The sequence below is a fragment of the Ambystoma mexicanum genome, chromosome 5p, assembly GCF_040938575.1.
Source record: "Ambystoma mexicanum isolate Mex_15411 chromosome 5p, UKY_AmexF1_1, whole genome shotgun sequence".
In the NCBI taxonomy this organism is placed as follows: domain Eukaryota; kingdom Metazoa; phylum Chordata; class Amphibia; order Caudata; family Ambystomatidae; genus Ambystoma; species Ambystoma mexicanum.
The window spans coordinates 653,382,219-653,670,576 of record NC_090930.1 but is presented as its reverse complement, the minus strand read 5'-3'; the positions used below and the strand labels follow the sequence as shown (position 1 = coordinate 653,670,576).

At 46.7% G+C, this 288,358-nt stretch overlaps 1 protein-coding gene across 1 annotated transcript; it reads left to right on the top strand.

Annotated features, from left to right (window-relative positions):
- The first annotated feature begins 59,462 nt into the window (after nucleotides 1–59,462).
- On the top strand, nucleotides 59,463–233,889 carry XKRX (XK related X-linked). The gene is made up of 3 exons (XM_069613006.1): nucleotides 59,463–60,837; nucleotides 212,982–213,241; nucleotides 232,060–233,889. Exons 1-3 carry the CDS (start codon nucleotides 60,503–60,505, stop codon nucleotides 232,809–232,811), a joined length of 1,347 nt encoding a protein of 448 aa, XP_069469107.1. The 5' UTR covers nucleotides 59,463–60,502; the 3' UTR covers nucleotides 232,812–233,889.
- The last annotated feature ends 54,469 nt before the right edge of the window (nucleotides 233,890–288,358 follow it).

Here is a 288,358-nt window from a genome sequence, read left to right as displayed (position 1 = left end):
TGAATTCCCCACACAAAGTCTATGAAGAAGACATGTGCCAGGGAATGCCCACAGTTTATGTGGACGGGTGCTCCTACCATGTTGACAACAACGGGGAAAAGGAACTTGTGGCCGGCGTTGGGAATGCCTGGGTGATTGATGCCCCGGAACCCTCTGCTGGGTACAAAAGCGGTCCCTGTAGTAATCAGTTGGCAAAGTTGATGGAAGTTCATCAGGCCATCCTCACTGCCATCAAACACCAACTCCACGAACTGGCCCTAATCACTGACTCTGATTATGTCCAGAACGAGTTTGTGGAGCACCTGGTTAATTGGAAAACCAGAGGCATGCTGTGTGCTAATAACAAACCACTTAAACATGGCAAGCTAATACAAAATATTGATGATCTGGTCAACTCTAATGGGATGACCATCTATTGGAAAAAGATTAAGGGTCATTCCAGAATAGAGGGTCCAGACAACACTGGAAACAACCTAGCTTATCAGCTCGCCAAACCCAGAGCCATCCAGGGGGATCTCCTTGAGATCGAGTCTCTCTTGGGAGAAATCCAGGTCACTGCTGTCAATATGTCCCAGACAAATGCTCGCAAATGAACTCTCAACTGCCCAGTGGAGTAAGGAGACCCCAGATGCTGATTTAATCATGGCACAAAAGGGGGATCCGATTATTAGGACATTTTATTAACACATTGAGGACCCAGAGAACTTTCCTCTGACGGATATCAATTACATTGGGAAAGAGGCCCTCAGGGTGTTGATGAAGTGTCCCAAAATGTTCCGAATCCAAGACGGTTTGTTGGATGCGACCAGTGGGTGGTACCTACCTCATTCCGGAGCCTGATGCTAAGTGACGCCGATGATGCGGCCACAGTCGGTCATCAGGGGTTTCACACTACTCTAGAAATCTTGCGTGAGGTTGCATACTAGCCACACATGGGGCAGGACCTCGACCAATATTTGAAGGGGTATCTTGTGTGTGCATAAGTTTAGCCAAGCTCACTCAAACACCGAGCTCCCCTCCAGAAGAGGGGGATGACACTGCCTTGGTCAGATTTACAAGTAGATTTCATCAGGCCCATGATTCGCTCCTCTAGGGGGAACACGTACATGTTAACAATAACATGCTTGTTTACCAAATGGGTGGAATGTCTCCCGGCCCCAAATTGCAAGGCAGAAACAGCAGCTGCCCTGATGATCAACTACATCTTCTCACGTTTTGTCGTACCCCAAAGGATTGAGTCAGACAGAGGAAGTCACTTCACCAGCAAAGTGATGACAAAGATGTGGGAGATTCTTGGGGTAAAAAGGAAACTTGACATTGCAAACCGCCAGTCCTCTAGTGGGGGAGTTGAGAGGTACAACAAAACAAATGTGAGCATTCTAAAAAAGATTGTGGCAGATTCTGGGCCAGTTGGGACATCCGATTACTGCTTGTCCTGATCGCCATCAGATCTACACCATCTTCTGCGACCAAAATGTCTCCATTTGAGCTAATGACTGGGCGAAGGATGGTGCTACCTCAGCATCTGCTCTATAGAGCACAAGAGCAGACACTGATAAACGACTCCACAACACATGAGTATGTTGAGAATCTAAGAAAACACCTTCAGCAAGCTTTTGCGTACGCTCAGCAGAATCTGGAAAGATCAGCAGAGGGGATGAACTTAAAAACAACCAAAAAGGAATACAAAGTAGGAGATAGGGTCTACTTGTACAATTTTCAAAGGAACCAGATGAAGGAGCGGAAATTTCTCCCTAGGTGGCACAGCCCTTTTGAAATTGTAGATAAAATTTCACCTGTCGCCTACAGAATCTGCATCCCCAAAGGAGAGTTGGCAGAACAGAAATTGGTCCATATTAATCAGTTAAAAAGTTGTCACCCCAGACACACTTTGCAGCTGATTGAGGAGCCAAGAGAAAGTCAAGTAGAGGAGACATCTGGAGAATGAGAACAAGGAAAAGAGAAACCAGAAGGGAACAGGTAGGTCCATAGGTATAAATATATATTATTTTCTTTACCATTGCAAAAAGGGGTCACAAAAACATGGCATAAATATTGATAGTTATCTGTGTCTTGTAAGTAATTATTTCTTGTTATTGTCCGAGTACTTGAATGACTGTAATGTATGTGTGTCCCACTGCTGTCAACCTTTCTGGAAAACAGTCAGTGGGAAAATGTTGTAATCTGTTTTTATCTATCCACTATTTATTTATTTTTAAACAATTTTTATTATTTTAAACAAACAACACTCCAAACATAACCATTTTGGACGTACATGATCAGTGTTAAGTCATCATATTATTTATTGCCCTCTACTGTCCTCCCCCCTCCCTCCTCAAAACCTTGAACCATCTTTTCCATGCCATCAACCTGAACATTTTCAGGCGACTTGATTATCATTATCTCATCCTGGTCTACCACATCGTGGTTAACTTGGTGGGGGTTCACCATCGAGGTCACCAGTTGCCTCCAGGCTATCAGGGGACCTGCCTCCTCCTCCCCTCCTCTAGTGACTGCCTCATACCAGACTGCTGTTTCTGCTTCTGCCCGTATTAGGAAATCTGCCCACCACATCTCCACTCTAGCCCTGTGGGCCGCTTTCCAATACATTGCTATTCTGTGCTTGGCTAAAATATAGGCCAGGTCTTTCATCTTGCTAATATGTTTTAGGGTACGTGCCTAGGAAAGCTCCCAAGCATACATGCCCAAGCGGACCCCACATCTAGCACCACCCCCCGGCTGGCCATTTTTGTCTTCAATTCCACCCAGAATCTCTTCACCTCCGGGCAAGCCCAGAACATATGCAACAGTCCAGCCTCCTCCTCCCCGCACCTGGGGCATTTCTGTATAGCCGAGCTGCCAAACCTGGCTATTCTGCCGGGGGTCAGGTACGCTCTGTGGGTGACGTATAGCTGGATCTGCTGGAGTCTTGCATTCCGGGACACCTTTTTATGGTACCTCTGGGCTCTATCCCATTGTCCCTCTGTCATGGGTTCACACACCTCCCCCTCCCAGTCGAGCCTCAATTGGAGCAACTCTTTCGCCGCCTTCGTACTCAAGAGCTTTTATATCTGAGATATTTCATGCCCGCCCTCCGAGACATCGTACATCATTTCTAGGGTGGCATCGGGTTCTTCTGCAAGTACTGTTTCAGGCCACCTTTCCCTCACCTGTTTTATAATCCTGTTGTAAGTTATATATTGGCCCCCATTTACCCCTGTCTCTTCCAACAACCTCTGGAATTCCACTGCCTCCCCCTCCTGCCATATGTCTCCAAGGGTGGCCAGGCCCACAGGTTCCCAGTATTTACGGACCCCTTTGATCAGTTGGGAGTCTTCCCCACATAGCACCACCAACGGGACCTGCTGAGAGAGCGGGTCCGGGTCCCCCACAGTTCTCCATGCCCTACGCCAGACCTCCCAACCCAGCCTCAACAGTCGCCCCATCTTTGCCACATTTGTTTTATGCAACCACACTGTTTCTTTTAAAAAATATGGGGAAGAGTCACCCCGCAAGAGCCTGGCTTCCGCTGAGTCCTCCGCAGACAGCCATCTGGATACAAATAATAGCTGTCCCACCAGGTAATATAATTCGAAGTTTGGTAGGTTTATGCCTCCCTTATCACATGAATTTTGTAGTTTCCACAGGGCCACCCTGTTCCTAGAATTATGCCAAATGAAGCCCCTGCACTGGCTATGGAGTCTAGCAAAGAAGCGTTTGGGGAGCAGGAACAGGATATTTACAAAAAAATGCAGCAGTCTGGGCAGAACCACCATTTTGAGCAACGCTGCTCTCCCCATCATGGCAAGGGGTAGCCTGGACCAGAACACAATGCTATTTTTTATGCCTTCAACAGCTTTCTCTGTGTTGTATTTGTGCTCTGCCTCTGCCTTATGGTATATGTTTATGCCTAAATATCTCAACGTCTCTGTCTGCCATGGTATATGCAGAATGGGCAGTTTCTCCAGTGGAACACCTTTGTATCTCCCTAATGGGAATACGCTGGACTTAGCTGGGTTTACCGATATGCTAGAGAGGGCGGCGTAGCGGTCCATCACTTCTAGCACATATTGCATATTCTCTTCCGGGAAGCGCAGATAGAGGAGTATGTCATCTGCATAGAGTGATATCAAGTGCGTATTTCCTATCGTTTGAATCCCCACCACCTCTTCGTATTGTTGCCTCAGGCAAACTGCCAATGGCTCCAACGCGAGGATATATAACATGGGCGACCAGGGGCATCCCTGCCTAGTCCCTCTACTGGGTTGCCACTTATCTGAAATTATAGTACCCGTTTTGACCCTTGCAGTCGGGGAGCTGCATAACATTTTGACACATCTAATATACCCCGGTCCTATCCCGTAGTCTTTCAGGGCCGCCATTAACCATGGCCATCTCACTGAGTCGAAAGCTTTGACTGCATCCAGCGACACAATGGCCAGTTCGCCCGGGTCTTTTTCAGTATAATCAATAATATGGTGGAGCCTCCTATGGTTATCTGTAATATTACTGCCGGATATGTATCCCGTTTGGTCCGGGTGTCTCAATTTGCCAATTACTCGCTTATGCCTATTAGCTAGAACCGCCGTGAGTATCTTGCTATCTTGATTAAGCATTGATAAGGGCCTATAAGACCCACAGTCCCCATTCGGCTTGCCCGATTTCAGGAGCGGGATAATCACTGCCTCACGGAGGGATTCCGGCAACTTCCCTTGTTCGTAGGCCTCATTAAACATGGCTAGCAGTGGCTGGAGTAGCTCCTGCTTATATGCTTTATAGAATTCGCTGGGCAACCCATCCGGCCCAGGCGCTTTACACGTGGGCAGGTGTTGGATCACCGCTTCCAGTTCATCTAAGGTAATTGGGGCCTCCAGATCTGCTCGCTCTAAGTTGTCTAGGGTGGGAAACTCTATGGGCCTCATTACACGGATGGCGGAGAACCATGGCGCTATTAGTGCCATGGTTCATGCCGGTAAAATACCGGCACTGCCTTGGTGGAAAGGGGAATTACCGCCCCATTCCAAGGTTGGCGGGACAGTAATTCCCCCTTCCACCATTGCCCTTCCCCATTCGCATTTTTGCCCCATAGGGCATAATGGGAATGGGGAAGGCACTAATTACGGTAACGCAAATTGCGGTACCATAATTAGCTCCCTGGGTCCCTTTGCGGGGTTGGTTTTTAACGCCTGCAAAAAGCAGGCGTTAAACTCCCCAACCCGCAAAGGGACCTCGTAGTAAGGCTGTAAGGATTTACCGGTACCGGTAAAATACTGGTACCGGTAAACCCTTACTGCCATCTGTGTAATGAGGACCTATATCTTCTATCGTGTCCTGAATTTCTTGACCCACATCTCCGCCTGCATCCTCATACAAGCGCTTATAATATTTAAGGAACTCCTTGTTTACTCCTTCTTGGGTGTTACGGATTTGGCCTTCCTCATTCCTGACTTCTCTGATCACTGAGTCTCATTTTTATGTAACCAGGCCAGTAGTCTGCCTGGCTTGTCTCCACCCGCATGTTGTCTCTCTGTGTATTTCTTATAATTTAGCTTGCATAGTCTGTCCCAAAGATCACTGCTAGCTCTCTGTAAATCTCTTATCTTAGCGCTATCCTCTCGTGAAGTCTCCCCCCTTCGCATCAGGTCCTCTAGCTCTCTCTCGGTTTCCTGCAAATCCCGCTCTATGCCCCCCTGGACACCCATAGATTTTGATATTGCCACCCCGCGCACCACCACCTTAAATGCCTTCCATACTGTTCCCATAGATCGTACACTGCCAGTATTAATGTCAAAGTATTCCTCAATGGCCTCTCTCAAGTCCTCTCGGAATCCCGGGTCCTCTAGAGCCTCAGCTCTGAGCCTCCATGTTGGCATTCGCACCCTGTGGGGGCGGTATTGCCATTCCACCACCAGGGGCGAGAGCACCCTGGCTTTGTATTCTGCACTCACCATTTCTTCTGCTATCCCGGCAGCAGCGAACACATAATCTAGCCTGGTATGCAGGTCATGAGGCGCCACGTAATGCGAGTATTGCCTGTCCGTTGGGTGCAACCGTCTCCACACGTCCTCCAGTTTGAGGTCTGTCAACAGTGTCCCCAACACTCTAACTGCTGGCACAGGCTTTATTAACTTGCTATCTGACCTGTCTATTTCAGGGTTCAGGGTGCAATTAAAATCTTCCCTCCCCCACAATATCGCGCCTCCCAACAGGGGACTAATTTTACAATACAGTGACCTAAAATAGGTTGCGGTATCATGGTTAGGGGCATATAATTTTATGATGTTTACTTCTTTGTTTTCCAGGAGTCCCACCACCACCACCATTCTACCTTCTGGGTCTATCGTCGACCTGAGCACCTGGAACGGCACATGTGGTGCCACCCATGTGACCACCCCTCTTGCGTATGCCGAATATGTGGCTCCCGTGATGCTACCCTTCCATTTTCTTCTTACCACCTCTAATTTCTCCTTGGTGAGGTGGGTCTCTTGTAGCAGAGCTATATCAATCCTCATCCTCTTTAAGTACATCATTATTTTATTCCGTTTTAGGTAACTGTTGAGGCCCCGCACATTCCATGTTACTATTCTGAGGTTACCCAATTCCATTTGCTTGATGTTCTCCTACTCCCCACCACTTCCTGTGTCTCCCCCCATGGCTTGTATCCTGACTCAGTTCCCCCCCCAACTTCCCCAACCTCCCCCACACCCCACTGCACACACCCCTTTCCCTCCCGCCACCCTACCCAACCCCAACAAATGCCCAGCTCCATCCCTGGATCTCAGGCCCACCCGTGTCTGGTCCTATCTCGTGGTATCGAGGGCTAGGACCCCGCGGGGCGTCACCAAGCTAATAGTGACCTAACTAAGCGTACTGCTATGGGATTTCAAGGGTTGACTCCCTGGAGCTCCCCCTTGTGTAATTAGAATTATTCAGTCCAAACGGATCCTGCAAACCAGCACATACCCAACAGCGCAAACCCCGAGAGCCTTCTTTAATACTATATTATAGTCCCAGTGTCTCGCTCTATGTCACCATGGGTGCCACGCCAGCGTGCTACTTATCTTCTCCGGCTCCTGTCTGGATCCCCAATTCTTGGGGGTGGCTCTTCATATCCAGCCAGCCCATAGCGTCCTCCGGCGTATCAAAAAACAAAGTTTTGTTCTTGTGGAACACCTTCAGTTTGGCTGGATACAGCAACATGTATCTATGACCTGTTTCTCTCAATCTTCTTTTAACTACCCCAAAGTTCATTCTGCTGCTTTGTACTTGCAAGGTATAGTCAGGGTATGCAGTTATTTTGGCGGGCTCCCTCTCGATCGTCCCCCCTTTCCGGAAGAATTCAAGTATTCTCTCCCTATCTTGGTAGTTTAGAATCTTTGCGATCAATGGCCTGGTCGGAGCTCCCGGGGGCGGCCTCCTCATCAAAGCCCTGTGCACCCTTTCAACGGCAAACCCCTGGGTCAGTTCCCCTCCAGTTATTTCCGGAAGCAACATGGTTTCCACATATTCCGTAGGGTTAGACCCTTCCATTCCTTCTGGCAATCCAACAATGCGGATGTTGTTGCGTCTAGTGTAACCTTCCGCTTCTTCTGCTTTGTTTTTCAGGTTGCCTACTCATTGCAGAAGGGCATGGAGTTCTGAACTGTGGGCGGCGCATTCCGCTGTGTTTTGGGCCATCTCTTTTTCTAGGTTCCCTGTGCGCTCCGCAAGTGTTCTCACGTCCTGTCTTAGTAAGTTCACATCTTCCTGGACCGCTCCAACCTTAAGGTCTAGTGCCACTTTCAGTTCGTTCATGGCGAGGCCCAACTTAGTCTCCCAGGCCACTTTCAGGTCCGCAATTGCTGCCAGCACCTCCTGTATTGTGCCCGGGGCCTCCTCCATTGCAACGGTAGTTCTGTCCCTGCTCCTGGCACCCTCTGTCCCTGGGGGTGCCTTGGTGTAGGCCTCCAGCGTGGGCTGTTTGTTCTTTGGTCTCACGACTTTGTTAGACATTGTGGCATGTCCGCAGTATGTGGGCCAATGCAACTGTCTTTTTTGTGAGGGTTTCCGTGGTGTCCGACTATTTTGATGTATAGGACCTGCTTTGGCTGTGTTAAAAGTACTTCTCTGCTGCCTGCTGCTCCCCCAGATTGGACTGTGATCTTCCACGTGCCCGCCTCCGCTCGGTGTAATTTCGCAGGCCCTCTAGTGGTCGGGCACTTTCTCCGGTCCTGCACCCCTTTGCACTGGTACCCACCAGGGCCCCTCCACCGTCCGGCCCACAGTATTGCCTATGGCACCTTTATCCAGCCCCGTGCCGGTGCAAACTTCCTGTTTGCGTGTACCCTCGGATTCCTCAACCGTTCCGGGGTGAGCTGCCTTCACTGCCCTGTTCAGCTGGCGGAAGGGTTCCCCGGCACTCGAGTTTTGTCTGGGCGGCACCCTGTATTATCTACCTGTTTGTGTAGATATGTGGGATCCACAGCAATTGTGAATGGCTCCAGCCACGGTTCAGCCCCCCTTCGTCCTCAGGCTACCCTGTACAGGTCCCCCTTCACCAGCCTATGCTGTGTTTGCTGCATCCCCAGCTCATGTGCAGCGGGTGGTGTACAGCGCGGGGGCTCGTGCTCCCCGGCACCCTCCTGGGCCAATTCCCGGTCCCAGTATGCACCCTGCAGCCTGGGCACTCCAGTTTCCTCACCCCAGCCCATGCTTTGCACCAGCATCTGCTCCGGGGCAGGGGGCGTTATGTGGTGCTGGGGGCCTGTGTCTGACAACCCATATCCGGGCTGTTCGTTCTCTCCGGCTTTCCTGACAAGATTCTCCTGGGCACCACAGTCTTTGATTGGGGCCAGCTATTCGGAGCGGCCTCCGTCGCCTCTCCCAAGTGCGGCGGGGACCGTTCTACCAGCCCAGGGTTTCCACCAGGTCCGGTCCCAGCTCCCCGGTGTTCCGGGCCTTCGTGGGGGCTGACGTGTTATGTCCTGCCCCCTCCTGTGCTCCGGCGAGGCCCCCGCTCCACCGGGGTCTCCCCGCGGAGCGTAGTGCGCGCAGGGTCACCGTCCTGTCGGCCCTACTTCGCTGTCAGCAGCGCCGCCGAGATCCTGCTGTTCCGGCACTCCACAGTGCCCGGCAGTTGGAGGCAGCACAGCCTTCTGCCGTGTCCTCACTTGTCGCGGGCTACAGTGCCCGTGTCTAGGTCCGGCTGGGTCCTCCAACCAGGACCCCATTTCTGCCCACCGGCAGGGCTCAGGCAGCTGTTCAGTGCATCGGGCGCCTCCCCCGCAGCACCAATCCAAAATGCAGCTTCGGCTTGTCCTGCGGGCCCCCTCCGGCCAGCCGCACCATATCCTTCTCGGGCTAGTCTCCACAGGCGGCTCAACGTCGCGGCAGACTCGAGCCCGGCCACAGCAGCAAATATTTCCTCGGCTGCAATGTGGTCAGTATATGGCCCTTTGTCTGCTGCCGGCCATCTTGTCTGCCTCCAAAGCTCGGGCACTCAGTTTTCCGCGGGCCACTGCATCTTCCTTATTTAGCTGTGGCTAGTTCCCTTTTTGATGCTCAGTGCGTGCTCCAGCTATTCACAAATCCATGGGTATGCTGCCGGCATGCATATGTTCCTGAAAACCTCCTTTTTTCTCAGGATCTATGTCGGATCCTCGGGAGCTCCTCCAGAGCACGTCCTTCTACGCGGCCATTAAGTCACGCTCCCTCTATCCACTAGTTAGTTTCAATTCTGTTCCTTCAGGAGGCCAAGGAGGACCTCCCCCGAGAGCTGGAAAGGAAAGACCAAAGGACAATATGGGGGTGTCGCTCCACACTCAAACTAAAGACAACGGGAGGATTGTGGCGTACTGCTCCCTGATGGAAGAAGAACACCTGATGAACCCCACTTTGCCCTACTCTCCCTCAACAAGAAGTCTCGGGAGAGTCAGGGGGGAATTTGTGCGGTACATTTACCAACCCAGAAGAATTCCCCTCCATCACCAAGCTGCAATTCAGCAGTACCAGCAGAAGGGCTGCGCTGGCTCTATTGAGCACCATTGCCTCGCATCAAAGCTGCGTTTTGCAGCTACAAAAATGATGGCTGCGCTGTCTTTGCCAAGCATATATTGGGCAAAAGGGAACATGGAACACCCAGAGAATAGCTGACAGTGTTTTCCTTATGTGCACCAAAGAAAGGAATTGAAAGGCAGCGCTGCTTTGCTGCTAGCTCAAAATTTCCCATTGGAAAACCCCAAAATATTTTACATTTAAAATGACTGTGCCCTGATGCTCTTTTCCACCGCTTTCAACAGTACACAGTTCTGATTCAGTGAGACCCAGCTATGTTTATCCACTTTCAGATTGTGCTGCAGCAAAAAAAGGTGCATTTCTCATTGAATGACAGGCTGTGACAGGCGAGATCTGTGAAGTAACAAAGAAACTTCACTTCAAGCTGTACGGAAAAATGCTTTACTTTGTAACAAAATATCACAGCTGAACTCTTCACAAGAAGCCCTATTTCTCTGTGCTTATGTTAGTGTCAGTGGACCCTTGCTTTGAACAGATTTCTGTGTATGAGAAATTGGCTAGCAAATAAGGTTTAGAATCTAGGTGTCAGAGAAAACCACATTGGAAGTGACAGCAAAAGGAAAATTCACCACATGTAAAAATGGTTGCCGTTTGCAAACAAGAAAATGTCTGTTTAAAAGTAAATTGTTGAATTAAGGCCATGTCCTTGCATAGAAATGTGAGGGGGGTTGTTTTGAAATATATGTAGGATATTTATTCCCAACGGACTTGGTTCTGGTTCAGGAAATGAAAAATAAATAAATAAATAAATAAATCTACTGTGAAACCAGCAGGACAGGTTTTTTCAAGCCCCTGGCTTCAAAGGAGATGGCTTCCTGGGAAAAGGATTTACCTCCCTTCAAGTAGACAGCCACTGAGGCATCTGAATAGGAAAGGGAGGTGGATGTAACACGCTCATCAGACTATGTGGCAGTGCGCCAGCTTGATAGAATGGATTCTGGGACACGTAGGTGTGACTTTTTAAGCAACACCTCCCCTCACCTTAAACTGGGGAGCTTCAAAGGCAACTCCAGAGCCACATTGGATTTAAGCTGGCTAAACCCTGACATTTGCTGGGTGTTGGAAGTATGTCCTTATATGGGAGACAAAGCTAGCCCTTTGGGAGCAAAAGACTGTTCAGAATTAATAAACTTTAAGACTTTTATCTCTGTGACGGGAAGATGCAGAAATACGACAGTTTAATAGTTTAAATGTAATTTTGGTGGCATTAAAACAAAACATTGTTGATTCCCCTAGCAAATGGGAGACTCAAAAATGTAAATCATGGGAAAAGTATCCATGGTTCAACTTTGGTAATCAATGAAAACATGCTCTATGATAATATGTACACATGTGTACATTTGTAGAATTGCAGGTGAAATATTTCCCACCAAAAATTGCAAAAGATTATTAGGAGGAACACACCCCATAATACTGAGTCCCCTCCTTCAGTCCAATCTGCTTCTAGGGAGGAGGCGAGATACATAGGCTGACCTATCCCGTTGTTAGAGGCATGTCCAGCCAAAGCCGGCCCCATTGTATAATCCTGTGATGTCGCCCGCCTTATAAAAGGGGGAAGCTCACAGAGACAAAGGACACACTCTTCTGAATTTTCCAGCTTCTGCGTATCCAGACACTCCATATTCATCCTGCAAGATTCCAGATTCCACTGCCAGGGCATAGCTGACTCTATCCAGGCAGGACTACTGATCCAAAAAGAAACCCCACTGAAAATCCCAATAACTCAGGGAGAAAGGGGGAAAAGCTGTGGTACCCTTTTGGAGAGTATCCTGTGACCAGACCGGCTTTTCGCCCCACTACCTGCATGCCAGCTATACCCTCGCTATCCAGTGACCAGACAGGCCCAGCTGTTTTCTTTTAGGTGAGCCCGCCGTTGGGCCGTGACCAGATCCTTTGAGTCCAGAAACCCGGTTGGCTGTCCCAAATCCCAAACTCAAGTGCTGATTGTGAGTATTACCCCATCCCATTGCAACACATAGCATACCCCATCTTGATACAGTGTCTTTGTTCCACCTTCTAGGTAATTCCATCAATACCATCAATACCATCAATAGCCTGATAACTAGTTTAAAACTGTCAGAATTCTCTGTGGGTCTTGTCCCTGATTTCCTACTGTTAGCGCCATTCTTCCACGAATTTCTGTCATTTGAAAGTCCTCTATACTATTTTGATTAAATAAATTAATTCTCCCTAAAAAGATGCACACTGCGTTAAGGGTTACAACAGCACCGTAACTTTTCTATTCACGGGTGGCGTTTCTGTTTTCTAGCCACTAAAATCTAGCTTAAGCGAAACTTGCCCTTTCCTTTCCAAACCGATTTTCTCTGTCAACTGCTGTTATTTTTAAAACTGCATTTACTTTCCCAGTGAGAATCTCATCCTGTCATTAATTTAGAGTCAATCTTTAACTTTCATATTATCGCTGTGATGTACATCTGTCACCCAGCATGAAAACCGCATTCCTATTCTGTTTATTTCACCCGTTTTTCAAATCGTTTTGACATTTAAACCCGTGTAAATTAGCAAATGCAATTCCTACGTGTGTGATTTCACTGCCATGTGTTTTCATTTCAAAGTTGATTTTTGAACTGTATGCCCATTGTTGGTACCTTGCCTTGTAGTTGCTAGTGGTCTTACATCCCTGATACTGTTTGAACTCATATTTATCTCATCCCTTTAACTGCACATTTTAATTAAATATTTAGTAATTCCGAGTGCTATTTTATGCAATTGCAAAGGTTTTAAAGTCCATTTTATGGGTTAAGGTCAGATTTTAATTCTGTTTGCTGCCTAGTATACCGGACTCCTTTCTGCTCCTTTCTATCCACTCAAAATTCAACTAACAGGGGTTTGAGGGAGCATTGCAGGGGGAAATCTTAACTCAGGGGCTATCTAGCCGAACAGTAAAATTGCTCCCATTCATTTGTGCTTTGGACATGTTACATTAGAAGGTTAACTAAGTGTAGTTCATCAATTTACCTTGTAATTATCACCCTATTGGTGATTGCTGCCCAATATTTAATTTGTGTGATTTTCTTTGAATTAAAATAAATAAATATTGTATTACCACCAACCGGCCAAGTTCGGGGTGAGATGGGTTGGGTGCCAGCTCAATCCGAACTCTAGGAAATAAAGCAAAAGTATTCTCATTGTGCGCTGCATCTTAGGCTGGTGGCAAGAGTCCTGGTCTGTTGGGTGACGACCGATTGGAATCTTTAACAGGTGCCTTAGCACCAGGGTGATTGTACATGTTCTCTTTAAAGTCTGAAAGGTTTCTTCTGCTTCTTTGGTCCATGCACATTTTTTGTGCTTCTGTAGTAGCGAAGTTATTGGGTGAACTGACTGGGAAAAACCTGCAACAAATCACAGATAAAAGTTGGTGAATCCCAGGAAACTTTGAACTCCTTTCACAGACGTTGAGGAAGGCTAGGTCAAAACTGCCTCTACTTTTCTGGTGTCTATTTGGATTCCCAATGGTGACAATATGAATCCCAAAAATTCCACTGAGGTCACATGAAAGGAACATTTTTCCAATTTGATGTACAACTGATGTTGCTGTAACTTCGTAAGTACTGCTCTAACATGAGCTATGTGTTCTTGGGCAGAAACAGAATAAATTAAGATGCAATCAATGTACACCACAGCACATACATCTAACAATTCTCGTAGGACATTGCTCATGAAGTTCTGAAAATCTGCTAGAGTATTGCATAAACCAAAAGGGCATAATTTGATACTCGTATAATCCATGCTTTGTGCGAAAGTCTTCCATTCATCTCCTTCTTTAATTCTCACCAGATGATAGGCTTCCCGAAGATATAATTTTGTAAATGTGTTTGCATCTTTGACTTGGTCCATTAACACTGGAATGAGTGGAAGTGGGTATCGGTTCTTTACTGTGATTTGGTTTAATGCACAATAATTTATGCAAGTGCAAAGGTCCCCTTCCTTCTTTGGTACGAAGAACAGAGGAGAGGCTAAAGGAGATTTGGATGGTCAAATGAATCCATTTGCTAGATATGTATCCAGAGATGTCTTCAAATGAATATTCTCTTGCTCGGTTAAGGCATACATTCTACTACACAGGGTTTTGGATCCTGGAATTAAGTCAATTTGACAGTCATAGGGCCGATGTGGCGGAATTATGTTGGCCTGTTCTTCAAATACTTTCTGAAAATCTCGGTATTCTAGTGGTAGAATTCCTATTAGCCGCAGGGCAAGGCTTTCTCTACAAACTGCTTGGACCTTGTTTCCTGAATCTCTTTCTTGACAATGTGCACAACGAAATGAGAGATCTGAAATTCCTCTTATTGGCTCAACTAGCCGACCTCTAAACTTGTCGGGCGTTGGAGTTTTCTGACAATTCCTCCTACTTTTCGCCTTTTTCTGTCTTGTCCAAGGCACCCACAGGTTTCCAGGGAGGTTTTACCGGACAATCACGAAGGCGATGACCAGCTGAACCACAGTAGAGACATAAATTCAGTTGTATTCTCTTTTCTCTTTCTTCTTTTGAAATGGGTCCCCGAACACCTCCAAACTGCATTGGTTCTGGTTGGTTTTCAGGAACTTTGCAATTACCACTGTCTTTTGGAGAGACATAGTATGATCTATTCTCTGATCTGGAACAGTCTGTTTGTCTATCTTGCCTATGATCCAGTTGGATCGCGAGATCTATGAACTCAGAACAACCTGTAGGAGGGTTCACAACTTGGGCAAAATGTCTTTGAGTTCTCCGCATAAACCTCGATAAAAGATTTTTGTCCTTTTTTCTTTGGGCTAATTAGTTTCTGCTACGAGTCAATTGAAAGTAGCTACATATGCCAGCAATTCTTGACCACCCTGGCGTAGAGAAAGAAACTCATTATCCAATGCTTGTCCCTGTGTTTGACAGGCAAATAGCTTTTCCAATTCCTGTTGAAAGCCAGGGAAATTTCTTAATAGAGGGTCATCTCTTTGACCAATGGAATGGACCAATCAGCAGCATGTCCCCCCAAATAGGATAACACAAATGTCACCTTTGACTGATCTGAGGGAAAGACCTCAGGTCTATATAAGAAATGCAGGTTACATTGATTAATAAAAACTACAAAACGCTTTGGATCACCCACAAATCGTTCTGGAGGGGCTAATGGAATATTTGCTGGTAGAATCACCTGAAGAGGAGGACTTGAAGGGGAACCTTGAGTTGGTGGAAGAGTACCGTGAAGTGGCGCCTGTCCTGTCTGGGTTTTGTAACAATTGGCGACCTAATTCATCAGTGAGTTCCCTATTAACCACCAATTCCCTCTTCAAGGAATTTGTCTCCGACCTTGCTGCATGAACTTCTGCCGGTAATTCCCCCAATAGCTGGGACAAATTGTCTAAACCTGGGGTTTCCATTATGCCCGGGTGGAGTATTGTTAAGGAAGTCTTTGCGTTCTGTAACGCTTACCTGAACTCCACAGAAGCGTAATAACTTGCGAACCCCTTTTGGTCTGCTAACAGGAGCTTTGGAAATTCCTTTTCTACCAGGAAAGAAATATAACAAGAAATTAGCTGCTATAAAATGAGTGGATACTATGACTGTAAGGATTCTATGTCTATCTTCTCCCTAATACTGAGACCCAAAATATCCTCACCTGTGGTTTATGTTTTGATAGCTCTCCATCCTGCTATCATACAGGTGTGCGTAGATATAAATGGCCCTGAAGTCTGGATGGCGTAGACGCAGGAAGACTCTGAGGTAAATGTTCTTTAAAAGTTCATGAGTCTCTTGGAATGAACCATTGAGCAAGCTGTTATTTTGCTTTTTCTGTGAAAAAATGAATGTTCTTTCTATGTTAGAGAGATCTCTCGTGCTAACTAAATATTTCTTCTTTCTGGGGGAGATTCTTGAAGAAAGAAGACTTCAACTGAAGAGTTTGTGTTATGAAGAAAATAATTTTAACACCTTTTAACAATGAGAGTTGGAGCGCAGTAAATGAAGAGGTCACTGTAGCATAGAAAATTAATTTTGCCTGAAGAATGGTTGTGCATGTAATCGTGAAGAGAGAGCGCTAACTAGTGTAAGTTCGTCTTGACAGATGAAACCGCTACAACCTTCTACTTTAAAGCATGGTTAAAAATGTGAGGAAAATCAACTCTGTGGAGCTTCTGGTATATATGCTTTAGAAATGATCTTCTCTCTTAATTGGTATTGTTCATGTTTTTAATTATGTACCTTTGTTTGCAGGACTTCGGGATACGGAGATAACCCTCGGAAGATGATGCGGTTGCGACCGACAGCTGCTGACTGAAGAGGAACTGTGACGAAAGGAAATATTTAACTGTAAAGCTGCGACAAAGGAAAATTGTGGTCAGGTGACTCTTGTCTGCGGTCGATAGATATTCTGTAGATTCTTCAAACTATTGATATTTCTTTTCTTTGGTTTTCACAGGTTCTGTGAGCTGAGGCGCCAGTAGCGTTACACTGCTGTCAGCAGATCAAACACGAAGCGCACTTTAGAGCGGAGGGGGGGGCTTAAGTAGTCCACAATTTTCAATGTCTAGATTACTGCTGCTGCTTTGTATCTGACCACCCGGGCGGCCATCTTTTGGGTATTGGGAAACAATAGCATTCCTATGGGGGTCTATTATTATTCATTGCTGTGTATTGTGTGCATGTCAGGTGTGCCAAGCTAACACCCACCTCAGACCTACTGATCTCTGTAATTAATCTCTCCTGGCCTGGTTTCTTGACTCAGGACTATGAATCTGGGATGTGACATATTCACAGTATCCTTGTGGTAATCTAGTGTGCTTCCATTTCTTGTTGCGGTGCATGAAGCTTGTCAAATGACGGTGAAACATGTTGCTTCAGCCAGGATGTCACATACGATTGGGTACTCTGCTTCTACAATGTGGTTAAGGAGGTGTAAATCCTGAATGAAATGCCACGACCCCCCATCCGCCTTGCGAATGGGTTATACTGCAGTATTGCATGGAGATTCTGATCGTACTAGAATGCCTCTATCGATGAGGGCACTGATTGTCTCATAAATGCCTTCCTCAGCCTCTTTTGTCAGGGGGTATTGTCTAAACCTTGGTGGGATTGCTCCTTGTTTCAACTTTATCTGTACTCCCCCTATGCTTTTTATGCACCCGACATAAAACAGACTTGCTGTCCATAGTGTGTCGGTACCTTTGCCAGATCCTCTTCACAGAAGGGAGGTGGTGCCTCCAATGCCATTGCCATTTTCTGTGCCACCTCTCTACATGTTATGCGCAATCAGAAGTACACGCTCATTCCCAACATCATCTCGCATTCCGCTTTCTTTTGTGAGGAGAGTTTCTCATCGGACACTTGTATTAATCGACACCTTTCATGCCTTCCCCACGTCATCTAGGGTGTGTACAGCAACCCAATCATCTCTTGCCACAATTCCCGCAATGTCAATTGATACAAATGCTCCCTCCTTCTCATTCGCTTGTGTCTATGGTCTAAAAGCGTACTCACCTGGTCTTCTCCAAACCGTCCCTGCAATTCCGGGCAGCCATGCAAGGGCCATGTCTGTCCATATTGGAAAATGTTTGGGTCAATTGGCTCCCCCCTCTCTACACATTTCCCATAATATGCCTGTAGTATTTGCCTGGCAGTGAGCATGTGAATTCCTGGTGTGGAGCATACTATGCATTTGTCTGTAAATGAGATGGTCATGTTTAGTCTGCTCATTATGTCGCTTTCCAATATGTTTACAGGTGCTTGCTTAGAGTAAAGTAGGGGTAAAGATAAGTCGTGATCTCTTATAGATAAGGAGATGTTATCAGTGAAAGGAACCACTTCTCGAGCCCCAGAGAATCCTTGAGTGTTCATGGCATCGCCTGACAACGTATATTTCCCCTCCCGTATGCATGACCTAGTCACCCCAGTGTCAACCAGAAAGGAAAATGTTTTTTATCACCGAACACCACCTTTATGCGAGGTTCCTCCGCAGGATTAGGTATGGCCGACAGGATGGGACACAACAAGTTCATCTGTGGGTAGTCCTATTGGGGATACAATGACTGTCCATTCCCTGTGCATGGGTTATATATACCCCTCCCATCCTTGTCACTGGCACCATTGGCGTCGTGTCCATGGGTTGTGGTGAGTGGTCCTGTAACTGTGTCAGTTGTTGTGCTGTTTGGAACTGTTGGGGCAACTGTTCTGAAATTTGTTGTGTTGTTTGTTGGGGTGTCGGCATTTGTTGTGTCATTGGCAATACTGTTGTTGAGTCTGTGCTGGATGCAAGGTTTGCTGTGGCATAGTTTGTTGTTGCCCCATCTGAAGGTTCTGCGTATAGTAGCCTGTCTGCCCACCCTGGTAGCTCTGTTGCCCTTGTTAACCCCACCCTTGTTGCATCCCTCTGCTCTTACATGTGCAGGAAATGTGACTTAGCTGCCTGCAGGTCCAGCACTGGAGTGGCTCACTTGCTTGCATGGGAATCCTCCTCCTCACTCACCCTGTCCTTGTTGCATCTGCTGTGGGTATCCCCTGAATCCCCCTCCTGGGTGATGTGATTGTGGTTTAAAGCCCCTCCCCCTTTGAAGCCCTCCCCTTCCTCTACTGTTATTCTTGTGACCACCCATTCCCATATACCCTCCTCCCATTTGTGATGTGTATTGCTGCACAGTGTTGTATTGCTGCAGTGGTTGGAGTTGAGGTTAGGGTTGTGATACTGCCGTCTGTGCTTGTGGGGCTGGGCTTGTTATAAGCGTGCCTTCTAGTGCATATTTGGATAATTATTTTTGGAACAATTTAGCTTGATCTGCCTTCCTATTTTCTGCCTTTTGCTTAATCTTTTCTTGCCATAACCTACAATAGTGAGTTGTGTTTCTGACCCCGCCTTAGCCTCTATCCCTACCAGTTTTTTAAATGTCTCTGTACTGGCTCTGGTAACCCTTGTAGCAAGATGTGATAAAAGATCGCTATATTTTATCGCACGGCTCTCTAGTTTCGAGGCACCAAAGCTCTTGAATCTCTTGAATGTAATTAACAGGATCTTCGTTGTTACGCATCTTGCGTGACGTAATCTCGCCTATCTCTGATGTGTCTGGGTATTGTGTCCACAATGCCTACCATACTGCGTGTGTGCAATTTGCAAAGGGTGATCCATCATGTGCTGTGTTTTGGGTGGTCACTACTGGGAACCCCACCCTCTTCCAAATGTCATCTGCTGAGTCACCCAGTATAGAGACCAGCAGACCCTTGACGTTACCTACTGCCAATCTGTGTACCGCCGTTAAGGTCTCCATCTCGTAAATCCATTTCCCCGCGCCCCCACTCAAGCATGGCAATCTGCATTTAATGTTTTCTTTGTCTGTGTGCTTCCATGGCACATACTGTGGTCTTGTCCCTCCTCTGTCTAATAAGGTCATCTGCGAGTATGCTGCCTTTCTTGGGGTGTCCGTCTATACTGTCATATCTGAATATGCCCCCTTTTTTCGTCCTCAAATTCTGCACATATGTCTGTTAGTCCTATTGCGTGGGACAGATGTAGTGTCCCCTGTGCCCCAGTCAACCCGCCTTGCAGGCATGAATGTCCTCTGTTTTGTATGATCGCAGCCTCATCCTTCCTGTGCCCTAGGAGATCCCGGAGCCTGTGATGGTAAGGTGTCTGTGGGGCCGCTCCTTCTGTTACGTAGTGAGTTATGTTGTCAGTGTCCTGTCCCCCGCCTCTCTCATCTTGAGTTCTGCACTCCCAGGGCATCCCACCGCCTGTTCATGTTATATAGAGTTTACCGGGCCCCTCCCTTTCTTCGTCACAAATGTTGCTGTCTCCTTCTATCTCCTCCTCCACATCACTAGAGAATCTGTTGGAAAAGGTCAATTTGCGTGGAAGGGGATAGCGTACTGTTACTGTGTCAAGATCAATGTTCGTGAATCCACATGTATTCTCCTCCCCATGTGCCTCCTAGTGTGTGACATTGCTCCCTGCCATATGCACCTTTGGCGTACTCGCGCTGCGCACTGTGCATCCATTAGGAGCGTTTCCCTTATGTTGTCCTCCCCGTTGCTCTTCATTGCGTCTTTTCCTATCTAGCTTTTCTTTTATTGATTTGCTCATCCTTTTGAGTGCCCGCTCGTCCTCGTCCCTCTGATCCCGTTCTCTTACCATCCTTGCCAACCTTAACTCCTTCAACCTCCCCTCTTCATACTTACAGGTTTGTTGCAATAGTGTTTTCTTCTTCCAAAATGCCATTTCCCTCTCTTTTTCTTCCTCTCCCCTTCCTCTATTTCCTCCCTTTCTTTCTCCATCTCCGCAACTTGCCTTGTTCCCTTTGTTTTTCTCTATATTACATCTCGCCATTCTCTTTTCAATAATACCATACCTTCGTTCCGTTCCTGCTCCTGCAGTTCCAGTCCCTTGCTAACTCTCTTCCGCTCCCTGACCTCCTCTTCCAATTTCACTTCTTCTTCTCGCTGCAGTTGCTCTTCCCTTGCCACATGCGTTTCCCTTCCTCTTGTTGCACTCAGCTGGTCTCTGCAGGGGCGTTGGGGCGCGGTTAGAGCCCTCCCTCGACTTGGCTCCCTTGGATTGACTCTCTCCCCCAGCTGCTACAGAACCAACTGTTCTGGATACTGGTATTGCCACTGAGAGAAGATGAGAGGCAATGAGAATGGCGTGGTGGTGTTGTGAATCCCCTCGACCCTTTCGTGCCAAAACGAAGTGCGCAAGTGTTTTCCCATGCAAGCTCACCTGTTGTTTTGTAATGCTGGGCTCTCCGTCCTGCTTCCTGTAGCAGGGGTGCGTAGAGTGGACCTAGTTGCTTCACTGGTCCGTGAAAGTGGCGATCCAGACCAGCTGCCACCAACCACGTAGGAGGTAAGTCTTTCGGCAATGAGCATTGTTCGTTTGTTTTAACGTCTTTTGCCGTGGTTGTAAATAGTAATTCTTGCAATGTCTTTTCTCTCTCCAATAGGTGTGAAGATGACCGATCGGTGTCGGGGTAGCGAGTCTGGGAATTCCCTTGAAGATGATGGAGCCCTAAAATTAGCTGGTAAGTTGCCCTTTAAAATAGATCTCTAGACTCAGGTACAGAGAGCGCCCATGTGACTCCTAACCTGTTGTGTTCTATGTCCCTTGCAGGAGAAGTCTGGCGGTGTTGAGCGGCGTCTGGTTGCTCGTAGGTCGATCCACGGCTGCAGGATGGAGGTACCGCAAAAAGGAAGAAGAGAAGCAGAGCTCCTGTGTAGCTGGACGTCCGGATCAGGTGAGGAAAGGCTCCAACTCCGATAGCGATGGGAGACAGGTAAGATGCGCGCACAGAGATGGAGAGGCTGGAATCAGGTAAGATGCGCCTTCCAGAACAGGGTTGCCAGATTCAGGTAAGGTGCGCCTTCAGCGATGGGGTAGCTGGTTCAGGTAAGCTGCGCCTTCAGCGATGGAGATGCTGGAATCAGGTAAGATGCACCTTCAGCGATGGAGATGCTGGAATCAGGTAATATTCGCCTTCAGCGATGGAGGTGCTGGAATCAGGTAAGATGCGCCTTCAGCGATGGAGATGCTGGAATCAGGTAAGGTGTGTCTTCAGCGATGGAGGTGCTGGAATCAGGTAAGATGCGCCTTCAGCGATGGAGATGCTGGAATCAGGTAAAGTGTGTCTTCAACGATGGAGTAGCTGGAATCAAGCAGATGCACGACGAGATGAGGAACAGGTAAGGACAGCGGTAAGCGTTACGCTGCAGAAAGCAGAATAACGCAAAGCGGAGGCATGTGGGCGGGTTGGCCTTAAATGGGCTGGCCCGGCCCCTCCCTTCGGCACCGCCTTGTGGCTCCACCTTGCCACTTCCAGAGATCATTGCACGTGCCTTCCAATGATTGTCTATGGCCACGCCCAGCCCTGATGCACGTGCCTCAAGCACAAAGTGTGCAAAGCACAATTTTCCATGAGTCTGCCGCCACAGGTGCCAGGACCGGGTCCATTTGGACCCTGGGGGTGAAGAAGGCCTGGGCCCTTGTCCAGTGGCCGTGACACCTCTACACCCCTGTCCCAGCTCCAACTCCTCTATTGCCCTTTTTCTTCCCCTGTTGTGATCCCTTGTAATTTCAAAAGTACCTGTGCCGCTACCCATTCGTATAGACCTATTGCTGCAGACTCATTTTTTGCATGCGACAGCCCTTCTTCTTCGAGACCCCATCACTTGTTGTTGGACACTTTGGGCATAAACCTTTGGGGCGTATGTTGGCGGTTTATATGTGGGGTTTGAGTATCCTTCTGCAGCTTTTAATTCTCCTGATTCCCCCACTTCCTTTAGCTCCCATAACGGGTATAAGCCCTGCTCCTCCTCCTCCTCTACATCATCGGAGGTGACACTGGGTGGTGTGGGAGGCGGAGCGCAGGAGTCCGCTCCCTCCTCCTTCACCCCCTGCATACTCATCATCCATGGCCTATCCTCCTGGAACATACGTCACATTTCAAATATCTCCATACAGTTAGCTAATTTCTTCCCTTTGTATATGCTCTGCAAATGGGTCAATAGTGATTGCAGCACGTCTTTGGAGAAACTGCCATAAGGCGGCCATGGTCTTGCTATCTTTCCTTCCGTACTTTTGGACCATTGTATGCTATATTTTACAATTTTGTCTTTATGGGGAGACAATGTTTTTCAGAGGTGCTGGATAGGAGTTACTAGGGTTCTTGATCCGCTATACGTTGTTCCCCCCACCCCTCTGTCCGAATACATAGCAGTCTTATATTTTACTTAACCTCTAGTCGAGGATTTCGAATCTCTGCTGTCACACGGGTAAAAGACTTTGTGTATTATACAATGCAGTTTGCCTTTTATTGTCTATGAGTGTTAGGCAAAGTTTGTATGCAGTACCCTCTGGGACCACTACACACAACTAGGATTACAGGTGTAAGCAAAACCAACCTTTGGTATAAGTCTGTACCACACAGTTTTTGGTAGAGAGCTGAGCAGCCAGGCTTATCTCAAGAGTGAATGTGAGCATGTAAGGGTGTTACACAGAGGTCTATAATTACAAGTATTCAGATAGACACTTATACTCAAGGTTTCTTGGGAAAACAATTCTTAAATTATTACATAGTCAGTTCGAAAACATTCGCTAGAAGGAGGCAATCAATATCACATGGAAATATACTTCAGTACTTTGCACTATCAGGTTCTGAGACACTTAAACTACGTTGAAGTCGGAGCAAAATGGCATTCAGAGCATTTGAAGTGAGAGCAAAAAGGCATCGGTTAACAAAACAAATAAGACCGTTACTCTTCAACAGTGCAAATAGTTTGAGTTCACCATAGGAGTTGATTCAATGCAATAGGTAGGCCAAAGTGAATGGGCTAGTGTCTTGTATAGGTAAAAAACGGTTCTGGTATTTAAACGGAAAAGTCTTTGCCACGGATCTCAGAAGTAGTTCACGGAAGAAAGGTTCATATGTCGGGTCACAAGCTGACTAGGCCTGCAAGTTGCCAAAGTTGTACGCACCTTCGCAGTGAGAGGTAAGTTCTCTCAGTCAGGTTTTCACAGTAATTTATATTGAAGGAAAATATGCAGCTGACGACTTCTGTTCCTTGCAGTTCCTGCAGATCACGCTGTTCCTGAGCCTCAGTCGTGGGGACAAGAGGGAGGACGTTGGGGGACTCCTGCGCTGCACGGGGACTGGTCACAAAGCTGGCAAATTAGCAAATCTTCGATTCCGGTTGCTGTTCTTTAAGCACACAAGCTGGTGTCCTACCTCCTGGTTAATCCTAACCAGCTCTGAGAATGGTATCCAGGTGGCTTACGAGTGGATTGGTCCTACCAAATCAAAGGAAGAAGTCATCCTTGAAGGGCTTCTTTGTCGAGGTGAAATTGGTGATTTGGACCTGCAGCAGGGCTCCACCGGGCAAAGCAATGTTCCAGTAGTTGCAGCAGCAGCCCTCTTCCAGCTCGTATTCGGTTCTTTCGTTCCAGTGGTTGACTCTGCCTTTCAGTCCAGGAGGCTCACCTTTTAAACAGTTTTCTCCCATTTATTCCAGCCTAGCTGCCACTCACCCAGCAGGGTGGCTGTCCTTGCCGGACGGTCAGCCAGCCAATCACGCTAGAGTGCATTTGGGTCTCCTAGGAGACTAAGCACAGGGAGTTTCGGGCACCTCCCGCATTTCCTGCCCACCCCAGACACTCGGGCACCAGAGGCAGTCTTCACCAAAGGCGTAGGAACGAAGGGACCAAACCTGGTTTGGTGCGCAGAGACAAACTCTAGAAGGACCTTTCCAAAAAGAAATGGCGAAAAAAGAAGACTGGGACCTGTTTAAACAAAGGGGGCTCGGATGCCATCTTGAAAAACAAGGCTCCCCTGATTTAACGCTACCGGTGTTCGTAGTCGGGAAAAATCATGGTAGTTTGTTGGAAAACCATGGCCACAAGCCATTTCGATAATAGGAAAGGGTAGCATTTGACTTCTACATGAGTTTCTAGACATAACCCCTCCAGCAGTCTGTTGTAAGATAGTGTGTGCTGGGTCTAGGAATTTAAAAACGACCAGTAAATTCAATTTAACTTTACATTCTCTGGGAAACAGTAGTTCATCCCAGAGAAGGTATTTAAACCGTGGGACAGCCTAAAAGGCTTCCCTGTGTCACTGCACTGAGGGTGCTGTGTGAAACACCTGAAAAGATGATGCCCATGGAGTTGTCTAAAACTCCATAATCAAAGAACACAAGAGTAAAACACACATCAAAATACATGAAAGAGTGGGTAAAAGGCTCCCACTCTTTCCAGGTAAAAAAAAATCAAGCCCTCAAAATCCAGCAAAGTTGCTGGGGGTCTCTAAGGTGAAGGGAATTAGCACATTTATGAGAATTCTCCCTAACAATGACCCTCCGCGGCCCTGCACCTTATGCAGTGCACTCTTGGACTGCCCCGCCTTCACCAGAGCTGCTGTAGTCCGGCACACCACCTCAGTCATGCGCAGGTGCCGTCCGCGCACTGCCGCTCGTTCACCTGTATAGCAATTCCAATGCTGTACTGCTAATCCTTCACCATTTACAACACAATGTCCTATGCAATGGCCTGTGGGTGACGTCACCAAGCTAAAGTTCACATGAAAGAAACATTTTGTGCGCGCACAGAACAACAACGTGTTATTTTGACCCCCACACCGAAAACCCACAATGCCCCCAGAGCTGTCTTCCCACCTCCCAGGAGTGGAGTATGCTCATCAACTCTATGTGATTAAACTGCATCCGTTGCGTCGACCTGACGTGTGATATGCCTCTCACCAGGGAGACTTAACCAGTTAATGCACCTTCCCCAATCTAAGATAGCTCCTGCTAACTCTTACGGGAATACGTCATCTATTCCCTGAACTAAAATGTCAAACTTATAGGAATCCACCACATCTATATCTACATTCACGATCCAAGCCTATCGAGCGACCGATCCTACTTAACACAAGAGCCTCTTGCCTCGCAACCTGAACACTCACTAAACATAGAAAAGGGCCTTATACCTTCGTTCTGATCCCTACCACCATACACGTGCTACCAACACTTCAATGCCAAAGATTATCACAAATTGCATTCTCCTTGTTCTATTTACACATCCCCCCACGCACACAACAATGTGTTGCTAATTGCGTGGACCACACTTACTTTTGTTCCACGTCTGCCGTGCCGCTCGGCCGATGACTCCACGCTCTGCTCGTCTCGCCCCCTCCGGACTGCGTGGACACCTCGCCGACCGCGGGCGGGATCATTTTTAAGTCGGCTACCGATGACCAATCTCCGGTTGCGCTGTCCGGTTGTCTCGCAATTCCGGCAAGGGTCCTGCAGTCCTCCAAGGTCTGACGGCCGAGGAGGCAGCACCTGGCCGGGCTGATGTCACAAACGATCTCGCTGAGGCCTCCAACTCGTTAGGGGAATTTCTTTGCAGGCAAAGCCATGCCACGTGTCCACGGACTCCCAGCTCACGAAAGGCCCTAACTCCTTCCCTTGTCCCAAAGAAGTCGAGGTCCACACAAGAAGCAAAGGGTTACTGTGGTTTTATTACAGACAACAAAATACACAAGGATCATATGTACGGAGGAAAGTCCAGGTACATCTCACCGCATTCTGGCTTGCAAGCCAGTTTTGTACACATATGATGTCATAGTATGCGTCACTCATCAGGCTCCCTCCCCAAACCTAACAGCACTCAGGATTGTCCACTGAGTGGTAGTTCCAGTATAGGAACCTATAGAGAAATATTAGTGGATGCTGCTCTGTCAGGTGGTGTACTTGGATCATCCCCGAAAATTGCTACTTTAAAAATGTTACATTAGGTAAGCCCTGTGATTGGTCGATAGCCCCCGCCATCTGCCCCCAGACCCCATTGTCCTTATTGGTCAGGCCGCGGGCCCCCAAGCCTGGGACAAACTCTGTTCCCAGCCCGTGAGACACCTGTTTTCATTACATGTATACTATGTGTCAGCGAGGTGCAACTATGTGTTCACGTTATACAATAGTGTGTAGAAGACTAATGCCATGAGAGCGTTCCATTTCTCATCGTACGAGGTAGCTGGAGAGTAGCAAGTATGTTGCGAACTGCTGTCTAGCCGTGGGACGCTTCTCGTTCCCAGCCTCCCAGCCTTGGCTCAGTGTCAGTTCGGCCGAATCACGTGGTTGGAGACCACTCTTGCAGGCCCAATTGCTTCCAATTAGCTTTTATTTTGCAGGGAAAATTCTTTGCTGCACTCGGTGTTACCTTGGCTCTGCGTGTGGAATGCCATTTGCAACATTGTGGCCTTGGCTTCCTCTGCTCCTGTCGCGGTTGTTCTGCTTGCGCAGCATCTTGTGGCTTTAGGCTTCTCTGAGACGATCATGCCCTACTGTATTTTCCTAAGGCCTTCCCTGGCTTCTCTTATGTGTTCTCCATAGTGTCACTTGAATGCTCTTGTCCTTCCATAAGTTTAGTTGCATGTAAGCATTTGCAAGCACGTACACAAGCTCTTCTGGTTTCTTGCATTTCTGCGTTGCTGTGGAGAACCTAATGGCAAAATAATAAACGTGCCGACAGTATGTACATGTCACTGTCCTCTAATTTATAGGGCTGTATGCGTGTGTTCTTCGTGTAGATTGGGTGTGTGAGTATCCCGAATGTTCGGACTGCACGCCTGCTTCCTGTCTATTGTAGCTATGTCGTTGTGATGTCTCTAACGACCTGTGGCATGGCTTCTTGGTGCTTTTAGTCGATTCTGTCCATGTAGTCGTCTCCAGCTCGGTCTTGCCTTTCTTCATCCACTCTAGGTAGGGTCTGAATTACTGCAGGATTGTATAGTCTGCTGGCAGGGTATCGTTTGTGATATTTATCCATTGTGGGAGCAGTGGGGATCGGTATAAGCTTATGCGATCGGTGGCCATGTTGTCGTTGGTGCTTCTTCCCGTTGGTGGGTCTCTCGGGACCGAAGGTAGTTTGGGATTTTCCCTCTTCGGAGGGTTGAATAAAGCGGAGGAATAAAGTGTTCTCTGGGATGGTCAACCCTAATCCCATAAGGGGCACCCTCTCCCATGTGATCCTCCCCAGTGCACCCCCCCCCAGGGGGACTATTGTACTGTGGACACGCTTTCCCCATGGGAAAGGTCTCCCCCTAGGAGAGAAGGGAAAACATCCACAGATTTGTCACAACCTCCATTGTTGCTACCAAGGTTTTTCTTCCCCTGGAGGGAGGCTTTTTCCTGGGTCCAGAGCATTTCATATGGCCCCACTTACCCAGTGTCTATAAGAAACAGTTATGGCTGCTCGTGGAGATCAACCCCATTTCTTCCCCAAAAAATCCAGGGAAACTACTCAGGTAAGGTGAATTACTGAGACTGGTTTACAAAGCTTAAAAGATGAGCTCAAACCAGAAACAGTACCTTTCAGGTGGCTCGGCGGAACTTGTCCTTTATCCTTAGACCCAGAGAATAGTCTAATTTCGCTGAGATTGAGTACCAAACCCTGACAGTCAATAGGTACATTGAGAACTTTCACATTACCGCACAACTCTCCTCACTCACATTTATACGGTATTCCTACCCAGCGACAGACCATTTTAAAGATAAAGCTCTTGTGCTTTTCTTCTCTCCCATAGATCCTCCCTTAATTCATCAACTCTATGAAGACCAATAAGAAGAGCTGGACTCAGGCACCCTTTTTTTCTCTTCTGTCTCTGGTGATGGGCAAAGATATCCCCCTATAGATTGGCACCGAGTGTGTCGAAGGTATTAGCTGGGAGAAGAAACAAGGGGCTAGTTGTAGCTGATCTTGGGCAGCCATGCATGTTGCAGACTCTGGCGAGCTGTGGTCGCCAGCAGAAGCAGTGGTTGTCTGGAGTTAAAACATTAATGAAGTCACTGAAAGTACTTGTGGAGCAATTTAGTTCAGGGTTTATCCTCCAGAGTTGCTCTGATGAAATCAACAGGAGGATGACCCGGGCGGGTCAGGTTTTCATACTGAGATACTAACTGTGAGAAACCTGAAGGTGTCTCACCCGCCAGTCCCAGAGGATCTATCATCCAGGTGACATGGACACGGCCATCGCTTTTGGATCCAGATCCTCAAGGGTGGACCAGTGGGGGAGGATCACCTGGGTGAGGGGTCTTGGGGGAGTGGAAGCGGGACACCGGATGACGGGACACGGTATCCCTTTCCCTGTAACACCTTTACCTCATCCTACCAAGTACTTAGGAGCTCAAACCCCCCACCCCTTTTCCAACACAAACACTTTCTCACAGACAGCTTCTTATAAGCGAAAATGGACTAACGCCCAAACTGTATACCTGACATGTCCCAATGCAATGGTCAGGCAGTGTCAGGCAATTACTGACCATTACACACACCTGACTTCCATTGCATTTCCCCACATGGACAAAAGTCAGAGCATGACAGCACACTCTGAGCATGGCAAAACACACAAGGATTGATTGATTGATATTTTATTTCTATCGCGCTCGTACACAAGTGTTTCAGAGCGCGACAAGGCAAGGGAGGGGAACAGGGGAGAACAAAACAGCGATCTCACTAGGCCCAGTGACATTGAGAACGCGCAAGTGCATGGGAGAGGGGGGAGGGGAAAAGTGCATGGAAGGGGGGAAGAGGTGGAAAGTGCGAAGCAGAGGAGAAACAGATAAATAACAATAAATAAATAATAAAGGCAACAAACAGTGGTAATGCAGCCAGCAATTTGCAAGGGCTAGGTTTAAGGCAGCAGACAGGGTAGGTCTGATAAGTGCAGGAAGAAAAAGGGGGGGCTGTATGAGTACAGATACAGACCACAGTGCAAGGGGTGGCCCGGAGGCAGTGCAGGAGGGTGGCAGGATGAGCAGGTACCTGGGCCCAAAAGACAGAGGGTGGCCAGGTGCACGGTGCCAAGAGAGAACAGATCAGTAGGGGAGAGGGGGAGCGAAGACAGAAGAAAAGAGGAAGGTCTTGAGGTGCTTCTGGAACCGGAGATGGTTCTCCTCAAGTTTTAGAGTGGCAGGGAGGCTGTTCCAGAGGGAGGCCCCAGTCGGAGACAGAGATCTACCCTCAGCTTGTTTCTTAGACAAACGACTGATCCTGAGTGAGTTGGAGGTAGAGGAGCGAAGAGCTCGAGAGGGGAGGTATTGTCACATCGTGGGGTAGATGGCGAGTCTGGGATCGGTATCGACGTGGTCCGCCGTAGATCCTGCCGTCACGTTCCTTTCTCCCCTACGTGCTTGCAGGTCTAGTCTTTCTCCGCTCGCGTACGCGACCGGGAGCTTTTAGCCTTCTGCTTCCGGGTCGCGTACGCGTTGCAACGCTCCCTGGTTTTTCGCTTGCTTTTGCCACGCTAGGAAGCCTTCTGTGTTACCTCCGCCCGCTCCTGCTGTTTCTTTCTTTCCTTACTTTCGTTCCTTTTCCCTTTTCTTCCCGTCTCACTCTCTCTCTCTCTCTCTCTCCTTCGTCCCGTCTGCCCTCCTCTTTTCTCTATCTACTTTCTCTATCTACTCTCACTCTGCTCTACCCTCCATCCCTCCTCTCTCCTGCTTTAGGTCTGCCTCTGCCTTCCGCAGTGGTTAAACATTTTTATCATCCTGTGTACCGACCTTGCCTGCTATTTGGACTGCCTCTGCCTCCCGTTATTGTGAACTGTTCATCTTCCCGTGTACCGACCTTGCCTGCTATTTGGACTGCCTCTGCCTTCCGTTATTGTGAACTGTTCATCTTCCTGTGTACCGACCTTGCCTACTCATTGGACTGTCTTCGCCTTCTGTTTCTGTGGACATTGGTCCTTCATGTGAAGCTTACCCAACCTGCTTACGGATCACAACCTGAAATCTTCCAATAGGGTTTTTTTGTGCCTTTGGCTTTTTCCCCTCATCCGACGGTCACGGAGGATCTTTCACCGCCTAACCTATACGGTGTCGCGGTGGCGTCCTTTCGTGGCCGTCCATATCTTCATAAAAAAAAAGAGAAACCAGGAAACAAGGAAGGAAAGAAAATCAGGAGAAAAGACAGAGGTGAGGAGGAGGGGGAGGGTTTTGAGACTGAAACTTCATTTGAAGAAGAGGACATTGCTGACCTTTGTGATAGGTATTTGCGGAGGGATAGCTGAAGGTATTTTGGACCCAGGCCCCAGAAAGCCTTGTGGACAATGCAGAGGGTTTCGAATTTCATACTTGAATCCACTGGGAGCCAGTGGAGAGATTTCAGAGCTGGAGAGATACGATCCCAGGGCTTGAGGCCAAGGACAAGTCTCGGAGTCCTGTTCTGGATTAGCTGCAGAGGGCGGAGAGTAGAGGCAGGTAGATTTAAAAAGAGGCTGTTACAATAGTCCAAGCTAGAGAGAACCAGAGCTTGAGATACCATGAGCTTCTGGGGGAAGGAGAGGAAAGGTAGAGTACCTCTGAGGAGGTGCAGTCGGAAATTTGACTTTTTAGAGACCTCAGAGATGTGAGCGGAGAAGGAAAGGGTGGAGTCAAAGATGACCCTGAGGTTCTTAGCCTCGCAGGTGGGAGTAGGAGGAGGGCCAAAGGAGGCCAGCCAGAGAGTGAGGGGAAAGGATGGTGAAGGTGTGCCGATGAGGAGGATCTCCGTCTTGCTGGCATTCAGACAAAGTTCATTGGCGGCACACCAATCTTGAATGGCAGTTAGGCAATCAGAGATGAGAGAGTGAGAGGAGGTGGCAGAGGGCAGCTTGAAAATGAGTTGCGTGTCGTCAGCTTAGCACTGGAAATTTGAGCAGAAAATGGCAATGCAGTGGGCGAGAGTTGCCAGGTATTGGTTGAAAAGCCAGGGCGAGAGGTTAGACCACTGGGGAACACCACAGGTAGAGAAGAAGATAGATGAAAGGAAGAACCCAAGTTGGACCTCAGAGGGTCGATCTGAGAGGAAAGAGGTCAGCCAGGCCAGAGGCTGATCAGTGATACCCAGGTTTTCACAGAGACGGTTGAGCAGGATGGTATTGTTGACCGTGTCGAAGGCAGAAGAGAGATCGAGGAGGATGAGGACAGATGGAATGTTAGAGTCAAGGTTGGTGAGCAGATCTTCACGGATGTTTAGGAGAGCAGTTTCCGTGCTTCTGGCAGCTCTGAAGCCAGACTGGTGGTCATGGAGACAGCCAACCAAATTGGAATGAAGGTTAAGCTGAGAGATGGCCAACTTTTCCAGGAGTTTGCCAAGAAAGGGAGTAATGGAAATTGGGTGATAGTCAGCTGGACAAGAAGGATCAGCTGTGGGTTTCATTAGAAGAGGATGCACAAAGGAGTCCTTCAGAGGGGAGGGGAAGGATCCAGAGGCAAAGGAGTGGTTGCAAAAATCAGCAAGGGCCGGAGCGAGGGTGTCAATGTGGTCCTTGATGGTTTTAGAGGAACAGGGATGAACCTGTTTTGAAGAGGCTTTCATAGATCGGACTTGTCTAGCAACCTCGTCAGGGGTGAAAAGAGGAAAGGACGAGAAGGATGGTGGGAGGGTGGCTAAAGGAGGGTCAGCAAGCACAGATGGAGAGGGAAGAGGAAGAGTGGGGGTGGAGAGGGTGGACAGGATGTCCTGGGTTTTTTAAATGAAGTGAGAGGCAAGGGCATTGCAAAGAGCCTGGGAGGCAACAGGAGGGGTAGAGACTGCAGCAGGGTTGGCCAGCTCCTTGCAGATTTTAAAGAGTTCAGCCGAGTTGTTAGATGCCGCAGAGACACGAGCTTGAATGTGGACTCTCTTCTTGGTGAGGACAGAGAGTCGGTATTGCCTTTGTAGCAGGCGACAGGCCAGTTTGTCAGAGGATGAACAGGAAGTCCTCCATTTCCTCTCAGCTGCCCTACACTTACGTTTAAGCGTAGCTAGGTCAGAGTCATAGCAGGAATTGCACTTGGCTTTGGACTTCCAACGGATCCTCATGACAGGGACAAGAGCATCAAGCGTATCAGAAATTGAAGAGTAGAGCAGAGACAGGGCTGTATCAGGATGAGAGACAGCCAAAGGTGGAGGGGGGGAGAAAAGTGGTGGCAAATCTCTCAACTGACACACGCTTCATGGGCCGGATGTCTGAGAAGGTAGGTGGCAGTGTTGGGGTAGGCTTGGCTTGGGGGGAAGAGAGGGAGAGATGAGATGTGAGGAGGGAGTGATCAGTCCAGGAGAGAGGAGTGGTCAGAGGGATGGAGAGGGGGAGGTCAGAGGAGATCAAGACATCGAGTGTGTGCCCTGCAGAGTGAGTCGGGCCAGAGGCGAGGATGGACAGGGAGAGGGAGTCGCAGAGGTCACGCAAGAGTACAGAGGAGGAGCAAGGAGAGTCTAAATGTATATTTAGGTCACCGAGGAGGAGGAGTTGAGTGGTAGAGGCCAGGAGGGAGGAGGAGAGGTCTGCCCACTCAGAGAGAAATGAGGTGATTTGACCAGGAGGCCAGTAGATGGTAACCACAGTAAGAGAATGTGTAGGCGAGAGAGAAAGCCTACAGACAAGGCATTCAAAAGAGAAGTAGGTCTGAGTGGGAATGATAGAGGCAGGAATCCACTCAGGAAAGATCAGGGCTACCCCCCCACCGGACCGGGAGGATCTGGGTGCCGAGAGGGTTTTGTAGCCATCAGGGAGGAGAGTGTCAAAGCTCGTGACTGAGCTGACCGTGAACCATGTCTCAGTAAGACCAAGGACATCAAGGTCTAGTTCTTCAAAGAGGTGGCAGATGTCAGAGGAGTGTTTGACGGCAGAGCGAGAGTTGAGAGTGGCAATATGAAGAAGGTTGCCAGCCTTAAAGACCTTCCCGGGATGGGTACAGATCAGAAGTACGCCCTGTGGAGGAGAAAGAGCCCTCGGAGGGGCAGAGGAGGAGGAGGAGGAGGAGAGCGAGGGCAAGGTAGCCAAATGGGGAGAGGAGGGGACAGCAGGAGATGAAAGGAAATTGATGAGGCGAGGGAAGCGCCTATAAGAGGAGGAGATTGGCCTGAGGGCCTTGGACCATGACAGTGCCATTTATGTAGACATTAATGATGACTTTAGAGGAGTCGAAGGAAGCCATGAGAACTTCCCAGCGTGTGCCACCATTAATTTATTTATTTATTTATATTTATATAGCGCGAAAGGAACAGTTTCCCAAAAGCAAGCTACCTATTGGTGTCACACACTTAGATTCCAGGTCTAGACGAGGATTTGGCATATATCGAACACGATCTTGTGTTAAAACAAATATCACAAGATGTAACACAAAGGCTAGTAATTTGCAAAAAAATTTTAAGTTTTATTAGTTTTCATAAAATATTGAGACCAATAGGTCCAATTATTAAAAGAGCACAAAAGACAATAGAGATAAATCACAATCCTTTTGAACAACATGAAAACATTCATGTAGAGATGATTATATGAGTCAAACTTGCTTCATCCTGATCCTATATCAAAACATTACTGTTTCTCAAGGTGATGTTAGTAATTCTATAGGTGACTATAAAAAAAAAAAGAAAAAACATTTTTTGCAAATTACTAGCCTTTGTGTTACATCTTGTGATATTTGTTTTAACATAAGATCGTGTTCGATATATGCCAAATCCTCGTCTAGACCTGGAATCTAAGTGTGTGACACCAATAGGTAGCTTGCTTTTGGGAAACTGTTCCTTTCACCATGTTCTGACCACATCCCACAAGCCCCTATCAAAAAAGTGGTCCCTTGCTCATGAAATATCCCCTATTTATATAGCGCGCAAGGAGCCCAGGGGCATTGAGGCGCTGTTACTTGCAATAACTTAGTTACATGGTACAGGCATGAAAGCGATTGTTAACACATTATGAATACTACAAGATATCGTACAGATATTGCATTGGGACGTATATTACAACATATATGATAAGTATTCGTGCTGGTGTGTCGGGTCTTATGTGAAGAGGGTAGTTTTCAGAGTTTTGCGGAAGGTGGTGAGGGAGGCCTCCCCTCGGATAGTGGGAGGTAGGGCATTCCAGTGAGTGGGCGCGAGATAGGGGAAGCTGGATCCGCCCGCTTTTACTCTTTTTACTAGTGGCACCGAGAGCATGTTGGTGTATGGTGATCTGGTTGCCCTGGTAGTGGATACGGGGTGGATCCTTTGAGAGAGGTATGCTGGAGCAGAGAGGTGAATGCACTTGTGGGTCAGTGTTAGGGCTTTGAATACGATCCTTTCCTTTATTGGGAGCCAGTGGGCTAGTTTTCTTGCTTCAGAGATGTGTTCTCTTTTAGCAATGCCTTGGGCTGCCCGGAGAGCATTGTTCTGTATTACTTGTAGTCTCTCTAAGTTTTTGTTGGAGGTTCCTAGAAAGAGTACGTTGCAGTAGTCTAGCCTAGAGCCGGTGATGGCTCTGGCTATGTTGGTGCAGTTCTCTTTGGAGAGAAAGGGTCTGACTGCGTTGATAAGTTTGGCATGATATGCAGCTGCTGAGGCTATTGCGCTGACTTGTCTATCCATGGATAGGCTGGAGTCCAGGTAGACTCCCAGAGTTTTGACAGAGTCGGAGACCGGAATTTTAATGGAGTCAATGGTGAAGTGGCTGAATTGGGCATCTAGATTTTTGTGTGTGTCGGGGGAACCTACAAGGAGGAGTTCCGTCTTGTCAGAGTTGAGGCATAGACCGTTGTCTGCCATCCAGGCTTGGATGGTGTTGTAGAGGTTGTTGAGGGTCAGGGAGTCAGTGTCATAGTTCCCTGTGAGAGTGAGGAGGATCTGCGTGTCGTCGGCGTAGTTGGTGTAGGATATGCCCATAGCGTCGAGGATGAGGAAGAGTGGTCGTGGGAAGATGTTGTATAGGGTGGGGGAGAGACAGGAGCCTTGGGGTACACCACAAAGTATAATGGTTGGTGATGCGGCGGCTAGGTCAGAGAATACTTGCATGGTTCTGTCTTGTAAGAAAGAGGTGATCCAGGCTGTGGCCCCTGGGGAAAATTTGGCAGTGGAGGAAAGGTGGTGGCATAAGACACTATGATCCACGAGGTCGAAGGCTGCGGATAGATCAAGGAGTAGGAGAAGTGCTGGTTTACCCAAGTCTCTAGCATCGTCCATCTGGTTTTTCAGGTCAAGTAGGGCGGTTTCGGTCCCGTGTCTGGGGCGGAAGCCAGATTGGCAGAGTCCAAGGATTTTGTTCTCTTCAATGAAGTGCTGGACCTGCAGGTAGGCTGCTTTGTCCAATATTTTGAGGAGGAATGGGACAGTGGTGATGGGTCTGTAGTTGTTGGGGGAGGTGGGATCGAGAGTTGGCTTTTTCAAAAGAGGGCGTACCCAAGCTTCCTTGAGGGAGGCAGGGACTTTCCCTGTGGTAAAGGAGGCATTCACAAAGGCTGTTAGGAAGGGAGCTAGCGCTTCCGTGCAGTCTTTGATAATGGAGGCTGGGCATGCATCACCTTTGCAGTTAGAGGGTTTGATGTTCCTCATTATGTTGATGATGTCTTTTTCCTGAATGGGTTTGAAGGAGAAGGGTAGGGGGGGATCCGGGGCAGGTGGTGGGATGGGGATATGCTTATTGGGTAAGGCTTGGTTAGTGGCTAGTATTTTGTTTTTGAGGAGGCTTAATTTGGTTAGCATGGCCGTTTGTATTTCATCACACCAGTCTTTGTCTTTGGTGAAATTCTAGGGGGCGGGAGTGGGTGTCTCGAGCTCCCTGAAAATGGCGAAGATTTCTTTTGTGCTAGATTGGGCTTCCGAGATTCTGTATTCAAAGGATTTGGCCTTTGCTTGGGTGATTGCCTTTTTTGTATTTGGTGGATAGGGCTTTAAAGATCATCTTGTCTTTTTCAGAGTGGGACGTTTGCCACTGTGTGAGTGCGGCTTTTTTCTCATTTCGGAGTGTGAGGAGGTCAGGGGTGAACCAAGAGTTGGAGTGGGTAGTGGGTTTGGATTTGCAAGGTTTGAGAGGGGCAATGGAGTTGATAGCTGCTTTAATGGCAACATCATAGGTTGTTGCGAGTGTTTCTGGGTCTGATGAAAAAGGTGGTCTGAAGGCTGGGCCTTGGAGGAAGGGCAGTAGCCTTTCCTTCGTGAGCTGGCGGGAGCTTCTGGTGAGGCAGGGTGGGAGCGGTTGAGGTGAGGGGGCAGCAGGGGAGCTAGTGGTGAGGATGCTAAAGGTGATGATGTGGCGGTCAGACCATGGGGTGGGATTGTTTCCTGTGATGATGAGTGGGCAGTTGTGCTGTGCTATCCAGTCGAGTGTTCTGCCCTGGGTGTGAGTTGGGCTCAGGATGGTGTTATTGTAACCTAGAGCATTGAGGGCAGAGTCAAGGGATTTGGCTGCTATGTCCTTGCTATCCCGGAGCCCTAGGTTGACATCCCCAAAGAGAATGGCTTTAGACTGTTTTTTGAGGTTGTCAGAGAGGAGGTGGATGAGAGAGGCTTGAAAGTCTCCTGTTGGGCCTGGAGGGCGGTAGACAGTGTGTACAGTAATGGTGCAGTGGGGAGAGAGGGTTATTTTGACTTGGAGGTAGTCACTGTTGTTGTTGGTCAGGGATTTCTCTACCTTTCTGATAGAGAGGCAGTCTTTGGCAATAATTGCTACACCTCCACCTTTGGAGAGGCGATCTTGTCTAGTAATGGAATAGCCAGGGGGTAGGGCGAGGGAGAGCACGGGGCCGGAGGCCTCATGTAGCCATGTTTCTGAGATCATGAGTAGATCTAATGGAGAGAGGAGGAGATAGGGCAGAGCACAGAGACCATATGAGGAGTCCATAGATTTGGCGAAGGAACGACAAAGAGGATGTCGGTAAGGGTCTGTCTGACGGAAGCATTGGAGTAGGAGTCGGCGATAGGAAGACCAGGATTAGAGGCCAAGATATCCTTTTTCAACTTCTTCCTACCAGACTTAGTGAGAAGGGAAGGATAGTCAATGGAGAAGCAGTTGGAGAAGATAGGAGAAACAGAAAGCGCCTTTGGGGTGGAAGTAAGGAGAGGATGGAGATACTGGGGGGGCTAAGGCAGGTAGGTGTGAGACAAAAGAGAGTGGTGAGGTCACTGGGCTGGCAAGTTACAGAGAAGAAACAGTATACAAGCAACATACAGAGAATTTCGCAATGGGCAGCAAGATATGACTTTGTAGCACAAAGCAAAAACAGCGAGATTTGACTTTTTAGTACAAAGCAAAAACAGCAAGATTTGACTTTTTCAATCTTGGAATCGGATGTTAGCAAAGGGTTTTAGGAAGCACTGCGCAGCAGGATGACAACATGGGAGCAACAACAAGCAAAAACAGCAAGATTTGACTTTTTCAATCTTGGAATCGGATGTTAGCAAAGTGTTTTAGGAAGCACTGCACAGCAAGATGACAACATGGGAGCAACAAGCAGAAAGAACAGTGATAGTCAAAGGCAGTAGAAGTGAGTCCATAAGGAGGGAACTAACCCATAGTTCTGGAGGTAGCAAAGTCAAGGCAGTCAGGATTTCTTAGAGGAGTGAGGTGGCAGCATCATTGTGGTTAAGGTGCATGGGGGACCCCAATTAGCGTTCCGGAAGGGGACAGGGAGCAGACAGGGGCCTTGGAAGTGGGCCTTTGCTGAGAGGGCCGGCTGAAGCCTGCCGGTCCCTGATTGGATGGAAGAAAACACTCAGCAACCAATGTGAGTGCAGCACAGGGAGAGGGATTCAGCACAGCTTGCCTACACAACAAAGAAAACCACGGCGGCCATCTTGGAAGGGCCAAAGAGCAAGGAAGCAGCAGTTCCAAGATGGCAGTTTAATACAACGGGAAAGACAGTAAAGCTAAAAGGGATTGCAAGGAGGGAAGTGCCCTTGACCTCTACAACGAGGAACCGTTACTTTCAGGAACCTTTGAGAGCGGAAGACTTAAGACCAGTAAAAAAGGCTGAAGAATCCTGTATTGTGTGATGGAGGTTCGCAGGGCTCTACCGCACTGAAAGTCAAGGCGAGGGGAATCGCTGGCCGGGTGGTACTGTCCTTGGCTCCTACAACAAAGCAGCGCCAATGAAATCAGCACAGCCGATGAGTTGGGGAGACTGATACTGGACCAGTCTGTGTCGAAGCCAAGGTTGCAAGCGGCAACACTGTGAACACTGAAGAGAACAGTGTATGAAGCATATGTGATAATCAACGCAAGTAAAATGAAAGAACAAATGAGTGATTGAACTTTGAAGCCAAGATATGATACCTTAGACAGAGTGGTCCGGCAACGCATGGGTGTTATTCGAAAGTCACTGTAAGGTATCCATCTGAAAGGTGGCAAAAGTGAAAGAGTAACAAAGAATTGTTAATCGAAGTGGTCCTGCAACGGGTCAAGTAAAATCCTGTGCACAACCGAAGGTCTTCGATGTTAAAGGATGTTTGATGACAATGAAGTTGGTCTGAGCCCGGCGGAGAGAGATATACGCTGCAAGCATTTGGTTAAAGCAAGTTGGTGATAAAAAGTTAAACTTAAAATTGGTCCCCAAGCCCACCTGAGGGAGACTGATTGAGCAGTGTGTTAAACAGGATATGAGCCCGGAAGAGGGGATGCGGGGTGAACAGAAAGTCATCCATCCGAGAAATCGAGAACATTGCATTGAAGTGGATCTAAACCCAGCAGGGGGGATCCAGGATGCACAGGAATACACCCATAAAAGTTGAACATTGTTTTAAAAGGGGATCTGAGGCCAGGTGAGGGGGATCTGAGGTGATTAGTGAATCACCTAAGAAATTGAGTACCTATGAAATCCCTGGAGGAAAATAACGTATTGTTTGTTTATTTCATCAAGCTCTCTGAAAGCAGAGACTTTGAAAGGCAAAGAGACTTGGGCACAGAAGGCCCTGATGCTAATATTTGAACGGCGAATTGCACCCTTGTGCTAGAGAAGCCACAGATTGTGCTAAGCTCGAATGTATCGCCTTGTCCCATGCCGAAAACATGGGGAAGGGAGGCCAATAGCCTGAACATCCTGACATATCATTTTGTCAAAACTTCTTTCTTTTTAGTACCACTGTTACCCACACTATTTGTATTTTGAGTTAAGGATTGGCAATAGGTTTATAGGTATAGGACCTTTCATTTTGATAAGACACCACTAGGATTGCGTTAATTGTTATTTGATGGTCATACCTTGCTCCCATCTGTAGATTTGGGATTAGATAGGTGTTTTTCAAACCCTTATTGAAGTTCAATAAAAACCCTTGAAATGTGGTCACTTGTGTCTGTCTTACTGTTGATAACATGCCTTCCTTACATATCCTGAGATCCGGTCACATTTTCAAAGTCTGGGAGATATGCACTGGCAGGTATTCATTCTGCTTAAATACACCAAAATAAAGGAGAGTGGCAGAGTGAAGGTCCCTATATCTGAAATAGACTAAAAGAGCTATGACAGACCGTAGGAGCAAGATGGGAAAGTGTTCTGCAAATAATGTAGAGGAAGATGCAATGCAAAGGAGTCGTAATTGTTCTCAAGGCTTCTTTTTCACAAATGGAGGAGGAAATCTCCCACATTGCTTAAGCCACATTGCAATCCTCATGCTAAAGGCCACAACAAGAGATGCCTAAAGGTAAAATTCTAATAAAGAGCTCCTAAGGAACAATTTTTCCACCAACAGCACAGGGTGACAAACGAGGGAGGTCAAGTTCAGCAATATTACCAGAAACAGCAACACATGTCACGGGCATGATGGACAAGGCAAATGTGGATGCCTTAGCAAACCAAAGAAGCAAAAAGAACAGAGAAGGTTTACAAATAAATAGGAACTTAAACAGGGATGGGGCAGTGCCTGACCATGGCAAAAACAAAGTCCCCTGCCTAATCCCGGGAAGATAGTGTGGTGATCTAGGGGGCCAGGTGCCTCCCCGAGCTGGGAGTGGATGTGCTTGGGGTGGTCTTGTCTCCCACTCCTAGAACCTGCCCTCGCGCATAGAACTGTCACACGAGGCCATGTAAGGACTATCACAAATGGCCTCACGAACCCACCAATTCTCTGAGACAGTTCAATGGGTTGTATTGCTTTTGTAGAAAAGGGGCTCTCTAAGCACCATCCCACCCTCTCGTCTAGATATGGGCATTCCCTCCCTAACCCAGGCGACCCTCAACCCCTACTATTTCCCCTCACTACTCCTACTTCTCTCTCCAAATTACTACTCCTACCTCTCTCTCCACACTGCTACCATCTCCACACTAATACTACCCACTCCAACCACACCTTCTCCCCAATCATCCTTCTTCCACTCCCTACTGTCCCTCAATAACTCACACTCTCTCATATTTTACGTGCATTCAAACACACGTAACACTTTCTCCATGAACCAATGCCACACCTTGCACACTCCTTGAAAAATTCTGTTCCATGTTCCTCCGCTCTGTCCTTCCTCCACCTGGTCTCTTGGTCCTGTTAGTCCTCCATTGACCTCACCCGAACAACCCCACACCTTCCTGCTTTCTGTCCACTCTTTTATGCTCCCTCTTCCCACAAGCTACTGTACAGGTATGGGGAGATAGACAGTGGTACTTTGTTGGTACGCCATGGTTCATGGGATAAGGGATAGGAAACAGGGCCCTCTCGCTCTACACCTCTGGGTTAGAAATGGCTCTGGCATCAACCATGGTAGGCCTCCCAGCCAAGGCTGAGAGGGGTTTCTACCCCCCACCTTACAGAGACAAACCACTGGCCCTGTCACAGGACTCTGTCCCCTTAAAGGTGATGCTCGCAACTCTGAAGATCAGAAACTATATAGAACCAGTAATATAAAACCCGCCCCATTCACAAACAGTGGCACTTTACGTATTCCGGTACCAGGGGATTTTATAAACACTTCCCCTTTATGACACTGGCACACTGTGAGCGAGGGGAACAATGCAGCAAATCCCTTTGACATGGGTAGTAAACACCAATTAAGGCATCAAATGCAAATTACATTTTTCTCTACCATGTGCTTGGAAAGCCAGTCCAGACATCAGAGGCACATTGGGTTTTCTTTCGGTGCTCGCAGAGTAAGCCTGCATGGATATCGGAGGCCCATCCCGTTTTTTCAAGGCACTCGCACAGCGTGTTCATGACTTTATCAGAGGCACGCGGCACTCTGCTGTAATACTTGCACAGTGCACCCGATGCAGACTCAGGCACCCTGATCAATGACCTGCAGCGCAAGCCACGAGATGCCACGTATCTCAGTGAACATAGCATGATCATCTTGAACCTTTATTCTGCATGATACCATTAGGTACAAAAACACATCACATACAAGCAGAAAGGTTTGGAAAAAAAAGTGTACAGTACACAACTCCACAAAATCGCATACATCTTAAGAGTGTGACAAGTGCAAGAGTGGTCAATTCATTATGTAGATGCAAACAGTAATTGAAATGAGAAACAAGCGGACAATAGTGCCAGCGCAAAAACCGGGTTCATGCCTTATTTTCCAGTTTTTCACTTCCTTTAAGCCATGATCGATAGATGTACTCCGAAACAAAGTAAACAACATTCAGATTCTCTGTCAGCTTGCAGAAGTGTAGGGCTTCATTGGCCATACGTATTCCATATAAATTGAACAGCAGTTTCAAATACATTCTTCTATATTTGTCATAACCCTCACAAGTGAGCAACGTTTTCCAGATTAAAACCACAAGTTGGACTGGTGACACACTTAGCCCACTTACTACTGTACTAGCTACTGGTAAAGATCCTACCCTGAGCCAAATAAGTGAACATAGAATCATAGATCATTATAGCTGTGGTGGGGGTCCCCTTGGTTCTTGGGGAAATGCGCACAGCAGTCTAGTTGTTTTCAAGATGGCCGTTGCCATACATCTGCTTCCCGCAATGTGTCCAGGATATCTGCGGTACGGATCTGGAACGCAGCTAGCTGTAACACTTCAGCCTGCTATCTGTGGTGAGATGCTCATTCCTTACCTCTTCCTTCCCCTGTGTTCCCGTTGCTATGTGCCTTTTCCTTGCATCCTCCTCCTGTGCCTCCTCTCCTTCCTGTCTTGTATCATCCTAAGGGCCGGGTCGGTTCTGGTTCACCAGCTTCTGCTACGGGTCCTATTTGGCTACGCTTCCAGTCTACTGCAGTTTGTCCAGCTGATGAACTGGCATCCTTCTTCATCAGCCAGAAGCGGTTTTCCCCCTGAAACTGGGTTGTTTTTCTCCAACTTGGTCCTCCCTTAAAGAGCCATATGGTTGACTGTGTAATTCAGATGTAGCACACAGGGTGGCGCTCTGTTGAGATTAGCCTTACCTATTCAAGTCGCACCAGTGCCTAAAGAAGTTGGTAAGTGCAACTACTGACAGAGATCTATTGTAGGGAAATGGTGGTATTTTTGGAAACCGCTTATTCGCCATCAGCTGATTCATCCACAGAGCACAAGTACAAGCGGTGTGCCACTAACAAACAAAACACCATATGGACAATTTGAGGTGGCAGCATGGAAAGTCCACAGTCCACTCCAAGACAGCGGATCAACCACTTAAAGGCTCTGCCAGACCCTCAAGCTCCAAACCACACACAGTTGAATTAGTCAAGTCCGGGAAAGCACAGCCCTTTACTCGTTCACATTCACAGGTGCAGACCCTTACAGATAGCCCAACCGTGAGGGAGGGATCACAGGGCTACTACTTAAACCCAGAATCCCATGCAAGCAGAGTGAATATTTGGAGTGAGAGCTGGTGGTGGGAGTTTGTAAGAGATTAGAGAGTGATGCAGAAATTTGGAGGAGGCTGTAGAGCAAAGCAGGAGTTTGGAGAAGGTTGGATGCATTAGGAAGGGGTTGGAGGTAGAGGAAGGAAATTTGAGGAGATGGGGAGAATCAAAGGAGCTTGAAGGAGGTTAGTACAAGAGAAAGGTGCTTGAAGGAGGTTGTATAGAGCAATAGTAGGTCAATATGATCCCTAATATCATGCTGAACCAGAGTACATTTCCCTTCCTCCCTCCCCTATGAATCCTCTTCATTGTACAGTCTCACCCTCAATCCTAGGTTGTGATCATGGTTCCAACAGTTGGAGAGACCTCAGACACATCAGGCCCATCATCTCCCTATTCTCCAGTGGCAGGTAAGATGGTAGTTGTTTCCAATTACCTCTGAAATCCCTCGTTTCTCTGATAAACTAGCGGTCAGTTTTCCTATGGCTTAGAGTAACTAAACCTTCTGCCACCACAGACAGACATATGTGGGATCATCTGTGTGCCAAAATGCTCCAATCACCAGTTTAGCAGCCAATGGTTGTGTAGCTCTCATGTTACCAGTTGGTGAGTAAAGGATGTTTTGATTGGTAGTCCCAACAAACTTTTCCCTGGATCCCAAGGGCGACAAACCCCCCAACACAACCATGATTGTCTTTAAAATCTTTTCGGAAAATGATTTTATTCTTGGGCTCATCCACCAGATATGTAACAATGATCCCTCTTTCCTGAAACCTCTCTAGCAATGTGGTATCTCCAGGGAGAATGTTGGCAATCTTTCAGGTGTCATTTACCATCTTGATATGAGTTTATATGATAGCTCCCTGCATTGAATGCAAGAATGAGTTTTAGCTTGAGCCCACACATCTCCCCAATCCTGATTTGTAAGCTCCTTTTCTAATTCACTCCGCCACTTGTTAATATACCCTCATCATGTCCGCCCTTTTGTGGAGGTAGCAATTCCATTATTCTCTCATATTAAACTCTTGGGCAAGATTTTCTTCACTAACATTTTTTCAAATTTTTTCAAATGGAATCAGGGGCCTCATAGCTCCTTCCTTGCATGCAGGGTGAGTACCCAGGATCTTACTTGGAAATATTTCAAACCATCTGATACTTTTAGGTTATATTCCGCTTTACAATCCAGGAAGGATTAAATAGCCCCACCTCTAAACATATCAAATATACACCATCCCTTTTGTTATCTCCATTTGTTCATAGAGACATTCTAGTTAATTGAGGAAAAGTCGGCATTGCTTATTTTGGGGGTAAATAGTGACAGGAAAGAGGTTAAGCCCTCCATTATGGCCAGCTCACCCCATACATGTAATACTATCCTAGTTATAGGATTGATAAACAATGACAGAAGGGGGTGGGGGATGTGTCATAGGCAGCCAAACAATTCTCCACAGCCATTCTCCCCCTACTGCTATATCCGATTCCTACCATTGCTCCTGGGGGTCTATTTTTGCACCTTTCACTTAGGATCCAGAGTTGGGCCACTTGAAAGTATGGCATGAGTTGGTGTACACCTAGCCCCTCTCCTTCTGATAGGTGCTGTCAGTACAGCCCCGGCTGTCCTGGCTCTTTTATACCTACACCCCCGCAAATCAGAGCCACTCATCTCTTTTTGGACAGGTGTTGGCAAGGCTGGAAAGGGCACAGCAAGCGTGGGAAGATCATCATATTTAGCAAATTAATATGCCACAGTCATGGAATTGCAAGATTGGTCCATCCAGCCATTTTGCAGTAAATCGTTTTGACGAGATGGGGTAGTTCACCACGCATAGTTCATGAAGGTCAGCAGAGATACTGATTCCTAAGTACTTAATGTGGTGCCTAGCCCATAGAAATGAAATGGTGACTGCGGTTCCAGTTAGGCGCTATCCTCCTGGAGAGTGGGGGTAGAGGCAACTCTAGAATTTCAGATTTTGAGTAATTTATTTTAAATACTGAAAACTCTTTGTCTTCTGTAAGTGTCCGCATGAGATGAGGAAAAAACTCGGTGGGGTAGGGCATAGGAACCAGGATATCATCAGCACACATAGTTAATTTTGTGTTCTTTGCTCCCAAATGATCCGCTGAATAGTCTTGTTTACTCATATTTGTTGTGTGAACGGTTGCATAGAGAGTGCAAACAGGAGCAGTGAGAGTGGGCATCCCTGCCTAGTCCCCCTGACCAATTGCCACTCACTTAAGTCCTGATTGTTTCTCTTCTTGCTGCAAAGCCTGTCTTTTCCGGGGGAACTAATTCCAGAAGAATTATCTCTGACCTTCTTGTTAGAACGTTCATGAATATTTACTATTAATGTTTAGTAATGTAATAGGTCTATACTAACTGCACAACTCTAGATCTTTCCCTGGTTTCCTGGAGAAGGCTAATCGTAGTTTCATCCATAAATCAGGGCAATGGCTCCCAAGGACCAGAGGGAATTCATAAGATCCATTGACAGCCCCAAAGGAAACCCTGCCAAATGTTTGTAACTTTGAGCAATAAACCTACCTGGACTCAGGGCTTTAGTGCTTCAATTACTCTCAATAATTCTAGATTTTAAATTGGAAAATCCAGACCTTACCCTGCTCAGGTAGTAATTGCAGTAGGGCTGCTTTTCTAATGAATCATTTCTGTTTATCCTACAAAGGGGAATCTGATGCATAGAGCTCACTAAAAATCTTTCAACATGGCTTTTCCTCTGAAATCCTAACCACTTGCTTTCTAAGATGGTGTAGCCTTGCTCTTCCTAACTCAATGATAATGAGCCAAATGTCTGTCCGGTTTATTGCTCTTTTCATAAAAACTTTGTCTGACACGTTCAGTTAGGTTTGTTCTGTCTTTTTAGTCATTAGTGCATTAAGTTGCCCGGTTGATACTATTTTTCACCCATTTTTTCTTGATCCTGCCTTATGTTTAATTTCTAGGTCTTATAGCTCTGTTACTCATTTAGTTATGTTAAGTGGCCTGACCATTCGAGTTCCTCTCCTTTCACTAGGAGGGATCCCCTAAGCAATGTTCCCATGTTGTGTTAGCTGACGTACCCAATGGATCATTTACTTGACAGTATTTGGTGATTTGACCTGCCACTTTCTGCAATATAATTGTATCCATTAGTACATGTCTAAGACGCATCCATGTCTTTTCATGTGGGCTGCCTCCCAAAATGGATAGCTGTAGCTAATCTGATAGTGTGAAGCTGAAATGTTTTGCATTCTGAACTTTTCCTCATAGTTTCTTAGAGGTGAGAATATAATAAATGTTGGTATGTATGTATGGTGGACATGGGAGTAGAAAGAGTAGTCCCCTTTTTTCTTTGTGTAATAAGCAATGTATGTTGCCCACATCGGAACATGAGAATCTTGATTGTATCCAGTTATTTAACCTTTAATTTGTATTGTTGCCATTCCCAAAAGAGATCCATTCCCGCCCCCCTTTGCAGCCAAACACACAGAACGATCCCAAACCAGCAGAAATGGCTTGGAAATGAACAGTACCGACGCCCATAGCGGAGTTAGTTCGCTTTTTCGAAGACATATTTTCCCTGACCCGGCAGCTATGACTAATAACTTTGCTTAAACCGTACAGTGCAAGTATTGTAAACAGCAAACCCTGTGTGATGTGACATTCACATTTTATGTGCCAACAGGAAGCATAGTCAGCATTGTCAAATAACAAAACCTTTTGATGCTCCTTCCTTCCACCTTCTATGACTAACATTAGGTGCTCTTCTTTAAGACCTTACTTTTGAGAACAACATATTTAAAGTTCAGTAATGATTGTCAAGAGAGGAAAAAGGTTTTCTGGAGTCACTTTTTCTCCAATGACCAGGAGCCATGCTTATGAAGCAACTAATCTATGTTAAGTTAAACATTTCACAAACCGATTTAGTTCCCTTGTCCGTTACAGGTCATACAGGATTTATGGTCCGGACAAGCACTTGGACCCAATTTTATGTTCCACTGTTTCCCACTGACGTTGACTTCTCACCAGCTGATTCTATTCTGACATTCTTTCTTCCTTTGTTGAGAATGAAATATTCCAGAGAGAGCACTCTTGTTCCAGGGGGTAACCACCTTCTGTAGTGGATGAAATTGTGTTCAAACTGAATATCAGAGGGAATGGTCCACCTTCATCTCATAGTCCTTTTGTAGTTTTTCCATAATTGGTCATAGGGTCAATTGCCTTTGCAACGTTTTATTAGAGATATCATGGAACATATGGATGCACACATTTCTGAATTCCAGCGGACCTTATCTTGCAGCCCAAAATCATTTATCCTTAAATGTAAAGTAATCAGGCTCTGACTGTCCTATCTAATTCCATGTTTGCTTCAGGTTCCTGTGGGCGGAATGAGTGGAACTGTTTCAACAGTGTGGTGGTAGGTTTCCCTCTGCTACTTCCTCTCTCACTCTGTTTCCACATCCCAGTACTTGCTTATGAGTCACCTTGCTCATAGGTAAGTACTGGTGCGAGGAACAGTGGGACTTGGAGTAATGATGATTACAGGTAACTAAGCCAGGCATTATCTCCACGTCCCTAGACCTCATCCCAGTACTTGTGTATGAGGCAAGGTGCCTCCTACAAAAGTACTGGAATGAGAAAGAGCAGTGCTAGGAGTAATGAGGATTACACACAATTCACCGTACACTCACACACACATGCACACCCAGCCACCCATACATTTACTTCTGCAACATTTCACCATGCACTCACACCCGCACACCCAGGCAGTCACCCATACATCATGCACTGACTCATTAACACACATTACATTATAAACATGCGCACACACAGACACATTTACACAAAAAACATGTTATTACCTTTTTGAATCCGCTGGTCCGAGGAACGAGGCATCCAACTCCCTGCAGCAGGAATGATTGTTCCCGTCATGCGCAGAAAGCTTGATGCCTCCATGGTATGGGCTAGGAGGAGACCTATGACTTCAAAAAGATTTTTTTTTTTAAGCTACTCCCACTTGATTGAGAAATAATTCCCGTTACGGGTCCGAACCGTAACAGACATAATTTCATTATGAAGTCAGAAGGACTTCCAAAAGAAACTTTTTATTTTTAAGTACTTGGGTCCCCACTAGGGCATGTGGCAGCGGGGTTCCCCGCACTGCGGGAGCCCCCACCACGCCCATGAGCCTTTCCAATCTATGAGGTACTGAAGGGTAGCTCGATAAAACCGGGGAATCACAGATCTGTTTCACCTCATAGTCCATATGATTTTTGCGAATAGACCCCACCTTGTGCCTGGTGTAAGGGTGCAGAACTAAAACTCTGACACGGAGTGGTCGTGGTGGTTGGCATAAACTTTCATTCAAGTGAGAAAATGAAAAGAAAACCATATCTTTCCCTAACTATAAGAGGGGTTTCCCTGCCTCAACCAAAATAACTAATGTACCAGTCAGGATGTCCAAAGTAAAAGGTCCAATATCCAATGTTGGAATCCTAGCTCTGCCCCTCACACTCTAAGATACACTTAATAAAAAGGAAGTATTCCTAGCCCAGAGAAGAGACTCCCTTCTCCTGGACAAAAACACAGTTCTGGGTTTATAAGTTTCTCAAGTGTTGGGGAGATGTCTCCCTTCCCCAACCTTGTTCAGGCTTATAACACAGTTCAACATTTGGTGGGAAATATCTCCATTCCCCAAATGGCCCTTCTCAGGCTTCTTTTCTGTCTCTGGGGTCCCTGACCCTGGTTGGCAAACCTGGTTTCCTCCTACCAGGCACTGAAATGAAAAAGAGTGGCTTGGATGCTCCTCAAAGCTGTGGTGGGTCCCTGACCCTGGTTGGCAGACCTGGTTTCCTCCTACCAGGTACTGCCATGTAAACAAGCGGCTTGGATGCTCCACCAAGCGGTGATGGATACCTGACCCTGGTTGGCAGATGAGAAGATGAGACCTCCTTCCTGCTTGATATATCCTTTTCTCGTAAGGGTCCCAGACTTTATTCCCCTTGTTACTATATCTTGGTAAAGTCTTTCTTAGTATCTCATAGGGGTTACCTTCTCTCCCCCACTTTTCATCCACTATGCTTCTCAGAGTTTTTTGCACCCTCCTCTCGGGACTCCCAACCATAGGCTGTGCCCCCCAAATACACTTACAGTCTTGGCTGCAGTCCTCTGTTCAGTCGTGTGGCTTCCCAGTTTCCGCCATTGCTTCGCAGGCATTCTGGGGCCCTTTTCGGCTTACTGCAGCGGCTCTGCGGCTTTAGGACTTCTTCGGCATCTCCCTTCTCTTCAGGCTGCATGTACCTGCAAGGCTGCGCTGCTGGCACTTCCCACAGCCAGCCTCTTGTTTTGTCCAGTGGGTCCGGTGGAGTCCTCCCCTTCAGCATCTTTCGTGCCTGGGTCTGCTCTTGCTGTCCCCATCTGTGAGCTTCGGTGCCTCTTGCAGTTCCTCTCTGGAGCATCTGATGTTCGGGTAAGCCTGTTGTCAGTTTTTGTGTCCATTCCTATCAAAGTCTGCAGTTGGAAGCTAGACCATTCAATTAAGTTCTCCTGAGTGATCCCTGTGGATCCGGGTATCCTCCTCATTTTAGCGTTTTCTGTGTTGATTCCTCATGATAGTTACTCCTGTTCTTCCTTGTATCAGCCCTTCCTATTCCCTGTATGTTACAGAAGTATATGGGATAGAAGGGTAGGGGTGGAGAGAGTGGGGGTGAAGGAAAGGTGTGGGGGTAGGGTGAATACCGTGTTCACCCACAATACTTGTCACTGGTTCCACAGGGGGTTTCCCCTCCATGCGATCCACCTTCTGAGTACCACCCCGAGGGGGACAATCGGGTTGCCGCCTCACCTCCCTGGCCTCATTGGAAGGGGCTGCTCCTATAGAAGCAGTGACGACATCCTGAGATTCATCACACTGGTTTCTGTGACAATAAGGTTTCAGCAAGGATACATGAAATATTGAGTTAATGCATCTCCATGAAAAGGGAAGTCGTAGTTTATAAACAACAGGATTGATATGTTCTCTCAGTCTTGAAGGATCCATAATATTGAGGTGCGAACTTTCAAGGGACTAGATAAAACTGGGAAGATAACCAGACTTGGTCTCCTTTTTGTAAAAATGGGCTGATGAGTGTTCCTAATATATCTCATAGAAAAACATGGCTACTTTCTAGGGCCGTCAGTATCTTGGGTAATGGGGACAAATTAGCCAACTTACTGTAGGTGTCCATTGTCACCATCATAGTGGTGCATCCTTCTGAAGAGAGTTAATCCACTATCAAGTCTGTAGTTACTTTTTGCCATGGTGTGGAAGGTAAATTGGGTTGCATGAGTTTTCCTGCTGGACGTTGTCTAGGGTGTTTTGCTTGTGCACATATTTTATAGGTGCTGACATACATTCTGTAACACCTGTTCTGACTGTGGGCCACCAAATGTGACACAACAGAAGATCCCAGGTGGTAGTGATTCCTTGATCCTCGGCAATGTATGTGTCATGAGAAAACTTCCTGTTGTAATGCTCCTTGGGGTATATATAACTTTGATCCAAGAAAGAGAGGTCCCTCCTTCTCCTCAAGATGGCATTGCTGGTCAATTGCCTGTAGAGCTTGATCGAGAGCGGCAACAATGTGCATACACTGGATGAATGATTTGACTACCATGATAAAGGTTGTGTCAGGAAACATCATTTCTGATTTATTGTTTTCCTCTATCATGGTCTACACCATATGGAACAGAGATTCGGCTACCACATTTTTGGTTCCTGAAATGTATATCAGATTGAAATTGTGCAGAAAGTGATCCTATCAGACTTGTCGACTGTTGTGACAGTTGAAAGACTGAAACAGTTGTAGGTTACAATGGTCTGTTTGGATTTCCGCAGCTATCTTAGCCCCGAGCAGTAGATGTCTTCATTCTTGACGAGCAAGCCCGATTGCTAATAACACGCTACTTTTAACACATCTCTTTATTTCCCTTGCAGCGTTGATCAGAGATTCTGGGAGCCATCTTGGTGAGGTTGCGTGTCTCACGGACGTCAGGGCATAGACACATTCTTGGAGAGGGATAGAGCCGCTCAGGATTCTTCCATCTTGAAATTAGAAGATTCACTATCCATTTCCATCAGTGCCAACGGGCCCCTCCGAAGCTTTTATAGCATGTTGTGACAACTAGCAAGAGAGTGGTTCACAGAAACCACATATATGATTTGGTCATAAGCCTTCTAATTAACATAACATTTTTTAGTGCGAGTTAAAGGGGAAATGGGGAAACCCTTCTCGCTGGTCAGCTCAGACCAAGCTTATTCACCTCTAAAGAAATATGCCAAATTGTGGGTTAAAGCAAATTAAACAATTTCCAGGAGTGAACATCAAGGGGGAAAATCAATGCATCTTTCCTGTACCAAAACCCTTATTATGCTACGACCCTAATCTTTTTGTCATAGCCCAGGCAGACACACCTGCTTCAAACGCAATATCAGTCACGTCAAGGGTGTGAATGCTTAAGTCTGCACTGGGCCCAGTGTCACAGGGGGACTACAGTAGTTCAGACACAGACTATGGTACTGTGAAAATTAAAAGGTATTCACCCCTTCTCCCCAAGAGGGAGCCTCCACGGTTTCGGCGAGGGAGGTGAGCCCGCTTCGCAAGATCCTCCCTAGGGGTCTGGGAGAGTGGAACCCCACTCGGAGAGACTCCCCCTTAGTGGACACAGACTCTTGTTCAAGTGAGGAACTCCCTATCCCACACAGCCTAGTAGCTTACATGGGACTAATTGATACAAAGACTAACTGTTGGATGAAGGTAAGGCTGGAACCTGCCAGCATGAAGGAAAAGATACAAGCTCATGCATACTTAACTGAGACTAGTAGAGGAAGTTGGAGAAGCAGCGAGTATCCTATGCCGGGGAAGCTCCCTGACGTGAGCCCGCCTGGAGGTGAACCAGAAAACAGTTGCAGAACCCATCACTTTCAAAGAGAGGCTGAATGCCTGATCAAGACACTTAAAACCTGGTGTATCCAACATCGGGAGAATTGTTGTACGGCAGGAAAGCAGAGTCCTGCTGCAGGTGGTGGAAAAACGTCTCTACCATGCTGGGCAGGGCCCCCAATCAATCACGCCAAGACCAAACGACGAGGTAACTGGATGCATGAGCAAAGCCCATGCATGGCGTAAGGGAAGACGAGAACGGGTGGGCAGGTAGAGCGAAAGTCATTGTGAATGCAAGCAGCTTCCTAATTGCTCACTCTGCATACGGCAGAAGGACAGTCGGAGACAAGGGCCCAACAAAGAGAAGGAAGTAGAAACCCAGTACCGGAGAAGAGCATTCAAGCAAACGCATGAGCCTGCAACATTCCCCAGCTTGAAAGACGAAAAGAGGAACTCATCCCAATACTCACAAAAAGTTACATAATATAAGCCTATCTAATTGGAACTGTATGAAGCTGAGGAGAGAGTTGAATAATCCTGGATGGGAAGTCTTTGAATGTTCCAAACCAGAACCTAATAACTAAGGGAAAATACTATATGAGCAACAAGCTGCAAAGATAAGAAACTGTGACAAAGTCTGGTAAAAGAGTAGGACAGACAAGTTTGCCAAGTACAGAAAGTGGCGAAAAAGAGAGGATCCATAAGTAGGGAAATGTCAAGTGGGCAGAAACCACAACCAAGCTGAGAGAACCTGGATCAATAGACTGTGGGAGGTCTAAAACCTTCAACCAACAAGTGAGAAAGTATTACAGGGAAGGTTGGCCTAAATAACCTGTTAAAGCGAATATCAAATCCAAGAATGTTGTAGAGGAGTTCCAAGCATTGAATCAATAAATAAAGAGACTTTTACTAAAGATTCTGCTAGATCAATAACAACCTGAATAAAGACATTAATATAAAGAACTCAGAAAAGGCTGGTATGTCAGGAGAATTAGGCCAATCTCCTGGAACTGTTAAGTTTACTTTTTTAGTGGTAGGGTCATTGTAGAACTAGATTTGGATGGAGGACTTTTTTTTCTTGGTACTTCCTGACGACAGATGAGCACCTTTAGTTCCTTTAGATAGGTAGGGAAACCCTATAGAATAGGGAAAGCTAGGCTGTTCTCTTATCATTTAAATAAGAGTAGTTTGAAAATGTCCGGCAGACTCCTTCTTCCGACCCACCACGGTACCCAGGGCCAGCTTAAGCACTTTTGGGGCCCTGGGCAAGGACAACTTTGGGGGCCCCCCTCCACCAAACCAAAGGAATTAAGTGATCAAGAATGGATCTACGTTATCACACCACATTCCAAAAAGCTCAAATTGCAAAATAGTGAGGCCCACTTGGTCTCATTTTGCAATTCAAGCTTTTCAGAATTTGTGCTATTGTCCCCCGCTTTCCCTTTCATGTATGCAGGAGACACCCCCACAGCTGCGCTACCCAAAAATACCTAACTAGGGGACCGGGGAAACCCCCACAACCCCTAATCACCTAGTTTGATATTTTTGTATTTGGTATTTTTTTACATATGTCGAATGGGACAAAAACACATACTCAGCAACTTTTATTCAGTATCTTGGGGCAATGCCATCAATAATATCTGGAACTCTTCCCCCCCCTCATCCTCCATCACGATCACAACCTATAGGTTGATATGCTGGCTTTCAGCCTTCAAAATAAGCACGTTTACTCCCTTTAATTCCCCTTGGCCTCTTCATTCTTGCTCTAATCAGAATGATAAGTAGCATTTGAAGGCTAACATTAGCATTCTATGAAGAGGTTACTTCTGTTCTAGTATAGATACGGGATACTTTTTATCAATATCACCCAGGAAAGTATGCAGTCTGTAGTATTAATACAGGACCGTATGTAAAAAGGTACATGTAACCCAGAATAGACTGAGAACTCACATTAGCTGCCTGGCAGAATGCAAAAGTGCTCAAGCATGGATACAGAAGACCAATTGGAAGGTAGGAGAAAGCTACACATACCATAGCATAGATAGTGGATGCAGATTAGAAACTACCAGGAAGGTGGCTGTATCCAGACGGACTGAGATTAGAAGTGGGACATGGTTTTCAAATAGTGTTGCCATTAGCGACCAAAGGAACAAAAGCCTGTGGTGTTCAATGTATCAATGCTCACTATTATAGTGGAAGCAACACTGTAGCTAGTGAAACCATGAGTGAGGCATTTTTGAAGGTCATACCCTGAGAACAAAATCACTCTGAAGGGATGACAATTTTGAAAGGTTTAGCGATTGGCAATTTTGAGAGGTTAGGCAATACAAGATTAAATGGGATGCCCAGGATCACACATTGGTTGAGGGGTGAAGAAGGATTTGTAACAACTCTGCAATTTCTTCATTTGAACACTTTCTTTCAAGTTCTCACCATGAACTAAAATAATCTCATTTTATAAAAACCGACTTGGAAAATACACAAATCATATTAGCAAACATGACCATTTTAAAAAAACAAAATATTATAGAAGTGTGTTACGCAAAATGGGAATGATTCTAGCTTCATTCTCTCCATCATCAAGGGAAGTATAGAAGTACCAGTTTACCAATCAATGTGATTTAACAGCTTTAATCTGGGTTTGCCTTTTGTATTTTAAAGCTTTGAATATTCCCAAACCACTGGCTTTTGGCACAAATCCTGGATCACATTTTAGCACCAAACAGATCTGCCTACATTAGAGCAACAAGAACCCAGTGAATTACGTCACTTGAGCCAGGCCCACGTCTACACAAAGCTCCGCCAGCATACATATTTAAAACGAAAAACTACTAACCGGTAGTGTTGCTATACTATTCAGGATGCCAGATAGGGATGGGATTTACATTGAATACAGAGTCTCCGCCACACCTCAGTGTGAACGGCCGCTATTGGTCTTTCTGTAGTCAATCACAAAGCGGCATGGGAGGAATTTCTCGGATTGCCAGAAAAACCAGAGACAGCACGCTTTTCCTGGGAGACCAAGAGAAGAGTGTATAAATCCAGAGCCTCTGGGCTAAACCTGGAGGTTAGGCAGCTCTGGCACCAATGCTTCTGGCTGTACCTCATGGAAGGGAGTTCTGCAGAGAAGAGCCACACTTTCTCCCAACTTATTCACTTACGTGATAGCAATGAGAAAGGCAATTTTTGGTGTCAGAAACTTAATATCTATGGCTTCAGTATGTTCAAAGGGAACCACTTGAAGTAACTGTAAGACTAACGGGAACTCAAAGGCGGGGCACCTTTGTGTGGTGTAGTGTTTCAGGGGAAAAGCCTTTTCAAGAATCACAAGTTATTTTGATGTTCTGGCCTGATGTCACACCGACCACCATTCCTCGCCGTTTCTCTTTAGTGGAAAACAAAATCCCAAATGAAAGTTCCTTTGAGTTGATATTGCATCACAATTTAAAATCAGATGATAAATCGATTCTGTGTCTATTTTACAATGTCTTTTTTACAATGTCTGCATAAATTGTCAGTTTTTATGTCCGTTCCAATCAAGGTCTGCAGTGGGAAGCTAAACCATTGAGGTATGTTCTCCTGGGTGAACCCTATGTTTGCAGAGGAGATGCTGCTGTGCCGCATTGTGATGCAGGCTCTTTGGTCTGTTGCCCTGCTGAGCTCAAGCGGCTGAAGCTTTTCGCCAGTTGTACTATTTAAAAGAGGATTCCTCAGAACTAAGGTGGTACATTAAGCATGGACAAAGGTGCATGCCTTCTCCAGCCACTAGGAATAATAACGATCGCTGCTGGAACACTACATATCACATAGGCCTAGGACGAGAAAAATCAGAGACTACTCAGAAAGAAGTTTACTAGAGCCATACTTGCCAACCCTACCGATTTGGGCAGTAGAATACCGCTTTTTAAGCAGTCCTACCGCCTACCGATGTGCATGTCAAAACCTACCGATTAATGAGGGCTCCACTAGGCCTGGCTGCCAGGCCTAGAGCAGCGTCCTCCTATCAGTGTTTTGAAGCTGAGCCGATTCATTTATGATTACATGCTGCCTGAGCGAAACAGACACTCTCTGCCCTGCTTCCATGGGGTCAGTGTCAGAGCATCCGTGTGACAGTGCCATGTGCGAACAGACACAAGCACCAATTTTCCATTGTATTTTAATGCAGTCATTTAGGCACATCACCATTTTCTGACATTAAAAGTTTTATTCCAACATTACAGAATACAAACAACATAAATGAACAAGTTTCTTATGCAAATACAAATAATGAATAATAAATACAAAATCAATTCAGCAAATGAGAAAAGTAGACTAACAAAGTGAAAAAGAAATCAGCAATTGAGAAAAGTAGACTGCCCAGGTTAAAAACAAAGAAAATAAAGAAAGGAGGTCAGAAACCCAGAAAGGACAGAAAAACCAGGAAACAATCAATAAGCAAATGAATCCAGCAATGCAGAATCAAAAAAGGGTACAAGCATTAATGAACACCTCAAAAGCATATTCCAGTTACAGAGATTGAAATTCAACTGTAGACCTCCAGGAACCCGTACCAAATGCCCCAAAATTTCTCAACATCATCCGCATTCTTGTAAATTGCCTTCTCATATGATGAAACAGTCAAAGGTTCATCTACCCATTCAGCAATGTTAAGGGAGCTACTTGAATTCCATAGTCTCAATATCATCTTTTTGGCGATCATGCTGGCGCGGAGTATCCAAGTTGCCTGTCCAAAGGAGATATCATCAACCTTTGAAATATCCCCAAGAATCAATAAGGAGGCAGAGAGGGGAACCGTGCAACTCAAAACCAGGCCCAACCTCTTGCATATGCACTCCCAAAATTGCTTTGTCCTAGGACAAAACCATATCAGATGACCAAGGGAACCTCTAGCACTCTTTCACTTCCAACATAGTTCATTGTCCATGAGATGTCACTTAAACAACCGAACTGTCGTCCAATAGGACCTAAAGAGCAATTTCGTTTGTGATGCTATAAGACCCCAATCTAGACTTACCAATCTGGTAGTTTCACAACAGCGCCGCCAACAGACATCGTCAATTTCTTCTCCTAACTCCTCCCCCCAGATAACTGGCAGCCTCAAATCTTCCTTCCTTCCTAATTTTCTATGTAGTCAGTTTGTAGTTCTTCAAAGTTCTTCAAAAGGCAGTGTTAATAAACATTCCTTGGGTTCGAGTATATTTGTAGTTTATTACGTGTGAGGTGCATGAGTCTCTCTTCCACAGAAAGGGACAGCTTTGACGGGCAATAACATGCATTGGCGAGAAGCTTTTACTGGACCAGTCAGCATATTAGCTTTTGCATACCCGCTTCGGCTCACAGGCAAGCAGGTCCTTCATTGCTTATCGCAAGCTTCGAGGCAGACATAATGGCGTGGATATGTAAACACGTACCTCGTGTACGTTGGTTTACAATTTTTAAACACATGCATGTTTTAACTTCTTTCCCACGCATACGTGCGCCCTACCTAAGCTGTGGCATCTGCCCCGTAGTATGGTGACAGGTTTTGAGCCCCTGACGTCACTCATTTTTGATGTCATAAAACAGGGCCCCCTAAATGGAACTGCAAACTTTGAGGAAACGTAGCACGGGTGGATCTTTGTTATTTATACAAGTGGTGGATTTTCTTCTCAGAGTGCTTATTAGAGACACAGGGCCTAATTCACAGAACGTTTTCTTCTGTGAATTAGGCCCACCTTTTAGTTATGTGAGATATAACACTGTTTTTCCACACGTAGGTTCTTGGCACATATCAGACATAACTTTTTTTTCCAATGTTTTTTTTGCCACCTAGTTTTAAGAGGTATGTTTGGGCATGCAACTTACAAATATACCATTTTGACACTGGGAGTGTTGGGATCACCACTGGTGGAGTAAAGGTGCTGACACATGCTACACAGGCATTTTTGATCACAACATATCCAATTAGGTTACTAGTACAGCTGATGATATTTAGAGACTCACTATAGCATCCATTATGTTTTCGTTCACACTCATCTTTAAGATGTTATGATGTCAAATAGCCATGTTACGTCATAGTTAACAGGTGTTTACTGTTTTTCAAGATGAATGTTTGACTCATCACCGTCAATTCAATCTCTGTGAATGAATTACCTCTTAATGAGGTAGATATTATTCATTTCCTTATACATGAGCCAAAAGATGAGGACGACATTTATCACTTATACTAATAACTGCTTTTTTTCTTTTCTCTTTGTTTCTTTTTTCTCTTTGGATGTGGGATAATTTACTGTATTTGTTCAGTGCTCCCCGGTGCTCTGTCTCTCATTGCAGAATAGTGAACTTCCCAGCGTCTGTGTTGATTACACACAGCTGCAAACGTATGTTCTCTGAGGCAGGTACACTTGCTACTATTTTAAATATTTGATGTGTCAAGAACAGGGACGGCATCAGGACCTTTCAACCTTGTCATTTGAAAGGGGTCATAAACCTCAGGGAGACATCCAGCAACTGGCCATGATTCGAGTCCGCAGTTATAACACAGCAATATATTTCTCTCTATATTCCTTTTTTCTGGGGCTTGCCTGACAAGCTGCATTTGTGGGAGCCCTTGCGACCTACACTTCCCTTGGGATATACAGAAGTGTTATCATACCGGTTCTTTCACAGCAGGCATTTGCTAACATAGAAGGATTTATAGGTTTTCAGTTGGTATTTCTTGTTTCAGCTCCCTACTGGCTGCCCGTCTCGTGATAATCGGCAGCTATTAACCCCAGCTCCATTTCTTTGTCTCCTTTGTAATGTATGCACCTCACAGATGCCTTTCACTGTTTTCCACTCTACGCAAGGGCAGTACTCAACCATTATGTTGAACTTTCCTGTGATCTCTTTAAGGCCATATGCCATTTGAGGTCAGTTCCTGAGACATCATACGGTGAAAGTTCACATTACATAATTTCCTGTGATATCATGCCCTGTCATTTTTTTCATTGGGTCAAATTGATGTGACATCAATTCCTGTGATGTTATCGTTATGCTAATAATTATTTTTGAAACTTTAAGATTCCTACAGCTTTTTGGTCACAGAATGTTGGCATGTATGCTACACGTTGTTCTTTTCTACCAACTCCAGCTTCACCCACCCATCCCCACTTGCCCTCTTCATTTCCCCCACACACCACATATTGCCCCTGCCCTGCGATGTGCGCAATACGCCACTATCTGGACAGGCCTTTGCGACACGAGACATCTAGAGTAGTGTATTCATAATATGCAGAACAGATACAAAAAGCATCACAGACGAAGAAGATATTTTTCTGATGAAATTCCAGACATGAATTGGCCAAATGCAGTAAAGAAGACCGTACAGTATGGGCTAAAGTATATGGCCAGCACAGTTTCGGCGCATTCATTTGTATAACAGGGTTACATTAAGACAACCCCAAAAGTTCCCCGATGTGACCGTTAACGTCGAATCAAAGCATCTTTCAGACAGCGAACCCTGCGGACGCTAGGACCCTGAAAGTTGGCACAGTCTAGACAGACACACCTGCTCCAAACATATCATCAGTCACATAGGGTGAGTGAGGAGCTTGGGGTTGGTCTGGCCAGCGCTAGCATTGGGCACCCCTGGGGTTCAGAAACACAGCAGGGGATCATAGGAATCATTCGGAGCCCTCTGCACTCCCGCTGTGTCGTGGCAGTGGCAGGGCGTGCAGCCTGCGGCGTGTACTCTTCACCCAGCCGCGCGGAAAACTTTCTGCGCCCGGCTAGGCTCAGCCCACACGCCCTGCGACCGACGCAGACCCGCCGGAGCCCACGCCCAGGGCTGCCTGTGCTCGGGGGAGCGGGCAGTGTCTGCTGGCTAGAGTGGGACTGCTTCCCCCTCGGCGTGGCAGCAGCAGCAGCGGAGGAGGAGGAGGAGGCACGGTGCAGGCAGGCAGGCGGTCTTCAGGAATGCGTGCTGCCCGTGCGAGCGGCTTGCGGCTGCCTGGTGGAGCAGTCCGGCTATTTACTCGTCTCTCTCGTGTTCTTGCTCCCTCGTGACTTCTTCCTCGGGCCGCCCGCCCGCCTCAGCAGCATTGGGGACCGCGCTCAGGCGGAGAATACACACTTCATCGCCTCACAGCTGCCAACACAGACTGCAGGACCGAGTTGTAATTTCATTTTTAAATAACTCTTGGCTGATATTGAGCAGACCCACCTGCCTGGAAGCGGAACAATGATTACCTTTCACCCCCACTGGGGTGCCTGGGAAGGGGAAGACTAGCCTGCGGGGCGTTTCTTTACACGTTCGAGTGCTATATTTTTGTATTTTTTTTTCAAACAAGGCAATTTGAATCGGTGGAGTTTGCGAGCGCCACCAAGCTCCAGGAATGGCATTTTAGTAAGTGAAGGAGTGAAGATGTGCAGAGAAGTTCTGTCTTGACGGGGGCGTGCCTGCCTGTTTGTTTCGGAGGACTTGCCTGGGCGGAGGCCAGATACCGGTGTCTATTTTTGGGTGACCCCAGGAGGTGAACGTTTTAACCCATTCTCCCCAGGGCCTCGCTGAGCAACATAGTACACGGCCCTGGAGGGGGCCCTGGGGCCGAGGATGGACGGCGTGAGCCCCAGCCCCGCCGGGAAGGCAGCGGAGCCGCCCCCTGCGGTGGGCAATGGTGTGTGCCTGGAGCCTAGCTCCAGCGCCCGGCCCCCCTTCAGCATCGTCATCGCCACCGTGCTCTTCTGCGGCGAGTGCGTGACGGCCTGCGTGCTCTCGGCCGAGTACTGCCGCTCCGAGGACTCCTTCTGGATGGGCCTGACTCTGCTCTTCATGCTGGTGCCGTCGGCCCTGGTCCAGCTGACGCTCACGTTCATCCACCGGGACCTGGGGCGCGACCGACCGTTCGTGCTGCTCATGCACCTCCTGCAGCTGGGCCCTGTCATCAGGTGAGCAGTCACTCCGGGGGGTGTGGTTTATCCCATCCATTTACGGTGCTTGCATTCTGTTATTCACTACTTTTCTGCCCCCCCCCCCCCTTTATCAGTCGAGGTGTACATTTATCAGTGGTAATGACTGCAACTCATAATGCGGCTGTTACCCAAACATCACTCTTGTGAATTAATTGCAGTCAATTAACTGTGTCTTTCCCACATACATACCCGTCATTACAAGCAATACAGGCCTTTTATTTAAAACGGCAGTTAAAAAATTGAAGAACACTTCCACTGACCAACTTGCAAATAAAATATCATTCTATTCACTTATTCACAAACTACTAATAATATATTGTGTGTCCTGGAGTTCTTTAAGCATTTAGTACCGATAGGCAAACCCATGTCTATTTATGCCGTACTAAATCACACAGTCATACAATATAAAAATAAATGCATGGTCCATAATGCCACTTTGGGGATCTGTGGATATAAATCAGTAACGTGCATGTTTATCGTTTGATGTAGGCAAACAACGCCTTGCGCTTGTACTTAAAAGAAACCAAGTTCAGCCTCCTTTTTTGCGTTTGGTACATAATGTGGCAAAACAACGCCACCGAGAGGAAAGAGAAAGGAACGTGAACTGAATACTAGGATATTGGGTTGCCATGGCAACTGACAATGCTATTGGCAGCATCGCGGATTCTTTTTTCAGTTCTGCCGGGCGCCATGCGTTTTTTTTTTTTATTTTTTTCCCCTGCAAGCATCACCCTCCCAACCCCCCCCCCAAATATTTTTTTTTGTTTGCCCATTTGTGTAACCCGCACTCCAAAGTGCTGAAATAATTAATACCTGTATTTCATCAATAACATTGTATCCAACCTGTGAGGCTGAGGTTACCTTGTTTTTTATGGAACCCGTGACCCTATGTTGTGCACACATCTCTGAAGTGGACACTCAGCCCACACAACCAAGATGCAGATCTTTCATGCAAAAGATGATGCTGGACGCCCATTGTTTGCCACCGGGGGTGGAGGGGATGTGTACACCCACTTTGTCATGTAAGACATGCCTGACAAAGCAGCATCCAAAGGTAGAAGATATTGATATTACGATATTGTTATTTAAGTATATCCACTTTTGTCGTTAAGATTGTGCAATTAGCTAAGTGCGATTGGCGTTCATAATCACCAAAAAGCCATTGCTGGAAAGCTTTGAATACATTATAACCAGTTGAAATTCCTTTGCACACCTCACGGCAGTAATAAAGCTTTTCTCTTATTACAGAAGGGCACGAGCCATATGCAAATGAGTCCCCTGTAGGGTGGGATGAACAGAGAGCTGCATGTTTTGGTTTTCTTCTTGAGTAGCTCTAAGTTGACTCTGGGCTTGTCAATGAAGCGGAAGCATGCCTGGTGTTGCTTGCAGCCCTGTATTTATTTAATGTGGGATTTGAAGCATTCTGCATTGCGAAAAAGCCACATTGCATTTCTGAATAGACTTCCTCGTGATGTTTGAGTCCAAGACTGATTAGCATAGGGTGTTTTTATCTCTCATGCAGACTGGTTCAAACGAGCCTCGGCAAAACCAACAGGGCCAAGCTACACAACTTTGCTTTGCCAACGCTTCTTTTGTTAAGGATTTCAATCAAGCAACACACACCTTGGTCTCGGCCCAGTATGTAGCGCACAATTGAGATGCTTTTCTCCTTATTTGATGCCGATTCAATTTTGAGATGGTACACCACTCATATCACACACCCTTTTCAAATAGCCCGGTTCACAAGGGACCATAAACCAGGCTCGTTGGTAAAATGCAATATTTATTTATTTTAAAATTCAAAAGAAAATCATCCACTTTTTAATATGGGGCAGCAATCACCAATGAGGTGATAATTACAATGAGAATGTGAGCAATGCACTGGATTTAACCTTCTAGTGGAACATATACACAGCACAGCGGAATAGGAGCACTTTTTGATTTAGGAAAGATAGCACCCAAATTAGAATTCCCCCTGCAATGTTCCCTCAACTCACAAACAATCAATTCTGAGTGGATAAACAAAAACAGCAGGTAAACAGGAATAAGAAACAGGGCACAGAATGCAAATCTGACCTTCCCTCCGCAAATGAGAGAGAAAAACGGGATTTTAAGCGCCTTGCAATGTTATGAAATGACGCTTGGAAATGGACAAATAAATAATAAATGTGTGTTTTTAAAAACCTTGAAGTAAATATAATTCCTCACTAAAGCAGCAAATGCATTAATAATCACAAGGAATGGAATACCAAGAGCATACAGTTCGAAAATGAGTGGAAAGTTTAAAACAGATTGCAGCAAAATGACACGTGTAAAAGTTGCATTTTTCAATTCCCGCCTTAAATTACCCAAACGGTTTTTCCGAAAAACAGGTGAAATACACTGATTTGGAGTTTTTGGGCTGGGGGATAGAGGTATATCACAGGGATAATATGGAAGTGAAAGTAGGTATCTAGCTGGTAAATTGGATGAGTTTTGCAAGATATAAAAAGGTGCGCTTTGAGTAAAATTAAACCGTGAAATAGGAAAGGAAATCAGTTGTGACAAGAAGAGTTTTACTCTACACTAGAGTATTCAGGCTAGACCACCAAAGATGGACACAGCAAGATCTCAGGTTGATTCGCGAGGTCAACCCCAGCGCCCAACCTTGGCGGAAACCAGTCCGATCACTCGAAATAGGACTAATGACATAGGATTAAACAAGACAAAATTGAGATGGCGCTAGCACTAGAAATCAAGGGCAGGGTTGCACGGATAATTCTGACAGTTTTAACAAGTTATCAGGATAAGGATAGTATGACTTAGAGAGTGGGATGAGGCCAAATTCAAGACAAGTAGACTTCGGATTTCTGTGGGGTAGGGATTATACTTACAGTCCACTTTTAGTTTGGGATTGTGGACCGTCAGTGGTTCTGGTCACAACACGGCAGCGCGCCTGGAAAACACTGGATACTAAAGGTCAGCTAGATGGCAGCGGGCATGCAGTTAGTGGGCAGCAAGCCAGGCTGGTTCAGGATGCAAAAGGTACCACAGCTTTCCCATTTTTAATGGGAGATTAGTGGGTTTTTAGATTTAAGGCCTTGCTGGGAATAGGATCAGCACTGCTTGGGTTTTGCAGTGGGCCCTGGAGTAGGGTCAGCAATGCTTTGGCCTTGTAGATGGGGTCTGGAATCTGAATGATGAATGGAACAGGAACGCAGCGCATGAACTTCAGGAAGAGTGTGTGTCTCTAGAGTCTTGCCAGGGACTCTTATTTATAATGCATAGTGACATCATTGAAGTATATGGCTGGGCAGGACCTGCTAAACACGCGTCTACCAACTGGATTGGGCAATTAATATTGGCTGCCTCACCTAGGATGTGACTCAGTTTAGGGGTTGTACTTTTATGAGGTGAAACGACTTCCCACAGACCTTTTTGCCAAAAATCAGTCATGACAGAATTGACACATTTGTACAGTTGTGGCATATTACCCAATGGCATGAGCAGGTTACATATTTTATGCAGACCATTCCACTCCAACCTTGAACTCTGTGAGACATTGTTTCACCCCTCTGATACATTTTGGTAATTTGAGTATGAAAGATTCGGCCTAAAATTTCATAACTTTATACACGTGTGGTTTATCATAAAGGATGCAAGTATACAACTGTCACTTCCTCCAAAGGGAAGATGGGTTTTTCCAGCTTGATTGAAGGTTTGTTGCCCCTTATCCACTTCACACTTTGTCCCAGAATTTCTATTGAAAGAGGCCCCTGCCCAGACTGAAGTCTGATTATTATGTCCTGGTCAGTCACAGTTTTCCAACCTAGCAATTATCACTTTTTTGTCCTGGAAGTTGATGGTGGCTCACTTCTTTGGGGGAAGCCTTAGTTCTTCCAACTAGAATAACTTGTTTTTGGAAGCTTGCAAAATCTAGCCAAGTCAGTTTAAAACCTTTCTTTTCTTTGGTCCTGAATCTAAAAACAAGCCTGTGGAATAAAAATAGCCCATATGTGTTTCCCAGCAGCCAACCGGTTCTCATTGCTAGGCACAGACCAGCTTTCATTTAACATATTACTTTTCCTTTAAAACAGGCTTTTATTTTTCTTTGGTTTGCAAAGCTCATTTTATACATGTGGTGAAAACTGCTAGCATTTCCTTTTCAAATTTGGTTTTGCCATCTGACTTCCCAATATTGTCCTGCAGCCATAGTTGTTTTTTTGTACACAACCGTCAGTACAAGGCAAAGGTCTCCTGGAATTGACATGTGTACAGAGCTATGATTTCTTTTGCAGGGTTCATTCCTTGACACTTGTAAGCACAAAATAAAGCGTTTCCCGTGCACGGCAGAGTTTCTTGGTCCTTTTTTTTTTTTTCAGATTTGGTTTAACGGAGCCTGTCATTCAGAATATCGTGCCTGGTTTTGCTGAGGCACAATGAGCTATACTGGGCATGGGAGGGACTTATTGATCCAAGTGGTTTAAGAAAGAACAGATAGAATTAGCATCAAAGCAGCATTTTTTAAAGGTGAAAAAGTTTCCTTTTCAATGGGGATTTTGGGGTTTCAGCAAAGCAGTGCTGCCTTTTCACTTTATTCCATTTGTATGTGTCAGAACACACTGGCACGCTCCTTCAGTGTGCACCCTGGTTCCCTCCTGCCTGGTGTGTGCTTGGCAGGACAGTGCAGCCATCTTTTTGTTGTTGCAAAACACAAGAGCCAGTGCAGCCATTTTGCTGTATCTGCGCAAATGCAGCTTGGTGATGTGGAGAAATACTGTTGAGTGGGTCAATATATCCCACAGTTTTAAAAATTGATACAAAATAACTGACCAACCGTGACTTCAAGGACTCCATTCAGTTCATGGGTGTTTGTGAATAGATCATCCAGTAGAGTACAACACTATTGGGAATTTGATGGGAGTAACCTATAAATCTTATCCGTACCAAAACTCCTTCTACTTTAAGTTAATATATTTCCTTCCTGAGATTTTCATGGTATCTGCAATGCATTAGTAAAAAAGGATCCTGAATTATGGGCTGGGTGTTTATATCTACTTTTTTCGTATATTGGAATAACTGGACACATGCCATCCTCTTGGAGAGAGAGAGTCCAATTTTACCTGTTCACAAAAAGGCCCATAGAACCTCGCAACTAATTACTGCATGCTTGCCATGCTTGATGTTCCATCTAAGATATTAGCTAAGGTCCTTTTGAATTAACTGAATGATTAGATATGTACCAAGAAGATACTCCCATCAGATGCGCTTTATAAAACATTCCAATACTGCACATAACATTTTGGTAACAGCCATTGATTATGCATGGGAACGCAGGAATTCTTCGGTCTATGCAACCTTTATCGACTTCTCAGCTGCATTTGACCCGGACCTTAGGGACCGCCTATGGAACAAACTCACCAAATGGAATATCCCACAGGGACTATTGAAGCTCTTGATGCTTCTCTATTCTGACAGGTGAATCTCTGTCTCTAGGTCTTGTGTTTACTCACCTAGGTCTTGTGTTTACTGACTCCATCTTATGTCCAGTGAAGATGGGTCGATTCTCTACCAGTTGGTTGGCTTATGCCGACGACTTGGTGCTGATAGACCATACACCCAGAGCATTGCAAAGCCTGGTAGACTCATTGGGTAAATATGCAGGAATAAATGGGCTCACGATTTAATATAGAAAAAAGCAAGACAATGGTCTTTACTCCATCTTCTCGCAAGAGCCATAAACCCATTTGTATCCTTAATGGTGCAAGATTAGAGAATGTGGAGAGTTACAAATATTTAGGCATCCACATGCAGCACAACCTGAAATGGGATATACGTTGGTCAGTGACCAAGCGAAAATGTAATAATGCAGTAAATATGAATAGACAATTTGTAGGCAGACAATGTGGCATGTCCTATGAAACAATTTTGTTGTATCATACAAAAGTGTGATCAATCTTGTATTACGGTATTGAAATTTGGGGACGAAGATATGTAATACTGCTTAGAAGGTATGAAGCAGGTGTTTTTTCTCAAGATATTTGGCTTGCCTGCTTCACTCCCCGTGGAGTATATATATCTGGAATTTGATCTTGCCGGAATTATTTTTGATGTAATTATAAAGACTATCCTGTTTTGTGATAAACTGTTAAAGCTAGAATCTAATAGCAGAATAGGTGCATTTGTCTACACATTTTGTCTTTTGGATAACTCTCACACTATTGGCACCCTGGGAAATATGATTTGCACTTGTATGAAATGGCAAGATGGATGATGTGGTATTCGGTAGAATGGCATAGTCTATATCAAAAAGACTGGCCTCAAACAGCATAGTAAAGAGCAATGCTTGATTAACCTATTATCGGATACAATAACACTATTTTCTGTGAATATATATGAAGTAGATGTATTAAACCCTCTTATATTGTAGCATTTCCAAGTAGCGCTATAGCAAGACAATACGCATGTATAACATTTAATATAATTATTGCATCTGTGACCCAGGGTGCTCGCATAGGTATCCCTTGAAATGAACGAAATTGCAGGCTTTGTGGTGTGGACGAAATTGAAACTGTTGAACATTTGTTACTTGCTTGTGATAGTCTTAAAGGACTACGAAATAATCATTTAAAAGGTTACAACAATAGCATTGAATTGGATGATTTATCACATATATTGGCAAAGTCTTAACATGGTTGTGATGCCAACTTTATATACCATCCTGTTAGATTCTATTGGAAGTGTGTTGAAATAATGAAAATTGTAATATGATGCTGTCAATAATTTTTTAAGACCCAACATATGGTTTTATGCAATTTATTTTTTCTTCATAACAACATTTTATTGGGCTTTACAGAAAAATACAACATTAGCAACACTGCAGAAATTGATAACCATGCCAATACGACAATGCAGTTCGAGCCAGCGGGTAGGGGATCCGATGATTAGTGATCTGACTCTAATTGTCCATGACACTATAATATCACAGCGACCGAGTGGGCTTCCGCTCTCTGAGCTATCACGGCTTGAGTCTTTATTCTAATAAAGCGGGCTGCCTTGGAGCCATCTGGTTAGTGGTGGCCTTTTAGTGAGAGCTAGAAATTTAGCAGCATAGTCCATAAATGGGTCCCACACGGTTAAGGCTCTGTTCAGCGAACCTGCTCAAATTGCTGTGACCTTTTCAGCGACGGCTATGTCCCAACACTTGGACCACCATAATGCAACTGAGGGACCATCTTTGTTTTTCCATAACCGTGCCATTGCAATTTTTGCTGCTAGAAGCAGGTGCGTGCATAGGCGAGGGATCTGGCCAGAGATCGGGACTGCTCCTCCTCCTGTTTCAACCAGAATTTATTATCCCGGGGTCCCAGGGGATGGATAGACCGGTGATATCCTTTTTGTGGTTTATTACTCCAGACCATGTGGAATAATGAGCCGGGGACAGGGCATCCACGCCAACAGGTTGCCGGGATATCCGGGTTGACCTTGTTTAGCTGAGCTGGGGTAACATAATACCTATAGCAGAGTTTATAGCCCCCTTCCCTATTTGTGATGTACTGTGAACTCTTATGCAGTCTAGACCACATTTTCCCCCATTCCTCGACCTCTATTTCCCGTCCGAGGTCTTTCTCCCATTCCTGCATATATCTTTCTTTTTTGGAGGGATCTGATCTATCCAACAATCGATAAAGAGCAGAGGTTCTTCCTCTTTTAGTTGGTGTGTCAGAGAGAGTTCCAGCGCTGTTAATTCTCTGGAGCATTTTTCCCAAACTACACTCTTGGACAGCCAGTGTCGATTTTGAGCATAGTGGAATCTTTCCCGCTCCCCCACTCCAGATTTTGTCTTGCATCTCTCGAACGTTACAGGGATTCCCTCTTCTAGGAAGTCGCTCGTTTTCAGCAGTCCTCCATCCCTCCAAGACTGGAAGCTGAGTGGAGGATTACCCGGTGAAAATTCGGGGTTATTCCAGATGGGGGTCAGGGGACCGAGGGAGCCCCAAACACCCCACTTCCGGGCTGCTGCCTTCCAATTGCAGACGATTGTGTTTGTTGCTTAGAGGGGACCCCAATTTGCGTGTCGTTTTATGTTTGGCAAGTGTGGGAGATCTGAGGGTGTGACCGGGCACCAGGCCTCCTCTAGCTGGATCCACTTTGGGATATCTGACTCTTGCACCCAGGAATATGCGTGCGACAGCTGCGCCGCTAGGGCGTATCTGGTGATGTCGGGAACTCCCAGCCCGCCTTGCGCTTTCCCCCGCATAATAATTCTACCAGGACGGGACCCGGGATTCGGATTGGTAATGCTGTGCAGTAGTACAGCCACCTGGGTATTATATTAATTTTTATGGCTGTGATCCGCCCAAACCAGGAGATTTCTTGGGTCTTCCACCTTTTTAAGGTCATTTTGAAATTCCTTGACCAACTGCGGGAAGTTGCTTGATTACAAGCGCGATGGGTCTTTAGAGATGTGTACCCCCAGGTATTCAATAGCTCCTTTCGCCCATGGGATCGGCATTAGGGGTCCGAGGCTAGCTCTTTCCTGCTTAGTGAGATGGATAGCTAGGGTCGAGGATTTGTCCAGATTTACTTTGAACCCTGATAGGGCCCCAAACTCTTTGACCTCCTCCTATAGGGCTCCCAAAGACGATGGCAGGCTTGACGCAGTTATCAACACGTCATCCGCGTATAAAGCAATTTTGTATTCGTGGGTTTTATGCTATTTTAATGACATGTTATATTCATGAATTTTTATTGTGGATGATTTTAATTAACAATTTTGATTTTGCTTATGGATTTTTACACTTGATTTTAATCAATTGGGACCAAGGGCATTGTAATCTTGTTTGTATGTAATTTATGTTGTATATGCAAAGCTTTTTGCTGTGTGCGTATTAAATAAATTACATTAAGGGAGGGGGTGCAGTAATCTGAGAGGATGGGTGAGACTTATCCCCTCCCCACTTTCCAGATTGGGGGTACTAGACAATGGGGCTCATTGTAAGTTTGCCAGTATCCTGGTGGTAAATCCACTAGGATACCGGAAAACTATTACCATTACCGGCACTCGGTCCAGTGGAATGGCCACCAGATTATGAGTGCCAGGTGGCATTGTAACTCCCCATTCCATGGAGTCCCATAGGGCTCCATGGGGGAGTTTGCTGGTATTACCGGTGCCTGTAATACAGGCTATTTTTGCCAGTAAGGTGGCAAAATGCCCTCCAGCTTTTAGATGGAGTTAATTCCTCCACCCCACCGGCAAACTTGTAGTTGGCTGGTCCGGAAACGTGCCGGTATACGTTAATCCCGGCATTATATTAGAAACTGAAAAGGTCCTTCTCTCCCTTAAACTGTCCAACTGCCAAGGCGACAGCTGCCCTGCGCAAATCCTCAAGAATGCAGCCAGAGATCTAGCACCTTTTTATCTTGAAACTTATCAACGCCTCCTTCAATACGAATACGGCACCTACTAACCTTAAAGAATCCTGGGTACTGCCCTTACTCAAAAAACAGACACTTGACCCAGCAATCCCCACTAACTACAGGCCCATTACTACAGTCCCACAGTCCCATTTCTCCTTAAAATTATAGACAGAGTAGCCTACCTCCAAATCCAAAATTATTTGTTGACACACCAACTATTAGGCTCACAGCAATCTGGCTTCAGACCTCTGCACAGTACTGAAACGGCCCTTATCGACCTCAAGACACAAATCGACGAGTTGAAGGATAAAGGTAGTACAGCTATGCTCCTCCTCCTTGACCTATCAGCGGCCTTTGACCTGGTGGATCATGCAGTATTATTGTAACGCTCACCTGATTCCCGTAGAGGCGCCGGTCTTGACTGGGCGTATACCGTATCTTCAAAGGTGATGTGTAACACACGGCTGGCTCTTTGGGCTGGACCTCAGTGCACTGTATGTCTGGCTCGAAGGGTAAGATGTCTGCAGATAGAAAATGTGGGATTAATGAACTGGGTTATTGAATGTCTCTCTCTTCTTCCCTTTCTCTTCTCCTGTAGAACCCCAAAGGTTAACGCTCTCACCTTAGGTAAGTGAACGCCGTGCTCTCCATCTGCCTCGAGGCAGGGTGCTGTAACCAGTTTCTTCACTGGATAAAGGGAGCAGGCCTCTTGACTTCAGAGGACTGCTGTCCGTCGTTTACTGCACGAACGGTAAGTTTCGAGTAATTCTAATGTCTTTAAAGTCTTTAGTAATGATGTCTCTTGTTTTGCATGGTTCCGGCGATGGCGGATGGCGGGCTGAAGTGAGTTGAAGATGGAGCCCGTGTGATGAATAGAAGCGCCTGGAAGCACGTAAGTAAGCGCTTGTTGCCTGCTTCACGATGCGCTCTAACTGTCTTTTTATTTTGCAGGTACAAGTTCGGGGCGGCTGCAGGGTGCCGGAATACCCACTGGGTTAGATGTGGAAAGGAGTAATGGCACGTGAGTATTAAAGTTCCCCAATGTCTTTAAACGCACCTTGTTTTGACTTTCAGATGCGGGATGCAGCGCCGAAGGCCTCCGGAGCGTGCGAAGAGTTGGTAAGCTTTTGTCTTTCAGATGCCGGAATGCAGTGTGAAGACCTCCGGAGCGCACGAAGAGTAGGTAAGCCTTTGTCTTTCAGATGCCGGAGTGCAGCGCGAGGCGTTGGTGACAGCCGATGGACCAGGTAAGTGAAGAGCTGTCACTGGAGACCGTAATGCTAACCTGTTCTTTCTTGTCTTTATAGGTGTTGCTGAAGACTGGATTCAGAATGGTAAGCCTTTTTCCTTAGGCCCAGGATCAGATGCAGAAGACACGATGAGCGTTCTGCTGCTGAGAATGCAGAATAACGCAAAGCAAGATTCATCCATCGGGTGTGGTTTAAATAGCCTCCTGTACTGCTTAGGTGTCTCCTTCCACAGCCACGCCTAGGTAAGAAAAGAGTACCTGCTTTCCAGAAGAGTTCCAGTGTTCTGAATCTAGGGAGTGGCTCCTGCCCCACCCAACAGGAAAAGTAGTTCCAAACAGAAGAGGATCAGAGACGCAACTGGCAGGCAAGTAAGCAGCATGGTCTGCTGCAGGTAAGTCCACCCAAGCATTATGAGCCCGGCGCTTCCAGCGCTGGGACTGGGCATATTTATGAGCCTGGTGCCACTGGCGCCAGGACTGGGTCCAAAAGGTCCCAATTGGGACTGGTTGGCACTCGGAACCTGGGTTATGGATCTGCTTCCAAGGCAGTTGGGGAAACCCTGACCTTTTGGAAGCAGAGATCATGACAATTATGCAACCACCTAGCATCGGCCGCCCACTTCTCAAATGAAGCTATAGCATGGGTACAATCCTTCCTAGCTAACCGGACGATGAGAGTATTCTCCCCTGTAGTGGCAGCGGACCCAATCCAGATCACTTGTGGTGTCCCACAAGGCTCATGTGTCTCCCCGACAATGTATAATATCTTTACTAAGCCTCTCTTCCACAAACTTGACAGATTAGGGGTAACTTACACTAATTATGTGGACGATACGCAGATCCTCATACCACGATCAGGCAACTTTGTCGAAGACACAGCTTTAGTAAACAAAATTTACCTCCTCATTCAGGCATGGATGGCCTCCCACGGCCTCTGCCTAAATGATGACAAAACTGAGTTATTGATCCTGGGCTCCGACTCCAACTTAAAAAAACTGAGTCCCAACTATCGCAATTTCAACATAGATGGTAACACAATTAAGGTGGCTACTGAGGTAAAAACTCTAGGCTTCTACCTCGATTCTACCCTATCCCTAAATAAACAAGTTAAGACCCTGGCATCCTCCACAGCGTACACCTGTAAATTAATCAGGATCTGTAGACCTTACCTCTCTAAAACCAACTGCATCTTGCTAGCCAACGCATTAGTAATGTCCAAGCTGGACTATTGCAACGCCCTCTATGCAGATGCCAACAAATCCATTATAAATAAAATGCAAATCCTTCAAAATAACGCTCTCAGAGCAGCCATTGACATACCCCGTAGAGCACACATTTCCAACATCAGAAAAGACCACCACTGGCTTAATCAGTGACAGAATCCTGCTCAAGACACTCGCTCACCCACAAAGGGGTCAACCACGCAGCACCCCCCTATATTTCGGCTAGACTGACCAGAAAAACCTTTAGCCACCACACTAGGGCCACCAACCACTTCTTGCTCGAAACGCCTAGATTTAGACGATCTAAAGCGGGTGGAGCAAGCTTCCCTGTCAGAGCTGCCCAGGCCTGGAACGCACTGCCCACTGCACTGAGAGCTAGCCTACCTTACTCTAACTTCAGATAGAAGGTAAAAAATTGGCTCTGGTCCAACGACAATTAACTCACGTGGCACCCTACAGCTATGATACCCTTGTACCTTAGTCTAAGACAATGCTGATGCTGCTTTCTCCCTTCTTACCTTGTACATTATTGTAATACTGTAATATGGTAGCTCTTCACTCCAACTGCTTGTACTGACTTGTATGTATTGTATTGGTTTGATTTGTATCCTATATATGTAACCTTATCTTAAGTAACCTTGTACCTGCTGCGCCCGGCTACCCTCGGGTTTGGTGCGCATTATCAAATAATAAACAAAACAAAAACAAAACAAATGTTAATTCTGCACTGGCCATCCTGTAATGAGGACCTATGACTTATCACCCTCGCTTTCCCAAGAAGAGGATGCAGGATAAAAGGAAGCACAGGATTTATTTTGTCACCTGTAGTCCCAGAGACACAGCTCAACTGCAAGAGTCGAAATCTTCTCCTGCAGCCTTTGAAATGTTAAGGCCGTTCACCCACTGCCCTGCCAACTGGCAACTATCCAAGTATCCATCAGCTGGACACTGAAGGCAACTTTTGGAGTTTGCAATTTACTTGCCCACAAATGTTTCTGTATCTGAAATGAGCTTGTTTTCTGCTTGGGTGAGGATGGAGTTAATATCCATCATGTGTAATACCATATGGAAGCCAAAAAATTGTCTTTGTAGATTTCATGGCATGTAAATAAACAGCAATTCTGAGAGTAGTTATGTTTGTAATAACCAGCATGCGTTTACCTCTCAATAAATATAGTGATGCACATACTGCTTGAAGGCACACAGAACTACTGCAGTGTGGTTTGGTGTAAGATGTGAAGTCTCAGTGGCAAATTCCCTGGCATCTATAATTACCTGAGACTCTTGGGCAAATGAGTACTAGAAGTATCCGACTTTTGTGTTCAAGGATTATAAATGTTTGTGTGTGGTACCTGTAAAGATCGGAGGGGGGGGGGGTCTGCACTTCTGCTCTCTATATGGTAGAGGGGAGGCACAGAGACCCCAGCCAAGATTCTCTATTACGGTAGCAATGGACGAGCAATCAAGGCCTAGCTTCTCGGGAGGTGATGCAAGCTGGTTCTTCAGTGTATTCCCCGAGCACCCACGAAGGAATGTCCACACACTGTATCGGTTAGAACACAGTCTTTATATAATTAAAATGTAAGGTCATATAAACAATCACGATAACTCACTTTGTACTCCGAAAATCAACAATGGTAAATATGTACAATTCTAAAGCGGTACCACCAACGTTATTAGATCTTATTCAAGTGCATACGGTCAGAATGACACAGAGATCAAAATAAAGAGGAAACCAGCAGTAGAGAGAGGAAGGAAAGTAAGATGGTTGAGCAATAGGCAGAATACTGGTAACTACCGTTAAACACAGCTCTGGGTGGAGATCCCGCCCCCCCACCTGGGCAACCTGTAGAAGAAAGATACAAGCCCAGTCCATATATTGTTCACCCTTAGACTTCCCAATAGTTTGGCAACCCCAAAGTACCTTGGTGTTGTAGGGTTCCGCGTCGGGGAAATCGTCAACCCTTCTTGAGTGTCCTCCCTTTCAGGCAGGAGTCGCGGGTCGTCGAACGTCCGACGGAGAACAGGTCGAGCTACGAGGGTGAAGTGGCCGTGTCGTTCCTAGCGGTGCTCGTTGACAGGGGAAGCGTAAACGTACTGCCAGGAAGAGGTGTACGGGGCACCTCGGTGTCGATAGTTCTGGACCGCAAAGAGTTGAAGAACTGTGGCCCAGCAAGGGCGTCGAGCCGTCAGCGTCTTTGTGGTCTTTAGGTGGCGGGAAACCCACCGGTGGATGCTCCTCGGCGTGTCGACGGTCAGGCCTTCTCCAGCAGGATACAGCGGCGACGATGCGGACAAGAGCGTCCTTGGATCAATTTAGTTCTTAGGCAACGGGAGCACGGCGGCTCTGGTCGGCGACGGCGGTCGGCGACGGCGGTCGGCGACAGTGGTGGACAACAGTCCAGGCGCTTCTCCTTGGAGTTCCGCAGCAGTCCCCGTATTGGGTCAGCAGCCTGTCGAAGGTCTGTCTACCAGGGAGCTTAGGCAAAGATCAGCTGTGCACGATGGTCCCTCGTGGCTCGGGAAGAGGGCGCCTTACCAGGTCCTCTCTGGGTCAGTTCTTGAAGCACAGCAGCTTTCAGATTGTGAAGGAGAGCAACAGCAATTCTTCTCGTCCAGCAGCGCTCAAGGTTAAGCTTCACTCCAGTTACACGTGGTAGTGGACTTTAGCTTCTGAACACAATTCCTAGCAGTGAGAGGTCCCCAGATATACTGTTGCTCTCCCATTCATTCCGCTGGGTCGCATTCAAGCATCCAATCATGCCTACGGGCATTCATGCAGGCAGGCAGCCAATCAGGCACACAAGTTATTCAAGCCATTCACTTCTCTTCAGACACTCACAACAAGTTATGTGTATTGGGACAAGTACCGAGCCATTCAACACTCCAAGCTGCCTTCATATCGGTTTCGGGCAGGGCTGCCTCAACCATTGTGTCAAACACTAGACAGTCACAACATAGAATGTATATTCGTCACACACTCCATTCACCCAGGTCCCACCCACAGGCGTAGCCACAACATACGGTTGTTGAGAAGGCTCCAGCCAGTCTGGTCGGCACATCTCCACACTACCATATATGGAACTTCCACCCAATAGCCAGTCAGGGGGGAAGGGACAGAGGCAGGGCTTCCCGGGACTTCGGGAAGATCAGGGTAACAGGTGATGGAAGGCAAGAGGCCATGGGGGACCATTTTGTCTCCATCAGGAATCTACCGATTCCAATGACGGGGCCTGGGCATCCCAAAATGGAGGATGCTCAGGGCACCAGTCATTTCAGCACAGAGCTACCACCAGCCCATACCCTGCTCTGTGGGTCACACACGGGTGCCCAAAAACATACACTAGGGGCACAGGGTTGTACCCCTACCCATGGGTGCCATAAGGGAATCCCACGGGTCAGTTCACCAAACCAAAAGGAGAGAGAGCTGCACCACCAGTACATGAACTTCTGCACGGAAAACACAACAGAACACACGATAAAAAGCAGTAAAGGACAAGGATACGGAGGCCATGTCCCTCTGGTGCATTTCCAGCAACACTGTACCCACTATATGTACAGAAAGTCTCCAGTACCATGACAGCTGTGTGAGCAGTAACACATAGAATTGTGTGCATTAGTAATACACATATAGAAATACTTGTGCTTTCCAAATCCAGGGTTTGAAATTGAGGGGAGCTAGGAGCTACCTAGCTCCTGCTTCTAACCTAGAAGAGCCTGGTTAGCTTGACACCACAGCTAACAGGAACTACATTTGGCTCCTCGGAGCAACTCATGGGGAGCAAACACACCTATCTGAATGTAACTCTGTGGATTTGGGACGATCTAGAAATAAACATTAGGACACATCTGCACAACATTTAAAATATAAGGGATCATATATAATGTACAGGTGGAACGCTATGTAGTAGCCCCCGGTCCCAGTGGGAGCTCCAGGTCACTGGTTAATGCTGGATACCCAGGAGCACCTTTTAGCTTCATCTGATCTGATCTGATCTGATCTAATCTTAATTTCTATCCCTGCAAATCTGTTCTTAACAGTAACACAAAGAAAAATTCTACAGCCTGTCAATAAATGAAATGCCTCTCTCTACCAGTCTAAACAACGCTGCTTTTTAACTACTTGTGGTAGTGCATTGCCATAGAACCAATGTTGTCGCTGCCTATAGAGGGCTGCAGTAGTGGACTAGCTTGGCTGGTGCAAAAGCCAATTAAATGTAAAGACGCACTGATTCATAGCCTAATTTGCACCTGGACGAAACTGACACCAGAGTAGCTTGTCTGCAGGTACACACGTGTGGTACTACGCTTCTGTAGGCACCTGTTAGTGCTTGATTGCATACTGCCTCTCATTAATCGCCTTTATTACTGTAACCTCAAACATCAAATGTTGGTAACCAACTGCACAAAGCCTACTATAGAGCACTCCTGTACACAAATCGTTGGTGCGTACTTCCACAATACCGCACTGTACCATGGCACTAGATTACAATGCCGTCTGTCACATCAGAGTGGACCCCTCCTTAAATATCTCACGGTTTGGCCATGCACCCCCGCAGCAGCCTGCTGGCCAATTTTGAAAGCAATAAGTAGGATATGAAAGCAGCACGTGGATGGAAAAAATATGAATGCATCGCAAAAGCCTGTCAAATGTCAGATTCACAGGTCTGTTTCACCTCGACACACGTGACATGGGTGGTACGGCTGCACGTCTGTTATTTTTACCCCACCCCACTGCACAGTACCACCTATCACCCTCCTGAAGGCACCTGTTGGAGCCAGGCTTCGTAGCACTGTCAATTAACAATGTAAGGTATGGAAATCTAGTACATCCAATATTTAAAGCCTCTGATAATGCCCGCCTGTTCACCAAGTCCTGGTGCCTGGCTCCCAAAATGCCATGCTAAATAGATCAAAACGATGTAAAATTCATGGAGTAAGAAGGTTGTGAATCCCTAAATGTGGACCTAGCCGTTTTGAGATTAGAGTAAAAAAATTCATGCACATCACAATGCCCCCTTGCCTATTATTTCACTGTCTGGCCATGCATCACTGATCAGTTAAAGGGATATAACCAATATCACTACGCAGGTCGGGCAGACTAAACTCTAGCCCAAGCTTGCAAAGTAGCCAGGCTTTTATGAAATGGCCTGGGCTCACAAGCTGTTTAGCTCCCTCAGGACGTTTCAAGCTTCTGCATGGTTCACCCTTTTCGTTATTTTCGCTTGTGATTGAAGGAGAACAATGTTGCCTTGTTTTTGTGACTACAACAATATTTGTTAGCGTTTAGCCATGTACACTTTTTCAGTCCAGTGCCACGTGGGGTTAAAATGTAGCATTGTACAGTGGGACACAAGCATGATGGAAACCGTCACGCAAAGGCATAATTCAACGCACCTTTCTCTAATGTAGACAGTTCATTAGCAGCACATAAGTGGCGAAACATGTTTTTGTACCAGGCAGCATGAAAACAAAACTTAAGCCCTTTAAAACATCTTTAAAAAAGAAGGAACGTATATAGGGGAAACATAGCAATTAACTAGACAAAGTAGACTCGAGGCGCTCTTGCAAGCAGCTTTCTACAACACTAGCCCCAACGTGGACAGTAGCCCTGCCTTTTTACAAAAAGGCAGATTTTATGCATTCAGAAGCCAATTTGCTCATTTTTCAGGGAGGCGCAGGGTTCTTTGTATCACATAAGTCTCTCTTTAAATGTATCCGCGTTGTTTGCATGGAATAGAAGGGCAACATAGCATTTTTTTTATTTTATGGTTCCAATAAATATTTCGGGGTTCAGACATGCATTACTTGTGCCAGAGTCCAGAGCCCAACCTATGAACCACATGCCATACTAGACTGAACAAGCAGTATGGACAAAATGCACTTAAAAGCATCAGATAACACATTTTCACACTATTACAAATGTTACACGAGCTGCATAAAAGTGAAAAATCACTCCACAAGGTAGAATGACAACCGCACCAAAGCACTTTAAAGCAATATTCAGCAAATCTCTCCCAGGAAAATGGCCATTCATGTAACCGCGTTTTGGGCAGGAATCACTGGTCAAGCATGACCAACATAATACTGCCCACAGGGGCCGCTATGGGTCGGGGCTTCTTGGGTCTATACCCGTCCCTTGCTTTCTATCTGCTCCGTGTCTGTGGAGGTAAAGAAAGGACCACAGAATGTTCTCGCCCATTGAGTTTACTTATGTAGTTTGATGACATAAACCGAGATAGTCTTAAGCAATAATCTAAATAATACATGAAAATGCAGCAGGGAAACAAAACATGATTTAAAAATATTATTAAAAAAATATATTGACTATTTGGCCCCACTTATTCTTAAAAAATGACTGCCGTTGGAATTGAGCTTTCAGCAAGGTGCACCGTCTGAGCAGCTAGCTCTAAATTTGTACCTCCAGTAGGTTGGAAGACCGCAATCTCTCCCTCGCCAGACCTAAAAGGGCGAAATGGAAAATCCCCCGATTCAGAGCTTTCCATTTATCACTTTTTTTGGCTGTTTTAGTGAGACCTGTAATTATCCTTCACTTCACATTCTCGAGTGGTTGCAGGGCTGACGTCCTGACTCGCCCCTTCCTCCGTCAGAGGTGGCTGCATTTAAGCACAACAATATCCCTGAACTGGGCAAGCAAACGCAAATATCTGTTTGTGAATGTTTGCGTGCATGAAATATACAACACATACAATTCTAGCCTGCTTATACATTTCCGTCGCTGACGCCCAACAATAATAGTTCTCCCATTTGATGTTTTTTTTTCTTCAAAAGAATATCCGCTTTAAGGCGTGGATTGAAGGAGGAGCAAACAGGAGTCTGAAGGGGATGCAGAAGGTGTCCAGACGCTAACAGCAGAGAATAGTCTCAGACCTGGACAAGGGATTGAATGTTTAATGGAGATATTCAGTGAATGATTATGGTTCAGGCCTATTGGTTTATTATACAAAATGAGATACACTTTTAACATACAAAATGAAGACTGTATAAGTCACTGTGATTTTGTAAAAAAAAAAAAATATATATATATATTTCATATTCTTTTGGCATGTGCTTCCAGGCCCTGTTTTCCCCTTGGTTTGTTTGTACAGGCTTTACCTCTATGGGTGAGTTACTCTTCATATTATTTATGTAACTGCACTTGAGTAACTGAATTACTCCACATTAGTGAGCAGCCCAGCCAGACATCACTCACGTTGTTGAAAGAGTCGAAATTCAGATTTGGTTTTGTCTGCGTTTTTTTAGCCACGAGCTCTTAAGTACAAACGGCCTTCATAAGTAGGAAGGGAGAGTGTTCTCCTGGCTATCTTGCTTTTAGTGTTTCCAAGAAAGGTTCTAACACAGTGGTTGTTGCAATACAGTTTTTGCTTTTATTTGTGCTAGTAATGGGTTGTATGCATTACATAAGGGGCAATTGTGTCCCCTATTGTATGCAGTCTCTAGCCCCCTGTGGGGTCCTGGTTCGTAGTGGTGGGTGGCCGTCCTGTATGGACAGTGACTCCTGTTGGGCCCTTAGTGCTGGTCTGTTAAGCTTTTCGGTTGTGGCTCCTGGTCCAATGGGGGACACAATTGCCCCTTATGTAATGCATACCAACTGAATATAGAACAACCCATTACTAGCACAATTAAAAGCGAAAACTGTATCGCAACAACCCCTGTGTTAGAACCTTTCTTGGAAACACTAAAAGCAAGATAGTCAGGAGAACACTCTCCCTTCCTACTCAACAATTGGGGTGCTGGCTAAACCCCGACAGTTCCTGTGACCTTGCGACCTATGAATCCTACTAGTATGCTCAAGAGACAATAGAGTTTAGCACGGTTACTTCCACACCTAGAGCCAACCACGATTTTATGACCTTCATAAGTAGCCAACTTTGAGTTGCCATAACCAGATCCAAGTTGGATGAGGGTAGGAAGCGGGCTGATGCAAGAGGGGGCTATGCTCCCGCAAACTTGTCTTGCCGAAATCCCATTCTGACTAAATCGCCCCCCGGATTAGGACTCACCCAGAATCTGCTTCAGAGTCTTTGCTTGGCTCCCTCCAGAAACTTGTGGTAGAGAGGGACTGAGTGATTAAGTTAAGAGCTCTGTGCAAAACAGTCAAAGCTTCACATCCATGCATAGGCACTGTCCAAACCATTATACATGACTTGTGGGTTACAGGCATTTTTAAGTTGGGGGTGAGTATTGTCCCAAATAAAATGAGAAAAGGGCCTAGTTTGCATTACTTGCTCAGAAGGCTTGCATGGTTGAATCGCTACCAGAAATATTTAAGTACAAATTCTGTGGTTACTTTTCTGTTCCCAAAATAGCCTTTGCTTTTATTTTATACGACTCAGTTCGTCCTGCAGGTGCCTACCAACTGCACTTGATTTGTTGAAGAGATCCAGTGCTACTTGACTTTGGCCTGGCCTCGGCCCCACCCACATCACTCTGCGCCCCTGCAGGAAATGGGACAGGGGCTTCCCAGAATACATTTTTTTTTTCCATTGAGAGCATTGAGTGTGGCTGTGGTGATGATTGGTGTAAAGCTTCCTTGCAACCGAAGTTGGAGATTGGTGGTTGCAGAGATTTTCTGGCCAAAACTGCTTTGCCCAGGAACTCTCCGACTGTATAATCCATGCCTTGAGCCATCGAAGGCTACTGTAAGTTTGCTCTAACTGCACACTTCTATAGTAGCATGATGTTCCCTGAGGTATGGGTATTTTGAGTGCTACAGATATATATTGTTTTCCCAGATTATGCCCAGTTCGCTACGTCGTAAAAAAATAAATAAATAAATAAATAATAAATGAAACCCCTTTCATGCAGAATGTATGGTAGGAATGCAGGGACGTCATTTCATCAAATTGCCAGGGTTAGCAGAAGTGAAATCACACGACCCTTCACGCCCCCCCCCCCCAATCACATCACAGGAAGCGATGCCATTTGACCCCGCCCCCAAGTGACCTCACAGGGAGTGATGGCACAAAACCTTTCACGACTTGATATAGCATCCTCCCTCAGTACACTAGGAAAAATATGATTACGATATTACTGTAATGTGACATACATTGGATTCAAGAATGGATCATCCTATATAGTGTTATCAGTGTGTCAAGGCCCATGTTACGACGGGAAACGTTTGAACCCAAATCCCCTTTCTGGATCCGCCCTGTTATTTCAACATGAATACAGAGCATTAACATTTGCTAACCATTTTCAATACGTTTCTTGTTAATTTACCTCCTACAGTGGTCATGGAAAAGGCTAGAGGCCCTGCAACTGCTCAATGGTGGCACTGTTTTCTGAAGTCTTTGCGAACACAGAAAAGAATTCACATATGCAGGTCTGGAAATAGAATAAATTGTTGGGATGGAAGAAGCATTTGTGCAGCACCGCATCTTATTCATCTTATGCACAACAAAGGACTGAACAACTTTAAGGGGGGCACGTGACCAAGAAAAAAAGGGCAGATGAAGTTGGTAAAGCGCTATATTATTATCAGGGTATTTATTAAGCACGTACCTAGCTTCAGAAGCTCGAAGAACAAGGAGACGTACGCGGTGGGGGAAGCAGATGGAAAGGGATCAATAAAATGGAACATGGGCCTAATAATGAGGGAGAGGCAGACAATTTGGCAGCAAGGGATCTACAAGCAACTCGGCGAGGAAACTGGGCTGGGGTGATAGGATGGCCTAGTCTCAGTGTAGGTGGAGAGTGGACACGGGTGTTCAGGATATATGCCACAACGTTGTGAGAGGAGGCAGAGGCGACAGTATAATTTTGTCACTGCTGAATGACACAAAAGCAGCAGCTGGGCCGTGACAGTGGCAATAAAGCGGTCTCACTCCTATGCATATTACCTCAGTAAGAAAATAAAGCCATAGTTGGTACGTTACGTGGTCAAGTGCTTAGGTGGCCTGCATCCCAGTTTCAACACTTAACCTAAGTGTGTGCTCCAGGACAAATAATTTAATCTCACTTCGTTTTACATGGAGTCCCTGTGGTTCATTTCATAGTTTATTTAAGCACAATGTTATTCTATGCTAAAAACAAAAAAAAGCCTCACTCATGGTTTAATAGCTATAGAGTTGTTTGGAACACATAATGGTTGCAAATTGTTATGGGGTTACAGTGAAAGGCATTTAACACATGCATTTCCCAAAGCAAATTGTATGTCAAGACTGGAGGCGCACATTCTGCTTATGCTACTTTAATGCTACAAACCAGCAACTTTCAAATCTTTAAAATATTTTTTTTCATATCAACTTTTAAACACTTCTTTAACCAAAACATTTTGTTTTTAACCAGGGTTAGAATGACCCAGGCCCTGTGCCGCATGAAATGCGGGACGATAGAGGGTCTGGGGGTTTAGGCGCGGGGTGGGGGGAAAACGGCGCGAAAGCGTAGGGAGGGGCGTCCGAATGGCGCCACAAGAAACAAAAGCCCAGGAAGGGCAGGAAACGGCAGCTGGTAAGGTGCAAATTGTAACAGCAAGAGGTCACGGGTAACCCGGCCGCACCCAGGAAGGAACAAAAGGCCGGGGGGGGGGGTATAAGTAAGCCTGGGAAAAGGAGAGACGGCACAAACCAGGTAAGAGCTCACCTCTCTCGGGTAGGCTCTTGGTACCTGCAGAAGGGGAAGGAAAAACGTTTGCTCTTGCGGGCTCACGCGTTTTCTACCACTCTAGAAGTGGAGACTACGGCGGCCGGAGCGGGAGAGAAGGATACTTTTGCAGTTGCCAAACGGAAACACGACCGACAGAATTCAGACGAGAAGGATGGCGGAAGGAAGATGGAAGAGGGCCCAAGAATTCGCAGAATGGGCAAAAAAGGCAGAGAAGGAGTATGGAGCACAATGGGTGCTAGAAGTAATGCAGAACGAAGAAAGAGCGAAAGCAACATCACCTCTGCTGTTCATAGAGCAAAGCAGCAGCGAAGGCGAAGACGAAGTACCACAAGGACAGAAGAGGGGGAGAGCGGAATCGAAAAGAACAGAGGAACAGACGGAGACACCGACCAAGAGAAAGAAGAAAGATAAAAAGAAAGGTACTGTGAATAATAATGTGGGGAATAAAATAGTAAAAATGTTAAAAAATTGCATCACGGTTTCGGGTAAGTCGCCCAGAACCAACGACAAGAAGAGCAGACGGGGGAAGAAAACCAGGGAAGAGTGGCAGGGGAATTCATCAGAAGAATCAAGCAGTGAGGACAAAGAAAGGGATCACCTAAAAGCTTGGGTAAAATGGAGAGGAGTGGTGAGCAAGGAAAGGCGGAGTGGGGTAGGGGGGCAGGGGCAGAACCCAGAGAGGTCCCGGTCGCTACCCCACAGGGGGCACCAGATGAGCCCAGGGAAGTCCCGGTCCCAGCACCACAAGGGGCACCAGTAGTCCCGGTGCCCCAAGGAGCGCCAATTGTATCGATGCCGCAAGGTGTGCCAGTAGGGCCGAACGTAGGGGGCAGCTCCGCCGGGGGCAGCGGTAGAAAATGAGGAGCCACTCATGACGAAATATGGCAGACCAACCATGGGTAAAGACGCACAGGGCAGGTCAATGAAGGCGATGGCCTTGTACATAAATGACAAAGTAAAGGAAAAAATCTGGAGAAAAGAATTGATCGATATATTTACATTATTAGATTGTCAGAAGAGGGGGATGAATGTAGCACTGGAAGACATGAAAGAAGATGAAAAAAGCTTACTAAAAAAGGGGCCAGTAGTAAAGAACTTTGATAATTGGATGTCGGCCTTCACAATAATGTCTACAATCATATTACAAAAATTCCCGGAAGGCGGGGTAGCGTTAGCGGCATATCAACAGAGGGTGCTGAAGGTCCACGCAGCATTTGGAGGGGATGCATGGCTGGAGTATGACCATGAGTTCAGAAAGGAGATGGACTGCTTTCCGGATATCGGCTGGGACGAAGAAAACTTTAACCTCTACATTTTTAACGTGCTAAGGGAAAAATGGGATTCCAAGGAGCGGAGCACAGGGGGACAGCAGAGAAGGCAGTACTGGCAGAACGATTACAAAACAGATTATAGATCGAGTGGCAGAAGGTACGACTCCAGCTATGACCGGAATAGAGACCAGAGTTTTCGGAGCATAAATTACGGGCCACAGAGAGGATGGCAGAGCAGCCTGCCCCTGACAACACAGGGTGGGGGCAGTGGGAGCACGGTGACGGCTCGAGCGGAACCAGGGCAATGCAGGAGCTTTGAAAAAGGAGTACCATGCAGCTGGGGATGGAAGTGCAAATTCGGCCACAAGTGCGAGAGATGCAAGGGTGACCACAGCAGCTCCAAGTGCACAAGGGCCGCAGCTCCAAGCGGCAGAAGAGACGAGACGCGGAACTGAAAACTGGGACAGGAAAGGGGCCACGCCAGTGAAAATCGAGAAGATGGAAGGGTGGCTCTGGAAATACCCCGACCAAGAAGCGGCAGAACAAATCAGACAAGGCTTTAGAGAAGGTCTCAACATCCCGTTTACCAGGCAAGGAGCACAAGACATTCCTAGGAATCTAAAATCAGCAATCGAAAACAGGGAGTTGGTGACCAGTAAGATCAGGAAGGAAGTAGAACTGGGGAGGGTGGAGGGCCCATTCACGGCCCTACCATTCAAAGAATTTTTATGCTCCCCGCTAGGGCTGGTGCCGAAAAAAGAGGAGGGGGAATACAGGTTGATACACCACCTGTCCTACCCTCCGGTGCCTCGGTGAACGACGACATCGCTCAGAGCGAAGCAACAGTAGCATATTCAGACTTCGAGGAGGCAGTGGAATTGGTCAGAAAAGCAGGGGAAGGGGCATGGATGGCGAAAGCAGACATTAAATCGGCATTTTGCCTGTTGCCAGTCAACAGCGGATCACAAAGATGACTATGTATGCATTGGGAGGGGGAATACTTCATCGACAAATGCCTTCCAAAGGGGTGTGCCATCTCATGCGCATTTTTCGAGAGGGTGAGTTCATTCTTACAATGGACAGTGGCACAGGAAATGAGGGAGTCCATGATGGTGCATTACCTAGACAATTTTCTGTTTGTCGGCCCCAAAGGTGCGGAGATGTGCAGGACAACCCTGGACAAGTTTGTAGAAATAACGAGCGAGTGGGGTATTCCTCTAGCGAAGGAGAAATCGATGGGGCCAACACAGGTTATCCAATTCCTAGGTATAGAGATCGACTCAAACAAGGGGAGGTGTCGGATCCCGGAGGACAAAGTGACAGAGCTGCTACAGACAATAAAGGAACTACAAGGAAGAAACAAAGCAACAGTGAGGGAATTGCAAGCGCTGGCAGGGAAACTGAACTTCGAAGGAAGAGTCATACCTCAGGGGAAGGTGTTCCAGAGAAGGATCGAGCTGAAAACAAGAGTTGCTACCAAAGGGCACCACAGGGTCATGCTAGGAGGGGGAATCAAGAGAGACCTGGAAGTATGGGCAGACTTTCTGAAAAACTTCAAGGGGGCAGTAATATGGCGCTCACCAGTGAACGAGGAAGGTAAAAGGGTGTTGTTCACTGACGCAGCCGGTGGCTTTGGTTTTTGCGCAATACTGGGGGGAAAATGGTGTGCAGACAAGTGGCCAAAATCATGGCAAGTGGCGGAATAGACAAAGAACATAACGCTGCTGGAGCTCTTCCCGATATGGGTCGCGTTATGCGCATGGGGGGAGGAGCTAGGGAACAAGGAGATGGCGGTATGGTCATATAACATGGCGGTGGTGCATGTGTTAAACAAGGGAAGTGCGTCATGCAGTATAGTATTGGAATTGATATGGGCAATCGCGCTGGAAAGCCTAAAAATGAATACATGCATAAAGGCGAGGCATATCGCAGGGGAAGAAAATGTGGTGGCTGATGCAATCTTTCGCTTTCAGTGGGAGGAATTCAGGGAGCAGAGACCAGATGCCGACAAGGAAAGAACGCCCACGCCGTGGAAGGCATGGGTCCCATGGGAGGCACTAGAAAGGAAAGCACGGTTGGCCTCAAGGTCGACTCAAAAGAGGTGGGAGAAGAACGGAGAAAAGAAAGGGTCATCGACAAGCTGACCAGAAATGCCCTGACATACAAGATGGGTAAGCAGTACGAAAAGCATGTAAAAGATGTGTTGTTGGAAACAGGTGTAAAAGAGGTGGAAAAAATTTAAACGGAAAAAATCTGCGAATTTCTTGAAGGGGCATTTGCCAAAGGGAAAAAGAAAAGCTGGGCAGCAGCGCACCTGGCGGCGGTGGCATATACCACAAAAGTGGCGGGCATACCGGACCCAACTGACAGCGCTAAGATAAAATACGCTATGAGGGGATGGGCGAAGTTAGAGGGGAAGAATCCAGATAGCAGAAGGCCGGTGAATTTTGGGAAGTTGATAATTTTACTGAAAGTGCTACAAGACACGTGCAGCAGCACGTACGATACCGCGCTGTTTAGGGCAGCATTTGCGCTAGCTTACTATGGGGCTTTCAGAATAGGGGAACTGGTGGCCAGGAATACGGTGGCAGGAGACGGCCTGGCAAGAAAGGACGTTAGTATGGGTATCAAGGGGATGTCTATAATGCTAAGGAAATCTAAGACCGACCAAATGGGGAAGGGGAGAGCGATAGATCTCAATTGCATCAGAGAAAAGGACCACTGTCCCAGATGCATAACCAAGGAATTCTTAGATCTGTGACCAGAGGTCGACGGGCAGTTATTGATCCATAGGGACGGCAGCACGCTCAGTAGGTACCAGTTTCAGGCAGTATTAAAACAAGCGGTGGCGAAAGCGGGATGGGATCCAGCCGAGTTTGGGACACACTCTTTCAGGATAGGGGCAGCAACCTCTGCGTGGGCGGGGGGCCTGGGATCAAAGGGGGTGAGACGAATTGGGGGATGGAAGTCACAATGTTTTAAGAAATACATAAGGGAGGAACTGATATGACACTTATCTCCCCCGTTTCCACAGAGGTCGGACCCTACAAATCGGCATGGATAGTGGGGCACTCTTTCATGACCCGGGTAGGCAGGTGGTTGGAAGAGGTGAAGCAAGGATTACATTTCAGGAACCCAATTACGTCATGGTGGGGCCTCCCGGGGATGCACTGGGAGGACATCCACGACAGGCTATCGGACCTGATAGGTTTCAGGGAACCTCCCCCCGAGTACCTGGTTATACATCTAGGGGGGGGGGAAACGACCTGGTGAGCTCGAACAGGGGCAGATTGCAAAGGAATATCTGTGAGTCACTGCATAGCATAGCCCGCAGCTGGTGGAAAACCGAGATTTTTATGTCGGAGATAATACCCAGAAGGATCTGGCATGGGGCACAGAAGAGGCACACAATTGAGATAGCAAGAAAGAAACTAAATAAATCAGTAGAAAAGTACTGCAAGAGTACAGGGCTGCATTTCATAAGACATGGCTTACACCGGAACAACCCAGACATGTTTCACCAAGATGGGGTGCACCTATTAAGGAATGGGATGGGGTTTTTTTTCCGACAACATTTTTAGGGCACTACAGGAACGAGGCTGTAGGTAGGGCGCTTTTGGGGGGGACCTGAGTGGGCGTAAGGAACACCCACTCTGGTGTGGAGGCATGTGCCCAGGAACGAAGGCTCAGGGATAACAAGGACTCAGAAGGAGCCTTGAGCTGCTTCGGAACTGGACACAATGTGCCCAAAAGCATATGGCTATGTAATTATTTTTTGTTGTGTTTGGATTTTCTGTAAGAAAATAAAATGCCTACGGCCTACAATTTCTCCATACACATAAGTTGTCTGTAATTTATTACTTAGGTAGGGATCTGGTAAGAGCAGCAAAGTGAACCCACACTACTCACCCTAACAACTCCAGGAAAGAACACCATATCCCATCAGTTTTTTCCTGCCACGGTAGTTTCTTATCAACGGTCCAGCCAATCGGGACCCTCTAAGCCTTCCCATCTCACATCCTGCCTGGGTCCCTTCCTCTTCTTCTTTTTGCTGCTTTACAGTAGATAAGTTAATTTTATCTTAGCTCTGTAATTCCAGGCTGTTTGCTGCATTATTATGACATCCAGCGTGGTTGAAGACACAACTGCTTACTGACGCTTATTCTAATATGTTAACGCATTTCAGGTGCTTTTAAGCTATAGCAGTATTGATTTATGACTGCAGGCGTTCAGCATTTTGAGTTCTTTATTTTAAAACCTGGGAGTGCATCATTTGCGTTAGTACATGACAGCGTTCGCATCAGGGAGAGCAAACACCGTGCAACGGGAATAAGGGAGATGCGAGCTGGGTCTGTGGGCAACACCGCTCGTGCTTAGACATCAGCTTGCATCTCCCATAAGGACATCTAAAGCCCAGTCAGGCATAACGGGCTTGGCGTGCCAGAGTACGTCCTCGTGCAGACATGGCTCAGCATGCCGATGCAGCGCATTAGAGGAAAGCCCCTGTGATTTCCTTCTGATCCTCACACGAGCCAGAGATCTCCTAACCTCACAGAGCACCACAGTTTCCACAAAGCTTCCCTTAGGTGATTTCGGTGCGATCAAGAGGTGAAAAAGCACAGGGATAAGCTGTACTTCACCACGCTTACCTAAGCAAAGCAAGACAAGTAATTTGCACAAAAGAAAAATATAATTATATTCATCATTCCATATTGACATATACAAGAAGGCAGTATGTACATTGTAAGGCATATCACTGTGAAATAGTGTCATAACGAGGTGAAGGACACAGTGCCTGGCTGGAATAGAGCGGAATCCTGGAGAGAAGGCATACTGGAGGAGGAGAGCCAAGATGATGGCAGATCCTTTTTGAGGCCAAGGACGAAGTAGAGGAGTTCCTCTGTGAGAAAGCTACAGACCTGACCCTTCGTTTCAAAAGGGTCCTAAAGGCGCTGGTGCAGGCAGTCTCACAAGGGGTTAAACCCCTCCAGGACAGGCTTGAGTCGCTGGAAGCCCTCATTGGAAACAAAAACCAGTCCAGGCACAAGATGGGCAAAGAGAAGGGAGACGAGAGTCCAGGAGAAGGACCATACCACTTACACCCACAAGGCAGGGTTCAACATCAGTGGAGCAATACAACTCGGAAGAGGAATGCCTCTTCTACTCCCCTGGGTCAAGATCTGGGGATAAGAGAATAGATGTAGGAGGAAACCAACACATTCCAGAAGCTCAAGGCAGCTTTCCTACTGAAATCAGCCAAGTCCACCCTCTCACTCCCTACCCCACAGATGCAACATGTAGGGGACAAGATCTCCACCCTAGAGGCAGCCAAACATCAGAGGCAGGTCCCTCCAAGAGGCCTCAAAAACATATGGAGCAGGAGTCACAGCGCTTAAGAAAGCCTCTAGATAAGGAGGCACGATACCGAATGGAATTGGAGTGCCCCAGCCCGAGCTACCGGTAAGGTAGCAGAGACTGGATCCAAGAATGCTCAGCTTCATCATAAAGGTGACCAAGGATACCAAGGACATGGATAGAACTTTGAAGGGATGTCAAGACAAGCTCCTGGATCTGGCGGGCCCCATTACCAAGATCATGGACCTTGGGGAGAGAGCGAAAGCAACTGGAGCGCATTGACGCTCACTTGGAACTGGGTGCAGAGAGTGGTGTGCATGTTAGGCCATGCAAATTGCGCTTTATCTTCAGATAGAAGGCAGAGCATGTTGCTCAAGATCGACAGAAAGCTGGGGGATTTGGCCACATATGAGACCAGCAAGAGTGCACAAGGCCTGTTATTCAGGGAAACATTTGCAAAAGAAATCAACGCATTTGTAGGGACCTTCACCGTGCTCCAGAAAGTGCAATCCTCCATCAGGAAGATTTTCCCTGGCTGGGTTTTCGCTGGGACCGGCCGTTACAGAGGTCGAGCGGCCAGTCGGTTCCTGGTGCTAAGAAGACCTCTGGGGCCTAGAGCCCAATACTGGAGATGAGGCAGCAGGACACCACCTTCGCATCCCGAGGAAGAGGGTATTTGGGACGCAGAGGATTCTACTGAAACCAAGGAGCAAGTACAGGTGAGCCCAGTCCTGTGCACGTGCCTTCTTGTGGGGTGGAGAATGAGCCAGTATCGAGAGAATTGGCGCAAGCTACCCGGCGATGCCTGCGTCTTGCTGACAGTGGCAAGGTTCAGGCTGGAATTCATAGGTTTCCCAGAACAAGCACAGCTCCTACACCTATCAAAGCAGAAGCACATCTGCTAGAGCTAGATCTGGAGGGGCCTCTCCCAAAAGGAGAGGTCTTCAGCACCATGTTCCTTGTGCACAGGAAGGGAAAAATAGGACCAGTAATAAACCTGAAGAGCCACAACGGCTGGCTAGTATACCGCCACTTCAAGATGGAAGGGATCCATATCCTCAGGGACATTCTCGGGGAGAAGGACTGACTGGTGAGGCTGGACCTCAAAGACGCATTTCTAATTGTGAAAGTCGCGGTCGAGCATCGCCTCATTTTGCATTTTCTCTGGAAGGCCCAAGCCTGGCAATTCAAATGTCTGCCTTTCAGGCTGTCTTCTGCTCCTTGGGCTTTAACCAAGCTCTTGGGACCAGTTGCCACAGCTATCCGAGAGGAGTGAGAATTATGAATTATAGTGCATCAATTTCTTCCTAGGTCAGGACAAAGTGCAGTTATTAATGTTAAAGGATATTGGTAGTACCATGCACTATCACCACCGGAGTCGTCCCCTGGCACTCTGGTGGCTCTGAAAAGGGAAGGGGGTGTGTTAGTGGGAACGTGCAGGGAAAAGTGCAAGAGAGCAGTGATGTGCCATTGGCAGCCTCAGCCCGGTTAACACTGTTCACTGGGCTTGAGGTGTTTTCCAGTCGGTAGCCGTCGTGTGCTGTTGTGTGAGCCTGTGTGGTTTGTTTTGTTGTTGCAGTGTAATGAAGTATGTGCAGTTTGTTGTGCTATCGGGTTGTGGTTGTGTTTGGTTAGAGCTTGAGAGGTGTATGCAGAGGGGTGAAATTGTTAGTGGGTTGGTTATTGGCATCGCCGTCTAGAAGTGATGTGCTAAATTTCCACATTCTTTCTCGATGTAGTGCCTGAATATCTCTGCATTTCTATCTACATCCAGCACCGGCTGATATTCACAATCCCTTCCATACATGACACCCACCAATACTCACAACTGTATCCAAATGTGGCACTGGCCACCTTTGAAAAATCCTGTCTATATATGAAGCAAGCCAGTATTCACAATTCTATGTAAATCTGGCTTCGATAGTATTCCCAATGCAGTCTAGACATGGTACCGGCCAACAACTGCCACTCTATCCAGATGTGGCACTGGCCGAAATTCACAACCCTATCCAGCCGTTCAATTAGGCTATGGTTCAAAATCCTAACCAAGTGTGGCACATGCTAACATTCGCAATTCCGTCCAAACGCGGCAACCACCATCATTCACAACTCCTCCCGGGTCCGGCGCATGCCAACGTCCACAACTCTGTCCAAATGTGGCACCCGCCAACACCCACAGCTCTATCCAAGTATGGCAATTGGTAACGTTCATGGAGTGGTTGAGGTTGTTTGATGGTGTTGGGTAAGTATGCTCATTTCTGTCCTCATGGGGTTGTAGCTTGTCTCCTATTCCATGTAGTGTTGTCTCTCTTGTTGTTGTAGGAGTTTCCCTTAGTCGGTTCTGGGTGTTGTCTGTGCCATCCTAAATTCTGTCAATCTGTTCTTTGTATTTCCTGTTTGGTTGTTTGATTGTTTCAATTTGGTTCTGAGGTGTTGAAGAGCCAGGTTTTTAGTAGTTTTCTAAATTGTAAGTGGTCTTTAGTGTTTCTTATTTCTTTCGGGATGTTGTTCCAGGTTTTGCGGCCAGGTGAGGAACCCCCTAGTTTTTTCTTGATGTATGGTTTTGGTTCCAGGCGGATTTCATTGCTTGATCTGAGGAGTCTTGTTGGCTTATTGGCTTATTGGAGCAAGTGCAGTGGGCGAGCAGTCTTCTCTCATCTCGGGTTTCTTGATAACCAGGAGAAGTCGGATCTTGTCCCCAGCAGGCATATGGAGTTCCTGGGGTTCGTCATAGACACCTCCAAAGCAACTCTAGAACTTCCGGGTCCCAAACTCAGCGCGATCAGAAGAGTTCAGGGTAGTGATACGGAAGCAGGTTATATCGCAATATCGCTTCGGACTCTAGCTAGAGTAGTGAGTCTGCTAGTGTCCTCAATACAAGCTATCTTCCCAGGCCCTTTACACTACATGGCTCTTCAAAGGCTAAAGATCAGACCTCTGCAGGGGGGGTTGCGTTATGACCAACTCGTTCTCCTGGACGGAGAAGCCATAGCAGACCTGAGGTGGTGTCTCCACAGCATAGAGGCGTGGAATGGCCGTGCCATTTTCGGTGACGTTCCACACCTGGAGGTGGAGCCCGATGAGAGCAGGTCAGGTTGGGGCGCAAGATGCGTCATATTAGAAACAGGCAGGAGATGGTGGAAGTATGAGCTCAAACTGCATATCAATTGCCTAGAGTTACTTGCAGCTTTGTTTGCAGTAAAACACTTACGAAAGACAGAGTGAAACGTTGAATCATCCGTCATGGACACCATTAGCAGTCACCTGGGGATAGGGGGAACCAGATCCAGGTTGTTAGCGGAGTTAGCAAAGGATTTTATGCACTATTGCCTGAGCAACCAGGTCTCCATCACAGCTGAGTACTTGCCAGGAGTGCAGAACGTAGTTGCAGATTGGAATTTGCACTACCTAAGAGATTCCGGCAACTGGAAGCTTCACTGGGAGACATTCCATGAGATACAAGCCAGTCAGATAGCACAGCGAGTTGAGCGCTGGTTCTGACCTCTGTGCGTAGCCTGCTGACCCAGGTTTCGAATCCCAGGAGGGCCAACGATGCCTTCCATCCTTCTGAGGTTCATAAATGTACCACGCAGTGGGATAATAACATCATCTGTTATTGCAGCGCTCAGATACCTGGGGGTTTGTATCGCTATATAAAAATGAGTTATCCAGAAGCTTTGGGGTCCCCTCCATACAAACCTCTTCCCATTACCCTGAATGCGCAACTGCCCAGGTACTTCAGCTGGAGGCTGGACCCAGGAGCTTGAGGAAAGGACTTGGTTCTCCATGACTGGAACAGTCCGACGCACTACGCCTTTCCACCCTTTGTCATGATAGCCAGGACCCTTGCGAAGATCTGCAGGGAGAGAGGGGAGACGGTAGTGATAGCGCCCAAATGGAAATCTCAAGCGTGGTTTCCAGTACTGATGGGAACTTTCCTCAGATTTAGCAAGGAGGATACCGTTCCAGAAGGATCTGCTCTCTGATCTGAAGGAGTTGCTTCATCCTCTGGTAAAGACGCACAGCCTCCGATTACTGGCATACAGAGTTTTAGGCAACGGTGGAACATGCTGGGAATTTCAGAACAGGCTGCTCACTTCATTGGAGAGTCCTGGGCTCCACCACCCTCAGGAGCTATGTCGCCACATGGCAGCAGTGAGAATTCTGGTGCGAGCAGCAGGGTGTTCATCCCGTTTCTCCCCCTTTTAGTGCAGATTCTCCCCCTTTTAGTGCAGATTCTTAGCCTTCCTATCCCAAGGAGGAAAGGCTTTTCGGATGATAGGAGTTCATCGATCTGCCATCTCAGCCGGACACTGTCCGGTGGATGTATGTCTGATAGTGGAGCATCCAGCAGTAGTGAGGCTTCTTAAGGGTGTGAATATGGCGAAGCCACTTACTCCTAGATCTACTACGCTGTGGGACATCAACAAGGTGTTGGACTTAATCACGCAATGGCCAGATACCTGTTGTCTGGCAAACAACTGTCGGGTAAACTAGTTCTATTCCTATGCCTAGTCTCATGCAGGAGAGTCGTCTCTTAATATTTTATTACATTGCTACGTTTTTGCTCATCCTCCTTTCATTACTCTGTTTGAATTTCTCCATTGGGGAAATTCAATAAGGGATTAGTACGAACGATGGGGGTAGTACAAAGTCATTGTTACTGCTGAAAATGCAAAGGGTTTGAGGAGCCAAATGGTGCCCCAAGACTCTTCTCCCTCTGACTGTTTGGAGTTGCTGGACATTACCATCCTTATTAAAATGGGTAGAGGAGAGAAAAATCCCGGGGGTGCCCTGTAGTACATTGATTAGCATATTGGACACTGGTACCACCCCCTAAATATCCCCCAGCGAAATGTAATGAAGGTTTGAATTTGGTATCGATTGACACACCTCGATGGGGGGACTGCAAGGCCTACGTGATCATTGTGGTGATTTAATTGACCTGAAAATGCCAATTTGCCCTCAAATTCGGAAATTAGCCATGCCAATCAAACATTTCGGACAAGCCCAAAGGGTAACTTTCAAAACCTTGTGCATCACCCATCGAGCACGGCATAAAACCGGACCTCAATATCTTCAAGACAAGCTAAAACCCTACCACCCCCCACGCACCTTAAGATCAAGCTCAGCCGGCCTCCTAGTCATACCGAAGACAAACACAAGCAGGTTAGGCAGAACATCATTCTCAGCCTTGGCCCCCACGCTATGGAACTCCCCCCCCCCCCCCCCACATCCGCCTTAATGAGGATTTAATGTCTTTCCGCAAACTGCTGAAAACCTGGCTCTTCCCCTAAAACCAACCTGTACCAAACTAACTCAAACAGACCAACAGCAACTCAAGGACACCAATCCAGCAAACCACCTTGTGCGATAAACTGACAGCTAACAATCCTTAATATAAACTAGAAGGACAAACAGAATTAAACGAATAAAGTAGATCAAAGCAGTGAAAGGGTTAATAAGGAAACAGTAAAGAGATTTAAACTCCCGAAATGGGCAGAATGCATCCAGAGTGAACAAAGTGAATGGTGTCAACGAATTACTTAGAACAGATAACTATATAGTCCGAATGAATGTGGGAATCGAATGAATATGTAGATCAGATGAGTGTATGGAATGGATGAACATGTTGAATGGATGAGTGTGTAGAGCGGCTGGATGTATAGAATGGACAAGCATGTAGCACGGATGAGTGCGTAATACAGAAAAGCGAGTAGAACGCAGGAGTGCGTAAAACAGATGAATGTCCAGAACGGATGAGCGTAAATGGGATAAGTGTGTAGAACAGACGAGTATGTGGACCAGATGAGTATGTAGAGCACATCAGTATGGATAACGCATGAATATGGAAGTGCGGAGAGTGTGTACACCTAGCGAATGTACATGGAGCGGAGGGAGTGGATAAGTGTACAGAACGGATGAAGGTATAGAACAGATGAGTGCAGAGATGAATATATAGAACAGGATATTGCTGTTGAATGCGTGAAAAGCACAAGTGCTTAAAGCAGTTGAGTGCGGGGAGCGGATGAGTGCAGGGAGCGGGTGAGTGCATAGAAGATAGAATGCTTGAAAGAGCATATAACCCACCATGACTGGAGTACGCACGGCGAACTGGAGCGCGCGCAGAGGACTCAAACTCTCACGGCAAGCCGGAATGCATGAATGCGTGGAGCGGACCGGAATGTATGGAGCAGACTGGGGTGGATAGGAGTGCATGGAACGGGCTCGAGCACATAGAATTTGTATGACGTATATAGTATGGTTTGGAATACAGAGAATGTCTGAAAGGGCATATAACCCATCATATTTCACCACCACGCTTACTCTCTCCTTACATCACCACTCAACTAGAACACAGAGATACTATGACACCATTCGGTATAACTGTTCCCATACCAACTTTCACCGCTCACTCCACATCATTCTAAGTAATCACTGCTGGTTACACCCCCCCCCCAGCCAGGCGTTCTCCTCAGGTCTAACGCAGCCACATCCAGTCTGGATAAATCCTGCCAGAACGAACACATACTCCTGACCTCTCAACCATCACACCTACCGTTAGAAAGCAGCCATTACACGGATACCGCACGAGCTGCACACATACCCGGTGCTCACACGTACCTTTTGACTATCTCTACTAATCTGAACTTCGGTTCCCAAGGGCGTTCAACCTACCAGCGCCTTCAGACCATACCAATGATATATAAGGCGCTATATAAATGCAAAATAACAATAACAATGTATCCAGTCCCCATTGCGGGGCAAAGAATTATTGATTTTTATTTTGGCAAACTGCGGGAACTAGTACTGAGAAAAAAATCGATTGTTCCAACTAAAGCCATGGCGTTTATTGATCACTCTATTATGACTAATGAAAATTGTAAGGCTGATTTTAGGGAGCTTGAGACCTAAGCTTCATTGAATTGGAGATGGGAGGGCAAGAGGGTGTTGGGACGGTGGAACCCTAGAGTGTGATTCAACAGACCTGTGACGCATCTATGCCCAATTCACCTACCGTCTTGACCAATCCTATTGAGAAAAATGAGCAAATGGTTGAAAGCGCTATCCAATCTCCCCGGGTTGATGGCTCTGACTCACTGGGGGATGGAGGGATGCACCATACCCTGAAAGGATGACAAACCTGTTTAACCCATCCTACGCTGTCAGCACTGAATATGGTGCTGAGCTCGTTTTGTAAACCTCTATGATAATATCTGGCATGAACTGAAAGAACATAGTCTTTTATTAATGGGATTGGGCGACGAGGTTGAACCTTTGAGTAGGATCAATGCTCCTATTCACCTGAATACTCACCCTAATTTTGAGGCCCATCAAAGAATTGTGGGGAAGGAGACGGTATCGCTCCCCAAGAGGCCAGTTAATCCAGATCCTATTGTGATCAGTGACGATTCAATTAAGGTGATTGTTAATGGATCTGTGGTATGCAGATCGGTGGCTTTGTGGTATGCAGATCGGTGGCTTTGTGGTATGCAGATCGGCTCTAAGTAATATGGAAGATGGTAAAGATTTGTCTCATGGTACGCTAAAGGTGAATGTACCTTAGGATATTCTGGTGGAAGCTCAACCATTCTGTAAGTCCCTGGAGTTGGCCTTGTTTGCTGAAACCCTGAGGGGAAATAAAAAAAAGGGTAAAAGTAAGTGGTCCTAGGTCTCAAAATAGTGATCGGTTTGGTTTTAAAGCCAATCGGTCTACAAAAAGGAAGCCAAAAAAAGCTGCACCTGTAGGCTAACTTTCCCATGTGAAGCCTAACTCAGATGCAGTTATATCTAATCACAGGGTAAAAGAAAATTGTGCTCAATACAGACACCTACATTGGTTGAGGAATCTAGGGAGAATGGGTTGGGAATGCAAAATTTCTCTAGCAATTTCATTCTAGGTACACTAGCCTTAGCCCAATCTGGCCCTAATGGGGGCACAACCCGGCACAGTAGAAATGTCACCACCCAAACTGACTTACTGTTTGAGGATAAATCAACTGGACAGGGAGTGGTTAGGGATATTCTCAGGGGTATCTTCAGACCAAATTTACCCGTTACTATCCTACGCGTAGTCTTCACTCTACCAAAGCCGAGCAACTTCTTGTGCCAAGATACAAACGGTCTCATGTTGGTGGCCGGGCCTTTTCTATTGCCGCAGCTACTCTTTGGAATGATCTTCCGTTCATCATAGAGAAAACTTCAAACTATCTAGCTTTTAGAAGGCTCGTCAAAACTCACTTATTCTATGCTTGCTGATAGTGACCTACTCCTCGCTCAAAGCGCCAAGATACTTTCGGGTGACAGTTGCTCTCTAGAAATGATCATAACATAACATAACATTAACCTGAATGGGAGTATGGTACCTGAACTGTTTTCTAAGATGGAGAAAACTCAGTCCTGTAGAAACGGCACTACCCAAACGGAGACCCTACTCCTCGGTGAACAGAGCAAAGGGGACCTTGGCAGTCAGAGTAACCCAGTTCCGTCCACTTTATTTGGTTGGGGACAGTTTGGGGAGTGACATCAGGTAGGAGTGAAGAGGGGAGTGACATTTAATATCCTGGATTTGTCAAAGAAGGGTAAGACTGGTTACTCATGGGAGGTTTAATGCCAAGTTTTTGTAAGGATGTCTCTGACAATAGCTCTGTACATGTGGCTACTTCATCGGCCAATATTTTTACTAATGAATTTAGGCCTTCTATCCAGATAGAACGTAGATTACAACTGGCCGAATCGGAACTTAATTTTGCTCAGCAGGAAAATATTTTTCAGATGATATCTCCCTACCAAGCAATCTTGGCTGATGAAGGACTGAGGTTGATTCTGGGGATCCCCAATTCTAACTGGGATGACTGGAGTCAACGAAAACAGTGTACACGAAAGTTACCCCCAAGCCTATATCGGAGGTTGAACTCGGGTTGGCCAACTGCTAGATGATATAGATGCAATGTAATAAATCTAGTGGTGGGGCGAGCAGAGGATGGGGATTTCGAAAATACAAACCTTATAGTGTGTTATGACATGCTAAGGACGGTGATGATCAGTAGAGAGTAGTGGGCTCTAATGAGATGGATTTTAGAGCGGCTAGGATCTTGCCTAGAGAACCAGAAAGTAGGCAAATGAATGGCCATTTTAAATTGAGTTTGACCCTTGCTTTTTGCCCAGAAGTGCAGGCATGCTTAAATAGAGGGAATGTACTTACCATTTTTGCCAAAATCCCCACCCTAAGTTTGGTCTCATCGACTAACATTGTTCGCGTAGCATTTCCTAATTGGGCTGACGCTAACCATTGCCATCTCTATTTTAGATTAAATCTGGTGAAAGAGTTGGTACTATGAGAATCGATTAAACTGAAAGAGTTGGGATTTGACATACAACCTGAAAGAAATATGGAGCAGGAGGGAATAAATATGTTGGGGGCTCGAAGTCTCAATCGTGCTACTCATGTCTTAAGATCTGTCAAATTGGTCGGGGCCCAAGGGGATGTGAACGGTCGCAATTGGGCTCTAGTTACATCCGCTCTGTGGAAAAGATTGGTACCTTAGCGGCTCTCATGTTAGTAGAGTAGTATCCAGGATTAGAGATTGAAAGTTGTATCCTGGAACTCAAGAGGAAGCCAAAATCTGTTCATTAACTCTGATGCTATGCAAATTCTGAGACTGGGTAATATAATATATTAATTCAGGAGACATGGTTGCTGCAAACTCCGGTCCTGGATGGTACCAGGTGTTTACTTAGTCGGCCAGGGCCAGTAATAGGGGGATGGCTTTGGGGGTGTTTGTTGCTCACTGTGGGATCTACTCTAGGAATGAGGGCTTCTTTGATACCCTATCTTCCATTCTGGGTGGTGGCATTGGCACCAAATTCCCTCAAAGGTTTAATGAATAAGTTAATTAAGAATATCTACTGGCACTGTGGAGTGGCAGATTTGCAAGATTTCCTGCAGAGTATCTCTGATTCCATTAAAACATGGGCTATAGCCAGCTAGTTGGAAGAATTCTTGTAGGAGGAGCCCCTAACTCAAATTGTACCATCCCAGAAAAACTGGATGGAAATTGGGATGTGATTGGGGGGAGCTTATCAAAAGAGCGTAAGGTGCAAAATGGTTGGATGTGGTGGTCAACCATGGAGGCGTTGGGTTTGAACGTAATTGACTCCATTTCACAGGGGGAGGGGGAGCTACTCCCACCCTGGTATCGAGGGGAACACTACCCGAGCTTGGATTACATCTTTGTTGATGCACTCTTATTAGTTGCTAGGTGAGATTCACAGTTCATGCTAACAATTGGAGTGATCACGCAATTCTTATTGCTGAATTAATTTTCATACTAAATTGGGGTCACGTAGCACTATGCAGAATGTAGACTCCACCTGTGGAGGGAATGCTATTAGGTGGTCAGACTGGAATGATGAGTTGGATGGTGTCATCAGAGGTACCCCTTTAGAATGGAAGCTGAGGGTATTTAACTCTGTGTTTTGATAATTTCATGGTTTTGATAATTTCTTGGGGGAACTGAATGGACAAACTGAATCCCACATTTTCCAGTAATGTCAAGGGTGGGGGGGACTCCCAATGTCTATAATACTGGCATGGTAAAAGCAAAGAGAAAACTGCATAGAGACATTGAGGCCGTGAACCATGGGAGTAAGGGAAACTCTAATTTTGGGTTCAATTTGAAGTTAAAACAGAAATACAGAAACTTTTATAAATAAAAAAAAAAGCAACTCTTTTACAGTTGGATGCGGAACGTTAATTAGACATGATACTGGTGCATGTTGGGTATTAGTCAATAATTTGGACCCTTCATTTCAAGTTCATGAACAAAACGCTGTCACGGAAACCCAATGGTTGGATTCCTTCAGAGATATTTACGTGTGTGTGTCAATTGATACAGAAACAGACCCGGAAGTTAGTAAATACATTGAGTCTCCATGGGCCATCAAGGTCAAGTGTGAGGACATCGGGGAATATAAGTGTAAGAAATTGTGTACACCCGTGCCAAATGGTTTTACGAATTACACCTTGAAATTGGATCCTGTAAACTGGTCTAAGGTGGTGTTCATACTATTTGGGAATATTATGGACTCGTGGACTTTCCCCATTTCATGGAGCACTGCCAACATTGTTCCCATCTTTGAGAGGTTCCAGATGGGACCCAATAAAGTATCGCCCTATTTCATTGTAGAATCTTCCCCTTCTATTAGGCCATGTTTGAGAGTGGGTGCAAGCAACTGGTAGACTCAAACCCGTTTCAGACTGGGTTTTTTTTTCGGAAAACTTGAATGCTTTGATGGTGAGGGCCCTTCAAGATTCAGCCTTGAAAAGGGGGAATGGATGCACTTACTTGGCCTCCATTGACCTCTCAGTGGCCTTTAATAAGATATCTAGGAATCGACTGTGGAGCAAACCTGGTGGGGTCTACCGGGTGCATTGTTGTGGTTTTTAATGGGCTTCTACGAGGATTCCAGTATTTGCGTTAGACTAAACAAAGACAGTGCCCTGTCGAAACGCATTAAAACCTTCACTGGTTTGAGGCAGGATTGTAATTTGGCACTGTGCCCGTTTAATCTTTACGTCTCAGATGTAGTAAATTACCTTGCAGGGGCACGGTTGATTTGCACCCAGGATAGGATTGACGATAGTGGAATGGTTGTCGTATGCTGATGATTTTTTGTTATTTGACAATTCACAGACTGGTTTACAACAGCTCTTGGTCAAAATCTCCCTATTTGCTAAAGGAAATGGCCTCATGATTAACCCTAGTAAGACCAAGATCTTAGCAATTTCCTGAGGGAAAACACCTAAAGGGAGGGTTTGGTCTTTATAGAAAAAGATGATAGGAACTGTGCACTCTGGTTTACTTAGGTTTTCAGATAAGTGCTCATACGGGCGGTCTATCACCAGAAAAGAGCCTAATAAATAAAGGGAAGTCCCTGACCAATCAAGTATAAAAAATTCATAGGAAATATGGGCTCTTTACAATCCAACGGCTCTTAATTTCTGTGAAGGTATGATCGTTCCGAAACTAATTTACGGTCTGTAACGGGTTGATTAATCTTCAATGCTCTTGATTTTATCGAAGCGACAGTATGGCGCAAAATATTTAAAATCCCGAATGCTGTACCGCTAGCAGCATTCAGTTTTGAATTGGGGATTATCTCCATAAGGGCACGAGTGCAATGGCGGTTACTATTGCTATTTTCAAAATTGATTGCCCCAATTCTGCTTTCCCTTTATGAGCTCTTAGGGAAACAACGGTATTATATGAAGAATAATGGCGACTCCCTCCCTCAGTTGGAAGCAGGGTCTTCAGCTATTCTTGAGAATCTGGTGATGGATAGGGCTACTTTATGTCCACTACCGACTCATTCCATTTGTATCCATCCTTGAATGATTTGGTATTTGAGCAAAGAAGGCGATGAAACCCATCTATGATTCTGTCAGTTTCTGAATAATGACTATAGAATGATTCTACTGAGACTGAGATGGAACCTACTATTAACAAAAGAGATACTGTTAAGAAGACTAATGATTTCTGAGCAAGAGACCAGATTTCGTAATTGGGGCCCTATGGAAACTGCACGTCATCTGGTTTTAGAATGCAAAGTTCCAAGTATAAGTAGGATGAAATATTTTTCATTGATATCTGACCCAGCCCATAAATAAGGCTCATTGAATTGTGATTATATTTGGAATATATGTCTTAATATTAACTCTGTTAAAGAGGGTTTAGCAGTGGCAGTCTTCGTTAAGATTATGAATTTGATGAATTGATGTTTTTTTTAAAAATAACTGATTACATTGTGGTAAGACATTGAATATTTATTTTGCATTTTTAAAGCGCTCACACAGCCCGTGGGCATCGAGGCGCTGTTTTAGGAATTGTTCGTTCTTTTTTTATTTTTTATTTTAGTTGCTTATTTATAACGCGCTTAAACACCCAGAGGTTTCTAAGCCGGACCCGGGGATCGAACCTGTGTTGCTTCGTGTCGTCTTGCTTCCAAGGCCCGCACGTTGCCGCTGAGCTATCCTCCCGGGACGATTTGATTTTCGTTGTATGATTTTGTAAAGTTTTTTTGTTTTTTTAAAACCAGGTACAAATAAAGATTTTAAAAGAGAAAAAGTGGAAAAACATAGGCTGAAAGCTTTATTGTACCAAACCCAAGGGATCAGGTGAGTGGGAGCCCTGCTCCACCGTAGGGCCAACTCAAGGCTTATCCCTGCCGCTATTCTTTTGTCTTACAACAGATGTACACAGCGTTGAGCTATGTATTCAATTTTTTCCATTTAACTTGAAAACCATTCAATCAACAGAGGCCCTTCCCAATTCCATTGTTTTACTGTCACTGCCTCTGGTGACTTGGACAGGAAGGGTGGCTGTTTTTTTTAAATTTTATTTATTCATTTATTTTTGTTGGTCCTTTTCTTCTTCCACTCGTTCCATCTCTGTGCTGAGAGGCAGAAGCAATATGCTGGGGCAGCATCTTTTCCCCCATTCTTACAGGCAAAATGATGCCTGAGGGCAGGAAGACGCCTCATGTGTTACCTTTTGGTGACCGGAGACCCCAACCAGTAGAGTTGGTGGCTATGCTTTGGTCCCTTTTGTTCCTGTGTATGTGTTACCACGTGAAAGATACATCCTAACCAGCCCGGCCACCTCTCTGCATGTGTTGGTGTCAGGGAAATGGCGGCATCTGTTAGCCCTCTTTTCTTTGTTGTGGGGAGGAGGATGTTTTCCCCTGCATGGCCACGTCCCTGCTTATGGCCCTGTGACCTCTACCTTCGGGCCTTGCCCGTGTGGGTCCCAGTTAAGCAACTTCGACAGCCCCCTCTTAAGCCGATGCTTGCAAACGTCTAGTACTATAAAAATGTGCTTATTTCAATAGTCTTTATCGGTTTTGTGGTGGCAGAACCGTATGAGTTTTAGACCAAACTAGATGGATATTTGTAAGGTAAATTGTTGTCGACCTCAAGCTTTTGCTTACACTGTTCGCGCCTGAAGTAAATTCATGGTCTGACATGAGGGAGATGTCGGTGCTTGCCTTGCTTTTCACCATGAACGACTTGCTTTGTTAGTACTGAACCAGGGCAAGCAGGTCGCTGCACACACCGCCTTTATCTGCCAGCACAGTCTGCTTCTGTGTGGCGCCTCTCATGGGGAACGGGGTCATAGCCTAGCGTAAAACCCGGCTGCTCTGTTTGCTTTTGCTTAGTAAGGGATTGTGCTCAAAGTTTACCTTCCCCGTTTCCCTATAGTAAAGGACGAGCCGAGTGATGTAGACTGGATTCCCGTAGTCTGGATGCTGCTGCGTTCTTATTTAAATGGAAATGAACAAAACTATCATCCTCTCCAAGGATTCAACCTCCTCCTTTGTTCCCCAGTCTCCCATTACGGCAGAAAGACCGTACATATGAGGAAACTCCAATTGCCAAACCTTCAGCATCAGCCAAAGGTATCCTTCATGTAAGAGCAGAGGCCTGGCACCGAGGTAAAATATGAGGTCCGAGTAACTCATTGGTGTCTCCATAGGCCCTGCTACTAGTGCTTTATTTTAATGGTTACTGTACGCTGGTGCCAAATGACAATCAACCTTTAACTGAGCATTCACAGGATACCTGTGAAATCAATACTCTTTGATTGCTATTGACACGTTGTTCAACAGATCTCCTTTCTTTTTTTTTCTCCAATTATCTCTCAAGGTCACTCCTCTCTGCCCACACCCTCTATAGAACTGTAACCGCTTCTATTATGCCTAGCTTTTGCAAAATGCAGAGCCACCTATTATTTTGAATCCAGATTACATATTGGTATCCGGTGAGGGACAATCAGATTTTAACATGCAATCTGATGGGCCCTTGCCGGGGCTTTACCCGGCCGGAATCCCTCTCCGAGCGTTCTTTTCCTTTGTCCCTGGCGGGGGGCCTGTGGCAGCCCCTCAACCATTGAGGAGGCTCGGAACGGGGTAATCCCCGCTCCGAGGCACCACACAGCTGGAGGCTGCCATCGTCCCCCACCAGGGACAGAGGTAAGTGTCCACCACACCCCCAATCCAAACAATCCCTTTCCCACCCTCCCAACCTCAATAACCTTCATTTTTGTCCATTTCGGGCGCAGTCGTGCTGGGAACACTTCTGTCCCCAGCGCGTCCCCTCCGATCCGCGGCAGGTCATCATGGAAGGGAAGAAGGGTCTCCTTTCCATGGTGGCCATTTTTTGTTTTACTTTTTTTTTTTCTTCTTCAATGTAGTCCCTTCTCCCTTTTCCATGGCGGCCATTTTATTTGTTTACCTTTTTCAATGCACTTTAAATGGCCACCATGGAAAAGGGAAAACTGACTCCGTTTTCGCTTCCCCTGCAGTCATTTTTTAAAAATGTCTTTTTTTTTAAATGTTATTATTTTTGTTCCCAAAACTCTGTAGCGCTTCGGAACAGAAAACCAATGCTATTAGTACCCCGGTCTTGCGGGCTGGGGTACTAATAGCAATAAGCCCCAAGCCGTGGGGGCATTACCAAGTCCGGTAAACCCCCGGGCCTTCATTAACTATGGGCTCCCGGACTTAACCTGACTCAGTAATGCCCCTGCAGCTCGGGGCTTATTGCTTAATTCAACAAGCAACAAACTTTCTCCTCCCTGATTTACAAAAGCCCAAAATGGCACAGTGACGAACTGACTACGGCTCAGTACAAGTACAGGGATGATTAGTGGTTTCAAAACTCCTACTTCGCCCCACACTTCTACTAAAGCAGTAGTGATCTCAATTGTATAAGTGAAACTGGCACAACATGAATAGTATCTCTTCAATGCAGCCTGGGCCGTAGACAGGTTGTACTCTTCGAGGAGATGTGATTCATTCAGCAAATAAGCTTCCAAAACAAAGACTTTGTTACCAAAAAAGCCTTTAAATACAAAAACAACCCACCCTGTCAGGAATGCACAGAATACACAGACTTTTGAATGGAAGGGTCACTCTGGGTATGGAGACAAACCTATTTTTTTTTTAAAAGGTCTGGTTTGGGGGTCTTAATTGTCACCAGAGAATACTTTTTGACATTTTATGGGGTTTCATTACATCGAGCTGGGCTTCTGTGTGCCTTTCTCTGTTTTTGGGTCGAGACGCATGGACGCCATGCAATTATGGTGCACTCCACAAGTGCCTGCCTGATAAGAGAGGCCCCCATCATTCAGTTAATGATGTGACTTCCTCTGTTGTGCTGGCAGAGCTTCCTTTGAAGCACTGACTCTCACCCTACCCCCTGTGGGTATGTACTGAACCTCTGGGAAGGTGTCAAGCATTCCCAGGAACAGAATAAAGGGAGCTTTCAGGGCGTGTATCCAGCAATCATTTGTATGTGAACCCTCCCCAAGCCTATACAGTTATTCACAAAAGCTTGGACAACAGTGGGAGGCAGAGGAAACCAGTTGATTAATAAAATGATATCCGCTAGTTTTGGCTGGTTTTGGCAAGGTTGAACTATTTCCACATTGGCCCCATGTAACATAATAAATACAACTTTATATTTAACCAAACCATGCCTGCTCAACATGGTTGACTAGCAGGAACTTGGCCACCCCTACCTATCTTTTTACTGGCTAAAATGTACACACTCCTTCTATAACGCTGACAAGTTTCCAATGCTTCGACGTCGGTCCTGCAAATGTTGAGACCATACCAATGGTGAAAGGTGCTATACAATTGTCCGTTACATTACAAACTGCCACCAATCCATGGGAATGCACAGTTCCATATAACTTCAATCATTGGGTGCCCACTGTTAAGGGCAGCCAATGGTTGTTGGAATAGTTTGGGTTCAAGCAGGCTCTTTCAGGAATACACGTTATTCTGGGCTGCCATGTTGCCAAACCACATGATAGTTGCTGGAATGTCAGTAGACTGGATCCAGCAAAGAGTTGACATGTGTACTACACTTTTTTCAGCATAGAGCATTTAGAATGTGAGCCATGATTAGCAGAACTTGCTTTCTCTGAGAGAACAACCGGCATCGTTTTACACAGTAAAAAGGAAGTCCGTTTTCACATCCGTAAGGTGACATTTCTTCACAGGCACTCTTCTACATGTATAACGCAACTTGTGATTTCCTCCAAGACTGTATGTTGATGTTTGCCTGTCTATGCGGATGTACTTTGACTACTTCATCTCTTTATTGGATTGTGACAATGTACACAGTGCAAACATAGCCTTCTTTGTGTCCTCAGATACTGAGAGGATTTAAATGTGCTTTCCCCTTTCCTATGCTAATGTAGGCCCGCGTTCTTAAAAACATATTTATTCTGTCATTTTTCAACAATGGTAAATTATTTTGCACCGTGCTTTAAACGTTATGCTATTCTGGAAAGGTAGACTCTAGTGTAGTGCACGTCTTTCCTGGGCTCGAGTACCATTGCTAATTGGATATCCTCTCCAGCATTCTGATTTTCACCTATTCGGCAGAGATCTCTTTGCGTAGCTTCCCTTTTTGAACGTGTTCTCACCTCTGCAGCCTGCCTGTCAACATAAGAGTTTTATAATGAACCGATGTAGCCATAAACCTTACATGTGAGGCAAAAGGGCTGTCAAATTCTTAGGATAAAAGCTTTGAGAAAATAAATTGCTATTACCAACCAGTTCTTTTGTGAAATCCCAGCTGCAAATCTTCTATGTATAGTGTATTCGAAATCTAAAAATGTGTCCTGCTAAAAGGCAGTTAGTTTAATGGACTGGTGCATTGTGTTCATCGGTTCAAAAAAATCAAGTAAGTTCTCCACTGTGTTCAGGCAAACCATCATCACATCACCAATGAACGTTCTTGCTAGTCACGCAGGTCTATTCTATAGAAACCTCATACATACATGGGGGGGGTAAACATTTCAAGTTCCGAGCCAGCTATGAAAGGTCACTAGCCCACCTCTTCTCCTCTTTCACACAGCACACCTTTTCTTACTCGATAAGAGGTGCATTATCGCTCACCAGTGGATAGTGCAAATGTTCGTGCGTGCGTGTGTGTGTGTGTGTGTGTCTGTCTGTGTGTGACTGTGTGTGTGACTGTGTGTGACAATGCATTACTTACCGTAAAAGCATTTCTGATGGTTGTATCTGCTTAGATTCACATGCTGTGCATAGGTCCGACATCCAGTGGTCACTGCGGAGTATTGCATTTTGTTTTTCGTAGTCGAAAAGGGGACGTCGACAAGGCGTGTCTGTAACACTATCCCTATAGTGACGTGCGTTGTACCCACAATCCCTCACGCGTCGAGGTCCCTCTGTTTGTATTTTTTCTGCCCTGAGGGAGCCTTCTATACGTGAGTGAGTACAGAAAAGAGAGAGAGAGATGTAGAAAGGTGTCTATGTTCCTTCCATCCGAGCGGGGAGGAAGGGTTGGGCGCATGTGAATCTAAGCAGATAGAACCATCAGAAATGCTTTTACGGTAAGTAATGCATTGTCTTCTGATGTTTGTTAATCTGCTTAGAATCACATGCTGTGCATAGACTAGCGAGCAGTACCCGGAGTTGGCGGTGGGTTATGAGAAGGAACAGTAGAGAAAAGATGTCTTAATACTGCCTGTCCCACCTGGGAGTCAGATCTAGAGTGTGCATCTAGACAGTAGTGTTTTGTAAAGGTGTGCACAGAACTCCAGGTAGCCGCTTTGCAGATGGACTCAAGGGGAACATTTGCAATGAACGCTATGGAAGCCCTAGTGCCTCGAGTGGAATGTGCTCTTGGCTTGAAGGGTAGTTCTCACTTAGCAAGAGTGTAACAGAGAGTGATGCATTGAACAATCCATCTAGACATAGTGGACTTTGAGACTGCATCTCCTTCTCTTCCTGCTGCCACCTAGACAAAGAACTGATTAGTCTTTCTCAGTGGTCTGGTTCTTTCCATGTAGAACATGACAGCTCTGCGTACATCTAGTGTATGAGACTTTTTTCTCCCAAGCTGGGGTTTTGAAAGACCGTTGGTAGTTCTATTGACTGGTTTACATGGAATTTCGGTGCAAACCTTGGGTGTGTGCGTAGAACCACCTTATCCTTGTGAACGGTTACGAAGGGGTCTAGAACAGAAAGAGCCTGTAGTTCACTTACTCTCCTAATGGAGGTGATAGCTATTAGGAAAGCAGTCTTAAGAGTAAGGTCTTTAAGAGTTGCCTTGTGCATGGGTTCAAAAGGAGGGCCCATGAGTCTAGAAAGTACCACATTTAAGTCCCATCCGGGAGCTGGGTTAGCTATCGGAGGGTGTATTCTCTTTACCCCCTCCATGAAGGCCTTGAGAACTGGTATCTTCCACCACAACACTTTAAGTTGGGAAGTGGTGTATGCAGAAAGTGCCGCCAGGTGGACTTTAATGGAATTGAACACTAGACCTGAATCCAGTAAATGGGTCAAGTACAGAACAATGTTTGTGGGAGAGCAGTCAACCGGGTTGATGCTCTTACCTCTACACCAGATGACAAATCTTTTCCACTTGCTAGAATAGTAGTGGCGAGTATTAGGTTTTCTGGCTTCCCTGAGGATGTCCATACATCTCTGCGGGAGTTGTAGATGTCCAAATTCTATGATCTCAGGAGCCAGGCTGCTAAGTTCATGGTCTGAGGGCATGGATGCAGTGTCCTGCCCTTGTCCTGTGACAGCATGTTGTACGGGCAGGGAAGTTTTACTGGGGGAGATAGGGACATCTCCATCAAGTGAGCGAACCATGGCTGCCGGGCCCACATTGGGGCCACTAGTGTCATGGTAACCTGCTCCTGGTGCATCTTGTGCACCACTTTGTCGAGAAGGGGAGTCGGGGGGGGGGGGGGGGGGAGGTGTAAACAAATTTCCCTGACCATTGAATCGACAGACCGTTCCCTTTGGACTGGTTCTGGGGGTACCTGGAGGCATAACTTTGGCATTGTGAGTTCTCCAGAGTTGCGAACAGGTCTATTTCTGGGAATCCCCATTGCGTGAAGACGTCTAAGACGATGTCTTCGTGTAATTGCCATTCGTACTCTTCGGGCAGGGGGAAGTCTCTGCTGAGTTCGTCTGCTAGCATATTGAGTTCCCCTGGTACGTGTTGTGACAGTAGGAACATGTTGTGTTTGAGAGCCCACTTCCATATATTCTGGGACAGCTTGGACAGTCCTGGAGAGTGGGTGCCCCCCTGCTTGTTGATGTAGTACATGGCTGTGGTGCTGTCTGTAAGGACCATCACTGTCTTCCCTTGTAGGTGTTCCTGGAAGGCTTTTAGTGCTTTGAACACCGCCAGTAGCTCCAATAGGTTTATGTGCTTGGATGCTACGTTCGGAGTCCACACTCCATGAGCAGTCTGATGGGATAGGTGAGCCCCCCATTCTGTGAGGGATGCGTCTGTGGTTAGAGTGGCCTCCACCGCGGGTGTGGCAAAGGGTTTCCCTATTATCAGGTTTTCCTTTGTCCACCACCGTAGCGAGAGAACCAAGGCTTGCGAGACCACCACTAGATCGTCCCATTGTCCGCTGGCCTGACACCACTGGCTGTTGAGCCACTCTTGCATTGGGCGCATGCGCGCGTGAGGTACCAAATAAATACACGACGCCATCATTCCTAGCAATTGCATCGCTTTGCGCACCGTCACCTCTCGACCTGCCACATACTGGGGGATCTGAAACAGCATGTTTTGGACCCTCTCGTTGGAGGGGAAGATGAGGCCATCCTTTGTTCGAATTAGAGCCCCTAGGAATTGTTTGACTTGGCTGGGGTCTAAGCTGGACTTCCTCTCGTTGATGGCGAAGCCCAGTTGGAACAAAAGGTCTACAGTCTTTTGGCTGTTTGAGAAGCATGTCTCGAAAGAATCCCCTGTTATGAGCCAGTCGTTGAGGTAAGGGTATACTGGGATGGATAACCTGCGCAGGTGGGCCGCTGCCACTGCCAGTACTTTCGTGAATACCCTTGGTGCAGATGCTATGCCAAAGGGTAGCACTCTGAACTGGTAGTGTTTGCCCTCTATCATGAACCTGAGGTATTTTCTGTGTGCTGGCAACATTAAAATATGAAAATATGCATCTTTCATGTCCAGTGTTGTCATGTAATCTCCCTGTGATAGCAGTGGGATCACTTCCTGTAGGGTCACCATACGAAACTTCTGGGGTTTGACAAACTTGTTCGCTGGGCGCAGATCTAATACAGGGCGCATGGTTAGATCCTTTTTGGGTACAAGGAAGTACACTGAATAAATACCTTCCATTACCTGAGATGGAGGCACGACCTCTATGGCTCCTTTTTCCAGCAGTTGGTCCACTTCTTGGAGAAGGATGGCGAGGTGTTCTGGTGTCATGCGGCGTCCCCTCGGGGGTCTGTATGTTGGGGAACTGTTGAACTCTATACAGTAGCCACAGGCTACGGTGGAAGGAAAGTACCCAGTGGTCTGATGTTATTCCCTCCCATGCTGGAAGAAAGGATGTTAACCGGCCCCCGACCGGCGTTGCATGGGAGGGGACGCGAATCTTCGCGTCACTTGGTGGTGGTGTTGGCTTGGGAGCCTCTGGGGGTGGAACCCCGGCCTCTTCCCTTGCCACGACGTTGACCCCTCTGATTGTACTGGCCGCTATTACTCTGGTAGTTGCTGGAAGAGTACTGTTGTTGTTGGTTTTGTTGCTGGTGTTGTCCACGAAAAAAGCGCTTATTACCAAATCCACGCCTGTTAGGGGGTTTTGAAATTTGGTCTAAGGTCTTTATTGTATCAAATTCTTTCTTCGCGTTCTCCAGCGCGTCATCCACTGCTCTCCCAAAGAGGTTGGACTCCTCTATGGGTTTATTAATAAGGGACGCTTGTGTTTCCGCCTTAAATCTGGAATTGCGAAGCCAGACGTGACGCTTCAGTAAAATTCCTTGTACCAAAGTGCGGCCAGCCGTCTCTGCTGCATCGAGGGTATTCTTGACGATGCTTTGATTGACCAGAGAGCCCTCGTTAACTGTAGCCAGTAAACGAGTCCTTAGGGGTTCGGGAGCTTCTTCGATGTCCTGTCTGAGCTTAGCCCATTGAGCATCGGCGTAGCTTGCCAATAGGGTATTATTATTGGCGATTCTGGTAGAGAATGCTGCAGAGGTGGTGATTCTCTTGGCTAGGGCATACAGCTTCTTCCCCTCTTTATCTGGGGGTGCCTCGCTAGTAGGTAGTGGGACTCCTGCCCTTTTCCTGGTGTTGGTCACGACCAGGGAGTCAGGGATTGAGTGACCCTTAATATATAATGGGTCTGATTGAGAGTGAGAGAACAGTTTCTCAATCCTCGGATTGACCCCTCTCACCAATGCAGGAGTGGAAAGAGAAGGTGTAATACGTCTCTTAACTGAGGCGAGGATGGGTATAACCTGGCTAGTGGGAGGTTTTTCTTTGATAATCCTCTCCACAAAATCGGTGTCTGGGGTGACCTCCCCAGTTTCGATTTCAAAATGTGCTGCTGCCTTCTTCAGCAGTGCATTGAAGGTGGATTGATCATCGACAGGCGAAGGGTTCCTGACTGGTGTAGTTTCAGTAGACCTGATGACTATACTGCTACTGCCTGTGTCAGTCGACCTAGCCGGTGACTGCCAGGGATTTGGGTCGCCCTCGCCTGTGCATTCCTGGAATCCTTCCTCACATAGGTTAGTTTCCTTGTGAAACCCTTCCTCTTCTTGTTGGTCCTCAACATAGGTGAACTCCTCTTCCTCTTGGAAGAAGGTGTCTTCCTCAGTGGGATTGTAAGAGTTTATGTCCTCCTCTATGGGGTTATAAAACTTCTGGTATTTAGCCCTTGGACTCTCCAGTGGTGCCTCCCTTGGTCTCTTGGGTGCCCTGTCTTCTGGGATGGACATGAACCTATCTAGTTTGTCCATACAGGTCTGGAACCTTTCAACGGTCCACTGAGGTCGGCCAGGACGGTCTGGGAAAGAAAAGGGGGTTTCTTCCTCCTGTAATTGTCTGGTTCTGTCCAATAACGTCGAAGAAAGAGAGCCTTCGCCTGCTGAGTAGCCTTCTTGCTGGCTAGGGCCTTCTGTCGGCGTCGGGAACTGGCCTGATCTGTTTTCCGGCACCTTCGGCGTATGTTTGGCCTTGTGCGCGGTTTTCAGCGTTTCACTCGCCGTATGTCTTTGGCCGTCCTTAGATGCTATGCGCGCGAGGCTTTCGGCGATCATACTCTCTTCCGAGGGATAGGTCACCATCGCGCTATGAAGCGTCGAGCCTTTGCCCGTCGAGTCCTTGCCCGTCGAGTCCTTGTTGGCAACGTGAGCGCTCTTGCGATGCGCGTCACCGGAAATTTTGGTGTTAGCGCCCTTATTTTTAGAGTGCCCAGTCGCCTGTCGCAGAAGCGGTGGCGGGGAGGGCTGACGACCCTTGCGGTCGGCGGAAGACGTCGGTGGGCCCGGCGTCCCCGTTGGCGCTTTGGCTGCCTTTGTCTTCGACGAATGTGTGCCTGGGGGTATGTGCTTTGGTGTTTTTCTGTGTGCGTCCTTGTCGCCGGGGTGTTCATCCCCATAAGCTGGGCGTGAGCCGGGCTTGTCAGGGCCGGGGATGGACGAGGAGCGTGAACGCTCCTTTGAGAGGTCTACAGCCTCCGTTACGGGGGCCGTGTAGTCACTGTCCTCGTCACACTCGGTGGTGGCGGCAGCGGGCGAGGAGTCAGGCCTAGACCTGGCGTAGGCCGCCCACCTTTTGACCCTGCGGTCCTTTAGAGTTTTGGGCTTTAGTAATTTAGAGGCCGCACAGCAGTCCTCCTGGTGATCGAGGGGTAAGCAACGGTTGCACCGTTTGTGCTTATCCTTCCAGGTATATTTACCCTTGCAAAGCGGGCAAAACCTAAATGACGTCCTCTCCATAGCTGAGGGTAATAAGTGTGACTACGGCCTCGAAAGAGAGGGAGGGGAAAGAGAAAGGCATTCTTAAAGAAAAGAAAGAAAGACCACAAAGCCCCACTCTCCCTACTGTGTATGGCCGGCGAGGCCAGGCCACGTGTTCGGCAGCGCCGAAGGATCTCGTCCTTCCGTCGAAGATCTTGCTCGGCGGAGAAACGGCTCTGCGTCGAGGGAGGGATCTACGTTATTGATATTAATAACAAACGGCCAAAGGTCGAAGAAACTATTTGGCAATGTCTCTCGAGGAGCTCCACATAAAGGCGACCAGTAGCTGGGCGGAAAAAAACAATCTGAGGGACCTGGACGCGTGAGGGATTGTGGGTACAACGCACGTCACTATAGGGATAGTGTTACAGACACGCCTTGTCGACGTCCCCTTTTCGACTACGAAAAACAAAATGCAATACTCCGCAGTGACCACTGGATGTCGGACCTATGCACAGCATGTGATTCTAAGCAGATTAACAAACATCAGAAATAATATTCCGATATTCTTCACCCCAAAAACGATGCATGAATGAATTTGCACATGGATTGAAATTGCTATCCCTGGCTGTACTGCGGTTACACGTGGACACTTAAATCTGCATCACAGCTGTCTTCCCGTTGTAAAATGCTTGAACGTTATGCTGAAGTTACAGGTCCCATACACGGCTCATCCAATCAACATTGTGCTCACCACACACTGTCCATGTACTGCACCCCCAACCAGTCTGACAATTGCTATCCCATTCCTGTTCTGGGCTGAAATGTGAAGGTTCTTGCTCGCTCAGGGTGTAATCGGGGTATCTAAATGTTAGTTCGGGCACCTCCTTTTGAAGTCACTCCTTATAATTCGTTGGTTTCCTGTGTTTAAGTTAATTAACACTGCAATTGAGCAGCATGTCATTAGTTTTGATCGATGGAAGCAAGCATGACTTTGAAACGGGTTTTCCAATGGCCTCTAGTCAGCCAGTCGCCCTGTGTCACATAAACCTGAACTACTGCCAACTCGCATTTTAAAGCGGAACGGCATCAGAAATGGGCTCCATTGCTGCAGGAGAAAGCGTTAAACAGTTGGTGCCTTTTGTCCTGCTGGGCATTGGAGAATCCAGGGCAGGCATCCATGTGCTGTGGAGAATAGAATACTGGCACACATTTCACAGCAGGTGAGGGGGAAGGTTGGACACTCGCGAGGAGCGCGTCTCACTTTAAAGAATGCAGGTTGAAGAATAGCAGAGCAAGAACGGCCAGAAGAGACATGAGTGCATCATGGGACTCCCAACGACCCATACCAAGGCGGAAGTGAAGCACCCGAGCAAGAGTGGGAGATGCCCGGGATGCCACAGTACACAACGCAGAGAAAGTCTGGGTCATCAGAGGAAAAATAAAACCGACAAGACTAATTGAAGAAATGGGTTGATATACAACCTAGTGTTTAAGAAAGTGGGAGATGTCACGTTCACTGCTAGCCTCGTTATGTGGGAAGGCTAAGTTCAGGGCTGGTGGGTGGCGTGTAAGGACAGGAAATCCTCAGAGTAAGAATAAAATTATATGACGTTCAGACAGACGGCGTGTGGTCTCCTTATTTGGGTGGGGTCCGCAAGGCAGCGGTGGCCCCTCTTGTAGTGGTTGAGTGCAGACACCACAGAACTAGCATCCCATTTCATTGAAAGAATATTCTGCGTCTCAGCAAACACCAGGCAGTGCAAGTTGTTTTGCTGCACGTTACCAAGATCCCTACACCATCTTGCAAGGGCGTGCCATATCTGATTTTTGAATCTGCCGCCCTCTGTGGAGAACCGGTTATTCGGCTTTGATTGTGTTTGTAGTGCGGTGCAAATCGAGATGGTAGAAACGCAGTGAGTATCTTGTTGGCGGTTACTTTTTGTTACTATTGAAATGTCATATATGTAGTGCACTGCACATACTATTTGGGGATTAACTCCCTCTCTTGTATTCCAATGTGGTCGCAGTCTCAACTGAGTTCCAGCCTGGCAACACGTGATGGAATCCAGTATCACTTTCTTGTGCCAAACATAGAAAGTTATGCATAGGCCAACACTCGCAGAAAATGTGTTTCAGTGAAAAGTGGAACACGAACTTCTGGATGGGAACACTGAACGGTTGTTTCCAGGGCAGTTTCAAGGAAATATTGGTTGCCCACGGCAAACCACTAAAATAATACGCCCCAAAACACGTGGCCATCATTGCGTACAGTAAATTCCATCCCTGCCTCAAATGCACTCAAATGTCATGTCCAAGACCAGTGTATGCTTTTTTGCCTCTGGCATCAACAAAGGTGGAAAGACTTGGAGACTAGGAGGGTGGCAAGTTCGTCTGTGCCACTAGACTGTCCACTCAGGGGTGCGTCCGTAGGTTAGGGTGACCAAATGCCCTGGGTTTTGCGGGGACCGTCCTGGTATTTTGCCCTTGGTCCCGGTGCCCGAGAATTTTTGGGATTTTAAAACCCCATCCTGGGATTGGAGGAATGAGTGGCTATGGTCCCGGTGTTTGCCAGGAACCAATTAAGAAATCCCGAAATGGGGCTCAGCGCTACTTTTCCATTGCGTGAATACTTTTCAACGCCCCCCCCCCCCCCTTAGATCCCCTTCTCCTCACTGGCCGCTCTCCTCCAATGAGAAGTGTGCCTGTGAACACACCCCTGTAACAGGCCAGTGACTTAGAAGTAGGACTACAGTTTTATCGGAGTAATGTTTGTGTTTACTCTAGTCCCACTTCTATGTCTATTGCCTGTCCCATTTTTTCTTCTTCAGGACACCTTACTGTAGGCAGACCCATATGCCCACCCAACAAACACTGCAGAATATTTTGCCGCAAAGGATGTTGACCCACAAGTAGTGATGCTATAAGTGAGCCAAGAGACTGGCTCAATTGCCACTTTCTGTAGAACGAGAGGTGGTGTTTTTACCAATCTCTCAATGGTACTATATGGAGGGATGATGGCCTGAGCCAGGCTTGTTGAAATTAAAACCCTTGACCTGCAATTCGAGCATTGGTCTCTGCTGCAAGCACTCAACCTCGGTCTATCGGGCTGTCAAAAACGGCTGCAAAAAGGGTCGGACTGTTTGAATAGTAAGCCAGGGTCGACTAATTTCTAAATTGAGAAAAACAAAAAAGTTGTTCTTAAACGTCAAGAGGTTGCATGGAAGAGCTGTGAGGCGGCTAGGAAAAGTATTGTGTGGCAGTGGAATCTCAAAACATGCGGGGTGAGTTCTTCATTTCAGATGACACCTGGCAAATGCAGGTGACTTAATTCCTGCAAGCTGCGACGGATTTGACATCAGTTTTAAAATTCTCCTTGTTTTGCTATGTTTTTTGTATTCCTTTGTTTCGTGTTTTATTTCTTTGCCGTTCCTTCTCTCATCTCTAAAGTTTATCCTTTCCTTCACTTCCTGTCTCTCAAAAGCTTGCCCCGCCTCCCACCATGAGCTGCTCACTGTTCATTTAAAAATAGTCTCATTTAACGTTTGTTGACCTTGCTTGCCCTCTAACGCTGGTTCAGTCGCACCCATGAGCCTTGCAAGCCTTTCTGTCTCTGTGGGGGTGTGTGTTAATTGTAGAACCATGACTAATGCCTGCATGGCTCCAACAAAGGTAAGGCCATTTGGGCTGACACAGGTGTGCTAACTTTGGGTGTGTCTGAAGAGCAGGCAGTTAAAAGCCTTTGCTGCCTTCATTGTGCCTTGGTCAGGATGTTGACATGGCACAGCGAATGGCAGATTACACTGAACACCAGCAAGACAGCTATGCTGTTCACCAAAAGGGACATTGAGAGGCACCCGCGCATCAGCCTCAACGGAGAGAACATCAAGTGGGAGAGCATGCGGATAACCATGGACTGCAAGCTCACTTAGAGGAGTCACATTGAAAATGCACAAAGGAAAGCTTTGGCAAGCTTGCAGGGCTGTACGCACTATTGAAGTCCAGGTACATGCCTATCCGGAGTAAAGTCAACATCTAGAAGGTGATTATTAGACCCACCCTGACTTGTCCCTCTCTGGGATGGAGCACCTGTGTGGAGAAAAAAAGGACTCTTCAAAAGGTGCAAAACAAAGCACTGAGGATAACGACTTGAGCCCCACTTTTACTAAAGCAGCACTCCTGCACAGGGAGCTGGGCATCGAGATGTTAGATGAACATCTAGCAAAGCTAAACATACATTTCTGGCAATCCACTGATCAAGAAACTTGCTACGATTACTGGAAATCCTTTTGACCGCTGCCCGTGGCCTATCGCAGCACTGACCCTGTGAAACCATCTGTAAGGTGGTGAAAGCAAGCGTCCCCAAACAGCACGATCCTCCCCGCAATGAGAGACAATGAAGGACTCTCCCAAAATGGGAATAAGGCCAAGACAGAGTGCGGGTGAGCGTAAATGGGAGTTTATCAATCAGAATTGGGCATGCAAAGAACTCTGCAAACTCCGAGAGCGCTCTGTCTGACAATAGCAAAGACAGGCGTATATATTTACAAAAAACGTCATCAAAACCTACATACTATAGGGGGCACAAGTTCATTGGGATTGGGTGGCGACGACTAACTATAGGTGCTGCTGCGGCGTGGTTGGTCTTGGCTGAAGGACGTCATTGGTCACCCTCGTGGGTTGGGCTGGGCCTGGCAGGTCGGCTTGAGTTCATCCGGGCGGTGTTGGTGTGCCAATGCTGCCTGTGGCAGAGATGAATGCCTTTTCTGACTTACTTGCCCTCGGCCATGCACACCGCAGTCATTCAGTCATTTACAGTGTTACTCTCTTTAGTAAATCTTCCAATAGGTTATTTTATAGGTTAATGCAACACAGGAGGAATGCACCTTGTGAGGGGTCTGGAGGTAATATATCGAGGCCTGGTTACTCGTGATCTGTTGACCGGGACCACAGGTCGAGGGGCTAAGCTTCGGGGACTGGGGCGGGTGGTACAGGTCTTTCTGTCTTGTTAGAAGTGGTTATGGATGTTTCGCTGTGTGTTGTCAAAGTGTTGGGTGTCCTGATTGCACAGGGCCATAAGTCTGAGACAGTCCGGTGGGTTGTGTGGTTTACGAGGGGGCGCTTGAGTTTAGACGAAGGTTTACTTCTGTGCTGTAAATAATGCAGGTGGCTGGCCGCGGCCTTGGGTGCTGCAGTGGGGCTACAAGTCTTTGAAGCGGCTCCAGTCGGGTCGGGGGAGGCGTGATAACGCAGAGCGGGGCTCTGTTTTCATGTCTTGGCAGCCTTCGCAGGGAGGGAGGGGGATACATCGAGACCTTGTACGCATTCACAAAGGTATCTCCCTCGTGTGTTGCCGAATATAGGTAAAGACATCGCAAACATTTGAATACTTTCTATAATACTTATTTAAAATCACTTCAAAACATGCATTTAACCTTTGCTGGATGCGTCTCGATTATACCCAGTCTGAGCACCATATTTGTACGTTATATTCTAGCGGCTGCAGTGTTTTAGTTACATGCATATACATTCGCAGTAAATGAGGTAGTAGTTAGATCAGTGGAGTACATAGAAAACGACCCGCCACTGTACGTGACGGTGGTGGCACATAAGGGACTTAGACGTACACACATTATAAGTGCATTCTCGCGCATCCTTTACATGAGCTCATAGTATAGTTGCATTCGCTTTCTCGTGTATTCTAGCAGCATTAGCTTTAGTTATGGTGCAAAACCATGGGAGGTAGGCTGCCCAGTGATATACGCAACAAACAGATCCCTGGAGCGTTCCTTTATTATTGGTATCCACCTGCAAGGGTGTGAACTCGCCATTGCTTATATCATGGGAGCATGCTCTCTCATTTTAATACATTCTACAGGCGTTTGTAATATAGGAGATTTTGTGGACGAAAGCATACTTCGCAAGAGGTCTTGACATTAATATATACATATATATAAAGACTGTCTGCCATCAGATGACCATTTTGCCGTTCTTCTCATTGTTCAGGCCTGCTGGCCGGGTCATGCTGATAGTGATAGTACACTGCGGGAGGTGAACTGTTACAATGTTAGCGTATTGCGCTAGCTCATGTCCGTCTTGTTCGTGGGAACGTGCTCGCAGCGGATCTGCCAGGGTGCTGCGGCAACAGGGATGTTCTCCAAGGGTGGGGGCCGCGCTACAGTGCGCTGAGCTCACACCATCTTTACCGGGCAAAGAATGGTTTCTGGGCCTAGCTAAATTTGTGTTGTAATCAATACATGTGGGCACTCGATACGTGTGGGCAATGTCTCCAGTGGGTGAGCCCTCCACCACCTGGGCCCAGGTGGCATGAGGGAACGCCCAATGGGCCATAGCCCTCACCTGGGGAAGAAACGCAGGCGAGAGGGGTCTCCTGGACCAGTCCTCCCCTACATTTCCCCCCTTTCGTTACTTAAGTAACGAATTCTTTAAATCCTCTATCCTCCTACATTCTGCTTCGTCCATCACCGCCTCATCCCATGCAGGAGTTCCTTTGATAGGCATCCATGCTCTGCACACCCCCCTTAAGCTCTCACCTCTCCTGGCGTATTCATCTGGAGTACACGTGAGATATAAGCACCCACCATCTCCTTCCAAATCTACCCATACTTCCTCGTACCATTCTAGTATGCGGGGCTCTTTGATGGTGGTGTGCCACAGCTTATCTACAATATCCTTGTCGTGGTACATGGGCACCAGTTGGTACCTGGGTGTGTTGTCTACCCCTGTTTGTACTTGTGCTTCTTGCATCGTTTTTATTGTACCGTGTGAGTTGCCCATTGTCACCATCATCATTGCACCATTTGGTACTGCGTTAGCACAGACTCGAAGACCCACCTGGCATAGGCAGAAAATCAAAAGGAGGAACACCACAGCTGGCATCAAAAATTTCATCGTTGTTCCAAGCCATGAGGGGACCCAGGAGAAGATGTTATCGAACCATGTACTATCTTCTGCTCCGCCTTCCATCTTCATTTTTTCTCCTAGGTTGTGGACTGCTTCGATCACATGGGACAGGGAGCCGTTCTCTGCGTCTTCAGAAGGTACGAAAGTGCAGCAGGCACTCTATTTTTCGGCAAACACCGCCGTCCATCGCCGTCAACAGGTCCAGGACATACCTGTTTTGCATGGTCATCAGTCGCAAGGCTCTTAGTTCGACCTTTATTATGTTAAAACCTTCTTCAGTGTCGTTTGCCAGCTGAATTAATTCCCAACGGGTTATCTGGAGCCATTTTGCGTTAGCCCTTGCTTGGACACTTGATACGAGCGAGGCAAAATGTTTCTGCTGAGCTGAATAATCGATATTTGTCTGGGATCTGAGCCAATAGTTCTGATGATGCCTTTGATATATAGTTTGATGCTCGTCTGTTACGGGTCAGCACCTCTCCCTTGCTTCCAGAAGACAGGACATATATTTGTGACTCTGAGGTTGGTTGGGCCACACTCTGCTGCATGCGCTCCTGTGTCCTTTGGCTCCCATCGATGTGGCTTTCTGGTATTACCATTAGAGCTGAGTGCAGTGTGGCCATTGAACAGCTGCCACTCCACGACGGGGGGAGGTGTAGGTATGCCTGGTTGCCACATACCCAATACGTGTCCATAAGGGCCGCTGTCCCTTTTCTTAGGTCTGGGATAGTGAGGGTTTTGTTGCACTTCTTGTTCGTCCCCATGGACGTTCTCCCCTCTCCTTTGAAACATAGTTCATAGTCTATTTCATTCTGCAACTTGAAGGGCTTTTCGATGGGCGTAACCCAGGTTAGTTTTGAAATGTGTTCCTTCCATACGGGTGTGCACGTTTCTTCTATCCATTGCAATTTCTCCGGTGCCACACCCCTCAGTGCTTCAGCTTTACACATTACTTCTTCGTTTTTCCACTTGTTATCAGAAAAAAGTGTCCCTTCGATTGCAAAAAATGGTTCTTTCAGACATACAACCCCTGATGGTTTTGGGTAGCACGTTTTCCCGTTCTGCAGCATTTGAAAAGTCACTTCATGTGCCTGGAAGGTGTTCTTAATTCTGCACAACGTGAGATGAAGGAGACATTGGGCATCTATAATCGGCAACTCTTTGGGTAACAGTACTTTGGGTGTACCTGATGCGTGAGGGTTGAGGGAGCAAACATAACAGCTCTCGTTTGTTGTTTGTTTAGCTGTGGCACTCATGTCTGCATACCACTTATTTGTTTGGTGGGGGTGTCGTGGGTCTTCCATCTTATCTAGACCTAGCCCATAGTACTAATCATACTTCCTCCTCCCTGCTTCCCTCTTCCGTCTATTGTTCTTATTCCTCATATACTTCCCGATTCCCTGGGCAAGGGACAAACTAGACCCCCCTTTCTCATTCCCGCCCCCTTCACCCAGTCATCATATAATATTTCATGTGTTTCTCTCATTCTTTGATTCTCTATGGCCGTGGGGGCAGGTTGGCTGGTGGGGGTATTATACAACCAGGATATGGCAGAGGGGTTTCGGTCGTTTAAGCTGTGAGCATTGTAATTAGACATCTCAGGTGGGGACAGTGTGTTATTTTGCCTTTTACCCTCTGGCCCTCCATCTTGTGAGATGACAACAGTGGATGACGTAGTATAGTAGCCCCACACAAGTTTAGTTCCGTCCCATATCAAAAAATCACCTTCCCGTGTAGTTGCATTGACACTGGCAGTTGTATTGGTCCCAGTAGTTGTGTTGCTCCCTCCCCCCTCGTTCATCTCGATAGAGATGAACGCTATGAACCATTATGTAACCAGACCAAATAATAATGTAAAAAACAATATAATGCACGCAGATAGTCCACATTCATACGAATATATACATTTCACAGTTAACCACTCTCTAATTCTAGTAAATCTATCCGTTGCAGGCCGCCCGTTAGATGCCATGAAAGCTCCTGTTTTAAGATATAAAAGTGCATTGAGTGCATACATGTAAACATTTTGTTAGCACCATCAGTGCCAATATACATGTGACGGGGAACGGAAAGGGGTGGGGAGACAGGGAGGGGTATTCACAGACAAGGGTGTATACAGGCTATAATTTGGCATTCCATTAACCACACATATATGTGTATATTTGTATATACACTCAACCAGGTAAAAGTTAATATCTTTATCAGTTGTGCACTTATTCAAGTTTAGCACCAGTACATACACATAAGTTCATATTCAGGCATTCTGCTCAGTCGCATTGTTTGCGGTTGTCTGTGCCTCCCCATCTACCTCCTCTTGTACGTTGCTATATGCTTTCCGTACGTCGGTCAAGTGCACCCAGTACCTCAATCCCTTAACCTTCACTGCCGTGGGCGTACAAAATATTACTTCGTATGGGCCATGGAATCGTGGTGCATTCCACCGACGTACAAAGCTTCTGACATAAATCCAGTCGCCTGGCATCAGCTGTAGCTGTTGCCCCGGCTCCGTAACGGCGCCTGTTACATTTCCCTCTTCTCTAGTGAAGGGTGGGGAGAGTTGCTTTGATATCACGCACGCTGCCCTTGTCAATTTCTTTAAATAATCTGTGAACTCATCTCCCAATATCGCGGCGCTTCTGTGAGCGTCTGAGTGTTCGCGCAGTGGCGAGTGTGCTGTGTTCATCCGTCTCCCAGTCACGATCTCGTGCGGGGACAAATGGTGGTCTTTGCTTGGCTGATTTCGTAACTCAAATAGCGCAAGCGGTAGGCAGTAAATCCAATTCTTCTTTAATGAGAAGCATAGTTTTGATAGCCTGCCCTTCAACAGTCCGTTCATCTTTTCCACTACGCCATTACTTTGAGGATGATAAATCGAACATAATTTGTGTTTTATTGCCAATAATGTAGTGACTTCCTTAAAAAGCTCATTCACAAAATGAGTGCCGTTGTCTGAGCGAATCACGTCACAAATTCCCCAGCGTGGGAATACTTCTCTTACTAGGAACTTGGCGGCGCTCTTGGCATCCGGTCGTACGCAAGGTCCTGCTTCCACCCACCTTGAGAATGGGCACACAACCACGATCATGTACCGTGCACCATTACACCTTTCCCCCTTGTCTGCGTAATCTATATGCAGTTCCTTGAATGGGCCAATGGGTTTAGGAATTGTTCCCCGTAGAGTGCGTAATGTCATCCCTGAATTGTATATTTGGCATGTTGTACATTCCATTGCCAATCGAGACACATGCTCCTGGAGACAGGGCACGAACCATTCTTCCTGTATTTCTGCTGCGATGTGTTGTTTGGTGTTATGTGCAGGGAAGTGTAGCTGTTGAAATGCAACTTCCAATAGCTGTATTGGCATTACCACTTTCCCCGAGTTATTTTGCCGCCACAGCAGGTCTGTTCCTGACTTGCTGCACCCTCGCTTTGTCCACAATAGTTTTTCCTCTGCACTGGCTCCTTCCTGCAATTCTATTATTTGTGGTATGGGCATCATATTATATCCCTCTGGGGGCTCTTCGTTTGTTTTGTCCTTAAGCATGTATTCACCTGTGTCATTTTTCTGAAAATAGGAAGCCTCCTTGGCGGCAGCGTCCGCTGCCGCGTTCCCTAAAGACACAACATCTGTGTTGGATGTATGTGCTTGGCACTTTACTATTGCTACTGCTGTAGGGTTTTGCAGGGCCTCAATTAACTCTTTCAACAATTCTGCATGCTGTACTGGTGTTCCGTCTGCCCGCCTAAATCCCCTACGCCCCCATCTTGCCAGTCCTCCATGTACTGTCGTTGTCATGTAAGCTGAGTCTGTGTATATCGTCACTGCACAACCCTTTGCTGCATGTAGTGCTTCTATGAGCGCAATCAGTTCTGCTGCCTGTGCGGAGTAATGTGATGGGAGACGGTATTGTACCAGTGTTTCATACTCACCGTCTTCTAACCTCACCACTGCCATGCCAACGTGTTTTTCTCCCGTGTCCACGTCAATTGATGCAGACCCATCCACAAAGTACACTTCCCCCTCGCTTAGAGCGTTCTCACACACCACTGTCTCCTCCCCTCTTTCTCCTGTGTAGGTTGCGCAATCGTGGTTCTGCATGTCTTCGAGCGTGCACGCTTCTGTAATGAATGTGGCGGGGTTCACTGTCTTGCATCTCACTATATGGATGTTGGCACTGGACAGTATAATCTCGTAGGCGGTCGCCCGCTGTGTGGTCAGTGTGCTTTTTGATCTCTCAAGTATTGCAAATAATGAATGTTCCACAAACAATGTTACCGGGCAACCCATTACTATGGTGGCACTTTTCTCAATCGCGAACGCGGCTGCAGCGAGTGATTGCTCGCACGCGAAATGGCCCTACATCACGGCATCTAAAGTGCCACTATAGTAAGCCAATGGCTTGTGTCCTAAGGACGTTTTTTGTGTCAGAACTGCTGTCATCAGTGTTTCTTTGCAGTGTGAGAATAGGTAAAAATCGCGTCCATAATCAGGGTTTGCGAGTACTGGGGCGCTTGAAATCAAATCTTTTAATGTCTGGAAAGAGGAACTCATCTCTTCCGTCCATTCCATCTTCCTGTTCTCCTGTTGGGCCACCTTTAATGCTTGTAATAGGGGCCCGGTGTATGCCGCATAATCTAATATCCATGCTCGGCAGTAATTGCACATTCCCAAAAATTTCTGCATGTCTTTTACTGTTGTGGGTTCTCTTACTGATCTTATGGCTTCTACCCTGTCTGGTATTATTCTTTTCCCATCTCTTGAAATCAGCTGTCCTAGGTACAGGACCTCTGTCAGACAGTATTGTAGCTTTCCCTTGTCCACTTTGTACCCCTTGTTGGCCAGCAAAGTCAGTAATGTTATGGAATCTGTTCTGCATCTCTCTTCGTTTCGTGCGCAGACTAGTAAATCGTCTACGTACTGAATAATGGTGCTCTCAACTGATAGGTTTCCTAGGTCTTCATGTAATACGCGGTTGAAGATGCTTGGGCTCTCGCAGTACCCTTGTGGTAATCTGCAATGTTTATATATTTTACCCCCCAGTGTGAAGGCAGTAAGGTATCTACCCTCTTCAGCTAGGGGTATAGAGAAAAATGCGTTTTTCAAATCCACTACTGTGAAATGTGATGCCTCTTTCGGGATGCTGCATAGTATTGATGCGGGGTTCGGGACTAGAGGGAACTCCTTCTGAATTACATCATTGAGGGGGCGTAAGTCCTGTATCATCCTCCAAGACCCCCCTTTTGCTTTTTTGATTGGATAAATACAAGTGTTACATGGGGAGTTTGAAGGCACTATTATCCCTTGTGCTAATAGGGCATTTATTGTCTCTTTTATCCCTTCTTCAGCTTCACGAGACAGAGGATACTGTTTAACTCGTGGTAAAATTGCTCCTTGCTTTAGCTTTATTACCACAGGCTGTACTCCATGCAACAGTGCCACATCATGGGGGCCTGTTGTCCATAAGTTGTTTGGTACGACCCTCATGTCATCATCAAAAAAGGACGGTGGTGCTCCTACCACTGTCATCAATTGGACGGGGGTCTCCCTTGCTTGTATTAAAAAGTCACAGGGCATCGCTATTTCCATTACTATCTCACCATCCCCTTCCGTGTCTGAAAAGAGATCCTCATCTGTTACCTCTCGCAGGGCGATATTGGCGTTTGTGCACAGCACTGTGCGCCACTCACACCCTTCCTCGTCCACTCCAATCACAGCTATTCTCTTGGCTGACACTTGCACAGCGTGCAAGTCTAACGATACCACTGACCCTGGTGCTGTGTTGGGACATACTATGGGGCGGAAGAGGAACTCTGCCGGAATCCTCCAGTCCATGCTTCTTAGCTCGGGAATTATGAGGGCCAGAGTCTTCAGCCCTTTGATAAACATTTCCTCATTTTGTGGCAGCCCTCGTATTTCTTGCGTGGTTGTGTAGGCTTGCACTACCAACATCGCACGCAAGGGGCATATCCCGGGTGTGGAACACACTATCCCTCTCTCGGTAAATGATATGGTCATGTTGAGTTTACTCAGGAGATCCCTCCCTAGCAAGTTAATTGGGGAATGTTCGTAATACAATAAGGGTGCCTTCACAGTCTTACCCCCCACTGTTACATCCAAAGCTTCTGTGTAAGGAACTTCAACTACAGCCCCAGAGAACCCCTGCGTCTCTAACTTCCTGTTAGATAACGGGAATCGGCCTTCTCTGATACATGATTTCTCCGCTCCCGAATCAACCATGAATATAAACTGCTTGTCTCCTATCTGCGCCCCTACCAATGGTTCCTCTGCTGCATTGTAGGTGGTGGATAGAACTGGACACGCAAGCGTTCTCTGTGGGCTGTCCTATGCGGGGTATCTCGTCGCCCCTCCCTCACTAAAGACATTCCCTGAAACTACCGACATGCCGCTGTAAGGTGCTGGCGCGGGGGCCCCGCTTGCTGTTGTCGCGAAAGGGTTACCTGGCGTGTATTGCATACTGTCATTGTTTTGGGGGTGGTTCTGTGTCCTATACTGGTGTCCCTGTTGCTGGCCCGTGATACCCTAGCCGGGGTTTCTTAGTTGCTGCTGTCCCATTGGGAGACCATATGGGCTTCCCGGGTGTGGATGACCATAATTCTCCTCCTCTTGGAACCCATTGTTTTGTCTACTTCTGCACTCCCTGGAGTAATGTCCCCATCGTCCACAGTTCCAGCAACTCCCCTGGGGGCCCCTGGGACCCTGCCATCCATTTCCTCCCATTCCCCCATACCCCTGTCCGCCTCCTCTCCGGCCCCTGTACCCACCTCGTCCCCCTCGAGGGGTCCACTCTTGCCACTGCGGACTTCCACCTTGCTCGTGCTCAGTCCACTGCCGCTGTGCTGTTCCTGCCCAATTAGTCGCCACCCTTCCTTGGAGTGCTATCAGCCCCTCCTCCTCATCATCTCCCTCTCTACTGTGTGGGAGCGCGGCTACTGCTGCTGCAACCTTCACTAACTTTGACTGTACTAACTTCGCCTCGTCTGCCAATCTTTTCTGCGCCACCTCCTTCTCCCTCTCCTTGATTCGTTTACAATGGTGTACTATTATGCTCTGAATTTCTGGCCATCCCTTTGCTTCAATACCTGCTATCTTGTCAAGCGCCTTCTGCACTTCCTTTGGGAGCCCTCTTTTTATAATAAAATAAAACAAAGATGTCGATTGATACCAGGGCGTGCCCGTTTCTGCTCTCCACATCTCTTGGACCCGAAAAATGTAATCCATAGCCTCCTCCCCGTCATTCATTGTACACTGCATCACTGACTGCAAGTCCGGTGTGTCTGGGAATGTTTCGCGTAAGGCATCCCACACCCTGGCACGCACTGTGTTAAAGGATGCCCCATCATGGCGGTCACAGTCTAACGTTACTCCCGGGAAACCGGCCTTTACCCATACCCTTTCAGCCTGATCGCCCACTGCTGATACGAGTAGACTTTTTACATCTCCTATGGCTAGGGGTACCCCGGCAGTATGTTTCTCAAAGGCATATATCCACTTACTTGCCCCCCCTGACAACGGGGGCAATAGCTTTAATAAATTGGCTTTATCCATCTGCGCCCATGGGATATAGTTAGGCCTCCCTCCTCCCCTGTGTATCAACGGGAGCTGTAGCCTTCCCTTTGTCGTGCCGTCCGGACCCGTTTTGGCTACTGATGTTCCCAGTGATGCCATTTTTCCCACTCTGTTCCTTAGTCGCCCCGTCCACTCATCATCCAGGGTTCTCCGTGAACACGTACCTTCCTCTCCTTCGCTTCCCCCTCCCATCGCCATACTCAACCTGTCGCTTTCTTCTACTTCATCCCTTATATCACACAGCAATTCCTCTCTAATTCCCCCAAGCCTTTCTTCGCTTACAACATCTCCCTCTCTGGGCCCTACTTCTATTATTCGAGTTGGTTCTTCCTCAATTCTGAACAGAATCTTGCCCTTTTTCCACCCCTCTTCGGGCTTTCTATTTTCACCTGGCGCTCCGGACGTACGCCCTGATCTAGTTCCATCTAGTGCTGTTCGGTCGCATATGTCTTTTATCCTCGAGAGCTCATTCTTTGCTATCGTCCGTCTTGATTCTAAATCATCTGTGAGTTTCTCTATATCTACCCTTTGTGCGCCTGCCTGGGCTCGCTCCCTCGTGCTTTCATATGGCGGAGGTGCCGTGGGGCGGTGGGGTGTATCATCTTTAGGGGGAGGTATGTAAGTGGGGTCACTGTACCCCTCTGCGGGCACAGGCTTCTTTATTATCGGGTACAAACTTATTACCTCTACTGGTGGCGTTACACTTGAGCCTTCTTTGACATCTCTTTGTATTAGTAATGGATTGTCTGTGGTGGACGGGAGATCAGCATTTAGTGCTGGTGTCTTAGGCGGTGGTATCTCTTCAAATAACCTCCAGAGATCCAATATTTCCCTCCTATTTTGCAGCTGCTTTCCTTTGTATTTTAGAAAAATGCATGTGGCCACCGTATCCAGGACACTTTTATCAAACGACCCTCCCTCGGGCCAAATCTGAGGTAACCCCTCCCCCTTTAGTTCGGTCACCCATTGGTCGTGATATTTTTTAATCCGCTCCACGTATCCCGGGAGATTCTTACAAATATGTGATAAGGGTGTTTCAGCCCCCATCTCTGTGCCCTCCTAATGCTGGTGTGTCTCAGTGTGTTTGCAACTACAATGTAAATGTAGTATCAATATTATCCTTTTAAATTTTACTTCACACTCGATGTTGGGTCCCTTTGGGTTCTTCCCCTCCCTGACTGCACAATACAAAAATGGCCGTACACAATGCCTATTCTGCTCTCTTTGAGGGGCACATACAAGAGCAACCCATGCTTTATTGTGACAATGTCAACCTGGAAATCAAAAAGGTACTCACTCACTTCACTATAAAAGATTATATCCGACCACACTTATCATAACCATTTAACTATTATGCATTTATGACCGCTCACACATTCACAACATCAAAATCTCTTCTATCACATACGAGGTGCACACAACTCTTGGCACCATTCACCATTCAAGCTGCCCTCCCTTTCCTCCCTAGCCGGCTGTCCCTGTTCGTCTTATTTAAATATCTAGATGCGTATATATATGTAGATATTAACCTGTTTTCCCCCCCTCTAATAGGACTCTTTCTCTTACTGTCTCCCTAAGTTTGTGCTAAACACAGTTCTTTATTCTCCCCCCCCCTGCCCTTAAAGGAAAAAAGTAATAGCGGTCACTAATGTACTCTCAGTGTCCCCTTTTGCTGAACACTTTTATTTTATACTCCACTTCTTCATATATTCCCAGTACTAGTCAAGATAGCACTATGCGGCGCCGCCTTCCACCCCCTTTCGGAGCTAGGTTCCCGTCACTTTTATCTCTTATTCACCTCTTAATCCTAATGGCCATATGCAAGGAAAATTTAAGATGATCCTTCGTAGATCTGCGTACCCCCTCTTCGTTTCCTGTCCTACACTTCACTCCCCGCTCCCTTTAAGATCGCTCGCACTCAGTACTCACGTGCCCGTCTTGAACCGATAGTCTCCGAAACTGGGTCCGTCCAGGCAGTGTCGCCGTCAGCTCAACAGTCAGCCCCGGCTCCGGCGAGCGGTACTCAAAGGGGATTTTTCAACCGGGATCCCGTACCCCCTCTCTATTGAGTGCGCACTTCTTAGTGTACCGGTCGCCGTTGGCGGGCAGCCTCCCGGAGCCGGCTCACCGTGCGTATCCCTTTTCGACCGGAGATTCTCGTGCCAAAAAGGAGACGGTTATAAGGAGTTAGGAAGAAATAAAAATCACGCTATCGGGGTCACCACTGAAAGCAAGCGTCCCCAAACAGCACGATCCTCCCCGCAATGAGAGACAATGAAGGACTCTCCCAAAATGGGAATAAGGCCAAGACAGAGTGCGGGTGAGCGTAAATGGGAGTTTATCAATCAGAATTGGGCATGCAAAGAACTCTGCAAACTCCGAGAGCGCTCTGTCTGACAATAGCAAAGACAGGCGTATATATTTACAAAAAACGTCATCAAAACCTACATACTATAGGGGGCACAAGTTCATTGGGATTGGGTGGCGACGACTAACTATAGGTGCTGCTGCGGCGTGGTTGGTCTTGGCTGAAGGACGTCATTGGTCACCCTCGTGGGTTGGGCTGGGCCTGGCAGGTCGGCTTGAGTTCATCCGGGCGGTGTTGGTGTGCCAATGCTGCCTGTGGCAGAGATGAATGCCTTTTCTGACTTACTTGCCCTCGGCCATGCACACCGCAGTCATTCAGTCATTTACAGTGTTACTCTCTTTAGTAAATCTTCCAATAGGTTATTTTATAGGTTAATGCAACACAGGAGGAATGCACCTTGTGAGGGGTCTGGAGGTAATATATCGAGGCCTGGTTACTCGTGATCTGTTGACCGGGACCACAGGTCGAGGGGCTAAGCTTCGGGGACTGGGGCGGGTGGTACAGGTCTTTCTGTCTTGTTAGAAGTGGTTATGGATGTTTCGCTGTGTGTTGTCAAAGTGTTGGGTGTCCTGATTGCACAGGGCCATAAGTCTGAGACAGTCCGGTGGGTTGTGGGGTTTACGAGGGGGCGCTTGAGTTTAGACAAAGGTTTACTGCTGTGCTGTAAATAATGCAGGTGGCTGGCCGCGGCCTTGGGTGCTGCAGTGGGGCTACAAGTCTTTGAAGCGGCTCCAGTCGGGTCGGGGGAGGCGTGATAACGCAGAGCGGGGCTCTGTTTTCATGTCTTGGCAGCCTTCGCAGGGAGGGAGGGGGATACATCGAGACCTTGTACGCATTCACAAAGGTATCTCCCTCGTGTGTTGCCGAATATAGGTAAAGACATCGCAAACATTTGAATACTTTCTATAATACTTATTTAAAATCACTTCAAAACATGCATTTAACCTTTGCTGGATGCGTCTCGATTATACCCAGTCTGAGCACCATATTTGTACGTTATATTCTAGCGGCTGCAGTGTTTTAGTTACATGCATATACATTCGCAGTAAATGAGGTAGTAGTTAGATCAGTGGAGTACATAGAAAACGACCCGCCACTGTACGTGACGGTGGTGGCACATAAGGGACTTAGACGTACACACATTATAAGTGCATTCTCGCGCATCCTTTACGTGAGTTCATAGTATAGTTGCATTCGCTTTCTCGTGTATTCTAGCAGCATTAGCTTTAGTTATGGTGCAAAACCATGGGAGGTAGGCTGCCCAGTGATATACGCAACAAACAGATCCCTGGAGCGTTCCTTTATTATTGGTATCCACCTGCAAGGGTGTGAACTCGCCATTGCTTATATCATGGGAGCATGCTCTCTCATTTTAATACATTCTACAGGCGTTTGTAATATAGGAGATTTTGTGGACGAAAGCATACTTCGCAAGAGGTCTTGACATTAATATATACATATATATAAAGACTGTCTGCCATCAGATGACCATTTTGCCGTTCTTCTCATTGTTCAGGCCTGCTGGCCGGGTCATGCTGATAGTGATAGTACACTGCGGGAGGTGAACTGTTACAATGTTAGCGTATTGCGCTAGCTCATGTCCGTCTTGTTCGTGGGAACGTGCTCGCAGCGGATCTGCCAGGGTGCTGCGGCAACAGGGATGTTCTCCAAGGGTGGGGGCCGCGCTACAGTGCGCTGAGCTCACACCATCTTTACCGGGCAAAGAATGGTTTCTGGGCCTAGCTAAATTTGTGTTGTAATCAATACATGTGGGCACTCGATACGTGTGGGCAATGTCTCCAGTGGGTGAGCCCTCCACCACCTGGGCCCGGGTGGCATGAGGGAACGCCCAAAGGGCCATAGCCCTCACCTGGGGAAGAAACGCAGGCGAGAGGGGTCTCCTGGACCAGTCCTCCCCTACAGTGGCAAGATAACGCAGATCAAGAAGCAATCCAAACCGTGACTAGTTTCATTTGGAGAATTCGGAGTAATGAGGCTCAGCCTTGGTATCCAACAACCCCACTGACAGATCAAAACTGTCAGCAAGATAAAGCACAAGGCGCATTGTGCCGCTCTTGCTGGTGTCTATAGACGTAAACCCTGATGCGCCCCGACCCCTCAGAACTCCTGTGCCTCAGGCAGTTGCCCGCGCCTTGAAATAGCTCTAGTTGTTTCCTAAAACACTGCTTGTAGTTTACATTCCTTGACAATTCATAACAGCAGAAATCTCACCCCGACCCCTCAGCCGCTCAAGCGGTGTGCACAGGACGTGTGTGCATTGCTCCTCACCCAGCCTTTCCAAAGCCAACCCTGCACCTTAAGTCCTGCTTTGGGAATGTCATGTCTTGTGCTTGCTATCAAAAACGCCTCCAACAACTGGAACATGGTGTGTGTTTGCCCTAAATAATGTAGGCTTGTGGATCACTTGCCCTTCCTGAAGCTTTTCCCTGCCTCCTCCTTAAATTGGAAACTGTACACCATGGTTTGGGTGCTGCATACGCGTGCTACTTCCTATGATGACACAGATGGCTAACTAGAAGCTCTTGGTGATCTGACTGAGCATATTTGTACATTTAAATCGGTATGTTTGCAGTATTTTCTTTTTTTTACAGTGCGCCATAGCAGTGACAGCCCACACTTGTCCCTTTGGCAGCCGAAACATCCCAGGAAATGTGGCCAACGCTTAACCATAATGAATGCATGCCACCCCTGTTGCTTCCCCAGCTCCCCCTCCTGCCTCTGAAATACCGGGAATACAATGTTTCTTAGTGGGTAAAACATAGGCCGTACTGCTTTACTAGGCAGGAAGTTACAAATGATCCGTACACAATTTCATCACCGCTTCAGGATATCTACGCTGAGCTGGTGTACTAGCTATACCCAGAGTAAGGACTAAGTTCATATTCTTTGCAACGGGTATTCCCGATCTAGAACTCCCTAGCCATCCCGCTCTATACATCACTTAAACATCACTCCTCTATTTCAACTTTTTCAACTTTCATTTTGACTTTTGTCGCTTTACTTTGATACAACTACTTAATTTCATACCCACACACCCGGGTCTGGATGGAGTTCCCGTCCCCTGTATTCCCACCCTCAGCATCCCGTAGCATCCCTGGGTCTTGTATCCCTGAGCACTGTTGATTAAGTTAGTGGCTGTGCTTCACCCTTGTGGTTTTCCCCAGCATTTGTTATTGCATGCACCCTGTAACTACGCTGCGATGATCCTAAGATGGGAGAAAAGCAATACAGAAAAATACATTCTTACAAGTAGTGAATGAAAACCAAGCTACCACATTGCCATTTACTAAACCTGTTTTTTTGGGGTGGGAGAGAAGTGCCTCAGCACCCGAAAAGCGATTTAAATCTATCCTGACCCTTTTTAAAGGAGCCTCTCATCCCACACAACACGGGCACACGTTTGGTCCCTACCGCACCCCTATCTATCCTTCCCACTTTTTTCTGGAACAGCTCTGCCCTTTAATGCACTTTCCCAACCCTTTCCTCCCCATTTGAAGCCCCATGGCCTCTAGTCGAGGTGGAGCATCGCTGCTAATAGCAGGAGCCACCGAGGCTGCCTATTCCAATTATTACATTTGTTATTTATAAGGTGCTTAAGGCCCAGAGGTTTCTAAGCACGGACCCTGGGTTCAAACCTGTGTTACTCCGCGCCGTCTTGCTTTCAAGGTGAGCGCGTTGCCCCAGAGCTATCCTCCCAGCTCTATGGGGCAGCATGTTCAACGGCAAAATGTTGCCTTGCTGTAGGGCTCAAGTCGTTAAAAATAAAAAATGGAGGGACTGTGACATACGCAATGGGAAGTGATGTCACAAACTGAAAGTATCCTTAAGTGAAATGTGCACATTTCTTTGTTTGTCTTTCCCAACTGAAGAAAGTAAATGGGACAAATGCAAATGAGTATTTGCTAAGAGGACAGATATCTCTTTAACATTGCTGGATAAGTATATGTGTAATAATCTGTATTCACACCAGGGTGGGAGAGGCAAACAGTCGGGCTGCTCGGATGGCGAGCCGCATCCCATGATCTTAGCCCGCATTCCGAGCAGCCTAATGGCTGCTTCCCCTGCCCCACCATCTCTCCCCCAGCCCTCACCCCTACCCTTGGTCTCCAGCCCTGTGGTGGTCCGCCACCGGTCTCCGGGGCGGGCCACTGCTGATGTCGGGACCACCCGACAGGGCCGCCATGCTGGGGGCACCCAGCAGGCGGTGGGCAGGGGACACCCTGCAACGCCCGGATCGCCGGACGGACAGCAGTTGCTTAGGGATCACCCCGAGCCAGGTAGCCTCTGCACTGGAATCACCCAGGGCCGAGCTGCAAACACAGGCCGCGACCACGTGGCAAGTGGCTCCCCCACAAAGGACACAGACACGAGTTGCCGCTTCCTGGGACTCTGCTGCACTGCCGTGTGCGTGCCAGAAGAGCCCCTTTTATTACAGAGGCGTCATGACGACGTCATGACGCTCTCTTGCAAAATGAACTAGACCCACACATAACATCCCCCTTCCCAGCCCCCATCCCCACTTAGCTGATTCTTTCAGCGGGGGGTATTGTTCTATTATTCATAGGGTATTATATCTACAATGAAACGTGTGTAGTAGAATAGCAATTCGAGAAGCCTTGTGGTTTAGTGTCGGGCTTCCCACCTGCGCACCCTAAGTGCAACACCCCTGTCCATGGCACTTTTTAGTGGGGGCAGAGTATTTTTGTTTAATATTGAAAATACAGGGGGGAGGGGCAGACGGTGCATCCTCTGAAAAAAAGTGGGGTGACTTCAATTTCCAAAATGCTAATGTTTCTCTCTTCTTGCTTCGGGGATCACAACCTGTTTCTGATTTCTTGGGAATGTGCAATTGAATTCTCAGAATGCATCAGTAAATCGCAACCACTACTTGGAGGTCATAATCCTTTGAGGTACTTTCAAAAAGTACCTGATTAGGTTGCAATGTTTAAATGGCTGTGCTATTTATTCCTTGGACGACTGCTACCTTAATATCGAGGATTTATTTTAAGGGCAACCTGACCTTAAAGGAAGTTGGGCAACAGAACCTTAAATCGACAGGCTCAGCTGCAGACTAGTGGTCTAGGTGGGTGTGGGGGAAGTTGGGGAATTCGAGAGTATGCTAAATGATGCATCAATGATGTACAGGTGTTTGTTGGTATGATGAAAATAAAACGAACACATTTAAAAGAGGATGTTAGGCAAAGGGTCTAATTCACAGACGTGTTTTATAATGGTGAAACCCCAGTTGGAAAATGCTATGTGAATTAGGCCCTAAATGACTCTAAAATATCAAGATTTTCCTTTGTTTACATAATTTAAAAGGGCGCCAGAAATTGAGGAGCTTTTTGCAATCCCACAAATATAGCAATTGAGTCCTTTTCTTCATTATTAATATTGATTTTAATGTAACCTATTCCAAATGTTTTAGTTAATAATAATGAGATATGCAGCCCTGTGACGAACCATGGAATGATGCCGCTTCTCCCTAACACCACCAGAGGCACTCCACCCAGATGCCGGAGACTGCCTGCTGAGGCCAGGGTACAGTGATGATTCGCCAAGTATCCTCACTACTACCTGGGGGCACACCTTTCCCATGAGGATCGGGAAGATCGGACGCTATCCAATAGTCTAGCTAGAGGTGGTTTAATGCAGGAAGACCTCATTGGAAGGGACCTGCCCTATGGGGATGAGGACAATTACCTAGGGTATAAGCCGTTGGCCAATGTCATACCCCAATCTTCCCAAACCCCCCTTCCATAACAAACCACTTCATTGAGAGTAGGCCGATGTATATTTTATAGTGTAGGAGAAACAGAGAGACGTGCCCCAGTCCCAGGAAGCTTTGGTGGCATACCGAAGTCCCAAAGAATGTAACGGGGGGGTATGAAAAACCCAGAGGGGACACAGGTGTGGAAGGAAGGCAGGCTTGAGGTGTTCTCTGTTGGACCTTTGTGAAGGGCACATTGAGCATCCGAGGAGAACTTCCTTGTCACAGTGGCAGCAACAAGACCACTGACCACCAGAGAAGGGTCTGAGAACCTGAAATAAGTATACTAAGCACCCAAGGAAAGCATCCTCATTGCAGTGGCATAGAGAAGTCCACTGAGGCCCATAGAAGGAGTTGGGACTTTGCCAATACCAGGATGAGGGAGTCGTTCTCCTGGTTCAGAAAGTTGAAGAAATGAAGAGCCTTCTTGACCAAGAAATACCATGGGAAGGGGTTAATTCTCCTTGGTATCCTTTGCGAAAGAACATTGCGTCCTTTTGCTAAGGAACATTGCTTGGAATATCACACAAACACCAGGAGAAAGGGAGTCATTCTCCTGTAGAACGTACTTTCTGTTGACTTATTCTTTAATTGTAGCGTGAGGGATAGAAGTAGGTTATGATGCAGGACATGGGGGTTTAACTTCGACAGACATTCTGACAGACCCTTTCAGTATTATTTTGAGGCAGAAATAATTCTTACAAGAAAGGGATAGCCTCACTCTGCCCACCTGGCCGATGAGTTTAGCGCCTGTATATATACTGCCTTTATTGTATTCTGTACTAATTTTTCATGTATTTTATGTGTAATTTGCAATTGCCGCCTACCTGTGATTTATTGTATTGTGTATTTGTATACTGTATGTAACCCATGACCCCACCCTGTAACTTAAGCTTCGCATTTTTAGTACTGTTGCGCCCGGCTACCTTTGGGTCTGGTGCGCATTATAAGTGAATAAAACAAACAAACAAACAAGGGTTTATTTTCTTGTTCAATAAAAGTATTTGCCAACCAAAATGCCATCCTTGTGTCGGCAGCCTTCTTCCACATCCTTACACACCTTGGTGCGAGGCTACCCCTTTTGAATGGACCTGGGCTTGTTTGATGCCCGGGTCTAGGATAGCTGCCTGCTGTGCGGCTGTCTCAGGTGGATGGTGTTATTTGCCCTCACAAAGGGATCAAGGGGAGGCCCAGCCCTCCAGGTTCCAGTCTGCCATTTTGCATGGTTACACCTGGCTGAGCAGAATGCACATCACCTTCCGCAACAGAACTGACTCATAAGAGCTGACACATGTGCAACATCAATTGGGATGTGGGGATCATGATTAGAAGTAGTACCATGCACTATGCTTGAACGCGGGCATAGCTTTATTTTAGATATTATCTTGCCACCATCAAGGGTTACCTATGGTTGTCATTGTTTTGGTACAGGGGTACATATTTTAAATGCAGCCTCTGCGTGGCAGAGACTTGTCTGTCTCCACTGTTGTCACATGGGCATCTGACCTCTGAACCTGTTCAGTGCCATGGGTAGAGCATGTGCTGCGAATCAGGATACTGATGCAGCAGGACATAGATGCACACTATGCTTTTGGCATGGGGCTTAAGAAATGAGAATCTGATCAGTGGCTTCCGCTTTCAGAGACTGAATTACCTGCATCGTTTTATTATTCAACAAAAATCAAATATATAAAAAGGGTGCAACAGACTCCCCTAAAGCATATTGACCTATTTTGCTCTTTGGCTTCTGCATGTAATATTTTTGGCCGTGCTCTTTTAACTAGTATTGAGGACTGGGTTGAAGAGAATAACCTCGATCTCCTCTTCAGCTGGGTTTCAGGCAAGGTGTGGGACCAAATGACCAAACTTTGAATCCATACATGATAATGGCCAATTCACTATACAGACTGGTGTTCGACAGGGCTGTGTGCTTGCTCCTTTACTATTTAAATTGTATATCAATGGCCTGCACACAGCCCTGTCACAAGTGGGAGCTGATACCTAAGCCAGGGAAATTTTGCAGTACCGACCCTGGCGTACAACGACGACTGTTTTATGATTTGCCCTTACCCATCCACTCCCCCGCCCGCCCCCCGGCTCTTTGTGAAAGCTGATTTTTAGAATATACCTGGTTCATGAATAGTTTGGATCTGCACGTGAACTGCACAAAATCAGCAGTAATGGTTTGTTGTTGGGGGCCATGTGCACCTAGAGCCGGGGCAATGCATAGTAACAACTGCATGATTGTGAATGAGTTTTGTTTTGGGGTACAGGTTTAATTTAATTTTTTACGTCCATTTGTTTCGGCCCCTCCCATCGATAAACAGACTAGCCAGTTCAAGCAAGCAGCAGGGGATGTTTGCGCTTTATGGGTATGTCTAGCCCTAAACCTATTGATCTAATTTTTAAAAAGTGTATATCAACAAAGCAATATCTGTAGCAAAATATGGGGTGGGGCAATGGGGAAAACCACTGTTCAAGTGGTTAGAACGACTTTCTCAAGATATTTCTCGGTTTACCCCAGCTGGCATCAAACTTTGTGGTACATGTAGAACTCGATATAATGCCTATTGAGGACATCCTAGCATTAGAACGAGTACTCCATTGGATGCACCTTTGCACTAACAATAAAACTGTGATGCTATAGCATCTCATTAAAGTACTACTTACTAAAGAATGTGTATTGAACATACCATGGTTAAGATATATAAACCGAAGACTCCTAGAGATTAATGCACGTAGTTATTTTCATGCACCTGCCACTTTAACTTGCCCCCATGGTCAATTAATTGAAAAGAAACATTGTGGTTTATCTGGACGAAAGTAGCAAGACTAGTGAACTCTTAATACCATTTAATCTCAAATCTAATCAGAACGTCATGAACCGCATTGTATCGTATTCTGTTTTTATGGAAATGTTTTATTTCCGGAATAAACATATATTCAGTGCTCTAGATAAGATTTTGAAGTAGGAGTATTTTACTCCCTATTTTATTAGGGAGTAAAATGATTTTTTGGGGGAGTAAAAAAGTAAATCCTATTCACAATGGGAGTATTTTATAAGCAAGTAAACATGTTTTAAGCGGAAAATGGAAATGTTTTGTAATATTTCTTTGCACATTAAAAGTTACAGGTTTACCTCGGGCAGTAAAAATGAGTTTCTTCCTCTGGTACTACGTGCACTACTGGCCCAAACGCATCCACAGAGCTGTGTGGGTGAAAATGTGGGTACTAGGTCCTAGATGTCTATTTTCAATTTTTTGTTAGGAGTATTTGTACTCCCTATTTTATTTTTTGGGAGTATTTGTCTTTTTTTGGGGAGTAAAAGTGGCCGATACACCCCTTATCTTTAGGGCTGTATATATTCACTGAAAAAACCTTAGTTAAATTGTTCATTTTCCCCCAATGTTTCTTCTGGGCCCACTAGATGGCCACGGCCAATACACGTCTTTTGTGCCCACTGTATATTTTGAAGCACTTATTTTGTTACTCATTAGCCATGGCCTTCGCTCATGATCGTTGGCCTCGGCCTTTGGCCGTGGCCCCTTTACATGTTACCCCAATACCTTTCTTCTGGTCCCATTAGGCATGGCCTTCGGCCATTGCCAGCGCCCATGGCCTTTAGCTGTGGCCACTGTACATATTGCTCCAATAGGTTTTCTAAACTGGCTCACTAGCCATTGCCACACCACCAGGTTTTTTTTTACCACATTAGCCATGGCCAGTGACCATGGCCTTCGGCGGTGTCCACTTCCAATATTGCACCATTCGGTTCCTTAACCCAGTAACCATATCCTTTGGCCACGCCCATTATCCCACTTCGCTGTAGCTGTAAAACCTCTTTTATTTTTATTAATCATTTTTGTAACTTTTTTTTTCTCCCATAACCCCAGTTATATTTGTAAAGTACTACAAATAACCCTGGTTATCCATAAACGCCTGCAAATAACTGCAGTTATTTTCATGTGATACACTTTCTTTCCTGATCCCGCTTTCTACTATAACCCTGGTAATCCCCAGTATTAACCCGGGCATGCGAAAATATTCAAGCTTTGAACTTGGTCCCCAACACCAACTCACCAATTTCTCATGGTTTCCTCTTCCCCATGCCCACCGCTAGCCTGATGCCATTTCATCCTTTTTCTTCCTCCAATGGCATTTTTTCCACTTTTTGTTATTGGCTAACCTCACTTACACCAGTTATAACCCTGGTTATTTCTTGCATAAAAAAAAACTCCAAATGGTGGCGTTTTTCATTTCTGAAAAGCCTTGTTGATGTATTGTATAGTTATACTTTTGGGAGAACGGGGCAGCTGTCAAATATTTTACCTACTACTGGATGGAATAACCCCAGACCATTTCCAGAAATCGAGTCAACGCTTCGGGCCCAAGTTGTTTCATACTTGGTCCAATTCCATCCAGCGGTTTTAGTTGTGCGTTGCGCCACAATTTGGACTTTTTCTCTATGGGGAAATGAATGGAAATAGCCTGAAAACGAGCACATTTTTATTTATTTTTATTTTTTAATGCATATTTCCAAAATGTTCACTCTGGGGGAACATTTTGTTTGCAAAATATCAGCCAAATCCTACAGGCAAGTCAAAAGTTATGCAATTTCAATTTTCGGATTTCCTATGGAATCCACTATAGTGCTGCAACCATCGCACCAATATATATATATAATTTTTTTTAACATTTTTTTAAAACCTGGGTTTTGACCCTTGCCAGATTGCAATTTCTCACAAGCTTTAACATTCAAAAAATGACGGCTCCAAAAGCTGAAATATTATATCGGCAAGACAAGTTGTGGTGTGTACTACAAGAACACACGAAATCAACAAATCCCTCCAAGGTGTCGCACCCTGCAATGTCTAGAAATCTGCCAAATGCCATATTGTGAAAATGCCGAATGTACATTGGAACAGATTTTACTGTTTTAGTAACGTCATTTTAAAATTCTAAATCCAGTGAAAGCCTAGAGCCGATACCAAGATGCCACCAGCATGCACAGTAGCGGCGCTACTGTAGATATTTGAACAGGTTTCTGTTCTCTTCTTTGAGAAAACCACAGGAAGTACCATGTTGCGCCCATAGCCTGTTTATCTTTCTGTCGCAAAGCGCTCTTGGTGGGGCAGGTTTAGACACCTGAACACATTTTATATGCTGCCATCAACCCTGTGAACCCGAGAGTGCAGCCTTCCGGTTGTCGGCGTCATCGCTGTATATAGTCTTGCAAACTGGTTTTTCAAGTTATTTCGCTGTACCTGCTGCTCTTGAAAGAGCCTTGGGTAGAACGCCTGGATCACCGTCACGCCCTTATTTTGTTTAATTTTACTATGCCTTTAAGGATATTTGCAGTACAGCGCGAGGGCCGGGGAATGCATGCGGACCTAGTTCTCTTCAGGGGAAAGGCAGCTGCAGTGCACGCAGAACACAGTAAATGTGTGAGCTCATCTGTTTGGCTTGCTGTGGTTTCCACAGCAAGCTGGTGGCGTGAGCTATTTACACTCGTTTCAGTATTGGTTGACGGCTCTCTAATCGCAGATTGTACGAGCAGGGAAAATCTCGGGGCAGGTGGGGCCGGGGTTTTCAGTTTGCTCGCAAGTCACTTGCTTCGTGGTGCTGAGACAGCTCACGCAGCGTGCAGGTGTGGCTGGTTTAAAATGAGGCATGCTGAGGAAGATCCCGCCACCCACAGAAACCAACACGCAGGATCCGAACCCGAATAATCCCTGCAGCCTCTGGGGAGTCGACAGGATTTTTTGGGATTCTAGCAAATAGTTTCTGCAACAAAAGACAAATCTGAAACAGTCTTACTTTCAGACCACTTTTTTTATTTTTAACAGACTTGTGTTCGTGGATTTGTACCCAGGTGGACTGCTGTCCATGGGATGTATAATTAACATAGCTGAAAAGACATTTGGCACCCCCTGGACACCTGCTGCTGGGCATCAGTAGGTGGCATACTAGCAGCACATTCACAGTAATGGGGCTTCAAAAGAGACAACAAAGAGGCTAAATATTGAGTACTTCGGGGAGGTACCCCAAAGGATTTCTTGTTGGCCTTTATTGAACCAAAGTTATTCTAAATTTCAGTTGAGCCTTTTTTTTTTAGAACAACGTGATTTTCGCATTGGCCTATTTTGGAATACAAATGCGAATCTCTTTTGAAATTAAACAAACAGTTCAATTGGTAACTGTTCCTCCCCGAGACCTGTTTTTGGGGAGTTCGTTTTAAATGGCCAAGACCCATTTGATTTCTTTTATTCAAGTGGCTTTACAGTGACCACTGTAACCGTCAAGGTTTTGTGTATCAGTGTCTCTGGCTGGGCTTCCACTGACAACAGGATGCAGGGTTTCTTTGTTCTTGTCAGAGACCTCTACACCTTCACTGAGAAAGTTTGCCCCCATTGGATGCAGGGTTGCAGCTGAGCTTCAAAGGAACGTCCTTGAGAACAATAGGGACCTCGCACCATGGGATGTAATGACTGGTGTCTCTTTGATGTAAGGCAGGCTGTGAGCTGCAGGAGAGTGTGGAGGAGGGTTGCCAAGAGTGAAGTTAAAAGCAAGAGAGGAATTCCACCATCTTAGAATTTCTCAGCCCACCCGTTCTTCCTGTGCTCCCTCCCCAATTCTTCAGATGTACTACTCTAGGTCAGACCTCAGAAGGCAGTGACTCCTGTCCAGGCAGCCTGGATTGGCCATTTACAGACAGCTTTAAATCGATCAATTCACAGTGTAAAAATGACTACATAAAGGGGTGAGCCGCTGCCCTTAATTGAATTGTCTTTGGACTTGTGGCATGTCACAAGGAGGACTCTGAGCAGATGATACTTTTGTACAGATGCAGATGGTATTTAAATATAAAGGGTAAATGCCTACCCTAACCTACTACTAAAAGGAAGTTCCCTTCCTAATTAAAAAAAACGAAGTTTCTCGTCTGAAGTCTGAATAAAAATAGTCCTCTGTTCAAACTAAACTGCTAAACTGACCCTCCCACTTTGTAAAAGAAATATACAAAGTGCCCTGCACTCTTGGATCTTCACACAAGAGAAAAAAGGTTTCTTAGTCTTTTCCAAGACTCCATGCTGGGTCTTGGTTAAATGTTAGCATATCACCAAAGTCCTTCTCAAACAAAACAATTATTTTCATTCTATCAAAAAGTTTGTCAAAGATTCCCAAACATCTTGAAATGGTCTCATATTTTTGAAAAAACAAAACATCGAATCTTCTTTAGGCGGAGGGTATTTCTTTGATTCCTTTCCACCACCTTGGTCGATTTCTCCAGCGTTCAACCAACTTTCGGGTACTTTTGTACTGCCCTCGTGCTTTCTGGTATTTGTGGGTTTTTTAATAAATTTTTTTTTTATTTTTTACCTTTGTGGCTTGTTTGGGTTATTCCGGCCCAGTATGCAGCTTGGTTCGCTAAGGTCCCTGGGACCTCTTTTTAGTTCTGTTGCTTTTTTTTCCCCCTGGGTCCCTGTGACCCTTCTGGAGTTTTGTGGTGGTCTCTTTGGTTTTCACAACCCCTTGAGTCATCTTTGGGTCCCTGTGAGGGTATTTCTCTCCTCTCCCCAGATTCCATTCACTTCCTTCTTCCACCCTCTGACCTGTGTAACCTGCCCATATAACCAGTTTTAAAGCTTACCTCAGTCCGGGCCAATCTCGCATGCAGTGGTGACATTCTCTGTTGCTGCTTTTCGCCTCCAAACACTGGCTGTCTTCATGTCCCTCTTGCTTTTTGTTGGCTCTTGGATCAATCCCGGGTTAGGCTATAGTTCTGCAGGCTCCGAGTCCACCACATCATCTATGTGGTCACACCTCCTGTACTGGTTTACTCCGCATGGCCTCCACTTCTATGGCCTAGTGAGGTTCTTCCTGGGTCGTCTCGCTGTCTGCTTCTCTCCGCACTACAGCTGGCTCTGCTGAATTGCGCGGCTCCTCCCCTTACTGATGCTCTCATGTGTTGACCTTGCAGTTTGGACTCTCCTCATCCAATCAAGGGTTGTTCGCCCTTTATTCTCGTTCCTCGAAAGAGAGGGGGCATGTTGTCACCACAAGTTGTCAAACCGCTGCAACATTCAGCATTACCTTTAGCCAAAGACATAACAATATTGTCCTCCTTGTTTTACTCTGTACATGCAGAAAGTAAATTGGATGTAGGGAGTTCCCCCCCCCCCATGGGAATGGGGGTCCTTGTTCCTTGAAAGGTGTCAGGAGGGGGAGTCCGTCCCAGTGAGGTCCCGCTTGCCCAAACCCCTAGGGATGGTTTTGCATCACTCTCTCCTCTATAGCCTCAATGGGAGTGTCTCCCCCTTGGAAAGAAGGGACAAAGTCTCCAGATTCGTCATAGACCTGAGAAGAAGGATTTTGCTGGAACTTCATTAGAATGTAGACTGCTCAAAGCCCTCAGCCATTCAGTTGAAGACTCCCCTCCCTCCCACCCCCTTCAGCGGAACACTTGGAGTGACCTAATACTTGGAAAGCCTGCCTGCAGAGACACTGGTACATGGGCCCTGTCTACTGGAAGTTGCCCTGCAAGTATTTTCTTGCAACCTTCCTGGCTGGGAAGGGCAGAAGATGGACTACCCTTTCCTCAGAGACCCAGTGCAGAGTCTCGTAGCACACCAAGGACTTGCTGCATGAAAAGCCTGTCTATGGCTGTAACAGAACTGGGGCATCCTGCTGGAAGTGGCCGACCAGCTAGGGCATTCTAGCAACCTTCCTGGATGTCCAAGGCAAAAAGACTCCCCTTTTTCCAGACCTGTGTAAATGCCACCAGATAACCTAGGAGTCATTAGTAGTTGTGGGTAGATGTTGCCGTCAAGTCAACCAGGCTCTCCTATGCTTAACCTGGAGTTAAATGGCTATGATCTCTGAGCAATTTTGACCCTGTACCCCTGACAATCTGCACCATTTAGCTACTACATCTGCTATTTCGGCCAGACTGACCGTGCAATTGGGTCTGCTTAGGTTTTTTATGTTCTTTGAAAGTGATACTCCTGTGGTAGACTGCTGTGGTTATTTTTTCGATATACACGTTTAAATATTTGCTCAAATTCTGTCCTAGCTCCAAGCCACAGCAGAGTGATTCACAGAGAAAACGTTTGTCAGGAGCACCTCAAACATGTGGTGCTGTTCATACAACTGTGATTCGGGCACTCTGAGCCCAGATTATATAAACCAAAATGTGATAAGATTTGAGATCTGTAATTGGAAAGATACTAGCTGAGACACTGTGTTAGCGTATATTACACAAACACACATATGTAGCCCCTGGCCCAGTTTGGGCCCGGCCTGGTGGGGTCATAAAGAAGTGACGACGCAGACACCAGGGAGAAGGAATGTATGTGTTTGGGTGCTTGTGTGTAACTACATTAACTTACCTGGATTCCTTGCACTTTTCCATCCAGCCCATTGTGGGGCTGCATGGTACCCAGGGCCTTCCACCCAGTCTGCATATGTCGGGAGCAACCCAGCATCTGCCGTTTGCTCAGACTGTGTGCCCGGGCTACTCCAGAGGTCTTGGAAGCCTTAGGCCTGACCGGGGGCCAAATCATGTGAGCCCAATATCCAATATCCAAGACCCTGGGGGCGGTTGAGGGAAGTTGATATTGCTTGTGGTGTGCGCTCAAGGCCACGTCCACCCAGTGAGCTGCTGGCATCTGCCTTCTCCTTTTTCCTCTGCCACCAACAGTTTCTTCCAAAAGTCGTTTCCACCACTCCACTTCCCCTCTCCAATACTCGCAGGGGTTACGCCAGGGCCTACACATTTAAAATGTAGAGATGAAGCGCATGCCTTTCAGTCAAGTGCAGTGGCTGGACTTCGAACCCCGGTTTTAAAGGTCCAAGGTCCGCAGATCAGGTACTAGGTGTTGTGTCCTTCCATACATCCTGTGTTAATTGTATCGCTATTGTGGGGGGGGGGGGGGTCGGTACAAAACCAGTTAGGGGCTCATTCTGAATCCAGATGTGTTGCCCCGATTATTGCATACAGTAATTAACTTAGTGCTGTATTTCTACTACCCTGCTGGCAGCAAAACCTAGCTGATTTTTAAAAATGCCACGTGTTATTTCTGAAAATCTGCATGTCTTGTTTTGGTAAATCCCCCACCCCTTCCCATTAAAGAAAAGTTCTTCTTTCTTAAACGTCTGGATGCGAATATGTTACAGGAGATCGGGCCACTACTGTAACCTATACATGAGAGCAGCAGTCGCCATAAACCCAGTCTGCATCATGTTTGAATGGGGGGCGTGGGGGGGAGAGGGGAATGAGGGCGTCTGCGAGGCCCAAAATCGCACCAATTCCCCCCCTCCCCTCAGTGGCCACTCCTGAATACAAGTATCCCTTCAGTGAAGGGATGTTCTAGCACGCTCCTTCATATAAGGGAAACACTTTTGAACACTTTGTAGGGTTTTAGAATTTTATCTCCAACCTTTTGTGGAAGTTGAGAATTGGAGGATTTCCTATACACCGTTTTAAGTTGTAATCCTGCAGTATTTGATTATTTATTATGCGCCTATACACAAGTTTTTACTGCATTTGGTATTAACTAGAAAACTGCAGTATGCTAAACGCCGTCCTCATGAGATATGTAATCGGGCAAGCTAAAAATGGACTTTCAAATTCTGCCCATTTATGCTGTTACTGACTGACCTATTCGTTGGCATTCAATAATTGAATCTAATTGATCGAGAGAATTCTGTTTGATACCTGTCCAGATCTCCCGCATGGATGTTTCAATTGTTATGAAGAATTCATGCTCCATTAATTGTACAGAACGTGCGGCCATTTCCAGCGTGTGGCAGACGCGATAAGTATCGGCACGGACTGCCTGTGCCTTAATACCACAAAGGGTTGGCCGGTTGGGGACCAGTCAGGGCTAAATAAAGTAAGATCTGCATGATCCAAGCCACGGCCTAGTAATGTTTATGGGGGACCAAACAACAACTCAAGGCAGGACTTCTGAAAATATATACTGTGTATTTACAAAAGAAAAACTCGTGCCTAAAATAAATGGGTTGAGTGTCAAATTTTTACTGGACTGCTTTTGACTCAGTCTGGGGAGGAGACTGTATCAGACTTGGTTTGACCTCGACTGTGCTTTTAAAAAAGAACTTCATATTCTTATTAGCCTGCTCCGGGTAATGCCACGCTGTCCTTGAAACAATCTACAAAACAGTTATTTGTGTAGCACATATGTTTCTGAGGCTTGTGAATCTGTTTAGATTCTCATGCTTTTCATAGGCTGCCATCTATTGGTTGGTGCAAAGTATTAATTCCAAAAAGAGGGTGTGTCGGCAGGGGCATACCTGTCCCACTAATCCCTATCCTAGGTTTATGGGTACCAATGATCCCTTCCGGGTTGATGTCCTCAGACTGTTTCCTTTCCACCATTAGATTGGACACAAAACTCAAATTCAATTCAGACTATAGCATGATGAGTCTCCTCAAGATCTTTTGGGAGTCAAAGAAAAAACGTCTCATCATTTAGGCAAGCGTTGGAGGAGACATTTAGCATGAAGGACCTCGTGCTGATAGGCGCTTCACGCCAAAAGGAGAACAGTAGGGAGTTGTTGGGGATGATCCGTTCAAAATAACTTTTGTCTGCATGGCAGAGTGCCTTTACACCCACCCCATAGTTATAATTTTACCAATGATGTCTTGCTTGTGTTCTTCAGGTACGGAGAACCCTAATTTTAAGTTCTGTCTGTCATGTAACACTGTTCCCTTGGAAAGACACAAACAGTGAGTACAACAGCAATCTTCCAGCAGGCCACAACAAGCTCTTCAAACCAAAGACGTTAAAGTGGCGTAAAGCCAAACGCTGGGCGGTCTGTGCCATGCTGGCAGAAAAACCCATGGGCGAATCTGCCGCTTGAGGCAAATGGTGGACTCAAAAGAAATGAGAATCGGCTTTGATGATGCTGAGGAACTAAACCAAGATGAGTGTTTCCCCAGTCAGACCAAGCTCTGTACGGTTGATGTCAGGTTGTGCTATGGAGGCATCCCCTAGTGTTCATGGGGCTGCGCAGGATAAATCCAGGCCCAAAACAAAAACTGATGACACCGATCCAAGGGTAACATCTGATCAATCAACCTCAAGAGGGCGGCCTAAGCCGGCTCTCATGCACAGGATGCCCAAATCAAAAATTAAAACGAACTCAAGAATCCTGTGTAAAATCCAACACATTTCTCCCTGCACTGACACATAGAGCCCATATCATCAAAAGAGACACATGCTAAGACCACAAAATGGAGAAAGTTTGACACCGAAATCTCTTAGAAAACGTTCTTCATATTGGTCACTCGAAGGGGAAGGAACACTCCTCTCTACTGTGCAGAAGAAGGGGATGGCTTGGAGAAGGAATTATGCCCCTTACACAGTTTCTACATCACAGCATAAGAACCATGGGAAAACATGGGCCCAGGAGTGTTTCGGCTCCATTAGGAGTAAACATGTATTCCTTTATGAATTCTTATGGTCAGCTGCCACAAAGAAATTTCAGAAGAGGCTACATCTTTAAAAAAAGGGAACTTTAGAACGGCCCTTCCTAGAGGAAGAGGACATAGAACGTTGGATACCTATATTGATAAGGAATTAATACTAGATAATGAGGATGTTATTAATACAGATGAATACCCCATACCATCTCCAGATATTGTAGAACCACAAATGATCTAATCGCCCACAGGAAAGCAATGTTTTTAGACTGACCTTTTTAAAGAGGGCAGCAGGCAGATTCAATATCCAAGCACCTGAATCGGTGGAAAAAAGGTGGATTTCATTGAGGATATTTTACATGAGGAAAACATGTTTCATAATCCATACCACTTTAAAGAGTATACAAAAGAGTGACAACCTCCTTAATTAACAAAAAGCACAAACAAAAGCGGCTAAGAATAAAGAAAGAAAATATACGCCGGCACCATACTGACCCATTGTATATTAGTGGTCACTTAAAACCAGATTCCCTGGTTGTCACCACCTCAAGGAAAAGAGGTGGGACTCCATTATTAAACAATGAACCTCCACTAAGTAAAAAGATTAATTATTTTGGTCGAATGGTTGCCACTTTCGAAGCCTAAGAGTTCAGAATCTCTAACGCCAAAGCTTTAATGGCGAGATGTAGTAGAGCTTAATGAGATGAGTTGGAAAAATGTATTAAAGAGATCCCAGAGCCACCCAGAACTCCATGTAAACAGGTATTACTTAGGGGAAGCAATAAATGGCATCATTGCATACACAGCTGGGAGAATGGTTGCAGGAGCCACCATTAAGACATGCATGGCTCTGGGGTTTAGGTTTGAAACCAGAGGCTCAACTTAAGTTTAACTTGATCAACCTATTGAGCAATCCCGCTTATTTGGCAAATCCGTGGATGACGGTCTTGAAAAGTATGAAACCATCAAAAGGCTGGGGAAAATCACAGGGAAGACGTTTCAGCAGAGGAGGGCATCAAGTCGTAGGCCTTCCTTTCGTGGTCATCTATTTTCTCAATCAACAAATCACTTCAGCTACTCACTGGGTAACTTGTGGTTTCTTGGGTCAGGGACACAAACTTCAAGTTGCAAAGTAGGCCAGCATAGTCAAGGAAAATACCTTCAGCTATCCCTCCGGAAATACCTCCACTCTCGAGCTCTTCGCTCCTCTACCTCTAACTCCCTCAGGGTCAGTCGTTTTTCAAAGAAACGAGCTGGGGGTAGATCTCTATCTTCGGCTGGGGCCTCCCTCTGGAACAGCCTCCCTGCCACTCCAAAACTTGAGGAGAACCATCTCCGTTTCCGGAAGCACCTCAAAACCTTCCTCTTTGCTTCTGCCTTCGCTCCCCTTCTCCATTGCTGATCTGCTCTCTTGGCACTGTGCACCTGGCCACCCTCTGTCCCCTGGGCCCAGGTACCTGCTCCCCCTGCCACCTTCCTGCACTGCCTCCTGGCCACCCCTTGCACTGGGGACTGTATCTGTACCCATACAGCCCCCCCCCCCATTTTTCTTCTTTTTCTGCACTTATTCAGACTTACCCAGTCTGCTGCCTTAAACACAGCACTTGCCACTTGCTGGCTACACTACCACAGTATGCCTCAATTTTCTATTTATTTTATTTATCTGCTCTCCTCGGCTTCTGCACTTTCCACTCTCCCCCTTCCATGCACTTTTTCCCTTTTCCCTTTCCCATGCACTTGCGCGTTCTCAATGTCACTGGGCCTAGTAAGATCATTTTTATATTGTGCTGTGCTCTCCCTTGTTCCCCTCCCTTGCCTAGTCGTGCTCTGAAACACTTGTGTACGAGTGCGATACAAATAAAATATCATATATCATATCATAGGGTGTGCAAAGCAGATGGTGTCCGTAATGACGGGCAATCCGGTCACCTGCACACCTTTCTGCTGAAAGATCAGCGGACAGTAATTCAAATACATGTAAAGTACATCTAGATAGAAGTGTACGTGTTGAAATTCTTGGAAATATTGTAGAAAAATAATATTTTTTCTGATATTCTACCCAAATATTGAAGAGTTTGGTATTTCTAAGTCAGGATTCATAATGGGAATTCCAGGCCTACCAGAAAGCAAGGAAGTCTTTATTAGGAGACAAGTCTAACAAGCAGTGTCGGGCATTTCACTATATGGTCCAGAACTCCATTAACTTCTTTTATATTCACATGCATGCTGCACAATGTGTTTGGGAATCACTCCCTTCATCAAACCACCCCCCTCTGGCTGACTCGCACCCTGACACAGCCCTTTCTATGCTCCACTCTGCTATATCTGATACGCATGATGTTCTTGCCGCTGACATGAGGATCCGCTTAAAGCCCAAAGCCAAGTGCAACTCCTGGTACGACTCGTACCTCGCCACCTTTCAACGCAAGTGCAGGGTGGCTGAGAGGAAATGGCGTACTTCCTGTAATTCCTCTGACAAACTGGCCTTCCGTCTGCTCCAAAGGCAATACCGACTCTCTGCCCGCACCAAGAAGAGAGCCCTCATCCAAGCCTGCATTTCTGTGGCATCCAACAACTCGGATGAACTCTTTAAAATCTGCAAGGAGCTGGCCAATCCTGCTGCAGTCTCTACCTCTCCTGTCCCCTCCCAGGCCCTCTGCATGGCCCTGGCTTCTCATTTTATCTCTAAAATTCAGGACATCCTGTCCTCTCTCTCTTCCTCTCCTCCTCCCTCTACACCCCTCTCTTCCTCTGGCCCTCTGTGGCCATCCCTCCTTCGCTGCCTTTCCCTTGTTCTCCCCAGACAAGGTTTCTAGACAAGTCTGATCTATGAAAGTCTCGTCAAAACAGGTTCTCCCCTGTTCCTCCAAAACCATCAAGGACCACATTGACACCCTGGCTCCTGCTTTGACTGACTTCTGCAACCACTCCTTCGCCACTGGAGTCTTCCCTCCCCCCGAAGTACTCCCTTGTGAACCCTCTTCTTAAGAAACCCCCTGCTGACCCGTCCTGCCCGGCTAACTATCTCCCAATCTCCATCACTCCTTTCCTGGGCAAACTCTTGGAAAAGCTGGCGATCTCCCTGCTTAATCTTCACACTGAATCTGTTGGTTATCTCCATAACAATCAGACTGGCTTCAGACTGCCAGAAGCACAGAAACTGCTCTCCTGAGCATCTGTGAAGACTTGCTCTCTAACCTCGATTCCAATACCCCCTCGTCCTAATCCTACTTGATCTCTTCTGCTTTTGACAAGGTCAACTATGCCATCCTGCTAGACCGTCTCCGTGATAACAGGGTATCACCGATCAGGCCCTGGCTTGGCTGACTTCTTTCCTCTCCGATCAACCCTCCCAGGTCTAACTTTGGTCATTCCTCTCATCTGTCTCTATCGCTGTCTCTATCTGTGGTGTTCCCCAGGGGTCTAACCTCTCTACCTGGCTGTTTAACCAATACCTAGCACTTCTTGCCACCGCATTGCAGCACTCTGCCCCAACTTCCAGTGCTATGCGGATGACACTCAGCTCATTTTCAGGCTCCCTTCAGCCACCTCTTCTCCTTCTCTCATCTGACTGCTATCCAGGACGGGTGTGCCACCAATGATTTCTGCTTTAATGCCAGTAAGACCGAGATTCTCCTCATCGGCACACCTCCTTCCTCTTTTCCTGTCACTCTCTGGCCGGCCTCTCTTAGCCCTCTTCCTGCTACCACCTGTTAGGCTAAAAACCTCAGGGTCATCTTTGACTCTACACTCTCCTTCTCTCCTCACATCTCTGACATCTCTAAGAAGTCACACTACCAGCTGCACCTCCTCAGAGGTATTCCTCCTTCCCTCTCCTTCCCCCAGAAGCTCACTGTCTCCAGAGCTCTGGATCTCTCTAGGCTGGACTACTGCAACAGCCTCTTTCTAAATCTGCCTGCCTTTACTCTCCGCCCTCTGCAACTCATCCAGAACAGGACTGCAAGACTTGTCCTTGGCCTCAAGCCCAGGGATCGTATCTCTCCAGAACTGAAATCTCTGCACTGGCTCCCAGTGGCGGCAAGGATTCAGTTCAAAACCCTCTGCATTGTCCATAAGGCCTTCTGGGGCCTGGGACCTCAATCTTCAACTCTCTCTCCCTAAATATCTTCCTTCTTGAGCTCATCCGCCTCGAACTCCCTCAAGGTCAGTCGCTTCTCCAAGCAACAAATTTGTGGTAGATTTTTCTTCGGCTGGGGCCTCCCTCTGGAGCAGCCTCCCTGCCTATCTGAAACTTGAGAACCATCTCTGGTTCCGGAAGCACCTCAAGACCTTCCTCTGTGATTCTGCTTTTTCTCCTCCTCTCCCCTGCTGATCGCCTGGCTGAACTGAAACTGCACTGGTTACCTGCCTACCCTCTGATCTCGGGCCCAGGTCCCCTCCTCGCTAGTTACACACCTGCACTGCCCCCTCTGGCAACCCTTGTACTCGGGGGCTGTTTCTGTATCCCTACAGCCCCCTACTAGCACTTGACACCTGATGTCTGCACTTATCCTTGCACTTGCCATCAACCTGCCTCACATTTTATTTGTTTATTTTACTGTTCTCCTTTTTACTGCACTGCCCCCTCCCCTATCCCCCGCACTTCTCCCCCTCCCCTGCACTTGCACGATCTCAATGTCACCTGGCCTAGTAAGATCATTGTCTCTGTCTTCCCTCTGTTTCCCTCCTCCCTTGCCTCGTCGCGCCTTGAAACACTTGTGTATAGGCACGTTATAAATGCCATATCATATCGGGTGCAAATCATATCTCTACAACGCAATAAGATGTAATGATAATACTCTACATGCTTTAGAATATTACATTGTTCATACAAATATATAGTCCATGATATAATTATTGGTGTGAGACATTTGTTATGTGATCATAAGGTAGGCAATATTCAAAGCACATTCCACTTAGTGTGCATTTCTCTAAATCAGGTTCAATTTTGATTAATTATTGGTGGTAAAATCTCAATGTGTCTGTTCATGTCCATTAAATCTGGAAACGTTGATCAGCAAGAGACATGCTTTGCCATTTTCTTCCAACCTCGTGTCAAGGTTGTTTTACCTCCTCTGCACCGAGGTTTCTACAATACAAATGTTCTTTATTACTTGTTGTTGTGCACTTATAGCATTTATACGCAATGATCGGGTGTGCCCCAGAGGCCAGTCCCCTAGATGGGTGGCCACAGCGGCAAAACGACTCCTCAATTAAGGCCCACTCCCAGCTTACCCTCATCTGGAGTCAAATAACATCTTGGACTCACGCATGGGAGGATGTCGACCAAGAAACAGGAAACCGCCTTAAGAACAGCTGATTTCCCCCAGGAACAAATTCAAATGCTCATTCAAAAGGAAGCACTATAACCGGTACCTCCAGCACAGGTAAACTTCAGTGTTTTATTTGTTATAATTTCTAGTTCACAAATATCTAAAACCCAAATAAAATTCAGGATGACTACCCAACAGGAAGTAATTCCATTGTAAAAGAAGGCAGATTACAAGACCACGTTGGATATGAAAGATGCATACTTCCACATTTCGGTGTTCTCAGGTCATCGCAAGTTTCTGTGGTTCACAATAGAGCCTTTTAATTTCAAAGTGCTCCCTTGTAATTGCATCCGCACATTATTTATTTTTTTACCACCAAGGTGCTTGCAGTCCTCCCAGTCCATCTGTGCCACACGGCCATTCCAGTGTATCCTTATCTAGACGCCTGACTGATAACAGGGGAGAGTGCAGTAAAGTGTCTTCAAAATACACCGTCAGGGTGCTTCACAATCTAGGATTCTAAATCAACTAGAAAAAATAGTCTCATTCCAAGTCGAAACTAAATGTTTTTAGGAGAATTACTAGTCGCCCAAAATGCAATGGCTTATCCATCTCTAGAGAGTGCAGGCATTGCAGGCACAAATACTATGTTTCTCAGCGGGTGGTCATAACAGTCGGAGCGGTCATGAAGCTGCTAGGAATCATGGCCTCATGCATTATCGTGCCGCGAACTTGTCTCAATATGTGTCCAATACTACAGTGGCTGGCAGAACAATGCAGTCCAATAACAGGTCAGTGGGATGGTCTAGTGATAGTCTCACAAGAGGTAGTAAAATGCCGACACTGGTGGACGCTTGCTGCTCTGAGGCGCTCAGTCACTTGCTAAGCTTGCCTCTGAGCCCCACAACCCTAATGTGGGAGAGTGGTAATGTACAAACCTAATGCTTTGCCTCATTATGAAGTGCTATGCAATATGTGACATATCTCCTGCAACTGTGAAATAAAGCATCTTCCCTAGTCCACCGTGCACCCTCATCTCTTTGACCTTCACACTACGCACCGACCAATGCACGACGCCACACCAATGTCCGCCTGCGGCCACGCAGGCCCAAATGTTATCTTGAGCCTATGCCATCGAGCAACCAAACCACACACCTTGCCCTGCAACCCACTGAGCATCCTTTATTTCTTAACACGTTGTTGCTTAACAGAAGCACCGCATGTTCACTCCGATAGGTCTTGCATCACCATTTTTGCAACAAACATTATCACCACATTCTTACTAAACATGTGGATGCTTAACCCTACAAAGAATGGCTTCTCTTATTTGCCTCATAGCCCAGCTGTATCTAAAGCAACTTTGTTTTACTCCCTCGATCCCACTAACCACCCCAATCCCGTTTCTCTTGCAGGACCCAAAGCTCCAAGAGTGCATGCACATGTCAATAAACGTGCAAAGTATTATCCACTAACCTATGATGTAAACACTTTGCAGAAGTACTGAGGGATAATTAAAATACCCAGGCTTTGAAAAAAGATATGTATTTAGTGCATTCAATGTTTTATTTTTTAATGGGTTAGTTTATTTAAGATGGTTAATCTGTAAGTCTTGTGGCATGGAGTTTCCAAGCCCCTCTCTTCATACTTCCTCTTTATCCCCTAGAATGGAACACCACATACATGAGAATGTCACCTCTGGCTGGATAGATCTCCCCCAAAAGAGCCTGCTCTTCACCTGTACGGCACCTCTCTACAGTGGTGGTGGTGCTAGCGTAGGGTGGGAAGGGGGCATCGGCCTCTGCATCAAATGTTGTACCCTCTTTGTGTCCCCCCCTCCCTGGGCGACAGGTGTAGACCTGCCCTGGGAGTGTTGCTAAGTACACTTAAAGTCGGTTTACTTTGCAGCAAAGACCATTACACCTCAAGGCTTAACAGAGCTCCTTGACTGGCCTGCAGGCACCCCTTTAATGGCATGCAATTGTAGCCTTAATGACCGACAATTACTCTGTTTATCTGATCAGCGTGCCCTTTTCCTGCATAGGTTTAAGCATTTGGCACTGATGGGTTCTGTATTGCATCTGAAATACTCCTCACAACTGACTTACCTAGTACGCGGGTGTTGTGCGAATCACAGATATTTGTCCCTTCTCCCCAAGGGAGAGCCTCCCCCTGTGAGGCTATGGAGGAGAGCCCGCCCCGTAAGATCCTCCCAAGGGATTTAGGTGGCTTAGTGTGCTATTTAGGGAATTTCTTCAGGTGATATACACTCTATTATGTAATATGTTTTTATTCAGTAGGGAGTAGTGCGTGAAGATGTGTTTGTTGGTGGGTAGAATGGGTTTTAGCTAGTTCACGTTTGCATACATTGCTCAACAGACCACCTGATAAAAGCTGGGAGCAACCTTTTTTACTTTGGAAACATCACAGATGGTCATATTTATTTGCTTATATCAATAGAAAACCATATTCTGGTTCTTGGGCTCTGGGTTGGGAGGTAGGGTGTCTGGTATGGGGCCTGGGCTCTGGAGAGGGGAGGCAGGATACGAAGTATGGGGCTTGGGCTCTGGTGGTGGGGAGGCAGAATGCAGGTGTGGGGTCTGAGCTGTGGTTGTTGGGAGGCAGGATGCCAGGCATTTGGTTTGCATTCTGACCTCTGGCTGTTGAAGAGGCAGGATTCCAGGTGTGGGGTTTGGGCTCTGGGTTTGGGGGGAATGCCAGTTATGGGGCCTGGACTCTGGTGGTGGGGAGGCAGGATGCAGGTATGGGACTTGGGTTCTAGTGGTGGGGAGGCAGAATGGCAGGTATGGAGTCTGAGCTGTGGTGGTTGGGGGACAGGATGCTAGGCATCTGGTTTGCATTCTGACCTCTGGCTGTTGAGGAGGCAGGATGCCAGGTATGGGGCTTGGACTCTGGTGATTGGGGAGGCAGGATGCCTGGTATGGGTCTTGGGTTCTGGGAGTGGGGGTTGAGGGTTGGGGTGGAAGGATGCCAGGTATGGTGCTTGCGTTCTCGCATCAGGCTGTTGAGGTAAGATTCTAGGTACGAGGCTTCGGCCTTGATGGTGGGGACACAGGATGCCAGGTATGGGGCCTGGGGAGGCAGGATGTCTGGTACTGCGGCTGGTCTCTGGTGGTAGAGAGTCCGGATGCAAGGTTTAGGCTTACATTCTGGCCTCTGGCAGTTGAGGGGGCAGGATCCCAGGTATGGGGCTGGAGCTTTGGCGGCTGTGAGGCACAATGTCAGTTATGGGACTCTGGTCGTCGGTAGGTATGCTGCCGGGTATCGGGCTTGGGTTGTGGGTGTTGGGATGAAAGGAGCCAGGTATGGGGCTTGCGCTCTGGTGATGGGGAGGCAGAAGGCCAGTATGGGGCCTGGGCTCTGATGGGGTGAGGCAGGAGGGAGGCTATGGGGCTTGGATTCTAGTGATGGGGAAGAAAAATAGCAGGTATGGTCATAGACTATGGTAGCTGGGAGGCATGCTGCTGTGTGTGTCTGTCTGTCTGTCTGACTGTGTCTCTTGCTTGCTTGCTTTCTGGCCCCTGGCTGTTGAGGAGCCAGGTTGCCGGATATGGGTCTCGAGCTCTGGTGTTTGGAAGGTAAGATGCCTTGTATGGGGCTTAGAGACTGGGTTTTGGAGGTGGGGGATACCAGGTATGGGGCCTGGGCTGTGGCGGTAGGAAGGCAGGATGCCGGGTATGGTGCCTGCGTGGTAGAGAGTGGGGGAGGCCAGGTCTGGGGCCCATGTCAATTTGGGAAAGCATGCTAATAGCCCTTTTATAGGCGCCCCCCTTTTGCCTATGGCCCCTGTGCCCCCCCTACATTTGACACCTGGAGACGTCACTGCCTCTCTTGTAGATTGACTTGGAGACCTGGCAAGATGATCAACTGAGGCGCCTCTAGGGAGACTATTTACCAAAAAAAAACTGAAAAGGAAGTCCAGTGGTTCAGCTTCCTCTCGCCTGACTTCTGTTTTGGGAGATGCATGTATCGTAAAGGAAAATAAATTGACTTAAATCTGCCAAAGCTCCCAGGACAGAAGGGTGCAGTTTAGAACCTGTCTTACACGGCAGCACATCTGCAGGCATGGCACCTGTTTGTTGGGGGGGGGGGCATGGCTTATACACATGATCCCTACAAAAGCAGTGCATATCACTTTGACATTTTACTCCATGCCCACCGGTTTCGACAGCAGAGCTACAGCGCAACCTTTTCTCTCCCGCTTCTAGATCAACCACTACTTTCACTAAATCTGCCCAGCCATACCATTGGGCCTGAGGACACTGCAGGCATTTTGGCCGCAGAGCTTGAAATTTTATGAAGACCTGTTTCACATCGAGGAACAGAAAGTATACCAGACACTCTAGCAATGTAGGCATTTTAAGTTGTACAAATACCCTTTTCCTATGTTGAGAACTACACCTGGCCAATGGGTATATTCAAAAACCTGAAAAGCTCACGGGAGGATTTCTCATAGACAAATGCATCGGGTGGTCCAACAAGATACCCAAAGAAGCTAAAGAGAATCTTGTAGGGAACCTCTCATTTGAACAAGATCCTTTTTTGTGAACTCAGTACAGAGAAAGTTTAGGAAGAGCTAAATGGCATGAGGCGTATTGTTTGCCCGGGAACTTGTCTGGCATAAAGAACCAATGAAATGGTTTGAAAGAGCCATGTTTGCCATTCCTAAGGAACTGATGTTTGAAAGACACTTTTGCCATCCTACCTGAAAAATATTCAGGGTATGGAAACCCACCTCTGGATCCAAGGGTTTGAAAAGGCTGATGTTTAGATATGTCGGTGACAATTCCTCCAGCCAGCCAGCCAGCACTTGGTTCAACAGGCAGTGGGAAGCCAAGCAGGCTTCCTGTATGCCTAAAGCCATGACCCGGTTCCCACAAGGGGTGAATGAAATCTGATCTGATCTGACCCTAGCTTAAGCCGTCTGCTTTATCTGAGAATGCCACTGTCCATTCTATTTTGGTCATGTACTGGAAAGCTCCATATTTGATCCGGAACGCGTCAAAGGTGTATCGACATTCATAATCCAATTATAGTTCATGCAGAATCAAATTCCCTCGCCCAACTTTGGCATGGCTATGGGGCTGGCGGAGACACTGTGCCAGCATTTGCTACATGTTATGCCCATATAGAAATACATGCAGTGGCACAGGATTGCCAGTTTCCACTTCAAACATTCACATCCCCAGGTGTGGTAAATAATGCAGTCTCAACCTGGTGCACAGGTCGCAGCCATGTAAGGTCTTAGGGGTTGATCAAGAGCAGAGGGTTGTCCTTGTATTGGGGCTTATGGGACGTAGTAAATTGATGCCTGTTAATGTATACGCTTCGAATATAGACCCACTGTTCTTGTCTAGTTTGGTGGACAAATGCCGATACATACATGATGTGGGCAGGGGATTTTAATACGATTTTGGCTACCTGTAAAGACAGGTCGTAATAGATCTAGGGTACTCTCAATGGCTGTGATGGAACTGCAGATGGTGATGTCCTTTCTCCAGCTGGTCCACCTACGTGTGTTCTTCAGGCAGATGAGGTGGGATTCTCATTCTACTCCATAGTGCATGATATGCATTCCATAATAGACTTGGCATTGGTCCCTGCCCCACTGCTTCATGCCAGCAAGAGTTGCAAGTTGCTCCCTAGGACCTTATCTGACCATTCCTTACTGGTGTGGTCCTTCTCCCTACTGGCAGTTCCCCTGTCTAGACCCCCCATGGAGATTCAAGTCAGAGGCCCCCTTGGATATAATCTTCAAGGCAGAAATATCGTCCTACTTTTCACTCCACACTGTTTCAGTCCCACTGGAGGCTATGCTGCGGGAGGCATTTTAAGGTGTACATAAGCGGGATTATCCTTGGTCTGGAGGGTGGATTCTGAAATCTATTCATATGGAACACAAATATGGAAAGTGATATAAAGCATGTTGAATGGGAACTGGAAAACTCTGGGGGGGGTACACCCTGCATCACTCACTACGTGCTAAACTTGACCAATTCCGGACTGCGGCAGACCAGGAGATGAAGTTCCTTACGCTACTATGGGGAGAGTGAATGACTGGGGCAGGCATTAGCATGGCTAATTAGGGGTCAGAGAGGAGTGTCTGATATCGTAGCCATTAAGGATATTGCGGGGCATGTGGTCACCTCACCAGAGGAGATCCGGTCATCTTCCATGGGTTCTATGCGAATCTGTACCGAATAAAGACATGAAGACATCAAGAACTCTGATGAGATCTTGCAGTATTTGGAAAGCTACCACCCAAAACGGAAGCCAAACTCCAACTGAATACCCCACTTACTCTTAATGTTATTCTGGAGGTGATTACGCCTCTGCCTAAAGTAAAGGCCTTGGGCAGCAACAGCCTTACCACCAAATTTTATAACGAATTTGCCACTAAGCGTTCCCGCAGCTCTGGGTGGAAGCATTGCAGTGTGGCATGCTGCCCGACACTTTAAATAAAACGCGTATAACATTATTGCATAAACCTGTGTCACATCGTGGGGCAGATGGCGAGTCTGGGATCGATATCGACGTAGTCTGTCGTAGAGTCTGCCGCCACGTTCCCCTCCCTCTACGTGCCTGCAGGTCTAGTCTTTCTCCGATCGCGTACGCGACCGGGAGCTTTTAGCCTTCAGCTTCCGGGTCGCGTACGCGTTGCAACGCTCCCTGGTTTTTCGCTTGTCGTTGCGTTGCTAGGAAGCCTTCTGTGTATCCTCCGCTCACTCCTGCTGTTTTCTTTCTCTCCTTCGCTTTTCCTTCTTCCCGTTCTGCCCTCTTTTACCTAACCCATTCTCTCTCTTCTTGTCCCCTCCTTTCTAATTTTCACTCCTACTTATTGTACTGCCTCTGCCTCCCGCTGCTTAACATTTTGCCTTCCCGTGTACCGACCTAGCCTGCTATTGGACTACTTCTGCCTCCCGCTGCTGTTCAATCTTGCCTTCCCGTGTACCAACCTTGCCTGCTATTGGACTGCCCCTGCCTCCCGTTGTAGTGAACTTTGGATCATCCTGTGTTCCGACCCTGCCTGTTTTATTGGACTGCCTCTGCCTTCCGTTTTGGTGACTTCGATCCTTCAAGTATACTCCGTCTGTTTACGGACCACCACCTGAACTCTCCCGTAAGGGGTTTTTTGTGCCTTTGACTTTTTCCCCTCATACGACGGTCGCGGAGGATCTTTCACCGCCTTACCTATACGGTATCGCGGTGGCGTCCTTTCGCGGCCGTCCCTATCTTCACAAAAAAAAGGAGAAACCAGGAAACCAGGAAGAAAAGAAGATCAGGAGAAAAGACAGAGGTGAGGAGGAGGGGGAGGGGTTTGAGACTTCCTTTGAAGAAGAGGACATTGCTGACCTTTGTGATAGTTTGCAACGCCACAATACCAAGATGGCAACTCCCCAACAGATTCAAGAATTAGTAGCCGCTGTACAGAACCTGAACCTGGAGGTTCAGAATTTAAAAAGTGCAAACGCAACATTGCTACAGCGAGTGACAGAAAGAGAACGCCTTTCAACAGATCTACCTCCTCTTCCTTTAGTCTCCGGCAAATTCGATGGGAACCCCAAAAGGGTCAAGGAATTTTTGGATGCGTGTAATCTTCACTTCTCTTTTCGTACACATACTTTTGACTCCGATCATGCCAAAATTGGCTTTATGATTACTCATATGACTGGCAATGCCCTTGCTTGGGCCACCCCCCTAGTGAACCGAACAGATCCAGTGCTGCAAGATTATAACGCCTTCAGGACTTTGTTACAACAAACCTTCTTACGAACCGAGAGTACTTATTTGGCGTCTGAAGATCTGCTGGATATACGCCAGGGCGAGTCAGAATTGCTTACTTACATCACGAACTTCAAACAAGTTGCTTCAGAAGCAGGATGGCAGGAACAAGCGCAGTATGCCATCTTTCGACGGGGGTTGAGAGAGGATCTCAAGGATGAACTGGCCCGTATCGCTCGTCCAACAACGTTTGATGAACTCGTGACTGCTACACTTCGTATTGATTTCCGTTTGGCTGAACGACGCGCGGAGAAAAGGAAATCCAAACCCTATGCGTCTCTTCCTTTGGTTCCCCTTCCTCCCGTCCCTACATCCTCTTCAAGATCCACTCGAGAAGAACCAATGCAGATAGGGACTACTCGTGCTCCACTTACTTCTGAGGAGCGTAAGAGGCGCAGAGAAGGAAACCTGTGCATGTATTGTGGGGCTTCGACTCATCTCCTTAGGGACTGCCCAGATGTCCCTCCAAGACGGTCGGGAAACGGTCGCCCTCGGTGAGTGTCAGGACTAACTTCCGAGGGGCTTCGAATAGTCCATATGTTACTCTTTCAGTCTCTACCCCTGCGATCCCAGAAGATGCTCGCCTTATGATTTTATCAGTAACTCTATTACTGGGTGACTCGGAGATTCAGGCTCAGGCTCTATTGGATTGTGGCGCCGCTGGCAATTTCATGGATACCTACTGGGCCACTCAGAAGTGTGTGCCTCGTATTGCCAAGAAGGAGGATCAGAAGGTGGAGGGGGTCGACGGCGAACCTTTAAGCTCTGGCTTGATAACACACACCACGGAAGTACTAGTGATGTCAGTCCAACAACATACTGAAAAGATATCATTTGACCTTATCCGTGCGGCTCACTTCCCCATCATCCTTGGGATTGGCTGGCTACGAAAACACAACCCCAAAATAGATTGGACAAAGAACCTTCTTAGCTTTCACTCCGCTACCTGCAAGTCTGAGTGCCTGCCTGAACCTAGTTATGAAGTTGTCAAGACATCAAGTTGTTGTGAGACCAGATCTGTTCATTGTTTGCCCACTGATCTTCAGGAATACACCGAGGTAGTCACAGAAAAGATACCTCTGGATTTACCTCCTCACCGTCCTGAAGATTGTGGGATAGATCTCATGCCAGGGGCTCTGGTCCCTTTCTGTCGGATGTTCCCCCTTTCTCTGGAAGAAAGACGCTATCTCAGAGAATACCTGGACAAGAATCTAGCCAATGAACTCATCAGACCTTCAAAGTCTCCGGCAGGGGCCTCGCTATTCTTCATACCAAAGAAAGGGTCACAAGAGCTACGTCCCTGCATTGATTACCGGGGTTTAAATAAAGTAACCATCAAAGACCGGTATCCCATGCCACTTATAACAGAGATAATCCAAGCTGTACATGGGTCCACCATCTTTACAAAACTTGACCTAAGAAACGCATATCACTTACTTCGAGTCCAAGCAGGAGATGAGTGGAAGACTGCCTTTCGGACTCCATACGGTCTATTCGAATATCAGGTAATGCCCTTTGGCTTAGTCAATGCTCCTTCCATATTTCAACGCTTCATGGATCGCCTGTTTTCAGATCTCCTATGCCATACTACCATCGTTTATCTGGATGACATTTTAGTGTTTTCTCGAACACCAGAAGACCACAAGGAACATGTTAGAGAAGTCTTTCAACGTCTCAAAGATAATCATCTTTCCGTCAAACTGAACAAATGTGTTTTTGCTGCATCCTCTATCTCCTATTTGGGATTTATCCTTTCTAGTAAGGGTATCTCGATGGATCCACAGAAGGTCACATCTATTCTAAATTGGCCTTCGCCAAGATCAGTAAAGGAGGTACAGAAGTTCCTAGGATTGGCTAACTTCTATCGGAAGTTCATTCCAAACTTCTCCCAAAGAGTGTTACCCATTACATCTTTACTTAAGAAGTCTTCTATGCCGTTTACTTGGTCTGATGCAGCCGAGGAGAGTTTTCATCTTCTCAAAGAAGACTTTTGCTCTGCTCCCATTCTACGACAACCGAATCAGGATCTCCCCTTTATACTGGAGACTGATGCGTCGGCGATGGCGGTTGGGGCAGTTCTACTTCAAGCTCATGACAATCTCGAATATCCTGTCTCTTATTTTTCAAAAACACTCAACTCTAGTCAAAAGAATTACTCGGTCATCGAACGAGAACTACTTGCCATGAAACTAGCGTGTGTCGAATGGAGACATCTGTTACAAGGAGGCATTTATCCATTTACCATCAGGACTGACCACAAGAATCTACAAGTGTTGAAACAGTTTGAGTGTTATAACACCCGACAAGCAAGATGGGCACACTTTTTTGCCCAGTTCGACTTCAACATCACATACATTCCTGGAGAACAGAACCTGGTGGCGGACGCACTTTCTCGTCGCAGTGATTACCTTACAGAGACAGAGGGCAACCGAGATTTGATGTTTCCGAAAACCAAACAAATCGGAGAACTGTCTACATTCCTTAAGCAAGTCAGAGATACTTCTAAAGAAAATTTCGAAGGGGATCTCCACCCCATAGATACCAAGTATAACATCAAGGATGGGTTCTATCTAGTAAAAGATAGATTGTATCTACCCACATTTGAACAGAGGAAGAAGGCACTGTTATGGTGTCACGATTCTAAGATTGCAGGACATAGAGGCATCAGAGGTACCCAGGAATATCTTCTAAGGCACTTTTATTGGCCAAATTTAAAGGAGGACGCTAAGAAGTACGTACGGTCCTGTCTTATTTGTCTTCGCAACAAAGTATCTCATCAAAGACCAATAGGATTATTGAAGTCCGATGCCGTTCCTGCAGGACCTTGGTACACCATCTCCACGGATTTCATCGTAGAGTTACCCCGGTCTCAGGGTTGCACTTGTATCATGGTGGTGGTGGACTCTTTTTCCAAACTGGCCCATTTTTCCCCCCTACTTGGCATTCCCTCCGCTGCAGAAATGGCAGAGGTTTTTCTAAAAGATGTATTTCGTCTTCACGGAATACCCGCTAAGATCATTTCGGATCGGGGGAGTCAATATACCTCACGCTTCTGGAAGACCTTTTGTGAAAAATTGGGCATAGAGAGAGCCTTATCTTCGGGTTTTCACCCTCAGACCAATGGTCAAACGGAACGACTTAACGGAACCCTCGAACAGTATCTAAGGTGTTTCATCAACCGACAACAGGATAATTGGGTTCCTCTTTTACCCTTGGCAGAGTTCTCATATAACAATTCCGTTCATTCTGCACTTGGTATAAGTCCTTTCTTTTGCACCTATGGCTATCATCCCCATTCCATTCCACCCATCTCTTTAACCCCCTCACACACACCTTCGGTGGATTCTTCTCTTTCTCACATACAGAAGGTACATGAAGAGGCTAAGTTGAGCCTTCAGGAGGCACAAGATCGTTATGAGATCCAGGCTAACAAACATCGTAGACAGGTTCCAGGGTGGGAAGTAGGATCCCAAGTCATGCTCTCTACCAAATATCTACCCCGGTGGGTTCATCCCTCTAAACTCTCTCCTAAGTTCTTAGGTCCTTACAAGATTACGCACAAGATAAATCCTGTGGCATTTCGTCTCCAACTTCCTGTTAGTCTACGAAGGGTGCATCCAGTATTTCATACTTCCCAATTGAAACCATTTGTAGAAGATACCTGGTCCCGTAAGTCTCAATCCAATCTTCTTCCCACTGATCCTACTCCAGAAGAGTATGAAGTCGCTCAGATATGCGATTCACGGTATCATAGGGGTAGCCTCGAATATTTGGTAAGATGGAAAGGATTTCCCTGTTCAGAAAACACTTGGGAGCCCAAATCCCACATTCACGCCACTCGATTGTTACGCCAGTTCCACCGTTTCCATCCGGGGAAACCGGGGGGAGGATGTTTTCGGAGGGGGCATACTGTCACATCGTGGGGCAGATGGCGAGTCTGGGATCGATATCGACGTAGTCTGTCGTAGAGTCTGCCGCCACGTTCCCCTCCCTCTACGTGCCTGCAGGTCTAGTCTTTCTCCGATCGCGTACGCGACCGGGAGCTTTTAGCCTTCAGCTTCCGGGTCGCGTACGCGTTGCAACGCTCCCTGGTTTTTCGCTTGTCGTTGCGTTGCTAGGAAGCCTTCTGTGTATCCTCCGCTCACTCCTGCTGTTTTCTTTCTCTCCTTCGCTTTTCCTTCTTCCCGTTCTGCCCTCTTTTACCTAACCCATTCTCTCTCTTCTTGTCCCCTCCTTTCTAATTTTCACTCCTACTTATTGTACTGCCTCTGCCTCCCGCTGCTTAACATTTTGCCTTCCCGTGTACCGACCTAGCCTGCTATTGGACTACTTCTGCCTCCCGCTGCTGTTCAATCTTGCCTTCCCGTGTACCAACCTTGCCTGCTATTGGACTGCCCCTGCCTCCCGTTGTAGTGAACTTTGGATCATCCTGTGTTCCGACCCTGCCTGTTTTATTGGACTGCCTCTGCCTTCCGTTTTGGTGACTTCGATCCTTCAAGTATACTCCGTCTGTTTACGGACCACCACCTGAACTCTCCCGTAAGGGGTTTTTTGTGCCTTTGACTTTTTCCCCTCATACGACGGTCGCGGAGGATCTTTCACCGCCTTACCTATACGGTATCGCGGTGGCGTCCTTTCGCGGCCGTCCCTATCTTCACAAAAAAAAGGAGAAACCAGGAAACCAGGAAGAAAAGAAGATCAGGAGAAAAGACAGAGGTGAGGAGGAGGGGGAGGGGTTTGAGACTTCCTTTGAAGAAGAGGACATTGCTGACCTTTGTGATAACCTGATAAGAACGATGAGGCCTGCTCCTCATACTGCCCCATTTCACTGCTTGACGTTGATACTAAAATATTTGCCAAAGCACTTGCTGAGCAGCTCTTGAAAGCTGTTTTTCCAGCTATTCACATAGACTAATCGGTTTTCCTACCAGGGTGATCTAGAACTCATAACCCATGGAAGATTTTTGGCATACTAGCACAAATTGATCCTATTGTTCAGGGAACCGCTGCGTTTCTTGATGCCAAAAAAGACTTCTACTCCTTATGGCAATTTCTCTTTGAGACGCTCGGGAAGGTGGGCATTGAATGGTATTTCTTGCAATCCGTACGACTGCTATATGCCGCACCAACCCCAAGAGTCTGTGTGATAGACAAATGTTCTTCTCTGTTCCAACTTCACAGGGGAATGACACACAGGTGTCCGCTCTCTCCGATTCTTTTCTGCAATATCCATGGACATTAGGGTTATAGAATCATCATCTCCTAGGGGGTTGGCAATGGGGGAGGCGCGGTGCAGGGAGATCGCCCTTTACGCAGATGATCTACTACTGTACTTGAAGTATCTTGGCTAAAACCTGCCGCCCCTCATCCACGAGAACTCGATTTTGGTCCTATTCCAGTCTCCACGTAAATTGGTCAAAATCGGTATTGTTCCCTCTTAATGAAGCCACTGTTGGGCCCAAAGACACAGGGAGTTGCAGATGGGAGAGACTCTGTGAAATATCTCGTTCATTGTGAGCCAGGATCACTCTTCCCTACTCAAACAAAATAATGTTCAGTGTTTGGAAAAACTGACCCTTCAGAGTGATACGCTGCACGAATCTCCCACTTTTGTTGTATGGCAAGATCTCACTAGCCAAAATGATCATTGTCCCTAAATTCTTGTATCTCTTCCATAATGTCCCATTTTGGCCTGTATTGTTTACCAGGCTTGTCGATGCTGGTACATCTGGCTTGTTCGGCCAAGAACCATGGCATTAGATGGGACATTCTCGTGCACCCATATGAACAGGCGGCCTGGGCGCCCCCAGATATGGAATTGTGTGGCGCAGATGCAAGGATGCTGGGAGAGGGGAGTTACCCGCAGGTGAGCTTTGAAGATGTTGGTACATCCCTTCTCCCTACAATCTTTTCTGGTTTCTAACTGTAGGCTGGATAAGTGCAAATTTTACCCCGTCAGATTGCACAGTGCTGGTCTGGAGGATGCTACACAAGAGATTGGATATATCCAAACCATATTTACGGGTGTGTCCTTGTGAGGTATACAGGAAATGCAACTTACATCTGATAACTTTTAGAGGGGTCACGGGGCCCTATGAGAAGACAGACTCTTGAGGATATGTCCCCGGACGGAGAGTTTGTCTCCAAGGATCTATTTGTGTCCAAAGTCTGGGCGATTCTTTGCTGTCACTGCTCCGATACATGTGGGTGCAACTTGCCTTTCGGGCAAAGAAAAGGCACACACGCTTCTTCTGAGGCTGGTTTGTTGTTCAGCGAGCTGCACACGCTTGATTTTTAGTATACATAAACAATCCCAGTGGAGTCTAGAGAGATGAGGCAGACTGCTAGGGTTAAGTGGGAAAGGTACACGCAAAGTTTCTATAAACTCAAAACACAAGGTTGTCCAACTCTAGGGGCTCCACCAGGCGTACATATCTCCCAAACTAATGTGATACAATGCCTCAAATACAGGGAATGCCCCAAGTTTGGCATGCCCACATGCTCCCTTTTATCACGTAATGTAGTCCTGTGTGGTTGGACGGGGGTTCTGGACCACGGCTCTCGCTATCTCCTTTCTAGACGTGGAGATACCCTGCGACCTCCTTGGAAGACTTCAGGGCTACCCCGAGGTTCCAGGAAGCTGTTGGCTTTGTCTCTTGCTGCTGACACGAAATATACTTGGTGGTAATCTGTGGCCCCTACGGAGGCAGCATGGGTGAGGGATGTCTTGTGGTGCTAGGAGTTGGATGCATTCAATTCTTGAAGTGACCCCAATGCGCCAAGTCCACAATACATTTGGGCCTCGCTATGGAGCGCAGGAAGAGTGGTCGCCGGCACTCGAGGGAATACAAAGTCAAGACAATTAGACTGTGCTGTGAGTGTTACGAAAAAGTGTTATCAAAATGCGGTATCAAAAGTATGTAAAATTTCCTGTACCACCTTCCTCCATCACCCATGAATGTAATGATCTCCTTTTAGGGATTGGCTGTGTGGCAAAGCGGAGCCATTCTAGCTGCTTTCCAACTGCATGGCACCCAGTATCTTCTTGGCCACACATGAGCACTGCTGCTTCAGCACACTGCTGTTATGGGTTGTTAGTATGTGCCATGTAATATAGCAATCGCCCCTGTGTCCGGGGGCAGACTGGGACAGTAACATCCTGCCAGCCTGAGCCAAGTAAGGCGGAGAGAGTTTGGGGGGCCTCGGGCAGTTACCAGCTCAGTATATGCTCATATTTTATGTAAGTTATGCTGCGTTATTGAAATTAAAGCACGTATCTTGCTTCGAGCCCAGGCTACTGGCCGGTCGAATATGTGTACATACTGCCTTCGAAGGCGCATCAGCCCTAAACCGCCTCATCCCATTTAAAACTTCTCACAAGTTTGGAAATTAACTCCGCAGGTTGGTGTTCTTGCTGCAGAGGTTCCTGTACTTGGCAGGTTTGCCTCAGCCGCCCATCATTCGAAGGCTGATGCCTGTGTGCCGTTTGAGTTGTGCAATAATGCCCAGTGCCGTTTGCTGATTGTATGTGCTACATAAATGGCATCTTGTTTTATTCGTCGATTTTGTTGTTTTCACATTTCAATAGCTCCTTTCCTGGTTCCGATTCTGGATCGCCAGTGTGTAGGCATTTTGGCGGGGAGTTTTGCAAAGCGAAATGCTGAGATGATCCTTGCTTAGATATGTGATCCGCTGGCTTTCATCCCAATGAGCTGATTTACACTCCTTCATTAGCTCGAACTCTCCGTTGCCATGGTATTCAGGGCAGTTTATGGTCCATTTGGTGCCCAGGGCGAAACACAAAAATGCGCCCAGGCACGTCATATGCGCCACTCCTAAACTCCACTCCACGGTTAAGTAACTCCTACCCAATGTCAATTAATCAATGCTATACAAATGAAACCAGTTTTATTACATTGTGATTCAAGAAATTTGCAGTAATTCCTCAGACAAAGCCGAGTACACAAACCGTACGTACTAGTCTTGATTTTTAAAGATTTGGGTCCTTTTTTTATCTTTTAAGGGCACTCTCCTCGTCTTTGCTGCTGCGAAAGCATTTATTGCGCCCCTGTCCCCCCAAGCCTCTGCTCCTTATTGATTTCCTCACGCTCTGCTTCCTGGGCCTGCAATCTCTGTATTTTGATAACATTTAAAAATGTACCTGGAACTAACAAGAAAATGTGTTTCTCTGAGGCCTGATTGGTGCTGCTTTGTTGGCTGATGTTCCATGCGGACCTGTGGTGCAGGCCGTTATGTGCACTTGCAATGTTCCGGAAGATCACTATATAATTAAAAAAAACATAGGTCCCGCATTGTGATCACACCCATCTCCATGACGGTTGTTGCCTGCTTCTGTTACCTCTTCTTCTCCTTCATCGCTTCATCTCCATTGCAGGCAAATGGGAGTGTGGCATTGTGCCTTTTAAGGCATCTGAGCTCATCTTCACAAGACCCATATACTCCATAGTATTCCAGGTCTTTACGTGGGCCTCATTGTGTATGACCTCTGCATTAGGTTGAGAATGTGCAGAGGAGCAACTGCATGCCTGTGCAGGAAATCCCACCCCCCTACCTCCCATATGTTGGAAGCCTGAGATTGTGCTGAGTTTGACAACCGCAGTTGTGCCAATACCGCAACGTGTGTTTGAGAGCAGATATCCATTGAGACAACCCTACCAAATGTATTCCCATAGGGATGACCATTTGAGGATGGAACTCCCTGAAGAGCTATGAAAAGGAGCAAAGAAAAGTAGACTGTGATGTCACAAAAGGGTATGCACGACGTCTCGGGATACTCGCTGAAGATGCTGAAGAAACGAATGACTAAGTAAAGAATCAAGTGAACTTTTAAATACGAAAAAGATTACACGTGCACAAAGTGCTGCAGAAAATCAACCGTTCAATAATACAGATGCTGAAAAGCAAGAAAGTCATCATTGAAGCTGACTATATGTAGTACATAGAATGCAGGCGAAGCTGCCATTTTATTGAAGCTGGACATCTGTATCATGAATTTAGTAAGCCAGGACCCATGAAGAGGAAAGGGAAAACTGTCGCAGTAAGCATAAGCTGAATCGTGGAGCTGCATGGCGAGGTTGTCTGGCCTGGAGTCCAGACTGAAGCAGCCAAGGTCGGCTATCTATTCTGGAAAGGAGCGAACGTGCGAAGGATGAATCGTCCCTTGTTGAGGTGCAAGGAAACAATACCAAGTGTGCCAAGTTTATTCATTTATTACATTCATTACATTTCATACATTTAAATGTTGCAAAATTGACCAAATCGAGGTCTACTGTCATGTGAGCCAAGGATGAAAATAGAAGTTGAACTTGGATCCTAGAACACGATAGCGAGTGCCCTCACTCCTGTGTATTCTCAGAGACCAGAATACTTTGCAAGGCCAAGTTCAAAGACAATCTTCACGGCAAAAGGCATGGACGATGAGAGATGCTGGGCTAATTGGGTTGGGCGGTAGCGTCATGCCCCATCTCCTTGCACCTGGGTCTGTGCTTACGTTCTGCGAAGTGATCCAAATATTCCAGACCTGGCACAAGCGTGCCAACCAATTGTAGTGGTCCATATAACAAAGGACTTTGTAGTTGGAGGACTAATGAGAAATCGTGTATCTAATGTTTCCGAAGATTACATGTTTTAGAGGTAGGCATATGTAGTCCACCTGACAGTGGGCAGCCAATCACAGTGCTAGTTCCTATAGAATATATACTTAGATGTTCCCCTTAAGCCAATCCCTGGTAGGTTTTTCATTATTGCCACGTAGTATGACATCACCTCTGACATATTTTTAGTTTAAAGTCTATGTTGTGTGAAAAGATTACTGAGAGAAATCGAGCGTACGTCCGTTGATGTTCGTTGTAAACTCCCTGTTTCAGAGTTTTGTTGTTTGGACTTAGTTATTCTGTGCAATACCATCCATTACATGCACGTTCCTAAAGCACCCTAAACTCAAATGGGTATCAACAGACCTGGTTGGAGTTGTAAGTGAAGGTCACGCATAAATCATCACATGCAAACTCTCTCTACTGCTCCACATACCCAGCAGCCATCCTCCTTCCCCATAGGAGACATCGTATTATTACAGGTCTGGCTCTGGCATAAGTAGCAGTCATGGGTTGAGCAAGCAACAATTTCATGCTTGCTGCACAAGCCATATTTACAGAGTCTCTCATGATGTGTGTAGAGTATCTCTTTATGCCCTTGTGACAGTACAAGACAAACCTATTTACAATCCAACACATTCACCGCTTTAGGAAAACGAGCACTCCCATAAAAACACCACCCCCAACCCCTTTTTCATGCAGTTCAATTTTACTCTCGGGAGACTTTGTCCCCATGTCTGGAGATGGGCATCTTGAGCTGAAGCAGCGCCCCAACAGCACTTGTGCCTTAAATTAATGCCCGACCATAGGTTTCCTTCGGGGACCATGGACCCGAGAAAAAGCAGTGAATTACAGCAGGACCCCTGAAGTGGCACCTTAAACTGCAACAGGGCCCGTGGAGGGGCCCCCAGAACAGCAGTAGCATCACAGCGAAGGCTATCGACTGGCAACAAGGCCCCAGAAGAAGCCCCGGGTAAGGCAGTATTGCAGGCACGGCAGTAAGTCCTGCAAAGGACCTTTATACTAGAGCACCAGTGTGTAGCCGGAAGATGGTTCTGTGGGGCGAGTGTACAGCCTTCCAACCTATTCAGGCTAATGAAGTGACCACCATTGAGTGGAGTCATTCTAACAATCATTATTTAAGCACCAAAAGAGTTTGTGTTGTGTGCTCTATAATAATAAACAACCATTGGTTTTGTGACGGCATGTAATGGGCATTTGCCAGCAGGGTAATAAATGGGTTGGAACAAGGTGACAAGGCTCAGGGGTTAGCCTGGGAAACTCCCAGATTGGTCCCCATGATGAGCTCTCGCGCATGAGATGCCCACGCTTCAGAAGACTCAGCAAGCAAGACATAATGCGGAAACAGCCAAAACGTTACATCCTTTTCAAAAAGTGTCCACGTTGGTATGTATGATTTGCAATTTATAGACCTGTTTTAATTAGGATGAGTATTGTGATTAATTAAAAGAACAGAGTGCAACTTAAGTTACTCGTTCCAAGGGGTTTCTTGCTCAATCACTATGAAATTTAAAATTGTGGGCTTTCTTAGGTTCCCAAAATGCTCCTTGCTTCTATGGCCAGGCCACTTGTCCCCACCCTCGCCTTCCCTATCCCTCGCCTCCTTAGGAGGAAGGGATCCCAGAGCAAATGTTTTCATTTCCAGCACTGTTTACCAGGCACTGCCATAACCTTACTACCGGGACATAAGATAATAACGGCTGGAAAATGTGTACATGGGCCAATTTCTATTTAATGCCTATACCCAAGCCCAGATTTAAGTGCAAAGAACAGATGCAAGGACGCACCTCCTGCATATACATCAAGTAGCTCCGCGCATTTAAAACTACAAGCAAGCCATTCATGCTCAGAAGAGTACTCCAAAATAACACTAGCAGTCCCTAAACCACACAGTTAATGCTATGGCTTGATAGAACTAGTTCAAATAGATCCCAGGAAGACCTATTTTGGGCGGGGAGGAGCAAGGAACGGGTAGTAGGTGGGAATGGTTGCAGGGATTAGCACGGCAATGGGGAGACAATGGGTGGGTGAATAACCAAACCCCAACCAGATGCTGTGTATTACTCCTCACAATCGTCCTCCTACCGCCACGTGAATGCAATAGTTTCAGCTTATGAGTAGCACGAAGTGCCACGAAATCCAGAAAGGTGGATATGTGAAACGCTGGAGTTCTGCAAGAGTGACTGAGATAATAAACCCCACGTTCCCCTGGAGAAATACTGCCTCCTTTGTGATTGTGACAAAGTGTGGTGCATGGAAAGGTACTGCAGTACGATTTTACGAAAAGAGAAAAGAATAGCACCCATAATATGAAACTGTTTGCAGCAGTCTCTGAAGTTCTAAAAAGTGCTGATTGCCATCAAATCAATTCGGTTATATCTTTGCCTCATTGGAATGTAAACACAAGTTCAAACCAACGCAGAGCCCTTCCCACCCCTCTCTTAAACTTTAATTTTCTCTATAAAGCATAAACTTACTTCATCCAAACCAATTCATCCCTTGGCCAAGGGAACTCTGGACAACCTCATGCACCCTCATCGATTGTAAAAAATCTGGGGCTTCTGATGGACAATAATCTCACGCTAGAGCCACAATTAAATGCTCTCCTCAAGAAATGCTTCTTTCTCCTGCGAGCGGCAAAGAGAATCTTACTGTTCTTATCGTTCGCCAACAAAACGACCATCATCGCCCTCGTCATGTCCAAAGTAGACTACGCCAATAGCCTATACCTAGGCATGACTGAAGGACTCCTTTAAAAAAAAAAAAAAAAAAAAAAAAAAAAAAACGCATTCAAAACGCGGCAGTCAGACTACTTCTGAAACTACCCCGAAGAGAACACACTGCACCAGCGCTGAAAACACTACATTGGCTATCAATAAAACAACGAATACAATTCAAAACCATGTGCATTACGCACAGAGCAGTACACAACGAAGGCGCAGAGTTCCTAAGAAACAAACTGCGCCTACATCAACCAACAAGAATGCTCAGATCAAGCATGGACATCCACCTGGAACCGAAGCCCTACAACAAAAGAAAACTTGGTGGATCCTCCTTCTCTCACCAAGCCCCGAAAACCTAGAACGACCTTCCAAAGTACATACACAACACAAGAAACCACCTATTATTCAGGAAACTACTCAAAACCTGGCTGTTCACATCATAATTAAAAAGACTAGCCACAGGGCCACCGACATAACTAAAAACATCAATGAGCGTAGAGCGACCGCGGTACACACCGATCAATCAGTGGGAAAAAACTGAGGTAAATATCCCAAGACATACTAAAGGACCAAATGGGATACAGTCACAACACGACCAAAGACAGTAAACATAACAAACGAAGACAGAAAGACTAGAACGAATCATCAAGAGGACCATGACCTTACCTAACAGTCATAAGAACAAAACATAGAGAGAGAAAGGAAGCACTGCATCATGGGCCCCATTAAAATGGGTGAGAAACAGAATGTTTCATCACTACACACTGCCCACCAATACAAAGCAGGAAGCACAATGCCCCACCACACAAAACTACCACTAAACAATAGTCCCAAGGATGTTCACCCCACAAAAATAAAAGAACCGGTCAGGACAGAAGGACAACACTGCAACAAGACCCCGACCCCGACCCTGAACCATTCAAAGCCTTAACCGACCAGGGTCACACTAGATCACCTGAGAACAAATATCATCTGCCCAGTCCCACACCTGAAGATTAGGTTCAGATGCACCCACCAATCCAAACTATACTCAATAGAATACAGGTGGATCAGCGCATCACCACCAAATCAAGTCAGCCCTCGAGGAACCAGCAACATCTGAACCCGCAGGTTTACAACTCTAACATAATCATAAGTACCTGAACCAGGATACAGACCCCACTAACCCAACGCTCAATCTTCTGCATACTTAAACCCACACAAAACCACACAACCATCTCTTCCCCCAGCAATCTGCACGCACTTTACCACACCGCCTCAACAACACATAAACTTCACCCACAGCACTCGAGGCCTTCATCCGATCCGATACTAGCACCAAAGTCCAGCACTCGGTGTATACCGAGCTGAAGCTGCCAACAGCACACCACTTCTCCCACTCTCCTTCTCTCCTCCTCCCGACTAACCCTACCCACCCTTCCTGTTTACAGATCCGCCAGAGCACCTGGCGACCAATTTTGTTGGGACGGTGCGCTATACAAGTACCGCTAACATAACACAACATCTCAAAGGAACATCATGGTGCTGGAGGACTGATCAATACGGCTAAAGTGGCAGATGCTGGAAAACCTCACAAAGGAATTTGGTGCAGCGCTATACTTTAAAAAATGGTTACCCGGGTTGAGCCTCTCTGACTCAAGCATAACATTATGTGGGTTGGCAGAGGCAGCACCTGCTGCCGCTACACGCCCCAAGGCAATCACACCCGAGAGTGAAATTTCACCTCCCAGGGCAAATGCGCTCCCTGGGGCAATTGCGCCCCGGACACCCGCCGGCTTCGCCCCGGGCAAAGAAACGAGCCTGATGGTATTGTTTCCTGAATTTGAACATGACCTTTAGACTGCCGTGTTACTGTGCCATTACACTCCTCTTCTGAAACCTTCTATCCTTATCTCCCTGTTTTCCTTGGATTCTGTGGTGTGCACGTCGCATTGCAATTGATACCAGTGCTTTAATTGTCATGCACAATCGAGCCAGGCTCTTAAGAGGATGTGGCCAAAAGGGGCGTGGCCTGGCAGGGGGTTGGAGCTACAGACCATGTCCCTTTTCAGTCACACCATCCTTAAGAGCCCTTCCCGAATAACTACATTCAGGTGAGTGTTACCTCCTAATTGGGCGCCAACCCCCCCCCCCCCCCCCAGCCTCCCCTGCCAGGCACCCCTTTGCATTGATCGTCACCCTCTCACCTGGGGTGCAAGGATGATGATCACCACATCAAAGGGGTCCCTGGTGGTGGTCAGCACACAATTCAGAAAGAAAAGTCTGAAGCTCTTGCTGCACGAGTGCTTCAAGCTTTAGAAAAAAAGTTGGGCTGGGGTTACCAGGGTACATCTCGGACAGAATTTTCGGACACTAACCCCGGCCCACTTAAAGCCCTGATTGATACCAATATGTTTTCTTTACCAAATGAAGGTGATGCAATTTAATGTGTCCATGTTTAAAATGTGTTGATGTAAACCCTGCACTCTCATTTATATGGCTGAGATATAATCGTACAAATGAGCTTTGCAGCCTGCGACACCACACAACCTATATCGCCTCACATTCAGTGGGGCTGTGTACAACTGATCTATTTCTTTTACTTTGTGTTGCCCAATTTCTGTCAGACTTAATCTATTGTGTGCCCACAAATTTCAGATGTGTACATTTACTCTGGCCAAAATACAAATGGAGGGCCGCCAAAATGTATGTCTTTGGAAAATGAGAATATTTTCCTGTTCATCCTGTTTCAGCAGGATGGGGATAAACCAATTTAAGATTGTGCGAACGAGGTGGAATAATTGGCGAGGTTAAAGATCATCTCTGGGTTGAATGCCCTCTGATGGAAGAGGCAATTCAAGGGGAAGGCCAAGCCTGCGAGAAGGAGGGAGGCAAGATCGCAACCTGGATGCTGGGCTCGGGCTGATCAAACTACTTTGACGCAATCGGTGGTTCGCAATATGAAATAGTGTAAAAGTAGGCGCTGCTTATTAAATGTTACATGTGCTGTTATGGTGCTTGGCCTGAGTTTGAGAGGAGACCTGAGATTATTAATGCCACATACACTGTGCTCTGTATATTTCAGATGCCAGTGTGCTTTACTAAATAGATGAACCTCGCCCCACATTTCTAGATCATATGCAGCTAATGAAATCCGAAGTGGAGCTACGCATAGTTTTAAAGAACCTTTTCTTGCCACTAGTAAGTATATATCTTACGGATATTGAGTGACCTACTGGTCATAATTGACCGACATCTATCGAGACTAGAGGGTGTACGAGTGATGTGTAGTTGTGTTTATTTGTAGAGGTACGTGCAGAAGAACTGCTGCATAACCACAAAGTGGGAGTGGTAAGCAGTTTGGTAAGTACTTATACTACTAATAAGTAATGTGTAATGGATAGAAGAACAGCAGGTAACAGGTTACTGTTCATTTCTCTATGGAAACCAATAAGAGAAAATAAAACATGAAGATTATTGGACTGGAATTAAAGTCAATACCCAGTTGATCCAGCTAAACGTTACAGATGTGAAGCATCGCTAAAAGAACACGAAGTGTCCACAGACATTTGTGCTCCGTGTGACTTGAAAAATGTATTGGATTATAGTCTGTAGAGTCCTTTTTTATATGTGTATTGCCCCTGAAAAAGTTCCTAATAGTGACGTGCCAGCGTACAGGGAACTAAACATGTTTGGCATGAATATGAGCGCCCACTGTTGTGGTTGTGTAATACGTCCATGAAAAGGAGTTGAGCAGAATAGAACACTGCTGCTACATACAATCCAGATCAGTACTTCTAATAGGAATAGTGCAATAGCTAGTGTGAAATTGTGTATGTATGAATATATATATATATATATTTCTGAGGCTTGTGGATTTGCTTAGATCACATGCAATGCACAAGTCAACATCTAGTGGTAGCCGCAGAGTATTACATTTTCTGTTTTTGAAACTCGGAAAGGGATGTCGACAGGGGTGCCAGTAATCGGGGGCGTTGCTAGGAGGGGGCTAAGGGGGATATAGCCCCTGATCTTTTGGTTGTAGCCCCGGATAGAATCTCAGGAGCTAAAGCCAAAAGATTAGCTAGCCCCCATCCCAACAGTACCGACATCAGCAGAGCCCCAGGTCTTTTCCAGACCTAGCAACTCCCCCGCCAGTAATACTAACCCTAGTGTGACGTCCACTGTACCCATGGTCTTTCACACATCTAGGTCCCTCAGATGGTTTGTTTCCGCCATCGAAGTAGGACGAATATCCTCCTTCTTGGCTGACGCCATTACTTAGAAAAAGTTTAAAGTTAGTCTTTCTTTCTGTCCTTCCGACAACCGTATCCCGCAACATCTCTGGAACCGGCTTTCGAGGACAAGATCATCCGTCGACGACAATGACTACTGTCTCGATGAACTTTGTCTGTGGCCTATCTAGGCCCCAATGGGCCTTGGCCCTGTACAATAGGGAGAGCAGGGTAGGTTCAAATTTAATCTTTTTTTGAGAATGCAGATTCCCCTATGCTCCCTTGTATTCCGCCAGGCTGCCATGCTTGTACACTGTGGAACACACTCCTTTTAAATGATGTCCTTCCTGTAACAGGACGTTTCCCTGGAAGGATTCACACCAAGTGTGTAACCTTTGCCTCCCTAGGGACCACGCTGAAAAACGGCATGCTTTGCAACCTGTTTAGACCTAAAACCTTAAAGGACCGCAAGACTAAATGCTGGGCCCACCACGCCATGCAGGCAGAGGCCGCCATGGACGTTGAGGGAGCCTCCAGCGATTTCGGCATCCTAAGTGATCACGATCGGGATCCGATAAATTCCCATGTGCAAACGCAGACTTCAGCAGGTAGGCTGGCGGTTCTGCTGCGTACACGACACCCAGCGACTCGAGCACCTCCATTCTCCATTACACGCCACACCAAGCACATAAACCCCTCCCCCATGACCGACGGTTGATCACGTCATCAACCGATAAGCCACACACGGTGTCCGTGGGAAGGTCCGAACATTCCCTGTCCTCTGGGCCATGCGGTCACGATCACCACATGACAGGCCCCCAAAACAAACGCCAAAGTCTGTTTTCGGCACTGCATCCAAATCTGGGAAGTCCTCCGGTTCCGGCGACTGTGTGTCGAAAGACGCATCGACGGCCCCTTCAGAAAACTCTAAAATGAGCGACTGAATTAAAAAACATGTCCCAGACAACCCATTGAAGGCCATAATGTAGACAAACTCAATCGTTGATTCCCCAATCCTCTAAATCACAGGGTCCAAAGAGTAAGTATTACTCTACCCCTGAGGATCCCTTTCAGGGGCATTGCATCATAAACCGCCCCCTGCTCCAGAGCTTCTACCTACACCTACACCCTCGTTGTTGCCAAGCTCCTCCCAGTGGACCCCAGAAAAGTTAGATAGGGTCATGTACTAGTTTTGTAAATTTCTTTGATCAACACCCAGATCAACTCCCCAACCTTTACCCCACCCCCACCCCCAAGACGGAGCAGCTGGCAGACAGCCGACACCAAAAAAGCCCACCTGGATTAAACACAGACTAATGCCTCATCACATCATATCAAGACGTAGGTCAGGACACATATTATTATGGTACTCAGGACTCACAAGACCCTGGCTTGTTTACAGACCCAGAAGACCAAGGTGACACAGGGGACTTGGACCAAGACAACGACGACGACGACGTATACATCATCCAATCCCCAGATCATACCAACCAACGGGTGGCTGATTCCCTGGTGGACAACCAGCTGCAATACAATGACCTGCTCTTAAATGCTGTAGAACACTTTAAGATAGATCCCCAGGAAGCTCACGTCAATAAAGACTTTGTAGAGGATATCCTTGGGGTTAAGAGGTCTGCAGCACAGTTCATCCCTGTGTTCCAATCTGTCCAGAGGCGTATTCAACCGTCTCTACTTGCCCCCAATCTGACAAGGGCGGTCAACCCATGCATCAAAAAAAAAATTCAGACCATCCTCATCGGACCCTTTATACATTAAGGGCACGCTAAAGCCGGACTCTCTAGTAGTCACCACCCCAAGAAAGAGAGCAGGAACACCCCTAGCCTCTGGCGAAGCCCCTCCTGACAAGGAGAGTAAGAAAATCTACACCCTGGGCAGGAAAGTAGCTTCCTCGGCTGCCCATCAAATAAAAATAGCTAACACTACTGTTACCCAGCTATAATTGACACAAGTGGGACAAGGTCTCACAACAAATAGACTTGGTTCCAGAGCCCCTAAAGACACAGCTATTACACACTATTGCTAAAGGGAGACCAGTAGCAAGATGCATTATTAAGAATAACTTGGACGCAGCAGATAGTGCTGGGCGAATTGGGGCTGAGGGTACACTTCTCAAACGCCATGCATGGCTTTGTCCATCTGGTTTCAAATTGGAGATCCAGGCTACCCTTTTAAACATGCCCATCGAGTCCAATGCATTATTTGGCAAAGCGGTCCAAGACGCACTAAAAAGTGCAAAGGAGGAATACAACACCCTAAAATCGCTGGGACCACTCACTAACAAACCCTTTGGGCAGAGAGGAGGTTCAAATGCACGCCAGTTTAGAGGACAGAACTCCTACAATTACAACCAGAGTGGGCAGAGTTTGTCCTGGGGTTCTTCAAAGGGGCAGTCCTCCCAACAGAATTTTCAAAGGGGCCAAAGAAGATCCAGAAGTAGGGGCAGATCCTCCTCGAGGAGGCTCCTCCTCCTTCTCCTCCTCGAGCGGGCTCCTCCCCTCCTAAGCAATGACCAACTGCTAAAGGTTACCTCCCATTCCTCTCCAGTAGGAGGTCGTATTTTTCACTTTACCCATGGGCCTCACTTCGGACTAGTGGGTACTTTCCACCGTGGTGGAGGGGCTATTGCCTAGAGCTAATACTAGGCAACCACCCGCCAAGACAAAGTCCTACCACACAGGAAGAATAACGCATCCTGTTAGAAGAAGTCAAAGCACTTCTACTAAAAGACGCCATAGAAATGTTCCTGACAAACTAGGTAAGCAAGGGTATTTATTCAATGGAGTTCCTTGTGCCAAAAAATACCTAACAATGCGCCTTGTCCTAGACCTGTGCCCTGAAAACACCTATGTCAAGCCGCAAAACTTCAGCATGATAACGCTACAGAAAGTAATCCCACTACTATAACAGCGGGACTACATGGCAACCTTGGACATGAACGATGCATACTTTCATATTTCAATGTTCCAAGTACACAGAACATTCCTGCGCTTTAGAATAGCGAACCAACACTACCAATTCAAGGTGCTACCCTTCCGCATATCCTCCTCCCCAAGGGTATTCACCAAGGTACTAGTGGTAGTGGCAGTGCACCTATGTAGATCATCAATCCCAGTGTACCCTTATCCGGGCGACTGGCTGATAACAGGGGAATCCCCCCCCCAAATTTGAAAGCAAAATACCCAAAGAGCAATTGATCTTCTGGTCCAATTGGGATTCTCAATCAACGAGAAAGTTTTGTTCCAAGCAAAAGAAAACAGTTCTTAGGAGCGGTCATAAAAACAGAAGAGGGTCTAGTCTTCACATCAAACGAAAGAGTGAAAAACATACTTCTGCAAAACTCTCAGTATCTAGCTGGTGGCCAAATAACCGTAGGCAAAGCAATGCATTTGCTCTGGATGATGGCTGTGTGCATTTAACTGCTTCCACACGCACGGCTGCGCATGTGCCCAATGCAAGATTGGTTAGCGAAATAATAGTCTTGGGCAAGTGGTCAGTGGGACGATCTAGTGGTTGTTTCAATAAGCCTAGTTCAAGTGCTACACTGGTAGTCAAAGGAAAATCTGTTGAAAGAAAGAAAACCTTTTCACAATTCTACAGTGCAAGCGATTGTCAAAACGGATGCATCTCTCACTGAGTGGGGAGCCCACTACCTTCACCACACAGTGCATGGCCCGTGTACCCATATCACAGTCCAAAATCAAATAAACCTCTTAGAACTACTAGTAGTGCTCAAATGCCTACAAGTTTTTTAAGTGCATCTGTCGGGTCAAACAGTACAAATCCTCACAGACCGCACCACTGCCATGTTTTACATCAACTAGCAGGGAGGCACACACTCTCCAAGTCTGTCCAGGCTAGCACAAAACATTTGGAAGTGGGCACTCAAGTGCAACATGTTCCTAGTATCGCAGCATGTTCCAGGCAAACTCAATTCTCTGGCAGACGCATTAAGCAGAGATCCTCTACCCGAAGAGCACGAGTAGCAGCTCAGCAGAAAAATCTGACTATTTTTCCCTCTGGGGCTATCCTCCCAATCCTGGTACAAGGGGAATGCCCTGTGGATGAGCTGGCCAGGGAAATTTGCCTACGCTCCCCCCCCCCCCCCAACACTGCTTCTGAGCAGAACAGTGATCGAACTGCAATAAAAACCAATGACGCTTATCCTGGTTGCTCCCAGACAACCTTGGTTTCTTCATCTGTGCAAACTGGCGATATGCAATCCAGCTAAACTCTGTGCCCCTTCAACATACTCACCCAGCACGGGGGGGGGACAAGGTTACACCCACATCCTCAATCCATGAACTTGGCAGTTTGCTTACCAGGGGTAGAGGAGCTACTTTGGCCTTTATTGCAAATGTCTTGCTGTGTGCCATTTGCAAAGCAGCTAAAGAGAGCTTTATTCATACCTTTACTCGGTACTACTGCATTGACACACATTCTAAAGCATTTTTACAGGTGGGACAAGCGGTGCTAAAACATCTATTTGCCACTGTATCTTCTCACAACCCATCACCTTCTCCAGACACTGCTCGCTAATTCATGCAAAGCATGTGATCTAAGCAGATCCACAAGCCTCAGAAGGGATGCATTACGCACCGTAATCATATTTCTGATGCTTGTGTCTGCTTGGGTTCACATGCGCCCACCCTTCCTCCCCTGTGGATTAGAAGGTGCATAGATGGCTTATCTACTTATCTGCTGTATTACATCTGTACTCGCGCTCCACTTCATGCCACCTCATGTCCGAAACAAAACAATCTGAGGGACTTCGACGCATGAATGACCATGGGTACAGTGGAGGTCACACTAGGGATAATATTACTGGCATGCCCTGTCGATGACCCTTTTCGCGTTTCGAAAACAGAAAATCTAATACTCTGCGGCTACCACTAGATGTCGACTTGTGCATAGCATGAGAATCTAAGCAGATGCAAGCATCGGAAATACGATTATGGTGAGCAATTTATCCTATTATTTTTACTGTAAGGAATCGACTAGGAAATCTAATTATTTGGCTGTTTGTGTATATGTATTGTTAATTGCTGTATTTGCACAACCACAAGTCACTTTTGTGGGACGCACGGGTCATTTTCTGACATTTCTAACTGTGTTACTTATGTTATATTGAATCAATAGAATCGTTCAATTATTTGTCGTTTTCCAATGTGAAGGTTGAATGTTCCTTTACGAATAGGTGCCCCATTGTAGCATCTCTGCTGATGTTTTGATTAATTCTATTGTTCCACATGGATACCATCTAATTATTTCTATATAGAGTTAGAGGTTGAGGGCTTTGGAGTTTGTTTTTGCTTTTTTTCCTGACCCCCTCAGGCCATGTTGCTCTCTGTGGTCTTGTAACTTGGGCTCACTTATTAGGCAACATGGCCTGAGGGGGCTGGCCCCTTCTTCCCTTCTTCGCTTTGAAGCTAAGCAGTTTCGTCCCGGTTACTGCATGGATGGGAGTAACTTGGGCTCAATTATTAGGCAACATGGCCTGAGGGGGCTGGCCCCTTCTTCGCTTTGAAGCTAAGCAGTGTCGTCCCGGTTACTGCATGGATGGGAGACCTGGATGCCTATTGTGTCACTGGCCATGACCTTTGTCCATAGCCAGTGATTTCTCACCACTGACATCACTATAGCTGTAAAAATCAGGTTTTATAAAAAAAAGTATTATTCTATATTCGCGGGTACAGAGCTACAGATACCCTTTGCTTTCTGTAGTCGTATTATAGCCGTGAATATCAGAAACACTGACACAAAATGCTTCCCAGGCCCTCACCAAGTGCTCCCCTCCTGTGTGTGTGCTACCCACACACCCGTGATGGCTGCCTAGGATCCCCTGCCCTCTTCCAATGCCCCCACAACACTCGCTGTTTCTGTGACGCAGTTTGCTTAGAAATCTCGGCTAGTCTGTCCGATGGCCGAGGTTGCAGAAAATCTGCAGACCCCCTGCAACTCCCAAATTTCACTTGGTGTCCTATTGCCTCCACCCCACCTCTAGCCTGATGGTATTTGCATGTTTTTTGACCTGCAAACTGCTTTTTCCTGGATTTCATTTTCCGATAGCCGTGGCTATAGCCACGGCTATCTCTTGCATTGAGGAAAAGAAAAGATGGTGCTTTTTATTATATTTCGGCAAACCATGATCCTGATGCAGACCATGATCCTGATGCACCATTGTAGATGTCACTTTTTTTGGTAGGGGGAGAAGAGGGCAGCCCTTTTCTCCCCCTACCAAAAAATATTTTTAAAACAACTGCACGGAATAACCCCAAACGACAAAAAGGCTCGAATATGCCCAGGTTGTTTCGGACATGGTTCAAATCCATCCAGCAGTTTCGGCTGTACGTCTGGCAAACAAACTTTTTTTTATATGTAGGAAAATGTATGAGAAGTATGCTGCAACTTTATTTTTTAACAAATCTTTCTCAAACTTGCAGTCTTGAGGGGGGTGGCCTGGGCGTCCCTATTGTTTTAATAATTTCAGCTAAATCGGTCGCACGAGTCAACATTATGAGCAATTCATTTTTTTGGGTTTCCTATTGGATTCCGACTCACCTTAACTATAGGGTGGCGACTGCTGCTCTAATTGGAGCCATGAGGGATTACGCATGTGGAAGGAATGACTGGGGCAGCAAAAGGACCCCAACATACTCAGAATCGATTTTGAGAGGGAATGAATTAAATGAACCGGGAGCTGTGGGGTGACAAATAACTGTGGCAAGAGACAGGGAGATGGTTTCCACCAGCCACTGTAAGTGGTGCTGCATGCTTCAGCACAACAGTGACCTGCACTACCAGCAGCAGCCTGTTAGGGTGATAAATTGAATAAAGCAATTTAGGTGTACCATCAAAATATGGGAAATTGAAAAGTATGCATACTGGGTTGTGGGCATACATTTGATTGGAAAGAGGAAATATGTATGGAGTGGAGCCTTATTGACAATTTCAACGTGTTGTAACTGCACAAGTGTTATACCAAAGATGAATTTACAATGTGTGCTGATGCGATACACATTTTGCAAATTAATCTAATGTGTGCTGAACGGAACATTATGGAAAGTTGCAGTGAGTATTGTCAGTACAATTTCTATTATGGAAAACTGCATAGTGTGCAGGGCATAGCTCTCAGGACAGGTCACTTTCATTTGGATGGTCTTTCACCTAGCTCTTATATATTTTTTTAGAACCATAACTGACACGTTCTGTGGCTGCAGTCGAGGAGTGGGGTTGAAAGTAGGGTCCAGGGGGTTTACTATGCATAATTGAAAAGTGAGAAATTTGGACTGTGGGCTAACACTCCATTGAGCTATCTACTATACAGTCAGAGAATAAATCTCTTGCAATTCGATATAATTTATATAGTTCTAGGTAGTTGGCTAGCATTGTGCATAAAAAGTGACGCTGTCCCAAGCCATTAAATTAAGCATGTAACAAAATAATGACCACTTGCGCCACAACCTTAATTCATAGATCGCGTTTGCCTTCAAACACAAACCATTCTTTCAAATGAAAAACACTGGTCAGTTTTCAGTACATGTATTCTTTACTGGATTGCCAACACGTGTTTCGACCTTCTCACTAAGGTCGTCTTCAGTGCTTCAATCAAAATAAACATATTTGAACAGGAGAATACAAACAATAAAAAGTAATTGAAACAAAATAACCAATCAATTAAAACAAAATATATATCCACATAAAACACAATAGGAACCAGATGTGCAAACAAAGATTGGTTGTAAGGAAAGAAAAATAAATATATAAAGCATGTATTACTATTTTCCTGATATGAACAATTCATTAGACACTCATAAAGCACTTCAGATTCTAGTGCTCAACCTCTTAACACCATGTCTCGAAAGCATCTACCTCCATCATTGTAGTCATGTTACCACCACCAACGTATTCAATTGGAATCTTGGTGCTCAGTAGCCCATGATTAATCATCATTTCATGTCTGCTGCCAGCTCACTGCACTCAGAAGATTTGATTCAAGAGTGAACAGATAGGAATATATGATTGATGACCAACTCCACTTTGATAGAATATTACCGTTTTATAAAAATTGTTGGTTATGGTTGACTGCAAACCAAAACGCAAATCTATTTCTCTTGCTTCACTATTCTATTTCAAAGAACAATCAAGGTTTCTATTTTGCTTGAAAACCCAACAATTGTGTTGCACTACAACCCATGTGATGGTGCGTAAGACTGTTTTACCTTCAACTCAGAACCCAAGAGAATGCACTAATGGTATCGGTTATGCTGTTATTTTGCAAGTTTCACTCAAAGTTTCACTCTTCTATAATAAGCCTCCTGGACGGCCACAAGAAGGATTTCTTGTAGTTGATGGCGAAGCCCAATGTTTTTAATAGGCCCACTGTTGTTGCCTATAGAAGACTGCTACCTGCTTGGATGGGAATTGCACCACCAAGTCGTCTAAAATAAGGATAACCTCAGAGGAGCGGAAGGGGGGCAGGAGGGCCTCCCACCGGGTGCCACCATTAATGGGAGAGGAAGAGAAAGGAGAGCGCACAGAGACCATATGAAGAGTTCATAGGTGAGGTGAGGCAACGACAAAGTGAGTGTCTGTCGGGAGGAAGCGCTGGTATAGTTATCAGCGATAGGGAGGCCTGGGTTGGAGACCAGGATATCTTTATTTTTATTTTCTTCCTACCAGACTTTAGTGAGGAGGGGAGGATAGTCGATAGTGAAACAGTTGGAGAAGATGGGAGAAACAGAGAGCATCATGGGTGAAGTGGGTTGGGTGAGGAAGGGGAGTAAGGGTAGGATGGGACACTAGGGGAGAACACAAAGGAGGGGGTGCAGGGAAGATGAAAGCACAATGCAACCACTGGGAACAAGCAGATTTAAAATAAGCAGGGCAGCTGGAAAACACTGCGAACCCCTAGACACAAGCAGATTTTAAATAAAAAAGGGGGGCTGGAAAAGTAGTTAATAATGAATAAAACTAATATTAAAACTAATAAAAATGATTAATAAAAGTAGTTGATGTTGGGTAAGATTTAATACTTGCAACTGATCATTTGGTAAAAAAGCACAATTTTAGTACAATTTTAGGATGTTGCCACCAACAAGGTTAACTTTAGCACTTGCATTCAAGTATTGACTAGTAGATTTACTAGTCTTTCAAAAAGGATGTTGGGAACATTCCTTCGGATCCAAGTGCCTCCTTATTAATTTGCCTGTCACTGGATGCCCCACAGCTGTATGTAGATGTTATGCATTTGACATTGTTTTAGGTTGAATTATTGAAATATACATATAGTGACAATTATATTAGTAATTGTGAGTGTATACCGCTTATCTATGTATCTCTCATTGAAGCTCCGCACTACTGTGCGTGAGAGGCTTGTTTACATATGTAAATGGGGTATGACATCAGGCACCCAGCGTCTGAGTCACAAACAATATAAATACGACTGAAAACAAATGGTGGCGGATGTTGCCACACGGAACGCCACGTTTGTTTCTATAAGGTTGATAGGCCTAAAAAACCATCTTTGATGTAAGACTTGGGAGTTAGCGATAAATATGAATATACTAATTCCATTTATTAGCACACACCAAAAATAACTATACTTATTTATTTTTTTATACTGATTGCATTTTTAGGGATATTTGAACTGGTAATGACCTGGGAGAATTTACACTTGCATCTATTTTGTGTTGACTAAAACGTACAGATGGAAGGTAAGGAGTTTTCTCAGCAGCACGGGTCATCTGGTGAAGGGCAATGTTTCTTTTGTGTTTTATGTTTTTTTGCATATAGGCAATCCAATAGGTTTGCTTTTAGGTACTTTGTGATCTGGGATTGAACCTAGAAGAGTGAAACGTGTACGTAATGGCCATAACTGATAGCATTAGTGCATCCTTTTGGGTTCTGAGTTGAAGGTAAAACAGTTTTACGTACCATCACATGAGTTGTGGTGTAACACAATAGTTATGTTATTGAGTAGCTTTGTTTGTTTTTAGGGTTTCAAGCAAAATAGAAATATTCATTGTTCTTTGAAGTATTCTAGTGAAGCAAGAGAAATTGATTCCTGTTTCGGTTGGCAGTCAACTGTTTGTTAAGAAGGATTTCTGAACTCGGACTGTGAGGGGCAGAGGTTCAGGAGGCCAACCTAGTTTCTTGGAACAGAGTAACCTCTGGACAAGTCAGACCAATCAGGGTAGCTATGGCAGGCAGTCAAGACTAAATCTCAGGAGGGGTGAGGGTGACTGAAGGACCTCAATGAGCACACAGAGCAAGGACACTTACAAATTACTCCAGACAGGTGTTATATCAAAAATATAGATACATTTATTACAAGGCCTTTGTAGCATAGACCATCGCAAAAGAATCACAGTATCACTCAGTAAACCAATACATCAATATCAATACAATATATATACAAGACCATGGGGGTCTAAAGGGGTGACTGCACGAAATATGTTGACAACCTAGAGGGGAAGGAAACGGGCAGTGCAGGTAATCTTTAGTCCCAGTTCAACATCAATAATACACCTAACTAAGAAGCAGTCCAAGCCCTACGAAGAGAGGAGCCTTGTGCTCAATAGTGCATGCACGCGCTTGTGCCAATGGGCGGAATAGGGTCTCTTCATGAGTCTCTAGCAACTCAGGAAGGTGGATGAGGTGAGGCAAAACAAGTTCCCACTATTCCACTTGGAGGCAGAGGCAGTTCGAGAGTACGGGGATGAAGTAGCTATTTTGCAATAGCTGTAGAAAGGAGAGGGGCCCCAAGGGGCCACTTGTGCGTAAAAATAGGCTCTTACGCTAGGGGCCTCCGGTTGGGGTAAGACGTACTCACCGGTCCCCAACGCAAGCAGACCCAAACTTCGCCAGTTCAATCCACTTCCCTGGCAGGTTTGAATGCAGCAAAAAGGACATCTTGGCACCTTTTAGTTCCTGAGATACAGCGATGATTCCCAAACGGCACAGTGGCAATTTCTCCGCTCCACGAGGACGAATCGACCCAGTTTCACTGCAGCAGGCTTCAGGGGCAAGAGGGTCACAAATGCAGCGAATTTGCACAAGTCGTTGCCGCAGCAGGGCAACACGGTAACTGCGCTTACTCCGGTCCTGGCGCACTTGTCTCACTTCAGACCTGGGAACGCCAAGTGTACGAAATTCGGTGTGAGGGTGCCGTGGACACAGAGCTACCAGTATGCCAAGTTTTGAGGGCCTCCTCCAAACGGCGGCAGTGACAGAGCAAAGCAACTGTGTAAGCTGGACAGTCCACTGGTTGGCCCAGGGACACTTCTGAGAAAGCTTACTTGCAGGGTTTGATGAAGGTGCCGAGAATAGTTGGTCCCACTATTCCAATGGGTCGAAGCGTCTTCGCAAACCTTCTAGGATGACCAGAGGCAGAGGGGTCGCATGGGACGACAGGGGGCTCAGTGTGCCAAACCTTCCAGCGGGTCACCAGCGGTTCCTCAACTCAGCTTCGTAGTTGCAGGATACTTGGGTCCTATCCGATCGACCTGGTAGTGGTGTTTTCAGCCTCCTCTCATCCAAAGTTCCCTTTGCGCCAAAATGGAGAGGACCCTGCTCACAAACACACTCCATACGTGGGCCAATCACGGACCACGGTGGTCCCAGGCATTCATGGCACTCCAGACTCTCTGGCACCCAGGATGTGTATTGGAATCAGACGTTCCAGCCCACATCCTGGAGGCACAGACAAGGCATGCAGAAGCCCGCAAAAGCATTGGGATTTGCGGGAAAGTGCATGACCAAATAAGGACTGGCCTGGGCCGACTCGGCCTGGGGAAGGTGAAGGGGCAAGATGGCCAAAGGACAGGACAAAGAACCTCGTGGCAAACGCAGTTAACATGGTTAACATGGCAGGGAAGGGTTAAAACGAATGCGAAGAGATAGCTGTCACCAGTCCTCTCCATGACACATCTGCACAGTTCATAAAAAGTCCAGCAAGAGTATCTAGGGCCTTTGGAAATGACTATAGACCCAAGTGTGCTGTATGGTAAGATACTTTGCACATTTGTTACATGTTGCGCAAAAGCTGCAACATGAGGAAAGGACTAAGGGAAACAAAGTCTCCCAGTACTGACTGTCTTAAGGGCATGTCAGTTTCCCCATAAAAAGTGAGCGAAAGCTCAGAGGAGTGCAGCTGAAGGTTGTGCTTCTCTGGCAAAGTCGGTCAATGGTGTAAACAGCAGCAAAAAGTTTGGGGGTTGACACATGGAGGGAAAATTACATACAATTATGAAATCTTTCCTAACAACCATAACCAACAATTTTTATTAAATGGTAATTATCAAAGTAGAGTTGGTCACCAATCGTATATTCCTATCTGTTCACTCTTGGATCGGATCTTTTGAGCACACAGAGTTGGCATGGGCTGTTGAGCATTAAGATTCCAATTGAGTATGTTGATGGTGGTAACATGACCACAATGGTGGAGGTAAATGCTTTTGAGACGTGGTGTTGAGCATCAGAATCTGAAGTGATGAGTGTCTAATGGATTGTTCATATCAGGAAAATAGTAATAAATGCCCTATTTATTTTTCTTTCCTTACAACCCACGTTTGTTCCCACATCTGGTTCATAATGTTTGTTTATGTGGATATATCTTTTTTTTTTATTTATTTGGATATGTGGATATGAATTGATTGGTTATGTAAAAACGTGTATATTTTGTTTTCAATTACAAAAATGTATTTTGTATTCTCCTGTTCAAATATGGATATGTTTATTGGTATTGAAGCCCTGAAGAAGACCTTAGTGATAAGGTTGAAACACATGTTGGCAATCCATTAAAGAATACATGTACTGAAAACTGACCAGTGTCTATGAATTAAGGTTGTGGCACAAGTGGTCATTATAATTGAAAAGTGTGCTAATGAAGCATTGGGGTCTTACCCATGCAATTTGAGCCTTGTGGGAAAAATGGGTACCTGCATTGTTTGCTTTGGAATGAAGTTCTTGGTAACCATCAGCGAAGGAGAGCCAGTTGCCATTACGCAAAAGACTGAAAACCTTCCTCTGCAGGAGATAGTTTAGACTGGGTTGCGGCTCTGCTTGGATTTCGGCCGATTGACGTTGCATGAACTTACCTAGATTGGTTTGTTGCCCTGCATATCTCCCCCTTGCCTGCCTGGCACTGCTCTGGAGTTTTTTCAAGCACTTACCTTTGCTCCCCTCCTTATTCCCCTCCACGTTGCACTTATCCTTGCCCAACCCCCCAAACCCTCCCTCCCTTTGCACTTAACTGAGTTGAATGTTTGCAAAGCGTGTGAAGATCCGGTGTTTTTTCTCCTCACCTTTACTTTGGAGGTGCTGCGAATCGACCGTGCCTGCCGTCGGTGCCATATAAAACTCTAGCCATGAATTCAGTAAAACTGACACTTTTTCCTAGTGAAGGATTAAGTAGGATTATATAGAGGTGGAGGATTATATAGAGGTGGGCGAGTCTGGCGAGACCTTGGCTGAAACGGGGGCTGCAGCCAGACCCTTGTTTTGAGAAGGATTCTCTTGCTGACTACGGCCCCGCCCGCCATCGCTGCCCACAACGATCTGATATGGGCTGAAAACAAAAGCAGAGGGTGAAACGGGAAAGAAAACCAAATGCAGCTCACGCTGCGTGACAGGCACGTGCCAGGCAGGCCCACCCACACACGACTTCCTGTCCTGCCCCCGCACAAACAGGATTGGCTGGGGGCAGAAGAGGGAGTCACCGGAGCAGCCTTAAAGAAGCTGCACTGACCACGTGCCAACTAAGAGGTACGTCTCTTCCCCCGCCCTATACCTTCCTCATTTCCATCATTCGCCCAGAACTCTGGCCGCCATTATTTTTTTCCTTTTTGAGCATTTATCATTTTGCCTACACCGCTGCAGTCCCCTCTTCCCGGACTGCAGCGGCACAGGCAAAATCAAGCCAAATGCATGAAAATGAAAGAAAGTAAATGTGGCCCTGCTGCCCTCCCTGCACTCGTCCCGCAAATTATCTTGTTTCCCTTTTGTGCATTTTATTTTATTATGCCCATGCCAATGGAGAAGAGGGGACTGCTGCGGCACAGACAAAATCAAAAGAAATGCACAAAAAGTAAAAAGTAAATGACGGCCCGAAGGCTCGAGCCGCCATTTATTTTCTTTTATTTCTGTGCATCTACTGTTGTGCTCATACTCTGTGTGGCGCTGCCCGTAATGACGGGCTTACGCGGCGGCGTGACGTTGCGCGCCGCCGCCGAGTTTATAAATAAAGGGGCGTTCCCGGCCGCGAGCAGAGCGACCGGGAACCCCGGCCCGAGAGGCTGTGTGTCTCCTTTCAGGTGGGGGGGGCTTATGGGAACGCAGTGGGGGGCTCGGGACCACCCCCCAACAGTGGCGACGAGCGAGTGCGGATGCCCGGGCCCGGCGGTGCAGGCTTCCGAAATTTTTCTGCATAAACGGAGCGCCTGGATGCTCCGTCTTACGCCGTGGCTGTGGCTCGCGGCCATTTTGTCTGACAGGATGTTCTCCGAGCTCTGGTTTGGAGGGGGAAGTGAATCCGGGCCAAATTTTTGGCAATTCTGCTTGCAGGCAGCATGATCTGCACACCCATGTTTGGATTGTGAGTTTTTATGTAGTTTTGGTGCAACTACGTCGTGTGAAAGCCAGGAGAAGGGTTAATATGGCTGGAGACGTCCTGGTGGAGGACCCCGTGACAGGGCAGGCAGAGCTGCGGAGTCATGCCAGAAATGCGGGTACGACCTTCCTCACCCGACAGAATGTCCGGCAGTGGGAAAGACCTGTGGCAGATGTGGACTGGCCGATCATTTTTCAAGGGTATGCCGTGCAGCCCTGCCGGTGATGGTGCTGAGAGGCCAGCCACGGACGTGTATTCCACGCCAGAACCCGCCGCCGAATGTGGCCCAGGTGGATCAGGGCGAAGTTGATCCCCAAGTGGAGGGTGCCGAGGAGGAGGACGAGGAGAACATCTTTTTCGTCTCGAGCGTGGAAATTCTGAAAAGGAGGAGCCGGAGACAGCCCAGATGTGTGGTGGAGGTCCACCACTCCCCAGACCTGGTGCTCGTGGATACGGGGGCCTCCCTCAATGTAATGGCCAGAGGACATTATGACACGCTTGAACCCCTCCCAGGTCCGGACACACCGAAAGGCTCGCATATTTGCGTTTGGAGGGCTGGAACCGATACCACTGGATGGTGCCTTTATAGCCTGTGTTGAACATGACGGCTCACAGATCAAGGCTCGCTTCTATGTGACTCCTGTGAGTGACAACACCCTGCTCAGCTGTGCCGCTGCCGAGGCCCTGGGGATTGTCAGTTTCGCCTATTCAGTCTATATGGAAGACATCAATGATCTCCTAGACAAGTACGCAGCACTCTTCAGTGGGATCGGGAAGATGACCGGCGAACCAGTTCAGCTCCACATCGATGAGTCGGTCCAACCTATTGCCCTGAAACATCGTAGGGTACCGTTTCATCTGAGAGAGCAAGTGGACAAGGAGCTGGACAGTTTGGTAAACCTGGACATCATCGAAAAGGTGGAGGGCCCGACCCCCTGGGTTTCTCCGATCGTGGTGGCCAGAAAACCTAAGCAACCTGATTCGGTCCGCATCTGTGTCGACATGAGGCTCCCTAACAAGGCAATAAAGAGGGAGCGGCATCACGATCGACGACATAATTGCGGAAGTACAAGGGGCTCGGTTCTTTTCGAAACTGGATCTCCGAGCAGGTTACCACCAGGTCGTTCTCCACCCTGAGTCCAGGTACATAACGACGTTTACCACCCACTGGGGGTTGTACCGATACAAGAGGTTGAGTTTTGGAGTGTCATCTGCCGCCGAGGTGTTCCAGAACATCATCAGGGGTGCCCTGGCAGATCTCGAGGGCGTCCTCAACATCAGCGATGACATTCTGGTGTTCGCGAAGACAGAGGTAGCCCATATGAGGAGGCTTGGTAAGACCCTGGAACGGCTCCAATCCCTGGGCCTCACCCTTCATAAGGAAAAATGCGAGTTCATGCGCACCTCCATTGAATTGTTCGGTTTTGTGTTGAAGGAGGGAGGGGTATCGCCCGATCCAAGAAAGGTCCAGGACATCAAATCGGCACAACCTCCCGAGTCGGTGTCTGATGTGAGGAGTTTTCTGGGGATGGTGACCTACTGTGGACGTTTCATCCAAAACCTCACCTCGAGGTCAGAACCACTACGGGCCCTGACGAAGAAGGAGTCAACGTGGCACTGGGGCCCACTTGAGCAGGCCGCGTTTGAGGACATCAAAGCTGCCCTCACGACGGAAGACACCATGGCATTCTTCGACCCAGCCCTGGAGTCAGAGATCGTTATTGATGCCAGTCCTTTTGGCCTGGGGGCCGTGCTAACTCAGGTGGATCGCAACGGGGGGAGTTCGGCCCGTGGCATATGCCAGCAAGGCACTCTCAGAGACTGAGCAGAGGTACTCCCGATCGAGCGGGAGGCCCTTGCGGTGCTGTGGGGCTGCAGACATTTTCGACTCTGTCTTGGGTCGTCCGGTGACGGTGGTAACGATCACAAACCGTTGCTTCCAATCCTGGTTGGGTCTTCGTCAAAGCCACCGGCAAGGATTGAGAGGTGGATGCTCGCCCTCCTTGAGTATTCTGTTACCCTGGTGTACCGGCCCGGGGCCAACAATGCGGCGGACTACCTGTCCCGCCACCCGGGGGTGCGCGGGGGAGAGGGGCATGATATCTGTAAAGAAGAGGCTGACACCCATGTACGGATGGTGGTGGAGGCGGCTACACCAAACGCGATGCCGCTGGCGGAGCTGGAGGCCGCGGCGGCCCAAGATGAATGTTTTCAAGTACTGAGGCACTCGATGCAACACGGCTCCTGGAAGTCCGTCCTCGAGGCTGTGACCGGGCGGACACATGAGGCCAAAACAACACTTGAACAGCTGTGGAAAGTGAAGGACGAGTTGTCGTTTTCGGAGTCGGGCCTGCTGCTCCGGGGTGACCGGATTGTCGTCCCCCTGTCAAAAGTGAAGGAGGGCATCACTTTGGCACACCATGGACATCAAGGCGCAGCCAAGACCAAGGCACGACTCCGGTTGAAGGTCTGGTTTCCTGAACTAGAGAAGAGGGTTGATGACTTTGTAGCGGCATGCGTGTGGTGTCAGGCAGCCTCTCCTCTGCAACGGTAGCCGGCAATAGAGGTGATGCCCCGAGGCACCCGACCTTGGGAGGTCGTCCACGCGGACTTTGGATCGACGTCGGTGGGCACCCACTTCCTGGCAATTGTCGATGAGTACTCTAGATATCCAGAGGTGGAGTTTGTCGAATCCGTGGCGTTTGAGCATGTGGTGGTGGCGGTGGAGAAGATCTTTGCAGCCCACGGGTTTCCCCACACCCTGTGCTCAGACAATGGGGCTCCTTTCCAAAGTGAGCGGTTCTCCGAGCTCATGGAGAGCTGCAGGATGCAGCACAGGAAGGTGTCAGCGCTGTGGCCCCGAGCCAATGGCGATGCGGAGAGACTCATGCGGACTCTTAATAAGACATTCCGGATCTTCCAGGGACAGGGTCAGCCCCTACAACGGGCCCTGTACCAATTCCTGCGGGTGTATCGAACCACCCCGCATGCCTCAACTGGAGTGGCTCCTGCAGAAGCGCTGTTCAAGAGATGCCCCTGGGGTCTGCTACCCGAGGTTGTGGAGAAAGAACCGGGAGTGATTGATAACCAGCGGGTTGCAATGGAAAGGCGAGTGAGAATTGACCAAGAAAACCTGAGAAGGGGTCTCCGGCCTCAACGGCTTGAGCCGGGAGACGAAGTTCTAGTCCGCAACCGACACCCCATGGGAAACTCTCACTCCCCTATGAACCCGAGCCTTTGGATGTTGTGGCTGTCAAGGGATCCATGGTGACGGCCTCGGATGGGCGATCTGCCGTCACCCGGAATGTGAGCTTTTTCAAGAAACTGGGTGATCCCCGGACTGAGACTCCGCCTGAACCTGACCCACCAGAGGACCCCGATGCTGGAGATTTCCGGGACCAGGTCCCAGACTCCCCAATCCGGGGAGCCGTGGCTGAGGGACACCACGGGCCGGAGGTAGGCAGGAGGTACCCCCAGAGGGCTGGGCGAGGGAAACCTGCTTACCTCAGCGAGTATGTTCTTGGACACTTAGCCAGTAAATTGTGATGAAGGGACCCGGGTGGCTGACAATAAAGAGGTGTTGGGTGTGCAGTGGTGGTTTATAGTGTAGTTGTGTGTTAAAAGTTATTATCGTTAAAAGTGCCGTTGTTGTGGTTCCTCCCGAAAAAGGAGGAGTGTGGCGCTGCCTGTAATGACGGGCTTACGCGGCGGCGTGACGTTGCACGCCGCCGCCGAGTTTATAAATAAAGGGGCGTTCCCGGCCGCGAGCAGAGCAACCGGGAAGCCCAGACCGAAAGGCTGTGTGTGTGTGTCCTTTCAGGTGGGGGGGCTTACGGGAACGCAGTGGGGGGTTCAGGACCGCCCCCCCAACACTCTGGGACAGGGGAGATTAGCGCTGCTGAGGGGGCATAGTAACCTGTGGTGCAGGAAGGCAGAGGGGCAGCACACTGGCTGACAGGTACCCAGCCAGTTGTCAGGGAAAAAGAGCAACCACTCTCCTTCTCACTGGAGCCAGGCAGGATGAGGGACAATGCAGGGTGCGAAGCACCAAGATCAGGGAAAATGGGAAACGCCCAGGTAGGGACAAAGGGTATCCCAAGGTACGAAATGCTGTGGTACAGCCGGCCGGGGGCTGGACAAGCCCCCACACAGGTAGACAGAACACAGTGCTAGTCCCTGGGCGATATAAGGACCCAAGCAACAAAAAATTACAATCAGCTTGGTACTCCACGCGGAGCACCAAACAAGTAGTCTGCATACGCAGAATACTTTTTCTTTACCCAGGAACCATCCCACCAAGAAAAAGAGATAGAAGGGAAGAAAAGAGATGCAGGGCAATGAACGGTGCCCACGTCATCGTGGGAAGAGGAAGGCGGCACGGCCCAGAGGGCGCAACCATGGACCTCGTGCTCAAAAGTGTACATTATGTATGTTGTGGTATCTGGGGGAAGATGGGGGACAGTCACCAACCTCTTGGGTCCACGGGTTATGGAGGAGGGAGATGGGGTGGGCATGGCCACTGCTTATGCCGGGTTGCTCTACTGTAATACTCCATGTGGACTCCCCACTTGGCAGAAAAGCCTCACGGATGAGGTAATTCTGCTCTGCCACATAGATAATAGGTTGGGGGTACTTACCAGCCGTTGATTTTGTTAAAGGTGTTTGTGTTACCGATTTCTCCTTTGTTGTATTCTGAATTGCCGGCAGAGCACCAGGGCAATTCAGCACACAGGGTATTTATTCCATTACAGGGTTTATATTGCCGTGCTCTTGGCTCCGCCCGTGGTGGGCTCCTAGAGCCAGGCCTGACCACCAGACTCGGCCCTACCTGTGAATTCCCTGGCTCCCCCACGTCTAGAATTAGGGGCTTTTCAAATGCACGGTGGGAACAAATGCACTCCCTGATGAGTGCTAAGGGGAAAATAATGACACACTTCACAGTTTAAAGTTTGAGAAATTTCACTCGGGCCTAGTGACCCTGATGTTAGGCGGTTCAAGTCCTACTTCCTTAGCAGTGCAATGAAAGGGTTGCACCTTCAAACGCGCTCATCCATTCCAGGGAGGAAGGTCATTTGACATCTCGGTAGAAGGACGTTGCTGTTAATAATACAGTTTAATAATAAACTGGTTTGTTTTTATTGTTTTCCACCAAGTTTTAGAACTTTGCATTTTCTTACTGCCACCACTCGGGTAATTGCGCTTAAAAGGAGATTGACAGGCCGCCATCACAATTGTGGGCATAAGTCTTCCCCTGGATCTAACTGCGGAGATGCTAATGTACATGTCCCCTTGCCCCTCCTCGACAACACTATGCGGCCTAACCGGATGCCTGCCACGGAAACCATTGCACAGGCAGAGCATATATATTATTCTGTACCTGTACAATGTTGTCAATGGTTTCCGTGGCAGGCATCCGGTTAGGCCGCATAGTGTTATCGAGGAGGGGCAAGGGGACATGGACATTAGCATCTCCGCAGTTAGATCCAGGGGAATATATATATCGGTAACGTCCTTTGGAACCTGTTGTATGGGAAATCTGCCCAGGCCAGACTTTTAGATTATTAAAGTTAATTACGTTGTGACACGTTGCTGTGTTTTATTCCGGGAACGATTGAAATTCGATATTATTTATTTAGTTTTGTTGGCTGCCTTTTATTGTTAAGTAAATAGATGCTGAAATTAGCTTCCAGTCTTGCTTGAAATCATCCATACCACGCCTGTGTCCTTAATAATTGAACTGGGAGAATATGTCCTGGGCGCCCCCTGCTGGTTTGAGTTCTTACTAGCAGTTGTCTTCTAAATGGTTTCGAGAAGAATTGCACACTAGCAAAAAGTATCCGTTTATTTTATTGTGCATTTGTAAGCAGCGAACAGGTTCTGTGGACAGACGTGACAACAGCACTCGTCAATTGTTGGTAATCAGTGATCCTGTAGGTCGTTGTTCGGATTCGCTTATTGCTTGATGTGCTTTGCACTCTGAAGTAAGCTGCACTGAGAATGGGCATGTGGCTGTCTCACATCGGCAAATCATAGAGCTAATCGGGCTCCACCCTCCAACCCCCTCCTCCTGCCCCTTATCCCTGCTCCCCCCAATGGATCTGAGAGGCAGGGCTTCTGTGCTGATGGTCCTGGGTGCATTTTGTTTCTTCCAACACAAAACTACAATCTGCTTGGCTCTGATGACGAAGCACTGCCTTTTCCCGAGTCACAGCCCCCTGAGAGACGCAGGCTGCGTCCCTGGCTCTGCAGCCAGTGCTGTAATGAACTCGACAACACGTTTGTTTTGTCATCAGCAGCATAGCCTTTCTTATGCATGATGGTGAATGTCCAATTGAAAGACCACCAGTCACCTTGCAAATCTGTGACAGTTAAAGCGAGCAACACAATAAATCACCCTTTGAAATATTTATACCCATAATGCATAATAGCTTGAAATGCTAAGAAGTAACATTTGCTTTGATGTCCTTAGTTGAATGTTCTTGAAAACATAAATAACAATACGCTGGAGGTTTGTGACAAATCTCCAAGCCTAAGTGAGTTTATTACACAACTTGTTTTGTGTTTCTTAAAACGCTGAAAATAAAGTGGGTAAATAGATATTTTGCCTTTTGCATCTCATAGTTTTCAATTCAGGAGGTTGAAACCAAAGGATACACTGATCTTATTTTGGCTCAAAGTGCCGCTCTAAGGATTTCCATGTTGTCATGATGCTTCAATATGCAATTTGTGTATTTTGCAAGTAAACTTGACACCCAAAACTTAAATATTTGTTCCAAGTACAGCGTGGAAGAAGGTGGCCGTGCCTAAATTGGAGAGTGGGTTAAAATCCCTGCTTCGCTGTTTAGCGTAAATGTGTGATCCTGGGCAAAAAATGTAATCTCGTCCTGACTTCAACTGCAAAAATTGCAGTGCTTATAAGTGATTACATTTACACCCTTACAATAGGACAGTTTTAATAAGTGTAGGGACACTCCTCTGCTAGTGGCTCCAATACAGTCACATAGAATTGCATTATTGCTGCACTGGCCCTCGCCCAGTTTCATGTCACTTGATTTGACAGGCAGACATAGTCTCACCAGCCAGTCATTGCACCAGAGATTCCAGTATAGCTGACTAATGGTAGTTGAACCCACATTACATTTTCTCCCCTGCTGCTCCCAGCCACTGAAGTAGCTTGGGCCATCCAGAGTACTGTCCCACACACTGTCGTGTTATGCTATGATATGGAGTCTTTCATTGCACACCATCTGCCATTTTTCATTTTCTAGGAGCTTCAGGATCTGCAAGAAATGGGGTAGGGGGTGTAATGCAGTAGCAGAGTGATCAGGCCAAGATTGCTTTGTAACAACATTGATGTGTGCAGATCCAAAAAGATATGGCTCTGTACAGTGCAAGTTTTAGATATTTTGTAGATGTGTGGAGCAGCGGTTATGTGCATTTCAGGTAGCTAAGGTATTTGTTTGTGTGATTGACAGAAACTTGAAGTGTTTTGCTTCTTGTTGTTGCCACCGACTCACCAGAGAGCCAAAGGAGGGATGGACCAAAGGTCCAACTTGCAAGGGAGCCAAGGACCGGAGGAGAGTTCACCAGAGCAGCCAAGCAACAGGGGGGCAACTGACCAGAGGTTCATTTTACCTTAGCTTTACCTCATTCTTTTTTTAATTTTGGCTGTAAACCGAAACTATTGAACTGGAGTACAATTAGGAGAGAGATGAATTGTGAGGAGGGACGCACAGCTTGAGGGTGTTTTTGTTATTTACCAGCCCATTCATCCACCCAATACCTACCCCTCCCAAAACACATCCTCATGGGATCTCGTTGAGCTAGCTTGATCAAGCATTAACATGAACCATTAGCCTTCCAAGGTTATTTCTAAGCAGTCTGCTGAGAGTTAATGGCTTAATTACAGTTGTAAATGGCTTCTGGTGTAATAAAAAAAGCCCCAACCAAGTGTGCCTATAGCCACTTTATTTAGATCTGTTCCATGCACTGAACTTCTTTTAAAAACACGCATTCACAAAGCCAACAGTTTTGGGTGAATTATTAGAAAGGCATTTGCCAGTTAAGGCCATCCTATGTCTAACCACTCAAATTTTTCAGCCATTGCCATCTTATCTCAAGGTAGTACCATTATATCAGTGCCTATCCTATACTTGCACAAAAGCCCAAACTGCTGGCTTTGCCATTGCTTGTTTATTATTCCAGCCAATGTCTAGTCTAGCCACAAAGCAGCAAGAGACATTGTATATGGCAAACCACTAGTTGCTTTTTTCCACTTCCACCACTGCTTTGAATACAGCACTTTTAGCACGAATAAACCACTTTCTTGGCACAGGATGCAGTGCTGACTCACTAACAAGTTTTTAGTTGAAGAAGGTGTGGTTTTGCAATCTAATGTAAGATTTGTATAGAATTTGAAGGCATTGTGGCATGCAGGAGGAGTGACGGTGCTGACAGGCGGGTGCAGGTCAGAAGCACCCAAGCCTTCAGTGATGATCTTCTTTAATGGGTTTGGGGATATTTTATGAAATGCGTAGAACCCGAGTTCTGATCCCTTGAAGTGCTTTGTGGAAACCTTAGTTACGTAAAGCATTTCATTGTTAGCACCTGCATTCATATGCATACATTGTTAGGCAATTGAAATAGCGATGTGGATTTAGTCATGCTAGGAGATTGATTGGAAGTGTGGGGGGGACAGGAGACTGCTGATTCTCACAGCAGTCCTTAAGTGGGTGTTTTCAGATTTAAAGGGGAGAGTTAACTGCTTGTAACATTGAAGCTGCACTAGAATAGTCTCATTACAGTGCGTAAAGAAGTTAGACGCCCCTACACATTACGTTTTCCACCACCCTTCATCTCTGAAGTTAACACCTCACCCAGCATTTTAACGGTTAGCCCCACCTACATTTTAGCCTAGGTGCAACCCTCGATGTGTCCACTTGAATTTTGTTAGACAGAGAGGTGAGGGAAGCCTTTCCCCGTAACGGGTGGTGGTAACGTTTTACTGTGTTTGTGCTGAAAAATGTACTTGAACAAATGCAGTAAATCTTGAAAGCTGCTACTTTCAAGAAACACTTCCATCCCCTCTCTGCATATTGCACGTTAAAATTTACTTTTTCATAGTTGGTGCCCACATCAGACCATGGGGGGGGGATAGAACAGTGGGGGCTGAGCCTCCAAATTTGCCCCGCCTATTTTCTGATGTGACCCCTCCCATCACCACTTAGCTCCCCACCCCAAAATGTAGGTTTTGTTGCGCCCCTGCAACATAACCCGGAGAAGACGTTTTGGGTGTGGGGGGCGAGAGTTGGTGTGCTACTGCATACTGGGAGCTACTGTGCTCTCTCCTCAACTGTTGCCTCAGCCTGGCAATGTGCATTCTAGGGTAACGACCCTGTCCTTTTATGACCGCATTGATGTTTTTCCGATTTCAGGTAACCGCCTCATGTGTGAAGGTGCTGAATCTGGGGAAAGGGGTGAGGTGTCCAAATATCACTTAGTCAGTATTGTCCGGAGGGTCCTAACGGGGAACTATGCAAAATGTTGTCCAGATTGGTAAAACAGTGTCGAATTGTATAAGGAACAATGCTTCACCAAGCCAACACATCCACACATTTTTCACTTTTATAAATATAGATTGAGGTTTCGTGGCCACTTGGGCCCCTTAATTATTTTGAGAATATAGACTGATTACATAGTACAGTATGTGAAAGGTGAACATGTATTTGGTAATTCAATGCAATGCAGCTGGGCCTTGTCTAGCATGACTTCTAGCATTAAGGATTGGACAAGCACCTTTCAAATGGAATATGGCATGTATTTGTATCTTTCACTTGTATTTGAAGGACAGAGATGTCTGATTCAATCAATAATTACTTGCAAGAACACTTTTGCAGATGACAGAGGCAATCCTGCGAAAAGATGCCGGTATAACAGCACAAAGATGAGAACAGGTGGTGAGCCAGTTTGAGGGTCTAAAAAGTGTGACATGTACCGAGAAGAAAACAAAAGAAATATAGAAGAAAACGGGTGACATTAAACAAAGGTGGCAAGTGCCTCCAATCTAAAGAGGAGTACTATATAAATATTAAAAAATACATTATCAAGCATCGCTAGCGAGAATGGTGGGATCAGGTAGTGAGGGATACTGGAAAGGGCGGGGACAGCATGTAGGCAATAATACCCAACATCTGGCTTTCCTAATGTGAGGTGTTGGTAGTTAACCACAGACAAAAATCACCACAATGTGCATGAAACAATGATCAGCATTTATTTTCAAAGAAAAAGAGAAGAAGTTTTGTCTGAAGGAATTCTTATGTGCCGTGGCACAACACAAGTACATATAAAAGTGCATGTATACTCTGCACGGTGGTGGGTTAGTAAAAGGTGGTTGCAGAACATTCAGTGTATCGCCATTGTACAGTGAACATTGTTAAGTTGATAACAATCTCTTATACATATTGTTCAAGGTCACAATATATCAAACAGTGTCACAAACATTTTGGGAGTTTAACCATTTCAGAAATGAGTGTAGGTCCTCCTCTGTGCCTTTCCAGATCATAAAAACGTCGTCGATATATCGTAACCAGCAGACAATTGAATTTTTGAAGATGTTGTGTTCAGCGTAAATAGAGATCTTTTCAAAATTGTCCATGAACAAATTTGCTACATCCGGGGCAAAAGTGGCGCCCATGCTGGTCCCATGGCACTGTTGATAGAAAGTTTGTTTGAAAATGAAGTAGTTTTCCATTAAGGCTAAACGAATGCATTCAAGGAGAAAAGCAGTCGGGGGGGTCCATAGATGTTCTGGCGTCTAGATAGGTTTTGAGCACTAGTATGCACTCTTTTTGTGGGATACTGGTATACAAAGATTCAACTTCAAGTGTCACCAGTAGGTCGTCTTGATCCGCTTGTAGGGTGTCTAGTTTCCTAATCATTGATGTGGTATCTTGAACATATGAAGGCATTTTGCAAATGAATGGTCTCAAAAAATGGTCTATGTAGATAGACAAGGGTTCCAAAACTGATCCTATACCAGCCACAATGGGCCTACCTGGTGGATTTGATGTGTTTTTATGGATTTTCGGAAGTAAATAGAAAGCCGGGATGATGGGATGGTTATTAATTAAGAATATTTTTTCGTCATCGTCAATCCAACCTTCTGCAAGTGCGTGGCACATCAGGCTTTGGAACAACACTCTCTACGAAACCGAGGTCACGAGACAACTGTCCAACACCAAGTTCTATCGACCAATACCCATGAACCCTACATCTCGGATTCTATCGGAAGTAACTATCGGAAGATACCACATCAATGATTAGGAAACTAGACACCCTACAAGCGGATCAAGGCGACCTACTGGTGACACTTGACGTTGAATCTTTGTATACCAGTATCCCACAAAAAGAGTGCATACTAGTGCTCAAAACCTATCTAGACGCCAGAACATCTATGGACCCCCCCCGACTGCTTTTCTCCTTGAATGCATTCGTTTAGCCTTAATGGAAAACTACTTCATTTTCAAACAAACTTTCTATCAACAGTGCCATGGGACCAGCATGGGCGCCACTTTTGCCCCGGATTTAGCAAATTTGTTCATGGACAATTTTGAAAAGATCTCTATTTACGCTGAACACAACATCTTCAAAAATTCAATTGGCTGCTGGTTACGATATATCGACGATGTTTTTATGATCTGGAAAGGCACAGAGGAGGACCTACACTCATTTCTGAAATGGTTAAACTCCCAAAATGTTTGTGACACTGTTTGATATATTGTGACCTTGAACAATATATATAAGAGATTGTTATCAACTTAACAATGTTCACTGTACAATGGCGATACACTGAATGTTCTGCAACCACCTTTTACTAACCCACCACCGTGCAGAGTATACATGCACTTTTATATGTACTTGTGTGCCACGGCACATAAGAATTCCTTAAGACAAAACTTCTTCTCTTTTTCTTTGAAAATAAATGCTGATCATTGTTTCATGCACATTGTGGTGATTTTTGTCTGTGGTTAACTACCAACACAGTATTTTTCTTGCAAGGTCCTACCGACCACCCATCACGCTACTGGCTAGGGAAGCCTGTTGACTCTACCCCCTTATAATTGTGTATCTTTTCTACCCTCAAGAGTCAGGCCCCCTAAAAAAGAGGGTTCCTTTGCCCATATTTTTTCTCTCTTTTTTTCCTAATGTGAGGACACATTTTTTTTAAAGGTACCTCAGGCTCATGAAATCTCCTCGGATGAGGGTCATCCTCAGGGATTGCATCAGGGACGTGCTCCCACCAAAGGCTCTGGCGCCGTAGGCCCCAGTACAGATGCCCATAGCCCCTATTCAGCCCCTGCCACCCGCTCCGGCCCTCCCACCGATAGTGCAAGCTGTTCCGTACCAGCCTCTGCTGCAGCCTCCGGCTCCAGTCTCCACTCCCCTGCCTTCGGCTCCCAGCACCCCTCCACCGGTGCTGGACCAACCAGACCCTCAGGTGGACACAGATGAGGAGGAGGACCCTGACACGCCATCATCAGCCAAGGCCTTCCATGAACGTCTTGCGGGGCTGGTAGAGTACTTCCTCAACCCAAGGTCGAGCAACCAGCAGAGGGGGTACTCGCCAAAGTCCTCACGCTACGTCCTGCAGCGAGAACCGGGATCCCTATGCAGAAGGCTGTCGTCGCCTTGGCCAAAAAGGGCTGGCTCAAGCCCCACTCGGTCCAACCAGCCAATTGATGCCTTTACGCGTAGTACAGGCAGATGGAGGGGGATACACTCTTGCTATCGGCCCACCCTCACCCGCATTCTTCGGTGATCGCTGCAGCATCACTATACTCCAAGCCTCAGTCGTCCTCAGCCTCTTCCTCTGTGGCGCTGTTGGGCAAGGAGGAGAAGATCTTGGAGGCATACAGGAAGAAGCTGTATTGCAACGTGTCCCTGCATCTTCGTCAAGCCAATGCGGATGCCATGCTGGCAGCCGTTAACCAGAGGCTTTGGCAGGAAATGACCGATTTCCTTCCAGAGCTTCCAGCGCAGAGCCCATCAGGATTCAAAGCGGGATTGGTAGAGGCCAAGATGGTGGCACAAGACATCATGGAGTCCACCGTGGCCCACATTGACATCTCTGGCTGGGCCATCTGCATTGCCATGGACATGACAAGAACAGCCTGGCTCTGTGCTACTAAATTCAACCCGGATGTCCAGGAACGCATATTAGACTTTCCGTTCGAAGGGGGTGACCTCTTCCAATCCACCACGGATGAGGAGCTGGACAAAAAGGAAAAACGGCTCCCAAACGGCCAAGTCTTTATCCATCCTTAAAAAGACCACGCCCAAAGCGTACACCCAGTCACAGCAGCGCTCGGACAAGGGGCGTACATACAGAGGGTTCTGCGGCTTCTAAGAGCAGAGGTCCGGGCAGCCTGACCATTCGCAGACCCAACATCGGTGCAAACAACAAAAAGCGGGTGGGGGGGGGGGAGTAAGGTCTTTTTCAGTCCCCCTCTGCAACAGCCTCAGAGGGAAAAAGGCATGACACACCCCTTTGGGTCCACGTGTCTCCAGTGGGGGGCAGGCTTGCTCTGCATGCATAGTTCTGGCACCAGAATTTTGCAGACCCCTGTATCCTCTCGACAGTATCCACGGGGTACCTCCTACCCATCCCAGCCTCTCCTGCCTCTTCCCCTCCACTCCCACAGGTTGGGACAGCAACTCTTTTAGCAGAGATCTGGTCGCTCGTCGAGAGCCAGGCAGTGGAGGAAGTCCCAGCCTCCCAAAGAGGCTTGGGCTTCTACTCCAGGATTTTCACCATTCACAAAAAGAACCAGGCAGGCCTGATTGTGCTGGACCTTTCCACCCTCAACCTCTCCCTACCTCTACAAAAATTCAAGATGGTTACACCAGCTTTAATAGCGGAGACGTTGTGCAGGGGAGACTGGATGTGCTGCCTGGATCTGAAGGACACGTACTTACACGTCCGGATCTGGCAGCCTCATCATTCTTTTCTATGATTCAGGATCATGGCCTACCATTTCCAATAGAAGATGCTTCCCTTTGGCCTGAACTCGGCCTGCAGGGTCTTTACCAGGCAGATAAATACTGTGGCCACCACATCTATTCGTACCTCGACGACTGGCTCGTCAGGGTTTCATCTCTGGAAGCGGTGCACCGCTCACGCCCTCACGAACGCACTTCACGATCTGGGCTTTTTGCTCAATCTCAAGAAGTCGCAGCTGCAGCCTACCCAGACTCTGACATTCTTGGGCTCATCTGGGACACAGGCTCAGAGTTTTTCCTTCAGAGGACAAGATCACAGGCCATCAAGATGGCCACTGCACACTGTCTCAGCAGAGAAGTGACTTCGGCCTGGTGGTACCAACACTTACTGGGTCTCATGGCAGCAGCCCTATTGGCCGTCCCCCACACGAGACTCTGGATGAGGAGGATACAGCTGCACTTTGCAGCATCGTGGAACCAGGAACGGGGATCTCAGGCAAAGATGATCATCGTTCCTCCTTTTCTTCACCCGGACCTCACTTGGTGGTCCAGGGACTGCAATCTGCGGACGGGCAAGCCCTTCCAGCAACCTACCCCACAGGTCACCATCACTATGGACTCCTCTCAAGGGATGGGGGGGCCACCATGAACAAACACTACGTCCATGGTACCGGGAACCGGCAGGAGTACCACATCAATTGGCTGGAACTGAAGGCGATCTGGCTAGCGCTCGGAGCCTTCCTTCCGGTTATCGAGGGCAAGGTTGTCCTAATTCAGACCAACAACTCGACCAGCATGTTCTATATCAACAAGCAGGGGGGTACCATGTCTCCACTGTACCGACTGGCAGTCAGCATGTGGGAATGGGCCCTGAAAAACATCATCTACCTCACGGCCGTCCACCTTCCAGGGCAATTCAACCTGGAGGCAGACAGGCTCAGCAGGCTGGGAGCAGACGATTACGAGTGGCACCTAAACAACCCCGTACTGCAGGAAATCTTCAGCAAATGAGAACACGCCCAGGTGGACCTCTTTGCCTCCTGGGACAACAGGAAGTGCCAACAGTTCGCCTCCTGGCGGGGGCAGGGCCCCGCCTCCCTGGGCAGCGCATTTCAGATTCAGTGGAACTTCATGACCGCATACACCTTCCCTCCCACGCCGCATACACCTTCCCTCCCACGCCGCTGATACACAGGGTGATCTGCAAGATCAAGGAGTCTCGCCAACTCTGCGTCATTCTGATAGCTCCATGATGGCCAGCCAGGCCATGGTTCTCGGAGCTGCTCAACCTTTCGGAGAGACCTCCCATTCACCTTCCAACGGGCCCAGCACATCTTCTGGCGCAGCAGGGGGGCAGGATCATTCATCCTGAGCCACAGAAACCAGCTCTCACCCTGTGTGGGACCTCAATATAGTGGTGGGTGCCCTGGCGCACAAACCATTTGAGCCAATGGCATTTACGGACATCAGGCTGGTCACCATTTAAGACGGCCTTACTCTTCGGCCTCACCTTGACTCGCAGGATAAGTGAAATCCAGGCACTGGTCGCCTCGGAGCTCTGTACTACGTTTCACAGGGATAAGGTAGTCCTGCGGATACACCCAGCATTCCTACCTAAGGTGCCTTCCACATTCCATCTGAACAAAGAAATAGTGCTGCCTACATGTTTTGCTGAGCCCAAGGACGAGGCACAGAGAGTGCCCTCAACTTCTACTACAGGACCAAGGGCCTCCGCAAGTCGGACGCACTTTGTCACCTTAGGCGGAGCAAGACCCGGATATCTGGCCTCCAAGGTCTCAATAGCCCATTGGATAGTCTTGGCCATCAAAGAAGCGTACGAGGGACAGCATAAGCCACTGCCGGCCAATATACACGCCCACGCGGTCAGAGCCAAGGCAGCGGCCACATGGGCCACCCCTTCGGCTTTCTGCAAGCACTACTGTTTGGATTCTGGCTCTAGATCAGTCACGGCTTTTCGACGGGTAGTTCTTAGAAACCTTTTTGCTTAAGGAGGGTCTCCTCTCCACCCTGGGGCTGTACTCATTTGTAATCGCCCATGCAGTATAGATGAAAGGGGACGGGACGTAAGAGTAATTAGAAGTTACTCACCATAGTCCCCTTTCCTCGATATGTCCCACCGTCCTCCCCCCCCCCCCCCTAATAAAACTGGTGTCATTAGGCAATGTTAATCTATTGTCGGCGCGTCTATGGGGACTGAGGTGTGGCGCCGGAGGGCGGAGTCGGGGCAGCGCATGCTCCCAGGACCGCACCCATGTGCGCCTCTAAATTTAAAGTGGAAGAATGTTTTTTTCTGGTGAAAAAGGTTCTGTCCCTTGGAAGGGACACCCTTGCAGTATGGAGGAAAGGGGACTAAAGACTAAGAGTATGTTAGTCACTACGGTGAGTAACTTATCATTTCTGCTGGATAATGTCCTGCCACAGATTCCTCGTTTTAGCAATATTCCAACACCTTCAGCTGAACCACAGACCCCTTTTCAAGAGCAGAGGATGCTGTGCAACATCAGCGTCCTAATTCGTTGATGCAGCCACTCCTCAATGCTTGACGTAACTTCTGCATCCATGTATAGTTTGCACCGTGACCTCAGTGCCATTTTCTGCGCACTCTGCATGCTTCACGGAACACTTGCTTTCTGACCGGAGTGCACATTTCATGAATTATGTAGACGTTTCATAAGTCCACAGGGTTGATGCATTTTGCAGACTGCTGGAAAAATGTCGGTAACTGACCTGCACTGAATAGGTTTGTGGTTTTTATACTTCGAACACGGCATTGCGGAATTCGGTTAGTGCCAGTCGATGACGCCAAAGGATTTTAATGAGATCATCTAAACTAACCCTGCTTCCAAGTCCCAGGAGTGCATCCACCTCAAACGCAAGTCATTTACGGCAGCAATTCTGAAGGCACAAAGAAGAGTCCTCGGAGACCTAAGAAGAGGAGCAAACATTGTAAATGTTCCACTTGAGAAGCGAGTCCCGCCATTCGTCGTCCTCTTTCTCCAAAAAAAGGAAAGCTGCCACAGTGTCTCATCCTCTGAATCCTCACCAAGGAAAGCTGCCACAGTGTCTCATCCTCTGAATCCTCACCAAGGAAAGCTGCCACAGTGTCTCATCCTCTGAATCCTCACCGAGGAAAGCTGCCACAGTGTCTCATCCTCTGAATCCTCACCGAGGAAAGCTGCCACAGTGTCTCATCCTCTGAATCTTCACCAGAAAGAAAAAAGCAAGTACGATTCTCTTCTAAATTCACTTTAGCGTAACCATGCTAGGAATTTAGGCTCCAAATGTTCTCAAAAGTAGCCCTGGTGGCTTCGGTAACTGTACCGCTATAGTATACAGCTCCCACCACGCCTTCAAAGGCAGGCAGGGAGCCCTCTGTTTCCTGCACAACAAGAAGCTTGGGTTAGGTGTCCAGTGCCGAGACCGCACCGCCCTTGTCGAGCCGATGATCCCTCCTCGTTTGGTGCTGACACGGCATCTTCTTTGAAGGAGCATTAGGATCCTCTTTGGCATCGAGATACAATCCTGAAATGAAAACGCAGGTTTGCAAATCATTCCAATTGACCTTTGATGAAGGTGGCCAGATTCCCTTTTGTATTCAAGCCCTTCTACGGTAGATAGTTGACTTCCTTAAACTTTATTTCAGAGGAGATTTGAATAGCTGATTTAGCCAGTCATTTGAAGGATGGATGTGGCCTGAACACCTCCCCTAAACTCAACCTGGTACAGGCATGCCCATATACCCACCGAAATGTGACACAAGTCTCTGTGGCCCAGGGTTGAGGCTCTTTGGGGGCCATACAAACTTTATTGACCAAGCTCTGCCAAAGGGCCAGTGCTTCCCTTGCATGCGGCCATGTTGCACCCTATCCTAGTACTTCAGCAATGGCCATGGACCAAACCCGCAGCCAATGAAGCGATGGTAAAGAATTGTACCCCATCACCTTCAGACCCAGATTTCTTATCAAAGCACTGACCCAGTAGAGTCTACATGTACAGGCAGCCAAAGTTAGGGTGACATCTTTGACCTTTCTGAACCTTTAAACACTCCCACAATTAAAGCATTGCTCAGCACCCCATCAATGCATAAACAATCACAGAGCCCCGTACAGCTCACTCTGCATGGATCCCCAACTCCTTCACAACTACCACATACACCCTAAAACCTCTTCTTAGAGGCCGGTTATTGCCAGTATACTGCCACTTGTAGTTAATTGGGCTTGGGCTGCCCTCTCCTTTTCTCAGATATCAAATGCACACATAACTCTCACGCTTCAGACCTGCACCTTCAAGTGGTCGACCTTCTTTTCCTTTGACTCCCACTTATCCTCCTACTCCTTGTCTTACTGAACCATGCGCAAAGAGACTTTTTGGGGAAATATGAAATGTGTAATGCAAATGTATACAGAGGGGGTCTTGCCAAAGGTATCCGCATGCAGCCCTTAAAGCGTATGCACGTTTTCCAAAAATGCACACAATAACACTGAAAATAGCACGAAACATGTGAAAGCTCTACACCAATTTAAGAACACAATTCAGATAAAACCCGCAATTAGACATGGGCACTGGAAAACAAGTCGCTTTTCTGTGTTTTTGGGAAAGACAAAAAGGTGGGCAGAACTAAGTGGGGAAGGTAAAGAATTCCAGGCGTAGGGAAGCTGCCCAGGGAAAAGGGTGAGCGACATCCTGCCCCGTTAAAGCTCTGAACGGAGAGCTGCAGAATTTCCAGGCTCAATGGCGAGGCTAGATAGTCTGGTTTGCCTAGGACTGGAGCTTTCTAAGGAGTGCAGCAGATCTTGAATAAGTGTGCCCGTGAATGGGAAGACAATGTAGAGAAATTGAGGTAGATGAGAGGTCTTCAAATTGTCTTATGCCGTAAATTAGTCTGGTAGAAGATTGTAAAACCGACTTCAGGGGAGTTTATGAAGACGGTGGTAAACCAGACAGGCTAGTAATCCAGGGAGGATTGAATCGGTGTCTGGATGGCTGTACCAACATCTGAAGAAGGTAGATTGATTTTCTCTTGGCCAATGTTGTAGCTGTAAACTGGACTAATATGAATGAGTACCCGTCGAGGGTCAATGAGCTTGTAAAAAGTAAGCTCCTTGGCCCTCGACCGGGCCTTACCTGCCCCAGAAGGCTCACAGCACCGTCGCATCCTGGAGTTCTTTCTGCAAATGGCCACCATGGAAAGGGAGACGGAACTACATGTAGTCCCTTCTCCTCGATCCCTGGTGGCTTTTTATTTTCTTTTTCTCAAGTCGTGAAACGTTTGCCACGCCGTTTCTCGACTTGAGAAAAATTGCTCTTTACTATCCTGGCATGTCGTAGCGGGGTATTATTGGCAATATAACCACCAGAGGGGGGCATTACCAGTAGGGTAATGCATGGGGCTTCGTTAAAGCCCTCGATTCACTCAGGCTTCTAACTATGTCCCTGGGGGCATTAACCTACTGGTCATGGCCCCCACCTCGGGTCATATTGCATAATTATTTCCCCCTTAACAGTAAATGCTGGTTGATCTTAGATGGCTTTCCATCTTAAAGGGAAGAGAAATTGTTGAATGGGGACAGTAGTGTGTGTTCTAGGATGAGCTATCCTCTAGTACTTGGAAGTAATAAACCGTAGTGCCCAGAGAGCAGTTCATAACTCTGCCCATGCTTGTAGGGTGTGATGGCTACGGTGTATGGTAGTAAACGGTATGTTGAGCCTATTATAGTTGAGCAGTCTAGATGCACAAGAGTTTACAATGTGTAGTCTCAAAAGTGTGTGTGGGTGCTTGGCTGAGCAGCGCTGAATAGCTTTGCTTTGTGTTACAGGTGTGTGGAGGCGCTTGTTGTCTACTTCCAGATAGGCAGACAGGAGGAGCCATATGTCAGCATCTCTCGCAAGAAGAAACTCAAACGTGGTTATGAGCAAGAGATCGAGCAGGAGATTGGGCATTCGGCCCGCCGGCTAGCCACCCACCGCAATGCCTTCAAGCGCACTGCAGTTGTCCAGGCTTTTCTGGGCTCCACCCCGCAGCTGACCTTGCAGCTGTACGTCAGCGTGCTGGAGAAGTATGTCCCGGTCACTAGAGGTAAGACACCACCTCACAGCAACACATAGATGTTTAAAGTTAATTCTTATCAAACCCAACGCATTGATCCAGTGCCAGTTAGTAACATTGCACCTGAAAGTGTAGGTTTTTTGCCACTCCTACAGTTGTCATTAAAATGTGTGGGGGAGGGGTTACATAATCTAAAAATGTAGCCCCGATCTGCAGTTTTTGGCTATCCAGATGTTTGGGGCTGCAGCCCTAGCCAGCATAGTTAATGGTGGGTTATCAGTTAATGGTGGGTTATCAGAGTCCTAGTCCAAAACCTCTGGAGAGCCGCAGGTTGCATACCATGAAATGTAGCCACTTATGTTACTGGTTTAGGTGACATGCACCATTCCATCTCTGCTCACGAGTAATGTGTGAGTTGATTTTTTTTTTTTTTTTTTTTTTTAACTGATTAGGAACTGTTCACCAAAATTAACAAATTAACAATGGCATACATGTCCATGCATATATTGTATCTGGTAATGAGAAAGGTGATGTGTGCTCCTGGGATGTAAATAATTGGTTTTTCTCTCATGACTTCTCCATCCCCCATTGGAGAAAGCACTCCGTATTGCATCAAAGAAAAGTGTAATTATGCATTGGATTGGAATTTACAACTAAACATCCATGAATAACTAAGGGAGGATAGCTCAGGGGCCACGTGTTTGTCTTGGAAGCAAGACCACAGATAGCAACACAGGTTCGAATCCCGGGGTCGTAATAAAAGAACCATTATACTTATAATTGCCAAGCCATGACCTATGTCAGATGGACTGAGCCACCACAGGAAAGCCTGCAGCGCTCATTGACCTATAGTGATAATACCCCTCAGAACACTCTGTCTACAGAAATGCTGAAGTAACCCTAATCTGGCGTGCAGTGGGCAAACATTTTTTTTTGTGGTACATGCGCTTTCAAATGGTTGAGCTTGGCTTCTCTGGGGCATTTGCCTGCACCTCTTGGAATATATTGGTTTTGTGGTCAAAGAACTGTTGGGAAAAGATCAGCTTTGTTTCTCGTTCATTATTACCTCCTTTTTAATCAACTTTCTTGCAGGATTACATGTCTCCAAGAGACACCTAATGTAACTTTCTTAGTGAATATATGGGCATTGCCCGAAGCCACACCTTGTACATAGATCCTGTAACAAAATCCTAAAGCAATACATGAGGTGTGTGGCAGGGAGACCCTCAAGGGCATGTTTGCTTTCTGCACAGCAAAAGAAAGCCGGGCAGCCAGCAGGGAAGGGGGAACCTCAAATGACTGCTTGTGAAAAGCTATTCATTGAACCTCCTTTGTCAGAGTCACAGGAACCCACCAAAGTGTTGCAATACCCTGATGCTTGCACTGGGGCAGTAAATGATGGTCTATCAGAAAAGTGTAGAGGGTTGTTCTCCTAACACATATTCTGCTGAGAGAGGGAATCCTCTTCTGAATACTCTGCCAGGAGAATTGGGATGCATCCTGGGAAAATCATGTGCCTGAACAATGGCTCCCCTCCGAGTGCTGTGGCGCTCGTATATTCATAGACCTCAGCGTCACAACACAAGTGAGGGTTGGCTAGCGAGGACCGCAGAATCAAGTTGCTTAGTTGTAAAAATATTTGTTGTGGTTATAAATATTTGACTTTTATACAAAACCTCTTTATGACCAAGCATTTGGGATATATGTAACCTGATACGTGAGGATGCTAGAAAGAAAAGAAAATGAACTGGGTCAGGCTTCGGGTTGCCCGAACCTCACGCCCACCCACCGTCAGTCCTTCCTCGGCTCTTCCCATCATTCTGCCAGGCGACCTTATTGTGCGCTCTTTCCTCCCGCCGCCGTTGGAGGAAAAGGGTTTTTCTATTGCTAATGGAGAGGGACAAAACATTGAGTGACACCACGCCCAGGGGGAAAAGTTGTGGGCATCCCGGAAGCGTCCCCCTTCCACTGTAATCAGAGGCGTTGCTAGGGGGGGGGCCTAAGAGGGCTATAGCCCCTCGTCTTTTGGTTGTAGCCCCGGATAGAATCTCAGGGGCTACAACCAAAAGGCTAGCTAGCCCCAAGTCGCAACAGTTCCGGCATTAGCATAGCCCCGGGTCTTTTCCATACCTAGCAACACCCCTGACTGTAATTGTATTTATAAAACATACAATGCTTGTGTCTTAACACCTCCCATCTTCCCCATTAGGCTCAAGTATACCCGGTCTTTGTGCACCCCTCCCAAAACGTCAACCTGCTATGATGAATGGAACCCTGCCCGCCTCCCCTCTCGAAACGTGTTAATCACTGGTTTAAGTGGTTTATTGTCTCCTCGCAGGCATGTGCACCCACCATATCCTTGGCATTCTCTCTAGGCATATCGTCTCTTGTGGGAAGAAATGTGCCAACAACGCCAATTTTCCCTCTAAGGTTTGAAATAATGTCAACCAACAGGACATCCAAACTCGGCACCAGGTTGCTCTCCCTGCAAACGGTTGCGTGCAATGTGTGCAATCGCAAGCCCCCAGTGCCAACCCAACATATCCAAATTGCCTTTATGTCGACCACTCTTTAACGAGCCACCATAACTGTGCAATAATGTGCCTGCCCTTGACGTGGTGGTGGTGGTGGTGGTGGTGGTGCTGGTCTTTCGGCACTCCCTAATTCTAGGCTGGATCCCTTTCTAAACTAGTCAGATTTGGTTTCCACCCTACATAGCAGCAGCCAGACAGTTAAAAAAAATAATAAAAAAAATAACATTTTTAGATTTTGTCACCAGTTCCAAAAACTCAATCTTCCATAAAACGGATAAGTTATCCGCAGTGTTGAACAATATATTACCGGACCTGAGGTAGCGGCCCTGTGTAGTTCTGGTTAAGTTGCTCAACCTATAGGAAGAGCATGTTGTGGGCGGCTTATAACATCATCCCACCTGGACGAATTCTCATGAAACTTTGCAAAACAAGTATATGGCCCTGTCAGATTGATTCTGCAAAGTTTGGTGAGGTTTTGTGCAGGGGGGTGCTAAGTTATAGGGGGTTCTAAAATGTGTTTTTTTTTCCCCCCAATAGACGCAATGAAAATAAATGCTTGCTCACACCTACAGCCCAAACCGCTGGATGGATTTTGACCAAATTTGCACAAGGAGTGGTGGCTTGGTCCCGAAAGCGTGCTTTTGTAAATTTGGTGTACATCCGTTCAGTAGTTTAATAAAAATGGTCAAAAAGTTAGTTAAAAAATAAGTGATATCTGGGTTCGGTTCACAGACTTACTTCGATATTTGATCCATGGACGGGCCTCTGATTAGTCCAGAGGGCAGCGCAATGTCCGTGGACATCTGATGGGTCCAATGATTGGATGGTGAAAAGCTTCAGATGTGTCATATTTTTGGGAAACGCCCGCCATGTTGGATTTGCAGACTGCGCCCATTGTCTGCGAACATCGCAGTAAAAACATGTTAAAAACACATCATTGCACTTGTCAAACTAATGAAACAATCCCTGGTGAGGTGAGGAGTGAACGGAATTAGATATGTACATAAGAAGCCAAAAAACATTGGCAAGGACCTGAAAGCATGGTTTTGCAAATGTGTCCATGTGCGAAATCGGTATAGGTTTTAATGGGAAACAGAATTCTGCTCGTGGCTACAGCCCGAAGTGCTTGACAGGATTACAGCAAACATTTGCGTGGAGCATCAGCAAGGACCTCCAAGCAATGTTTTGCAAATCTGTCCCGTTTAAATTTTTCTAAAGGGTCAAAATGTAAGTATAAAAAATAGTGAAATAACTTTGCTGACTGGGCAGTGGGCCTGGCCATCAGCAAGGACAAATGCCTACTCTGATTTGTCTATTGGGGAATGCTGCATGGCCGAAGCCCATGCCCCATGGATTTGTGCAAACTGGCCATGGCTGCAAACCATGAGCACTGGCCATTGGTCACATTATGAGGGTGTATTGGATGCTTGGGGTGCAGGCTAGGTGCAGTGGATAAGGTGGTGGCTTGGTGGTGCGTACGGTCATGGTCGAGCCTCATGCCCAAGACAATGCAACAATGACATGCATCCCCAGCATGCCCTGCTGATAATGACGCACATCAGAATACGTTACGAAAAATGTTTGTTAAATGAGATTTACAGGTCTTTCATATATGTTAAAAGACAAATTAGGAACTTATACAGTGATGTAACATCATGAAACATTTTTGCTCCTAAAAACCTATGAAATTCACAGAAAAATCCTTGTTGAAGGGATGTCATCAGTGACATTTGGAATGTGATCTTTCATGTCCTGGGTGTTAGTTTTAGCAGTGCACGGAGGTGGCGTAAGTGATGGTTGATTAGCTTACCATAACTATCAAATTTCAAGGGTTTTTCGGTTTTACTTGTAACCATAATTACTCCTATGTCCCGTCCCCTTTCCTCCATACTTATGGAACATTCCTCCGTCCTGTGGGACGGGACTGGAGCACTTTGAAAAAGCATCAAAAATGTTGCACAAAATTTTAAGTCCTTCCTCTCTTTCTGAGTGGGGTACAGCGCGCGGCCGTAACCCCGCCCATTTCGGCTACCCCCTGCGCATCGCCCATCAGTCCCGCTCGTTTGGGACTGGATGCACTTGCATCTGTGGAAGAATGTCTTCTTTTCCTCCTCTCTGGATCTCTCTAGCGATCGCGTACTAGTCTGTCTGTCGTTTAAACTAGACTTTCCAAATTGTTCCTCGTGTCAGCGATGCTTCGCAAGGGTGGATCCCCATCCTCTTTGTTTAGAGTGCTTGGGTCCTGATCACCGTTGGGACTCCTGTTTCTATTGTGATTCCCTTTCGGTTCGGGCACTGCAACATCGGTTAGAGCTGTTTGAGGAGGTGTTCCAGCGTACTCATCCTATGCGAAAGGAAAAAACGCCCAGTAAGTACTGGCCGGGAGACGCCTTCCCGGGGTCTTCCCGGTCCGGGAGGAGCGTTGACCTCTCTGTCACCGGGGCTTGCCTTCGGGGCCTAAGAAGTGTACCAGAGTTTTCTCACAGGGTCTCTTCTCTGTAAGGGGCCTGTGGATACTGGAGCTCACTTCGAGGCACCTCCTGTGGGGGCTGTTTGTAGACAGAGTTCTACTGAGTCATGGGGTACCGGAGCTCGCTCCGAGGCCTCTTTATCAGCTTCCCTCAAAAGTACTGGGGTGCACCCCGAGGCCTCGGCTGGGTTTGGTGATACCGAACATATGTTCGAGGCCTGCTGTGGAAAGGCTGCTACCGGACTTGGGTCCGAGGTCCCTCGTACAGAGGCTACGGTAACCAACAGTTCTGAGAGGCATAAGAAGGCCTTATCGGTTTCTCACCGTTCCCGCTCTTGTAGTGACACCAGAACTGTTGAGAGGGCAAGGAGTGAGAATTCAAACCAAAGTTCCTCCTTTACCAGCAGTGCCGAGGTCCTTCTTTTGAAGGCTAGTTTGGCTATTGGTATGTCACAGAAACATTCCAGGCCGCATAGTACCGGCTCGGCCGAGGTTCCTTGTGTAAAGGCTAAATTGGAGACCCCTGATCCACCGGTGGGGACCCCTGCCTCACTTCCACATGTGCCGCAGTTCCCCTCAGGTGATGGCAAAATGGCAGCCGTTCCCGCCACAACCACGGCAGCCATTTTGGGCGCTTCCCCTATAACTACGTCATCGGCCTCAGGTGTAGGGATTGGTTCTGTGGGTGAATATAAGGTTTCTTGTGCGCATCCGTTTCATCCAGTTTACGACTGGAACGCTCGAATGCATCTTCCGCACAACATCTTGCTGCCTGTGGGTTCGGCACCCTTGATTTATGTGGACACCTGTTTGGCAACCTTCCCCTCTGTGTCCCTGGAATCATCCTCCTCATGGGAGTCCTCCTCCGGCAGCTCCAAAGCCTTCTCCGGAGGACGCTCATGCGTACCGACCCCATGAGGGAGTATTTGAAGGGTCTTTTAGGGAGATCTGCCCGCCTGCGCCTCCGGCTCCACCTGCGCCTCCGGTGGTTCCGCCGGCGCCGCCTTTGCCTGCTGTGCCTCCTCCTACCCTTCCGCCCTTGCCTCCGTTGTCCGCGGTGGACAAGGCGGTGCCCGACTTAGTTCAGCAAGACCCTGACCTGTCGGATGATGCGCAGGGCGATCAGGACACCGAAGACCAGCCCTGCTCTATTCGAGCTTTTCACGACCGGGTGCTGGACATGTGTCTATTGGATGTTCCAGTGCCCGAGGCACCCGCTCCGCAGGAGGGTGTGCTTTCTGGGGCTTTCAGCTTATCTCCTTCGGAGTGTACCGGCCTGTTCTTGCAGGACATTTTGGCCGAGGTCCGTAGAGTCTGAGAGAAGCCACCCTCTGGACTTTTTGTCAATAAGAAAATTGGCGTGCGATACAGGCTGCATTCTTCGGAAGAGGTGGCCCTAGCATCTTGTCCGTCCACCTCCTCCACGGTGGTGGCAGCGGCCACCTTACAGTCCAGGCCTGCAGCATCCTCTTCTACGACGGCTACTCAGGTCCTGGGGAAAGAGGACAAGCTCCTTGACTCCCTTGGGAGGAAGGTTTTTGCTAATTCGGCCCTACAGCTCCGGCAGGCCAATGCAGAACTGGTGTTAGCGGGGGCAAATATGAAAATGTGGAAAGGTCTGTTGGAGTTCGAGGAATTCATTCCGGTCGAGAAGCTGGAGGACTTTTAGGCGGGATTGTCCGATGCCAGGGTTTTGCCCCAGGATCTGCTGGAGGCCGCGGCTCATCACATCGAAACTTCGGCTCAGGGCCTTATGCTGGGAGTTGATACCTCTTGACAGGCGTGGTTGCATGCCACCAAGTTCTCAAAGGAGGTTCAGGACAAGGTGTTGGAGCTGCCGTTTGATGGTAAGGAGCTTTTCCATTCCTCAACGGATGTGGAGCTGACCAAAACAAAGGACAGCACCCAGACAGATAAGTCCTTATCCGTCCTTTTTAAAACTCCTTTTAGAACCCAGAGACCATTGTCGCAAACCCGGCCCTCCTCTGGTTTCAGAGGGTTTCTAGATCGGAAATCCCACAGAGTGGATACCCCTTTTGGGTAATTCCCACCGGAGGCAGCAACGGACTTGGGTTTTCTCCCGCTCCTCAGCCTCCTCCTCAGGTTCAGGTGGTAATACCACTGAAAAGCCTGCCAAATGAGGGTTCTCCGCACTCGCATGAGACCCCGGTTGGAGGACCCATTGCGTCTCATTGGGAGGCATGGCAGACCATCACCGGTGACCGGTGGGTCTTGTCAGTCGCTCGGGCGGGCTTCCGCTTACATGTAACCCCCTACCCCACCCTTCAACCCTCCTTTCCAGCAGTCGGGGTCGTCCTCCATAAAAGCTGTGGTTCAGAAACCGCTGGACTTCAGAGCTGTGGAACCCGTTCCCCTTGGGGATTGAGGGGAGGGCTTCTACTCCTGGCTGTTTACGGGTGCCCAAACCAACACAACCAGGCTGGCCTGCGCACCATCCTAGACCTTTCCCAGTTCAATCTTTTCCTACCCCAAGAGAAATTCAAGATGATCACGCCTGGCCAGGTACGTTCCTCTTTGCAGATGGGCGATTGGCTCAGCGTGGTGGACCTTCAGGATGCGTACATGCATATTCTGATCTGGAATCCACACAGAAGATATCTCTGTTTCTCTGTGGGAGAGGAGCACTTCCAGTTTCGAGTGCTTCCTTTTGGCCTCAGCACGGCACCTCGTGTCTTCACGAAGATGTCGGTGATTGCGGCCTATCGTTGTCTGCAGGGTATCCATGTATATCCGTATTTGGATGACTGGCTCTTAACGCAGCCCTTGCCTGTTGAAAGCTGCGTGCAATCTTCAGTCTCTCCTTCAGCTCCTGTTCCATCTTGGGCTGTCGGTGAACTGGCGGAAATCTTACATGACGGTCTCGCAGGACTTGATTTTCCTGGGTTTTCGCTGGAACACGATCGACTTACCGGGCCAGATGTTTGCGCAGTCGGGGAGCATGTCGGCCTGGTGGTTCCAGAGGCTTCTGGGCCTCATGGCCTGGTGTATATTGGCTCTTACTCTTGCTCGTCTCAAGATGAGGCGGACTCAGATGGCTCTTCGGAGTTCTTGGCGTCCGGCTGTGGATCCGGACTCCAAGTTGATATTGATTCCGGCTTCCATGAGAGCGGACCTGGAGTGGTGGTTGTCTCTCAGGAACCTGTCAGTGGGTGCGGGTTTTCAGGACCCAGCCCCTATGGTAACGGTCACAACGGACTTCTCCCTTCTGGGGTGGGGTGCGACGTTGGATCTTCTTCAGATCTCGGATCTTTGGTCGCCTCAGGACAAGTTCCGCCACATAAATCATCTGGAGCTTCTGGTGATCTTCCTAGCGCTCAAGGCGTTCAGACCGATCATTGCCAACAAAGTGGTCCGTATCTGCACGGACAATGTGGTGTCAATGTATTGCATCAACAAGCAGGGGGGGGCACCAAGACTCCCCCTATCGTGGACATGTCCATCCAGATTTTGGAGTGGGCGGTTCATCATGGTGTCTGGCTAGTTGCAGTACACATTCCGGGCCAGCTGAATGTCACGGCAGATGCCCTCAGTCGGCGGACGATGGTCAGCTACGAGTGGGAATTGAAGGCAGAGATCCTCTCATGGATTTTCCTGCGTTTTCCTGGGGGAAAGACAATATTTTCCACAGCGATTTTCTAGAAAGCAAGGTAACATGTTGCAATAATTTAGAACTGTTACACTTTAGGGATTTAGGTCAAATGCTTCTGATGATTCTGGAAAATAATAATCACACAATGTAAAATAGCAATTGTTTTCATTGTTACATGAAAACAGTGGTAAAGAGACACTACAAAAGACAACATGCAAAGTATATTATATCTTTGGAAATGAGATATGTTATACAATTACACAAAGGGACCGGTTGCTGCTTAATGAGGTCAATTACACGTGTGGCCTTCCTTGGCGGTGATGTATATTTAGGGATTCCGACATTGTCGACTCCCAGCTAGTTTAAACTGCTCAGCACGGTGTATTCTGGACATCACACATGTTTATATATATTTAGCTTTCTTTTAACCTGCCAGCAAAGAAAGCAAAATATTGCCATCTAGTGGCCGATAAAAAATATCACTGGATCCTGAATTCACATAGGCAGCAGAAGAGCCCATTAACAAGGGCTTGGAGGATAGCTCACCTGCAATGCGTTGGTCTTTCAAGCAAACCAATGCAGAGCAGCACGGTATCGAATCCTGCTCGTGCGGGGATGAAATTAATCCCTATGCATAGTCCCCTTTCCTCCTACGCCCGTCTGCCCTCCCCTCTAATAAGGTTGCTCTGTTATTGCTTAAAGATCTCTGAACTGGCCATAGAAAAGAACTGATGGGCGGGGTTACGGCCGCGTGCTGTACCCCGCGCAGAAAGAGAGGAAGGACTTAACATTTTTTGCAAAATTTGTTATGCTTTTTCAAAGTGCTCCGGTCCCGTCCCACAGGTGGTCACTATGGTGAGTAACCTGGTTAGTCTCTTTTACAGGTTAGAACATCACAAAAGAATATGAAAGCAGTATAAATCGGAGTTAAGCCTGCACGTTCCAGGATTTTAGGAATGGCCAGCTAATCCCAGGCGGCGCAAGATGGTGAAATGCAACCTTATCATGCGAAGCTTATACCTGGGTGCTCCATGCAGTACCAGGAAACTGGTGAATGTGAAACTGGAGGAAGGGAGAAGCGGTGGGGGGGGATGAAAAGATGATAGTGGAAATAAAATGCAGGAGAGGAGCATCCAGCTCCTGTAATGGCAGTCGCACCCCTCAACTTTCTGTTGTTTAGCATCACCCCAGTGCCTTCCATCCCTTGTAATGCTTTTGCTATGCAGAAGTGGGAACATCAGGCTTGATAACATGCCCTGCTGAAATAGATTGAGATGGCAGAGACCTGCCCCCAAGAATGTGTGACGAATCCAGGGAATCTGTACGTTTTCCCCAAGGGTGGGAGCCACTCCCTTTGGGACAAGGGAGGTGAATCTGCTATGAAATACCCTCCCTATGGGGATAGGGCAAGTGGGATGCCACTGTGGGTGATCGCTCCCCCCTCTGGGGACAAGGAATCTCCAAGTAAGGATTTAATTCCACCTCCCTTTACGTCAAAGCCCCAAGTGTTTGTTGGTTGTATGGGAATTGAACAGGGCAATCCTGTCCAGTTTCCAACATACATTTGTTGCCGCCCTTCTGTGAAGTCTGGAACCAATGCAATCTCACCTTTTGCTCCAGGGAGGGACATTATGACACCTGGATGCCAAGAGATGCAAGAAACACCATCTTGCACAAGCGTGCATATGAAGTAGTCTCTCCCATCGCAGGAGGAGCTGTGCCAAAGAACCAGGCAGTCAGCGTGATGGACAAGGCAGCCTGCGGAACTCGGCCGCTTTGACAAAGACGTGGAGCCTGATGAGCTTGGGCTGCTGATGAAGGAAGCAAAGCCAAATCAGAGGAAATGTACTGACATCTGGCCTTTCTGAATGGAAGAAGGGACACGAGAAAGTTGATGCAGACCAGAGCCAGGTTGAGCGCGCAGATGCACGCTGCCCAGAAAGGTTGAATCCACTAACAAACACCTCCACTGGACAGAAGGTATGCAGTGTCATACAAGCAGGGGGTGCAGGGCGGTTAGGCCACAACCAAGCCCATGCCAAACACCCTCGGAAGCGGGAAATAACTGATAAAGCAGGGCTGAGCAGGCCAGTAGCCCACGCTGGGCTGAGAATCCAAATTCCCCACAAAGGGGTGAGAGACGCAACAACCAGAGCAGGCCATGTGAGGCTGAAAGTACAACTATCCCACAAGGGGGAAAGAGCGAGCTTTGCTTCTGTGAATACTGTGGTCGGAGAAGGAGAAGTCGGATACACTTGGGACATTTCTCTAACTTTTATTTAAATAATAAAGAGAATGCCTTTCTTTCCCTATTGCTCATAGGAGTATTCCCTGCCTATAAAAAAAAACTACGGTTCTCGTTAATCATCAGGATGTCGAAGCAAAAATGTCCACAGTCCAAAACCTAAATCTACCTGACCCTACCACTATATATAACTAGAAAATGGGCCAAAAGAATATCTCTTCTAACTCTTTGTTCCTTCTATTTGGCCGTCTATATCTCTTCGGCTTCTCTTGAGGGTGTGCTTGGTGTTATCAACTGTACCCAAGTCACTTTCCAGATATCAGTTCACAAAGATCTCCTTTTAATGTTCCTCACTTTAATGATAAGTTCATCTAACTCCTGTAAGAGGCTCATGGGTTTCATGTTCCATTCTTGATAATGTATCTCAGGGTTCTCTTGGATTTCTTTTAATAGCCTTCTGGCGATGTCCTCTTATAGTTCTTCCTCTTGAGTATTTTACTCTTCCTCCATTCAAGCCCTCTGTCCTTAATGATATTTTGGCTAGGGACGTAACACCCGCATCCCTGTTTTCCCTCTAATGTGCTAGGTCTCTGGTTTCTTGTTTCTAGATATTTTCGTAATCCATCATCTTTCTCACTATTTTTAAATGTTTTCCACTTTTGTTTTCATATGCTATTGATTGCTTTTTGTCACCTTTCCATGGGAGACTTCCTGACTTTCTCAATGTTTCAGTCTTTACATTATGATTAACCTTTGTAGATATTTACACCACACAGCCTTTGGCTTTGTCAGTGTTCCAAACTGAATGTAAGGGTCTTTACAACTTTTGTCACTTTTCTTAACTTCCCCTGGCGGACTCACCTTTCCAAAAATCTCCCCGGTACCGTCTTGCTCGGGTTGCTTTCTTCAGTTTGTTTTCCCTCCACATTGGGCTTCAGTTTAGGGCATGGTTCAGAAACCATCACTGCATGACTGACCTGGTCAATTACCCTTGAAATACTGATTATAATCTAAAAGTATATCTAACCTGGTCTTATTCCCCAAGAACAGTACTATCCAGAATGTATAACCTGAGGTTTGACTCACCTTGACTTGGTTCTTGCTCCTCATAAGGTTATACCTTGGTTTGCATACCATCGGTATTTATGATTGTTTTTATTCAAGTAATATGACCCGAGGGGTGGGGGCATTACCGACTCAGGTAATTCCCTGGGGCCCATAGTTATAGGCCCGAGTCGCTGCGAGGGTCATATTGCTTTTAGTACCCCGGCCTACAAGATTTGCGTGACCGGGGCACTAAAAAGCATTTTTTTTCTGTCCCGTTTCGGGACAAACAAAATAAAAAAGACAAAGAAAATGGCCGCTGGGAAAGGGAAAACTGAGTCTGTTTTCCCTTTCCATGACAGCCATCAGGAGCAGACGCGCTGGAAACGGAAGTGTTCCCAGCGCATCCACTCCCAAAAAAAAAGAGAAGGTGGCAAGTGGGGTTGGAAGGGAGGGAAAAAAAGGAGCAAGAAGGTAAGTGGGGTGGGGAGGGCAGCGAGAAGGGAGGAAAGGCGACGGGAAAATTGTTACTACAATCTCAGGTGGTACAGCCTTATATTAAGAGTGAAGCTTATGTACTGATTCAGATGTATGGTTTTATGAAGCCATTAGTTGGACTTAAGAAAAACTGTCAGAACAGTGGCTAGTGGGCCCTGAAGAAAAAACAGCATAACAAAACCCATGAAATGTACTGAAAAAACTTTAGTTAGGAGACAGTTAAGGTGAGCGGATTAATCTCAATGAAACCCTTGAAATTCAGTGGGTGTGGGAAGTGATGACCATTTTAAATCTACGCGCCCCTTTGTCCCTGCCCATTGCAAAGCCCATGAGCACCTAGATGATATTGCAGATGGCATCATGGGGCTCATTTATTGGGAGGTCAGAGTCCTGGTCATCCCTTCCCACATCCAATGAACATTCAGTGGGTGTGGGAAGGGAGTACATCTCAACTCTGCTTGCCCCCTAGATTGTGACTGTTTTCTACGACATCATGTTTGTGCTCATGGGCTTTGCATTGGGGTTAAGGTTAGGTGACCAGATGTCCCGGTTTTGCCAGGACTGTCCTGGGATTTGGTGCTCTGTCCCCCTTTCTCAAGATTATTTTTCCATTGGAAAAGGCGGTGGTCCCGGTTTTTCGTAGATCTCCATAGCTGGCAGGCAGGAATCTCACACAGACGAAATGCTGCATTTTACGAATTAAGATGGGGGTAGTTTGTGATAAATTAATTGCAATGTGTGTTTATTCCACCAGTAACACTTAAACCTCCTTCTCCTCCAACCTCTACTGCAAAGTAGTGCCTTGACAGCCCCTTTCAAGAGTTAGACATACTTTTATGTTAGTTGCCGTGTCCCGGTTTTTTATTTTTTTAACGTGGTCAACCTAGATAAGGGGTGCAGAGTTGCCGAGTTCGGATGGTCATCACTGAGCACACCCATTAAAATGTATGCACACACTGCTAATTCTAAAAGCACACACTGCTAAAAGTCATACAAAATGAAAACCTAATGCAGTTCTGCCACCTAGCGACCATTTATGGAACAGCTTTTGTTTGGAATAAATTATTTCAAAGAACCTGCGCCCAGTCAGTGAAAATATAAATACCATCTAGAACCAGATGTACCCAGCATACTGAATACATGGATGGTGAAATTCTGCAGAGCAGCTACTGTGGCAGCCCGCCTTAAAATTGCTTAGCTCTCCGTACAAAGCTAGAAAGAGGAGGCATGCGAATGAGCCTGTGAATAGTTCCAGTGGTCAAAATGCATCTGCATTCAACATTATTTTGGTTCCCCACTGAGACGAGCGTCATATTGGATCCCCCTTGTTCCTGCACCCCCATCTTCTCCTAATGTGCACCTGCTTCCTTCACTGGCAAGATCCTTCAGGCAGGAATATTGGAGTTGAAGACACCGTCGCTGCCCAAAGTCTGAGTCTGCATCGGGGACTATCGCCATGACTCCAGTCATTGCATGCCCTTTTGCGCCTAACCCATGAGACCCCAACACCCTGTTTGACCTAGAGCCCACAGCTGCCACCAGTTCTACCCTGCAATGAGCTGCTGCATCCGGTCAGTTGGGCCTCACGGCACATCCAGTGCTCTGTACCAGATAGGAAAAGCAATGGAGAGCATGGAAGGGCAAGCGAGGATGGCTGGTGCTGTCCAAGTTTCATTGGTGACTACAGACCTGATTTTCTGCTGCCCAAAAATTCGAGTGAATGTTTTGCAAGATCGGTAGCCTCCATGTACGCATGTAACATGTTAACTTGAAAGCACCATCGTTGACACGGAGGCCTCCTAAACTCTGCTGTTGAGGCCAAGGCTCATAAGATAGGAATGGGTCTATGTGCAGTTCAGTCTGTACTTGTGCGAAGGATTCAAACTTGGAATTTAATCTGCATACAATTACTATAGAACTACCCATGCGCGGCTATGTCTGGCCTTAGATGGCAGTGCCCCCTGCTATGATGGTTCTCCCGAGTATGTTGACTTATGAATGTACTCGTGGCATATCAAGGCAGCTTCCTAGAAGATAGATGCTTTTGAACCTAAATAACCCTTTGTTTACTTTAGGAACTATCTTTTTTAATTAATGTACACGTATTGTAGTTGTACATCATTAATGCGACTACTTACATGTGACCACACTTTTTGCCAAGTGATTGTGGTCAAAGATCCTAAATCACTTCCTGCAATGTCACTGGGCGAGTGATCCGATACCCAGCTATCACTGGGGAACGGGGAGCTTCTGGATAAAATTTCACAAATCTCACTTCCAAATGAGATGCAAACATATAATGTTTCTACATCAATTATGACTCCTTATGATTTAAATGTCATATAGATGTGTCTTAATGTTTATTTATAGATAAGTCCCAAACGCACAGAGTTAAATTCACGTAGGTGTATTTGCTTGGCATCAGTTGGTCAGAGGAGCCAAAAGTAGCTCCTCATAGCTGTTGCTGTCAAGCAACAAATAGGAGCTAAAAAGCTTCCAGCTCCCCTCAATTGTGAGGCCTGCATGGGGGCGGTGCGGGGGGGAGGGGTGAGATGTTGCCTTATGGCTCCTGCAGTTGACCACTGGCCACTAAAAGGCCTGGCCTGTTGGTCTTACTGGGGCCTAGGATCATAGGTGCTGTGTCTTGTGCTGCTAAGGGCATCCTCTGGACTGCGAACCACTGTATCCTGGTGAGTGTCTGGGGACATCATGTCTCCTTGCTGGTGGCTTGTCGGAGAGAGAGAGAGACCATTGGTAGGGGCTGTCGGCTTCACACCCCCACCACCCGCCACTACAAACTCCCCTGATTCTTATCACTTTTCCTCTTTGCCTCGTGCAGCGAGTGCTCGGTCAACAGCCTCAATAATCTGATCCTCTCGCAGAATTGCCTCCTGCTGGCACATCATCCACACCAGACGCCCACGCTTTGGGAATCCTAGGAATAAAAGGGCCAACAATCTTATTAATGGATTCATCCAAGGTTTTTATAATGTCCAAACGTATGATTGCGACACCCTTCATTCTGATGCCTATTGGCTTTTTGAGTTGGTTACTCTTTGAGACTATGGTGGTTTTCTGGTTTATGGTTACCTGGGCAGGATAGTCTATGGATAGTTTTAACAGGACTACTCGGGTCTACACCACCCAGCCGCCCTGTTCCTGCTGGTGTCTTATGCGCAGCTCAGCGTTCATGATGTACTATGAAACTACCCCACACACTTGACCAGTCGTTTTTGATATAGTAATGCACCCTGCTCCTCTCTTTCACACGAATTGAGGCATATTTTTACAATAGATATCTTTAAACTATCAAAGTTTACAGAATAGCTAATTTTAGTGCGTACTGTGCAAAAGCCAAGTGGGCAGGATATGAGGCAATGGTGGACTGATTTGCACAAGGGTACCCCTAGCCATTTATTGCACATATGAGCTAAACATTTATGGAAAACTTTTCCCTGAGGCACAAGCACCGGTTGTTGGGAAGATTTTCATATGTATGTGAAATCCCCTTCACAAACGAGTCCCCCAGCACTTTTTGCTGGACTTGTGGATTTTTGTCAGTTCTCCTGAGTGAGTGGGGACCTTTTGCCACACACTTCTTTTTACCCTATCATTGGGATACTTTCGTATTTTATACCTTTTTCTTGGAGACGTGCTTTCCTCCAGGTTTTATGGCATCTGTCTTTGACTTTGGCAGCACACCACACTCTGTGCACTGTGGCTGGGAGACCCTTGGGCTTCCCTTTTTATTTTCTGTTATTTCCCTTGGGGGGGTGGGGGCGGTGGGGAACGGATGCAACCAAGGGTAAGGGGATATTTCGTATCCTTCCTGTCTTTTCTATTGTGAGATCTGCACACCCCATCTTATGTGAAGTACTGAGGGGGTTACAGTTTCCCCTTTCTCTCTGCTTCTGTAACGGTTTGGTTACAGTGACAAGCTAATCTGAATGGCAGTGGCTTTATCCTGCCTACGTGCAATTCTTACTTCCAGGCTGTACTCAGAGCCGCAATAGTGCACAGAAGGGTCACCATTGTCCCAAAATGGTGACGGTCTTCTTTTGATGCCAATTCAAGATGACACGTCCCTTTTTGGTCCTTCTTCTGCTGAGCAGGTTGGAGGAGGTCCTGGTTTGACTTTTGCCTGAAACTGGGGGGAGGGGTCCTTTTGTGAAGCCAGCCAAGGCGTCCGTGTGTCTATGAGGACAGGAAATTGGGGAGGACTCAAAACTCTGTGGTTATTTGTCTTCTGCTGTGCCTGCCTGGAACCAGTTACAACTGGAAGGCTGTTTGAATGGTGCCCACAGTTTGAATGGTGCATGGGTGGTGATTGGCTTAGTTTCGGCATAAGAGGCATGGATCCTGAGGCTGAACACAAGCTGGCCACTGAAACTGAAGAAACAATGAGGAAGAGGAGAGATGTCCACAGACACAGATGCCTTCTGAGTAATCACTGCTGGCTGACCCCCGCCCCCTTCTTCCAAGTATCGGGAGAGCCCTGAAAAGGATGACTCTCTCACTTAGACTTGTGGGTTCGACCAGTCTCAGGACTACCTGCACTTCGAGCCATCTCATGATGAGCTGTGACCTTCCAAAGATGTAATCCTCCCGAAACTCTGGTGGACTCCTTCCAGCCAAGATTCCAATCCTTGAAGTCCCCTCACCAGAGTGCCGGATCGAAAAAGCGAGAGGAATCGACCAGGCGGTAAACGTTCTTCACTGGTGCTAAGAATAGGGGACCAAAATCACAGAGCCATGAAGAATCCTTTGCATGGAGCCTCTTCTCCCGACGGCTGTTGCAAGATCCATTTCAGTGTCCCTTCTTTCGTCTGCCTGACCAAGAATTCAGTGACAGAGTCTGCTTCTGCATTGCGGGGGTATTTTGTTTTATCCCCTTCTTCACGTCTAAGGTACTGTGTGAGACTCCTGGTAGAATTTACCTAGAGTTGCATTGCTTCTCCTGTGTTGCTGAAGTGCTGATTTATGTGTTGTGTAGCAGTTTGCCCATACACGTACGCCCATGCCTAATGCCTGTGTGTCTGCAGGGAGCCTTCTCCGAAGTCCCTGAGCCCTTTGCCCAACAATGTGCTGCTTATTTGCTACTGAAGATTTCCACTGGAGCATTCTGCAGCTTGTGCCTTGCGTGTTTGACCCTCCAATCTGACCCTGTGACTTTCATAACTAGATGGGGATGAACTACTAAAGCCTCTGTGAAAATGCTACAGTTAAATACCTGCTTTATGTTAGTTTTGTTTCATTCAGTATTACCTGAAACTATTACAAAAGTATTTTATTTACCTTTTGAATTGCATACTACCATTTTCAAAGTGTTACAAATATTGCATTGGCTGTACTAAGTTACTTATTGTGTGTAATAGTACTTACCGTTCTGAAGAATCACTGGTGTGTGTGTGTGTGTGTGTGTGTGTGTGTGTGTGTGCGCGCGCGCGCTAGGGATAGTATTACTGGCACGCCCTGTGTCGACGCCCATTTTCGAGTTTCGAAAAACAAACTGTAATACTCCGCAGCTTCCACTAGATGGCGGCCTATGCACAGCATGTGAATCTAAGCAGATTACGATGAGTAATGTATTATATATATATATATATATATATATATATATATATATATATATATTGATCATTGTTCTATAAACATTAGTGTCAATGTTTCTTTGGCCTATGTGTATACTCTGTCTCTGTACCTCCCTACAGCCCTTTCTCCCTCCTAAGGTAAGCCTGACTGCTCAGCCATTGCTACCAACAAAACCTGTGTGGTTTAGGCCTATACGAAGCGTTGGAGACCTGTGTCCCAAGTGTGAATCTTCTAAAGTCCTACCTAAGGTGGAGTTTTGTAAAACGCCTTAACACTGGTTAAGAATTGGTAACTTAAGCATTAAGCTATTATACGTCTCTACGTAAATTGGACAAAAATGCACACCATTCGCACTTATGGGGTTTACCTGTTTCGCTGTTGGAAACCATAGAAATACATCAGTTTGCTCCATGTTTGTCTGAGTGCAAAATCCTCTGTACTGTGACCTAGGCTACATTTGGGAAATACCCAGTGTACTAAATACCCACTTTTACTAAAGAAGCAGAAATTGTGCAAAGTGGACCTCCATAATGTTTTTCTGTCAGTGATGCACAACTTTGTTTCATATCTGTAAGCCTCGTATCTGAAGTTATTTACTGTCGAGATAAGTTAGAACCAGTATGGTTAAATAGTAACCTTGTATAGTAGCCACCAATTCTAGTTAATGCATATTCTAATTGGATGGTCATCCTCGTCATTGTGCATTGCCCTCAAGCCTACCAGTTTGAAGGGTTAAGGAGCTATGGGAGCACCATGGCTGTGATCCACCATCACAGAAACAGTTCAGGATGCGTTAGCTTTGTGTACCCTGTAAGTCATTATATATAAACCTTTTCTTTTTGTTTCCTTCTGCAGCAGTCCTTATGGCTATTGCCCTGGCATCTGTCACCTATGGAGCCCTGGTGTGTAACATCTTGGCCATCCAGATAAAGTACGATGACTACAAGATCCAACTGCGCCCGCTGGCCTTGATTTGCATAGTGTTGTGGAGAAGTCTGGAGATTGCTACCCGTGTAACTGTCCTGGTGCTTTTCTGCACTGCCCTCAAGGTCTGGATTGTGCCTATTGCTCTGGTCAACATACTTGTCCTCTTCTTCCTCCCGTGGGTTCAGTTTTGGAGGAGCAAAGCCCCGCTCCCTGAAAATGTGGATAAGAACTTTAGTAGAGTTGGCACTATCGTGGTGCTAGGCATGGTCACGTTCCTGTATGCAGGAATCAACATGTTCTGCTGGTCTGCTGTCCAGTTAAACTTGGCTGACAGGGATTTGATTGACCAGGCACAGAACTGGCTGCGACTTGCCATTCATTATAGTGTTCGCCTGGTGGAGAACGCGGCCCTCATAGTGCTCTGGTACTTTTTCAAGATCGACGTGTTTGAATACTTTTGTGCTCCTCTTTTGGTTGTGCAGCTGGTGGTGGGCTACTGCATGGGCATCTTCTTCATGCTCCTTTTCTACCAGTACCTCCACCCGTGCCGTCGGCTTTTCAGACACAACGTGAATGACTGCTTGGGCTGTGTCTGCTGCCGCAGAAGCATTCCACCAAAAGTCCCACTCGTGCCTCCTGTGGATGACGCAGAGTCCCGGATTAGGCATAGCATTGTTTAGCTATGGTTTGTGGTTTCAGGATGAAGCATGGGTTGCCACTTCTGGTAAATAGAAGGTAACCCATTGGCACAACGTTGATCACTGTGATTCCTCATTTGGCCTCCTGTGGTACAGTTATGGGGTAACAGATCTTCGAGACTCCTCCTTTCTAGCGTGTTCTGTGCCTTGTCTCGCTACTCATTGCTGTTTCGCTGAACTCTGGAGAATGAAGAGCGTGAATTCACAAACATCCTGCTGGCAAGCAAAGTAAATAACTGATCTATTTGTGTAATGAACACTGTTACGATACCAGCCTAGGTGCACCTAGAACAATTAAGTCTTCAGTTTGTTTCGGATCACTTCATTTTAATACAAGTCGTTTTGGGGCGATATTAGCACAAGCCCGGGTAAATCCTGGCCAGTCACCCAGAATGCCAATGTTTTTAGAGGAACCGACATGTGTGCCTGTTCTCCTGTTCAGCCTTTTATTTTCAGGTGAATAGCACATCACGCCTCCATCAGAATGCAATTTGACTATCTGCTGTAGGCCATAGTAAAGCAGGGGTGGGTTGGGGGGCAGAGTGGATGGGGTAGGGTCAGGTGGCATAGTGAAGGTGGTGATCATTTGTGATCAGACTTGTGTACCACCCATACCCATTTCCCAGGTCACTTGTGCATTGACTGCCGAGAAGCTCCTTCAGGGGAGCATTTGTTTCTGTGTAACTATGGCTCCTTCCTCGGTGCTTAGAAACATTAACAAAGGTAAGTGTGCAAGAACAAAGTACTTGCTAAGCAATTTATACAAGCAATGCTGTTGTCCGACGCTTAAAAAAAATGAAAAAAAAAACATTGAAGATGGAAAAGAACCAGCAGAATGTGTCGCTGAACACTGAAATAATGCCTATAATAGTTTTAAAAACATTTGTGTATGACACGTGTGTGGTTGTTTACAAAACTGTAATTATTTATGTACATACTCGAAATCTAAAGGAACTTTGGACCTGCTGTTGCAAAGACAATTATCAGAAATTATATTTTTGAAGTGTTTGCCGTGAGTAGAACACAACATTTGGGAAAATAAAAGCAACGTACAGTTTTACTTACTTTATTCATTTGGATTGCATGGCTGGTCCTGAGAATACATTGACAAAGATGTTGTAATATTGGTGTTAACAGCACAGAACAGAACTCATTGAGTGCCTCATGCCTTTCTGAAAATACATTTCAACTGTAGGATCCTGTGCTTTTCAAAATGTTTTATTGCAAATACAGTCACTGCATGTCATTTGTAAATCAAGCCTTATCACAGGCAGAAGGCCTTCAGAAATGCAGCCATGCACTAACAACTACGGAAACGTTGCTGCTCCTATAATGTGCAGTGCACTACTAGTAGTGGAGGGGCATCTGTTACAATAACCTAGTCCATGGGATGGTGAATGAATGTAATGTATGCCTACTGGGGATGCATTGATAATGACGCATACAATCCTGTACTACCAGGTTTATTTATCTGAACTTGTGGCAGAGGGCCTGTGTGATGTCATTAATCCAAGATGGCCACTGTTACAGATACTAATTTTATTTTTGAGCTGTATCTGCTTTAAGGTTGGTTCACAAAATGCCTGGATTTCTCGTGTTGGTTGTACACTTCCATTTATACATCAAATATTATGGCCAAAATGCCTAAAGTTCTTGCACTAATTGGTTAATCCAATTCAAGAAGTTAGTAGAATGTATCTTGGGTCAAAAAAAGATTTATTGATTAGATACTGTCGGCCAACACATGCTTTGTCCCATTCAGGGTCATTATCAAGGCTGATGTTATAATCAACCACAACTTTTTTCAATTGAAATAAATGTGAGGCGAGAAACATCAATTCCATGTACACCAAGATTTAGCGGTTTCCATCCAACCCGTGACATAAATGAAAAATGTTCAATTAATTACAATACCAATAAGCATACAACTTGTGACAATTTTGAGAAATATTAATTCTGATGCTTGTTAATCTGCTTAGAATCACATGCTGTGCATATAGTCTGACATCCAGTGGTAACTGCAGAGTATTGCATCTTGTCTTTCGAGAATCGAAAGGGGACTTCGATATGGGCATGCCTCTAACACTATCCCTAACTTGAAGTGTAGTGTACCCAAAATCCCTCAAATGTCGAGGACCATCAGATTGTCTTTTTCTGCTCAGTGTACTGATTGCCTTATGCAGAGCTCTTCCAGAGAAATTGCTATTGTTATACTTATCGACCTTTGGTCATTATATTTATAAAATGATCTTGCTGTCTCTTCCCTCGACGGCGGTTTCCTGACCTACGCCGAAGCCTACTCCACTGACCTTCGACGGAAAGTGATCCAGTCGGCGCTGCCGACACATGGGCGTGCCTTCTAGCCGGCCTACACAATAGGGCGAGTGGGGTTGGGGTGGACATTTCCTTTTTAAGAATGCCTTTCCCTTTCCTCTTTGTTCCCTTGCTCTTGTCATTGTATTATTCCTCCGCTATGGAGAAGACTCCATTTAGGTTTTGTTCTTCATGCAAGGCCAAATTCCTGTGGAAAGACAAACCCCTTAAGTGTAATAGGTGTCTTCCCCTTAACCACAACAAGGCGGCTTGTAAACTCCTGTGTCGGAAGACACTAAAGGAGCGCTGTGTTAAGCGGTGGGCGGCCTACGGAATGTCGCAGGCCAAGAGTAGTTCCCCACCCCCCGCTGCTGCAGCCGCTGAGTGTGACGAAGGGCTTAGTGATGACCAGGGCTCCGAATCGGAGGCCATTGACCTTACGACAGAGCGTTCCCGCCCCGCTTCGTCCGTCCCCGGCCCTAACTGGCACGACGTGAGTCCTGCTATGGGGACTGTACATCCCGGCGACAAGGACACACATTCTTCCCACACCAAAGACACAACCCCCGGTCTGTCTTCTACACAGTCGAGGCGTTCCAGAGCGCCAATGGGCACACCGGATAGTTTGGCAGTGCTCGCTGATCATCAGGATCGGCAGCCCTCCCCGTAACTGCAGGTGCGGCATGCGACCAGGAAGTCTAAATGAAAGGGCGCTACCACCAATATTCAAGCGACCGTCGAGACACATCAGAAGAAGGCGTCGGCGGAACAGAAGGCCCCGGTTACGCAGAAAACAACCGCACATCCTCAGGCCTAGTCCAAACACTCTCCTGTGATGCCAATTATTACCGAAAGCATAGCTAAGATCATTTCAGTGGCAAACCAAAGAGAACGGTCGAAGGACTCGTCGAAACCTACAGATAGGCCTAAGGATTCATTGAAACCTACAGATATGTCTGAAGACACACCACAACTGTCAGAACCTCGAAAGGTCTTTTCAGGGGGCCCTGGGTCTCTTTCTTCAACAGTAAAAGAAAAATCTCGACGTTCTGGAGCAGAAGATCAACTAGAAGAGCCTTTCCCAACCCTAGACTCTTCTGGTTCCTCATTATGGACCAGAGAGAAGTGTGGGGGGTGTATGAATAGGTTAGTGAGGGTTGTGGAACCTTCAGTGAAGTCCACACCCAAAAGGCCTTGCGAGGAGAGCCTTTTTCCTCCATTTCAAAGGACCTTTGATCCTTCTCAGGAAGAAGAGACTTATGACCTCACTGAGGATGAGATCCCTATAGACCAGTTCAGGTTGGGAGGACAACCACGACTGGGTCGACCCTTAGCCTTGGCCATCACCTACTCCAACACCGGAACCTGACGCCCTGTGCATGGATTCCCCCCCACCATACCCACTTGACAGGCCTCCCCAGATGGCGTTTAACGCTATCTTAAGGAGGCCAGCTGTACCAGAGGCTGATTTTGTCAAGGACATCTTGAAAGAGAAACCACCGGCCAGCCAGACTATTCCTTTGTTGAATTCGATCCAGAAACGATTAGCTTCTTCATTGTTGACACCCACCCTAACAAGGGCAGTCAATCCTAGAGTAGAAACTGTTTCGCACTTCCACATCTGATCCCCTGTACATCAGGGGTCATCCTTGTTCCGGGATGATAGCTCAGCGGCAAAGTGCTCGCCTTGGAAACAAGACGACACAAAGCAACACAGGTTCGATCCCCTGGTCCGCGCTTGGAAACCTCTGGGTGTTAAGCACGTTATAAATGCTCAACTAAGACATATTCCTGTAACAGTGCCTCGATGCCCCCAGGCTTTGTGAGCGCTTTAAAAACGCAAATAAAAAAAAATGCTACTCCATATTCCCTGGTAGTAACTACAACCAGGAAGAGGTTGGGGGTCCCCCTGTCCACAGGGGAAGCACCCCCTGACAAAGAGTGCAAAAGGTTAAACACACTAGGGAAAGGGTCACAACTGCCACGGTTTTTTCCACTCGCATAGCTAATAACACAACTTTGTTGGCTAGCTATTCAGACGCACAATGGAACATGCTACAAGAAGGCCTTCAAGAAGTCCCTGAACTGCTGCAGGCTTGCCTGCTTTCCATTGTAGCTGAGGGCAAACAGGTTAATCAGAGTCTTCTCAAAAATACTTTGGATGCGGCAGCAACAGCTGGCAGGACCTTGGCGCAAGGTACCCTTCTAAAGAGTCACGCATGGTTACGAAACTCTGGTTTCAAACCAGAAACCCAAGCTTCATTAATAAATAAGCCGGTGGAAGAGACTAACTTATTTGGGAAAGCAGTTCACGAAGCACTCGAAACAGCTAAAAAGGATCATGACGCCCTCAAGACCCTGGATTAAATCACCCAGAGGCCTTCCCCAAGGAGAGGGAGCAGTTCTAGATGTTCCTTTCGTGGCCAATCTCACTTCCCTCGCAACCAATATGGCTTGGGATTTAACTGGTCCTCGGCCCAGGGAACCAGCTACGCCACCCCATATCCCCAGAGGTCAACGGCGTGGAAAAGGAAGGGGCCAAAATTCCACCACTAGAGGCTCCCCAGCTTCAGGTCAGAAATGACCAGCAGATACGGGTCCCCTCCCATGCCTCCCAGATTGGGGGCTGGCTAACCTCATTTCTTCAATCATGGGAGGGGATAACAGACCAGTGGGTACTCAAGACTGTCACCCATGGGTACTGCATAGAATTCAGCCAGACCCCGCCAGACCCCCAAATTCAGACCTCCACGATCAAGATGCCTGACTCTGGAACACCTATGCATCCTGCTACAAGAGGTCGAGATGCTGCAGGAAAAGGGTGCCATAGAAGTCGTACCTCTTCTACAGGTAAACAAGGGTATTTATTCACTGTACTTCCTTGTACCCAAAAAGGATCTCACCATGCGCCCTGTACTAGATTTGCGCCCAGCGAACAAAATTTGTCAAACCTCAAAAGTTTTGTATGCTCACTCTGCAGGAAGTAATTCCCCTGCTTACACAGGGAGACTAAATGGCAACATTGGACATGAAAGATGCATACTTTCATATTTCAATGTTGCCAGCGCACAGAAAATTCTGCAGATTCATGATAGAAGACAAACACTATCAGAAAGTACTACCCTTCGGCATTGCCTCAGCACTTAGGGTATTTACAAAGGTATTGGCAGTGGCAGCAGAACACCTGCACATGCTATCCATCCCAGTTTAACCTTACCTCAATGACTGGCTCATAACGGGATTTCTACAGAACATGCCTGTCAAATACTCAAGACGATAGACCTCTTATTCAGCCTGGGATTCTCCATCAACGAGAAGAAATCCAGTTTAGACCCCAGTCAAGTCAAACAGTTCTTAGGGGCTCGAATTCGAACAGGGGACGGCCTCTTCTTCCTCTCCAACGAGAGGGTCCAAAATATGTTTTTCAAATCCCTCAATATGTAGCCCGTCGGGAGGTGACAGCACGCAAGGCTTGCGACTGTTGGGAATGATGGCGTCATGCATTATTTGGTTCCCTGTGCACGGTTGTGCATGCGTCAAATGCAAGAGTGGCTCAACAGCCAGTGGTGTCAGGCCGATCTAGTGGTTGTTCGGCCAGCCCTCCCTCTCTCTCGGAAGTGGTGGTCGAGGAAAACCCTCTTGAAGGGAAAATCCTTCACCCCCCCCCTGCAGTAGAAGCCACTCTCACTACAGACGCATCTCTCACGGGGTGGGGGCTCACCTGCTTCAGCAAACGGTGCGCAGAGTCTAGTCCTCAGAAGTAGCATCTAACCACATAAATCTGTTGGAGCTATTAGCAATATTCAAGGCTCTAAAAGCCTTTCAGATACAACTGCAGGGAAAGACGGCCCTGATCCTTACAGACAGCACCACGGCCATGTACTATCTGAACAAACAAGGGGGCACCCACTCTCCAGGGATGTCCAAACTGTCCCATTTGGAAGTGGGCTCTTGAACACATGTTCCTGTTGTCACAACATGTTCCCAGGGAACTCGATCTTCTGGCAGACGTACTCAGCAGAGATTTCCCACTACCCATGGAGTACGAATGGCGATTACACGAAGACACCATCGCCAACGTTTTCGCAGAATGGGGCTGCCCAGAGATCGACCTGTTCGCAACTCTGCAGAACGCTCAATGCCAAGATTACGCCTCCAGGTACCCCCAGAACCGTTTCAAGGGGAACGGACTCTGGATCACATGGTGAGGGAAATGTGTTTACGCTTCACCCCCCACGACTCAACATGATAGTGCACAGGATGCACCAGGAGGCAGTCACCATGATATTGGTGGCCCCGCCAACCCTGATTTGCTCATCTGATGGAAATGTCCCTATCTCCTCCAATGAAACTGCCTTGCCTGTACAACATGTTGTCTCAAGACAAAGGGGAGACACTTCACCCATGCCCGCAAACCCTGAACTTAGCGGCCTGGCTCCTGAGGTCATAGAGTTCGGGCACCTGCAACTCCCTCAGAGATGTATGGACATACTCAGAGAGGCAAGGAAACCTAATACATGATATTGCTATTCCAGTAAGTGGAAGCATTTTGTCATCTGTTGTAATTCTAAGAGTATCAACCCCATTGACTGCTCTCCTACCCATAACGTTTTGTACCTGACTCATTTACTAGATTCAGGCCTGGTTTTAAACTCTCTAAAAGTTCACTTAGATGCTCTTTCAGCCTAGACTACGTCACAACAGAAAGTTTTGCAGTGGAAGATACCAGTAATTAAGGCTTTCTTGGAGGGAGTAAAGCGAATTCACCTTCCCATTTATAACCCGGCTCCTGGATGGGACCTAAATGTGGTGTTGACTAGATTTATGGGGTCTCCGTTTAAGCCCATGCATAAAGCAAGTCTCAAGGATCTCGCCTACAAGACTCTTTTTAATAGCTATTACTTCCATAAGAAGAGTCAGTGAACTACAGGCCCTCTCAGTTCTAGACCCCTTTGTTAAAGTTCACAGGGATAAGGTGGTTCTGCACACCCACCCTAGGTTTGTGCCTAAATTCATTCAAGTTCCATGTGAACCAATCCACAGAACTACCAACATTCTTTAAGAACCCCTCAAGCATGGGAGAGAGAAGCCTGCACACACTGGATGTACACAGAACAGTCATGTTTTACATGGAAAGAACTTGACCACTAAGAAAGACAAATCCGTTTTTTTCCCTTTCAATGGCAGCAGGTAGAGAGGGAGACCCTGTCTCCAAATCTACTATCTCAAGGTGGATTGTCAAATGCATCACACTCTCTTTCTCGCTTGCTAAGAGAGAACTGCCCTTCAAGCCTAGAGCCCACTCTAATCGAGGCACAGGGGCTTCCATAGCATTCATTGCAAATGTTCCCATAGAGTCCATTTGCAAAGCGGCAACCTGGAGTGCTGTGCACACCTTTAAAAAAACACTATTGCATAGACACTCATTCTAGGTCTGATTCCCAGGTGAAACAAGCAGTACTAAGACATCTTTTCACTACTGTTCCTTCTCACAACACACCTCCAACTCTGGGTACTGCTCACTAGTCTATGCACAGCATTGAAGTGGGAGAATGGGAAAACAAGCTTCCCCCAATCTCATCACGACCATGGCCTAGACAAACTCGTCCCGTGGGGGATTCCTATCTACCAGATGACAAAATACCCTGGTTCAGGAATATAAGGGTATGTCCACCAGCCTGTCTGGCTCAGGCCGACACCTGCGGCATGGATGAACTCGACTGAGACAACAGCCACAAGTATCCACATCGTTGGAGATGCCATAACAACCTAGCCAACTGTCAAGAACACACGTGCCACCATGCACACTGGTCACTCACACACCAACCTACACGAAGAACATATCCAGTGCTATGACGTAGGTGACTGACACACCCACTGACGTGCATCGTTGTTATTTTTCACATAGGCCTTTTTATAGTAATGCAGAAACGCAAGACGCTTGAAGAACTCGTGTATATGCTTGCTGACGCTTCGCACACCACTCGCAATTTGACGACACCATCATGTATACCTTACACTGCTTGAGACGCCATATCAACCCGTGATCTCCGTACAATGGATTATGTATCGCCACCCATGAACTAGGCCTGAGTAGGCCGCAAGCAAGAGCCCCACCATGAAAATCCTCTTGGAACAAGAGTACAAGTGCTGATCATGCAGAACGAGCCCCAGCGAGAGCTCCTGGCCAAGGCCACGATGTTGCAACTCGCATGCTACCAGCCCGGCGCCAAGGCTACACCTGTAAAAAAGCCAAGCCCACAGAAACGGAATACAAATCTAATGTGCAGAATTCTGCTCCAGCTACGGTCTCTCCACACGTGACCAAGGCGATCTGACATGGTGCCAGACCCACGAGACAAAGTCGCCTGGGTCCCACGTCTGGGACACAGGTTGCAACAGCGAAGCGGCAAGATGGACACCTACGTCGATGGGAACGGCTCGCTCACAAGTCTATGAACAGACCTGTACGTTGTCTGCATAAACACATAGTTGCACATTGTTGCTAATGACAGGTACACCGCGAGCTGGGAACAACGATGGTCCCAGGCTTGGGGACACACGAGAGGACCAATCAGAACGCAGGGGGGCTCATCACTGATGCCACTAATATTAGCCAATCACCAGGGGTCCCCTTAAAGCGATTTTTCAAGTATCTAATAGTAGGGACAGCCCACGTATACCACCTGACTCATCCTTAACCACAAATATCCTTCTCCATAGGTATCCTATACTAACCCTACCAGTCGGGGAACTAATCCGGAGTGGCAATAGGTTTTTTGCTAACTTTCCCAGGTGACGCAGGTAGCGCGTCATACTGCTGTAAAAAGGGCCTGGGAACCCCACTAAGTCTGGATGGACGCGTACGATCCAAGACCCATCCCTGCCGTTGTTATAATAAACAGCAGAACCACCTTGTTCCTTGTGTGTGTGTCTCATACTCCTTTTGGGGAACACAGGAGGAGTTGGGGCCTCCCAGCCCGGAGGTCCGCGGACGGCTCTGCCGACCCCGGCATAATCACCCCGACAAGTTGGAGGCACTGCTGAGATCTCTTTAATGTCTACTCTTTTTGAGCTTTTTCTTTTCCAAGGCCTCTAGTTGGGAAGAGGCCCTGCGGCGCGGCACCCTCTGCCGCTGCCCCCTTTTGAGGACTACAGGACCATCGCGGAACTGCGAGAAGACCGGACAGCGCAATCCGGATATTGGCCCTCGGGAGCCTGTTGAGAAGTATCCTGCCCGTGGTTGGCGAGTGTCCAGACGTGGTCCAGACGAGGGGAGGTGGCGAGCCGCTTGGAGGGGTGCACGCAGTCGAGCGGCCCCGCATCAAGAGAACTTGGTGAGTATGGCACACCCAACAAGCAATGTGAGATTGTGAGGGAGGAGTTGTGATAAGGGCGGCGGGCAGTGTTATTACAGTGTGTGGCAAAAATTTGATTAATAAGTGTTGATAGACGAGTGAGCGGTATCGGGACAGGCATCAGGGCTGTCCTCTACCACGTCATGGAAGCAGAGTGCGTGAAGCCAGACGGCACCACATGCGGTTGCTCGTAGACACTGATTGGTCCAGATTGTGGGCACCTGTAGAATGGTGTGTGTGGCTTTCCTACGAATTGACGTTGTGTATCAATGAGTAGATGAGGATCCCTATAAAACGAGCAGTTGAAACTTGATAGGTAGATGACGTTTTCCTGTAGGAGGTAGCTAGATTGTTGCCAAGTACGGAAGATAATTGGCTGGTTAAGGGGCATGTCACACGCGAGGCGACGCAGCATGCGCAGTCTGATTGTGTATTGTTGGTTACCTTGTTCTGGGCGTAACAAGAGGACAGCTGTGGGGTTAACGGGGACAAGAAGTTAAAAGTTATTGCACGCTCTCTTGAAGTGTAAAGATCTTACCGGTAGTAGTTGAAAGAGGTTGGTGACGTCACCCGTAGGTCCTTCATAGGACACCTTGACCACATAGCGTTGTAGAAGGGTGGTAGGGGAGTAAGAAGAGGACAAGGGTGGTAAAACTGAGGTGGGGCGGCTGCGCACGGAGACCACCGGCCACCCCCAAATACGGGAAGGGTGGAAAGGGGGAAATGACCGTGCACGGAGAACGCCGGCCACGCTGAGTAAGGTGGAAGAAGGAGGGGAGTGCAAAAGGTGGGGCAGCTGTACAAGCACGCCACACAGGGCACGCAGCCGCAGGGGGATTCGTGTGCCGCGGCCGCAGGGGGCCATACCAACGGTATCAAAGGAAGAAACAAACAGAGGAAAATGACTGTATACTTGTGATTGTTATACTTGGTTGTTTTACTTTTAGTGGGCGGTCGAAAGTCCCCAATCTACGGGGCCAGGTAACGACTGCTGTGCTGAGGGGAGTTAAAAGCACAGTATAACCATATCATATGGGTCGGGATCTGCAGGGTGGGGGAACACTCTGACTACCCCCCTCCTACATATTTGCAAAACGCTGTCACCCCACAGGGGAAAAACTCATCAAATATAGCATAGAATGGACACAAGGAACAGACAACAAAATGATGACACAATGGCCGCCTAACGGCAGTTTTGAACCGTGCATCCAACACTCACTGCTGACACACATACACAATACGTACAAAGGAAAGAAGTTGGCACATCATGTGGAGGATGTTCCAGGAATCAAGGCCCGGACCAACCGGAATGTTCACTGTGGAAGGGACGACAGAAGGGAAGGGGAGCGAAGAAACAAAGGAGGGGAAGGAGATTAAGGAGGAAGAAGGAAACGGGGGGGGGAAAGGCGACCAGTAGCGCGCGGGAAGAGACAGGAAGGGGGATGAAAGGTCTGGTAATGAAAATGAAGTATAAGTAAAGAAGGAAGGGACAGAAGACATGCCCCTAGCAAAGGTAGTGAAGAAGGAGGAAGGTGGGTTATATCCTGTGATGGAGCTAAGAGAAGCAGCAAGGCAACAACTGACGGCAGCTGAGGGGTACTCAAACCCCGCATACAGCCCTCCACCATATACCGCTACAGGTAGCTACCAGAAGGGGGAGGAGGTGACGAGCACGGTAGGTCCGAGTTGCATGCAGGCACGCACAAAGGGAGGGAAGAACAGCGAGGAGCACATTTCGAACATAGGACAAGATGAATGGATAGCAGCGCAGGTGCTCGTAAAGCTGCGAGGGACATTAACAGGAGAAGAAAAAGACGTGGTGAGGAGAATGAATAAGAACGACGCAGGTAGCACTGGAATAGAGGGTGAGGAGAGCAACACAAGGGAAGGAGAGCTGTCACAAGAAGAGGAGGAGATGTTGGAGGAACGATTAGCTGAATTGAGGGATGAGCGGAGTGCACTGATTAAGCAGCTCGAGCGAGAGGCACGAGGAAGGAAAGTAGGGATGAGTTGGAAAGAATGAAGGAGCGTACAGAAGAAAGGAAGAGGGAAGCGGAGAGGATGAAGGCACTAGCGGAAAGGGTATCCCGAGCAGCACAGCGTGACATGAAGAGAAGGGAGGAATAGAAGGAAAAGGAAATGGAACTATGGAAGAAGAAAATACTCTCTGAAAGCACCAGGAAATACGAAGAAGGTAAAGTAATAGAAAGCATATTAGAAAGGGAGAAAGAGAAATGGGAAAGAGGGAGAGAGGAGGAAAGGATATTAGCGAAGGTAAGTAGTGAGGTGATGGAGGAATTGAAAAAGAAGAGAGGAAATAGGTGGTGAAAAAAAGAAGGAAGAGGAGATAAGAGGGAGGAAAGTGGAGAATGGGGTAAGAACATATGTGCGTCGGGATGCGGAAGTGGCTAAAACATCAGCGCAAAGTGGATTAACTGGTAGAGGAGAACAGGAAGGAACAGATTTAATAGACTTAATAATGGTGACAATAAGGGGGAAAAGGACAGATTGGGGTTGTCGCTCTTGGATGAATTTTGCAGCGAAGAAGAAGTGGGCGTGGGGAGAGAAGGGAGAAGCGGCGGTAGGGAGAGCTTAGATAAATTGTACATCACACGCATTAACGGGGAATCACCATGGGTATGTAAGAAGGAAGAAGTGAAGAGAAGTGAGGAGCTTATAAGAGAAGTGGCAGGAGGACCAACAAGTGCAGTTACATCCACATCTTCACGCCCACCCACACCCGCACACACCATACATCGGCAGGCTCGGAGATCTCCCAGGACGCAGGCAGGAAGAACGGCCACGCACACCTGCAGTGAACCAAGAGAGTAATAGGAGAGGGGGGTGAAACGAAGGAGAAGATACGACAAGCAGCGGTAATATAGATATGGCAACAGATTTACTTGACACAGAGGAAGAGGAGTAGTACACGGATTCCACCCCGCGACAACTAGGGGGACAGATGGGGTACAATTTAATGCCACTATTGGAGAGGGGAGGGGCTAGACCACAATATGTGATAAGGAGAATATAAAGTGCAGGCTCCCATCATTAAGCAGAGGAGCGGGGAAATGGATATACGAGATGGAAAAACACACCGCGGGACAGAAACTAGCAGTGGGAGACGTGAAGGGTCTATTAATATCAATATTAGGAGACGCGGCAGATGACATTTGGAAGAGGACAGGATTCCCTGGAGTTACAATAACAAACGCGTCACATGACGGGGCACCATTTGCCAACTGCAGGCATGCATTATGGCAGGCCCTGAGGGTGCAGTACCCAGACACATCAGATATAGGAGCAATTACGTCACGCAAGATGCGTGAGAATGAAGATCCTGTTGATTATATCCAGGAGATTCAGGAGAAGTGGCGCTTGGAAACTAGAGAGCAATGGGACAAGACACCAGCAATTTTTTACCACATACTAGTACAAGGGCTTCCGGAGGCAGTACAAAGACAACTGAAGAAGATAGTGGGAATGGAAGCTAAGGCCTGGCCGGAAATACAACTAACAATAATACACCACTGTAGGATGTGGCAAGAAAAGATGAAACAAAAGGAAGAAGATGGGAAAGCAGAAGAGGCAAAATTAGTGCAGAAAAAAGTAAGTATACCATGGAAGGAGCACTAATAACTACGCCGACAATAATGGCACCAAACCCCACGCAAGTAATGGCTGCACAAGATTCCACACAACAAATAGTACCATTACCACAACCACCACAACCTAAAACCCAACAGATGCCACCACCCCCACCATACACGGCTCTCACAGGAGGAGGGTACATGCCACCGGCAAATGGATATTATAACGACCCCAAGAGAAGGGGCGGAATGATGAGAGGGAGAGGACATGGCCAACTTGCACAACAGCAAGGGGGAGGATTTCGAAGTTACTACCCCAATGGGCAACAAGGGTACCAAGACAATATGGGGATTTTCCCATGGCAGACCAGGGAACCACCTGTATGTTGGGTTTGTGGGATGTTGGGACACATGTCACGCACATGTAGAATGAGACCCACCCCACCAGCCTGGGGGAAACAGGGACCACAAGGGCCTATGAGGAAGCGGCAGATTTACCAGCAACTGCAGGGAACACAACAGAGCAACGCACAACAGCAAGTATCACCACAACAACGGTTGCAGACATACACACCACCGCAGCAGCAGGTGGCAATAACACAACACCAAGTGCAACCAGTACAACAGCTCACTCAAATACAGGACCATAAATTGACACCCATTGATACACCGCTACAACAAACACAGTTGGGGAGGGTGACTATCTTGGGACACAACCCTTACACAGGAAGCGGTCAGTCACTGTACCCACAATAGGACAACCCACAGATGTCCTTGGTGTGTCCCATCCTGTCAATAACACCTAATAGTGCAGAGGAACCACGCATTCAGGTAGCGATAGGTGACAAAAAATGTCCTTCCTTGTTGACACTGGGGCAACTAGGTCTTGCATAAGGGAGGGTAAATTTAAAATGTCAGGCGAGGCCATGCGCACTCAAGGATTCTCTGGGGCTAGAGGGTTGGTTCCCTTTACTGATAACATCTCCGTATCCATAGGAGATTGACATGTCTGTCCCACTCCTGTATTCAAATGAGTCGCCAGTGAACATACTCGGAAGGGACATAATGAGCAGATTAAATATGACAATCTCCTTTACGGAGAACGCCATAATTTGCTCCACACCAGGAATAAACATGCTTACTGCATGACAAATACTGTGAGCTGAGCCTGTGGATGGTGAGCTGTTCCAATATGGAACAGACATGGCATTTGCATGGATGCCAGGAATTGAAGGCAAGATTTGGAGGAGGCCAGCAGCATATTTGTTCAGGCCTGAGACACCAGCTAGTGAACCAGAGAGGAAGGTGATTTCGGTGAGCATCGAGAGCATTATAGCAACTGCAGATTACATTGCAGTATATGCCCAAGACAGGGAAGGGAGAGCATGGAGAGCAGTGATAGCACTGGCTGAGGGATGCACGCTCACGCAGGTGTCTGACGAAGAGCTCTTTTCAGAAAACAAGGGAGAAGGAGAGATGGTATTTATGATGAGTGTCGACATCTGGTTAAGAGTAACATACAAGCAAGTAGCACTGAAAATGGTTATGGCACTCGAGGCACCTGCATCTACCCCAGTACCATTATACGAGGAAGACATGGCCAAGGTTCCAGCATCACTGTGGACCACCAGTCTCTATGACGTGGGCTGCATAAAGAGGATTGGAGGAGTAAAAATAAAGTTGAAAAAGGGAGCAATACCCACTATCAAAAGAGGCAGATGAGGGCATATAACAGCCATGATAAATAATGGCATATTGGTACCATCAGAGTCGGCATGTAACACGGCTGTGTACCCGGTGCGCAAGGCTAAAGGACGGTCTTGGCATTTCATCCAGGACCTCAGGCCCTTGAATTACATTGTAGAGGCAGAATACCGCGTAGCAGCAAACCCAGCCACAATACTATGTGGAATACCAGCAGAGGCATCACGGTTCACTGTGATTGACCTCAAAAATGCCTTTTTCTCAATACCTCTGCACCCAGATTCACAAGATTTGACAAGCTTCACATACAGGAATACAACATGGAAACACACAAGGTTACCACAGGGGTACTGCGAGTCACCCTCAATTTTCAACAGAGCAATACAGATGGATTTGGGAAAAATTGAAATGGAAAGCACAGTGCTGCAATATGTTGACGATATAATTTGCAGCACAACTGAGGAGAGGTGCAAGGAAGACTCAGTAAAAATGCTGACATTGTTGGCTGAAAAGGGGTACAAGGTAGACAAGGAAAAGTTACAGTACTGTCAGGAACAGGTACTATACATTGGCCAACTAATATCCCAGCACGGAAGAAACATTGCACCACAAAGAGCACAAGCCATAACCAACACGCCACAACCAGAAACTGTGAGGGAACTGCAGCAGTTCCTGGGCCTATGCAACTACTGTAGAGCATGGGTTTTCAACTACAGCTCATACATAGGACCCCTGCTCGAAGCACTGAGAGAGGCACAAAAAGGGGACAAGAGATTGGGGGTGGACAAGAGAAATGAAAGAGGCATTTGATGAGTTGAAACGCGCCATATCCACAGCTCCCGTACTAGCCACTCCAAATTACGAACACCAATTTTTCATTTTTTCACATTGCGACTCAGCAGTAATGAAAGCAGTATTGACTCAGAAAACTAGCATGGGACACAAGCCAATAGCCTTCTACAGCGGTCACTTGGACCCTGTCATGTTAGGACATTTCCCCTGCGAACAGGGTCTCGCCGCAGCTGCATTTGCGGTGGAGAAATCATCATCGATAACAATGGAGTGCCCCACCACATTATTTGTGGAGCATGCACTGTTTGCAATTTTGAACAAACCTAAGTCCACACTGACCACACAGAGGGTGTCAGGTTACGAGATTATCCTATCCAAACCCGAATTGACAATTGTCAGATGCAGTAACGTAAATCCAGCCAGATTCATAGCGGAAGTTGTTGAGGAAGGTGATTATACTCACGATTGCACACAGACTATTGAAATGTACTCCAGCACAAGGAAAGTGGAGGAGGATGCCCTTAAAGGCGGTGAGATATTGTACATTGATGGTTCGTCAACCATTGACCAAAGCGATGGGATGAGGAGAACTGGGGCAGCAGTAGTTAAAATGACAGAAGATTTGATGTATGTCCCAGTAAAATGCGTGCAATTACCGCAGCATTATTCGGCTCAGGCAGCGGAATTGGTTGCGCTGATTTTGGCACTAAAGGAAAGTGTTGACAAGAGTTACTATATACTCTGACAGCGCATATGTCACATCAACGGTGCACTCCGGGTTGATAAAATGGCAGAGAAGGGGGTTTAGAAGAGCTGATGGCACCCCAGTGCAACATGCCTTCTTGCTAGCAGAATTGATTGAAGTAATTAACGACCCCCAAGAGATAGCTTTGGTTAAATGTCCGGCACACACTAATGGAGATGACTACATCTCGAAAGGTAATTAAACAGCAGTCGCACATGCCAAGCATGCTGCATATTTTGGTGAATTAGGGACCCCCCCAGAATCAGAGAGAGGGAGGGGGAGGTCAATTGTAAGACAGATGATGATGATGATGAAGGAAGGGTACGCTCATCTCCCTGCAACAGATAATGGAATTGCAGGCAGTCTCACCAATGGCAGAAAAGGAACTGTGGTTAAAGGGAGGATGTACGATGTCCCCAACAGATGCACTGTGGCGTCAAAATAATACTGGAAAAGTGGTCATGCCATTGGCACTGTTGAACACCCCCCTGGCCCAGCTCCATCATCCAGCACATACAGGGAAGGAAGTGATTGCAGCACGAATTAGGGAGGCTTGGTTCTGCCCCGAGTTAAATTCTCATGTTACTAATTTCTTCAGCAACTGCCTCACATGCCAACAGTTTACGGCTGCTAACACGCTGCAAGTGATTAGAGGTACTATACCCCGGCCCGAAGGACCCTTCCTACACCTTCATATTGACTACGTTGATATGATCAATGTATGTCAAGGCCATAGGTACATGATTGTAGTGGTTTGTCCATTCTCCAGGTGGATCGAGGCCGGACCCTGCTCACACTCAGATGCGTTTAGAGCAGCTAAATTTCTATTGAGAGAGGTCTTCCCCAGATGGGTTGTTTGCGAAGTGCTACGGTCGGACAACGGCCCACACTTTGCTAATGAAATGTTTGAGCACATCACATCTCTGCTGGGTATTAAACATAAATTTGCATGTGCATACCATCCGCAGGCCAACGGTATCTGTGAACGTCTCAATGGCCTATTGAAAGAGGAAATTGCAAAAATTCAGCAGACAACTAAAAAGAGCTGGTTGTACTGCCTTTCCGCTGGCTCTATTTGAGCTGAGGAATAAGCCAGGATTTGATCACCACATCACTACCCACGAGGTGGTGACAGGACGTCAAATGTGCCTTCCTTTAACGCCAACATCAAGAGCCTTTACTGACCATGATAACACTGCAAATGTTTTTGGTGATGAAATATATCAATATGTGTCTTCCTTGATTACTAGTGTCGCCTTTATATCTCAACAGCTCGAGCGCACGCGGGGCGGGTCGAAGAGTTCTCAACAAGAAGACACCAACAAGGAACAAGAGAAGGAAGGACTATGCACTATTGCGGAGGGCGATCATGTGCTCCTCTGCAACTTCAATAGAAAGTGGAACAGCACATGCTTTACCGGGCTCCACTTGGTGGATAAGCGCGCCTGGAATCACCTACACGACGTGAAGCCCTACAAACATCAGACCCGCCCTAGCGTTGACGACAGGGCCATTGCAAGAGCAAACATCGGCTACAGAGAAGGATACGGCAAACACCGCTGAGGACAATTGTATCACTGCCCCTGACCACTCCCCAGTCACAAACACTGCCATAGACGTTGGACACTTGCCCATAGCCCAACCCATGGTCACGAGATCACAAAGTAAACAAACCTCTGCCGAATCCAGCCCCAGTTCCCCCTCCAAAGCAACCACCGATTGAAGGACATTGTACAACAAACGTGGATCTCTCTCTTTCTCTCTCTCTCTCTCTCTCTCTCTCTCTCTCTCTCTCTCTCTCTCTCTCTCTCTCTCTCTCTCTCTCTCTCTCTCTCTCTCTCTCTCTCTCTTTACCTACCTTGTGGGGACTAACCTTTCCCAATGTTCTGGAAATGTGTTAATAGCAGAAATATATTCAGAAAAAATTCACAATACAGGATCCAACTTCAAATTTGCAAAAATACTTATTTTTAGTCGCGTGTTTGGTACCATCTTTGCGGGGACTTAAACGTGTGTTACCATCCTTATGGGGACTTACCACATTATTCTTATTTGGGATGGAATGTATAATGAGCAAATGAAAAAATGCTTACTTTATAGTACTTAGTATACAATATATTTTATATACAAGTACATTCCTGATATCTAGGCACCACAACAGATGGATTAGGATGTTTTTGAATTTGCAAGATGTTTAATTTGCATGTGAAACTTAAAGGCAGTTTGTTCTGGCAGTAAACACTATTATAAACACTAAAAAAACTTCCAGGAAAGAGAACTGTGGCACAGGAGATACCATGATTGACCCAGGATTACACTTTGTGATAAAAAAGGAAGCAGGATTTCAAATTCAAGTTTCATTCTTCCACAGGCACCATCTTCCCTATTTACACATCTCCTCTTTAGGAATGATGAGGTGTTGTTATCTACTTTTGGATCATGTTTAATATTAGTGACGTTACCTTTCCAATAGAGATTATGTTTGATTATGGTCAATTTAAATTCTCCAAAGCAATTCTAAGTGATAATCATGATAAGGTCCCCACAGAGATGGTGTTCAATTATGACAATGGTATGGTCCCCACAGAGAAGGTGTGTGATTATGATAACACCAAAGTCCCCACAGAGATGGTGTGTGATTACAATGATGTTACTGTCCCCACAAAGATGGTGTGTGATAAGAAAGAATGTTATTAAAGACACACAGAGGCCATCCAGAGGTCAACAAAAGATGGGAACTCAATCATTTCTGTCCAGTGTTAAACTCCCCGTTTGTCCTCATTTCTCATCTCCTATTGCCCACCTAAATGACTTACCTATCCTTTGCCTACTGCTTTACACTACACAAATATATCCATCTCACACATGACTGCCTTATGCATATTAATACCACATGAACCAGATAGAGGCATGCCAAAGTTCTAACCTCTATCCATTTTACTCATCCCCTAATCCAGTGGCTAATTCGGCATACTAGCACACTCATTTAATAGACCTTGGGCCCTCATCTCCATATAAATGAGAAATCCAAGTGCCACTTTCACAAACCATACTGAACCACACCAGCATTGGGCACTGAGGTAGGTACGGCCTCCACTTGTCAACACTGCAGGCTTTTCAGACGACTCCCCATCTAACCCACTAAGACCCCAACACCAGTTTCCTCTAGTAGAACCATGTGCAATAAAACCCCCAAAATGACGAAGCTTCTCTATTAAAGACATTTCATTTTATTGGTTGTGTGTGATAATGATGTTGAACTCCTCAAAGAGATGGTGTTTGAATATAATGATTTCAATGGCCCCACAAAGATGGTGTATGCATATTCAGATTTTTAAGTCCCCACAAAGACGGTGTACGATGATAATAACATTAACATCCTTTACAGAGATGGTATATGATAACCGTGATGATTATGTCCCCATGGAAATGGCATGTTGCTATAATGATTTTAAGTTTGTTACAGAGATGTTTGATAACGGTGATGATTAAGTCCCCAGAGAGATAGTGTGTGCCATAAAGGAGGGTGAAGACCCCACAGAGATGGTGTGTGATAATGGTAATGATTAAATCCCCACAAAGATGGTGTGCGATTAAAAATAGGTTGAAGTCCCCACAGAGATGATGTGTGATTATTGTGATGTTAGAGTTAAAGTCCCCATGGAGATGGTGCGTGATAATGGTAATGATTAAGTCCCCATAGAGATGGTGTGTTTTTTTTTAAATTTATTTATGTGTGCCAGACCCGAAGGTATCAGGGCACAGAAGAAGCAAGAAGACTTTCAGCTTAGGTTACATAGTGGCATATAAAATACAGGTCAGAATATACAGATGCATAATGTACACGATATAGCAGAAGCATAGATGCATACGATACAAGAATAACACTATACAAACGGGACATAAATATATAGAGCACTCTGGTGTGTTATTATAACGATGTTAAAGTCCCCACAGAGATGGTGTATGATTACAATGAGGATGAAGACCCCACAGAGATGGTGTTTGAAGATAATGATGTTAAAGTCCCCACAGAGATGGTGTGTGATAACGATGATGATTATGTCCCCATAGAGATGGTGTGTGATTATAATGATGGAAAAGTCCCCACAGAGATGCTGTGTGATAAAAATGAGGCTGAAGACCCCCACAGAGATGGTGTTTGAATATAATGATGTTAAAATCCTCACAGAGATGGTGTTTGATTTTGATGATTAGAATGGCTCCACACAGATGGTGTATGTATATTCAGATTTTTAAGTCCCCACAAAGATGGTGTACGATGATAAAAACATTAATGTCCTTTATAGAGATGGCATATGATAACAGTGATGATTATGTCCCCATGGAGATGGCATGTGGGTATAATGATTTTAAGTTTGTTACAGAGATGTGTGATAACGGTGATGATTAAGTCCCCAGAGAGATAGTGTGTGTCATAAAGGAGGGTGAAGACCCCACAGAGATGGTGTGTGATAATGGTAATGATTAAATCCCCACAAAGATGGTGTGCGATTAAAAATAGGTTGAAGTCCCCACAGAGATGATGTGTGATTATTGTGATGTTAGAGTTAAAGTCCCCATGGAGATGGTGCGTGATAATGGTAATGATTAAGTCCCCATAGAGATGGTGTGTTTTTTTAAAATTTATTTATAATGTGTGCCAGACCCGAAGGTATCAGGGCACAGAAGAAGCAAGAAGACTTTCAGCTTAGGTTACATAGTGGCATATAAAATACAGGTCAGAATATACAGATGCATAATGTACACGATATAGCAGAAGCATAGATACATACGATACAAGAATAACACTATACAAACGGGACATAAATATATAGAGCACTCTGGTGTGTTATTATAACGATGTTAAAGTCCCCACAGAGATGGTGTATGATTACAATGAGGATGAAGACCCCACAGAGATGGTGTTTGAAGATAATGATGTTAAAGTCCCCACAGAGATGGTGTGTGATAACGATGATGATTATGTCCCCATAGAGATGGTGTGTGATTATAATGATGGAAAAGTCCCCACAATGATGCTGTGTGATAAAAATGAGGCTGAAGACCCCCACAGAGATGGTGTTTGAATATAATGATGTTAAAATCCTCACAGAGATGGTGTTTGATTTTGATGATTAGAATGGCTCCACACAGATGGTGTATGTATATTCAGATTTTTAAGTCCCCACAAAGATGGTGTACGATGATAAAAACATTAATGTCCTTTATAGAGATGGCATATGATAATAGTGATGATTATGTCCCCATGGAGATGGCATGTGGGTATAATGATTTTAAGTTTGTTACAGAGATGTGTGATAACGGTGATGATTAAGTCCCCAGAGAGATAGTGTGTGTCATAAAGGAGGGTGAAGACCCCACAGAGATGGTGTGTAATAATGGTAATGATTAAGTCCCCACAAAGATAGTGTGCGATAAAAAATAGGTTGAAGTCCCCACAGAGATGGTGTTTGAATATACTGATCTTAAAGTCCCCACAGACGTGTGTGATTATTTTGATGTTAAAGCCCCCATGGATATGGTGTGTTATTATAATGATGTTAAAGTCCAGACAGAGATGGTGTATGATTAAAATGAGGCTGAATACCCCACAGAGATGGTGTTTGAAGATCACAATGTTAAAGTCCCCACAAAGCTGGTGTGTGATAACAATGATTATGTCCCCATAGAGATGGTGTGTGGTTATAATGATGTAAAAGTCCCCACAGAGATGCTGTGTGATAAAAATGAAGCTGAAGACCCCACAGAGATGGTGTTTGAATATAATGATGTTAATGTCCCCACAGAGATGGTGCATGATGGATGAGTATGTCCCCATAGAGATGGTTTGTGATTATAATGATGTAAAGGTCCCCACAGAGATACTCTGCCATAAAAATAAGGCTGAAGGCCCTACACAGATTGTGTTTGATAGGGGTGGTGTTAAGGTCTCAGAGATAGTGTCATAATGATGATGCTACCTTCCACACAGAGATGTGTGACAATTGTGATGTTAAAGTCAGTGATGCTATGCACCAGCATAAATATATATATAATTGAAAATTGTATAACCTGGCTTATGCTATTTTCGTGGCTTCTTGGCATTATGCTCTGCAATAGAAGAAGGTGGGGGTTGGTGGCAGCAGAGTAAAAGGTGAGCTGCAGATTCTTAAGTGTGATTAGTACAGATTTGGATACATCGGTTTACTGTGAGGTTGTGAAGTGAGGTTGTGAAATGGATACATGGGTCTTGCGTAGACATATGCGCCCAGGTGTGTTGTATTATATACTACTAGCAGGTGTACCCGTGCTTCGCACAGTAAATCCTACTTAAGTCCTAGTTTGAAGTTTATTTAATAAACTAAACCAATGCTTCTTTGAAGACAAAATTGCTAGTGTTTCCTGTAGGAGCTAGTGTGAACAATTTGTCTTTGTTTCCAACTCTGGACCAAGCCACATAAAGCTGACCATTAAAACAGCATGAGTCACATAAATCGATTCCAGCTACTTTGAGTTGGAGCATTGAGATTGCACAGCAACATTATTGGTGTCCTGATCTACAGCCGAGGCAGCAGCGACCTCAACATAAGTGCTGTCCCCGTTTAGGGCTGAAGTGTGTAAGATTGAAGTGCTGTACCTGTACGTGTACGACTGAAACATGTACGCTTTGTACTGTTGAGATGGCATACATTCATCAGCTTCCATGCGAAATGAAGTTCCTGTAATTATCATGATAGATTTGCCATGATGTGACCTACAATGTCATTGGGGACACTATAGAAGAGTCATGCACCATTTCCTGTCACCCGCATTACTACAAAAGCACTGTTTTGTGTCAACCGCATGACTTCAAAAGTGAGTGCCGCTAATGTCAGCTAGAATGCTGATAGTGTGGAAAGTTTGGAACAATGAACTGCTGAAGTTTTCATGAACTGCTGAACTTTAGCAACAATGAACGTAGAACTACAGCGGAACTATGGTGCAGAGAGCTATATGATGGGGGGAAAGCATTGCACATTGCTTAAAAAAATCTGAAAAAGGTCTATTTTATATATGTTACATTGTCTACACCATGGAACCCTACCCACATGCCAAATTTCAGGTTGGTAGCATGTTGGGAAGTATGCTGAACATTTCGAACAGACACACATACATATCCACAAACTTCCATTTTATATATATGGGAATATGGGATACATTACTCACCGTAATCGTATTTCTGGTGCTTGTATCTGCTTAGATTCACATGCTCTGCATAGTCCAACATCTAGTGGAAGTTGCAGAGTATCACAAGATTTGTTTTCAAAACTCAAAAATGGACGTTGACAGGCTGTGTTAATAATACTATCCCTAGTGTGACCTGTACTGTACACATGGTCCTTCACGCGTCGATGTCCCTCAGATTGTTTATTTCTGACATGAGGTTGCATGAAGTGTAGCGTGAGTACAGATGTAATGAAGCAGAAACAGTGATAGCCCAGAAAACATCTGTGTGTCTTCTACTCCAGAAGGGGAGGAAGGGTGGGCACGTTCATCTAAGCAGATAAAAGCACAGAAATACAATTACAGTGATTAATGTATCCCTTCTGGAGCTTGTGGATCTGCTTAGATCACATGTTCTGCATAGATTACCGAGCAGTATCTGGAGAAAGAGGTGGGAAGTGAGAAGGTACAGCAGCAAAGAGATGTTTTCGGACACCTTATCCCACCTGTAAATCTGCTTTAGAGTGTGTGTTAATGCAATAATGCCGTGGGAACGTATGGATGGAACTCAATGTAGCAGCTTTGCAAATGGCGTCTAGAGGGATGTTTGCAATGAAAGCTAGGGTAGCTACTATACCTCTGGTAGATTGAGCCCTTGGTGTGAAAGGTAAGACTTTCCTGGATAGGGAATAGCAGAGCTGTATGCACTTGACAATCCATCTGGAGATGGCGTTCTTTGACATGTGATCACCTTCCCTTCCAGGTGCTATGGAAACAAAGAGTTGGTCTGTTTTCCTTAGAGGTTTAGTTTTGTTCACATAGTACAAGACCACCCTCCGTACATCAAGTGTACGGAGGCTTCTTTCTGCTCAGTTAGATGGATGTGTTCTGAGGACAACCTTGTCCTTGTGTATTATGAAGAAATGGTCTTGTGCGGAAAAATCCTGTAGCTCGCTGACTCATTTTATAGAGATGATGTCTACCAGGAATGCAATCTTGTAAGTCAGATGTTTTAGGCTGGCATTGCGCATAGGCTCAAAGGGTGGACCCATGAGCTTGGAGAGCATAGCACTGAGATCCCAACCCTGAGGAGGGTTGGAAATTGAGGTTACAGCCTCTTTATCCCTTCAATGAATGCCTTAATGACTGGAACTTTCCACCAGGACACCTTGTTCTGTGAAGTGGTGTAAGCTGACAGAGCTGCCAGATGCACTTTGATGGAATTAAATACTAGGCCATAATGTAGAATGTTAGCTGGGGAACAATGTTGGGTTTAGTGTTTGTGACATGCACCATATCACAAATCTCTTCCACTTATTGAAATAGCAGTGTCTGGTGTTGAGTTTTTGTGCCTCCTTTAGGATATCCATACACCTTTCTGGAAGATTCAAGTGGCCAAATTCTATGACTTCAGGAGCCAAGCTGCCAAGTTCATAGATTTAGGGTGCGGGTGGAGGGATGCTCCCTTGTATGTTTTAGCTTGTTGTATGGGCACGGGAGCTTGATTGGGTCGCACATCGCCAGTTTGAGCAGATGTGGAATCTAAGGTTGTCTGGCAAACATGGGAGCAACCACAATTAGAGTTACCTGTTCCTGGTGCATCTTGTGCACTATTTTGCTCACGAGCGGTGTCAGGGGATGGGGGGGGGGTGTCGCCCAAGCACATTTCCCTGACCAGTTTATCCACAGGGCGTTCCCCTTGGACCCTGGTTGGGGAAACCTGGACACGAAGTCTGGGCATTGTGCGTTTAGGCTTGTGGCAAACAAGTCTAATGGGGGGTGACCCCATTGTGAGAATATTCTGTCTCGAAAGGATATCTCTGTCGAGTTGGCACTCGTGTTCTTCTGGTAGAGGGTATCTGCTTAGAATGTCTGCCAGAGAATTGAGTTCCCCTGGAACATGCTCAGATGTTAGGAAAATATTCTGCTTGAGTGCCCACTTCTGTATTCTTGAGGCTAGCTTGGACAGACTTTGTCTCTTTGCTTGTTTAGGTAGAACATGGCAGTTGTGCTGTCTGTGAGGACCTGCACTGTTTGACCTGCCAGATGTTGCTGAAAGGCTTGAAGAGCCTTGAGGACTGACAATAGTTACAGGAAGTAGATATGTTTCTGTGCTGTAGTGCATGTCCATTGGCCATGGGATGTGTGGTGGAAGAAGTGAGCCCCCCCCATCCGGCGAGTGATCCATTTGTAGTGAGGATCGCTTGTGGTGGTGGAACGTGAAAGGGTTTTCCTTCGAGTAGGTTGTCCCTGGACCACCAACAAAGAGCCTGTACCAAGGTTAGCCAAACAACCACTAGATCATCCCCTGACTGCTTGCCTGAGTCCATTGTTTTGCTAACCATTCCTGCATTGGACACATGCGCAAGTGAATGCATGAGGCCCTCATCCCGAGCAAGTACATTGCTTTGCGTACAGTTATTTGGCGACCGACTTTGTAGTGAGGTACTCGCAGCAGCATGTTTTGTACTCTCTCGTTTTAGGGGAAATTCAGTTCCTCTTTTGTCTTTAGAATAGCCCATAGAAATTGTTTTATTTGTCTAGGGACTTAGCTTGATATCTTTTTGTTGATGGAAAAGCCCAGATTGAAAAGAAGGTCTATTGTCTTTTGAGTATTTTGTTGGCAAATTTGAGGAGATTCCCTGTTAATTAGTCATCCACATAAGGGTATACTGGGATGGACTTTCTGCGCAGGTGTGCTTCCACCACCACCAGTACCTTGGTGAATACTCTTGGTGCTGAGGCAATGCCGAAGGGGAGTACCTTGAACTGGTAGTGAACTCCCACTATCTTGAAGCACAGATATTTTCTGTGTGCAGGGAGCATTGAAATATGAAAATATGCATCTTTCATATGCAATGTTGCCATGTAATCCCCATTCGTTTTAGGAGTGGAATCTCCCTCTCAAGCGGGGTCATGCGAAACCTCTGGGGTTTGACATATTTGTTCACAGGCCGCAGATCTAGTACTGGGCGCATGGAAAGGTCATTCTTTGGCACAGTACGTTGAATAAATACCCTTGTTTACCTGATTTGCTGGAACGATCTATATGCGTCCTTTTCCAGCAGTGCCTTTACTTCTTCCAACAGTATTTGTTTTTCTTCTGTTGTCATTTTCCTTTGTCTCGGCGGGTGGTAGGGTGGTTTTTGTAACAGCTCAATTCCCACCTGTCACGGTGGACAACACCCACTTATCTGACGTTATCCCCTCCCATGCGTGGGAGAAGTGTGAAATTCTGCCTCCTACTGGAGTGGCATGGGAGGGGACCTGAAGCGGGGCATCATTATTTGGGAGAGGTGGAGCCTCTCCCAGGTAAGGTTCTTCCCTTCTATTTCCTCATTTAAAATTGGGAGCAGAACCTTGACCTTGCGATTGGCCCCAAGACAAGGACTGTTCACCTTGAGTGTAGCCCATGGAATGTTGAGCACCCTGAACCCAAAACCTTCTAGAGTTTGAGGAACCCCGTTGAACATAGGGCTTGTTTGTCAATTGGCCAAGGGATTTGAGCGTCGTATTCGTCCTTAGCACTCTTAAGGGCGTCTTCAACGACCTTCCTTTGCACAACACTATTATACTGGCAAGAAAGTGAGGATAACTAGTTGTCTCAGCTCATTACTGTTGCAACAACATGAAGAACCAGACGTTATTATCCAAGCCTTCATGCTCTGTACACTTATCATGCCTCTCCCCAGTAACTACTGCTATTCCATAGGTCTGTGCCATGTCTATGTTAATGTGCCCCCTTCCATTTACTGCCTCCCACTTAAACATGCTCATCAATCGGCCTCGGCTTTCTTTCAACCTCTTTAATGGTTCAGACACAAGAATTAAGATTGCTCAAAAGCCTTTAAAAATGTTACATTATGACAGTTTCATAATTGGATACCTTACTTTTATTGTTTCAAAATATTAAGCTGTAAGTCAACCAGGACAGCATAGTCAAATACCTGCAAGAGAATAGTCACACCTTTTCTCCAGAGTCACTCCTATTATGAGAGTAAAATATAGGATGTAAGCATAGGAGGGGTCGACCAGTTGAACACTGCCATATGCTGTTCGCTTGGGGAATTTCAATTCTATCACAGAGCTTCACTGTGAAGTAGTAGATGTGATTACACACTGAGCCACAATACGAGTTAGGCAGTAATTCTGCGATAAATTAGTGGAAAATGAATTAGTGTTACCGCCACTTGATCAGGAAGAATTTCAGCCTGATTACAAGTGGTGGTGGTGTAATTCCCCATTCATTGGATGTAATGGGGCTTTCTTTGTGGAATTACCGTGGCAGAATTCTGCCAAATCTGCTGATTTTTTGGCGTTGAGTGGGAAGATTTTGCTCCAGGGTTTTGCTGGAGATAAAACCTCCATTGAAAGCTGAAAGTCATAATTTGGCATAGTAGTAAAATTGGGGATAACTCAGTTACTGACAATTTTATCACTTACCACCCAAATCGTAATGAGGCCCGCTGTCCTGTGATGGACTTAAAACTCCCCAACGATTTACACTGCAGAGACATCATTGTTACACTCGCTATCTCTGTGAGAACGTTCACACACCATTCCTCTGGGGACTTCAGTGTAATCAAACATTATTCCTGTGGGGCTGGGACTTCAATTTGATGACATACCATTGCTGTGCGGACCTCAATTTGATGACACACCACTACTGTGGGGACTTCAAAATCATCACACACTATCCCTCCGGGTACTTCATACCATCCCACACCATGCCGGTGGCAGCTTGAGTATAAACTAGCATTAGCCTTCTGTTGAATTTAGTATCATCCCACACAAGCAAGATAAGACATTTCAATATATTCTCAATTTATTTTTCAATGTTGCGAGGATACCTTCAGTATAATCATACACCTTCTGTATCATCACAATCTATTCCTCATCAGACTTTAACATCGTGAACGCTACAAAACATTTTGAAATGTCAATGTAACAGCACACCTCCTCACATACACTGAACAAAGAAGCAGCCCAATTCACAAGGGGCATCGGAATTAACGCATCTTAAATGTGCTCATTCAGATGCTCTTTTTGTATCCCTTTCTGAATTCACATGCTTTTAAATGCCCTGAAACAAAGGCGTTCCCACTGTGCCATTTGAAACAGGTGCAGGTGGAGGCAATAATCATGTAGGGTAATTTCGTACCCTGTCATAATTTTTCTTTAGAAGTGTGACAATCGCGGGTTAAACCGCTGCATTCACACTAGCATTTCAGCCCCTGAAACTGGGATGAACTGCTTTTCTGTGTCTTTTCATTGTGAGAAACCAAAGGGTGTCTCCCTTTCTAAACCCTGCGGGTCTCTTGCTCAGGTGGCCAGATCACAGACATCACCTTTGGGTCCAGACCCTGGGGGTGCAGGAGGATCACCTGGGTGAGGGGTCCTCAGGGAGTGGGGGTGAGACATCTGACGGGGATAAGCGGTATCCCACTTTTTCCTTTACCACTACCCAATCCTATGTCATAGGATATGCCCACCTCCCATGTGATAAACCTGATGGTGTCTCACCCTCTAGTCCCCAGAGATCTGTCACCCAGGTGACCAGGACATTGCCATGGCTATTGAATCCAGTGCCTGGGGGTGGACCATTGGGGGAGGATCACCTCGATGAGGGATGTTCAGAGAGTGGAAGTGGGACATGTTAAGTATGAACATCCGGACAACCGCAAGTTAAAGGAACTGCTTATTTTAAGTTATATTTATAATGAAAGGGCCTCCAGCTGCATAACACTACAACCAGGCACACAGGAAAGCAGCAACAGATTCACTTGGAATGCCAACAAAAGTAAACAGCAGCATCATAGCCAAATGGAATGTTCTCTTACAGTATGACATACCTCCATTCCAGGCTACATTGAATAGACAGGGCTGTATTCTTTCCATGGCAATACTTGCTTTCCATTGTTATTGAACACAACATTTATCTTGCTTATATTTCTATATCTTGAACCTACATCTTAATTGACATATATATATATGCCTCATAAAAGCTACACCATAACACATCTCCCTCCTTTATTTTATTCCAAAAACATCATCCACCCCTTTTCACAAAAGCAACACGATTCAAGTTCCACACTTGTCCTCCCACTACCCGAATCGCTCCACGCAGCACAGCAATTCCCTTTACAGGATCAGCATATAGTGCTTCTCCTTTCTTCTTCAGCACCCCTTTCTTTATCCTCACCATGTCTCCACATTCAATTCTCAGTTTTCTTCCCTCTCCTTGCATTCTCATGCGCTCTCCATTCCTTCTTTTTCTTTTTCAAATCTTTGCTCACACCATCTACCACATAATCACTTTCTCTTCTTCTTCCCAACCATGGAGGACTGACCACCGTGTTTGGTTTACGTCCTCTCATTAACTTGAAAGGGGTTATTCCCGTAAATGAATGAGGTGACATGCGCAGACCAAAAATCCTGTCCTGGATTGCAACTTTTCTATCACATCCTGTTTCAGTTGCCATCCTAATTCTTTCCATGATACATCTATTCATTCTTTCTACACACCCATTCGTCTCCGGGTGATATAACGCAGTCCTCTTGTGTTTGATTCCAGCCTCTTTGACATATTTTGCAAAACATCCACCAACAAATTGAGGACCATTGTCAGTCAGAATGCTTTCAGGGACACCTTCCCTAGCAAATATCTGTTGTAACTCCTTTACTAAGGCCTCTCCGGTGGTCTCCCTTACTATACTAAACTCACACCAGCGCGAAAATAGATCAACTAGAACAAAGATAAATTTTCCTCTTCCATACCCTAAATCAACTGGGCCCAGGATATCCACTGCCACATCTCTCCAAACTCCACCTGGTACTTCTACCTCTACCAGGGGTTGTTGTCTAGCCACTTCTCCTTTTCCAATCTTAGTACATATAGAAAGAAGACTGGCTGAGTGTCCTATGTCCCTATCAAATCCAGGCCACCAATACTTGTTACGTAAAACACTTTTTGTTCTGCTAATGCCAATGTGTCCTACATGAGCTAAATCAGTAATTCTGTTTCGTAACATTCTGGGAACCACAGCACGCTCCCATCTGAATAAAATACCACCTACCACACTTAGTTCATTCCTGACCTCCCAAAATGGGACGGTATCTTCTTTCAATTCTGTTTTCTTGGGCCAATCACCCAAATCCACATATGTAATAACCAACTTTAAACACTCGTCCTTGTCCATTTCCTCCAACCATTCTTCCTTGAACACTATGCCCTCAGTATTAATGAAAACCATTTCCATTTCCACATTCTCACCATATGAATCATTTTCATTCTCTTGTTTCCTTAACCTTGACAAACTATCTGCTAGTATGTTTTCTTTACCCGGAATTACTTTAACCACAAAACTGTGACATTGCATACGGGTAATCCATCCGGCAACCCTCCTGGACACCTTATCTAGGCCTTTATTCTCTAAAATTTCTTTAAGTGGTTTATGATCAGTGCACAACATAAAACATGTTCCCCATATAAAATTTCTGAATTTCTCCATGGCCCAATAACAGGCTAAAGCCTCTTTTTCAAGGACAGAATATATAAATTCAGCTCCTCTTAATCCTCGAGATGCATGTGCTATAATCTCTTCCTTTCCCTTATCATCCACTTGAGACAACACTGCACCAATCCACATTTCGGATGCATCAACAGTGACTTTACTCTGGCGGTACGTATCAAACTGTCCTAATGGTTGTGCTAAATCTATTTCCTTCTTCAATCTGACAAATTCACTCTCACATTTGGACGACCAGACAAACTCACTTCCTTTCTTCAGCAGTTTTCTCAATTCAGTCACCTTACTAGCATAGTTGTGTACAAACTTCTGATAAAATTCAGTCATCCCTAGGAATGATCTCAATTGTGCTTTGTCCTCTGGGCTTCTGATATCTTTTATGGCACTTACCAAACTCTCTTTTGGCTTTAAACCATCTGCCGATATTTCATGGCCTAAATATTCAACTTTAGAAACACCAAATTTACATTTTCCTTCCCTTAACACTATGCCATTCTTTTCAAATATCTCCAAAACTCTATGGAGTGTGTTATTGTGTTCCTCTTCACTCTTCCCACAAATCAACACATCATCCTGAAAACAATATACACCTCTGATTTTTCCAACCAATCTGTCCATGACCTTTTGAAAAACTGCAGCAGCAGATACAAGTCCAAAAGGCATGCGTTTGAACTGGAAAACTCCCTCATGAGTGACAAATGCTGTGAGCTTTCTGCATCGTTCTTCCAATTCTACTTGATGGTAAGCGGAAGCCATGTCTAATTTTGAGAATACCTTTCCTTGCCCAATTCTCGAAAGCATCTCTGACAGATTAGGTAGAGGATGGCGATCTACCAACACACACTTATTGAGTTGACGTACGTCCACACACAAGCGGAGCTCACCTGAGCTCTTCTTAACTACCATTAGTGGAGAAGTCCAGTCTACCCCTCCTGTTCTTTCAATAACATATAGTATCAACAATTTCGCCAGCTCCTCTTTAACTCCTTCTCTAATTGCCAAAGGTACTGGCCTCAATTTTGCAACCACAGGGATACTCCCTTTCCTTAACAAGATTTGATGCTGTATACCTTTAATCTTTCCAATGCCCTCTTTAAATACTTTGGGGTGTTTACTGATGATTGATTCATTCACTTGCAACACTTGTTCAGGACTATTGGGATCTAACTTGATCTTCAATTTCTTTTGTTCCCTCCACCACAGTAGAGTAAGACCTCTTTTGGTTACATACATGTTCCCTTCACATTCCCTGTCTTTAAATTGAAAGTGATTCTTACTATACCCCAAGAGATCAATGGGGTCCTGATTGTAGCCACCAGGCCTAATATCAGGTTTAAAAAGTCCTCGTACATCCCCTTTCACTACTCTTTCAAACACTTCCTTGGACAAGAGTGTTATTTTTGATCCTGAATCTGCCATCATCCATACTTCTTTACCATCCACTTTAACATTTGCATAAGGGCGCTCACATTCATCATCTTCATTATCCACATCATCAACTGCATTAATGGTATCAGCGATGGTGTTAACAATAACATTTTCCACTGGAAGTTCATTCTCATCATCAGAAGACTTCTGTCCCTCATCCTCAGTAACATATAGGACTTTTTCTTGAGTGTGTTGATCCAAAATGGAATGTTCTCTTACAGTATGACATACCTCCATTCCAGGCTACATTGAATAGATAGGGCTGTATTCTTTCCATGGTAATACTTGCTTTCCATTGTTATTGAACATAACATTTAACTTGCATATATTTCTATATCTTGAACCTACATCTTAATTGATATATGCCTCATAAAAGCTACACCATAACAGGACACCCAAAGGGTGAGACATGGTATGCCTTCCTTATACCTTTTCCCCATCCTACTACGTAGGATACTTAGAAGCTCTACTCCCCTTTACAACACAAACACTTTCTTACACTGTGACAAACAATGGACTAAAACCAGACCCGTTTAACTGACATGTCCCAACACAATGGTCAGGCAGAGTCAGGCCATTGCCACTAATCACACACACCTGACTGCCCCTTCCCTTCCCCACAGGGATAAAAGACAGAGCAGAAGAACATACTTTGGAGCAAGGCAGAACGCACAAGGACGCAGCTATTCCCGACTGGCAGTTCAAACGGAGAAGAAAGGCGGCGAGACCTGAAAGGAGGACGAGGAAGGACTTGCCCATGTCCTTTTCAACTTAGCCATGCAAAACCTCTGAAAGGACAATCATACGACTGGGAAGTCCAGCTGGAGTGTGGTGACAGGTGTCAATGGCACACAAGACCCTCCCGCATTGATAGCGAAAGCGGGGAGCAGCGCAGGCTACCGTGGTGCTGTCTTTGACTCCCGAAATCAGAAACTGAAGCAAATTCAGAGAAGCCGGTGAGTCAAACAAAAGTAATAATAAACCAAACTGTGCGGGGCCCAAGCAGCAACACTGTGTGAACAAAGAACTTGTGTTTATGAACTTTAGAGAAAACCCAGTAAAGGTCCAGATACAGAGTGGTCCGGCGCTATGTGGGCGCCCATTCGAAGGACTCTGGCTGGGACCTTTTTGTGTTGAAACTACAAATACCAAGAGGCATTGGGAAAGGCTGGCGTGAGGTGTCAAGCTGGTCATACAAGGGTTAAGCAAAACCCCTTGTACACTCGAAAGTCATTGACACGTGGAGAAGGCAAGTGAATTGTGTTAATAGAATTGTGTTCGAATGGGTATGTGAACCCGACGGAGGAGGGATTCCAGGAGAAAACTGAGGGAAGTAAATCCTGCATTGTGATAAAGCAAAGTGAACTGTGATATTGGCAAACGTGAACCCGGCTGAAGGATGCCTGCGAATTGGGGTAAACAGTGCTACCCCGTGAACATTGTGTTGACAAGAGTGAACTTGTCCACAGTGAATGACTGTTTAAAAATACATTGAGATTCTTGAATGTTATGTTTGAATGAAAGGCCGTAGTGAACTCGAAGGAGAGAGGCTAACACAAAGAGGGATCGAAGCATGGTTGAGGGAGATCCAAAGGCGTAGAGTAATCACCCAACGTGAAGATTTACTAAAATAGCTTTTGTTTTTGTTGTTTATGGCTCATCGGGTCCTCTGAGGCAAGAGACTGTGTGAAAGAGACTTGCCCACAGAAGGCTCTAATAATTTGGAAACAAACGTTAAGCTCATGCTGGAGAAGCCCAGCAGTGTGCTGTGCTGAAGAGTCCCGCCTTGTCCAGTGCTAAAAAAGTGGGGAAGGGAGACTCCGGCTATACCATCCTGACTTATCATTTTGAGAACAATTTCTTTTCTTGTGAACACTGTCCCACACTCTTTTGTAGCAGAGCGGTAATGATTGGAAATAGTTTTTATTTTTTAGCATAGGCCCTTTTTCTTTGATTAAGACACCACTAGGACAGTATTATTATTATTTGATGGTCGTAGCTTGCTCCCATCTTAGATTTAGGTTTAGATTAGGTGTTTATCTCACCCATTTGTACAGTTTAATAAACACCCTTGAACTGTGATCACTTGTGTCTGTCTTATCTTGATACCATGCCTTCCCCCTACACCCAACCCACCCCCCCCCATTTCCTACATGAACACTGAGCCGAGGTAGAGGAGAGCTAAGAGCAAATATGCCTATACATTGCATTGGACATGTCGCACTAATACTGTCAGGCAATGTCAGCCACTTGACCGTGATTGCCTACACCTGAGGCCTATTAACACTCCCCACACGGTTAAAAAATAGATCTGTAATGGCAAGAATCCCACATTTGCAAATTAGGAAATGCCTCATCATTTGATGAGTACCTTTCTGAGTGGAAGATGGTTAAACAAAAAGCTATATGTTGTGGCTGAACTTTTGAGCAAAGGAGCATAAAGATAACAAAGCTAGCAATAGCTGGCAAATGACGTGAAAACGTATGCATTAGATACCAATACCTGGCCAATGCTGTAAGCTTATCGATTCTCTTTACGTTATAGCACATCCTCAAATATACTGTGAGTTCTGAGTAATGTCATGGAAATACCATGCGTATGTGATGGCTCATCATAAAGCATTGGAATGGAAACAAACCCTTTTTTTTAAACTCTGTTATATTGATCATCAGTTGTCAACTGCCATGTGAGAGTTGTTTTTAGTCCATTACCGAGTATGAAACAGTTGTCTTCTTTCACACACAGTTCTTCTGTGAATGTTGTGGGTTGATTTCTTCAGTTCACACACTTTGGCTTGTGGCTCGGTTCACACATTCAACTTTACATTGTTTTGTGGACACATTGTTACATGTACTATGGTTCTCAGAATTCAGTGTCATGCCTCTCTTTCTCTCACAATGTCTACCTCTACAGTCCGCTGTTTCGCACAGTCTCTTCTCTAGGTGGACGCAAACACCTGCACAGGCCTTATTGGTACTGATGCCGGTGTGTATGAATGATGGCAAGAAAACATTGCTCAACATTTCTGGGAACCATATCTACAGACCATTAATATTGCCACTAATAGAGAAAAGAATCAGTCTCTAAGTCAATCTGCCAAGCTCATTTTACCACAGTTGGCCACTGAGCACAAACATATTCTGTGCATTCTGTTGGATTGTTCAAAGAGACGTTTTCTGCATGATAGAATAGCTGTTGTACTGACAATAAATGTATTGGTTATTAAGAGATCGTGTTGCACTTTGCATGCCCACTTTGAAAGCATTCTCAGTAAATTAGCACTCTCTAGAAAATGGGTGGCAAATCAGGTAGCACAGTTGAAACCACTAATCCATGCCCTTGTTCCACACTTCCGTCCTGTGCTGCGTCTCGGGTACTTTGCCTTCCTGCCATCCCTGACTCTGCTCTGCCTCTCAGATCACCTCTCCGGTCCTGCCCACTGCACCTGTGGGCTGTGCAGCCCACTGCTTCCCCACCAACTAGCTAGTTGTCTGATTGGCTCACAACTCGCCCCCACCTGAAGTACACTGCCAATGAAAAATAGAAATGGAAGATTGGCATTTTACTTTAAAGTACTGTAGTTGGTCTTTACCCACACATCAAGAGTGCTTCACTTTTTATTTTTAATCACTGTTAGCACCTGAGGGCTTATCCCTGGAATGCTAATAGTAATAATACACACCTTGGCAAGCTGCATCAGCAATTATTGGCACCGACTTCTCTCAGGCCTATAACTTGGACCCCAAGTTGTTACTGGTCAATCCATCCTGTCCCCGTGGGTAGCATTCCTTAAATGTACATTTACTTTTGTTCAGAAGATGGAACTAGGTATTTAGTGCACAGAACCTTTGATTTTGCGAGAACTGGGGTGGGTCTTTTCCAGAAACTGGTACAGAGGCAAGATGTAAGACGTGCAGCAGAACAAGAACCAGATCCTGATGGATGCCATACCACCTGCAGTCCATCGTGGATGAAGAAAACTGGCTATGGGTAAGCACTACTGCCTATGAGTGCTAATGTTAATTGGGAGGGCCTGCTCCATTCCAAGATGGCAACCTGATTTAACTCAGCCTTGCCTGTGTTGCCTTGAACACCCGACCTCCCTCTGCATGCCCTGGGTTGGCTCCCGTCGATACAAAATGCCCCTATTACTGGGCGCCGGCAGGCGACGCCAGCCCCCATGCAAGGGCCACTTTTAAGGCCATCAATCTGTCTGGCTCTGTCTGGCTCTGTCCGGCATTGGATTGCATCAACAATACTGTAACAATGTCACACAGATCAATAGAGTGAAACCAGCAATAGAGAGAGGAGAGAAAATAAGATGGTTGAGCAATAGGCAGAATACTGGCCCCTACCACTAGACACAGTTCTGTGTGGAGATCCCCCCACCTGGGCAACCTGTAAAATAAAGATATAGCACAAGCCCAGTCCATATATTGTTCTGCAAGTCTTATTCCCTCCTATAATGTTTTTACTCCCCCAATGTACCTGGTGGAGTCGAGTTCTTCGAAGAGGCGTCGACAGATCCTTCTTGAGCGACCCCCTTTCAAGCGGCAGTCACGGATCGTCGAGAGGCGTCGAGAAGCGTCGAGGAACTCGGTGTTCGGCGACGGGGAATTGACGACCCTTCTTGAATGCCTTCCCTTTCAAGCGGGAGACACGGGGCGTCGAACGTCCGTCGACAAACAGGGTAGACCGGCGTCGATGAGGCGGCAGCTTCGTCCGAGCGGTGCTCGTCAGCGTCGGAGCGTCGGCGTCCTGCAAGGCAGAAGCGTGCGGGGCACCTCGGTGACAATAGTTCTGGACCGCAAAGATTGTGGAGACGGAGGCCCAGCAAGGGTGTCGAGTCGTTCGAGTCTTTGTGGTCTTCGGGTGGCGGGAAACCCACCGGCAGGTTTCTCCTCGGCGCGTTGGTCGTCCTCGACTTTCTCCGGCAGGATAAAGCGGTCGACGGTGCGGACGAGGGAGTCCTTCGATTCGAATGTTCTTAGGCAAAGGAGCGGACGGCTCCGGTCGTCGGCGGCACGGCGTCAAGTGGTTCCCACGGCTGGGCAACAGAACTTCGACGGGCCTCCAGCGGTTACACAAACCTGCGAACCCTGGTCGACGGCAATGGACTTCGACGCCGGCGATGTCCGGGTGCTTCACTTCGATCTCCTCGGCTGTCCCGTCTCGGGTCGGCAGCCTTTCGAGGGTCTGTCTTCCAGGGCGCTTCGGCGAAGATGGAGCGGTGCTCGATGGTCCCTCGGAGCACGGGAAGAGGGCGCCTTACCAGATCCTCTCTCGGGTCAGTCTTCGACGATTTCGGCAGCCTTCGGATCGGTCGAAGCAAATGCCACAGCAAGTCTTCTTCTTCCAGCTGGACGTCGAGGATCAGCAGTGCCAGTTACTCTTAGAGTGGAGACTCAGCTCCAGAACGCTTCTGAACGCTTCTGAACGTTCCCTGAACCTCCTACCAGTGGTGAGAGGTCCCCAGATATACTATTCCGTCTCTCATCCACACTGCTGGCACACACTCAGCAGCCAATCATACAGAAGGGCATTCATGCAGTCAGTCAGCCAATCAGGCACACAGTGCATTCAGGCCACACTCCTCCCTTTCAGACACTCACAACAAGGAATGTGGATTGGGACAAGTACCCAGCCATTCAACACTACACACTGCATTCAGGCCAGTTTCGGGCAGGGCTGTCTCAGTCTTTGTCTCTCATGCCAGAAACCAGACAACCACAACAAGGAGTGTATATTGGTCACACACTCCATTCACCCAGGTCCCACCCACAGGAGGTACCCACAACATACAGTCACTGGGAAGGCTCCAGTCAGTCTAGCTGGGCCTTCACAACAACACCATATATGGAACTTCCACCCAACAGCCAGTCAGGGGGAAGGGACAGGGCTTCCCAGGACTTTGGGAAAACAAGGTAAGAGGCAATAGAGAGCAAGAGGCCACAGGGGCCATCTTGTTTCCTATCAGGAATCAACTGATCCCAATGGCAGGGCCTGGGTATCCCAAAATGGAGGACACCTAGAACACCTGTCAAATTCAGCATGGAGCTGCCACCAGCCCATACCCTGCTCTGTGGGCCACCCACAGGTGCCCAAAAACATACACTAGAGGTACAGGGTTGTACCCCTACCCATGGGTGCCATAAGGGTATCCCAGGGGTCTGTTCACCAAACCAAAAGAGAGAGCTGCACTGCCAGGAGTCCCACATGGACTCCTGGGCAGAAAACATGACAGAACACACGATAAAAAGCAGTAAAGGACAAGGATTCAGAGGCCCTGTCCCTCTGATGCATTTCCAGCATCACACCTAGTACTGGCCATTCAAATGTAATTCAGCCCTTCTGAAAAATGCTGGTAGAGCCGCCTAAAAGTACAGAGGATCTGATGATAAGTCCTTGTGCTGTTCCTTTAAAGTATGGCATGGCTATGGAGAAGTGCTATCAACAATACAACACTTTATTATAAACCCCTATTAGAAATGCAGGTACTATGACAAAAAGAAAATATCAGGCCTTCTGAAAAGTGTTGTCCCATGAAAGCTAAATAAAACTTAAAACAGAACTAATGTGGTTGTGATATGATGACTGCCTGAAATGCATTTCACCAAGGTTGACTAACATCTACCTGTCACCATGACATCCCTGGTACTAGTCTCCTGCCTCACCGCATACCTCCCTAATCCCACCCCTCAAAAGTCCAGCATACATTTGTTTGATTCTAAACACTGAGTTGTGGGATTCACAGACAGTTCAGCTAGTGTACCGCAGTTCTAAAGTCTGTCCAAACCGTTTACTTTATTCCTTGGTGCCCGCAGCTCTGCCTAAGAACATTTCTCATGTGCATCCTTCACCGTTACTTCTGTACTGTGCTATTAATAATATCAGATTTTGATATAGCATTTCATTCTGATGTGTTGTATTTCTATACTACGTAATATGAGCTGTTATTGTAACCCGATCTAAAGCTAATTCATGTATTCACAGCAAATGGATAAAAGTATGTGTCACCCATGCAGGAATCGTATCTGTGATTTCAGGTTGTACACTATTGCCTAAAACGAGCACTTGACTGATTGAGCATAACCTTGTTCCATGTTGTAAACACAGCCTTGTCTGGACCACAGCACCCTTGTTTATTCCATTGCTTGAACTCCATAAACCATGTCAGTCCTGGTGATGTGCATCCTGTTTTTTTCTAATGTTCAGCCGTACAGATCACTATGCGACTGCTGCTATTCCATACTTACAGCAGCACTACATTCCAGCGCTAAGAGTACACATGAACATTGCACTACCAATGTATCGCTACTTTTCGCTGAAACATTATCCTTCCTGATGACACAATGCATAGAAAAATGCTTTGAGTATTTTGTTTTTGCATTTTTTTTCTGACAAGCAAGAATCAAATGGCTTTTAAGGGCCCTTCTATGTACACTGCTTCAACCTAGTATCCTAAAGCCGTTTCCCTGAAGCATGTGCTTTTTAGGGTCCCTGCTTAAAAATCATTCAGAAATGTACTCGGGCTTAGGTGTAGGTTTAAAAAATAGACCATTGCCCCAAAAACGTGGCCTTGTAAATTAACAGACTTTAACATATATTTTCTGAAGTAGCAAAGTGCCTAACCTGAGAGCTGAGAATTACACTCAGTGTGCCCCTTCCCCCTTCCTGTCCTTGGCCTGTGTGCCAGGCACACCTTCTTCTTCGCAGAGGAACTCCCATCGCCATGGATACCAGGCAGAGAGGTGTTAATCTTAGCCGTCAAGTTCTACATAACAAAGGCTTTGCGCAAGTGACTGCTTTGCATGAATCTCAGCCGCATCACCCAGCCCACAACTGCTCACTATTAAGCAGTCAAGCACGGTAAGTGGGTAAATGTGAATCTAGAAACAAACAATTGGTGTTTACTGTATGAATCCCCAAACAAACAGTACATTATTTAAAAGTCGTACACAGTGGTGAATTTATGTCCCCTCTCCCATATGCTAAATCAAAAAAACTGTTTAATTTAGAGCAGGGTGCCTGTCCAAAAAGGATTGCTGTTTATGACATCTTAAAAAACGAATAGTTGTATTATAGCAACATTTACAGGGCAATCAAGCAGTACATCTAAAAATGTTGCGAAAAAAAGGACAAACGCACCTGCAGTTTTTCTTATTATTAAGCATGATATTGCTTTCCGTTTGAGAAGCAGCTGATCATGAGGCCTCTTGTCCTGATTTTGACGGGTGATCGCAGTTGTTTTTGGAGAGTGAACCCATTGAAATCAAAGGGGTAAACTGTTTTTTGAAGGATGGGGAATGTTTGCTGGGAGTTCGTAGACACTGAACTCTATGACTAGGGGCTTGCGATGAGGGTGAAAATGAGCCCAATAGGGAAATATTCCAAATAAGGGCGAGTAGAGAGAGGTATGTTCAATCATCCTTTTTGGTTTACTTGGCACAGTGTAAGCTGCGCACCATGCTGGGCATTCTCTGACTCTTAAGAGCCATCTCACAGAAGATGAAACAGCCAGAGTGGCACGTACCGTTTCTCATCCATCTGTGTCTGGGACTCTGCCTAGGGTGGTGGGCCGTCCCATATTTAGCAGGACTGTCCCGTTTTTAAATACTGTGTTCCTTACAATGCCTGAGCATGATGGACAAAATCCTTATGTAGTTACCATTACCTTTTTACGTGACCATTTGCAAGACAGCATCTCGCCTCTGTTTACTTTTTTGTAGTACTACGCCATCCTTGCTAGCTTGACCCTCTGCTCCTCTCATCATTCCTGTATATGTGCAGTGCTGTTGTTTCTCTGAACTGATTTAGGGCACTGCTGCTGTTGTTCCTGCAAATGCTAATATAGTATGTATGCTTTCACTATGACTCTTGACTTAGGCTGGTAATGCTTATTTATTTATTTTGTCATTTATATAGCGCACATAACCCAGAGACATCTAGGGCGCTTTCGCTTAAGTGGATTGGTTACAATGGTTGTTTGCACAGGTAATGGGTTACAGACAGTACCTGACTGTGTTATTTGGGTAGTCAGTTAGGTACAACATGGTTACTGGCAGGTTGACAAGAGATTGAGAAGTTAGTTACATGGGATACATCCTGATATTGCAGTGGACAACCAAGTTAAGTGGCAGGTATTAGGTTGAAGCATTGTAAAAGTTGCTCCTCATGGTACGGGGGGCTTCATCAACTAGAGAGGGACAAATTAGGTAAGGTCCATCACATTGCCAGAAGCTGCGCCACATGTTGCGGGGACTTTATCAAGTAAACAGGGAAAAGTCAGGTGGGTTCATTATATTGCAAGACACTGCGCCTCATGTTACAGGGGGCTTCAACAAATACAACAGGGAAAGTCAAGTGGGTTCATCACATTGCAAAAGCTGCGCCTCATGGTACAAGGGGCTTCATCAACTAGACGGGGACAAATCAGACAAGGTCCGTTACATTGCAGGAAGCCGTGACTCATGTTGCGGAGGGCTTCATCAAGTAAGCAAGGAAAGTCAGGTGGGTTCATCGCATTGCAAAAGTCGTTCCTCATGGTGCGGTGGGCTTCGTCAAATAAGCAGGGACAAGACCGAGTAGGTCAATAATAGCAAGTAATGAGCAACGCTCCGAGAGCGGGACAAAGGGCTAGAAGCAAAGGTCACTAAGTCAATTGCGGGGCAGATATGGATGACCGCAATGGTTGAGGAGGCATAATTGGATATGCACTGACTACTGGAGCGGGATTAGCACCCGATGAAACAGGGAAGATGAGCAGCACAAAATCATTGTGAATGACAACAAGAAGCTTGTTAGGACCATATGCAGATCGGGGTGTCTGCGAGATGCGAAATACAGCAGTTGAAGTAGGTCTGAGTGTAGAGCGGCTATAAGCGGTCTGAAAGAAAGAGCCACACCTCATCAGGCAGAGGGTGGGAGTCTTTGGAATCCTGGTGCCATTTAGTAAAGACAATATTTAGCAGGGTGAGCAGAGACTTACTTGGCGAGTGCAGTTACTGGTGGAGAATGATGTTTTTATGTAGAGGACTGTTGATGATGATTGGGTAGTTATAGGGGTAACGTTTCATGAGTATGTTATAATATTAATGAGATCTAATACAAAGGGTGGTACCACTTTAGAATTGTATATATTTGCCATTGTTGATTTTCCTAAGTACAAAGTGAGTTATTATGATAAGTGTACATAACCTTGAATATTGATTATATAAAGACTGTGTTCTAAACAATACAGTGTGTGGACATTCCTTTGTGGGGGCTTGGGGACTACACTGTACTTAAGAACCAGCCTGCATCACCTCCTGAGAAGCTAGGCCTTGATTGCTCGTCCATTGCTACCGTACTAGAGAATCTTGGCTGGGGTCCTCTGTGCCTCTCTTCTACCATATAGAGAGCAGAAGTACAGACACCCCCCACCGGTCTTCTTCACACTAGGAAACTGTGGTAAAAGGGTTGGGGAGTGCGTCAGTGACAGAGCTGTGTGAATGCCAGCAGTGGAGTAAAGGTTGCAACACAAAAAAAGAGATCCTATTTATTTATTGTGCATTTATTAGGTGCTTATTCAACAAGCAAATTGTGTTTTGAAGCGCTCCGATGGCATGGGAGGGAACATGGGATTGAAACAATATATACAATGGAGGAAAAAGACGAACCTTCTGGGCCTTGTGAGTATTCAGAGCATGCAAGTACAGAGAGAGAAGAGGGGGGGGAGCGCGTTGGTAGGTGTGGGGTGGTAGGTGTTGGAATGTCGTTCTCGTGGTTGAGCAGCAGATGTAAGTGCCAGGTACAGTAAGTGCTAGGAAGCATTCAGCTGCTGGAAGTGGGTAAGTGCCGGCCTATATTGGGGTAGGCCAGTGAATACTGAGGCAAGTGCTGTGTGTAGTCAGAAGATGAGGCGATTGGGTGTGGGAGACAAGGGCCCCGAGGACTCATAAGGGCCCTGGACACCAATTGTAGCAACTGTGAAGTTAGAGAGAAGAGAGGAAGGGGAAGAGGAAGAGAAAAGGAAAGTCTTGAGGAGCATCCGGAATTTGAGGAGGTCCGGCTCAAGACAAAGAGGAAGGCTGTTCCACAGGCGGGAGTGTGCTGAAAGAGATCGGCCTCCGGCCCACTGTTTAGCGAACTGCTTCACACACAGAGAGTTGGTACCAGGGGAGCGTAGCAGTCTAGATGGAGAATATTTCGTAATAGCAAGATGCAGATACCGTGGTCCCGGGCCCCAGACATCCTTGTGGATGATGCAGATGGATTTGAATTTAGTTTGTGCAGCAACCGGGAGCCAATCAAAGATTTTCAGGGCAGAAGAGATGCAATCCCTGGGCTTGAGGCCAAGGATAAGTCTTGCTGCCCTATTCTGGTTTAGCTGTAGGGGTCGTAGAGAGGAAGAAAATAGATTCAAGAGTAGGCTGTTGCAGTAGTCAAGCCTAGAGGGAACCAGAGCTCTTGTAAAATTGAGCTTCTGAGGGAAAGTGAGAAAAGGGAGAATTCCTCTGAGGTGGAAGAGTTGAAAGTTCGACTGGTTGTCGATGGATTTGAGGCAGGAAGGAGAGAGGGGTGATGAAGATGACACCAAGGTTTTTGGCTTCGGATGAAGGAGGGGGGGGGGAGAGCCCATACAGGATGCCCAGAGTGAGAGGAAGAAAGAGCGAGCAGGGGTCCTAAGAGGAAGGATCTCAGTCTTGCTGGCATTGAGGCAGAGATGCTTGGAAGAGCATCAGGACTGGATGGCAGATGGCAGTCTGAGATGATGGAAGGAGCAAGAGTGTCAGCATGAAGTTTGAAAAAGAGTTGAGTGAACAAATTGGCAGAGTGAAAAAAGCATCAGTGGCTATTTCATCAATCAATCAATATTATTGTGAAACAAATTCAAACATTCTTATTAAATATGTATGGTTACTAAAAAGTGGCGAAAAGGTTGCACGTGAGGTGCACATCAGAATGGAAGTATTGCAAATATATGTGTATGTGCTCACAATATCTCTGAATATTTGCATCAGATGCCCAGGTACTTGTGCCTTTTGCTAGGTATTGATATTGTTTGTCCTATTACTCATGCCAGGTGTTGTAGTATATATATTTATTTTAATTTTTATATCGCGCCGCAGGCCTCAGAGCACACACAAAACAGGGGCAAGGCACACAACATGCAAAGTCAAGCCAGGAGAGAGATGGGCAGACAGAGACTTATATAAAATTACTCCCGTCATTTGACAGATGTTTTCATGATATAACCAGGTAGCGACATCTGTTTTCTGGTTTTTGCTATAAATCATATTGAATAATCGATTCCTATGATGTCCGAGAGAGGTATAGAGGAGGAGGAGGCCACTACAGAGCCGCAAATGGGGCCTGGTGGGGTTGGTACCACTGGTGCAAGTGGTGCAGTCCAGGGGCAGGGGCAGGAGGCAGCACAGGTTGCCGCGGAGGTGCCTGTGCAGGTCTCTATCCCTGACACTGTGTCTGCATCACCATGCACCAGCAGGGATGCCCCATCCCAGGCCCGTCTGCAGGTAGGGGGGAAGTCCACGTCCTCTACCTGCGGACGAGGGGACCCCTGACTGAATGGAGACCGTCCTGATTGGTGTCGCATTGCGCACACGTGTCATTCGTGATGACGTGCGTGCTTCCTGTGGGGACCACACACATCATCACGAAGAGGTGTGTCCCAACGTGACCCAGTTGGGAGGGGCCATGGTCGGGGGTTTCCTCCATGTGTCGGCCAGTCTTGCGGCCCTCTCCTCCTCTGTGCACACTATATGCCAGTCATTCTCCCTGCCGTCTTCCTGCCCAGATACCACCAGGGCCCCCTGTGCATCTGCCCCAACCAACGCAGCCAGCCAGGTGGAGATCCCATCCCTGCCGCAGTCAGTAGTCTGAGGACCAGCAGTGGTGGCCACCCCACCAACTTGACCCCAGCGGATGGAGAATGTGCCGGCATCATCGGGCAGCGCATGTGCACGACGGCACCGGGGGATTCCATCAGCCCGGATGCCGTCGTGGTGGCGGAGGCAGTTGCGTCAGAGGCAGCAGCAGGCTCAGCGTGGGAGGCATCATGGCTCTGGGCCATCAACACCCCGGGGGCAGGCATCGGCCGAGGGGCAGGAGGACCCCTGACTGGGAGTGTCTTCCGTGTGGCAGCGGCTGGCACGGCAAATAGATGCGGAGTGACAGCGGGCAGAGAGGGCACGGCTCAGGATGGTCAGGGCGGAGAACTCCATGCACCGGGCTTTGAGGCGGGCGGAGGGCCTCGTGGAAACTCGCAGGGAGTTGAGGGATTCCATGGCTGCATCCCTGCGAGACCTCGAGTCCAGGGAACAGGCCCACCTCCGGAACATCGACATGGAGTTCAATGATGCTCTGGCCCGGAACATCAAACAGTGAGCCGTGGGACTAGCCCGCCGCCTTTGTAAATAGTTATGTAGTTGTAGTTGTTTATTTTTTTTTCCTTTGGGGCGCATGGACTATGCCCCGCCTTTTTGTTAATAGTTATTCATTAGGTAGGTTTTTTGTTAGGTTTCCTTTGGATTGTTAGGCACATGGACCCTTGATTTTTACATTGTATATAGTTATGGACCTGATTTTACATATTTTTGTTTACCATGGAGGAATGGTTTTGTCTTTATATTGACTTTGGATTTAGTGTTATGGATGGACACTTTGGAGGCATTTTTGTTTGCATTTTATTCATTTCACCATTAATAATTTTTCCTTGATTTCGGACATCCTTTTATTTATCATTTTATTCTTGTGTAATTTTGTTTCATTCATTTATTTTTGTATATAATACATTTAAATGGTTTACTTCATTTGTGTGGTCTTCTCTCATTGGTTTCGTGCATGTCACAATGTGGGTTTTCTCAGTCATGTGTCGCCATTGTGTGGGTCTGATGGACTTGTACTCATGCGCATACTGGTTATTTGGGATCTATCGTGACATGGGAATTTAAATTTGGAGTGGATGGAATGCTTGGTTGGGTGTTTGGACTGGGGTGGCATGGGGTGGGATTTAGGTGGCCATAAGGGCCATGGATCTGGATTGTGATGACATGTTGGGTGGGGGACATAAGTCCGGGCCAGCTGGCAGGTGCCCGTCACTGGGGGTGGGTGGGGGACATGAGTCGGGGCCTGCTGGCAGGTGCCCGTCACTGGGGGTGGGTGGGGGACATGAGTCGGGGCCTGCTGGCAGGTGCCCGCCAATTTGGGTGGGTTTTCGGGGGACATGAGTCGGGGCCTGCTGGTAGGTGCCTGTCACTGGGGGTGGGTGGGGGACATGAGTCGGGGCCTGCCGGCAGGTGCCCATCAATGGTGGGTGTGTGGGAAGCTTGGGGACATGAGTCGGGGCTCACAAGTGCGCTCACAAGTGCATGGTGCCATGTGGGCTGCCTGCAGGGCATGGTGAGGGTTGTAGGGTAGTCCCCTGTGGTGTGGGCTGCCTGCAGGGCATGGTGAGGGTTGTAGGGTAGTCCCCTGTGGTGTGGGCTGCCTGCAGGGCATGGGGAGGGGGTAAGGCCACACCTGGGAGGGGCCAAAATGCAGAATCGCGTGTAAAACTTCCCACGTACCTCCGTAATACACGTACCCCGCTAACACAAGACCTATCACGTGTGAAACTCCCTGTGCACCCCTGAAATACACGTACACCGCTCGCACAAGGCCTATCGCATGTGAAACTTCCCGCGCACCCCCGAAATACACATACCCCACTCGCACAAGGCCTATCGCCTGTGAAACTTCGCGCGCACCCCCTCAATACATGTACCCCGCTCACACAAGGCCTATCGCATGTGAAACTCCCCGCGCACCCCCGAAATACATGTACCCCGCTCGCACAAGGCCTGTCGCGTGTGAAACTTCCTGCGCACCCCCGAAATACACGCAGGCACCCCAGCCACCCTGGGCATGTCCCACAGGCAGCCCACTCACCCTCCCCATGCCCCGCAGGCAGGCCATCCACCCTGGGCATGCCCCACAGGCAGCCCACACCACAGGGGGTGCTTTTCCTATGCAACTTACGTGGCGCGAGCTGGGTACGTGTATTCGGAGGGTTGCGCAAGTACGTTTTCACGCATTTTGTCTGCCGTGAGCGGGGTACGCGTAGTATTTTCACGCGATTACAGTGTAGCGGCCCTGTAAGCTTGTGCACGGCCCTTTGCGCTGCATTGGGGATTTCAATGGCTTTTCATTGCGCAATGGGCGTTCTTGGGGGCGTAACTAGCGCTGCGGGATGTTCGCTGCGCCAGCGCTGAAAATGGCTTGGAAATTCCATGAATATGCGGTGTGCCAGAATGCTGTTTAGTGCACACGGCTGGCGCACGCTGGCGCACGCTCCTTATCTGCGCTGCTCGCGTGCGCTGCCTCTGCACTGAAATCTATGAATTACCCCCTTAGTATGTATAGGAATGTATCCCAACCCCCATCTTGACAACACTAATGTTTTTTGAAATACATACTTTGTTCTCACAGGTTTCGCAAGTCCGCCAAAATTGCCATGTAAAAGGAACTATGAAGTTCCTCCTTTACATAACACTTCCAATACATTGCACCATGTCACATGTGGCACTGGTCCTAGTACTCCCCTTTCTCTGTCAGAGTATACTCGGCAAATGTTGCTCATGCACACATTCGGATAGCCCACCGCAAATCATCATCACATGTGTAGCATAAACAGGTGGGCTGCTCTACTGTGCCACTGCTACCCTGCAATGTCTTTCCATAATACACAAGTGCACAAACACACTTCCGTCCTGTGCTGCGTCTCGGGTACTTTGCCTTCCTGCCATCCCTGACTCTGCTCTGCCTCTCAGATCACCTCTCCGGTCCTGCCCACTGCACCTGTGGGCTGTGCAGCCCACTGCTTCCCCACCAACTAGCTAGTTGTCTGATTGGCTCACAACTCGCCCCCACCTGAAGTACACTGCCAATGAAAAATAGAAATGGAAGATTGGCATTTTACTTTAAAGTACTGTAGTTGGTCTTTACCCACACATCAAGAGTGCTTCACTTTTTATTTTTAATCACTGTTAGCACCTGAGGGCTTATCCCTGGAATGCTAATAGTAATAATACACACCTTGGCAAGCTGCATCAGCAATTATTGGCACCGACTTCTCTCAGGCCTATAACTTGGACCCCAAGTTGTTACTGGTCAATCCATCCTGTCCCCGTGGGTAGCATTCCTTAAATGTACATTTACTTTTGTTCAGAAGATGGAACTAGGTATTTAGTGCACAGAACCTTTGATTTTGCGAGAACTGGGGTGGGTCTTTTCCAGAAACTGGTACAGAGGCAAGATGTAAGACGTGCAGCAGAACAAGAACCAGATCCTGATGGATGCCATACCACCTGCAGTCCATCGTGGATGAAGAAAACTGGCTATGGGTAAGCACTACTGCCTATGAGTGCTAATGTTAATTGGGAGGGCCTGCTCCATTCCAAGATGGCAACCTGATTTAACTCAGCCTTGCCTGTGTTGCCTTGAACACCCGACCTCCCTCTGCATGCCCTGGGTTGGCTCCCGTCGATACAAAATGCCCCTATTACTGGGCGCCGGCAGGCGACGCCAGCCCCCATGCAAGGGCCACTTTTAAGGCCATCAATCTGTCTGGCTCTGTCTGGCTCTGTCCGGCATTGGATTGCATCAACAATACTGTAACAATGTCACACAGATCAATAGAGTGAAACCAGCAATAGAGAGAGGAGAGAAAATAAGATGGTTGAGCAATAGGCAGAATACTGGCCCCTACCACTAGACACAGTTCTGTGTGGAGATCCCCCCACCTGGGCAACCTGTAAAATAAAGATATAGCACAAGCCCAGTCCATATATTGTTCTGCAAGTCTTATTCCCTCCTATAATGTTTTTACTCCCCCAATGTACCTGGTGGAGTCGAGTTCTTCGAAGAGGCGTCGACAGATCCTTCTTGAGCGACCCCCTTTCAAGCGGCAGTCACGGATCGTCGAGAGGCGTCGAGAAGCGTCGAGGAACTCGGTGTTCGGCGATGGGGAATTGACGACCCTTCTTGAATGCCTTCCCTTTCAAGCGGGAGACACGGGGCGTCGAACGTCCGTCGACAAACAGGGTAGACCGGCGTCGATGAGGCGGCAGCTTCGTCCGAGCGGTGCTCGTCAGCGTCGGAGCGTCGGCGTCCTGCAAGGCAGAAGCGTGCGGGGCACCTCGGTGACAATAGTTCTGGACCGCAAAGATTGTGGAGACGGAGGCCCAGCAAGGGTGTCGAGTCGTTCGAGTCTTTGTGGTCTTCGGGTGGCGGGAAACCCACCGGCAGGTTTCTCCTCGGCGCGTTGGTCGTCCTCGACTTTCTCCGGCAGGATAAAGCGGTCGACGGTGCGGACGAGGGAGTCCTTCGATTCGAATGTTCTTAGGCAAAGGAGCGGACGGCTCCGGTCGTCGGCGGCACGGCGTCAAGTGGTTCCCACGGCTGGGCAACAGAACTTCGACGGGCCTCCAGCGGTTACACAAACCTGCGAACCCTGGTCGACGGCAATGGACTTCGACGCCGGCGATGTCCGGGTGCTTCACTTCGATCTCCTCGGCTGTCCCGTCTCGGGTCGGCAGCCTTTCGAGGGTCTGTCTTCCAGGGCGCTTCGGCGAAGATGGAGCGGTGCTCGATGGTCCCTCGGAGCACGGGAAGAGGGCGCCTTACCAGATCCTCTCTCGGGTCAGTCTTCGACGATTTCGGCAGCCTTCGGATCGGTCGAAGCAAATGCCACAGCAAGTCTTCTTCTTCCAGCTGGACGTCGAGGATCAGCAGTGCCAGTTACTCTTAGAGTGGAGACTCAGCTCCAGAACGCTTCTGAACGCTTCTGAACGTTCCCTGAACCTCCTACCAGTGGTGAGAGGTCCCCAGATATACTATTCCGTCTCTCATCCACACTGCTGGCACACACTCAGCAGCCAATCATACAGAAGGGCATTCATGCAGTCAGTCAGCCAATCAGGCACACAGTGCATTCAGGCCACACTCCTCCCTTTCAGACACTCACAACAAGGAATGTGGATTGGGACAAGTACCCAGCCATTCAACACTACACACTGCATTCAGGCCAGTTTCGGGCAGGGCTGTCTCAGTCTTTGTCTCTCATGCCAGAAACCAGACAACCACAACAAGGAGTGTATATTGGTCACACACTCCATTCACCCAGGTCCCACCCACAGGAGGTACCCACAACATACAGTCACTGGGAAGGCTCCAGTCAGTCTAGCTGGGCCTTCACAACAACACCATATATGGAACTTCCACCCAACAGCCAGTCAGGGGGAAGGGACAGGGCTTCCCAGGACTTTGGGAAAACAAGGTAAGAGGCAATAGAGAGCAAGAGGCCACAGGGGCCATCTTGTTTCCTATCAGGAATCAACTGATCCCAATGGCAGGGCCTGGGTATCCCAAAATGGAGGACACCTAGAACACCTGTCAAATTCAGCATGGAGCTGCCACCAGCCCATACCCTGCTCTGTGGGCCACCCACAGGTGCCCAAAAACATACACTAGAGGTACAGGGTTGTACCCCTACCCATGGGTGCCATAAGGGTATCCCAGGGGTCTGTTCACCAAACCAAAAGAGAGAGCTGCACTGCCAGGAGTCCCACATGGACTCCTGGGCAGAAAACATGACAGAACACACGATAAAAAGCAGTAAAGGACAAGGATTCAGAGGCCCTGTCCCTCTGATGCATTTCCAGCATCACACCTAGTACTGGCCATTCAAATGTAATTCAGCCCTTCTGAAAAATGCTGGTAGAGCCGCCTAAAAGTACAGAGGATCTGATGATAAGTCCTTGTGCTGTTCCTTTAAAGTATGGCATGGCTATGGAGAAGTGCTATCAACAATACAACACTTTATTATAAACCCCTATTAGAAATGCAGGTACTATGACAAAAAGAAAATATCAGGCCTTCTGAAAAGTGTTGTCCCATGAAAGCTAAAAAAAACTTAAAACAGAACTAATGTGGTTGTGATATGATGACTGCCTGAAATGCATTTCACCAAGGTTGACTAACATCTACCTGTCACCATGACATCCCTGGTACTAGTCTCCTGCCTCACCGCATACCTCCCTAATCCCACCCCTCAAAAGTCCAGCATACATTTGTTTGATTCTAAACACTGAGTTGTGGGATTCACAGACAGTTCAGCTAGTGTACCGCAGTTCTAAAGTCTGTCCAAACCGTTTACTTTATTCCTTGGTGCCCGCAGCTCTGCCTAAGAACATTTCTCATGTGCATCCTTCACCGTTACTTCTGTACTGTGCTATTAATAATATCAGATTTTGATATAGCATTTCATTCTGATGTGTTGTATTTCTATACTACGTAATATGAGCTGTTATTGTAACCCGATCTAAAGCTAATTCATGTATTCACAGCAAATGGATAAAAGTATGTGTCACCCATGCAGGAATCGTATCTGTGATTTCAGGTTGTACACTATTGCCTAAAACGAGCACTTGACTGATTGAGCATAACCTTGTTCCATGTTGTAAACACAGCCTTGTCTGGACCACAGCACCCTTGTTTATTCCATTGCTTGAACTCCATAAACCATGTCAGTCCTGGTGATGTGCATCCTGTTTTTTTCTAATGTTCAGCCGTACAGATCACTATGCGACTGCTGCTATTCCATACTTACAGCAGCACTACATTCCAGCGCTAAGAGTACACATGAACATTGCACTACCAATGTATCGCTACTTTTCGCTGAAACATTATCCTTCCTGATGACACAATGCATAGAAAAATGCTTTGAGTATTTTGTTTTTGCATTTTTTTTCTGACAAGCAAGAATCAAATGGCTTTTAAGGGCCCTTCTATGTACACTGCTTCAACCTAGTATCCTAAAGCCGTTTCCCTGAAGCATGTGCTTTTTAGGGTCCCTGCTTAAAAATCATTCAGAAATGTACTCGGGCTTAGGTGTAGGTTTAAAAAATAGACCATTGCCCCAAAAACGTGGCCTTGTAAATTAACAGACTTTAACATATATTTTCTGAAGTAGCAAAGTGCCTAACCTGAGAGCTGAGAATTACACTCAGTGTGCCCCTTCCCCCTTCCTGTCCTTGGCCTGTGTGCCAGGCACACCTTCTTCTTCGCAGAGGAACTCCCATCGCCATGGATACCAGGCAGAGAGGTGTTAATCTTAGCCGTCAAGTTCTACATAACAAAGGCTTTGCGCAAGTGACTGCTTTGCATGAATCTCAGCCGCATCACCCAGCCCACAACTGCTCACTATTAAGCAGTCAAGCACGGTAAGTGGGTAAATGTGAATCTAGAAACAAACAATTGGTGTTTACTGTATGAATCCCCAAACAAACAGTACATTATTTAAAAGTCGTACACAGTGGTGAATTTATGTCCCCTCTCCCATATGCTAAATCAAAAAAACTGTTTAATTTAGAGCAGGGTGCCTGTCCAAAAAGGATTGCTGTTTATGACATCTTAAAAAACGAATAGTTGTATTATAGCAACATTTACAGGGCAATCAAGCAGTACATCTAAAAATGTTGCGAAAAAAAGGACAAACGCACCTGCAGTTTTTCTTATTATTAAGCATGATATTGCTTTCCGTTTGAGAAGCAGCTGATCATGAGGCCTCTTGTCCTGATTTTGACGGGTGATCGCAGTTGTTTTTGGAGAGTGAACCCATTGAAATCAAAGGGGTAAACTGTTTTTTGAAGGATGGGGAATGTTTGCTGGGAGTTCGTAGACACTGAACTCTATGACTAGGGGCTTGCGATGAGGGTGAAAATGAGCCCAATAGGGAAATATTCCAAATAAGGGCGAGTAGAGAGAGGTATGTTCAATCATCCTTTTTGGTTTACTTGGCACAGTGTAAGCTGCGCACCATGCTGGGCATTCTCTGACTCTTAAGAGCCATCTCACAGAAGATGAAACAGCCAGAGTGGCACGTACCGTTTCTCATCCATCTGTGTCTGGGACTCTGCCTAGGGTGGTGGGCCGTCCCATATTTAGCAGGACTGTCCCGTTTTTAAATACTGTGTTCCTTACAATGCCTGAGCATGATGGACAAAATCCTTATGTAGTTACCATTACCTTTTTACGTGACCATTTGCAAGACAGCATCTCGCCTCTGTTTACTTTTTTGTAGTACTACGCCATCCTTGCTAGCTTGACCCTCTGCTCCTCTCATCATTCCTGTATATGTGCAGTGCTGTTGTTTCTCTGAACTGATTTAGGGCACTGCTGCTGTTGTTCCTGCAAATGCTAATATAGTATGTATGCTTTCACTATGACTCTTGACTTAGGCTGGTAATGCTTATTTATTTATTTTGTCATTTATATAGCGCACATAACCCAGAGACATCTAGGGCGCTTTCGCTTAAGTGGATTGGTTACAATGGTTGTTTGCACAGGTAATGGGTTACAGACAGTACCTGACTGTGTTATTTGGGTAGTCAGTTAGGTACAACATGGTTACTGGCAGGTTGACAAGAGATTGAGAAGTTAGTTACATGGGATACATCCTGATATTGCAGTGGACAACCAAGTTAAGTGGCAGGTATTAGGTTGAAGCATTGTAAAAGTTGCTCCTCATGGTACGGGGGGCTTCATCAACTAGAGAGGGACAAATTAGGTAAGGTCCATCACATTGCCAGAAGCTGCGCCACATGTTGCGGGGACTTTATCAAGTAAACAGGGAAAAGTCAGGTGGGTTCATTATATTGCAAGACACTGCGCCTCATGTTACAGGGGGCTTCAACAAATACAACAGGGAAAGTCAAGTGGGTTCATCACATTGCAAAAGCTGCGCCTCATGGTACAAGGGGCTTCATCAACTAGACGGGGACAAATCAGACAAGGTCCGTTACATTGCAGGAAGCCGTGACTCATGTTGCGGAGGGCTTCATCAAGTAAGCAAGGAAAGTCAGGTGGGTTCATCGCATTGCAAAAGTCGTTCCTCATGGTGCGGTGGGCTTCGTCAAATAAGCAGGGACAAGACCGAGTAGGTCAATAATAGCAAGTAATGAGCAACGCTCCGAGAGCGGGACAAAGGGCTAGAAGCAAAGGTCACTAAGTCAATTGCGGGGCAGATATGGATGACCGCAATGGTTGAGGAGGCATAATTGGATATGCACTGACTACTGGAGCGGGATTAGCACCCGATGAAACAGGGAAGATGAGCAGCACAAAATCATTGTGAATGACAACAAGAAGCTTGTTAGGACCATATGCAGATCGGGGTGTCTGCGAGATGCGAAATACAGCAGTTGAAGTAGGTCTGAGTGTAGAGCGGCTATAAGCGGTCTGAAAGAAAGAGCCACACCTCATCAGGCAGAGGGTGGGAGTCTTTGGAATCCTGGTGCCATTTAGTAAAGACAATATTTAGCAGGGTGAGCAGAGACTTACTTGGCGAGTGCAGTTACTGGTGGAGAATGATGTTTTTATGTAGAGGACTGTTGATGATGATTGGGTAGTTATAGGGGTAACGTTTCATGAGTATGTTATAATATTAATGAGATCTAATACAAAGGGTGGTACCACTTTAGAATTGTATATATTTGCCATTGTTGATTTTCCTAAGTACAAAGTGAGTTATTATGATAAGTGTACATAACCTTGAATATTGATTATATAAAGACTGTGTTCTAAACAATACAGTGTGTGGACATTCCTTTGTGGGGGCTTGGGGACTACACTGTACTTAAGAACCAGCCTGCATCACCTCCTGAGAAGCTAGGCCTTGATTGCTCGTCCATTGCTACCGTACTAGAGAATCTTGGCTGGGGTCCTCTGTGCCTCTCTTCTACCATATAGAGAGCAGAAGTACAGACACCCCCCACCGGTCTTCTTCACACTAGGAAACTGTGGTAAAAGGGTTGGGGAGTGCGT

Bases quoted from the DNA above. Each gene is read 5' to 3' on its own strand.
- XKRX (XM_069613006.1), top strand. From the start codon at position 60,503: ATGGACGGCGTGAGCCCCAGCCCCGCCGGGAAGGCAGCGGAGCCGCCC. The intron at 60,838-212,981 runs GTGAGCAGTCAC...TTTGTGTTACAG, and splicing joins CAGCTGGGCCCTGTCATCAG to GTGTGTGGAGGCGCTTGTTG. The intron at 213,242-232,059 runs GTAAGACACCAC...TTCCTTCTGCAG, and splicing joins GTATGTCCCGGTCACTAGAG to CAGTCCTTATGGCTATTGCC.